The sequence below is a fragment of the Rana temporaria genome, chromosome 1 (assembly GCF_905171775.1).
Source record: "Rana temporaria chromosome 1, aRanTem1.1, whole genome shotgun sequence".
Taxonomy (NCBI): Eukaryota; Metazoa; Chordata; class Amphibia; order Anura; family Ranidae; genus Rana; species Rana temporaria.
The window spans coordinates 74,029,633-74,317,990 of NC_053489.1; the positions used below are offsets into that span (position 1 = coordinate 74,029,633).

General features: G+C 42.7%; 1 protein-coding gene across 1 annotated transcript; it reads left to right on the plus strand.

The window, feature by feature from the left end:
• The first annotated feature begins 20,491 nt into the window (after nt 1-20,491).
• On the plus strand, nt 20,492-215,687 carry NDUFS4 (NADH:ubiquinone oxidoreductase subunit S4). Its single transcript, XM_040339344.1, has 5 exons — nt 20,492-20,618; nt 68,544-68,622; nt 187,989-188,161; nt 211,999-212,072; nt 215,469-215,687. The coding sequence occupies exons 1-5, from the start codon at nt 20,539-20,541 to the stop codon at nt 215,570-215,572; spliced, it is 510 nt and encodes a 169-aa protein (XP_040195278.1). The 5' UTR covers nt 20,492-20,538; the 3' UTR covers nt 215,573-215,687.
• Nucleotides 215,688-288,358: the final 72,671 nt, after the last annotated feature.

Genomic DNA, 288,358 nt, shown 5'->3' on the forward strand with positions numbered 1-288,358 from the left:
CGTAGGGGGCGGGAATCATTTAAATTAGGCGCGTTCCCGCGCCGAGCGTAGGGCGCATGCTCCGTCGGGAAACTTTCCCGACGTGCATTGCGGCAAATAACGTCGCAAGGACAGCATTTGCTTCAAAGTGAACGTAAATGGCGTCCAGCGCCAGTCACGATTCACTTACGCAAACAAAGTAAAATTTAAACTTTGCGACGCGGGAACGACGGGTATACGTAGCATTGGCTGCTCCTGCTATTAGCAGGAGCAGCCTTACGCGAAACCCAACGGACGGAAACAACGTAAACTGCGTACACAGGGCTCGCGTAACGTTGTGAATCGGCTTTTTCAGCGCTGACACACTTTGAATAACAATTGCGCGGTCATACAACACTGTACCCATATACATTTTTTACCGTATTTATCGGTGTATAACACGCACAGGCGTATAACACGCACCCTAACTTTAAGAGGGAAGTTTCAGGAAAAAAACTTTCCACAGCCCCCTGCGTATAACACGCAGGCACAGTTTACCCTCTATTTTCAGGGTAAAAAAGTGAGTGTTACACGCCAATAAATACAATATATGTTTTTACACAAATAGAGCTTTCTTTAGGTGTTATTTAACCGCTTGCTTACTGGGCACATATACCCCCCTCCTGCCCAGCTGAAATTTCAGCTTCCAGGACTGCGTCGCTTTAACTGACAATTGCGCGGTCGTGCAACGTGGCTCCTAAACAAAATTGACGTCTTTTTTTCCCCACAAGTAGAGCTTTCTTTTGGTGGTATTTGATCACCTCTGCGGTTTTTATTTTTTGCGCTATAAACAAAAAAGAACAACAATTTTGAAAAAAAATACAATATTTTTTACTTGTTGCTATAATAAATAGCCCAATTTAAAAAAAAAAAAAAAATTTCAGTCTAGGCCGATACGTATTCTTCTACATATTTTTGATAAAAAAAAAAAAAATTGCAATAAGCGACTGGTTTGCGCAAAAGTTATAGCGCCTACAAAATAGGGGACAGAATAATTTTTTTTTAATATTTTTTTTTTTACTAGTAATGGCGGCGATCTGCGATTTTTATTGGGACTGCAACATTATGGCGGACACTTTTGACACATTTTTGGCACCATTCACTTTTATACTGCGATCTGTGCTATAAATATGCACTAATTACAGTATAAATGTGACTGGCAGGAAAGGGGTTAACACTAGGGGGTGAGGAAGGGGTTAAATGTATTCCCTATATAGTGTTCTAACTGTGGGGGAAGGGGGGTGACTGGGGGAGGTGACCGATCTGTGTCTCTATGTACAAGAGACACAGATCGGTCTCCTCTCTCCCTTACAGGACGCTGTCATTGTGAGAGCCGGCAATGATAAATTATCTCATATGTTTACATATCATCTCTCATTGGCCGCACAGATCGCCTACCAAACGGCCACTCCGATTGGCCGTTCACGGTGATCTGTGATTGGCTGTGTCCAAGGGACACGGCCAGCACAGAAGTTCCCCGCTGCGCGCTCGGGAGCGCGCGTGGGGAACGAGGAAAGGGGCGGCCGTAAAAAGACGGCGTCCCAGAGAAGTAGAGCCACCCTGTGGCCGTATATAGACGTACGACCGTCGGGAAGTGGTTAATCACCTCTGTTTTTTTTTTATATTTTGCTAAACAGATGAAAAAAGACAGAAGATTTGGAAAAGGAAAAAATAAAACATTTTCATTGTTTTCTATAAAATTTTGCAAACAGGTATTTTTTCTACCTCACTAATGGATGCCGATAGGCTGAACTGATGGGCACTGATGAGGTGGCACTGATGGGCACTGATAGGCTGCACTGATGGGCACTGATAGGTGGCATTGATGAGGCAGCACTGGTGAGCACTGATGAGGCTGCACTGATAGGTGGAACTAATGGGCACTGATAGGTAGTTCATGACGTCACCCCGCAGCCATTTTGTTTACTTCTGAGTGGTGGGATCCGAACATGGAAAGAGTATCATTGTTATTTTGAAATGCTGTAAATTTCACATTTAGCCCTGGTTCAAACCAGCGCGACGTGTCATGCGACTTGACAGTTAAAAGTCGCATGACAAGTCGCCCCCATTTGTGAAAGGGTCCAGCACTATTTCTGTGCGATTTCAGTGTGACTTGCATTGACATCTGTTGACCACTTGCCGACTAGCTCATGTACACATACTGCGGCAGGTTGGCAGCGCTGCACAAATCGCCGTCCCGGTGCGACGTCTTGCGCAGGCGCAGTTGTGTCTGGCGCGCTCTTGCTCCCGCTGCTTGCTGTGGGAGCATGCCCACGGGTCGGGCAGACGTGATGTCCGACGGCGACCCGCGATCGCCTTGTACAGAGGCAGAACGAGGATCTGCCAGTGTAAACAAGGTGGACGTGATAACTTTTGTGCAAACCAATGAATATACACCTATTGCGAATATATATCGGCCTGATGAATAAATGTTTTTTTTTATTAAAAAAAAATGGGATATGTATTTTAGCAAAAAGTGAAAAAAAAATGTATTTATTTTTTCAAAATTGTCGCTCTTTGTTTGTTTATAGCGCAAAAAATAAAAACCGCAAAGGTGATGAAATGCCACCAAAAGAAAGCTCTATTTGTGGGAAAAACAGGACGTCAATTTTGTTTGGGTACACCGTCGCACGACCACACAATTGTCAGTTGAAGCGACGCAGTGCCCTATCGCAAAAAATGGCCTGGTCATTAAGGGAGAAAATCCTTCCGGGGCTGAAATGGTTAAATAAAGTCACACATATGTCAGCAAGCGGCACATGAAATCGCACTGAAGTAGCGTGACTTCAAAGCTGCACTGGTTGAACCAGGGCTTAATACTTTTTATTTTGTACGTTTTTTCATCTTTTTAAACACTTGCCAACCAGCCGCCGCAGTTTTACTGCGGCAGGTTGGCTCGACTGGGCAAATCGACGTTACCTTACGTCGCTTTTTCTTTTGGTCACTAGAGGCATGTGCCTGGAGCCAATGCGAGTGCCCAGCGGGCGCGGTGACTGCCGGCACCCACGATCACTCGTGACAGAGCGAGAACCGGAATCTAAACACACAAATCAAGGTTCTTTCAGGGGAGTAGAGACAGATTGTGTGTTCATACTAAGTATGAACACCAATCTTTCTCTCCTCCTAGACAGTCCCACCCCCCCTACAGTTAGAACACACCTAGGTAATACAGTTGATCGCCCCCTAGTGTTAACCCCTTCCCTGCCAGTGACATTTATACAGTAATCAGTGCATTTTTATAGCACTGATCGCTCTATAAATGTCAGTGGTCCCAAAAAATTGTCAAAAGTGTCCAATTTGTCCTCCGCAATATCGCAGTCCCGATAAAAATCGCAGATCGCCACTATTAAAACGCATTGGACCTCATTTTATATCTAGAGGTCAAAGCTGGAGATGAGCATTCAATCCTACCATGCAGTGGAATGTACGCATATCACAGTTAATAATTCATATGTAGACGTTTGTCACAGTGGTGATTGAAAGAACTCTGTTTTCTGTGGACTTTGTATATTTGTTTTGGACATTTATTTCTATTTATTGTGTGGTTTATTATTATTGTGGGCATTTTTTTAAAAGTTGTGCTACACTACATTTATAGATTTTATTTATTTCAGGGGGTGTTGTGAAATCACTCTCAAGGATTTTGGAGGGCAACCTTTTTGTTTAGTTTTTGTTATTGTTGAGTTGTGACGAGATTGTTTTCACATTTTTTTTACGTTTTTTTGTTCACCTAAAGTGGAATTCCCTTCCCCTTCCCTCCGACACTCTGTAAGAAAAATTTATGGGCCAGATTCACCAAAGAGATACGACAGCGTTTCTCCTGATACGCCGTCATATCTCTGTATCTATGCGACTGATTCATAGAATCAGTTACGCATAGATATCCATAAGTTCCGACAGGTGTAATCGTTTTACACTGTCGGATCTTAGGATGCAATACCGTGGCCGCCGCTGGGTGGAGTTTGCGTCGTAAACCAGCGTCGGGTATGCAAATTAGCAGTTACGGCGGATCCCCGACGGATTTTCGCGTTCGCTACGTCGTCCGTAGTCAAGTTTCCCGTCGCAATTTTAGTCGTTATTTGACCTGCCCTAACTTTAGTCAGCAATCGTATTGCTGTCTAAAGTATGGCCGTCGTTCCCGCGTCAAAATTTTAAATTCGTTTGCGTAACACGTCCGGGAATACGGAAGTACGCTACGCGCGTAGCTGTTCGAAAAAATGACGTCACAGCACGCAAAGCACGATGGGAATTGCGAAACGGAGCATGCGCAGTAGGTCCGGCGCGGGAGCGCGCCTAATTTAAATGGCACACGCCCATTTGGATTGGCCCGCCTTGCGCCGGAGGCCACCGGCGTAGTTTTCATCGCAAGTGCTTGGTGAATCAGGCACTTGCGATGAAAACTTGCGGCAGTGTAACGTATCTACGATACGTTACGCCGCCGCAGTTCTATGTGAATCTGGCCCTATATACTTATTTTAAGACCACTCCAGTCTGGTCACATTGGCCCGGATTCACAAAGCACTTGCGCCGACGTATCTCAAGATACGCCGACGTAAGTACAAATGTGCGTCGTCGTATCTATGCGTTGACCCACATACTAAGATACGCCTAAAAATAGGCCTCCTACGACCGACGTAACTTGCCTACGCCGACGTATCGCATATTAACGCTGGGCGCATTTGCCGCTCCCATTGATTTTCTATGCACATATGCAAATGAGGGAGATACGCTGATTCATGAACGTACTTGCGCCCGGCGCATAATATACACGTTTTGCGTAAGTTGTACATCCGCCGTAAAGTTATTCCCCATATATGAGGTGCAACCCATGCAAAGGTATGGACCAGGGAACACAAGCCGTCGTATTTTACGTTGTTTACGTTGGACGTGAATATGGCTGGGCGTAGGTTACCTTCACGCCGTAGGCAGTGATCCGTCGTATCTTAGGCAGTTGTTCTGACGTGATTATGAGCATGCGCAGAAGGATGCGTCCACGTCCCGGCGCATGCGCAGTTGGCGATTCGTGTCTGTCGCTTGGCCCATTTGCATGGGGTCACGCCTCATTAGCATGGCTCACGCCAACTTCCACCTATGCCGACTTACGACTTGGAAACCCAGCGCAGATTTGGCAGCACTGGGTTTGTGAATTCCGGGGCTTGCCTCCCTGCGCTGCGTCGGCATAGCGTAAAGAAGATACGCTAAGGCGGCATAAATATGCGCCGCTGTTTGTGAATCCGGGCCATTATCTCCCCTGTGTCAGCCAGTGGCAGCTGCAAGGGAGAGGAGGGAATGCCGACAATGGATGGACCCTAGCAGCCCATGGGTGACATCACTGCTCCTGGAGTTCCAGCTGTTGTTGAACGCTCTCTCTGATCCCTTGCAGCCACCACTGACTGACACGGGGGGATCACATGACAGGACTGGAGCAGGCTGAATATAGGTAAGTACATACATCTTTTTGGGGCCACTGATAAGGGGGTGCTTCCGGCCCTCCTGTACAGGGCTCAGACCCGAACAGTTCAACAGGAGTGTCTGGGATCCTGACAAGTAAGAGGGCCAGCTTTGCTGCCCTTGTGTCTCCCCCTGCAGGGCAGACAACTTCTCCTCCTCCCCCTCCCATCCCCACCGGCTTTAGCCACAGGGGATCAGACTCTGAAGATAGATCCTCCCCCCTCCTCTGCTTGGACTTCCCCCCTGTCCTGGTCCCTTCCACACTACTGAACCACTGGCTCCCCTTCCCCACAGCACTGGTGGCTTGCTTCCCCTCCTCCCTCTCGCATAGGCTGTCAGCTGCTGCTGAGGCACACAGCGGGAGATGGAGTTCCCCAGCCCATTCCTTTTCTGAAAGAACACAGTAAGCAATCAGTACCGATCACTCCTGTGTTCATTCATCACTGAAGCATAGTAAACTATGTTTACTATACTTCAGTTTGTAAATGAACAGGAAGCACAGAGGCTTCCTAATCATTCACTTGCAGTACAACTGAGGCTGCAGAGAAAGGAACTGTAATGCCGCGTACACACGATCATTTTTCGGCATGTAAGAAACAACGATTTAAAAAAATGTCATTTAAAATGATCGTGTGTGGGCTTCACATCATTTTTCGGGTTCTGAAAAACCTGCGCATGCTCAGAAGCAAGTTATGAGACGGGAGCGCTCGTTCTGGTAAAACTACTGTTCGTAATGGAGATAGCACATTCATCACACTGTAACAGACAAAAAAGAGCGTGAATCGTCTTTTACTAACACGAAATCAGCTAAAGCAACCCAAAGGGTGGCGTCATCTGCATGGAACTTCCCCTATATAGTGCCGCCGTACGTGTTGTACGTCACCGCGTTTTGCTAGAGCATTTTTTTTTTTAACGATCGTGTGTGGGCAATGTCGTTTTAATGATGAAGTTGGAAAAAACTTTGTTTTTTCTAGAGCCTGAAAACCTTTTTTTTTACAACCCGAAAAATGATCGTGTGTACGCGGCATAAGCCTTTTGTATCCACTTGCTCAACAACATTTGCATTGAGGGACAGACAGCAAACACCAGAAGCCAATCAAGGTTTTTCAGCACTAAACATATGCTGCGCTTTCCAAAGTCATACACTATACCAGCGCAAAAAGAAACATATAAAAACCTCCAATAGTGAAAAAGACTTAAGGGCCGGACCTACTGCGCATGCCAAGTTTCGCAATTCCCGTTGTGCTTTGCGCGCCGTGACATAATTTTTTCGAACGGCGACGCGCGTAGCGTACTTCCGTTTTCCCGGACGTGTTACGCAAACGACGTTAAATTTTAAATTTCGACGCGGGAACGACGGCCATACTTTAAACAGCAATACGTTTGCTGAGTAAAGTTAGGGCAGGTCAAACGACGACTAACTTTGCGACGGGAAACTAGACTAGCAGCGACGTAGCGAACGCGAAAATCCGTCGGGAATCGCCGTAACTCCTAATTTGCATACCCGACGCGGGTTTACGACGCAAACTCCCCTAACTGCATCCTAAGATCCGACAGTGTAAAACAATTACACCTGTCGGATCTTAGGGATATCTATGCGTAACTGATTCTATGAATCAGTCGCATAGATACTCTGAGAGATACGACGGAGTATCAGGAGATACGCCGTCGTATCTCTTTGCTGAATCTGGCCCTTAATGCTCGCCTCGGATATGAACCACCTTTGGGCTCTTGTAGTTACACCGGAATCCTGGACTCGTCAGTATGGTACCTCGGTAAGTATATGAAATAAAGACTTGATAGTGTAATAGAGTTTTAACGGTTTAATAAACAGAAAGCAAAAAAAAAAAAAAACAACTGGGGTGCTCACATAGATTAGGTGCGCCAGTGCACCGCTCTATATCAGGTTAAACAATGGTAAATACCGGACTGGTATCGGGATGGTATGTTGTTCCTCTCTGACAGATCACCTGTGCAAACGTGCCGTCCTGTCCCTTTACCCTTAGGGGAAGGGGACAGAACTAAGGGGAAGGGGACAGGACTAAGGGGAAGGGGACAGGAGAGTGAGCATTAAATACCTAAGGGGAGCACCAGAGTGAGGAACACCACGGCAAAGCAAGGTCCATAAAGAAAGGGATAAACGAGTTTGGGGTGAAGGAACTTGACTGGCTTGCACAGAGTCCTGACCTCAACCCGATAGAACACCTTTGTGATGATTTTGATCAGAGTCTGCGGAAGATTGGTCAAACATTCCCATTCCCAAAAGAGTTGAAGCTGTTAGAGCTGCAAAGAGTGGGCCAACTCAATATTGAACCCTAATACTGAGATGCCATTAAAGTTCATGTGCGTGTAAAGGTAGGTGTCCAAAACTTTTGGTAATATAGGGTATGTAACTATGAATTCAACAAAGACCTGAGATACATATGGGCTCACACAGAGTATTTAACTGCTTGTCCACCGCCCGCGGGCAAATGACTGCGGGAGGCAGACCCCCTTGTTCTGGGTGGACATCATATGACTTAGCGCCTTCTTAAACCACTAGGGGGCGCACGCACGCCGCGTCACTGGGGACCCGATGCGTGTGTGGCAACTGGGCACCCACGATTGCCCAGTAACTGAGCAGGACCGTGGATCTGTGTGTGTGAACACACAGACCCATGTCCTGTCAGGGAGAGGAGACCGATGGTGTGTTCCTTGTACATAGGGACACAGATCGGTCACCTCCCCCAGTCAGTCCCCTTCCCCCCACAGTAAGAATCACTCCCTAGAGAACACATAGACCCATGTCCTGTCAGGGAGAGGAGACCTTCAGTGAACCATCACAATTTGTCACGGAAGTGACGAGGAACCATACACAGAGCGGGGGGGCGGCAGAGAAAGAGACATACAGATGTAATGAGAACCATACTGTATCTCTCCCCCCGCTCCGTGTATTGTTCTCATTATATCTGCATGTCTCTTTTTTTTCCGCCCCCCCCCCCGCTCTTTGTATGGTTCTCATTACATCTGTATGTCTTTCTCTCCGCCCCCCCCCCCGCTCTGTGTATGCTTCCTCGTCACTTCCGTCACAAATTGTGATGGTTTCACTGAACGGTAGTGTCGTGAATCCCCTGGAACGCATCGCATTTGGCGTTGGAACGCATTGCGCATGCGCAGTTCGACGCCACGTGACTTAGGCTGCATTCTGCGATAGGGAGCAAACGGTGACACTACACCGGCTCAGCGGGGATCAACGGAGCGATCCCCGCTGAGCAAGCGAAGGTTCACGGGACGGATCATTACTAACCCGCCCCGTGTGAAAGGGGCCTTACTCTGCTGCACAATGTTTCAGGGGTTGTTCTGACATAGGTACATATTTCCATACTTGGTGGTCATGTCCGAAAGCTCAGATATTTTGGATAGGGATATTCAAGATTGCATCAATACTAAGTGGAAAGAATATTCCTTTAGATCCTGCCACAGCACTTCTCAACTTGAAACCAGAAGGTATTTTGCATTCTCAATTTAAATTGCTATTGCAGCTTTTCATAGCAGCTAAACAGACTTTGGCAAAAGCATGGAGATCTTCAAAGTTAGTGGTAAATGAAGCGGTGACTAAAATGAACAACACTATGACCTCGGTCAAGTCCTGGGGAAAAAAAGTGTGGGAACTCCCACCCAAGATCCACTCCCCCACCAAAAAAATTATACTCTCATATGCATAATTACTAAACCGCTTGCTTAGAAAGAAGCAAGTTCTGTCTAAATCCTGTGATAACTCGCGGCAGACCTCCGCAATGTCTCCTGGGAACAATGACAAAAGCTCCCAGGAGACATTGCGGCATCAGGGAAATGACGGAATACCCGCACACTATCTGATGAATCCATATACAGGAAGCGGCCAGTAACATAAAGGATTACTAAGGTTCGCCTGCCCCTGACAGTGACTCGAGCTGGGCATCGCCGCTTAGTGAAGGATTGGCCCGGGCGGCTCGGCTGCTCTCGGCTGCTCTAGTCCTGCAAAGGGAACTGAGTTCCTGCTGTGAAAAAAGTGCAGGAACTCCATTCCCATGCGTTCCCGCAGGACTTGAGCCCTGACTATGACCCATGCCAAGATGCTAGCTATAGATACAGACATGATCCCTCAGTTTGAGAAAATGTGGAAACCCTGGATCGCATATGCTATACAATCATCTTTTGATAATACGGTACTCTTGACATGGTGAGTGAGTGAGTGAAAAACGTATATAGCGCTGCACATGCGAACTGAATCGCCTCTGGGCGCTTGTTTAACCAGTTCTCCTCTGACCTCAAAAGAGATGGGGTTTGATCTTTCGCCTAAAGGCCAAGTGGTTCTCCTCTAACCGAATGGTGACTAGAACAATAGGAACAAATACATCTCTCTCTAGTTGTGGTGGAGGCTCTCGGCCTGACCTCGCGGACCCCTTCCATTCCATTCTTCTCTCCTTCCATTTTCTTAACTTTTTCTTTATTTTTTACTTATTTTTTATTTTCTGGTAATAATTATAATTTTTCTTTATGAGAAGCTCCTGTTTTTTTAATTATATGATAATCTGAATTACTCAAGAACGCAAATAAGAAGGTTACTCTAATGCCGCGTACAGACGGTCATTTTTTGTGATGAAATAAAATGACATTTTTAAAAATGTCATTTAAAATGATCGTGTGTGGGCAAAATGTCATTTTATGTCTTCTGAAAAATGACAAAAAAAAAATTCGAACATGCTCGAATTTTTTATGTCATTTTTGAAAATGTCATTTTTTGTGTCATAAAAAATGATCGTGTGTGGGCAAAAATGACGTTTTAAACCCGCACATGCCCAGAAGCAAGTTTTGAGACGGGAGGTAAAACTACCATTCATAATGGAGTAAGCACATTCATCACGCTGTAACAGACAAAAAAGCACAAATCGTCTTTTACTAACAAGTAACCAGCTAAAAGCAGCCTCAAGGCGAATAGAACTTCCCCTTTAGAGTGCCGTCACTTTGTTCATCATTTTTCAAAACGATGGTGTGTATGCTACATCATTTTTGAAAATGAAGTTTCAAAAATGTCGTTTTTTTTCATCACTTCAAACTTAATTTTTTTTCCATCGCAAAAAATGACCGTCTGTATGCGGCATAAGGCCTCGTACACACGATAGGTTAAACAGAGGACAACGGTCTGATGGACCGTTTTTATCAGTCAAAACCGTGTGTGGGCCCCATAGGTTCTTTAACCATCGGTTAAAAAAAAGCCAACTTGCTTTAAATTTAAACCGATGGATTCCTATCCGATAGGTCAAAACCGATCGTTAGTAGGCACAACCATCGGTTAAAAATCCATGCATGCTCAGAATCAAGTCGACGCATGCTTGGAAGCATTGAACTTAGTTTTTTTTCAGCACGTTGTGTTTTACATCACTGCGTTCTGACGCGATCGGTTATTTAACCGATAGTGTGTGGGCGCGACGGCCCATCAGTCAGCTTCATCAGTTAACCGATGACAACGGTCCTTCAGACCGTTCTCATCGGATGGACTGATCGTGTGTACGCGGCTTTACAATACCTCTAGGCTTGACACCTTTTGAAGAACTGTAAATACCTTCTAAAGTTTTAATTGATCTTGTTTCAATATTATTTAATAGTTATTCTTACATTCTTAATTAATTAACACTGAGCTTCTCACCCCTGACTGTATGATATTGTATTTACTTTATGCAATTTGTACACTAATAGCTAGATTCAGAGAGACTTAGGCTGGAGTATCAGTAGATACGCCAGCCTAAGTCAGAATTTGCGTCGGCGCTAATTTAGGCGTATTCTGGTAACCAGATACGCTTAAATTAGGCTCAGACAAGAGCGGCGTAAGTGTCTTAGGCCTTGTACAGACGAGCGAACATGTCCGATGAAAACGGTCCACGGACCGTTTTCATCGGACATGTCTGCTCTGAGATTTTGGTCTGATGGTTGTACACACCATCAAACCAAAATCCCCGCGGACAGACAGCGTGGAAGTTCAATGCTTCCACGCATGCGCCAGCGGACATGTCCGATGAGTCGTACTGACCATCGGACATGTCCGACGGACAGGCTTCCAGCGGACAAGTTTCTTAGCATGCTAAGAAACTTTTGTCCGCTGGAAACCTGTCCGCTAGGCCGGAAAATTGTCCGGTCGGCCCTACACACGACCGAACATGTCCGCGGAAACTGGTCCGCGGACCAGTTTCAGCGGACATGTTCGGTCGTGTGTACGAGGCCTTACACCCTCGTATCCTAAAGTGTAATTTTTAGGCTGACCGCTAGGTGGCGCTTCCATTGCGGTCGGCGTAGAATATGTAAATCACAAGATACGCCTATTCACGAACATACGCCCGGCCGACGCAGTACAGATACGCCGTTTACGTAACGCATTAGCAGGCCTAAAGTTATTCCATCAAATAGCTGGAATAGTATTGTTAAGTATGGCCGCCGTTCCCGCGCCAAAATTTAAAAATTTTACGTCGTTTGCGTAAGTCGTCCATGAATAGGGTTTTACGTCATTTACGTCCACGTCTAAATCAATAGGACCGTGCGGCGTACTTAGTCGCAATGCACACTGGGATATGTAGGCGGACGGCGCATGCGCCGTTCGTAAAATACGTCAATCAGGTCAGGTCAAGCTCCATTAACATAAAACACGCCCCCTCAGCCGAATTTGAATTAGCCACCCTTAAGCCCGCGTGATTTACGCTACGCCGCCGTAACTTAGCAGGCAAGTACTTTGTGAATCATGTACTTGCCTCGCTAAATTATGGCGGCGTAGTGTAAATGCCATACGCTACGCCGCCGCAACTATGCGCTCGCCATCCTGAATCTAGCTATAATTCTGTACTATTTAATAAAATATTTTGACAAGGAGAATGTTTCCAAAACATTCCTACAAACATAATGGAGAAAAGGTGATTAGGATTAAAAAAGAACTTGGAAATGATTTTGTTTACTGAAGAATGAATACCAACATGCATTGTGAAATCCTAAATTTCATTTACTCATGAAAACATCTCTGGAGACAAATATTGTGGCAGCCTTGATGGCCTAAATAAACAATAACTTCCTCAACATTACGGGTGCTAGGATAGACCTCAGTGGGTCAGAGAACACCATTGGAAATAATGCTGTTTGCACAAGTACAGAGGGAGAGGGGCAATGTCAGTCTGCTTTTCTGTGGAAATGGCATGTTTGCTGGGCATTACAGCATTAAATTTCATCATGATAACACTCCAGGGTCAGTTGATGGAACGGTCATTAACCTGATTGACACAGCGCAATGCCTTGGGGTAATATATGACGCCTCACTCATCCTTACCAATCACATTTACACCCGGGCTAAAACATGTCATTTCCTCCCGCATGACAGTGTGAAAAAATATCCGTCCTTAGCCTGTCGACCTGCCACGACGGTCTGTACAATTTCCTCACAGCTTGGGATACCTTGTTTGATTTTTGCACAGTTAATGCCGCGTACACACGGTTGGAATTTCCGACATTAATGTTCGATGGGAGCTTGTTGTCGGAAACTCCGACAACAAAAATTTGAGAGCTGGTTCTCAAATTTTCCCGACAACAAAATCCGTTCTCGTAAATTCCTATCGATTGTGGACAATTCAGACACACAAAATTCCACGCATGCTCTGAATCAAGTACGAGACGGGAGCGCTCGGTCTGGTGAAACTCGCGTTCGTAATGGAGATAGCACATTCGTCACGCTGTAACGGACTGAAAAGCACAAGGCTGAAAAGCGCAAATTGGCTCTCACAAAACTTCTACTAACACGACTGGTATTGAATTTCACTTTAATAGTGGCGTCGTACGTGTTGTACGTCACCGCGTTCCTGGCGTTCGTGTGTATGCAAGACAAGTTTGAGCCAACATCCGTCGGAAAAAAAATCACGGTTTTGTTGTTGGAATTTCCAATCGTCTTTACGTGGCATTACTGTTTCTGTCCAAAATGTCCGCATGTAGGTTGAAAGCAGTTCAAATGGGCATGATATCAGATTGATTTACTGTTGTAAAAAATAAAATAAAAAATCTAAAAAAAAATTGTGCAGTATAAAAATAAAAATGCAACTTTCAGTTCTCACCTCCTCTCTCCATTACTGCCTCCAGCAGAAGGTCTGATCAGTCCTGCTGGTCTTTTGGGATGGATTACTACCAACGTTATTTAACTCCCTTCCTTTGAACCCAAGGTATTATGCAGTAGTGTATTAATAGGTAGATTCAGGTAGAATGGAATAAAGTTACGGCAGCGTAGCTTAGCGTGTTTAGGCTACGCCGCCGTAAGTTAGCTAGGCAAGTAATGATTCTCAATGTACTTACCTGCTAATATACGGCGGCATAGCCTAAAGCGGGCGGGCGTAAGGGCGCCAAATTCAAATCTGTGTTAGGGGGGCGTGTTTAATGGTAATAAGGCTTGACCTTACGTTTTTTTGTAACTGGGCATGCGCCGGGCGCCTACATTTCCCAGTGTGCATTGCGGCTAAGTACGCCGCACGGGCCTATTGATTTTGACGTGGACATAAACGTCATAAATCCCGATTCACGGACGACTTACGCAAACAACGTAAAAAAATCGAATTTCAATGCGGGAACGGCGGCCATACTTGACATTACTATTCCACTAGGGCCTAGCTCTAACTTTACGCGGCCTATCTCTTACGTAAACGGCGTAAAAGTACTGCGTCGGCTGGGCGTACGTTTGTGAATTGGCGTATCTCCTCATTTACATATTCTACGCCGACCGCAATGGAAGCGCCACCTAGCGGCCATCCAAAATATTGCAATCTAAGATAGGACGGCGCAAGCCGTCGTATCTTAGATATGTTTAAGCGTTTCTCTGTTTGAGCCTACGCTTAAACATAAGTGCACCCCCTAATTTAAATATGACCCACCCTTTATGTCAAGGCCACACCCCTTGCTGTTGAAATTTTCGAGTAGGGACACAGTTCTGAGGGTCTGGGGGGGGCAATGGATTCCCTTAATTTGCATAGATGTCCTCTCACTTCCTGTTTGGCTATGGGGCAGGAAGTGAAGGAAAATCTCTGCAATGGGACAGGGATGGTAAAAAATTAACTGACAGGGGCTATAACCCTCCTTTACTCTATCCAAAAAAAAAAAGCGTGCTCATAGTAGAACTATAGGCAACTAATTTTTGATAATTTTGTGGAGAGAACTAAGAAGATATATCCATGCCAATGGTGCAGCAGAAAACATTTGACACAGTGAGGAAGGCTTGTGGTCCAGGATAATAGGACAGTCAAAACCTGCGCCCCCCACAGTTGCAGAATGCCGGCCGCCCACATACCAGAAGCAGTTCGGCCGCTTTAAGGGAGCGCTAGACTAATTCGCTTATCAGCCCAGTCCGCCCCATAAGACAGGCGCTACACTAACAGTGTAGCGCAAGACGGCGGAGAATCTTTCCATGATGCCCCCTTTCAAAGTGCTGCCCTAGGACTGGGCCTTGTTGGCCTAGGCCAGAATACAGCATTGTTGTTATGGACACACCTCCTTAAATCAGACCATTACCGTCTTTGATAACTTTACATGATTTTCCTCTTCCCCCTCCTGGCATACGATTGGACATTTACTTATTTGTTTTTATATTGTTATACTTTTTTTGTGGGACCGAGCACTTCCTACCTTCTTGCCTAGTCATGAATGGCATCAATTGCCTGGAGCATTGCAGGAGGCTTTGAGGAAATCTCTACCACACTGCGTGGCCCCTGGACACACTAAAATGCAGAGACTGCATGCACAGGAGCTAGGGAGGTTCATCAATCGGCCTACCATTTCTGTGCATTTAACTTGCTTACTGGGCACATATACCCCCTTCCTGCCCAGGCGAAATTTCAGCTTTCAGCACTGCGTCGCTTTAAATTAAAATTGCGCGGTCGTGCGACGTGCCTCCCAAACAAAATTGACGTCCTTTTTTCCCCACAAATAGAGCTTTCTTTTGGTGGTATTTGATCAGCTTTGCGGTTTTTATTTTTTGCGCTATAAACAAAAAAAGAGCGACAATTTTGAAAAAAAAACACAATATTTTTTACTTTTTGCTATAATAAATATCCAATTTTTTAAAAAAAAAAAAACGATTTTTTTTTCTCAGTTTAGGCCGATATGTATTCTACATGTTTTTGGTAAAAAAATAAAAATAATAAAAAAATCGCAATAAGCCTATAGTGATTGGTTTGCGCAAAAGTTATAGGCCCGGATTCACAAAGACTTACGCCGACGTATCTACTGATACGCCGTCGTAAATCCAAATGAGCACGGTCGTATCTATGCGCTGATTCTTTAAATGAGATACGCCTGAGTGCGGCCCCCCCCCCTCTCCTGAACCATACCAGGCCACATGCCCTCAACATGGGGAGGATGTCCCCATGTTGATGGGGACAAGGGCCTCATCCCCCCAACCCTTGCCCGGTGGTTTTGGGGGCTGCGGGCAGGGGGCTTATCAGAATCTGGAAGACCCCTTTAACAAAGGGGACCCCCAGATCCTGGCCCCCCTATGTGAATTGGTAATGGGGTACATTGCACCCCTACCATTTCACAAAGGAAGTGTAAATAGTTGTATTCGCCGGGCTGTGTCCGGCTGAGACAGGTGGCCAGCGATGCTGCGCTTTGAAGATCTTCTCATCGCTGGACAGGAGAGGAGATCACCCATCGCTGGATACAGACAACGTTGGAGCAGGGAGCCGGACCGAGTGGATTACCATCGCTGGAATTTTTTAATTTTTTTTTATTAATAAAGGACTTTTTTCTACGGAGTGTGTGTGTGTTTTTTATAACTATTTACACTTCCTTCGTGAAATGGTAGGGGTACAATTTACCCCATTACCAATTTACATAGGGGGGGCAGGATCTGGGGGTCCCCTTTGTTAAAGGGGTCTTCCAGATTCTGATAAGCCCCCGCCAGCAGACCCCCACAACCACCGGGCAAGGGTTGTGGGGATGAGGCCCTTGTCCCCATCAACATGGGGACATCCTCCCCATGTTGAGGGCATGTGGCCTGGTAAGGTTCAGGAGAGGGGGGGCCGCACTCTGCCCCCCCCCCTTTCTGTGGCCGGCCAGGTTAACGTGCTCGGATAAGGGGTCTGGTGTGGATTTTTGGGGGAACTCCACGCCATTTTTTTTTAAATTGGGGTGGAGTTCCCCTTAAAATCCACACCAGACCTGAAGGGTCTGTAATGGATATTTGGGGGGAACCCCATGTAATTTTTTTTTTTAAATTGATGACGGGGTTCCCCTAAATATCCATATCAGACCTGAAGGGTCTGGTAATTGAATTTTTTTTATTGAATGAATCCTCTCTGAATTGCCGGGAGCCGACAATTCATTATAGCCGTAAGTCCGGTTTTAAATTATTTTTTTTCTTTCAGAAATTACACTTTGTGCAGGGACAGTTCTAAGTACGGGAAACATGCGCTATTTCACATGCTAACTTTACACCCCCCGAAATTTAAAGGAATATTTCACTTTTATTGTTTCACTTTTAGCATTATTAAATTCACTGCTCCAGAAAAAACGGCCGTTTTTAAAACTTTTTTTTTGCATTGATACATGTCCCCTGGGACAGGACCCGGGTCCCCAAACACTTTTTAGGACAATAACTTGCATATTAACCTTAAAAATTAGCACTTTAGATTTCAAATGTTCGAGTCCCATAGACTTTAACGGGGTTCTAAAGTTCACATGAACATTTGGTGTGTTCGCAAGTTCTGGTGCGAACCGAACAGGGGGGTGTTCGGCTCATCCCTACTGGTGGGTAGGCTGGATCCAAAAAGACATGAACTCTTTGCCCCCAGCCTGGCCAGCCACTAACTAAAACCAACACTTCTGTAGGCAACCTGCCTACACGTTACAGGGGAGTGGGAGGAAGGTACTATGAAAAGTTAGTTTGAAATAACAACACCAAACTCAGACATATGTAGCACCCTCCTAGTTAGAGTATAGGATGCTAGGTACATTTAGTCTGGCTCCTCTGTAACCAGTGGAGCAGTTGTTGATTGATTTAGCCTGCTCAGTGTTCTACAGCCTGCTGATTATTTTTCCCCTACATTCTAGAGGGTTCTGGAATCATAGTGGGAGGAGAAGAAGAAGGGCAGTCTGAATGTTTATGGGGACCCAGTCAATCCCTGAAGAGCTGTGCCCAATAGGTGGCTGGAGAACCAATAGTCTAAGGACTGGAGCAGAGGTCAGTTGGTCCTGAAGGAGGAGTACCTAGCCTGGAGTACCATGGAATGATGCTGTATGCTCAACAAAGTCCCCTCTGTAGTATAGCTGGGTGGCCTTGTTGAAGGGGTTCAATTGGGATCTTGGTCTAAAGCAGGGGCGGACTGATCATTGGGACTTTCGGGCACTGCCCGAGGGCCCCATGACACTAGGGGGCCCCATCAGGGTTGCCAGGCTCAATAAAACCAGGGACAGTATGTAAAAATTTGTTTTTTTTACATCTGTCCCTGCTATGTCTTAACCCGACATGCTTTTGATGTGAAAATCCTGAGATTTTAGCTGCCCTGCCTCTGCACTGCCTCCTGGCGTGGTGGCCATCTGTAAGACCAGGGGCCCCATAATCTTCTATTGCCCGGGGGCCCCATGGGTTGTCAGTCCACCCCTGGTCTAAAGATTGTCTGAAGAGTGCCCAGTGGAAGTTAAAAGGAGGTGTCCAGTTGTCCTTTGGCATTGTGAGATATTGGAAGGAGGCAGCCGGTGTCCTGTCTGTGTGATGTGGGAGAATGCGGGTACAACTTCCCCCGAACTCTTCCATTTGACATGAATAGAACTGCTTTCACAGGGATGCATGGATCACCCCTCGCACACGGAACATGGCCCGCGGGCATATGCTTAAAGAGGAGCTTTGGTCTTCACAGAAAAAAACTAAAGTTAGCAGCTACAAATACTGTTGACTTTTATTATAAGGACACTTACCTTTTCAGGAATCTGGCGTTGTCTTCAAATGAGCCGATTCTTCATTCAGCTTTGGGTGCAGACGCCGGCATCTTAAAGTGTTACTAAACCCAGGACCCTGAATTTACTATATCTGGTCTCCCACAGTACACAGAACGTGGAAATGCAATTACTTTAGTAAATATAAACGGCTAAATACCTGTTCTTATTAGCAGTATATAGCAGTCTTGTGACTTTTATCACAGTCTGCTTAAAGTGGATTTAAACCCCATTTTTTTTTTTTGCTGTCACAATGTAGAGTATAAGATTTCCTATCATCTGTGCCCAGTCTTGCCACACATAGTTAATCCAGCGCTGAGCAATCCTCTTTTATTGTTCAGTGAAATAAAACAGACTTACAGAGAAAAACCTTAGTCTGTTCCGCCCCCTTGCTGTGAGTAACAAGATATTTACATATCTCATGCACTAGACTGGAGACAGGCATTATTTTTTAATTCCCACCCCCACTCCTTTTCTGAAGTCATGTGGTTACTTTTCTGGATTTTGACTGGATGTTAGTGATCATAGCAGAATTTAGTGTAAGGAATACATAGGAAAAAATGCATGTTGATAAGGGGAGTGTAGAGGTGGGTGGGGAGTCTACTGACATCACGACTCCACCCACCAAGCTCCAGACAACAGATCCACCCACGGAATCTGCAGTTTTTCAGTTCTTATAACAGACAGAGGGGAGACATTTGACAGGTGAGGGTACATGCAGGAGGCATCTATATCCTTATAGATCAGCATTATGGCAGTAGTTTAGAAAGAATGAGACTGGCTTTACATCCACTTTAAGCTTGTAGGAGGTGTTTTAATTCTCCCCTGGTCCTCTGTCTGGACAGTGCTGATTGGTCCTGTGCTGATCACATGCACTCTCCTAAGAAAAAAAAAAGCTCTCTCTAGCAATACACACCAAACTGAGCATGTGCAGCCTGACTCCTAATGCTCTGTTCTATCGAGAGATAGAGTCAGTTAAAGAAGTGGAGGATCAGAGAAGACAGGATCACACAGTCTTAATACACAATGCAGAGGGTTAACCCCTTGGGTTCCACACTGAGTATATAACAAGCATGCTGTGAGTTTAGTAACACTTTAAAGTGGTTGTTAACCCTTTAAACCCACTTTTTGCTACAGGTAAGCCTATAATAAGGCTTAATTGTAGCTATCCTGGATATCTCCTAAACCTGCACGGTCCCCCTGTATCTGGACATCATCATCTGGACAGTGGGAAGAGTGATTAACACCAGGGTTCTAGCTTGTTGAAGAGCTGGGGAACCCTAGAATTGTGAAGTAATTGCTAGACTGCCCCTGTCTCCAACTAATCTTTTACCACTTCCATCGGCTCATTCACCACGGTCACAACCCTTTGTACCACCTGCCCCACCCTATTAGATTGTAAGCTCTTCTGAGCAGGGCCCTCTTAATCCTCTTGTATTATAACTGTATTGTATAGCTTTTATATTGTAAAGCTCTGCGTAAACTGTTGGCGCTATATAAATCCTTTATTATAATAATGATAATAATATAATTGGATGTTCTCCCTCATCCTGGGGAAGGTCATTGGATGTTCTCCCTCATCCTGAGGAATATCATTGGATGTTCTCTCTCATCCTGAGGAATATCATTGGATGTTCTCTCTCATCCTGAGGAATATCATTGGATATGTTCCCTCATCCTGAGGAATATCATTGGATGTTCTCCCTCATCCTGTGAATGTCATTGGATGTTCTCTGTGATCCTGGGAATGTCATTGGATGTTCTCCCTCATCCTGGGAATGTCATTGGATGTTCTTTGTGATCCTGGGAATGTCATTGGATGTTCTCTGTGATCCTGGGAATGCCATTGGATGTTCTCTGTGATCCTGGGAATGTCATTGGATGTTCTCCCTCATCCTGGGAATGTCATTGGGTGTTCTTTGTGATGCTGGGAATGTCATTGGATGTTCTCTCTCATAACCCTTCATACTAGTGAACACTCTGTGCCAGCCCACACACACAGCAGCAGACTTCCTCGCCAATCAGCTGGCGGGGGGCGTGCCTGTGGTGACGCCATCGCGCTCCTCCGTAGTTTGTCCCTCGGCGGGTGCCATAGTCTCAGGAAACATGGCGTCCTCAATGTCACCGGCGCTCCGGCAAATGTTGTCTGTGAGGAGAGCGGCGGCGGTACTGCTGAACCCAAACAGGTAGCGGGATTTTCGGGGGAGGGAGAAGGTCTCATAGTGAGTGCAGTGTGACCCGTCCGCCCCGGTCTATGGCGGTGTGTGTGAGGAAGGACCGGGCTTGTTGTCATTGCGGAGTGTCCGGGGACATGGGGAGGGGGCGGGGCTCTGGGACACCTGGCTGTCCTGTCAGTGTGGTGGAAGCATGCAGCAAGGGACGTCAGTCTGATTCTTCTGTTTGGGGTCACCCTGACAGCACCCACCTTCCCATAGGAAGAGATGATGGAAACTCCATGGTGTACACTGGAGAAGGGGTGGCTGTGGTGTCAGACCCCCCCCCCCCTGTGCTGGGACTACAAATCCCATCAACCCTCTGGTTGTCATGCTGGGGATGTCAGTCTTGCAGTGCACCATGGGACTTGTAGTTTCACAACAGGTGGCTGTATAAGATTTCCTTTACCTCCTCTGTTTGCCATAGTATGTCATGGACTCTGAGTCCTCTGCCCCTTCACCTGTTTTGCTGGGCCCAGATAATACATCCCCATGTATGCTTTGCTCCAGGTACACAACACCTGCCAGGGGGGGTGGCAACTATGACAGAGGACACGCCCCCTCTTATATAAAGATCACACCTGTCAGCAGTTTCCAAACATTGACAATATCTGCGTTAGACATAAAAAGCAAACACACAAAACCGTGAATAAAAAGGGCACTTCTAACCTACTGCTACTTCATCTATTTACCAATAAAGGTCACCCAAGGACAGACATGTCATATATTGCACATTACCAGTCTATAGATGTGCAAGTGTTTTGTCAGATCAGGCGACCCGTCAGAATGTGTAACGGAAGTGACGTTTTCGTTGCCGCCATCTTGCTACACCCCGCGCTCCTCCATAGTAAGGATACATTGAGAAGAGGGCAAGTGGACATCTTGTTCCACCCACCGGAGTTTAGTATTTTATACTTATTTTTAACAGTAAAGTGAGTTTATATAGTGACATACAGTACTTAGAACTCCGCCTGGCTGTTTAGATCAGGGGTGGCAAACTCAATTTCATCGGGGGCCGCATTAGCAGTATGGTTGCCCTCAAAGGGCCGGTTGTATCTGTAAGACTACGTGTCCACTATTATCATAAATAATTGTCACTGCATTTGTTTATTACTGGTTTTATAGAGCGCAGGATTCAGGAGTTTGCTGCGTACGAAATGCAGGATACAGGAGTATGCTATGGACCGTGTGCAATATCTGACCTCTGCACCCTCCACTCTCCTTCCATCCACCCTGGGATGGGATGGGGTGGGGTAGGATGAGATGGGGTGGGGTGGAATGGGATGGGGTGCCGTAAGATGGGATGGGGACAGGGTGGGGTGGTATAGGGTGGGGGTGGGGTAGGATAGGATGAGATGGGATGGGGTATGGTGGGGTGGGATAGGATGGGATGGGCTACCTGACATACATGGACCTACCTGACATACACAATTACTTCACCTACCTGACATACACTGACCTCACCTACCTGACATACATGGACCTACCTGACATACATGTAACATGGACCTACCTGACATCATGTGTCACAGCATCCAGCCAGCCAGAAAGGAGGAGAGGAGAGCCGCCCGCCCATGCACTAGTGTTGTCATATTCTGCTCCCTAGTGCATGGTGTCGAGGAGGCTTGTAATTGCCGCCTTCTGGAGTCTGCGGCGCCTATGATGGACGTCACACGTCCCGCGGTCCTGTGATTGGATCTCCGGGACGTCCATCATAGGAGCCGGGTGTACCAAGATGGCCGACCGCTCTGGAGCTAGGCCGCGGCCTTTCCTAAGGCCAATGGCAGCGGTGCGCTCCGCGGATCACGGATCGGTCACGATCCGTTGCATCACTAGTGACAACGGACGGCCCGTTGCGTGGGCCACATGGCAAGGTCTCGGCCCGCGGGCCGGATTGGGCCCGTGGGCCTTGTGTTTGCCACCCCTGGTTTAGATGTTCAATTTTAAAAGTAGCGGAAAGCCTGCTGATATCACAGGTTTGATAATAGGATAGAAGTTCGCTGCTTTTAAAACATCTAAACATTTACACAGAGTTCCAAGTACTGTGTTTCACTATATAACCTCAGTCTACTGTTAAAAATAAGTGTAAAATGCAAAACTCCGGTGGGTGTAACAAGATGTCCGCTTCCCCCTTCTCAGTCTATCCTTACTGTGGAGGAGTGTGGGGTGTAGCAAGATGGCGACAAAACGTCACTTCAGCTTTAAGACCACTAGGGGGCGCGGCGCCGGAGCGTTGTCGGCTGTCGCGATGTCCGCTGGCCACTAAGGATGAGCTCCGGCGTGTTCACATAGAACACATGCAGAGCCCGCCAGGAAGTGTGCACGGTGCTGTGCTAATCACAGCCAGGGAGACATTGTCCCGATGCTCGGCTGCAGGGATCGTGAAATGTCTCCCTGGCTGTGATTAGCGCAGCGCCGTGCACACTTCCTGGCGGGCTCTGCACGTGTTCTATGTAAACACGCCGGAGCTCATCCTTACTGGCCAACTGCAATCGTACCTGAGAGACACAGAACGGGGATCTGTCAATGTAAACAGACAGATCCCTGTTCTGTCAGGAGAGGATAGACAGATCTGCTGTTTCTAGTGATTAGGAACAGCGATCTCTCTCTCTCTCCTCCTCCAGTCAGTGCACTGCCCCCACAGGTAGGGGGGGGGGGGGGAGAGAGGGCCAGATGGCGAAAGAAAAACACATGAGATGAGAAGGAAAAACAGAGGAGAAGAAGAGGTGCAGAATAGGAAAAGGGTACCCCCAGATCGGGAGGGTAGAGGAGGTCAATTAGCGATGCCTAGGCTGGTCGGATGCAAAGTGGGAAGAGCATAGGACCACCACGAGCCCCAAACCTTGAGGAAGTCATGGAGAATACTAGACTAGAATATTCTCATTAATCATAAGTCGATAAGATGCCAACAAATGATACAGAGGGCTTCTTCCAGGCCCTTGCTATTGTACGATTCACAGTGATAAACAGCCAACTTCTGCTGATGGACGTCCTTCACTTTAAGCGGGGATATCTGAATGATGCCTTCAGCTACAGACATCATTCGTGTTTTAGAGCCGGTGATTCTGCACACCGTAAGAACGATCATAGCGGCTGTTCCACCGCTTAATTGTTCTTGGGCGCCTCCCGCTGCCCTCCAGTGCTCCTACCGGCTCACCCGTGTGATCGGTGAGTTGGTGACAGGATCCGCCGGCCCCGGATTCTGATTTCTGGTGGACCATATGGTCGCCGGAGTCTCTATGTATGATCGTCGGAGGCCGGGTGCGATATTATGACGTCACACCTGGCCTCTGCATTCAAAAAAAGGCGCCGTCTTGGCTGGGAAGCCAGGATCGTTTTTTTTTGTTTTTGGTATTTCAGGCTTCCCAGCCTAGAGGTGAGATATGGGGTCTTATTGACCCCATATCTCACTGTAAAGAGGACCTGTCATGCTTATTCCTATTACAAGGGATCTTTACATTCCTTGTAATAGGAAATAAAAGTGATCACATTTTTTTTTTATATAAAATATATATGTGTGTGTGTGTGTGTGTGTGTGTGTGTGTGTGTGTGTGTGTGTGTGTGTATGTATATATATATATGTGTGTCAAAGTAAAACTAACAATTAAAAAATAATATATATTTTTTTTAAAGTGCCCCTGTCCCCCGGTAGCTCGCACGCAGAAGCAAACACATACGTAAGTCCCACCCACAAATGAAAACTATGTTCAGACCACACGTCGGGTATTGCCGCGAACGTTAGAGCGAGAGCAACAATTCTAGCCCTAGACCGCCTTTGTAACTCAAAAGATGTAACCAGTAAAACGATTTAAAGTGTCGCCAGTGAGGATTTTTAAGTACAGAAGTTTGGCGCCATTCCACGAGCGTGTGCATATTTGAAGGGTGACATCTTAGGTATCTATTTACTCGGCGTAACTTCATCTTTCACATTATGCAAAAATATTAGGCTAACTTTAATGTTTGTTTTAATTCATGAAACCGTTTAAAAAAAAAAAAAGCGTTTGAAAAATGATTGCGCAAATACCGCGTAAGACAAAAAGTTGCAATGACCGCCATTTTATTCCATAGGGTGTCTGCTAAAAAAAACATATGTAGTGTTTGGGGGTTCCCGAGTAATTTTGAGCAAAAAAATTATGATTTTTGCATGGAGTGCCAGAATAGGCCCGGTAAGGAAGTGGTGAAAGGAAAAATGCAGCCTAAGCTTGTTTGGCTGTCCCTCTCCGGTGGATCACAGGAGTGAAGTTTGTCCTGCACTCCTGTGACCCGTTTTCAGCTGAACTCGCAGAGCCGGTACAGACTTGGGTAAAGATGGCAACCATATGGTCGGGATACACCCAAATGCCTGCACTGGCACCCGGCTTGGCCTATCAGCGAGCTGCTGAGAGCCTGAGACAACCTCTCCCACCCCCTCCACAGCACAGCGCCCCAGTGAGCGGGGGTGGGGCAGAGCAGAGAGCCAGTGACTGACTGGTGTTTGCTCGACTCTCTTTGTTAGAGCCGGTGGGGGATCCAGGTAGATAAGAATGATTCTGAAAAAAACCTCAATTCATACTCCTACTTCTGTTAATGCAGTGGGGGTTAGGAGGGCCCTACTCATGCTTCCAATCTAAATGGAGGGGCAAGTGATACAAAGAGTAGTAATCCCCCCCCCCTCCCCTCCTGCTGCTCTCATAACCCTAACCTGTATACACCATCAGCACTGCCTTCTATTGCAGTATTCCCCTCTGTGATTGATTTATAAATGCTCCACTTAAGAGACTGGATTGCGGTCACATGACCAGCCGGCTCTCTTCTCCCCCCCCTCCCAGACTGATATCAACAGAGGAAAATCAGCCCTACCCACTGCATCTATCAGAGGGGGAAAGGAGAAAGCTGGCCAGTCATGGCAGTGAAATGAGGTATTTGCAGCATTTATTTTTATAAATCGCACACAGAGGGGAATACTTCAATAGGAGGCAGTGCTGCTGCCAGGAGGAAGGCTCTGCAGCATATTTGGTAAGTACAGAATCATACTGTATATATAAAATAATATGCAAAGTGGTTGGAGGGAAGCTTCAGAATGGCAAAGATGTTTTTATTACAAATTTATGTGAGCAGACCCCAGTTCCTCTTTAAACTGGGGTACACGCGATCCGGCTGACATTTTGGTCAGTGTGTACAGCTGCCTGTCCAACGGAAGCTGGCTTTTGTCAAATAGGCATCTGACCATCCAATCAGCGCTTGCAGCCAATGGCTGTGAGTGCTGATCAGTGTGTGTGTGTGTGTGTGTGTGTGTGTGTGTGTGTGTGTGTGTGTGTGTTGGGTGTTCCGGTGCAAAAACCTAGACAAGAATTGAGGAAAGGGGAGTGGGTGCCAGTGAAAAAAAAAAAGGTACCTGCTCCCTGTGTAAAAATAAACGTCTCGGGTGGGAAGGGGGGTGAGCAGTACTTTTATTTTAGATTGAAGGCCTGTTTTTAGTCTGGCTAGTCTACACACAAGATTAAAATGCATTTACTTGCAGCGGGTAAAATAAGTATTAAACGCGTCACCATTTTTCTAGACAAATATAATTCTAAAGGTGCTATTGATATGCAATTTTCACCACATGTCAGTAACAACCCAAGCAATCTATATATACAAATAAAGCAAAACAAATAAGTTCAGAAATGAAGTTCTGTGTAATAAAATGTAATGACGGGGAACAAGTATTGAACACGCTAACTGAAATGAAATGTATTTAATACTTTGTACAAAATCCTATGTTGGTAATGACGGCTTCAAGACACCTGTTTGGGATCAATGTCCACCTTCGTTTCATCTTCATCATCCTGGTAGATGGCAGCAGATTCTTTTTTTATCAATAATGTCTTGGTACATTTTTCCATTCATCTTTCCTTCAATGACATGAAGTTTGGCAGTACCGTACGCTGAAAAACAGTCCCACACCATGATGTTCCCACCTCCAAACTTCATTGTTGGTATGGGAGTGATTTTGGGGTGATGTGCAGTGCCATTTGACCTCCAAACATGGTGTGTATTATGGGATCCAAAGAGTTAAATTTCGGTCTCATCTGACCAGACTATATTCTCCCAATATTTCACAGGCTTGTCTAAATGTTGTGCAGCAAACTTTTTAAACAAGCTTCAACATGCTTTTTCTTCAGCATTGGAGCCTTGCACGGTGAGCGTAAATACAGGACATGGCGCTTGAGTGCATTACTTATTGTTTTCTTTGAAACAATTGTACCTGCTAATTTCAGGTCTATCTGAAGCCAAGTGGTCCTTGGCTCTTGGACAACTCTTTTGATATCCTTTTTTACTCCTCTGTCAGAAATCTTGCGAGGAGCACTTGGTCATGGTTGGTTTATGGTGAAATTATGTTTTTTCCACTTCCAGATTATGGCCCCAACAGTGCTCACTGGAACATTCAGAAATCCTTCTGTAACCAATGCCATCAGTATGTTTTGCAACAATAAGGCTACAAAGATCTTGAGAGAGACCTTTCTAATTACTCATAGATTTAGGCTGGTGTCTTGGCTTTCTATGCCTTATTGCACCTCCCTTTCTTCATGTGTTCAATAGTTTGTCTGTACATTTGATTGCACACAACCTAATTTCTGAACGTGTTTTGGTTTCCTTGTATGGATGGAATGCATTGATGGTTACCGACCTGTGGTTACAATTTCATGTCCATAGCACCTTTAGAAATATATTTACCTCGAAATATGGTGACGCGTTTAATACGTATTTTACCCGCTGTGTGATATATTTATTACACACACACACACACACACGACTATTAGGGACAAATAATTTTCAGCAGTGACAAGGAGGGTGTGTACCTGAAAAGCACACTTGACATGAATCTGTAACATTTAAAGGGGTTTTCCACCCATTTTTTAAGTTTAATAAAAGTCAGCAGCTACAAAAAGTGTAGCTGCTGGCTTTTAATAAACAGACACTTACCTGCTCCAGCGACGCGCCCGCCGGGGGTCCGCTCCTCGCCCCCCCTCGCCGGCCGGCGTCTTCATTCTCAGTGTGGGCACCCGGCAGCTTTCGGCTTCACGGCCGGGCACCCACTGCGCATGCTAATCGCCTTTCCAGCCCCTTGGCGGAAGGAGGAAGTGGGACAGGAAGTCCCCTTCTCCTGAAGCCCCCACTCCCCCCCCCCCCCCCCCCCCCCCAAAAAAAAAATTACATGCCAAATGTGGCATGTAAGGGGGCGAGGAGTGGGGTTAAGCGGAAGTTCCATTTTTAGGTGGAACTCCACTTTAAGAAAGATTGTTCCAGCGTGACAAGAACTCAAATCAGTAAAAAATGTGGATTTTGCCAAATTGCTGATGACTTCCAAATGGACTGTGAATCTCTAATGGCTGCATTATGCCTCGTCTTAAATGATATTTTATAATTACGTGTAAGAAAAAATGTTTTGTTTTATAGTGTTGTTGTGTTGTGACCTTTCTGAAACCTGGAATGTTCAAAATACAACGGCAAAAAAATAAAAATGTATCCCCCCCCCCCCATTGTTGGTCCACACGGTATCATACTTCATTGTGTAAGAATGGATGAACTCGGAGAAGGGTTATGGAGGTTTGCCGATATGGCTGTGTAATCAAGCTGTCATTCATGCTACCTCCCACTTTGTTCACTTTCATTTTGTGTATGAGAGAAAACTTCATGATTCAAATCTGAATTTTTGTCAGTTGTTTAGTCCTCCATACTTTTTTAAGAAAAGGCCAGCACTTGTATTATTTCTTTGTTCCTTCTGCCAGGAACTGGTGCTTGTTATTTTACCTGGTTGTTCCTGTGTCCCTCCTGACCACGGTAATCATGGCCGCTGATCCATGATACCGTGGTCGGTTAACTTGCCTCTGTTGTCCCGCTCTCTCCCCTTCCCTCCCTGGCTGTCAGCATGAGAGACAATCTCCCTGCCGCTCTTCCACTGCAATATGCAGCAAAAATACTTGTGTCCCTTTTGGATTATGCAGTTATTGACTACAGTGTGTGTTTGTTTTTAAATGACAAGGCTAAATACCTTCTCCCACATTGCTACTGTGAGGTCACGTGACATCCCTCTGCTGGCCAGCTGATGTCGCAGGGGAATCTCAGCCTCTCCCGCTGCTCTACATAGGCAAATAAGAGGTAATTAGGCTGATTTATAAGGCCCTTTCACACAGGTGGTCTGTTTGTCCGGTTAGTTTTTTTGTTTATAGCTAAAAGCAAAACCTTCTCTTCTTTTTTTTTTTTTTTTGGAGAGTGGCGGTAGATTAGACCTGTTGTTTTTTTTTTTTTTATTGCTACCTCTTCCCACGGTAGGGAGATTCACACTCTCTCTATTTTCTGTATATACCACCAGGGATGCTTGAGATCATGGCATTGGGGGGACAAGAGGGCTAGGGTGTCAGGAGGATTCTTATTCGGAGGGGATAAGAAGGGCTGGGGTGTCAGGAGCATATGGTATGGGGGGGGGGATTAGGAGCGCTGGGGTGTCGGGAGGGTAAGGTTTTTTTGGGGGGGAATCAGGAGGGCTTGGGTGTCAGGGTAAAGGTATTGGGGGGTGGGGGGATCAGAAGGGCTGGGGTGTCAGGAGGGTATGGTATTTGGGGGGTGGGGTCAGGAGGGCTGGAGTGGCAGGAGGGTATGGTATTGGGGGTGTCAGTAGGGCTGGAGTTTAAAGAAGTTTTATATGCAGAGTGGCACAGGGAAGGTGCAGTGACCCTGAGGAGAGTCGGTGGCGAGGGGCGCAGAGTGCTCAGGTGTGTTCTAAGAGGAGCCTGAGCTATTTGGGAGGCTTTCCCCACCCGGCAGCTGCACATATGCAAGGGATAGGGACTGCCTCTGTAGCCTGGAATTGGGTGAGAGCATAAATGCGCCACCCTATAGCAAGGACCGAGTCGGTGGACTCTGCAACGCGGGGCGGCTTTGTGGTCTACCTATCGGCGGTCGAGCCTAATGGCTACAACTATAGAAGCCCTTTCTGGGGCTTGGGCCTATTTTTGACCTATTTGACCTTCTGTAATCAGAAGATATTGGGACTGAATCCTATACATCAGAACACATTTTCATTCTACACAAAGACAAATACTTCTGTGAGCTGATGGAACTTAAAACGTAACTAAAGGCAAAAATACTTCCTATAGTTCCGACGCCCGTGAGGCCCTCATTGGCGCAGACCTCTTCTCTCTGGGTTTTGGTGTTTGGTATGCACAGGGGTGCAGTCACCCCAACATACAGACAGTGTGCCAGAATACAAGCTGAGCATGTATATTCCACAGGGAATTGTAAACAGGCAGGTAAGTGTAATTTTTTGCAGAAGAGTCTTCAGCAGTAAAGCGCTTGCCTTTTCCCAATTTATACTTTTCCACCTTATTTCCATGTTATTGTCTTTTATTGTCAATAGGAAGATCCAGGTGGCATTAGAGTGAATTTGCTTTACACCAGATGCAAGCTACCCATGTGGTTAGATCATGAAATGTAATGGGTTCTGGAGGAAGCAAAGGCTGAGATTATAAGACACAACTGTCCATAGCATGGGGACCAAGGAGAACTTTGGGGTGAAAATCGAGAGCTTTGCATTTTACTTGCAGCATCAGCTGTTTGCTTCACTGGGATTTTTATCTTTCCACAAAAGAGAAAGTCATATTAAAGAACACAGAGTAATATCAGTAAGATGTATTAGTTTGTATCTCTAATTCCGAATATGGTAGGTGTCACACATGAATAATATGTTTGTTTTAGTGATTGACATATAATTGCTCTAGGGTTCTATTATTGTTGTTTACACTTTTGCCAACATATTTTTTTTTATGAAAGATGAAAAGCAGTTACATGGTGTTCTGAAATGTATCATCTAATCTGGACATTTCTTTATACAGTAATCCTTTCCAAAAAAAATACGTGAATATATGTTTGTTAAAATTAAACTGGCAGGCTGCTAATGTCCTGTTCTGTGTAAAATTTGAGGTCACTGAACACCTAACCACCAGAATGTTAAAATCATTATGTTAAACCTGAATTCAAACTATTACATACACAAATGATATACTGGGCCAGATTCAGAAAGAACTGCCGCGGCGTAACGTATCGTCTTTAAGTTACACCGCCGCAAGTTTTCCTTGTAAGTGCCTGATTCACAAAGCACTTGAGTATGAACTTGCGGTGGAGTAACGTAAAGACGTCCGGCGCAAGCCCGCCTTATTCAAATGGGGCTTGTACCATTTAAATTAGGCGCGCTCCCACGCCGGACGTACTGCGCATGCTCCGTTTTGAAATTCCCGCCGTGCTTTGCGCGAAGTGACGTAATTTTTTTTGAACGGCGACGTGCGTAACGTACTTTCGTATTCCCGGGCGTCTTACGCAAAAAAAAAAAAAAATTAGAAATTCGACGCGGGAACGATGGCCATACTTTAACATGGCTCGTCTAAAGTTAAGGCATGTAAAAGCATGCTTAACTTTGTGACGGGAAAAAATTACTAGCGACGACGTAACGAACGCGAAAACCTTTGGATCGCCGTAAAAGCTCCTTTGCATACCCGACGCTGGAAAACTACGCAAACTCCACTCAGCGGCGGCCGAAGTATTGCAGCCTAAGATCCAAAGGCGTACGTAGCCGTAAGCCTGTCGGATCTTGGCCAAAAGCCGTCGTATCTTGTTTGTGAATCACAAATTAAGATACGTCGCGGCAAATTTGAAAATACGCCGGAGTATCAGTAGATACTCCGGCGTATCTCTTCTGTGAATCTGGCCCACTGTATTTATTGGCGTATAACACTCACTTTTTTCCCCTGAAAATAGAGGGTAAACTGTGGCTGCGTGTTATACGCAGGGGGTTATGGAACCTTCTTTTTCTGAAATTTTCCTCTTAAAGTTAGGGTGTGTGTTATACGCCGATAAATACGGTACATATGTGAGGGCAGATTTACCTGGCAGAGAATTTGTATTTCTCTCCATTCAGTTTTGACAACTACATATTCTGCCTCACAGTGCAACCAGGGTAGTGACTGTGACGCCACTTACAGTTAGGGCCCTTTCACACTGAGGATTTCCTGCATTTTTACTTTGCAAGAAAAATGTTTCCTTTTAAATCCAATGGGACTCTTCACACCACTGCATTATTGGGGTGGTGTGTTTTTGAAACGTTGTGCACGCTGCATCTTTGGTGCTGTTTTAAAAACCTCTCCAAAAACACAGCTTCCCATTGAAATGAATGTAAATTGCAGGGGAAAATGCACCACGATTTGCGTTTTTTAACCACATGCCCATTTTTCACAGGTGCAGGCAACCCAAAAACACAAAGGAAACGCATCTGAAACTCGACACTAATCGTGGTAAAAATATATGGTGATTTTGCTACAGAACTGTGCGAAAGGGCCCTTAAGTACAGTGGAAGGATTGAATCCCTGCCTGTACAGATTCAGACTTTTAAGCTAATCGGGAGCTAGGCTGTTGGCATTCAAGTATTACATATTTAAAACCTACAGTAAATGAGCTTTGAAATAAGTCCTCACTGACCCCTGTAACTAGCACTGTGGAGCAATTCATCTTCAGAATTCACAAAAGAAGCTGGGAAGTCCTCCGAATCTACCTTAGACACTCTGGGCCAGATTCACAGAGCAGATACGACGGTGTATCTACTGATACGCCGTCGTATCTGTTGTTCTATCTATGCGACTGATTCATAGAATCAGTTACGCATAGATAGCCATAAGATCCGACATGTGTAATTGTTTTACACTGTCGGATCTTAAGATGCAATACCGCGGCCGCCGCTGGGGGGAGTTCGCGTCGTAAACCAGCGTTGGGTATGCAAATTAGGAGTTACGGCGATCCACGACGGTTTTTCGCATTCTCTACGTCGCCGCTAGTCTAGTTTGTCGTTTTTTTGGTGCCTTAACTTTACACAGCAATCGTATTGCTGTATAAAGTATGGCCGTCGTTCCCGCGTCGAAATTTAAAAAATAACGTTGTTTGCGTAAGCCGTCCGGGAATACGGAATTACGCTACGCGCGTCGCCGGTCAAAAAAAATTACGTCACTTTGCGCAAAGCACGGCGGGAGTTCGGAAACGGAGCATGCGCGGTAGGTCCGGCGCGGGAGCGCGCCTAATTTAAATGGCACACGCCCATTTGAATTGGCCCGCCTTGCGCAAGTGCTTGGTGAATCAGGCACTTGCGATGAAAAATTGCGGCGGTGTAACGTATCTAGGATACGTTACGCCGCCGCGATTCTACGTGAATCTGGCCCTCTGTTCCCATCTTTTAGATCAATTTGCTTACATTAAATATTGAAAGGCTGAAAGCTGGGGTTGCTGCTAAGGGAGGGGGCTCAGTTACTGTGAACTCTGCTGATGAATTAATGCAAAGTATCTGCAGCTACAGGGGCAGATTTTAAAGCATGTTTACTGCTTGTAAATGGTTAAATGCCCAAAGCCTTGCTACAGCTTCACTTTACATATTACATTTTTTGTGAATCAATATTTGGCATTAAATGGATTTTTTTTTTTTAAACTAAAATATTCCCTTGTCTACCAACGGTGGATATTCAGAAAGGGCCAGGGCCTGTCCTAGGTGATAAAATAATTCACATGGTCTGATCTGGCAGATTCATTCTAGCATAATATTTACTTATCTAAAAAGAGAGGAAAATGGGCCAAACATAGCAAAATTAACAAAATCTCGCTTTGTTAAATGCGCCTAATTTTTAAAGGAACACTAAAGGCAATTTTTTTTTTTTTTTTAAATGTACATTTTAGATGTAGGGTCTTCTTGACCCCCCCCACATCTCTCCATAAAGGAGACCTGTCACAAACAATTCCTATTACAAGAGATGTTTAAAATGTAAAAAAAAAAGTTAAAAATGTAAACCGCCCCTGTCCCCGGTTGTTCGCGCTAAGAAGCGAACACACACGCAAGTCCCACCCACATATGTAAACGCTGTGCAAATCACACATGTGAGGTATGACCATGTGCATTAGAGCGCGAGCAACAATTCTAGCACTAGACCCCTCTAACTTTAAACTGGTAACGTGTAAAAAAATTAAAATTAAAGCGTCGCCTATGGAGATTTTAAGTACCGAAGTTTGGTGCCATTCTATGAGTGTGCGCAATTTTAAAGCGTGACATGTTGGGTATCTATTTACCCCAAAAAGTGCGTTTGCAATATTGTTGCGCCATCCGCCATTTTATTTTCTAGTGTGTCTGCTAAATAAATTCTCTCTCTCTCTCTCTCTCTCTCTCTCTCTCTCTCTCTCTCTCTCTCTCTCTCTCTCTCTCTCTCTCTCTCTCTCTCTCTCTCTCTCTCTCTCTCTCTCTCTCTCTCTCTCTCTCTCTCTCTCTCTCTCTCTCTCTCTCTCTCTCTCTCTCTCTCTCTCTCTCTCTCTCCTCGACAAAATCCGGTCGCAATTGCGACAAGAAATAGCGACCTGGCACCCGGGAAAGCTTAGGCCTGTAAAAAGCCGTGGCCTCAATTACCGGCCAGCGCGGATCCTGTGTCTCCGTGCGCCCCTGCCACGCCCGCGCTGGCCGGTAATTGAGGCCACGGCTTTGCGGCCTTCTGCAGGCCTAAGCTTCCTTCTGTGATCTTGTGGTGCGCCATCTTGCGCGGTGGCCGTTGGCATTACAAGTAAAACAGCAATTCGAATGTGTGTTTCACTGCCATCTCCTTCCCTCTAACTAGAGCCCCCAAACATTATATATATTTTTTATTCTAACACCCTAGAGAATAAAATGGCGGTCGTTGCAATACTTTTTGTCTCACCGTATTTGCGCAGTGGCCTTACAAGCGCACTTTTTTTGGGGGAAAAAATACACTTTTTAATTAAAAAATAAGACACCTGTAAAGTCGGCCCATTTTTTTTTTTTTTTTCTTATATTGTGAAAGATAATGTTACGCCGAGTAAATTGATACCCAACATGTCACGCTTCAAAATAGCCCGGGGAAACGCCATCAAATATTGCGGGAATTGAAAGATCTGGCAGCAAATGAGTCTCTTGCAAGAAAACTATATTTTAAGTATTCATTCCCGGTGTGGTTTCACGTGTACTCCACCAATAAGAGATCAAAGGGAGTAGCGGTGGGATAGGAATGCACCATTTATCTTAAAAGGAATGGAATCAGATCCCGAGGGAAGGTTCCTATTTGTAAAGGGATATTTGTTTAATAAAGAATATACACTAGTAAATATTTACTGTCCTAATGTCCACCCTAGTCTGTTTTTAAAAAATGTATTGAATAAATTGGAACATTTTAGAGAAGGAAAAGTGATTATGGGAGGAGACTTGAATTTCGTCTTCGACCCGAGTTTAGATACCCAGCCTGTCTCTCTCCGGTCGGAGGGAAAACACTTGAGGTCTGTTAAACAAAAATGACATCAGCAACATCTTGTGGAGGCATGGAGAGTCCTGCACCCAAGGGGGAGGGACTTTACATATTACTTCCAGGTACATTCCTCATATTCAAGGATTGATTACGTGTTCCTAGACCAGAAGCTCTTGGAAGGTTTAACAAAGGCAGAAGTGAAATCGATCACCCTCTCGGATCATGCTCCGGTTGTGGTTAGCTTGGAACTTAAATATATACCGGATAGACAAAGATCCTGGAGGCTGGACGAATCACTTCTATATGACCAGACCATAGTGGAAGATTTGGAGAGAGAATTGGGTAGAACTGGAGGTAAAAATATGCAATTCGGAGTTAGGGCAGATCATTTGGATTCCAAAACAGTTTAGAGACCCCTTGGAAGAAGCGGCCCCAATTACGCTAGAAGCTTTGAGAACGTGGGACAAGCTAATTAAAAATATACAAGGACAATATAATAGCCCCCTAATGCCCTTAACAGGAAATAATTATTTCCCACCAGGGAAAGATAATAAATTATATTTAAAATGGACCACATCTCCCTACCTGAGATTAAGAGACGTTATGAAGGGGAATGCCCTATGTTCATTAAGCGAATTGCGGGAAAGATATGGGTCCACCCCTTGGGAAGCCTGGAGATACAAACGGATGCAACATTTTGTAGACACCCTCCCAAAACCCCTTTGGGGGGTTGGTAGGTTGAATGCATGGGAAAAACTAGTTGATCAAATGGGGATAGATATGCATGGAATTTCTACCATTTACAAGCAGCTGATGACACATCTAGAGCGAGGTGCTGTGTGCCCAACGGAGAGCTGGGAACTAGAACTAAACCAGCCACTGCCAAATAACATGAGAAGTAGAATCTTGGACTACGTCCACTCTACTTCTGTAGATACACTGTAGTGAAGATAGTATTTAGGTAACATTGTTCCGTTTGGCCGGAGGTAGGACGAGGGACTCTCCCCTCCGCCCCCTCCCCCGGGAGGAAGTCTTGTTTCTTTTTTTTATTCTATCTCTTTCCCTCTCTCCCTGGTTCAAGGAAGGGGGAGGAAAGGAGGGAAAATCTGTGAAGTCACACAATATAGTTTGGGCGAATAAGGGGGCTCGGTTTAAAAATTATAATTTTTTTTTTCTCCCTCTTTCGAGAGAGGCATATAGGTAATGGGGTACGAGAGCTCACTCTTGTCCCCTCATAACGATAGAATGTGGAGGGCACAGGCACTATAAGTTTAAAAATAGAAATCGGGCACCTAGCACTTAAAATCCCCCCCCCATCCCCTTTTTTTTTCTCTTGTTTGTCTGCCTGGGGTGGGGGAGACGGGGAGGAGAGGGTAAAGGTGGAGGAGAGAGTCAGGAGGAGACAGGATTGACCCATATTGTTGTGTTATGTGTAATTGTTTATTGTTGTGATTTATGTGTATGAAATGTTGAATCTATTTTAACTGTGGAATCCTTTCGTATGCCTATCGATAATGCGATGTAAATTATATTTATATTTTTAAAAAAAATTCAATAAAAACAAATAAAAACAAATTGAAAACCAACATGTCACGCTTCAAAACTGTGTCCGCTCGTGGAATGGCGACGAAATTTTACCCTTTAAAATCTACATGGGCGACGTTTAAAAAATTCTACAGGTTGCATGTTTTGAGTTAGAGGAGGTTTAGGGCTAGAATTATTGCTCTCTCTCTTTCGATTGCGGTGATACCTCACATGTGTGGTTTGAATACCGTCTACATATGCAGGCGCTACTCACTAATGCATTCGCTTCGGCGCGTGTGCCAAAATAGGCCCAGTATAGAAGTGGTTAAAAATATTTTATTGGTTTTATTTTTTGTAAAAGTGTAGAATGTGCACAATATAAAATTTAAAACCAATAAAATGTATATATATTTTTTTTTTTTTATAAAAATAAAGTTCATAATATAAATATATATATTTCACATTATTTTTAATTACTTATTATTTTTAATTTATTCACTCATCTTGGCAATTGCATATTTCCACTTGCTTGACCAGTTGGCGCCCCTTTGATCTGTTTAATTCAAATGCAACCCCAATTTCAAAAAAGTTAGAATGCTGTGTAAAATCTACATAAATGATCTGCAAAGCTCATAAAGCCATATTCACAATAGAAAACAATAAATGCTTAAAACTGAGAAAATTTACCATTTTTAGAAAAAATGGCCACAGCACATCTCAAGCAAACTTCTGGGAATGGAGGAGACCAGTTGCTGAAATTTGAGGAGATAAATGTTGTCCCATTCTTGTCTGATAAGGCATTCTAACTGCTCAGTACTGGGTCTACTTTGTGTGTGTTTTTTTTTTTTTATTAGTTCAAGATGTGCCAAATATTTTCAGTTGGTGAAAGGTCTGGACTGCAGGCAGCCCAGTTAATCACCCGCATCCTTCTCCTACGAAGCCATGTTGGTGTCATAGATGCAATATGCGGTTTAGCAATGTCCTGCTGAAATATGTAAGGCCTCCCATGTAAAAGACTGGATGGGCGCATATACCGCTCTAAAACCTGGTTATATCAACTTTAATGGCACCTTTCCAGATGTGCAAGCTGCCCATTCCATGTACACGAATGCACCACCATGCCATCTGAGATGCAGACTTTTGACCGGAGTACTGATAAAAAGCCTGAAGGTCCTTCTCCGGGTTTAGTCCAGAGGACGTGGCACCCATGGTTGCCAAAAAGAATATAATAGAGTTGTCCCGATTACCACTTTTTTTTAAGACCGAGTACAAGTACCGATACTTTTTTTTTCAAGTATTTGCCGATACCGATACTTTTTTTTTTTTTTTTTTTTAATGTCATGTGATAGTGACGCATTGAAACATGTTGTCTCAGTTTAGAAGTCCTTTGATAAAATATACCAGCCAACCTGCAGCCTTAATAGCAGGACAGAGAAAAAGGAAGTAATATTGTGGTCCAACACCTAGCATGACACATGTTTTACTGGTTGGAGTTCTTGGAATACAAAGAGGTTTGAAAACATTGTACTTGGCAGCACTCATCTAATGCCCCATGTGCACACTATAAAGTAAAATGTGACATCTGTGATGAATGAAGTGCACTTGTTAGCATACTTCATACAAGCAGTTGTGCTCTACTGTAATGTAATAATCAAAAAAACTTAGGGTGTGAGAGAATATGGACTGCTAAATACAACAATTATTCATTGAAATTACCAACATTTCTGGTTAGATCTAAGGTGGAATTCTCTGTCGCTTGACTCAAGTGTCAGGATGCTTACAGTACAGATTGTTAAACTAAACTAAATGAATAAGGCGATTGCCTGATCCAATACCTGGGAGGGAGAGGCAGCGTGTAATGCCTGTGTCCCTGTATAATGCTCAGACGGCAGCCATCCAGTGTACAAAACCCACGCCTCCTCCTCCTCGTCCGTGATAGGGGAACTCAGTTTCCCAGCAGTGAGTTAGTGTTCCGCCTATCACGGACATTCTCTTATTCTCGTTCCATGGGATGAGAATGAGAGGGTGTCCGTCATAGGCAGAACACTGACTCACTTGCTGGGAGTGTTCCCCTATCACAGACGAGGTGGAGGCGCGGCTTTTATACACTGGATGGCTGCCGTCTGAGCATTATACACGGACACAGGCATTACACGCTGCCTCTCTTTCTCTCAGGTATCGCATCAGGAGGATTTGCGCGAGTACAAGTACTCGCGCAAATGCTCTGTATCGGTCCCGATACTTGTATCGGTCCCGATACTTGTATCGGGACAACCCTAGAATATAACATTTGGAATTGTCTTACCATAGCACAGTTTTTAACTTTTGCAACATACCATTTCAAAGGAGTTTTGACCCAGAGAAGATGGCGGCATTTCTTGGTCGTGTTCAGAAATGGCTGCTTCTTTGCATGGTAGAACGTTACCTTGTATTTTTGGATTGCACATTGAACTGTGTTCAGACAATGAATTTTGGAAGTATTCCTTGGCACATGCAATGATATCCATCACAGAATCATGCCTGTTTTTATTGCAGTGCGGTCTGAGGGGCCCAAAGATCACGGGCATCCAATATTGCGTTTCAGCCTTGTCTCTTGCACACACAGATTTCTCAAGATCATCAAAATATTTTGAGAATCTGATGTACTGTAGATGATGATATAGTTAGTCTCTGCAATTTTACATTGAGGAACATTATTCTGAAATTGTTCGACAATTTTGAGATGCAACTTTACACAGATTGGTGAACCTCTGCCTGTCTTTACTTCTGATTCCCTAATACACCTAATCATGTTACTGACCTGTTGCCATTTAACCTAATTGGTTGCAAAATGTTTTTTCAGCTCTTCCTGTTTAGTGCCACTTTGCCAACGTTTTGTTGCCCTGTTTCAACTTTTTGGAGATGTGTTGCCATCAATTTCAGAATTACCTTATATTTTTTTTTAATTTTCTCAGTTTAAACATTTTGATTTATTTTCTATTTTTATGAGTTGCATTCTGTTTTTATGTAGATTTTGCACAGCGTTTCAAAGATTTTTGGAATTGGGGTTTGAAAAAGAAGTTGAACTTACTTGCTCTGCGCAGAGGTATTGCACAGAGTTGACCCTTGGCACCTCTTCTGGGATCCCACACTGGTGCTCTCCGCTCCTCCTCTTCTGCATGTGCCCCCATTGCAAGCCGATTTGCTAAGGGGCAAAGGCGTAGGTGTGCAACCGAGCTGGAATATGTGCATCCCTAGACACATACAGTGCAGCTCAGCCTCCCCCCCCCCCCCCCGGTGACTTCTCACTAGATTTAACTGACTGTGGTCCTGCTATACACAGCCTGTGACAACCGAAAGAAGACCTGCAGCTGGGCACAGTGCTGGATCGATAGAGGTCTTGGGTAAGTGTAAAGGCGACCATACATGGATTGAAATTCAGCCGGTTCAGTAGGGACCGGCTGAATTTTGATCCATGTATAGGTAATCTGATTATGGATCGGCTTCTGTACCACCAGGCTGTTGGGTTTTCCTGAATGATCAGTACTGCTGGCTATAGCAAGCAAAGCTGAAGGCTCCCCACCGTAAGAACTCAATAGCACAGCGGAAAGGGATTTGAGTGTGTGGATGGGGGTAGTATGGGATCATTCTGGAAACCTATGGATTAATGTATGGCTAGCTTTAGGGAGGAGGGGGTGGGGAACCTGCCATGGAATTTTTTTTTTTTTTTTTACAATATTGCAGATAATGCATTTAGGCTCTGTTTCCACTATTGCAACCCCAAAGTCGCGCGATTTGCATTGCGACTTTGCAATGCAATTTTTGATGCGATGTCATGCGACCAGTGAATACCATGTGAGAACAAGTCGCACCGAACTCAGAGCAAAGTTGCGCAAGAACCTTTTTTGACTTGAGTCGCACCAATCAGAACGGGGACCATTGAAATACATGGGTTTTGACTTGTCATGCGACTTCACATGTGTCAAGTCACACAACAACTCGCAGTAGTGGAAACAGAGCCTAAGGTAAAAAAAAAAAAAACTTCAGAGTTGAGAAACATTTTAGCCTTATTATTTTGGGGGAAAAAACAGCTTTGTGTTGGCTTTTGGAAACAAATGAAGCAAGCGGATATTGTGATTAATTCTGGAAGGGCTGCTTTCAGAGAAATCGCTGCCATGTTTTGCTTTCAGTCATTTCCCATCCAACACAACACCATTGTTTTAAAAGTTCTAAGTCAGTCATTTTTCCAGAAGGTCCTGTACAAGGGAAAGATTTTCCACACACCTGGCATTTTCTCCACACCGATTGGCTAACTGTTGCTTTGCACACTGAACAAAATAATCCGACCATCCAGCATATCTTGGAGTTTATATAACACTGCTGCTCATTACCATCATTTCCAGGCTTAATACATAGTCTGTTTTTTTTTTTTATTATTAAGCAGAAGACACAGTAGTATTAATAACAGTGGCCATTGCTAAAGGATGCCCAAATCTCTCTGGCAGATGTTCGTTTCTAGATTATAATCCTATCGCGGCACTCTTGCTCCCAGTACTTAACCACAGTTGTGACTGAAACCATCTGAAAGTGCCTTTAGTGTGCGAACGAGGCCTTGATGCAAGCTTTAAAAATGATGGATGTAGTAACTTTTACGCTCTTGGAATAGTTGAGACCACCTGTGGCTATTCTGCTTTTGTTTAGTACAAGGCCCTGTCTGCCAGGAGAACTGCAGCTTATAAAACCGCACTCATATGCTGCCAGCCTCTGCTTTTAAACCTTTGCTTACGTAAGAGCTTTTGTCATATTCTGATGATTCGCAGGAATAGATTAGCATGTGCGTACCATGCTATTTTTTGCACTGCTACTTGTATTAACATGTGCACAGGGATGTGTACTTTGCATAGCTTTTATCCTTTTTTTTTTTTTTTAGATGATAAAAAGATGTGTTCAAGAAGTGCGTGTTCTCCTCTATTATAAAATGTGTATGAGGCCCTTATAGGCTGCTGGGTCTCCAGTGAGTCTTTTTGGTACTTAAAGGGGAGTTCCACCCACAATTTCACTTTTTAAATATAAATACCCCTGTAATACACAAGCTTAATGTATTCTAGTAAAGTTAGGCCCCTTTCACATTGAGGAGTTTTTCAGGCGGTAAAGCGCTAAAAATAGCGCTGCTATCCCGCCTGAAAAACTCCTGCACTGCAGACTCAATGTGAAAGCCCGAGGGCTTTCACACTGAGGCGATGCGCTGGCGGGAGACAAAAAAATCTCCTGTCAGCAGCATCTTTGGAGCGGTGAGAGGAGCGGCATGTATACCGCTCCTTCACCGCTCCTTCCCATTGAAAACAATGGGAACTGCGGCAATACCGCCCGCAATGCGCCTCTATAGAGGCGCATTGCGGGCGATATTAACTCTTTATCGGCCGCTAGCGGGGGTTAATACCGCACCGCTAGCGGCTGATACCCGCGGCAATTCCGGCGGTATAGCGCCACTATTTTTAGCGGCGTTATACCGCCACCGCAGCTCCCGCCCCAGTCTGAAAGGGGCCTAAGTCTGTAAACTAAGGTCCGTTTTGTTAGGTTGTTACAGCATTTAGATAGTTTATAATCTAGAAATAGACCGTGGCCATCTTTAGTGTGGGCATCATGAAGCCAGACTGTAAGACTTCCTGGATTTCAGCTTTGCATATCTCGCACATGCTCAGTGCACAAGCAATGTAATAGGTTTCAGTCAGGTTTGCAAGGACTACTGGGAAACATGATGCCTATCCCAGAAACCCTTGCAAATAGCCTAGGCAAATAAGGAGGAGGAAGTAATGAAGGACTACAAAATAAAGGTATTTACAAGCAACAAATTAAATAAAAATTGTCCATTCTGAACACTATGAGATTAGAGCATGCAGCACAGACAAACATAAAAAAATGGGTGGAACTCCACTTTAAATTACTTGTCATCCTTTTAAAGGGAATGTGTAATCTCATCAATATGTGGTAATATGTAAAAAAAAAAAACTTACAGTACTTACCACTTACTGTAGTTTGTAAATTTACTATATGTGTACGCACAGGTGCATGGAGGCGGCCATATCGGTTTATTAGATGTGCAGGTTATGCTTTTTAAGAATTACTGTATATACTCGAGTATAAGCCGACTTTTTTCAGCACATTTTTTATGCTGAAAAAGCCCCCCTTGGCTTATCCTTGAGTCTCCCGCTGTGTCATGCTATCTTAACTGTAGTCGTCGTCCGTTGTTCTTTCTTGGTGTGTGATAGGGGATTATAGTGCGTTAAATGAAGGCAATGCATGCGCTGTGCGGCGGCTAGTGGAGTTGGCGTATTTGATGGGTTGATGATGTGCAGCAGAAAGACGTTCTCGTGGACGCGCTCGCGCATGTGCAGTACAACCGATTGGAGAATTTGATAAGTTGTAACTTTTGACAGAACGCCGCCGACTGCAGTTGCGTGACACAGCGGGAGATCAAAGGTACATGAGGCTGCAGATGGATACTGATGAGACATTTGGGCACAATAAAGCCAGTGAGACTGCAGATGGGCACAGTGAGGCTGCAGATGGACACCGATGAGACAGGTGGGCACAATGAAGCCAGTGAGGCTGCAGATGGACACCGATGAGACAGGTGGGCACAATGAAGCCAGTGAGGCTGCAGATGGGCACTGATGAGACAGGTGGGCACAGTGAAGCCAGTAAGGCTGCAGGTGGGCACTGACGAGACAGGTGGGCACAGTGAGGCTGCAGATGGGCACAATGAGGCTGCAGATGGGCATTGTTGACCTTCTTTTCCACTTGCAGTAGCTGATGCATTTTTCACCCTAGGCTTATACTCGAGTCAATAATTTTTCCTTTTTTTTTTTTTGGGGTAAAATTAGGTGCCTCGACTTTTATATTCGGGTCAGCTTATACTCGAGTATATACAGTACTTAACAATGGTTGTATTGCTGCTCCTTCTCACAAAGAAGGCCTATAATTCAGCCAATCTGTGGAAATAGTGTATTTTTTTCATACCTGTACAATACAGGACACAGGCTGTCATTCATAACAGATGGGTTATGCTGCACCTTCAAATGATTGGGAACCGTCAAAGTCACTCAAAGCTTTCTTTAAACTGAAAAAATGTGTATTTGTTTTTACTTCTTTCCCCCTTTAAAATATTTACAAACAAAATATATCTTTGAAGACAATACTGACTAAAGAAAATGGCATATGTCTTGCATCTGTATCATAACTAATAACAATAGAAAAAGCCCATTGAATATGGCTCTGGAACTCAACTGGTTGCGTAACATTTTAACCCCCTATTAATCCTTAGCTCTAGTTATTAACACGTTGTTTCTACCAATAAAAGCCTGACTGTTTTCACATGCTATTTAAGGCTAGCTCACATTTGTTTAACTTTGTTGCCACACCTGCCCCTGCATCCAATCTTGTTTTCCAAAAGTGGCATCCATAGGACCGTTGGCAGCAGTCATTTCTGTACTCTGCGGCAGCTAGGCCACTGTATGCTCTGTTGAGTACGCTCCAGTCATCTCAGCTTGGGGTGGGGGTGCACTTGGCATCCTTGCCTTGGGTGCCATAAAAGTGTGTTACCAGTGGTCTACCAACATAAGCCTAGGGCGTGCTCCAAAGGAGTATTCCTCCATCATAATGCTGCCACAATGCTTCAAGATGGGGATGGTGCATTTAGGATCACTTGCAGTGTTTTGCTTATGCTCAACATAACCGCTTGGTCTGATGGCCATATTTTGTTTTTCTCAGTCTTTAGAACCTTCCTACAGCTGACGTTAGTCTTCTATGCCTTCTGGCAAGTTGTAGGTGAAGTCTCTTTTTTTTTTACTGGGCAAATTGTATCTTGTCTCTGAAATCTTGGCTCCTGAGGCTTGTTGTATTGATGGATTTCTTGGTAGACTCCCTTATTAACTTGTGCGGTCACTCATGTTTGGTGGGGCACCTGTTTGAGTCGGTTTTATAACTGTGCTCTTTCCATAAGTCAATGGCTGATTTTAACAGAAAGGGGTTTCTATAAGACCTACGAAGACAAGTTGCATTTAAAGTGATGCTAAACACACACTGTTTAATTTACATTGTCCTTTCTATTTCTGTATATACAGCTGTCACATGACCCAGCTCTTTCCCAGCCTGTCTGCAGGGACATATAAGCGGGAGGAGCTTCTAGTCTTCTGCTGCTGGTCACATTTTCAAAATAAAAACACTGCCTTTGGATATAGAGTAAAAATACATAATATCAATAAACTGTTTTAAATTGTCATACAAATATATTTGAAATCAAATCTTTATTATTTTGTGGAAATAACATGTGGGCAGATTTCTGGCAGTCACAGGCTCTGTCACACCCCTCCAGCCTGTATCTTAGAAAAAGATGGAGGCGAATCCTTCATTAATCTACATTTAATATCCCACCCACATTGTGCTTTGCTGGTTGGAGAAGGAAGGGAGTGGGCTGTCATTTGCCATTTATTGAATCTGTTATATTGAGTTACAGGCATTTGTTAAACATTTTGACTAAACATAGGTCAGGAATAATATATGTCTATTGAGTGTACAAGTCTACATTCGGATCGGAAGGACACTAAAAGAACATGTATATCACATATGCATAGTCAGGTAAATAACCTTAATGAACATAGAAATAAGTGAAATAAACAAAGTAATGGTAAATCAAGTAAACTGGCGGAGAAAACGACCAAAAAAAAAAAAACAAGGCTCAACACATATGGCCTGAACGTGCGGTAAATCTACTGGTAAGATTACTACAAACTTATAAAGGTACCTACAGGAGGAGGAGAAGTAAAGAGAGAAATAAAAATGGGGGGGGGGGGTGGAGAGAGGCCGGGGAAAGGGAAAATAGGGAGAAGGGACATCACGCTACTCATGCGAGCGCACCGGGGAAGCAGTAGGAGCTGTATGCGCTATAAAAGATTTAAAATCGGCAGAGAACCGGAAGTGTAACCAAACGGTCCACGTAATAGTGTGGTCCTCACTCTTATTGTTATCCCACGCTAACATCCTTTCAATATGTTCGATCCTGTCCATTTCACATGCCCAATCAGCCAGAGAGGGGATCACAGGTTGACGCCACGCTCTGGCAATAACTGAACGTGCAGCTGTCAGCAAATGGCGGATTAAGCTCTTCTTGATTTGTTTGTATGACCCCGGAATCATAGATAGAACTGTTAAGCGGGGTTCATTGGGATATTTGTCACCTACAAGTTTGTCATATAGCTTGAGAACCTTGTCCCAAAAGGGGGTGACACGTGGGCACGTACCCCAAATGTGTGTCATGTTCCCTGGGGCCTGCAAACATCTCCAACATACGTCAGACATTAGGATCAAACTTATGTAGAATAGTGGGGCAGCGGTACCACCTGGAGAATATACGGTAATTCCGTTCTTGGGCATGAGATGAGATAGATAATTTAAAAGAGAGCGCCAATGTTTTGCCCCACTCCATATTCTCCAGAGACATATTCATCTCCCTTTCCCATTTTGAGAGGAATGACAGTGAGTTTGGATAGAAGACCTGAATCAGTAACTGATATATCAGGGATAGCGAATGCTCTGGTCTGTCCGACTGGGAAAGCAATGACTCAAAAGCTGTCTGTGGTCTAGTCATATCGTCGACGTTTGGTATTTTGTGCATAAAGTGTGTTAATTGAGGGTGTTCAAGCCAAGCCATAGAAGGGTTGTGGCAGGAGGAGAGCATGTCTGGTAGGGGATTCGGTTGTCCAGAGCGAAGTGTATGACTCAACAGAGGAGCCTCCTGATTTTTGCCACATAAGAAATTTAGATTTAGCACAAGTCGGAGGGAAAGAGTTAATATCAAATAATGGAGTCAAGGTGCTGGGTCTCGAGGATAATAAAATTTTGTGGAGGTAGTTGTCCCAAATTCGCAGCGTAATGAAAGTTACAAGGGGTAATAGGTCTGTAGAGGGTCTGTGTCGGGTGTGTCCATGGAAGGGATGTGAGGTCGGGAGATATTCAGTCATTTTCTAATGACGTCCATAATTTAGTGGAGGAACCGTGGTACCAATCGACTATTCTGATCAACGATGCAGCGTGAAAGTACAGCCGTAGGTCAGGGAGGGCAGCACCCCCTCTACTTTTAGGTAAAGTTAAAACGTTAAAGCCAATCCTGGACTTCCCATGTCGCCATATGAAGTCTTTGTTTCTCAAAAAAATACCACCAAAAGAAAGCTCTATTTGTATGAAAATTAAAGGTCTCTTATGGGGACGGTGTGTGACAGCACTGAAAGCTGAAAATTTTGCTTTGGCAGGAAGGAGGTGAAAGTGCCCGGTATTGGAGTGCTGACGTCCAAAGATGTCTCCATTGATCCAGAGTGGAGACACACTAAAGGTGTTACTGCCTGAATCATGAGGTGAAAATAAAAGGGAAGAAGGAAAACAAATGCAGCCACCACATTTAGGGATTGATAAACCACAGTATATTTTTTCCGGTTAAACACAGCACAGTGTTGTGTGGCTGGTAAATAAGCCAGTCTCCTGCGAGTAAACCCTGTTGCACATTGCTTGATCACAGATGTCTATTACAACCTAAGGTACTGAGGCTGGATGTGCATCATATGTTCATATTGTAACTTTTTTTTAAGCTCATTATTTAACGCTCACCTAAAAAGCTCAGATGTTGAATCAATTCGGTGGGGTTGGTATGTGATAAACATTCCCATCTGGGTAGGTAGTATGACCTCAAACAATCTGGCACGTTATTTGGAGATCCAAAATGGAGGGAACATCACTTGTTCGCATATAATTACCACCTCCTCTCCCCTTCAGGAACTTGTAATTGCTGCATATGCTGGATTGTGTATTAGTCGTTCAATGTAATTGCCCTCTGTTAAGTGAACTGCTATTGGTTAAATTACCTTCCATGTTGCATCTCCTGTAAAAGCTGATAGGGAATTATGAGGATGAAACTGTACAGGCCATGAGCTGGACAGTATCAGTTCAGGATCCAAAATAGAAGGCAGATTATGTTCTGTGCTGAATTTTAATGAGTGCATTTTTAGGCTCCCAGTGGGTTCCCACAAACCAAATCTGGTGGTTCCATTATTATTAGTTCCTAGGTAAACCTTGAATATATTTTTCACTAGGTTAGATGTCTTTACAGTGATTTTCTGCAAACCTGTTAGTTTCTTACCTGAAAATCCTGTCCGTAACTCCACTTCCTGTTGCAGGCCGACAATGCTTAACCAATGGATTGCCTATCAGGTCTATTAGGCAGCTAAACAGGCAACTTAAAAGTAGTTCTAAAGGCTCAAGGTTTTTTATATCTTCTGTGTACAGCAACTTCCCAGCTACCCCCCAACCCTACCTGAACCCCATCGCAGTCCAGCGATGTGCATGAGAGCCTCGGCTCTTCAGGGACATTCCCTCCTTATTGGATGAGACCGCAGTGGGAGCTGCTGTCAATCAGTGAGCCAATGAAGAGAGAGAGGGGGTGGGGTAGAGTTGTGTCTCGGTGTGTGAATTGACATGCAGAGCAGCAGCTCAGGAGCGAGCCTGCTTGGCTGCCCCCATGCTTGCTCTGGAGGCACTCAGCAGAAGGGAGGGGCCAGGAGTGTCGGAGAGAGCCTCAGAAGAGGAAGATTGGGGCTGCTCTGTGTAAAAGCACTGCACAGAGCAGGTAAGTACAACATGTTTGTTATTTTTTGTTTTATTGCCTTTTAATATCACTTTAAAGCCAAAACAAAACCCATAAGGCTTCATTTCCACTGGCGTTTTTACAGCCACTTTTCTGAGCGTTTTTTACAGCTTAAAAACGCCTGTCCATGTTATTCTATGGCATCATGCCCACATAGACGTTTTTGAGCTGCAAATGGCATAGGCGTTTTTGAGCTGTAAAAAAAACGCAGGACCAGGGCGTTCTGAAGCTCCAGAGTAGAGCTGTAAAAACGCCAGACGTTAAACGCGCGAAAACGCTCAAAAACGCGACCGCGGCATTTTTAAAGCTGCAGCTCACAAAATTTTTTTTTTTTTTTTTTTTTACAAAATAAACATGGACAGGCGTTTTTAAGCTGTAAAAAAGCCTAACAGTGGCTGTAAAAACGCCAGTGGAAATGAAGCCTAAATGTAAATGTTTCCCAAAAGAAATGTTCAATAAGGCTAGGTTCGCACTAGAACTCCATGCAGGAAACCCACATTCCATGCACGTTTCCCTCACCTCGTTCAAAATGCACTATAGTTGCGTTTTGCAGCGCGTGTCGATGTTAAGTAAACGACACCCCAAATAAAGTGCATTTGCACTGGATTGCATGGTAAAAATGTACCATGCGATCCAGTTGCAGTTTATTTCCAAAAGTGCATACAGTTCTTTTGGTGAGACGGTGTGATTTAAACCCATTCAATGAATGAATGGGCCAAAATCTCACTGCGCTGAATCGTACAGGAATTCGCAGCATTTTCCTGTGCAATTCATAGTGTGAACCATGGCTCTAAACAAATATACCGAAGTTGTTGTGCAGCTCCATGACAACTGGAAGTCTAAATACAAGCTAAAATGGCACTATCAGTGGACAGGAAGAGATAGGAGGGTTTAGTCCTGTTTTAGGAAGTTCTCATGGTAATCTGAAAGTGGGCTGCTAATTGTGAGGCACGGGCCTAATGTCAGCCTGCGACAGGAAGTGCTGTCACCAGAAGGATCTCCAGATGAGAAACTTTGCAACAGACTCACAAAGCATTATTTGTATGACAAAGGTTTATTTTTATTTTATTTGTTTAAATAACAATCATGCCATAATTGCCTCCACTGTGCAGTTAGATTTTCACAGAGTGGGCCCCGATCCTCGTCTTCTGGGGTCCCACGGTGGCTGTTTTGGCTCCTCGACGCAAGAGCTAACCCCCCTCTGGGAAGCGCTCTCACAAGGGGGTTAGCTTGTGGGCACGCTCCCATGTGATACAGTGGGCGGCTATAGCCACTGAGTGTCACTCTGCCTCGCCCCCCGGAGCCGCCTCAAGCTGGTGTAAAGCACCGTGCCCATGGAGATTCGGGGCTCAGGTAAGTAAAACGGGGGCTTGGGGGGCCGGAGTGTGCAAGGTGTTTTTTCACCTTAATGCATAGGATGCATTAAGATGAAAAAACACAAAGCTTTACAACCCCTTTAAGAGTCACAATAATATCTACAACTTGTTGCTACAGAGCATAGTACCAATACTTGCAATTACACTTCATAACCAATGTAGCATATCCTGAGGAAAAGCTATAACATAGGCCGGATTCACAAAGCACTTGCGCCGACGTATCTCCAGATACGCCGCGTAAGTGCAAATATGTGCCGTCGTATCTGTGCGCTGTGCCCACAAAACTAAGATGCGCCTAAAAACAGGCTTCATCCGACCGACGTAACTTGCCGGCGTAGAGTGGGCGCATATTTACGCTGGACGCATTTGGCGCTCCAATTGATTTTCTATTCAAATATGCAAATGAGGGAGATACGCCGATTCACGATCGTACATGCGTCCGACGCAGGCTACGACTGGTGCGCGTAAGTTCTACGTCCGGCGTAAAGTTAAGCCCCATAAAGCAGGTGTAACTCAGCAGCAGACATGGAAAGGTCTGCACCAGGGAACTCAAGCCCACGTATTTTAGGTAGTTTACGTTGGACGTAAATATGACTAGGCGTAGGTTACGTTTACGCTGTAGGCAGTGATCCGGCGTATCTTAGGCAGTTGTTCCGACGTGATTGTGAGCATGCGCACTGGGATGTGCCCACTGGACGGCTCATGCGCCGTTCGTTATACGTATCTGTCTTGCGCTCGGCCCTTCATTTGCATGGGGTCACGCATCATTTGCATGGCTCACGCCTACTTCCACTTACGCCGACTTACACCTTGGAAACCCAGCGCAGTTTTGGGAGGAAGTGCTTTGTGAATTCAATGCTTGCCTCTATGCGCTGCGTCGGCGTAGCTAACGTAGATAAATGCCAATGTCTGTTATTCCGGGCCATAGTCTTTATATTGCAACCCAATAGAACCATCAAACAGTCTTAATGTGAATTGGTTAATTTTTTCACAACTGGTCAGACATTTTAGAACACTCCATTTTTTCCAGTTTTTATTGAAATTTACATAGTTTATTGTCTCAATGTACTCAGAAAATATAGCATGGAACAAATAAACAATTGGACATAAAAAAGAAATCACGGAATCCTTTTTTTTTTTTAACAAGATGTAATCAAAGTTTCTTACTCCTCAAAAGCCACCGTTTCCAGATATAACAGCCGAACACGCTTGCGGCACTCTTTCTACAACGGAAATCACTTTGTGTGGAAAGTTCTTCCCAACACTGTTCCCACAAATGTGTTGCTCTTGTAGGTAGCTTTGCTTTCACCCTTCTGTCCAGGCCATCCCAAACCAGCTTGATGGGGTTTAAGTCTGAAGACTGTGCTGCACATTTCATGATTTAGAGCCTACTATCTTCTTTTCTTCTAGGGTAGGCCTGACAGCCTGGAGATATGTTTTAAGTCATTATTTTGCTGTCAGAAGAACTCTTCACCAACTAGGTGTATTCCAGAGGGTATTGCATGGTGCTAAAAAAAATGCTGTGGTAGTTGCTTTTGGTTCAGGGTGCCACTCACTCTGCAAGGTGACGACTCTGGATCCATCAAGAGTCCCTGACCAACGCGCTTCCTCCTCCCTGTTTGACAGTTGGTGTCGCACGCAGAGGAACCATCCTTTCACCTATTTGGTGTACAAAAACCCTGCATGATGGAATGATAATATGAGCATTTAATTCCTCAGCTCCTAAGACCACCTTCCAGTCTTCTTATTTTGCCATTTTAGCAATGGCTTTTTTACAGCAACTCGACCTGTCAAATCTACAACTGGAAGACTTCTCTTTACAGTTGAAACTGAGATTTGCTTACTTTGATCAGTATTAAGCTGTGCTTGACCTCTTTATTCAGCGTTATTGTCTGGATCCTTGCAGTGCCTGGACCAACTGTGTGATGTCAGCCAACAGTAGACTTTAGCCCGCTGTCGGCTGAATCTGGGTCGAAGTGCAGATCTAAGTGCACTCTTGTGAGCCACAGGGGAAGTAAGGCCAATAGAGCTTTGATCATACTTCTCCTTTTATACTTGACTAACCCAGAACTAGTGTTCAGTCAGCCAGGACACCTAATTTGTGAACTTATACTTTGCCAGGAGCTCGATTTTCTATTTAAAGCTGAAGTTTAGTGGTTTTTTTTTTTTTTTTAACTGCCCCAATGGCAGGTGGCTGCTGTTTGGTAAAAATCTAAAGCCCTCTGCCCCTGGATACCTATACCCTTGGTGTGATCTTCTTTGCTCATCAAATGTGGACTTTGTCCACCCTTTCTGCCCCTGTGCTGGTCCTCCTGCTTTAAAGCGAAGCTTAGTGGGGAAATAAAAGTCCACCCTAACACTGAAATCGCTACATCTACAGACATCCACGATCTAACACTAACCTTTCTAGCCCTGTAAAGAAGAAATCGGTATACGTACCTTTTTTGACGCTGCTCCAGCCTGGTCTCTAGCAGTGGAAACTTTGCGGAGGACACAACCGACAACAGCTGTGACATGAATTGGACGTAACATCACCCATAGACTTTTTCTATGGGGCTTCTATTGGCAGCTGCCTCCTCTGCACCCGCCTCCACAGCAAAGCCGCAGCTGACAACTTAGGTAGGTTAGTGTTGGCTTCTTATATGGGACGGGTGTTGCTGGCGCAAATAGAAAAATACAATTGTTCTATATTAGTTGGTTTGCTGCAATCAAAAAAAGTGCAAGCCACTCGATAGTGGCTCGCCCAAAATGAAATTAATATAGTATATGGATTGCGCTACCCTGGTGGTTGACCTACATCCACCTAATCCTGTGCAATAATTACATTTATTAACCCCTATAAATATCACCTATAAATGACAATCCACCAAACATGTGTATATAAATGTGTACCAAGTGTTCATATACAAATATTCTTCTCAGAAGGATGTGAAAACACACACACATATGCGTACCATACACGTATTAAATGGTGCACGTTATATCTAATAGGCGCATACATGCGTGTTTGTGATATATATATATATATATATAAAATTTTAAATGTTCAATAGAGTGAACATATTGTAAAAGTGACCCAATTGTGTATGCAATATTAAGACATGAAACCCATAGAGGGTTAATAAAGGAAGGGAGATTAGTAGGAGATATAAGCCGAAGCAGGGCAAAGTACGCCAGTAGTTAAAAGGGCCAATAGCACACTGGTGCAATCCAAATTAAGGCTGCAACTAACGATTATTTTCATAATCGATTAGTTGGCCGATTTATTGTTTTGATTAATTGATTATTCGGATAATAGCCTTAAAAAAAATTTTTTTTTTTTTTAATTTTTACATTTTTTTTTTTGGGCCAATTTGTTGTTCGGCAGATTACAAAACACAAATTGTAATCCGCATTACATGCTTTCCTGCAGCTTCTCCATTGAAGTATATTGAACAAAAAAAAAAAAAAATTGCACCGTATTGCGTTTAAAAAGTCCTTGCCCTTTTCAAATAAGCAGCAGCTGAAAAAAAAATCATGGATGTGAACGTGTCCCATGGAAAAAAATGAACTGTAGTGTGTTTCTGCAAAAAGCACCAAAAAACAGAGGTGTGACCCCAGGCCTGAGATTTTTAGTAACCCCATTGGGTTAAAAAAAAAAAGTACAAAATGAGCAAATAATCGCTACTGTAAGTAGTTACATTTTTTACTGTGGGACAGTGAAAGTAATAATTACAGTAGCGATTTGCTTTTTTGTACTATAAAGGGCTAATTTTAGTTGTTTTAACCCCATTATGTTACTGGCCGATTAATTGATTATGAAATTAATCGATTACAATTTTCATAATCAATTAGTTGTCGATTAATCGATTAGTTGTTTCGGCCCTAATCCAAATCCTGTCATGTGACTGGAGAAATGAAGGGAATGAGAGAAGTCAAAATGGCGGCCATGTAACATCCGGTCTGGCGGAATAACCACATCCGGCCAGACAGGATTGGTGGCTACAGGTCAACAAAAGGAAGGGAAGAGGATAAACCAAGATGGCGGAGATGCTGCTTTCGGTCTGGCGGAGTAATAACATCCAGCCAGACGGGACCAGCAGCTTCCGTCCAACGAAAGGAAGGGCACAGGACAAACAAAGATGGCGAAATAACAACATCCGGCCAGACGGGATCAGCGGTTTCTGACCGTGGAAAAGGACAGGGACACGGCGGACAAAAATGTAACCTGCATAGAGCAAGAGGGTTGGAAGGGGGATAAAGCACGGGCAGTACACACAAAAAAACTAAACAGTAAAAACAGGGGAACAAAGATGGGGGTATTAGAGCGGTGGTTCCAGGTAGGAAAATGGCGGCGGGATAACTTCCGGTCCGTGCATGATATAGGGTAATGCACGTTTTTTTTTAGATATAACGTGCACTATTTAATACGTGTATGGTACGCATATGTGTGTGTTTTCACATCCTTCTGAGAAGAATATTTGTATATGAACACTTGGTACACATTTATATATTTGGTGGACTAAGTGCATGACAAAATCAAAAAATGTGCAAAAAAAAAAAAACATCACTAAGGTGCATGATAGGTAATAAGTGCTAATCAGGTGCATCCATATATTGAAACTAAATTCAGCAAACGGCACTGGATGTGCAAAATGAGTCCAATATAAACAATAAAAATACATATCTTCATGTGATCTAACTGGGGTAGGAGACAGATTGCTGCGCCTACTTAGTAGGAACACACGATCTGTCTCTACTCCCCTGACAGAACCGGGATTTGTGTGTTTACAAATCCCGGTTCTGTTGGGAGCGATCGCGGGTGCCCCGTGAACATCGCAGCCACGCGCATCGCCTCCAGGGCTATGCTACGGGCATGCATGCTTGCCATATCGATTTAAAGAGCCAACGTACTGTGATGGTGATTCGCCAGGCATGCCAACCTGCTGCAGTACAACTGCGGTGGCTGGTCGGCAAGTAGTTAGAGAGGTATGGCCGAAGCTCTCCTTCTTCTTTTTTTTTTTTGCTGTGCTTCTCCTTTGGATCACAAGAGTGTAGTTCATTCTACGCTCCTGTGTCCTATTTTCAGCCCACCAGGGCTTCCTCAGGGGATGTTTGTAAAGACTGTTTCTAAAGAATGTCTTTAACCAAAGAAGGACCCCTTCACGCTGATATACGTCGGCAGAATGGCACGGCTGGGCACAAGCGCGTACCTGTACGTCCTCTTTAAGTGCCCAGCTGTGGGGTCACGAGCGCGCCGCCACCGCCGCCGGTGCACTTGTAACCCGGTCCGAAGCTCTGTGACCGCGCCCACGGCACCCGATCGCCGCTGGTGTCCCTCGATCGGTCATCAGAGCTGAAGAACGGGGAGAGGTGTGTGTAAACACACCTTCCCCGTTCTTCATTGTGGAAATGTCAGTGATCGTCTGTTCCCTGATATAGGGAAAGACGATCACTGATGTCACACGTCCAGCCCCAGCCCCTTACAGTTAGAAACACACCTGAGCTCACACTTAACCCCTACAGTGCCCCCTAGTGGTTAACTCCTAAACTGCAATTGTAATTTTCACAGTAATCAATGCATTTTTATAGCACTTTTGGCTGTGAAAATAACAATGGTCCCAAAAATGTGTCAAAATTGTCCGATGTGTCCGCCATAATGTCGCAGTCACGAAAAAAATCGCTGATCATCACCGCCATTAGTAGTAAAAAAATTTTTTGAATAAAAATGCAATAAAACTATCCCCTATTTTGTAAACGCTATACATTTTGCGCAAACCAATCGATAAACATTTATTGCGTTACGTATTCTTCTACCTATTTTTGGTAAAAAAAAAATATCGGCCTAAACTGAGGAAAAAAAATATTTTTATATGTTTTTGAGGGGATATTTATTATAGCAAAAAGTAAAAAATATTGATTTTTTTTCAAAATTGATGCTCTATTTTTGTTTATAGCGCAAAAAATAAAAACCGCAAAGGTGATCAAATACCACCAAAAGAAAGCTCTATTTGTGGGGGGAAAAAAGGACATCAATTTTGTTTGGGAGCCACGTCGCACGACCGTGCAATTGTCAGTTTAAAGCGACGCAGTGCCGAATCGCAAAAACTGGCCAGGTCCTTTACCTCCATAATGGTCCTGGTCTTAAGTGGTTAAAAACATCACCTGAGGAAGCCCTGAGTGGCGAAACATGTCAGGTCAATCACTCCAATGCTATTGAGTGAAACCTTTTCATCAGTTTTGAATTCTAGATGTTTTACTGTACTTGTGCACACAACCTATAGCTTAATACTTTTAACTATGTTTTGTCTGTAGCAATAAAATCTGTTATTTTTTTTTTTTTGGAGTATTGAAATTACTACTTTTTGCTGGCACCCGTAAAAATCTCCTCCCTTGTCTACATATGTTTACAGGGATGTTGGTGCCATTTCTTTGACATTGTCACCTATCCATATTACCACTATTACTGTACGTTTTTCTTCTTTCAGGCTTTGGAACATTTTGTATAAGCAAGTACAGAACATACTAGTTGACCTTGCCGGACATGCACTGGCCCTGTCCCTTCCTGTGAGCTGGAAAAAGGCAAAAAACAACGTTACCTCTCTTTTGTGTGAAATACTACTCATTACAATATGATGGAGACAAAGTCTGACATGTTTACAGTTCAGCCTGTGTTACAATAATGGCTGCCTCCGTGTATGGAGCAGAAAAGTGAGTGTAGCCACCCAGAGACGGGAAGTGCTGCTCTCCGCACAATAATTGTGTGTGTTTTTTTTTTTTTTATTGCATTTTATTTTTTTATAGAGTGGTGAAAGGTATTGAAAACTGTTGTTTTTTCCATGTTTTCCCATTAGCTTTTATTCATTGTCTCTAAAAAGTTCTACAAGGAGTTTTCCTTTTCTTATTCCGTCACATCAGTTTTATCTAGCTCATTTTCCTAGCTATTTTGTGGTTGAATGACAATGTACTGTAACGTTGTGCACTCCATATTGTATCACGGAGAACAGATTATTCTTTGTGCCCCTTAAAGGTATTTTAAGGTGACATCTGGTTTGGGAACAGTGTGTAATGGAAGCCATTGTGTTAAATAGCTTCTTCTGTCTAGCAATTCTCTGACCGTTGGGACGGAGAGAATAAGACGGCATTAGACCGCTTTGGGCGCACTTAGTATTTGTGTGGGCAGATTCTTCTTCCAGCTTATTTGTCACAGATTGCTGGCAATACGCTTGGTACAATTAGACTCTCTAAATGTACAAAAATTTAAACAGAGGATTTGATGTCTCCTTTTGTGGTGGGATGCTGCGATTGCGAAATTCTGCTGGGATGTATACATTTTCTGTTCTTTATCCAAAAATGTGGTGATTTCTGAGTAATTTCTGTAATGTGTTAGCAAATTGTTCACATGGCTAATGTGGGTTTTTTCTTTTCTCTATTGTAAATCATTACCAAATGACTTGTCATTGGAGGAGATGCACATTATGATTTGTCTTCGAGTAATAACTGCAACATCTGTGTGTGTGTGTGTGTGTGTATGTATGTATGTATGTATGTGTATATATATATATATATATATATATATATATATATATATATATATATATATATATATATATATATATATATATATATATATTATTGTGAAAAAGTAGTTGCCCCCCGGGGGTTCACCCTTAGAGGGCACTTTTTAGCCTTAGATTCCTGCTCGTTTTCTCTAGGGGAATCGGCTATTTGTATTAAAATATGAGCAGTACTTACCCGTTTACGAGATGCATCCTCTCCGTCGCTTCCGGGTATGGGCTGCGGGAATGGGCGTTCCTTCTTGATTGACAGTCTTCCGAGAGGCTTCCGACGGTCGCATCCATCGCGTCACGATTTTCCGAAAGAAGCCGAACGTCGGTGCGCAGGCGCAGTATAGAGCCGCACCGACGTTCGGCTTCTTTCGGCTACGAGTGACGCGATGGATGCGACCGTCGGAAGCCTCTCGGAAGACTGTCAATCAAGAAGGAACGCCCGCTCCCGAAGACCCATACCCGGAAGCGACGGAAGAAGATGCATCTCGAAAACGGGTAAGTACTGCTCATATTTTAATACAAATAGCCGATTCCCCTAGACCGAACGAGCATGAAGCTAAGGGGAGAAATTTTTTTTTTATAAATGGGTGAACTCCCGCTTTAACCACTTAAGCCCCGGACCAAAATGCAGCTAAAGGCCCAGGCCAGGTTTTGCGATTCGGCACTGCGACGCTTTAACAGACAATTGCGCGGTCGTGCGACGTGGCTCCCAAACAAAATTGGCGTCCTTTCTTTCCCACAAATAGAGCTTTCTTTTGGTGGTATTTGATCACCTCTGCGGTTTTTATTTTTTGCGCTATAAACAAAAATAGAGCGACAGTTTTGAATAAAATGCAATATTTTTTACTTTTTTCTATAATAAATATCCCCCAAAAATATATAAAAAAAATGTTTTCCCCTCAGTTTAGGCCGATACGTATTCTTCTACATATTGTTGGTAAAAAAAAATTGCAATAAGCGTTTATCGGTTGGTTTGCGCAAAATTTATAGAGTTTACAAAATAGGGGATAGTTTTATTGCATTTTTATAATTTTTTTTTTTTTTTTACTACTAATGGCGGCGATCAGCGATTTTTTTCATGACTGCGACATTATGGCGGACACTTCGGACATTTTTGAGACATTTTTGGGACCATAGTCATTTTCACAGCAAAAAATGCATTTAAATTGCATTCTTTATTATGAAAATGACAGTTGCAGTTTGGAGTTAACCACAGGGGGCGCTGAAGAAGTTATGTTTCACCCAGTGTGTGTGTTTACAACTGTAGGGGGGTGTGGCTGTAGGTCTGACGTCATCGATTGTGTCTCCCTATAAAAGGGATGACACATTCGATGCAGCCGCCACAGTGAAGCACTGGGGAGTGATCGCGAGGGGGTGGCTAGAAACGAATAGCCGCCCCCTCATCCCGGATCGCTCCCAGAAGATTTCCGACCGCAGCATGTACCAGGGGTGGTCCTGATCGGACCCCGACCCACGTCTAGGCAGGGACGTACGGGTACGTCCATCTGCCTGTACATGCCATTCTGTGGACGTATATGTACATGCGGCGGTCGTTAAGTGGTTAAATGACTCGGATCATCAAAACATTTCATTATTACACAAAGATCACCCGAGTAAATAGAAAATGCAGTTTTTAAATGATGGCTTAATTTATTAAGGCAAAAAAAGCTGTCCAAACCTGCCTGACTTTATGTGAAAAAGTAATTGCCCCCTAAACCTAATAACTGGGGTTGTGCCACCCTTGGCGGCAACAACTGCAATCAAGTGTTTTTGCGGTAACTGGAAATGACTGTGGAGCAATTTAGGCCCTCTTTTCTTTGCAGAATTGTTTTAATTGGAGGATTTTCCAGTGTTTAAGGTCATGATGCAGCATCTCAATTGAATTTAAGTCATGGCTTTGCTAAGGGCCACTCCAAAACCAAAATGTTATTTGGTTTGAACCATTCGGAGGTGGACTTGCTGTTGTGTTTCGGATCCTTGTACTGCTGCATAACCCAAGTGCACTTGAGCTCGAGGTCACAAACTGGCCGGACATTCTCCTTTAGGATTTTCTGGTAGAGCTCAGAATTTATGGTTCCATCAATTATGATAAGTCATCCAGGTCCTGATGTCCCAGACCATCACTCTACCACCACTATGTCTGACTATTGTTATGATGTTCTTCTTATGAAATGCTGTATTATTTTTATGCCGGATGTAAAGGGACACAAAAAAGTAAAATTTTTGTCTCATCAGTCCACGGAATATTTACCTAAAAGTCTTGGGGATAATCAAGATGTTTTTTGGTAAATGTGAGATGAGCCTTTTCTGGCCAGCAGTGGCATTGGCATTGGAACTCTCCCTTGGATGGCATTTTTGCCCAGTCTCTTTCTTATTGTTGAATCATAAACACTGATCTTACCTGAGGCAAGTGAGGCCTTCAGTTCTTTAGATGATGTTCTGGGTTCTTTTATGACCTCCTGGATGAGTCGTCGTCCTGCTCTTGGAGTAATTTTTATAGGCTGGCCACTCCTGGGAAGGTTCACCACTGTTCCAAGTTATCTCCATTTGTGGATAATGGCTCTTCCCGTGGTTCACTGGGGTTCCAAAGCCTTTGAAATGCCTTTAAAACCCTTCCTAGACATATATACATGTGCATTACAATCTGTTCTTGATTTATTTATTTTTTGATTGATTGTGGCTTGATGTGTGGCTTTTTGTGATCTGTAGGTGTGCTTCACTTTGTCAGACAGCTTCTATTTGTGTGATTTCTTGATTCAACAGGTCTGGCAGTAATCAGGCCTGGGTGTGGCAAGTGAAATTTAACTCCGCCTTCCACAAAATTGATCAGTTCATTCATGATTCACCATGGTAGGGGGGGTAATTATTTTTTAACATAGGGTCAGGTAGGTTTGAGCAGCTTTTTTTCCCCTTAATAAATAAAATAAAAACTGCATCTTGGATTTACTTGGGTTATCTTCGTGTAATAATATTAGTTTTGATGATCTGAATTATTTAAGTGTAAGAAATATGCAAAAAAAAAAAAATCGTCATGGGGCAAATACATTTTCACAGCACTGTGTTTGTGTGTGTGTGTATGTGTGTGTATATATATAGAGATGGATACCTATCCTTGTATGCACAACATTATGGCACTTGCTAACCAAAGTGACCATCAACAATGTGACAGCCATGATCTAGTTTGATGCTCCTTTACTGTTGCTGACATCTTTGTCCAATCTCTGTGTTAGCTGGCCCAGGATAATGGAACCCTTATGCATGCGATCAAGTGTGCGCGGGGAGCCATCCCTGCTGGGAGATCAGTGACTACTGCTAGCTGTGGCCGTTGGCAAAATTGCATGCTAAAAATCTGACATGCTTGTCAGTCGATTGATGTATGTACACCAATCGGCCATAACATTATGACCACCCACTTAATATTGAGTATAGTTAACTTTTGCTAAAACAGCCCTGACCCATTGAGGCATGGGCATCAAAGTAACATTCACTTGAATGGAAGGTTTCCCAGCAGAATATTGCCCAAAGCATCACACTGCCTTTGCAGACTTGCCTTCTTAAACCGCATCCTGGTGCCATCTGTTCCCCAGGTAAGTGATGCACACGCAACCGACCATCCACATAACCTGATTCCTTAGACCAGGCCACATTCTTCCATTGCTTCGTAGTCCAGTTCTGATGTTCATTGTTCATGTGACCATTGTAGAAGCTTTTGTCTGTGGACATGGATCACCATGGGCTTCACAGCCCCATTCACAACAATCTGCAATGCCCATTTTTTTTCTTCTTTTAACACATCAACTTCATAGACAACATGTTCACTTGCTGCCTAATGTATCCCATACATTTTTAGATGCCCTTGTAACGAGATATTCCCTTTACCTGTCATAATGTTATGGCTGATCGGTGTGTGTGCTGTATTTCAGCCTTCTTGTACTGTTGTGAATGAGAGCACAGAGTCATGACCCATGCTGCTTTTTGAGCCGTGTTTGGTTACTAGATTCCCTGACGATCGTTTGTCCCAGACAGCAAAAGGAACCAAATTTTTTGTAATGTTCTAAAATGGGGTTCTCAATTGTGTACCCTTATTTGCAGACATGTGGCCATCACACCTGGTTGAGGGTTCGGATATCCCATTCCAAAACTTTTAGAATTCATATGAAGTTGGCCCCCTTTTGCGACTCTAAGGCCCCTTTCACACTGGGGCGGGGGTGGGGGCGGCGTCGGCGGTATAGCCACGGTGCCCCATTGATTTCAATGGGCAGGAGCGGTATATACACCACTCCAAAGATGCGGCTAGCAGGACTTTTTTACCGTCCTGCTAGCGCACCGCTCCAATGTGAAAACCCTTGGGGCTTTCACACTGGAGAGACAGCAGCAGCTGTTTCAGGTCGCTTTGCAGGCGCTATTTTTGCGTTTATAGAGCCTGAAAACCTCCCCAGTGTGAAAGGGGCCTAACAGCCTCCACTCTTCTACGAAGGAAGAAAATCTGTGTTTGTTGGAATTTAAGAGCATTTGTGAGGTCAGGTACTGATGCTAAATGAGAAGAACTGACCATCAGTCGGAGTTTCAATTCATCTCAAAGGTGTTGAATGTGTCTGAGGTCTGGATTCTGTATATGGCCACCAAACTGGTCAAGCCGTGTCTTGGTGGATCTGGCTTTGTGCACAGGGGTATGTATGGTCATGCTGAAACAGAAAATTACCTTCCCCACACTGTTGCCACACGCTTGGAAGCACATAATGGTCTTAAACTTCTGTTTTCTGTAGTATATACTGTATAGTACCTTCAACTCAGTTTGGAGGAGTGTCCACAATCTTTGACTGACTGTAAAGTAGGTTTGATGGTCATATACTGTATCCATAAACTTTTTTGCCCACACACATGGAAGCTTCACCATTGATTGCCTGTCTACCAACATTGGGGGGGATACACACATTTTCAAAAACGCATTGTACTGTAGTATGTTTGCTTTTGGTTTTCTTCATTGCCTCCATTTCCAGCAGAGCATATCTTTCCTTTGCTCCATTACTACCATATTCAGCTGCCAGGAGCAGGGAAACTACTGTGCTTCTGGCTCTGGTGGAGCATGCCACCTGACGGCTCTATCGCTTGATGATTGGCTCAGTGGCTTTAAATTGAACCTCAGCATTGTGTAAGCTCAGACTAAAGCAACTAAGAGCTTATACAGACACACAGGAGAGATATGAATTTTTGAGCGCCCTCTGATCCAGCAATGTTTATGATGGCCTCGACTCCCCCCCCCCCCCCCCCCCCTTCATTGGCTGAGACAGCAGCTAGAGCTCACTGGTTCCCACTGCTGTCAATCACAGCCAATGACAAGAGAGCGAGGGGGGGGGCGAGCTCAAGAGGAGCAAGAAAATGTGATGGGTCCATTTTACAAGAAACTGGAGACTTGAATGTAATACTGGGTATTAACCTGCCTATACATTCTTTTCCTCAATGTGTGTAGTTTTATTAGCCTGGTTTATGACAGGTTGACTTTTAATGGAGTTGCTGAAGGTTTCTAATTGAGTTAAGGCCGGTTTCACACGGGCTTCAGCTTGTATAGGAGTGATGTCAACAGCCAGCTTTGACAAAGCATTTGCAGAGCTTTCAGCAAGCTTTGTTGAAGCTTATAAACTACCGTTCAGCTCCAGTTTATAAATGTTGAATGTAGATTCTAATCCGAGTGCTGATTGCCACTTTAAACAAGCTGCTAGCAGGCTTCAGCAAGCGGTCAAAAAAGCTTCAAGAAGTGCTGAAGCCTGCTAGCAGCTTGTTTAAAGTGGCAATCAGCATTGGATTAAAATCTACATTCAACAATTCAAGCAGAATTTATTTTTTATTTTTAACTCCCACAAAAGCTTATGGCTCAAAAACATTATCAGTTAGGGTTTTTATAGCTGAAATACTCCCCTTTAAAACCTACTAATTCAGAGGGTTTTTTCCACCCAGAAGACGCCCTTGCCAAAAAATGCTGATAACAGCCTATGTGTGCATGGACACCTAGGATAAGACGGGGACTTTACTGGCTGCAGGAAAAAAAGCGCCTAAAGCCAAAAACAGCAGCTGTAAAAACGTCCAGTGTGCACGAGGCTTTACAAACTGGAGCTGAAGGATAGTTTAAAATCTTCAACAAAACTTGAGATCTCCTATGCAAGCTGAAGCCTATGTGAAAGAGGTCCAAAGGTGAAGATGTTCTTTAATGTTGACATCTAAGTTTGCCATTTGCCATGTTCGTGGGATAAGCCAGAATTCACAGCCTAGTACAGGAGGGTGTAGAGTTCTCCAGTCTTCAAAGCTCTGTCAGGATGGGGTCAGGAGAAACCCTGTGAACTTACTGAAAATATCACACTCATCCCTTCAAAGCTTTTGAGCTATTCAGACTGCTTGCTTCTGTATAAGTGGCGGATTTTTTGCTTCACTGAAGACGCTGGTAGATTTGCTTTCGCTAAGCAGACACATTAGGATGTTACAGTGGCACATAAGCAGATACTTATTTTTTTAAACCTAACCTGACTGAAAGCTCTTTTGGTTAGAGGGAGGCCGGACTTCATTCCTCCACTGCTCTCCATGGTGAGAAGCTCCCATGCCCCTCGTCTTATAGCAAAGCTGTAACAGCCAGGTCTCTGATTTTGTGTAAGCCTTCCAATGCCCCTTTCTGAAGTGCAATCGCCCCATATGCCTGTAGACAATCCCAACAGGGATGTCACAAAGGTTATTGGAATCCTAAAAGAATGAACAGAATGGATTTTACCTATTGTATTTTTCACTCCATAAGGCGCACCTAAGTTTTAGAGGCGGAAAATGAGAAAAACAATATTCTGAACCAAATTGACCTTTGTCCACTAAACCAAACTGATAAGAGGCATGGAGGAGCTCAGCTATGAGGAAAGATTAGAAGAACTGAATATATTCTCTCTTGAGAAGAGCAGATTAAGGGGGATATGATCCACATGTACAAATATAAGCGGTCCATATAATGAACTTGGTGTTGAGTTATTCACTTTACGGTCAACACTGAGGACAAGAGGGCACTCTTTATGTCTAGAGGAAAAGAGATTTCACCTCAAATTACAGAAAGGTTTCTTCATAGTAAGAGCTGTGAAATGTGGAACAGACTCCCTCCAGAGGTGGTTCTGGCCAGCTCAGTAGATTGCTTTAAGAAAGGCCTGGATACTTTCCTAAATGTACAGAATATAACGGAGTACTGACATTTATAGGTAAAGTTGATCCGGGGAATATCCGATTGCGTCTCAGGGGATCGGGAAGGAATTTGTTTTCCCCTGCTGTAGCTGGATCATGATTTGCTAGGGTTTTTCCCCTTCCTCTGGATCAATTGTGGGTATAAAATTGGATATAAGGGATTGTATGTTTTTGTTTTAATTTTTTTATGGTTGAACTGGATGGACTTCTGTCTTTTTTCAACCTGACTAACCATGTACTAAAATATTTACTAGTGTCCCTTAATTGCAGCCTGACCCGTTTCCCCCCCCCTAAATTGCATCCTGACCCGTTTCCCCCTAAATTGCAGCCTGACCTGTGCCCCGCGACTGGTGAGGATTTCATGACACCTGCCTGTCCGCCTGTCACTCAGAAGACAAAGTAGCCTGAGTGGCCATGCTCCAACCAGTTGCTGGGGCTGCTCTGTCTTCTGTGAGTGACGCTCGGTCCCGAGATCCTGTTCGCAGCTCAGCCTGGCCGCTGATTGGCTAGAGCGGATGAATTGAGAGCAGCGCAGCCATTTACTGGCGCTGCTGTCAATCACATCCAGTGACGCGGAGCGCCGAGGGACGGGGCCGAGTGATACAGTGAGCGGCTATGGCCGCTCGCTGTTTAATGGGAGCGTGCCCGCAAGGACTCATCACAATGCGAACCCTCTTGCATGAATGTAGTAAGTTCTTGCGGGGAGGACCAGAGATAGCCGCCGAGGGACCCCAGAAGACGTGGATCGGGGCCACTCTGTGCAAAACGAACTGCACAGTGGAGGTAAGTATAAGGCCTCGTACAGACGAGTGGACAGTCCGCTGAAAACGGTCCGCCGGACCGTTTTCAGCGGACATGTCCCCTCGGAGATTTCTGTCTGATGGTTGTACACACCATCAGACAGAAATCCGCGCAAACAGACAGCGCGGTGACGTGTCCGCGCCGTTGCCGCGACGATGACACGGCGACGTGTGCGTTGCTGGAAGGTCAATGCTTCCACGCATGCGTCTAAGTAAACTACGCATGCGAGGGATGGCGGCCGCTCAGACATGTACGGTGAGTCTGTACAGACGACCGAACATATCCGACGGACAGGATTCCAGCATGCTAAGAAACATGTGTCTGCTCAAACGGTCGGGTGGACAAATGTCCGCTGGAAACCTGTCCGGTCGGCCGTACACACGACCGACCATGTCTGCTGAAACTGGTCAGCGGACCAGTTTCAGCAGACATGTTCGGTCGTCTGTACGAGGCCTAACATGTTTGTTATTTTAAAGACATTTATTTTTTTCCGTTAGTAACCCTTTAATTTTGGCAGATCTAGGCAGTCACAAGATTTTATTTGCCAGTGTCCAATGCTCCTGTAGCAGACAGTATAACCTGACAAAATGCTAACTTCTTGTGTTCCTCAATGGACTCCAGGAGAAAAAAAATGACAATGCGCACAAAATACTATTTTCAGTGATCTAATGCAATAAATGTTTGTAAATCCACATGTTGTAATCCGGATGTCGGACCTCAGATGACGTCTTTTGATGCTTTGATTTGGGTTAGGGAGCTCTTCCCGTACAAAGTTTATTATTCGCCTCAGGAAATTAATATGTGCATGTCCAATGATTCATCCATTTGTACCGCTCGCTCTCTAAACATGAAAGTCTTTATTTTAATAAGAAACAAAATTGGGAACTACATATTTACCCATTCTCCTTCTTTTAATTGAAGTCTAACTTTTTATGGTGTCTGAAACTTTGTTTATTTTGATACTTGTAGTTTGTTTCACTGGGTTGTGACAGGCAGAGTACACAATGTCTTGGTGTATCTGTGGTCAAAATTTAACGATCCTCTTTAAGTTTGAAAAGTCGTATTTTGAAGCATTCTCGAATTATACTTCTTTGAATTTGGTGACACATATTCACTATGTCCTGTAAATATACATTGCTGTGTCACACATTTCACAGAGCCTGTCTTCTGAACTACAATAGGAGGGGTTTCAGAAGGCAGCTGAGCACTGTGATTGGTCAGGTGATCGCCTACAGAGAGGGGCCGCTGTAGGCGATATGACGTATCGCCTAAGTGGTCCCTGGACGGAAGGAGGAAGTGGGACAGGAAGTCCCACTCCTTCTGAAGCCCCCACTCCCCCCCCAAAAAAAATTACATGCCACAAAAAAAACCAAGTCAATTACTTGACCACTTTCCTCCTCTTCCTTGCCAAGCCTATTGTCCGCTTTCAGCATTGTCGTGCCTTGAATGACAATTGCGCAGTCATGCATTGCTGTACCCAAACATTTTTATAATTTTTTTTTTAATTAAATTTTTTTAGACAGATAGAACTTTTCTTTTGGTGGTATTTAATCGGCGCTGGGTTTTTTATTTTTTGGTAAAAAAAAAGTTTGTTTCTGTTTATAAAATGTTGTAAATAAGTAATTTTTCTCCTTCACTGATGTGCAGACACTGGCTGGCATCACTGAGGGACACTGGCTGGCATCACTGATGGGACTGCACTGATAATCAGGGCACTGGTAATCGGGGCAGATCTCCCCTGTGAGGAAATGCCACTGATCATCTCCCCTCTCTTCACACACTGTGTGAGGAAAGGAATGCCAATAACCAGCATTTCCTTGTTTACATGTGATCAACTGTTATTAGACACAGCTGATCACACGGGTAAAGGGCCTCCTCATCGGCTCTTTACTGAGATCGGTGATGCACCGTGTCCCAAGGACGAAGCGCACCGATTGCTGCGCGCAGCGAGAGTGGGATGATGTCATATGACTTTGTCCCAGAACAATAGAGCCCCCGCCCACCTGCCATTTGTCAATACGGAGGGTGGGAGGTGGTTAATGTGCTAGTATGCATTGCATACTAGCACATTATAAAATGCCTTAGAGCAAAGCCCTCCAGCGGTGCACTTTCACCCCTAACAAGGCCTCCATCTTGCCCTGGTCTTTCTTCCACATTCACGGGCTCCAGCTGTACGAGCGGCTAAAGCTGCGATGACTCCTGCGCATGCCGGACCTTCAGAGCGCATTGCACCAGTGATGTCGCCAGCTGCATGCAGGGTGAATATCTCTCCTAAACGGTGCACATTTAGGAGATATTAGTTTTATCTACAGGTAAGCTTTATGGCTTTCCTGTTGGTAAAAATGGCAAAGGGGACTTTACTACGGCTTTACATGGGAGTAGATTTGTATTTCTAGTAGTTTGGGGATTTGATCTAACCTGCCCAGTTGCGTACATATTTGGCAGCCATATAAATAAAGTTCTTCCATCCATTCTTGTCTGTTCAAATTTCAAGAACCATTCTAAAGGCATTGGAGGTTTTGTTGTTGGCCAAACTTGGGAATCCACATATGGGCGGCATTAAATAATCGTCGCTGTGAGCATCTTAGCGGATTGAGTTGGCACATGGATGATGTAGAAGGAATTGCAAAGATGTAGTAGTAAGGGAAGCTGTAAGTCGATGGACTTCTGAAATACAGGAAGGTCAGCACTGTGGCTGCCCCCAGGGCCTTTGGAATTTTGTGCAGAGAGGACTACAACTACCTATTGAGGCGCCCCATTTGGTATGCTGGGATTTGTGCTGGGAGAGGCGGAATACGGACATTTCAAAGATGAGCATTTGTCAGGCGCAATGCGTCTTGTATGCCCTTCAGCAGCAGATCAGGAAGTCATTAATTATTAGGCAGAATCTACAGGCAACTGGTTTTAATATAAAGCTGGTTAAAAAAATGTTTTTTTGATTATGACTCTCCCTTCTCAATGACAGATTTGCTGTTTATATATAAAAAATAAAATAAGAGGTCCTAGATGGGTTTGGTTTTGCAGTGTCTGTCTCAAGCCATGCAGCTAACGCAACTGAACAAGGGCTTTCTTTTCTTTGCCTTTATTTAGTTCTTCTTCACCTCTGATGCCATCATGTTGGGTCCATGTTTGTTGCAGCTTTGTGTTGGTCTGTTCGTGACAAGTCTGCTGCTGTACATTCATATAGAGCAGTACAGTTCTTGCCAGTGGCAGTCTATCTGTGTTACGGGGAGCCTGTAGCAGACATAAAGTGCAGCCTGTTGTAAACTGCTTAGTGGGAGCCTGCCAAGAACTCAGCAGACAGAACTAATTGGGGAGAAAAATAATTTTGGTGCCCTTCTCCTTTCTTTTCTTTTTTTTTTTCTTTTTTTCTACTAGGATAAGTTAACTTTTTTTTATATATGATTTATCTGCCTTTTTATTTTATTTTTTTTGTTGCATGAATCATTTTTTTACTTTTGTGTTGTGCACTGCAGGTCACTGAACACTTCCACATGGAGGCTGGCACATACCCAAAGTCAAGACACGCAACTCATCACTGTGGATGAAAAATTGGTGAGTTTTCTTTTCCTCGAGTTGCATCTTTCCTTGAGGGGCTCCGACTGTGAAGTGGGTAACCCGTACTCTCTTCTATAGGAAATCTGGGATGCACAAGGCAAACGGTTAACTTCTAGAGCAGACCATGTCATAGTTATCTGTCAGTGAACCCTGTGAACACTAAACATTACCATAACACTGTGCTGGCACACTAATTGTGTGTACACTATGACCATCCGACTGTAGCAGCTTATGCAGTGAAACTGACAAATGGGAATTTAAGCTTTTGTTTTCCGTATATCCTCAGTAAACCATTTTAACCCCTTATGTAACCATCAGCATTTTGGCAAATTATTGCAAATGTGGTCAGCCTAGGGACTTTGGTTTTTCTTTTTAGAAGACTAAGCGTCCTTTTGAAGGAAATAAAGGGAATGTTTTAAAAAAGCAACGCACTTGTTTCAGAAGAGTCCGATGGAAGCTGACTCACAAGCAGCATCATAGTTAAAGTGATTTTAAACATTTTAATTTGAAATAAATCATGTCATGCATATCTACTCTGTATAATGGTTTTGCACAGAGAAGCCCTGAGCATCCATTTCTGGGGTCCCCTGCCAGTGTTTCTGGCTCCTCCTGCCTTCTGAATAACCCCCTAGTGAGCTGCTTGCTAGGGGGGTATGTGTGTGTTTTTGCGAGCCCCCCTCCTTCGTTAAAAGATTTAATTGACGGCAGTGGGAGCGAATGACCAGTGGGGAGGCAGAGAGCCTAATGCCGCGTACAGACGGTCGTTTTTTGTGAAGAAAAAAAACGTAGTTTTTAAAAACGCCATTTAATATGACCGTGTGGGGAAAACGTTGTTTTATGTCTTCTGAAAAACAACAAAAAAAAAATTCGAACATGCTTGAATTTTTTGTGTCGTTTTTCAAAAAATGACCGTGTGTGACAACGTTTTTAAACCCCCGCATGCTCAGAAGCTAGTTATGAAGCGAGCTTCAATGGAAAAGAGTAGCGAACGTAACCGCGCTTTGCTAGAGCATTTTGGAAAAACGATGGTGTGTAGGCAACGTCGTTTTTGAAAATGAAGTTTCAAAAACGTTGTTTTATTTCATGATTTTAAACGTCGTTTTTTTTCATCACAAAAAACAACCGTCTGTACGCGGCATGAGAGTCGCTGCTCTCGTGCATAGCGTTAAATAAAAATGGGGGGCGGGGGTTTATCCTGTACACAAGGTTTTTACCTTAATGCAACAAATGCATTGAGATAAAAACAAAAAATTGAGAGATGTTCAAAGGACCCGGGGGCACTAATAGATTATAGGCTCAGTAATGGCATGCAATGCCCAGCTGCTACAAGCAAAGCAAACGGATTATAAAGGGGATTAACTCCAGAGATAAAACGATAATTCTCCCACTCTACAAGACTCTGGTCCGGCCGCACCTGGAGTATGTTGTCTAGTTCTGGGCCCCAGTCCTCAGTAGAGATGTACTGGAAATGGAGCGAGTACAGAGAAGGGCAACAAAGTTAATGAAGGGCCTGGAGGATATTAGTTATGAAAAAAGGTTGCGAGCACTGAACTTATTCTCTCTGGAGAAGAGACGCTTGAGAGGGGATATGATTTCACTTTACAAATACCATACTGGTGACCGCACAATAGGGATAAAACTTTTTCACGGAAGGGAGTTTAACAAGACACGTGGCCACTCATTAAGGTTAGAAGAAAAGAGGTTTAACCTTAAACTACGTAGAGGGTTATTTTACTGTAAGAACAGCAAGGATGTGGAATTCCCTTCCACAGGCGCTGGTCTCATCGGGGAGCATCAATAGTTTCAAAAAACTATTGGATAAGCACCCGAACGACCACAACATACAGGGATATACAATTTAATACTGACATATATTCACACACAGGTTGGACTTGATGTCTTTTTTTCAACCTCACCAACTATGACTTGTTAGCTATACAGGCATACCCCGCTTTAAGTACACTCACTTTACATACACTCGCGAGTAAGGACATACCCGCGAGTGTATGTAAAGTGCCTTACAAGTACTGTACAGACATTTTCCGGCTGTGGTAGAAGGAGCTGAAGCTCAAAGAGCATAGCCCGCCCTGTTCCAGTGTGCCTCTGACACCTCCACTACAGCCCCTGAGACCTCAACTACAGCTCATGACACCCCCACTACAGTTCCTGACCCCCCTACTACATCCTAGAAGTGAAAAAAGTTATTGTTTCACTTTAAGTACATTTTCGTTTTACATACATGCTCTGGTCCCATTATGTACTTAAAAGTGGGGTATGCCTGTATATAAGTAAATGATGTCCTAGCTGGAAATTGGGTTTTCATATCAAAACTAGAAAAGTGCTTTCACACTGCTCTGTAGAAAAAACACATTTAACCACATGCCGACTGCGCCATAGCCGAAAGACGGCTATAGTGCGGTCGAGTTATTCTGGGAGGACATCTATAGACGTTCTCGCGCGCCCCCTGATGCGCTCTCGCGAAATTGTCCGTGCTCGCCGGGTTCACGGATCATGGTAAAGGGTCAATGATAACCCTTTACCTTAACCACGTGATCGCTCCGTCAAATGATGAAGCGATCACTTGTAAACAAACCGGCGTCATGTTATGACGCCGGTTTCCTCTCTCCCCTCTGTGTACCGATCGGTACATTGCGAGAGGAGAGGGGAGAGAGCAGATGGCAGCAGCGCTGCTCTGTGACAATTGAAGTCACAGAGACAGCCATCCCTGCAATACAATACCCTGCCCATACCCTGCAATAAAATACCCTGCCCATACTCTGCCATGCCCCGCCATACCCAGCCATGCTCGGCCATAACTTTGTGTTAAAAAAAAAAAAACGTTTTAACCACTCCCCCGCGCTGGCTGTCATATGACGTCCTTGACTTTGTGCGGGGATATCTGAATAATTACCTGCAGCTACAGGCATCATTCAGATATTGGCTTTTTCAGCCAGCGATTCCCTACACCAGGGATCCTCAAACTATGGCCCTCCAGCTGTTGCGGAACTACACATCCCATGAGGCATTGTAACACACTGACATTCACAGACATTACTAGGCATGATGGGAATTGTAGTTCCTGAACAACTGCAGGGCCGTAGTTTGAAGACCCCTGCCCTACACCATTAGAATGATCATAGCGGCTGTTCCGCATGATTGTTCTTACGGGAGGCGAGAGGGGGCACCACCACCCCCCCCCCCTTCCGCTGCCCTCCGGTGCTTGTACCAACTCACCGCTACGATCGAAGCCAGGATTGTTTTTTTATTATTATTATTTCAGGCTTCCTAGCCTAGAGGTGAGATGTGGGGTCTTATTGACCCCCTCATATCTCACTGTAAAGAGGACCTGTCATGCCATATTCCTATTACAAGGGATGTTTACATTCCTCGTAATAGGAATAAAAGTGATCAAAAAAAATATTTTTGGGGAAAAAAGTGTCAAACTAAAATAAGTAAAATGAACAGTACATTTTAAAAAAATTTTTTTTTAAAGTGCCCCTGTCCCCGTATGCTCGCATGCAGAAGCAATCGCATACGTAAGTCTCGCCCACATATGAAAACGGTGTTCAAACCACAAATGTGAATTATCGCTGCGAACGTTAGAGCGAGAGCAATAATTTTGGCCCTAGACCTCCTCTGTAACTCAAAACATGTAACCAGTAAAAAAAATGAAAGCGTCACCTATGGGGATTTTTAAGTAGCGAAGTTTAGCGCCATTCCACGAGCGTGTGCAATTTTAAAGGGTGACATGTTGGGTATCTATTTACTCGGCGTAACTTCATCTTTCACATTATGCAAAAACATTGGGCTAACTTTACCGTTTTTTTTTTTTTTAAAGCACAAAACTGTTTTCCCCCCAAAAAACGCGTTTGAAAAATTGTTGCGCAAATACCGTGTGAGATAAAAAGTTGCAACAACCGCCATTGTATTCTCTAGGGTCTTTGCTAAAAAAAAATGTTTTGGGGTTCTATGCAATTTTCTAGCAAATAAATGAATATTTTTACATGTAGGAAAGAAATATCCGAATTGGCCTGGGTGCTCCAGAACGCCTGAAGGTGCTCCCTGCATGTTGGACTTCTGTATGTGGCCACGCTGTGTAAAAGTCTCGCACATGTGGTATCACCATACTCGGGAGGAATAGCAGAATGTGTTTTTGGGTGTAATTTGTGGTATGCATATGCTGTCTGTGAAGAAAAATTACAAATTTGCTAAATTTTATATCAGAAGCGAAGACAAATTCATTATTTTTTTTTTTTATTTTTTTTTTACAGAATTTTCAGTCTTTTTTTTCTTTTATATCCTAAAAATAAAAAAAAACAACGTGATTAAATACCACCAAAAGAAAGCTCTATTTGTGTGAAAAAAAGGACACAAATTTCATATGGGTACAGTGTTGTATGACTGAGTAATTGTCATTCAAAATGTGAGAGCACCGAAAGCTGAAAATTGGTCTGGTTAGGAAGAGGGGGTTTAAGTGCCCAGTGGTTAAAAATGCATATTCCTTTTCAATTTTTTTTTCTGGTTGGGCATGCACCTGTAAAACATGGACTCAAACGCACACAACTTTGGTTGCAGGCACACTGAGGTCATCTCATGTGAGTTGTCTGTAGTGGCCTGGCCTGCCTGCAAGCACATCCTCCATTTTGAAGTGACAGGCAGGTAAACCAATGGTTCTATCCCCTGCAGGTGTGTCTGTCTGGCCCCCTGAACATCCACCTTCACCTTAGAGATAATCTGGCTCAGGCTTACTGAGAAAATGAATACAATATGTCCAACTAATGGCATTGAAAATTGGCATTTGCCCCTTGAAAATTATGAGTTTTGTGTCGCCTTGTGAGCAGAATCCCCCACCAAGTTTATCTGTTGGTAAATGTTCAACATTTTTATGTTCCCAACTACCTTTTTTTGGCAACTAAGAACTTGATTCTTTCAGTTTAGGTGAAAGATCTGAACTGGATCATCTGGAATCTGATGGAGAGAACTCTCACTGAATATATCCAAATCTGAAATATTACTTTAGATTTAGGCAGGCTTTACAGGTGAAACTTAAAAGGTGAAACCAATATGAGATAGACTCATTACATGCAAAGCAAGATCGTTCAAGCTGTGATTTGTCATAATTGTGATGATTATGGCTTGCAGCTCATGAAAACCCCAAATCCACAATCTCAGAAAATTAGAATATTGTGAAAAGGTGCAATATTCTAGGCTCAAAGTGTCCCACTCTAAACGGCTAATTCAGCCATAACCTTTAAAGCCTTTAAATGGTCTCTCAGTCTGGTTCAGTAGGAATCACAGTCATGGGAAAGACTGCTGACCTGACAGTTGTGCAGAAAATCATCATTGACACCCTCCATAAGGAGGGAAAGCATCAAAAGGTAATTGAAAAAGAAGTTGGATGTATAAAAGAACATTAATAGAAAGTTATGTGGAAGAAAAAAGGTGCACAAGTAGCAGGGATGACCACAGCCTGGCGAGGATTGTCAGGAAAAGGCCAATAAAAAGTGTTGGGGACTTTCACAAGGAGTGGACTGAGGCTGGAGTCAGTGCATCAAGAGCCACCACACACAGACGGATCCTGGACATGGGCTTCAAATGTCGTATTCCTCTTGTCAAGCCACTCCCGACAACAAACAACTTCCGAAGCGTCTTACCTGGGCTAAAGAAAAACACACCTGGTCTGTTGCTCAGTGGTCCAAAGTCCTCTTTTCTGCAAATTTTGCATCTCATTTGGAAACCAAGAACCCAGAGTATGGAGGAAGAATGGAGAGGCACACACTGCAAGATGTTTGAAGTCCAGTGTGAAGTTTCCACAGTCTGTGTTGATTTAGGGAGCCATGTCATCTGCTGGTGTTGGTCCACTGTGCTTCATTAAGTCCGGGGTCAATGCAGCCGTCTACCAGGAGATTTTGGAGCACTTCATGCTTCCTTCCACAGACGAGCTCTATGGGGATGCTGACTTCCATTTTTCAGCAGGACTTGGCACCTCTCCCACACTGCCAAAAGCACCAAAACCTGGTTCAATGATGGTGGGATTACTGTGCTTGATTGGCCAGCAAACTCGCCTGACCTAAACCCCATAGAGAATCTATGGGACATTGCCAAGAGAAAGATGAGAGACATGAGACCCAACAATGCAGACGAGCTGAAGGCCACTATTGAAGCATTCTGGTCTTCCATAACGCCTCAGCAGTGCCACAGGCTGATAGCTTCCATGCCACGCCGCATTGAGGCAGTAATTGCTGCAAAAGGGGCCCAAACCAAGTACTGAGTACATATGCATGCTTCTACTTTTTAGAGGTCCGATATTGTTCTATGTACAATCCTTGTTTTATTGATTGCATGTAATTTTCTAATTTTCTGAGATTGTGGATTTGGGGTTTTCATGAGCTGTAAGCCATAATCATCACAATTATGACAAATCACGGCTTGAACTATCTTGCTTTGCATGTAATGAGTCTATCTCATATATTGGTTTCACCTTTTTAAGTGGCATTAGTGAAATAAATAAACTTTTGCACGATATTAAAAAATTTTGAGTTTCACCTGTACATTATGCAGTTTTCTTTCCTTTAAAGCGGGGGTTCACCCTAAATTTTTTTTTTTTTTTTTTTTTCTAGCATGCCATTAAGCATACTAGCGCGAGCTACAGTATGCCTTTATTTTATTTTTTGGCGCCGTACTCAGTTTAATCCCGTAGTGAAGTTTCAGACTTCCCGTGGGGAATGGGTGTTCCTATGCAGAGGGAAGATGATTGACAGCCGGCTAGGGCGTGTCACGCTTCACGAAAATAGACGAAATAGGACTTGGCTCTTCACGGCGCCTGCGCAGTCAGCTCCTAGTCTGTGCGCAGGCGCCGTATAGCGCCGTGAAGAGCCGAGACCTACTCCGGCTATTTTCGGTAAGCGCGACGCGCCATAGCCGGCCGTCAATCATCTTCCCTCTGCTAAGGAACGCCCATTCCCCGCGGGAGTCTGAAACTTCACTACGGGATTAAACTGTGAGTACGGCGCCAAAAAAATAAATAAAGGCATACTGTAGCTCACGCTAGTATGCTGGATTTAATGGTATAAACTTGTTATTTAGGGTGAACCACCGCTTTAACCACGTTTGAAAGAAGGAGAATCGCTTGATTCCTGTATCTTCACAGTCAGTGTTGATGGGGAATTCTCCCCACAGCGCTTTTTTGTTCTGCCGGTTGGGAACACAGAGCCTTCCCCACCGGCAAAATACAGTGATTACTGCTGGCAGATATAACTGCCGGCAAGTGATCAGGTGGAAAAAAAACCTGACAGGCTTGTTGTACTGAAGACGATCAATGGATCAACTTTTGTACAACCAGCCTGCCCATAAACGTACCGACATTCGGCCGGTTCCTGCTGAACCAGATGAATTTCGATCTTTCTATGGCCGGCTTTAGCATCTAGAATCAAATTGAAAACTGTATTTAGGGTGTTTGCTTTTTTCACTTTTTTTTTTTTTTTGGACAATTTCCTTTTGTATACAGATCTGAAATATTTTTCATCCTGCTAACCAAATAAATCAGACACTGTTTGGAAGACTGTCTTACTGTGGTACACAGTGATACACCTGGAAGCACATCTTGTATTTGATTGTCCTTGGCCCACAAATATTTACTTCGTAAAGAGCAGAAAATAAATGGAAAGGCACATAGAATGGATTTATAGCAACCATTTTTATTATTATAGTTAATGTGATGACATAAGTGATAAAACCTTCTATGCTTTGTCCCGAGGCAACTTGGGTGAGTTTACGGTCATAAATGTTGCAAAATCCATTAAGTTCTACATGATACAGGTTGTACTTTTTACTGATTCATGCTAATTATGAGATATATTTAAATATGTGTTTGAACTTGGTAAAGGATAACTCTACTTTCATGGTTAAAAAAAATCTAGCAAATGAAAAAAATAAAACAATATAGCGTATACAATTGCGACACAAGTCATATTGTAGTTGAATGTTGTTAGAAATTACCTATCCTTTTCACTCTGCAGCTCTGACATTTTCTGTAAAATGCAATATGGCTACCTGGAAGCGCCCTGTATGCAAATGGTGTACAGAACGCCCCCCAGATATGCCATTTCCTGCTTGTGTGATTGGCTTACTGATTTTCCCAGAAGTCTACACGAAGATACAGATCAGATTTTGAGCATCCCCTGCAACAGAAGTGGCATTTTTGGTGAGATACTCTCAAAGGGAAATCGTGTGTAAAGGCCCTGCAACTTTGCTCATTAAAATCCTGCAGGTCAATGTAACAATACAGTAGCTCCATGAGTGACTATGTACGAGGGGTCATGATTAGCTGCAGGAACTGTTGGCCCCTCATTGCTTTCAGGTGGGGCTGCCACCCATAGCTATTCGCGGGGAACCTCTGTTGGGTCCCCTGCATACAATTGCTAGTGGCCCCATTCGAAAGGGCAAATGAGGACCTAATGTTTCCTGTTGATCGTGGTGGTCTTTGTATTGTTTTTGGATTGCAGCAGAACTTGTATACTAGCCATTAATTTGAACCCACTTAAAGGATCCATATCCATTTATTGTCTATTAAACTGTCTGTTTTTCATGTTATAATGGAAATTTGCTGTAAGATTGGACCTAGAATGCCCAGGTAAAGAGCTAGTTGGCAGAGATTTATACTGCGCTTAGTGACACTTCCCACACCATGCTCATTTTGTATTCCAACACAGTAAAATTCCTATCATTCTTTTTCATTATTATTATAACCTAAGAGCTTCACACAACTTCTGGGTTGCACATTTTTGTTTCCATGCCAGGCTCGTTTGGCACTACAGTTTTATTGTTCTTTTATTTGGGGATATTCAAAAAATGTATAAACTTGTAGCTTCTCCCAGGACTAGTTATGGGCCATAGATATTTAGTCATGGATTTCAGAATTTATAGTGATGATTTTACATGCTGATTTCAAGGTGGTCATACATGCACTGGCCATCGGCGCATAGTGAAGGCTTTTTTTTTTTTTTTTTTTTGATTAGCTGTCATGTACTTGGCTTGTGTGATTATAGCATTATAGACTTATAGCGTCTACAAACTATGGGATATATACTGATTTTTTTTTTATTATTTTTTTATTTATACATTTCAGTGGCTTATAGCGGGACCTTCGATATTGCGATGAACAATCGGACACTGACTTTGCGAGAACCAGTGACTAATAAAGTGATCAGTGCTAAAAATATGCACTGTCACTGTACTAATGACACCAGCTGGGAAGAGGTTAAACATCTATGGTGATCAAAGGGTTAAATGTATGCCTGGCCAGTGTTTTCTGTGGTGCTTTTACTAAGGGATGTGATGGATTTTACTCCCTGCAGGGAGAGAATCATTTAGATCCCTGCTGTCAGAATGGAGGTCTGCCTAGTTTACATCTCCTCAAGGATCAGTGCCCATCCATTCACTGGCACCCGCTGATCTGTGTGTGTGTGTGTGTATATATATATATATAGATAGATAGATAGATAGATAGATAGATAGATAGATAGATAGATAGAAAAAGTGACATTCAGCGCCGAACAATAAATACAAAACTTAAAATTACAAAAAGCTGCTCCTCATATACAATACTGATTGCAATAGTTGAAAAGATAGGTAGAGGCCGCTAAACCACAAGTGATAAACTAATAAATTGCCTATAACCGTGATCATATATATATAATAACAATAAAGTGAACTAATACAAAATTATTATATTAAATAGTGTCTCTGTGTCATAGGTAGCCTCTATGACATAAAGTCCCAATATAAAGTGGATAATAAGTAGGTAATTGAATCTTCTTCTTTGCTGTGATCTTAAGTGAAATTAAAGTGCCACCACCACACTTGAATCTTCTTTACACCCAAAATGTGCTGAAGAAAATGGATGCGCTTACCAGAACGAGTTGACTACTTTAATGAAAAAGATAGTCAAATGAGCTTGAGCAGGATTGTGCCTGCACACATGTTGACAGTAAAATAGATGTATAACCTCGTCCCCAGGCGTTCCAAATAAGAATATGTGGAAAAACCAGGGAAAAGCCAATAGCGTAATATTGCTATTATTAAAAACACTTACAAAACATAGGAAAAGCCAAATGGCCTCTTACTGTATAAGTGCCTACCCGGCACTGGGGCTGCAGATGTTAAACCGCCAATGTGCGGTATGAATTTTGGGTCGTCAGGGATCGCCGCCACCGCCGTAGCACAACCACAAGTTCCCGGCTGCTAGCTCCACAGGTCGGAGAGCATGTCACGTGACCAGGTACCGCCTCCGACATACGTTTCGTTAATTGAACATCTTCAGGGGGGCGTGATATATATAAAATAGTGCACTGAATGGAAAATGCAGGATACACATGTCTGAAAACCGAAAATTAAAGTTTTTAAAACATATTTATATTTTTTATACAGAATTGTGTTTGACTTTTTGAAAATGTCATCAATTTAAATGAATATGAATTTATCGTCTGCCATTATTGGCAACTTTTCCTCTTATCATATGCATCTTTAATATGTATGCCCTGTAGCAGTAAATCTGCTATGGTGTGGTTCACCTAAAGTCTAAAAGGGAACATTTTTCCAACTGATATAAAATCTCTAGAATTGTTTATTGTGCCCAAGCATTAACCAGATATAAGTTTACCTTTTTGTCTTCAATTCTTACCAATTTCTTCCAATACCAATTTTTAGAAGCAAGAGTTAGGATTGAAGAGGAAGTAATGAGCATAGCGTACTAGCTCATTATGTTGCTACTTACCTGAAATCGAAGCCCTCAAAGTGCTCCTCGTGCCCCTCCGCCGCCATCATGTCCCCTCGCAGATTCTTCCTGTTTTCGGCGTTCTGGCACTGTGATTGGCCCGAAACGGTGATGACGTCACTCCCGCGGGACCGGCAGATCCCTGTGCATGCGCAGGAATACGGCATTAACCCAAGTTATGCCATTCACAAAACTGGCACGCTCAGTGCACCTGCGCCGTTGTCTACGGCGCCTGTCATTATTGTAAATATCTCCTAACCGTGTAGGTTTAGGAGATATTTCTTGCACCTACAGGTAAGCTTTAATCTAGGGTTACCTGTATGTGCAAGTTGTGTGGTTGGGTTTACAACCACTTTAATGTATCCCTAGACTGGCTGTGTGCTAAATAAAAACAATTGCTTAAAGACGTTTTAACCCTTTTGCTGCCAGAACCCTTTTTTGGGGCCTGAAGATTACCGTATATACTCGAGTATAAGCTGAGTTTTTCAGCACATTTTTTGTGTGCACCCCTTGGTTTCCTCACTGTGTCCATCTGCACCCTTACGATCTCCCGGCTGTCCTGTCAAGGTTTCTGCCTTGTGTTAATGATCTGGGGGAGGAAGGAAGGAATTATGGTAATTCTCTGCGATCGGCGGCGGGCGGAAGGACTGTGCCGCCTGTGACAGTGTCCAGACTCAATCAAATGTAGGAAGATAAGGAGACATCCCCTGCGCTGTGCGCCTCTGATTCAGTGCCAGTGATCTGTCTGCGTTTCCACCCCAGCTTGGTCACCGTCATGTTGCCTGTCACCATCGGTCTCCTGCTACAGCCAGCTCTGCCTACTGCCGCATGCCCCCCCCCCGTCGGTATCCCTCCTGGCCTTGCCTGTTCTCCTGAACAATGGCAGGCATCAGTGGAGTTACTGGCAGCACTCTGGGTGACAGGTGGAGCCTGCCTTGACTCGAGGCGGGCAGCATTTACAATAGTTTGTTCTCCGCACTGACAGCGGCAGGGTCACGTCGTCCAATGCAGAGACTCTCGTATACAGCTGCAGAGGTGAGCCCCAGTCACCCAGTAAGTAAACATTTTTTACTGTTACTGAAATTGCATAATGTTTGTAAAATGTATATACAGATATAGTGTATAATCTGCCAATCACTGATTTGTGTGTACCGAGGGGTCCCCCCACCCCCTTCCTTGGTGAGGTTGCATTTGATCGCTGCTGGTGAGGAGTTGCATTTGATCGCTGCTGGTGAGGGGTTGCATTTTCTGGGCACTGTTACTAGGAGTCAGTGAGGCTGAGGCATGCAGATGGACACGGTGAAGCTGCAGATGGGCATTGTTGACCCTCTTTTCCACTTACAGTAGCTGCAGCATTTCTCACCCTAGGCTTATACTCGAGTCAATACGTTTTCCCATATTTTTTGTGGTAAAATTAGGTGCCTCGGCTTGTACATATGGTACATAAAACCCCCAAACATATATAACAATAAAATAGTGGAAATAGTGGTAGTTCCAATTATTTATGTTACACAATAGTACCGCAAACACTAATGATTTTTAGGGTATACTAATGCAATAAATTACCCAATTTCCTATAAAAGACGAGGTTGCACCGAGTAAATGGATACCCAACATGTCAAACCTTAAATTTGCGTGAGCCCGTGAAATGGCAACAAACTTGACACTTTAAAAGTCCCCTATAGGTCATCAGTGTAGCGTCACGGAGGGGGTCTGGTGATATATTGCTCTCACTCCAGCGTCCACGGCGATATGAAACTTGTGTATTGCAATCAACGCTTTAGTGTGTAAGCGTCCAACACCTGTGTTTACGTTTGTGCATGTGTATATGTGGGGGGGGGGGCTCAATTTTATTTTGGGGGAGGGGAGATTTTATGTGCTTGGGTTTAATTACAATTTTTAAAATATTAGATTTTTTTTTTTAATCAGGGGACAAAGTCCCTTATGTGATGAGTTTTGGTGACAGGGTCTCTTTAATTGAGACCTCCATGTTTTAAAAGACCCAGCATGTCTCCCCTGTGCTCCACTGAATGTAGTGCAATGCATTACATCGTTTCCCGGCCGTCCTGAGGGACGCACCCGTCAGTGATGTCATAGACATCGATTTCCGGGTCAGTGATGTCATACACGTCGCTTTCCGGGTAAGCAACAAGGAGGGGAGGAGAGCGAACATAAGTAATAATTATAGGCATCAACAACGGCAGCAGCAAATGTCTTTTGTAACAGGGGATAAATAAGCTGTATTTTTACAATTATTGTGTATCTGTCATAAAGTGAATCAACTGTGAGTACATTTTAATATAACTCTGCTTGGTATTTTACAGTGACACTTGTCATATTGTGTAAAATTGTACCCTGGAAAAGAATAACCATTACGATTTGGAGACCCTCTGAACACATTCGTCTTTTTCTGTTTCAGGGCAACATTTAAACATTTACAGCTTTCCTTTTCTTCGGACCTGCTGACTTGAGAACAGGTCTGATTTACTTTGAGATGACTTGTAATTTATCATCACAAGGAAGGATCAAAGCAGAAGAAAATCATACACTTCTTTCTTATACTGCAGTTTTGGTTTAACCTTTCCGATTATGATAGTTGGAATACAATTAGAAAAAATAGATGACATTCCAGTTCTAATTAGTAGCAGATTAGACTTTTGGCAGGTCTGTCTTAAAGTGCTCAGCTATGTGTGGTCTGTTATTTCATGTGCAACCTGATATTTGTGCTTGTTTTATTCCAAGCACAAATTTTGGTAAGCTTTCCAACTTTTTCTAATGGGTCACGGAGAATGCATATTTGTCACTGAGTTTTCAAACCATAGTCTTTATGCTCTTTAATTGTATTTTGTTCTGTCCACGTTTATCTGTCTAAAGAGCCTAAAGGGAATAACAGTTTCACGTAAAACTGAAATCTGATGTTTATACTACCGCTCGTAAAAGCAATCTATAGTCTTTCTGTTAGTATGATACGTAAAAAAATGTATTACAAATTTTGTAAATCCTTTCATACATAAAAATGTGACAGTATCAACCTTCTGAAGCATGCAATTTCTGGATTGTAAAACACCTTGAACAGTGGGGAGAAATCCTGACCCGGCTTTGGTTTCAGTGGGAGGAATTGTGACCATTGTTGGTGTCAGTGGGAGAAATCGTGACCCGGCTTTGGTTTCAGTAGAAGGAATTGTGACCCATTGTTGGTGTCAGTGGGAGGAATCGTGACCCAAGGGCTGGGTAAAGGCAAACAAAGGGCCACATCCGGCCCCTGTGCCACAGTCTGGCGACCCCTTCCCTAGACTTAAACCAGCATGTAGCCCTTGCAATGTGTGCACAGCCCCACTGCAAGAGAGAATTTTTTCTTTACTTAATCTGTCAGCCATTTTAAACATTTTGGGTTACATTTTCAGTAGTTTGTGGTGCATTGGCAGCAATGGGCTCCTAATGTGCACCATAATATGCATTGAATACACTGCAACAAATCGGCTAGGTGTGAATGGGTCCTAAGAATCAAAGCCTTGTACTAAGGCGGAGTAATCAAAATTTAAACACTATGCTTTTCTTGTTGCCTAAGCAGCCATTCAGTCCCGGCCACATGAAAAATACTGATGTACATTAAGTAGAGGTCGAAACGGGCCTTTGCCCATTTTCTCCCTAGAACCGGTTCAAATAAGTGCTGACACCCCATTACAAGTGTTAACATATTTGAGTTATGTTTCTTCACAAAATGCATCAACTGTATTTGAATAGGATGAGCAGCCAAATATAACTAATCTTTATTTTGAAGCAGTTCTATTCTTTTTATATACGTTTTCACTAAATATTAGAAGATTTTAGAGTAAAAAGGTAATTCTATATTTATTTTGCCTCGCATGAGCAATAAAAGTCAGCGTCGTACCATGAGCTTTGTTTTGTTCAGTTGTAAAATCAAAGATGTTTTTTTTCTCACTAAACTTGGGAACCAGCATATTTCTGGCAAATGTGACCGACTTTGTTTATCCTTTCTATACAGCTGATCAGTAAATGGATTCCTGTAGGTTGCAGAATTGTTTGCATTATTACACAGCCACAGAAGCCATTGGAAATTCTAAGAAAGTTTCCGTGTCAAGTATTTTCTCAACTCAGTCAGAATTGGTCAGTGATGCTTTAGTATGAATCTTTGACCAGGGCTCCTTCAGAGTTCGCTAGGGGTTCCTTGAGCAGTGGTAGCCTGATTTAACCTAACAGTACCTGCGGAGTCTCATTGCCTACATCACTTCTAGACCAGGGGGTCTTTAAACTGTGGCCTAGGGGACAAATGCTGCTCTTTGCTTTTGTCCAGCGCTTGGTCTTGGGTCATTATTCCCCCCCCCCCCCCACTGCAATAGTGGGGCATAGTTCCTGACACTGACAATGGGGCATTATTCCTCCCACTGACACCTATGATGGGGGCGCTATTCCTCCCACTGACACCAATGATGGGGCGCTATTCCTCCCACTGACACCAATGATGGGGCGCTATTCCTCCCAATGACCCCAATGATGGGGCGCTATTCCTCCCACTCACACCAAAGAGGGGACACTCTACTTCGGGGGTTGGCAAGCCATCAATCGCTTGGTCGATCGGGACTACGGCTCGGCTTTCCCCCAGCCTCCACCGCTCTCCTGTTAACTGCAGAGCGTAGAGTGGGAGGCTGGAGCTGGATGGGGGTGGTATCTGCTCAGTGATTGGTTGCTAAGTGGTCCAAACAACCAATCACCGGCATGCTATTATGAACTCCGACAGTTCCTGCTCCAACCTTCCACCCAGCACTATGCCATCTCCTGATCTTCGCTGTGATGGACACACGCTGGCCAGTAAGTGCTATCTACACAGTGTTTGTGTGTGTGTGAGTGTGTGTGTATAGGGGGGGGGGAGGCGGGGGTACACTGTTGGAGTTTGGACAGAGGATACTATAGGGGGGCTTAATGCGAAGGGGAGCTGATACTGTTTTGGGGGTTACTGGACACTACTGGGGGGAGGAGGGGGCAGAGGACAATACAGTGGGAGGGTGATGTGAAGGGGAACAGACTAAACTACAGTGGGAGGGTGATGTAAAGGGGGTAGAGTACACTACAGAGGGATGGGGATGTAAAGGAGGCAGAGGTGACTACAGTGGGAGAGTGATTGTGGAGGGGGCAATGGACACTACTGTGATGCTGTCTTTTTATTGGGATCTTTTTTTGTGGGATGGAGATGTCTTCTCCCCCTGCACTGTCTTCTCCCCCTTTTGCTGGGGCTTCTCCCACTTGTCTTCCGATGTTGACTCAACGTGATCTCCCAGTGTAATGCTGGCTCTGCCGTGTGCAATGACTTATATTGGCATGGGGGGGGGGGGGCACCTGATGGTGTAATTTGGATCCCACGCCCCTTGTGACGTCATCACACCATCATGCCCCGGGTGATGACGTGTAACAATTCTATCATTACTTTTTGCCTGCAGGTAACTTTGCACACAGATTATTCTGTATGCCTTTTGCTGCCTGTTTTCCTCTATCAGCGAAGCCAAGCTGATGGGAAGAGCCTGTACAGAGATAGCAGTGGACAGGGCTTCAGAGGTCGATCGGGAGTGGGCGGAGCCTTGTCCGGGTTTTGTAGTAATGAGATGCCAGAGCTTTTCATGGAATGTAGGAGAACCTGCATTGTGATGTCAGGATGGCACGCTGTAGTCTCTTTGCAACATGCAAAAGGGAACAACAGAGACATTTACAGATGGGAAACAGCGTTGTCGCCTCCTTAAAGGAGTTGTAAGGAAAAAAATGTTTTGCTCAAATGACTGTTTACAGGGTATAGAGACATAATAGTTAACCGATTCCTTTTAAAAACGATTAAAAATCAATCCTATAATGAACCTGTAGTTTCAGTTTCGTTTTTTGCATGTTATCCTGCCTCTGTGCTGTATAGAGCCATAGAGCAGTGATGGTTTGGAAAATGAAACTAGAATCTCCCAGTACTGTGGTCATCAGGAAACGGACAACCAGGAAGTGTCCAGAACAGAGCAGAATTACAGCAACATCGGAGCAAAAACAATGAGGACATGAAACCAGGACTGCAGTAAGGTAAAGGAAGCTATTTAGCTAAAAAAATAAATTCCTTTAGTGACCCTTTAAAGGAGGAGCTGCATGGGGAATAAGTAGATATCTCACTATCCTTACTGCTACTAAGAAGATGTTTAACCACTCCCCCCCCCCCCCCCCCCCCCCCCCCCCATGTGCAGAATTGGCGGCCGAGAAGTGGTTCTGTTCTCCTGACTGGGCATCATATGACATCCAACAGGATAACATACCGGCACGCGCCCATGGGGGCGTGCAGAGCAACCATCAGGAGTGCGGCGTGTCAGTCTGACAAACTTCATCTCCGATCGTGTTAAGAAGCCTCTGACAGAGGCTTCTTACTACGTGATCAGCTGTAAACAAAGAAGTGCCGGGAAACAGCATTCCTCGGTTCGCGCTGACAGGGACAGCCGATCGGCGGCTCTCCCTGTCAGAGGGGGGGTCTGTGCTGATAATCAGCACATTGATTATCAGCACAGCCCCCATCAATTGTAAAAATAAGCTGCCATTCGGTTCCCAGTCAGTGCCCACTACAGTGCCAATCAGTGCCCAACAGTTACACCTGTCAGTAACCAATCAGTGCCACCTGTCAGTGCTGCATATCAGTGACGCCTATCGGTGCCCATCAATTCTAAATATCAGTGCATACTCTTCAGTGTTGCCTCATCAGTGCCCGTCAGTGAAGGGGAAAACAAAATTTTATGACAGAAACAAAGAAAAACGTTTTATCAAAAATGTGGGTCTTTTTTAGTTTAGCAAAAAAATAAAAACCCCAGAGGTGATCAAATATCCCCAAAAGAAAGCTCTATTTGTGGGAAGAAGATGATAAAAATGTAGTTAGCATGACCGCGCAATTGTCATTCAAAGTGGCTGGTAATGAAGTGGTTAATATTTGATTTTATTTTGACCATAGTTCTACTTTAAGTATATGAAAGCATTGCCCTATCACTCCTTTCCGGTTACCTAGTTACAATAGTTCCTCTTGAATTGTCAGTTACAATAAACCTCATTAGGTGTATATATTTATAGACTTTCATCGTTACCGGCTAGGATTATGTCTCTTCTATTTTTGAATATCATTACTGATGAGCATCGTCCAGCATGCCTCCAAAATTCTTGTGCTTTACTAAATATAAGCCCCAGTTTGTTTGATCATGTGTCCTTTAATTCCAGTAGTGATTATACTGAGGTCAAACTGTTTTGGAACACCGCTTGTAACTCAGATTGCAGAGTCGGAATGGATTTTTGGGTCTATTTATAAAGATCAATAATAACATCCTTTTTTTTTTTTTGGCCACAGGAGAGACTATTTTTGCCAAATTTGTATCAATAGGTAAACCAGGGCTCGACAAAATCCGGGCGCCTGGTCGTAATTGTGATGAGAAATTGTGACCTGGCGCCCGTGCCCGCAGGTAATTGAGGCCGTGGCTTTGTGGCCTCAATTACCTGCCGTTGCGGGTCCGTCACGAACGCGCGGCGGGGGGAGGTGGGGGCGCACGGAGGCACAGGATCTTGTGTCTCCGTGCGCCCCCACCTCCCGGCCCACGACGGCCAGTAATTGAGGCCGCGGCTTTGCAGCCTTGTGAAGGCGCCCATACTTCCTTCTGTGACCTGGCGCCATCTGGTGGTGGCCGTTGGCATTACAAGTAAAACAGCAGTTCTTAAAGTGTTTTTTCACTGTTTTCACTGCCATCTCCTTCCCTCTAATTAGAACCCCCGTGGAGTGGAATGCCGACAAATTTTTACCCTTTAAAATCTCCATTGGCGACGTTTAAAAATGTCTACAGGTTGCATGTTTTGAGTTACAGAGGAGGTCTAGGGCTAGAATTATTGCTCTTGCTCTAACGATCGTGGCGATACCTCACGTGTGGTTTGAATACCGTTTACATATGCAGGCGCTACTCAGGTGTTCGCTTCTCTGCGCGCGAGCTTGGCGGGACGGGGCGCGTTTTCTGGCTCTTGACTTTTTTAGCTGGCTCCTAGATTCCAAGCAAATTTGTCAAACCCTGAGGCAAACTTATCTACCTTATCTGTGCCCTGGTGCCTCTAACACTGAGAACCGCTCGGTGAACCACTCGGTTTCTAACGGCTCCCTGAGCAGAGCACTGTCAGTCAGCAGCTCTCTGCTCAAACCCCCTCTCCTCCCCGCTCACGGGCCCGAGTCAGGTGATGGTCCGGGCATGTGGGAGAATCCCGACTTCATTGGCGCGATTTTGCCCAAGCCTGGACTGGCTCTAAAGTCTGTCGGCTGAAAACGGGTCACAGGAATGCAGAAGGAACTGCACTCCTGTGATCCACAGAAGTACAGCCAAAAAGCTTTAGCCGTACTTCTTCTTTTTAATGGCATTTAGCCCTGGTTCACACTGGTGCGATTTGCTGGCAATGGCACTGTCCTAATCGGTGCGACGCCGTATCTGCGGTGCTGCACCGATTTCAAAAAGTTTCTGTACTACTTTTTGCAATTTCGGGCCGCGATTTACATTGTCTCTAATCGTGGCCGAAATCGGGACTGACAAGCAGGAGTGAAATTGGGCAAGTTCAGCTGAACTCTCACGACTTTATTTCCACAGCCCAGTGTGAACCTGGACCAACAAGGTGAAGAAGTGAACTGTTTTCTACCGTTGGCTTATGTTTTTTTATTTTTTTCCCTTATTTTTAAATTGCACCAGTAATCTACACCAAACCAGATATATAATGTTTGAAAGCTGGAGATGGTAATTTGATTAAGTGACTTTTTTGAATTGGGTGTTCCTGTTTTCTAAAGTTGCCTAGTCCCCCCCCCCCCAATTCAGCCAGTTGGTGAAGCCTTTAGGCTTCTTTCACATTGATTGGTTTTTCTTTAGTTTCTGCATTAACTGACACGGGTCAGTTGCAGACCGTTGTGTTTTTTTAAACTCCTGCAAGCTATATTTTTGGCGCTGTAAAAAAAAAAACGCACCAAAAGTGCACTTCTCCATTATTTTTGCAATGGAGCTGTGTGAAAGTAGCTTTAGCCCTCGTTCACATTGAACACAGCTTTGAAATCACACGACTTTATCTGAACTCTGTTTCAAAGCCGCATTTCAGTCCGACTTTGGAGGTGACTTGAAAGATATCTGTGTGGGTTGATGCACAGATGTCTATTGAAGTTGCCCCCGAAGTAGTGCAGGAACCACTTTTCTAAATCGGTGTGGCGTCACACCGATTTGGACACTCCGATTGCCGGCAATAGGCTACGATTTGACATGCAAAGTGAACTTAATGTCTGAATAATTTTGAGTGGATGGAGCCTGCTTGATTCAGTGCACCTGTGTAGTCTTGCAGGACCTAGTACATGCAACTCTAACAAAAAATATTTATGCATAAAGTATTGGGACACCTGCCTTTCCACGCACATGAACTTTAGCGTTGAAGCTGATGGCTGCAAAGGGTGGGCCAACTCAAAATTTAACCCTTTGGACTATAAAATTAACTCATTCATATGGTGTTAAGGCAGGTGTCCCAATACTTTTGACACTATATAAAAATATATTTTTTATATAGTCTTTTTTTTTTTTAATGTAATTTTTGGCACGTGTTATCTGCTGCCTTCTGAGACATGAGTACCTGTTTGATGTTTTTTGTTGCCTACACCTGACCTTGGCCCATTGCACTAAATGCTGAAACAGAATTCTCGAAAAAATATCTTTATGTATAATAACCACTGACTGAGGGAGGAATATTTCTCAATTTAGGGAGAGGAAATCTACAAATTAGAAACATGCTGACAGATAAGGAAATAGATTGGCGGAAGTCTGACCTTGATAAAGTTGACGTGGCTCATGTTTCACACAAGGCATGTCCTGTATCGCTGGGAGGAAAAAGAATAGGTATTGATGAAGACGGTATTGCATATATTTTTACATGTATGCTTTGATCAGAAGACGGCAAAATGCCTGACACTTTGTCATTTAAAGCTGAAGCCCTAAAAGAATTTGGATCCACGTCAACATGATGTGATAGGTGTTAGCACCAGGCTCGAAGGCTTTCTTTTTGGATTAGCACTAGGAAACATTCTTTGCGGTATGCACATTCATTTGCACTCTGCATATTGAAAACTATACCCTGGTTTAAAGTTGTAGGACTTAAAACTTGTTCCTGTTATCTTTCCGTGTATAGCATGCCCTTACTAATTACAGAGCCTGGAAGTAAATGTTGCCAGACGGGCCTGCAAATATTATAAGAGCATTTGCCAAAAATATGGATGTTGTAGATTTGTAATGTTCTTTCTTGGTCTGAGGTTTATGTCTTGGGAATGCCAGTGAAAATTTCCCTACCAAAATTTCTGGTTTTGTCCAACTGCCTTGGCCATTACAAGGCCAATAGAGGACATCAGGATAGAATTGTATTCTAGTCTTGTGTGGGAAGGTAGAGATGCAGTCTAATGAAGAGGAATCTGGCTAATGTGTATAATTCAGCCAAACTATGTTCACCATAAACGTAATTGATTACTGTCCTTGTAGCATCGGGGCAACTTGTTCTTTCCTTTGGCGAGTCAGTCTGGTATAAGTTCCAACGCGACTGAATAGAGATATTTCTGCATATTTGCAGTGGAAGAAGCTGCCCAGCCAGGAGACTTCGCAGAGGCAGCTGGTTCCTGAGGTAGATTTGGCAGGAGTCAGAAACAGGTTAGAATTTTTATTTTGGGAGGGGGGGGGGGGGGTTGGTTGGGGTTGGGTGTAGTGTAGTGGTGCAGAGGGGTCGGGTAATCGCATAAAGCAATTTTACTGAATGTTCAGATTCTTGTATAAACTTTTGGGCCCAAAAACGAAAATGACAGTAAAAAAAATTATATATAATATAACCTTTTTTTTTTTTCAGTAGCACCTTGGTTTGAGAGCGTTTTGCAAGACGAGCTACATTTTTTTAATACATTTTGACTTGATATAAAAGTAGCGTCACAACTGAGTATAAAAGGGAAGAGGCACCTCTAAAGCCCCGTGAGACGGACTTTTCCCGTCGGAAATTCCGACCGTGTTTATGCCCCATCTGACTTTTCTCAGAGGAATTCCATCAGAGTTTAGATGGAGAACATGTTCTCTTTTACTCCGTTGGAATTCCAATGTTAGTTTGGCTGGGCAAAGGCCCAATAGTGTGTACGGGGCATTAGTGTAGCAATATGGTTACATTTACCGACTCACAAGACTGATGATTAAAACAGGCACATCTAAGTATGCAGGCATCCGGGGTAAAGATGTCCACATAGACTGTATTCCTCCACGCCACCAACGTCTGCCCTTCCACTCTGTGCTTCACAAGCAGTTCAAGAATCGCTTTCAAATCGCTCTACTGCAGGGTAGTCTTCCCGGTCATGATTGCAGATGGATAGTGGTGAGAGTCGGTGGTGCGAGGGATGCTCTATGTGGATAGCTGTACCCCAAAAGCTTTGATATACAAGTGCTTTGTATATGCTCGCAATCCAAGGTTTTACTGTGTGTTTGTGTGTGGAGAGAGAGAGAGACTGCAACTTTAGTGCAAGAAAAGCTCCAGAAAAATGAATCCCTTTTAAGTTCTATGTATGTCTTTACACTGGTCCATTGTGCTTCTGTTGTAGTGTTACCGTTTTTTATGCAGTTTTTGAGTCGCATAATAAAATCACGGCAAAATTGTGTGCGTTATCGGCGCAATTATCGGCACCTTTTTCGCCATCGGCAAAATGCCTTAAACACCATTTTCGGTGCATCTTTTTTTCTTAAACTAAGTTTGATTAGGATTTAGTTTGATTTAAGCCTCATACACAAGGTCGGATTTTCTGCGGACAAAGTGTAGGACTTTTTTGTCTGAAGGACGTTGGCCAGGAATTTGTCTTGCATACAAATGGAAAAGAATTATCGGCCAACAAACGTGAAACTACGTGTTTTTCCAGCTCTTTAGCGCCACCCTTTGGGCAACTTCTGCTAATATTGTAATATGGTGAGCATTGCTTCTGAGAATGCGTGTTTGTACTTTGGAGATTTTTTCGACGAACTTGTGTACGCACGATAGAATAATCCGACAACACACATTTGTTGGCGGACAATTTTAAAGCATGCTATCCCACATTTGTCCGTGGAAAATCCGACGGAGCGTACAAACGGTCGGATTTTCCGACAACAGCCTGTCATCACACAATTTCTTTCGGATAATCCAATCGCATGATTTGTAATGCGATTTTGGACATCAAAGTCGCAGGACAAGTCGCATTCCATTCTTTTTATTGGTCCCTGGTATCGGTGTGACTTGGAAAAGATGCCTGTACTACTTTGCTGCGACTTGGATCCATTGAGTCTAAAGTCGGATCAAAACCACACCGAAAGACGCTCTAATGTGATAAGAGCCTTATGTCATTGACCTTCCTCTAATGTTTTTAAACCCCGGGTTTTATAGCTCTCGGTGAAAAGGAAATGTTTGCACTATCCTTATATGTTTAGAAATCTCCAAGGCACTTCACATAACCTTTGTCACTTGTATATTTCAAGAGAGTTGATGTTCATGTTTGTCTCTTGTATATCTCCAAAGAACTGATGTTCATGAGCTGTGGTGATATAAGTGCCGTCTAATAATGCTTAGCATGGCCGCTGAGGCTATAAAAAGACTTTTATTAGGCTCCTTTTCCCCTAATGGCAAATCATGAGGCTCCTTACAAGGAACATGTGATGTGTATCTGCGTAATCATCGGTTAATGGATCAGATGGTATCGCAGTGCTAAATGCATTATATGGAGGTATCAGACAAGGATTGCCATTAGGGGAATTCGTTTGAAGCATTTTACATGGCATATAGGATCAGCTTTGGATGCTTCTTGGGAGCTGCAGTTGTAAGACATCCCTGCAATGTTTTGTCTCTGATCTTCCCTCAAGGCCATAACAATAATGTCCTTCCCTTCTATCTGGACTCCACATTTGTTTTTTTCCTCTGATTCCTTGTTTCTGGGCTACAAAACCCCCTTGTTATATTTGTAATGGCAACAGCAGGAGTGGGCTATTGTGGAATACCAGTGTACAGAGATATCTTGCCAGAGAAGGCTGATTCAGCTTGCTAGCAACCATACGCAGACATGCGTTTTGGGTGAGCCGACCTTTAAAGCACATCTGTGATTTAGTAAGAAACCTGCTGTAAAAATGAACACACAGAGGAAGACCTTTGCTGGAAGAATGGCCTCTGGTAGAACTTTGCATTAAAGAATATGTATAGGTAGACGGAGAGGGTAGTGGACTTCCCCCACCTACCTCCTTTTAAAAAACCACCAGACCAGGGTTAAGGGGAAGAGGACTTTGTTTAGAAATGTTTTGGACAATAAAAAAAAAACCTTTAAGGGCTGCTGAAAAAAAAAAAGCACAAACTCCCAAAAACTTCAGTTTATTAGTTCAGTGTACACAAGGCCAAAACATAGGCACACAGTTAACCTTTTGATTGCCCTAGATGTTAACCTCTGTCCAGCCAATGTCATTATCACAGTGACAGTGTACAGTATATTATACGCACTGTATTAATGTCACTGGTGATGTCAGTTTGGATCCCCCCAGCATTGGTTGGTGTCAGATTGCTCACTGCACTATCCCAGTCTCACTACAAGTTTGTGATCAGCCATTACTTATTATATATATACATACATACAGAGCTTTTTTCTCAGAAAATAGGTGCAGGAACTCAACCACGACCCCGTTCAGATTTCAAAAACGGTAGAAGGGTCTTAAAGGGGCATTAAATACCAGGATTGTATTACATACAGAGTGTAGAGTTCAGTGGGTTTCACACAGAGTGCAGAGCTGTCACTTGTAAACACAGAAACCAGACTTCTGTGTTTACAAGTGATTGTGGTGAGCAGGCACCAAAGGGTCTGAGCCAGAGGTGGTGGAACTGAGTTCCCCCTGAAAAAAAGCCCTGTACATATTGTGTGTGTGTGTGTGTGTGTGTGTGTGTGTGTGTATATATATGTATATATATATATGTATGTATGTATGTGTGTGTATGTATATATATATATATATATATATATATATATATATATATATATATATATATATATATATATATATATATATATATATATATTCCAGTATGTATGCCATAGTTGGTGGATGCTAGAACTTTCACACAATCCATTCAATATACACTTTTTTTTTTACCTGAGACTTGTAGCAAAAGGAATTTTTTTTTTTATTTTAATTTTTTGGTTTATATATCGCAAAAAAAATAATTAACAATGGTGATCAAATGCCACCAAAACAAAGCTCCATTTGTGTGAATTTTTTTTATAAATTTCATTTGGATGGAGCGTTGTATGACTGCACTCATCAGTTAAAGTAGCGCATTACTAAATGGCAAAACATGGCCTGGTCATGAAGGGGGTAAAATGTTCTGGGGCTGAATTTGTTAAACTTGCTAATTTTGAAATTGTGAGTACATCACTAGAGAAATATATATATATAATATATAATTTTTTTTTCCCTCCTGGGTTTCAGTTCTGGTTTGTCATGACTTCCATGTTTCTGTAAAGCGAACGCAGCTTTGGCAGTCCTACGTCCCTATGTAGCAGAGCTGCCACGAGAGGGACATCAAAGTCTAACATCAGCCACACCGTATTTATGACATGTCAGCCTTGCAAACCATTGTACACGATGCCCCATTTCATGTATCCAGTGCATGGAAAAATGACACATTCATTGCTTGTAATTGCTGACTGGCACATAATGCAGAGGGATTAGAGTGTCATGTCTTTTCAGTGAGTGCTTGCCTGGGTCAGACTATGTATCCTATTCACCTCTCCTCCTGATGTGTGCATGGTGCAGCGTGGGAGCTTACATAACCCCCAGGATCATGATTTAAAGAGCGAGCTCAATAAGTGTTTACTCAGAGCTGCTTTTCAAGATGGTATTCGTGTATCACTGCTAATCCCCGTCTCTGAGCAATCCTAGGGCACTGCTGTGTGTGAGCCTCTCACTTGGGTTATTCTCCTTCTGACATGTCTGTAATTGCCAAACTGCGTCTAACCTTTTTATATGGTAAGATTATTATTTAGGAGGGACACAAGTAAAACAAAAAAAAGTATTGAATTGGATTCTATACTCTCTTCCTTTATTTTGTAAAGCGCAGTGCAATCTGCTGGTGCTATATAAATCCTGCACAATAAGAAAATATTCTTCACATATACAACAGACTAACCCAAATTTACTTGAACTACAGTCCTTAAAGTGGATGTACCCTTCATACACCCAGTGAAGTGAACAGCCTCAGATGATACACAGGGATGAACCAAATCTCCCTTCATAAGTTTTACTTGTTTATCTGCTGTCTTCACATTTATATATTGTTTAGAATGTTCAGATATGTTAGATTTTATCTTCCTGTTTAACACAGAGTGTGATGTCTGGGCATTAGAGGTCGACCGATATGGGTTTTTCTCTGGCCGATGCCGATATTTGGAAATCGGGGCGGACGATATATGATGCCGATTTTTGCGGCCGATATTTTGGGCCGATTTTTATTCTTTTTTTTTTTCTTCATCTCATAAAATCGAACAGTTAAAAAATTATAGCGTGATGCCAGACATCGCATGTGTTTTGCACCACATTGGAGTGCACATCAAATGTGATGTCTGTGCGATGCAATTTCAGCCATACAAACTGTATGGCTGAAATTGCATTGCATTCGCACCAAAATGGTGCAGGACCCTGCACCATCCAATCCGATTCCTGCACCATTTCACTCGGCTCCACCCTCTGGTTTTACTCCTCCCGGGCTCCCCCTCATCTCACTCGCCCGATTGTCTGTGCAGGACTGAAGGTGGGAGAGGATTGGTCATAGGGGAGGGGTTCAGAAACGAGTGGCCATCATCCATCCTGCAGCTTACTGGGAGAGAGGAGGAGAAGGAGGGGCCGAGGGAGCAGAAAGAAGTTTGTGCGAGGCAGCAGCTGAAATTCACAGTGCCCTGGGCTGTGCTGCTTCTCACCGTGCGCGCCGTGTCAGCTGTGCTGAGTGAGGTACATATGGGAGCCGCGCCGCTATGCTAATCGGCCTAATTGCCATAATCGGCCAATGCCGATTTCCTAAAAAAGCCCAAATATCGTCCGATATATCGGTCGACCTCTACTGGGCACACAGCCAAGATGGCTAACATTGCTGATTGGAGGAAAGGCACACACCCCCTCTCATCATAGGCAGAGACTCTGAGGTGTTTTGTAACAGGGCCAGCTCCCTGCTAATCTATTTATAGCAAGCTTTCCTGACAAATGTCAGTGATCGCGTTGGGCCGCGCCAGCCGGTAATTGAGGCCGCGGCTATGCGGTTTTCACTGCCTGCCCATCTCCTTCCCTTAGAACACCCAAACATTATATATATTTTTTATTCTAACACCATAGAGAATAAAATGGCAGTCGTTGCAATACTTTCTCACACCGGATTTGCCCAGCGGTCTTACAAGCGCACTTTTTTTTTTTTAAATTGATACCCAACATGTCACGCTTCAAAACTGCATCCGCTCGTGGAATGGCGACAAACTTTTACCCTTTAAAATCCCCATAGGCGAAGTTTAAAAAAATTCTACAGGTTGCATGTTTTGAGTTGCAGAGAAGGTCTAGGGCTAGAATTATTGCTCTCGTTCTACCAATCGCGGCGATACCTCACATGTGTGGTATGAACACCGCTTTTTATATGCGGGCACTACTCGCATATACGTTCGCTTCTGCACGCGAGCTCGGCGGGACGGGGCGCGTTTCTGGCTCCTAACTTTTTTAGCTGGCTCCTAGATTCCAAGCAAATTTGTCAAGCCTTGCGCGTGTGTGTGTGTGTGTGTATGTATATGTATATAATATATATGTGTGTGTGTGTGTGTGTGTGTGTATATATATATATATATATAATTAGTATAATTAATTTATTTTTATCAGAGAAAAAATCACTTTAATTGTAATGCAAAAACACAATATATAACCTAATTTTAGGGTAACATTTACAAAATGATGTTACACCGAGTAAGTGGATACCCAATATGTCACGCTTTAATGTTGTAGTAAAGGCAAAAGTTTTTTTTTATCTTAATGCATTCTGTGTTCGATTTTATTGTTCAAAATTCAGTCATTACATGATGGCAATATTGTTTGCTTTTGCACCCGTTGGTTTCTTTTTTGGCACATGATTTTTGACTGGCGTATGGCTAGCATAAGTCTGAGACTGTGCAATTGTAGATCAGTTTTTCTCTATCTCCTAAAAGAGGGTGGTTATACAGTATAAGATCGCGTAACAAGCACAGTTAAGAAAAGCAAATAGAATTTTCTGAATTTTCACAATTTCACTCCCGCATGTCCGTCCTGATTTCGGCCGTGATTTCAGAGACATCTGTGCTGGTTCCTCTGCACAGATGTCAATGTAAATCGAAGTTGTAACAACCTCTTAATATTTGCACAGTGCCTTAAACATAAATATAGGTACCGTATTTATCGGTGTATAACACGCACCCTAACTTTAAGAGGGAAGTTTCAGGAAAAAAACTTTCCACGGCCCCCCAGTACTTTAATAAAGGTACTTAAATGAAATTCCTCTGTGACTAAAATAATTAAAACTATTTGTGTAAAAATATTCACCACCACCTATAGTGTTAAATGCCTGCTTACCTTCCAAGCAAGGCAAAAGGATAAATATATATACAAAATAAATAAAAGATTTACTGAACAAACGTATTCTGAAAAATCACACCCTGAAGTCCATGTAATCGCTGCATGTATGTGGAAAAGTGACTTTGATCTAGGGCTGCAACTAACGATTATTTTCATAATCGATTAGTTGGCCGATTAATGTTTCGATTAATCGGATAATAGCCTTTAAAAAAAAAAAAAAATGTTGGGCCAATTTGTTGTTGGGCAGATTAGATTACAAAACACAAATTGCCGCAAAAACACATTACATGCTTTTCTGCAGCTTCTTCATTAAAGTATATTGAACAAAAAAAACAAAATAGCACCGTTTTGCGTTAAGTCCTTGCCATTTCCAAATACGCAGCAGCTGAAAAAAAATCATGGATGTAAACGCGTCCCATAGGAAAACATGTAAATGAACTGTAGTGTGTTTCTGCAAAAAGCACCAAAAAACAGAGGTGTGACCCAGGCCTGAGATGTTTTTTTTGAAAACTTTTTTTATTAGTTTTTTACAAGTACAGGTACATTGAAGGCCTGAGATGTTTAGTAACATAATGGGGTTAAAAAAAAAAATAAGTACAAAAAGAGCAAATAATCGCTACTGTAAGGGGTTAATTTTTTACTGTGGGACAGTGAAAGTAATATTTACAGTAGCGATTTGCTTTTTTTGTACTATAAAGGGCCAATTTTAGTTGTTTTAACCCCATTATGTTACTGGCCGATTAATCGATTATGAAAATTGTAATCGATTAATTTCAGAATCGATTAGTTGTCGATTAATTGATTAGTTGTTTCGACCCTACTTTTATTTATTTATTTTGTATATATATTTATCCTTTTGCCTTGCTTGGAAGGTGAGCGGGCATTTAACACTATAGGTGGTGGTGAATATTTTTACATAAATATTTTTAATTATTTTAGTCACAAAGGAATTTCATTTAAGTACCTATATTTATGTTGAAGGGCACTGTGCAAATATTAAGAGGTTGTTGTTGGTGCACTATTATTGTTATAATTATTATTTTTGGTGTCCGATCACTATTTGAATGGTTGCAGTTGATTTCATTTAGTATTTTTTTAATATAGTCAGTTTTTTAAATCTTATTAGCGCTTAAGTTTAATCGCACTATAATGTAAATTGAAGCCCGTAATCGTAAAAAGTAATACAGAAACAAGTTTTTGAAAGCGGTACAGCACCGCAGTTGCGGTGTCGCACCGATTTAGGACTGTGCCATTGACGCCGATTCGACATGCGGTTTGCCATGTCAAATCGCATGTTAAAACGCTCCAGTGTGAACCAGGGCTAAACAAGACCTTTTATACGAATATTGCATTGCAACCGTTTAATCTGCATTGCCCACCCAGCTTTGTAAACTGGAATGTGCGTAAGCATTTCCTGTGTTATGTTTGGTTGCAATGAGCATAGCTCTTCCCACTCCTTGTTGTGCTGCTGAGTCAGCTCAGCATTCAGAAAATTGTAGACGATTACTTATTAATAAAATGGCATCTTATGAATGTAGTGTATTATGCAAGGATGCAGGGTCTTTTTTTTTTTTTTTTAAGGATATTAGTCAGACCCCTTTCACACTGAGGCGCTTTGCAGGCGCTATAGTGCTAAAAATGGCACCTGCAAAGCGCCTCTCCTTTCACTCCAATGTGAAAGCCTGCGAGACTGGAGCGGTGCGCTGGCAGGACACTCAAAGTCCTGCAGGCAGCATCTTTGAGGCGCTGTAGGAGCGGTGTATACACCACTCCTAAAGCACCCCAGCCCATTGAAATCAATGGGGAAGCGCCGCTGCAGTGGGCGATTTTAACCCTTTTTTGGCCATTAGCGGGGGTTAAAAGCGCCAAACTAGTGGCCATAAAGCGCCGCTAAAAATGCTGGCGCTTTACCACCAACGCCCAGGCGCTGCCAGTGTGAAAGTGCCCTAAATTGTCATTTTTGTACAGAATTCAGGGAATAGAGAATACAATAATGGTTGAATTTATCCGAATGGCTTTTCTAGCTACACTAATTTTTTATTTTATTTTGAGGTCATGGTCAAGTTCTATGCCTCGGGTTGCAGGACTGACACACATGCATAGAAAATACCCCCGAGGCTGTGTGATTTTTGCACCTGTGTGCGATCTACATTTGTCTTGGTCAGTCAATGCTTTTGAAGTTTTAAGTAACTTGAATATATTGTTGGACAGGTCCTAAAGAGCTTACATGAAGCCTGGCATTATGGTGTATAAATCACTCAACTCGCTCTGAAAATTACACTCTGGTGTGATGATTTGAAGTCAGCTGGCAGCTGCATCCTTTACAAGTTCTTTGTCCGGGTCATCCAGTGTTCTCCAACCTTCGTGTACTGCATTGTACTGTCTGCCTGATAGCATGGCCTGAACATGTGAAGTGTTTCAGCAGTTTTCCTGCTCTGCTAATGCTAGACTTATATACAGTCTTCCTCCTTTTCTGCATTGCTGGGAACAGACAGATTCCTTGATTACCTAATAACTTTGTATGGAAAAAGTGAAAAAAAGTGCGCTTATCTATAACAATCAAAAAACAGCTGCAAACTCAAGATGTTTATACAAACAAAAAATACTATGAAAAAAAGGAGTGGAGTTGCGCTAAAAATGTGTGACTAATCAAAAAAAAGTGAACACTATAAAGTCCCAAGGAAAAGAAGAAAAATCTTCTTTAAACAAATGTAAACTGTGTGAAAGTTCTGTGCATAATCAAATTTCATATGGAATCACAACGTGAGGAGATATCTGGATCACTGCTCCCTGAAATTGCTGACCCTTACCAGAGGGTAGTGTGAGCAAGTCTAGACGAAACGTCGGGAGGAGACGTACTGACGTCACCGAGATTTGAGGACTACACGTTCTACTACCGGCCGGATCCTTTTTGCTGTTTTTAAAGTTACCTATGTAAGTGTGCTACGTTTTTGCTCAATAAATGCCTTAAGCGTTATCACACTATTGTGAGTTTTCTTCTCCATGACTGCTGATTGCCTGGTGTATCTTGGTGAATCCGAGGACTGTTTTGGGAGAAGATTTTTTCCATTGGCTGCCCATATCCCCCTTGTGGTTTTGATCTATCCATACCTAGGGCTCTGGTAAGGGTCAGTGTGTATTTTGGTGGTGGTTTGCATGTCACACTGTCCGTCTGCCAGTCACAGGGGGAGAATTTGTGTGTGATTACCAGACAATATCACACTATCTAGTTTTATTTTTTTGTTTGCTTTCTGGATGTTCCACTGACGGACTGCTGGGAAGACTTTATCAAGATTCTGATCTCCTGTGCAGCCCAGGTGTTTGGCTACTTGCTTGGCTTGATCCTTTTGGATCTGAAAATCTGATAAGGGTCAGCAATTTCAGGGAGCAGTGATCCAGATATCTCCTCACGTTGTGATTCCATATGAAATTTGATTATGCACAGAACTTTCACACAGTTTACATTTGTTTAAAGAAGATTTTTCTTCTTTTCCTTGGGACTTTATAGTGTTCACTATTTTTTGATTAGTCACACATTTTTAGTCACACATTTTTAGCGCAACTCCACTCCTTTTTTACCTAATAACTTTGTCTAAGAAAAAAAATACTTTGCTATGCAGCAGTTCGCTAGGTACCACTGTATGTTACTGCATGCTTGTCAGTGTCTACATTCAATCAACTGTGAGGGGCCTTTCTCGGAGCATTGCTGTGTTTTTTTTTTTTTTTTTTGGGTGTTTTGCCCAATTTTGTATGTTGTGCATTCTCAAAGCGGCCCCATTCATTCCCTCTGCTCCAAAATGCTATGTCTTCTGTTCGTGTGTGGTGTTGGTTTTTTTTTCGTGTGTGGTGGCAACCAGGTGAGGAGTACAAAGACAAGTGTGTCTTGCCTACAGTCAAGCATGGTGGTGGGAGTGTCATGGTCTAGGGCTGCATGAGTGCTGCCAGCACTGGGGAGATGCAGTTCATTGAGGGAACCATGAATGCCAACATGTACTGTGACATACTGAAGCAGAGCAAGATCACCTCCCTTCGGAGACTGGGACGCAGGGCAGTATTCCAACATGATAATGGCCCAAAACACACCTCCAAGATGACCAGTGCTCTGCTATAGAAGCTGAGAGTTAAGGTGGCCAAGCATGTCTCCAGACCTAAACCCTATTGGGCATCTGGGGCATCCTCAAAACGGAAGGTGGAGGAGTGCAAGATCTCCAACATACACCAGCTCTGTGATGTCATCATGGAGTGGAAGAGGACTCCAGTGACAACCTGTGAAGCTCTGGTGAACTCCATGCCCAAGAGGGTTAAGGCAGTGCTAGAAAATGATGGTGGCCACACAAAATATTGACACTCTGTGCCCAATTTGAACATTTTCACTTAGGGGTGTACTCACTTTTGTTGCCAGTGGTTTAGACATTAATGGCTGTGTGTTATTTTGAAGGGACAGCAAATTTACACTGTTATACAATCTGTATACTCACTAAATTACATTGTAGCAAAGTGTCATTTCTTCCGTGTTGTCACATGAAAAGATATAATAAAATATTTACAAAAATATGATGGGTGTACTCACTTTTGTGAGATAGCGTGTGTGTTTTCTGTGCAGAAGTGTCTGAGTCCTTGGTGTGCTTGGCATTATTGTGCCAATGATTGTGCCTCTCCATGCAGGCGTTTGTTCCACTCGAGGTGCAGTCGTGGATCGTGGTGCCACAACTTGCTTTTGTAACTAATTACTGTTTGATGAAGCATGCTGTGGGGTGATCAGCCCCAGCTGGCAGCACAGTGATAGAGATCAGTGCTGAATGTCTGCAGGCTCTTGCTAATCCCAAAGCCTCAGAGGTGGCAGCTCTTTGTAACCATGTTGACAGAGCCCGAGCGTAGAAACTGCTGGATCTATTATCACTTGTAAACCTTTTATAGACCTTGTAAAGATCATACTTTTCTGCAAGCATGCAGGGCTGCCCGTCCTATAATTTATAGCTGTGCCCTGGCATTAATGACCAGGGTCCTTTCTAAAGATTAGCACTGGTGTGATTTTGTTCCAATGGTGTTGTTTTGTAGTCTGTTTTTTCTAACAGCGATTCTGTCGCTTGCTACTGTGCGACTGAAATAAAAACACACCTCTCTTTTGTAAACAAATAGTTTTATTGCTTTAATTATGGGGGGCAGAATGCCTTCTCCCGACATGTGCAGTGTTTTATGGCATGTTTGTGCTATCAGTGTTAAGTTTTTGGAAAGAGGGGTGAGAGGTTTGAGGATTTGCCACTCCCCCTACATCTCAAGTGTCTGTTTTGTCTGGACTCCCCTCACGCAGCATTCTTCTACAAAGAGGAGAAAAAAAAGTCTCAAGGCTGCTGTCTAGAGCGCTGGGTCATAGAATACGGCTCTCTGAAAGGCAGACAGGAGGGGCTTTATTCACTGAGCACCATTTTACTTCACATCAAAGAATAGGCATCTCTGAGAGCGGCCGGCAGTGCCAGTGTCGTACAGTCTCATAATAAGCCATGGAATTATGGCATTTCCTTTTTTTTTTTTTTTTTTAAGGAGCAAAGAAGAGGGAGATTCTGTTCCCGCTGAACACTTGTCTGGCTGGGAAGTTTAATATGCCAAGTGCAGACAGACTTAACAACTTGCTGAAATTAAAACAAAGGAGGAAATTGTTTAATTGCATTGCATTCTTCAAGAGGTTTACATGGCTGAGGACCCGATCTCCTATTCTACAAACCATTTCCGAGAGCTAATCGCAATAGACGGCTCATTATACAAGTGCGAAGAGCAGTGGGGTGCAGTATCCCATAGCAATGAGACGTCCCTGATATTCAATGTAGAGCAGTGGTCATCAACCCTGTCCTCAGGGCCCACTAACAGGCCAGATTTTATGTATTACCTTGGGGAGATGCAGACTAGAATACTGCAATCGCTGAGCAGCAAATTATATATTTCAGTTATCTTGCAAACCTGGCCTGTTAGTGGGCCCTGAGGACAGGGTTGAGGACCACTGTTGTAGATTTTCCCCCCAGCCCGGCACCTACCTTCCTCGGGTCAGCGCCGTCGTCCTCCGCTCCCTCAATGTCTTCTCCCGCCCTCAGGTGACCGGTAACCAGACCCGGTGCACCTGATTGGCTGAGAGGCGGGTCAGTGTTAGGGAAGCGATTCCCTAACACATCACTGTTTAACCATGGAACGCAGTGTGCTCTCTGGTTAACCATTTGGAAGTGTGGGCTATAATTAGGAAGCCTATCTGAGCATCTCGCTCTAATTAGGCATTTTTAAAACATGCCCCCCGCTGTTATTTAGATGGCCGAACACCTGAATAGTGGGCGGCAGCGGCGACATTGCATAGATTCATGAATCTATGCAATGTTGATTGATGGGTGTAGGAGAGGGGGGCAGCACTCCTGCGCCCACTATGGATGCACCTCCACTGACAGTTACTAAACCTGGAGAGTGAAAAATCTGGTGCAGCTGTGCTTGGTAGCCAATCGGCTTCTAACTTCAGCTTGTTCAATTAAGTTGTGACAAAGAGCTGATTGGTTTCTCTGCAGAGCGGCACCTGATTTTGCACTCCAGTTTTAGTAAATCAACCCGACAGACTTAAAGCAAAGTTTTACTTTTAGCTAAAATGACCACCGTTATTGTCACCGCTCATTCTTTCACAATTTGCTATCTTCCCCTTTTCAGTAGTTGTTCAGTATTGATTACTTACTGTGTTCTTCTGCACAGTGCGGCTATGCTGACTGTGGGCATGTGAAAGCCCGCTGGGTCTCTTTTCCGGGATTAGGTGCATGCACCTCTTGATCTTGGGCATGTGCAGTGTGAAGGAAGTTTGCTCCATTGCATGTACATGTACTACATTCCCTATTTAAAAATGGTGCCGATCTCTTCCTGGCATTGCGTCATTTCCAGGTTTGAAGTAACGCAATGCTAGCAGCTGGTGATGCCAAATGACTCCTGCGATTGATGATGCAGCAATCCCAGGAGCCGATGCGAAAATGACGTACCTCACCACAGCGAGGTTAGAATGGAAGTACACCTTCAAAACACTGGAAAAATACAAAACAAATAGAGAAAAAAAAAACTAAATCCAAAAAAGGGGGTGGGGTGATCTATTGTTCAAGACCTAGTTGTATTTTTGCCTGGAACTCCGCTTTAAAGCGGTTGTATAGTCAAAAATGTCACTTTACATTTATTTGTGCATAGAATTATTTTAAACTGATTGCTAGTAGCCTTTTTTTTTTTACCTGTTTACTTTAGAAGTTACAGCTGTATTCACGAGTGTTGACATGTACCGCGCATGCGCCGGATCCCCGTTCTTTCCGGCAAGCAGAGCCTCGGCCGGACAAATTATTTGTTTATGTCGGGGCTGCGTCATTTCCTCATGTTCGTCAGCCCCGACATCCCGCGATGCTTCGTCCACATTCCTACCAAAGAGCTTGATGGTTATCACGTGACCGGAACATCAGAGGATACATTTAATAGCTTTCCATAGAAAAAAATATATATTCGGGAATTACTGTGAGTAGCTGGAGTCCTCGCTTACAGATCGTGCTCCATGAGAAATGATTACAGCTTCCTGTTGTACGCTGTGAATATCTTTTCTTCGTTTCCATGGTAACCGGAAACGAAGAAGAGGCTTGAATATCGTGAACATGGTGCGCACGCGCGGGATTACGGAGACAAGAAAGAATTGTGGGCGGAAATTCTAATAGAATAAGATGGGAAGACCACAGCTAAGATGGCGCAGGCTAACTAGAGGAATAACGCTTTACAAGGTACACAGTATATACAGTAGGACAAATAATTTGGAAACGCATATTGCGATGAATCGATTTATAACTACATGGTCTTTTTGAATATGTTAATTGTTATGATAGTATTGGAGGGTTTACTACCGCTTTAAGGTCTTAGCCGAGTTCATGTCTTAGTTAATTTTTTGTAAAGCAATTTAACATTAACCAATATTTCCTCTCAAGAAGAAATGTAAGAAAGTTTAGGCTACGTTCATATGGGTGATGGCACACCCAGCGATTTTCCTGCGTCTGGAATGACAGATGTATGGGAATGGCTAGGTGAACAGTCACAAATAGTTGCGGCCGCTGTCAGCCTGTCCTTGTTTTGTATGGGCTGAGCAGCTACAGCTATTCACACACACCTGTCCTTCCAGACACCGGATTCCGCAGATTCTTGCTGCTGCAAATCGCAGGGCGTGCCAGTCATGCAGGTGAATGTAGTCTTTAGCCCAGGTTCACACTGAATGTGGGTTTAAAATCGTGTGAGTTCAGCTGGATGATTTCAAACCAGTATTTTTGTCCGTCTTCGGGGCACGATTTGAGAGACATTGTGCGGCTTCATGCACAGATGTCTATTGAAATCGGCCATCAAAGTCACCAAAAGTAGTGCAGGAACTACTTTTGGGATTCGGTGCAGTGCCACAAAGGCGGCGTCGCAATGATTCGGACATTGCCAGCAATAGGCTCCGATTTGACATGTCAAAGGGTTTGTTTGTTACTAAACCTAGTCAGCTGCAATGTCTTTTGACTTTTTTCAAACTTTCTGAACGCCCTCTAGTGGTTAATGCTGAATGACAAGTGAGAGGATAACTCACTGGGGCACAAACAGCAATACAGGCTTCCCAGAGGATCCAACCCTCCCCTTTACAGTTTTTCTCATTGGCAATCTGTAAGGCTGTTTTCAGTATTTTCTAAGTCGGTGATCTTTAGGTATGCTGTTCCTCTTTCTAAAATATTGAAGATGCGTAGGCACCAAGCATTTTTGGAAGGAGGTCAACAATGGCGGTCTGTGTTTATCACCCTGTACAGATTTCCTTGGAGTCAATGTAAAAGTTCAGTTTAAGTTCCCCTAAATAAATTCCAGATGCAGCAAAACAAAAAAAATATGCACACTCTTGCAGTTCTCGTTTGAAAGCGGCCACTGAATAGAAAAGCCTGTGCCCTGCCAGCATGCTGCACAGTGGGTCCCTTTTCTCTGTATCGAAGCAATGGTCTCTGCAAGGGTTCTTCTCAGCAGCTGCTGGCAGGGGACAGGATTTTACAGGCTGTGGCTGCTTTAGAAAGAAAACAAACTGATAAGACTTTGCACATTGTTTTGATGCAACTGGAATATATTTAATGATTTAAACTGAAGGTTCATTGGATCTTTAAGGCCGAAATGTACATTTATGTGTTTGTGCTATAAAAATGCATCTTGACTTTGATCTTGCCACAAAGCAGTACACTGTAATAAACACTACCTTGTGTGCCCTCCTTCTGGATGGTATCCCAACACACAAGCACAGTAGGTGCTGACAGACTTTTGTTTCGGGTCAATTTTTTTGCTCTATTGAGGCACTTTCGCAATCGGTGCAAAAGGAATGAGCCGCCTTAATGCAACACATGCTAATACGCAACAAAATCTGCGCTATGCATGTGCAGTAATGCAGCACTAAGCCCAGGTTCACACTGGGCTGCGGGGGGGGAAGCCGTGCCAGTTCAGCTGAACTCTTATGGCTCCACTCCCACATGTCAGTCCCGATTTCGGCCGCAATTACAGAGACATCAGGTTTCTGCACAGATCTCAATGTAAATCGCGGGCTGAAATCGCAAAAAGTAGTACAGAAATTTTTACGATTCTATGCAATAACAAACAAAAAAAGTTATATACTGTAATGCCCATCAAACCCCCCCCCCCCCCCCCCAAAAAAAAAAAAAACTAAAATTGCACAGAGACGCAGAGCTGAGTTTGGTTTCAGATCACAGGTCTCTAATATTTACTCAGAGCTGTCATCTACAGGCTTTTTAAGATGTAAAATAAATCAATAGCGCAAACAGATGTAATACCCATTAATGTTTTATATTGTTAAAGTTGTAATTACATTCTCTGTGGGTGAAGGAAAGATGATAGAATTGTATAATAAAAACATGGCGAAGAGGGCGGCCGAGGTAGTATTGTACAAATAAATGCAGCCATGCAGCTGAACACCAGTGGATGTGTAAGAGGCAGAAGTTTAATCCATCTCGGCTAAAAGATGAAACAGATGAAGTATAAAAGTTTGTTGTTTTTACCTAATAAGTGTTTATCTGTCCAGTCCTGGGATTTACACAGCCCTGTCTGGCAGAGCAGAAGTCCAGATTTAGTAGCACGTCCTATCCATCACCCAACCTGGGACATTGAGGGAGAAGCAGCAGACTGAGCTCACCCCTCCATCATTCTGCTCTCTCCATCTATCAGCATGCTCCTTACACTGCAGTAACAGATTGGCTCCCTTTATCCAGTTGGAGCACTGCTGTAGAAAACGTTGCAAGAGGCTGACACTGGGTAAAATTCAGGTACTTGCCCTCTTTGCATTAAAAGAGAAGTGTGGCCTTAGAATCGTACTTACCTAGGTGACGCAGCATCAGTCCGATTCTGCCTCTGCAACCCCCCCCCCCATGCGATTCTAACACTGAGAACTGTGCAATCCAACTCCGGCGATCGCTCGGTTCTCAGGGCTCCCTGGCAGAGAGCTGGTGACTCAGAATGAACTGCACTCCTGTAAGCCTAACATTTTTTTTTTTTAATGTTCACATTGTAAGAAAAATAAAAAGGTGAACTAACAAAGTACACCTTCCCCAACCCCCGCTTTCCATTGTACTCACCTCCGGGGATGCTGCGCTATCGGTGCCCACGCAGCCCGTCCAGGGGTCAGGAGATTTGAAATCCCCACTCTTCTCCTTCTCTGTGCAGAGCTTTGGGGACAGACCTGAGTGATTCACTGTGCAGACGCTGACCAATCAGAATCGCTCTGGTCCATCCCAGAAGTGCTGCACAGAGCAGGAGAGTGGGGATTTCAAATCTCCCGCCCACTGGACTAGCTGCACGGTCACTGACAGCTCAATATCTCCAGAGGTAAGTACTGACGGTGGGTAGTGTTGGTTTACCTTTTTTAAATTTTTCTTGTAAAAGTGAAAGAACACTTTAATAATGTTTATTCATTAATGTGTATCTTGTCTGTCCGTCTGGTGTTCAGCTTTTAGACAATTGAGTGCGCAGGAACTCTGTGTATAGACAGTTTGTTGTATTCTCCTTTATATTACGAGGACATTGTGCTGATTTTTTTAAAATGGCATTGAATGCGTGTGCACTTTATACTAGGGCCGAAACTACTAATCGATTATGAAATTAATCAATTACTATTTTCGTAATCAATTAATCGGGCAGTAATCTAATAGGTTAAAAAAAAAATGAAGATTAGCCCTTTATAGTACAAAAACACCAAATAATCACTACTGTTATATTAATACGAAAAATCTTTGTACATTCGTTGAAGGAAAGAATGTTTGAAATTTTCACTTTTAACATTCAGTTTTAAAATGAGTGTCATTTCTGAACGAAAACCACATACACGTTCTGAAAATTCCTTTCCCCAAGAAGTTTTCTATTATTTCTAAACTTCCCCGTCACTGTGGTTGAAAACAAACGTCGATTTGACCCCCACTTGACGATTAGAAAATTGAACGAACGTTCTTAAATTTAATATTTTTTTTTTGAAGGAGGATGTATGGCCACACTTTTTTCTAAGGTTATTAATCGATGAATCGATTAATCGAAACAATAATCGGCCAACTAATCGATTATGAAAATAATCGTTGGTTGCAGCCCTACTTTATACAATGTACCGTATATAAAACATGCATGTTATTGATGACTTCATACATTACATTATTTATTTCCCACAGTTCTTAATCCCTGTGTATTTTGAAACGCATGGGTACCTCTGAAGGTTTTGCCTTGGTTGTCAATAAGAGTTACCACTAGAGGGCGTTCAGTAAGTTCCACATCTGCCAAAAGACTTTGAGGTTTGGTAATGAACAAGTGCTTATTTATTTTATTTTATTTAATTGGTTAGATCATTTTAGCCTTTTTTTTATGAACTAAATAATTTTGTGCTTCCTTAATTAGGCTTAACATTTTATAATTTAATATTTGATACATATATTGTACCACCCAGGTTTCTAAAAAAAAAAAAAAGCATGTGTAGTTGGGCTTTAAAAATCGAACTAATATAACATTAGAGAAATTGTCTTAACTGGCCAATGTAGATAAACGGCCAGGCGGAGGGTGCTCTGTTATTGTGGGAGGATGTACGGGTAGGTCTTCCCATTCGCACACCTCGATTGCAAAAAACGGCAGCAGTCGCTGTGTCCCTGATCGCCGGCGCAGCAGTCGCTGTGTCCCTGATCGCCGGCGCAGCAGTCGCTGTGTCCCTGATCGCCGGCGCAGCAGTCGCTGTGGTCCCTGATCGCCGGCGCAGCAGTCGCTGTGGTCCCTGATCGCCGGCGCAGCAGTCGCTGTGGTCCCTGATCACCGGCGCAGCAGTCGCTGTGGTCCCTGATCACCGGCGCAGCAGTCGCTGTGTCCCTGATCACCGGCACAGGAGTCGCTGTGTCCCTGATCACCGGCGCAGCAGTCGCTGTGTCCCTGATCACCGTTACTCCAGGTAGTGTCCCCATAAGCACTTCTTTACATGTGCAATGCTCTCTGAAGAGCAGTCCATGTTCTGATTGCACTTCAGAGAGCACTTGACAGACAGCAAGGAGGCATTGATATTTACTGATTTTACTACCTGCTTTAACCCCCTGGACCCCGCACAAAAAAAAAGCATTGCAGACACAGTAGGTTTACACCCCCCACCCCCCTCATCTGCAGCCAAGGGTGGTAGTGGTCAAGTGGTGGTAAAACTGGCTCAACCACAAGGTTTTACTGCACCCCCATGCCCCCCCAACCTCATGTGTGAATGAACCCTAATAGTCCAGCCAGTCACAGTTTTCTGATCACCAGCCTCAGTTTTCCTGATTTGCCTGTTTATTGACCATGTTTCTGTTTTTCGCTGGGCGTCCCTGCCTATGTTCCTGCAAGACACCAGTCCAAGCCATCCCCTGCTGACAACTGCACTCCTGGAACCACAGGAACTCTCTTAAGTCTAGTACACATGTTACGTTTTTTTTTTTTTTGTGTGTGTGTAACCCAGCGAGAGGTCGCTGTGCTATTGTGTTGTGCCAGGGGTACACGGTACACACTTTCTGAATGTCGGCCAGTTGAGAAGCATTAGCACCAAGCATTAGCCTTTTACTTCTTTGCCAGTGCACATGGCATTCCTGGGGACAGCCATGTACCAGTAGGCAAGGTTTGCTTGGTTTATATAAATTGGCACTGCTATGGGTGACACTACACTAAGTTATATTCCCTGACCACTCATGTAGAGGCGACCATTACAGTACAATGCTTTTGATACATTTGGCTGATTGTGTGATACAAAAGATACAACATCTGGTAGCTAATCAGTCCAGGCAGTGATAAAGTCTCACACATGTGGTATTGCCATACTCGGGAGTAGCAGAATGTGTTTTGGGCTGTAATTTTAAGTATGCCCATAGTGTATATGAGAATTATCTTATTAAATTGACAACTTTGTGTAAAATAAAATTTCCATTTTCATTCTGCATTTTCCAAAAACTTGGGACAAAAAAAAGTCTTCAAAAGACTCACTATGCCTCTTGGGCACCTTGCAGTGTTTGCTTTCCAAAATGTGGTCATTTTGTGGGTGTTTCTTCTACCTTGGTGTGTCAGGGCCTCCAAAAATGTGAGTTGGCAGGAAATTGGATCTGTAATTTATGCTCCTAGAAAGCCTGAAGGTGCTCCTTGGATTTTGGTGACCCCCTGTGTGGCTAGGCTGTGAAAAGGTATCCTCATACTTGACAGGAGTAGCAGAATGCATTTTTGGGTGTAATGTTAAGTAGGTCTATGATGTGTTTATTAATTGGTAACTTTGTGTAAAACAAAATATATACATTTTCATTTTTTACCCGCGTTCTCCAAACACTTTTGGCAAAAAGTTTAATTATCCCTTGGAGTGTTTGCTTTCCAAAATGTGGTTATTTGGTGGGTGTTTCCACTGTACTGGTGACCCAGGGCCTCCAAAAAGCGATAGGAAGACAGGAAATTTAATGCGTAATTTACATGCAATTTATGCTCCTTATAAGCCCAAAGCTGCACCTTGTATTGTAAGCCCATCTATGCAACAGAAAAATGTGCGTTTCAAAATGTTTGGTATTTTTCATTTTATGTAGCAAAAAATAAAATTTAGCGATGATTAAGTTCTACCAAATGAATCTTCTGTATAATTGAAATGGTATCTCGGTACAGTGTTGCATGATTAATTGCCATTCAATGTGTAAGAGCGCTAAAAACGTAAAAATAGTCTGGGCAGGAAGAGGGTGAAAGTGTCCAGTATTGACGTGGTTAATTTGTTGCCATTACTATGTTTGGGAGAACAAGGCCCCATTCACAATTGTGCAACTTTTCAACCCACTTTAAACCCCATGATTTCTAGAAAGCCTGAAGGTGCTCCTTGGGTTTTTGGACCCCCTGTGTGACTAGGCTGTGAATAGGTCTTGCATGTTGTATCAACCTCATGTTTCCCAGTGAGTACCGTTCATATCTGTACGACTTAGTCGTTCCTGCACTACTATGGTCCCACTTTAATGCAACTTGAGGGCCATAGACTTCAATGTAAACCCTTAAAAGTCGCACCTGCATTACATGCATGCGACTTGTGAAAAGAATGGCAGCATTGAAACCCCCCCCCCCCCAATCCATACTAGGCCCTCCGGGTTTGGTATGGATTTTAAGGGAAACTCCACGCCAATTTATTTATCCATGCCAGACTCTTATTGGAGCATGCAGCCCGGCAGGTCAGGAAAGGGGTGGATGATGATCGCCCCCCCCCCCCACCGAACCATACAAGTTCACATGCCCTCAACATGGGGTGCTTTGGGGCAGGGGGTCTCTGCGCCCCAAAGCACCTTGTCTCCAGGTTGATCGGGACAAGGTGCTTTAACCACCTCAATACAGGGCACTTTCACCCCCTTCCTGCCCAAGCCATTCTTTAGCTTTCAGCGCTGTCACACTTTCAATGACAATTGCGCAGTAATGCAACACTGTACCCAAAATACATTTTTATAATTTTTTTCCACAAATAGAACTTTCTTTTGGTGGTATTTGATCACCTCTGCGGTTTTTATTTCTTGCTCTAAACAAAAGAGGGACAATTTTGTAAAAAGACACAATATTTTTTACTTTTTGCTATAATAAATATCAGTTTTCCTCAGTTTAGGCCGATATGTATTCTTTACATATTTTTGTTAGAAAAAATTGCAATAAGCGTTTATTGATTGGTTTGCGCAAAAGTTATAGCGTCTACAAAATAGGGGATAGATTTATAGCCTTTTTATTATTATTTTTTTACTAGTAATGGCGGCGATCTGCAATTTTTATTGTGACTGCGATATTGCGGCGGACATATCGGACATGTTTGACACATTTTTGGACCATTCACATTTTATACAGCAATCCGTAATATAAAAATGCACTGATTACTGTATAAATGTGACTGGCAGGAAGGGGTTAACACTAGAGGGGCGATAAAGGGGTTAAATATGTTCTCTAGGGAGTGATTCTGTACAAGGAACACACCATTGGTCTTCTCTCACCCGACAGGACGTGGATCTGTGTGTTTACACACACAGATCTACGGTCCTGCTCTGTTACTGGGCAATCGCGAGTGCACAGCGGACATCGCGGCCGCCGGGTACACGCATTGGGTCCCCAGTGATGCGGCGGGCGCACGCGTGCCCCCTGGTGGGCCGGGAAGGTGAGGACGTCATATAACACCCACCCAGAACAAGAGCCGCACTGTCCAGCCGTCATTTAATGGGCAGCAAGTGGTTAAAGGGGGGGGCAGAGATTTCACCCCCCCCCCTTTCCTGACCTGCTAGGCCGCATGCTTGGATAATGGTCTGGTATTTGGGGGGGGCCAAAAGTATTTTATAATTTTTTTTATTTTTTTTATTTTACTATTATTTTTTTTAATATTGGTATGGGGCTTCCCCTTATTAAAATTATTTATCAGACTTAAAGGACCTGGTATGGCAGCCCACTGTCAGAGCGGATCGAATTCTAAAAAAAAACTTGGTAGGGAGGGTGTTATCACTGTTGGCTTGCACTTGGGTAAGCTTTAAAGCATGTTTTTAAATACTGTATGCTAGCCCACACATGTAATACTGTGTAAGTGGACTTTCCTTTTAAGACCATGACCACAAATCTGGGACTATAAACATTTAGCCAAGTGTTGAATGAAACCGAAGTGTGGTTTACTCAAGACGTTACAGTAATTACTGACCTATACATGCTGGGGTCCTTTGTTTTGTCTTGTCACCTTTTAGTGTTTGTGCATGTTAATATGTTCTTTGTCAGGCTGTACAGTGTGAACTGTGACGGATCTCTTCTAATTGGATAAACGCAGCGAAAGTGGAGTAGCAAAGTGAATGGCACTATATCCCGTTATGCGGGCGTTATCCAATCACCTCTTACACACATCAAAACAAGTATTGACACTTTCCCAACATTGCCGCCTGTGAGCTAAGGTTTGTTTTGTCCAATTGGGCTCTAATGTAACACATTATTCAACTTTATTCTTCCGGTCACCTCTGGGTCAAGCTGAACACTTTGAGAAATGAAGACTGCAAATTGTGTTTTTGCCGATTTGGTACAATTAATAAAAAAAGCTGGGGCAGGGTGTGGTTTTTACCTTTTGACCAGTATTAAATTCACAGTTTTGCTGTGTATAGGATACGTATTAATAAAATAATTTACAAATTGGGAATTTTTTTGAATTCATAAAAAAAAAAAAAAATCCCCAAAAATTGTGTTTGAAAAATTGCTGCGCAAATACCATGTGACATAAAAAATTGCAATGAGCCGCCATTTTCTTCCCCAAGGTCTCTGCTAAATATATAGATAGATAGATAGATAGATAGATAGATAGATAGATAGATAGATAGATAGTGTGTGTTTGAGGGTTCTGAGTAATTTTCTTCGTTTAAAGATTTTATTGGAATTTTTAAAATAGGTTGTACAATAAAGCAATATACATCTATTGATACATCAAGATAAATAACAGAACGAATGAATGAAGTGAATTAAAAATATCCACGGAACGACAAAAGTCAAGAGAATACATATCTCTTTGTTTTTCATAACTGATGATAACAAGTGGAAAATTCTATCAGGAATAGATAATAATTGTTTAATAATTATTTTCCAAATAAGAGTCATCAAGCAAAACATAAAAAAGGAAAGAAAGAAAAAAAAAAAAAAAAAAAAAAAAAAAAGGGGGGGGGGGATAGGGAGTCTCGATAATTTGTCATATAAAAGGTCAGGGTAGTCTCAGTCAGGGGCAGGGCGATGGGTTAAGTTACGAAACTCTGTAGAGTCAGTAAAGCGTATCCAACATTTCCATTTATCTTGAAACTTAGAGGGAGAGTCCAATGATTGAAGAATCAGATCTTCCATTTCCGCTATTCGTTTAATTCTTTGAAGCCATTCTGAAATGCTTGGAGGAGAGGTGTCCTTCCAATGTGTTGGGATACAGAGCTTTGCTGCATTAATCAAATGTAATACTATGGAATTCTTATAAACGTGGTAGGGTAGTGAGGTATGATGTAATAAAAATTGGGCAGCGGTGAAGTTCGGAGAGTAAGTAGTGATTAGGGGAATAATACGGTAAACCTCTTTCCAAAATGGTTGTATGATTGGGCATTCCCACCAAATATGTATGAGAGTACCCAGAGCAGACTTACAACGCCAACAGGTAGGTGAAGTGGAAGGGCTAAATTTGTGAATAACATGAGGTGTTCTATACCATTTGGAATATATTTTATAACCGTTTTCTTGAGTGAGAACATTCAGAGAGCCCTTATGGATGAATGTGAAAATGTGACGCCATTCATTGGTAGATATGTGTATATCAAGAACCCTTTCCCAATATTGAACTTTTTCATCCATTTCAAGATCAACATCAGAAAATAATAGTGAGTACGTTTTCGATATGAGATGTCTTTGCGGGCTATTACTAACACATAACATTTCAAAGGGGGTTTTAGGCCTGTTCCAAGTGAAAAGAGAACCAGAGTTTGAAATAGAATTTATCATAATCTCATAGTCCATTTTAGAAATAGTGAGGTTTGGGAAAGTAAGACAAAATGCGTCGTAAGTTAAAAATTTACCATCTTTGAAAAAGAGTTCCGCTCTTAATGAAGGAAATAAAGTAGGATCTATGGAGATGGATACAGCGGATTCAGAAAAAAGATTAGGGATTATAGGGAAAGGTGTCATTGGGCCCGGGGAGGATGATATGTCAAATTTAGCACATATTAACCTAAAGACTTGTAACGTGGGACCAGTAAGGGGGTGCGAGCTGTTGCCACGGGGTATATTACGGGGGTTCGTCCAAGGAAGGTGATATAAAGGAATTTTAGAAGAAAGTCCCTCAAGATCAATCCAGTCTTTGGTCTTCCTATGAATGTGCCAATCAATAACACGGGATAAATGGCAAGACCAATAATATTTTTGTATATTTGGTAGTCCTACCCCACCCAACAGTTTAGGGTTGAGTAGAGTATCCCACTTAATCCTGGGTTGGTTGGAATCCCAAATAAATTTTGAACACAATTTTTTATATAATTTAAAGAAGGAAGCTGGCAATCTAATCGGGATGGTTTGCAAAAGATAGAGTAATCTGGGGAGGATATTCATCCTGATTATGGCTATTCTTCCAAACCATGAAAAAAGGTTTTTGTCCCATTTTAGGAGGTCATCCTGAATAGATTTAAGCATAGGTAGAAAGTTAGAGGAATATAAGTCCTTTAGTAGAATGGGTATGCGTATGCCTAAATAGGTTAGCGAATGCGTTTCCCATATGAATGGAAATATACGTTTGCACAGGGAAACCATATCATTCTGCAGAGTGATATTTAAAGCTCTGGATTTATTAAAATTGATTTGAAAGTTGGAAATTGAAGAGAAAATTGAAAAGTCCTTTAGTAGATTAGGTATAGTATTAACAGGATCCGTTAAAAAGAGCAGGATGTCATCTGCATAGGCAGCTAATTTGTATAGTTTGTCATTGATATCAACACCTTTAATGCTGGGATTAGATCGAATTCTCCTAAGGATAGGTTCCAGAGTTAAAACAAATATGATTGGAGATAGAGGACATCCCTGGCGGGTTCCGTTCGACACGGAGAAAGCCTCCGACAGGCATCCATTAATTTTTATTCTAGCAGTGGGAGAGGAGTAAAGAATAAGAATGTATCGTAACATGCGGTCACCAATCCCAAGGGCTTTCAGCCATATAGTCCCAAGCAACCCTGTCGAACGCCTTCTCCGCGTCGAGGGAGAGGAAGAATCCAGGTGTAGAGTGTCTCGTCAGCCAATGATGGATATTAATGGCCTTTTGGGTATTGTCTCTAGATTCACGTCCAGGGACAAAACCAACCTGGTCCAAAGAAACTAAATTAGGGATTAATGGCAATAATCTATTTGATAAAATTTTTGCATAAAGTTTCAAATCGACATTAAGGAGGGAAATGGGCCTATAGTTAGAGACTAAAAGTGTGTCTTTACCAGGTTTAGGAATCATCGTGATGTGTGCCTCAAGAAGATCCCTGTTGTTGTTGAGAGGTTGATCTGGGAATGAGTTGAAAGTTTTCAAAAAATAAGGGAGTACAATATCTGTGAAGGTGTTATAGTAGCCTACACTCAAACCATCCGGACCAGGACATTTACCAGTTTTTAGCTGTTTAAGGGCAAATTTAGATTCATCCCATTCCAGTGGGCGGTCCAAATATTCGGCCTCCTCTTTAGTGATGGGATTAGGGCTGTGAGTTACTAAAAATTCTGTGATTAATTGTTTTCTACGTGTGGAATGGTCGAAACTCTGGTCAGCAGAAATATTATAAAGGTTTGAGTAAAAAGTCTTAAATTGTGCAGCAATATCAATGGAAGAGTGAAATTTTTTCCCTGAAGGGTCAGATATGGAGTGAATAGTCGTGTTAGATTTATTATTTTTCAGGGCTCTAGCTAGCAATTTCCCGGATTTGTTGCCAAATTCATAGAAAAGCTTATGGGACAGCATAAATTTACGTTTGGTTGTTTTATTCAGTTCCTCAAGTAGAAGCTCTCTGTCATGAAGAAGTTCACTATATGCTTCAATCGCTAACGATTGTTTGTGTTTGTTTACGAATACGGTCAGTCAGAGCAGCTATGTGAGCTCGGTGTGCCTTTCTACGCTTTGAAGCCAGGGAAATGAGTAAGCCTCTAATGACACATTTGTGAGTCATCCATAAGTTCAGAGGTTGTATTTCAGAGGAATCATTTTCTCTAAAAAAATGGGTTAGGTGAGAAGTGATCAATTCTACATTTTCAGGGTTGTTAAGGAGGGAATTATCAAGCCTCCATATAAAAGAATTAATTGGTTTAGTGGAGAGAGTAATGGAAAGTGTTATTGGATGATGATCAGAAAGGATCATAGGTTCAATGGACGCTGAGATTAATGAGTCAAGTTCTGTCTGGTTCAAGAAGAAATAATCAATCCTGGAGTATTTATTATGAGGTGGAGAAAAGAAAGTGTAATCTTTGACCTTAGGATGTAAAGTGCGCCATGTGTCATGAAGTGTAAAGTCTTTAAGTAAGTTTTTAATTGAACGAAGAGCGGAATATGGTAAAGTGGAGGTACCAGAAGAAGAGTCAATCAAAGGATCCAGAGTCACATTAAAATCTCCACCTAATATTAACATACCAGATTGGAAATGGAAGAGAGCGTCAAAAGTGTCCCTGATGAAAGGGACTTGTTTTTTGTTCGGAACGTAAATGTTGGCTAAGGTAATGTCTTTGTTGTAAAGAGTACCTTTCAAAAAAATATAACGACCTCTAGGATCAATTAAGGAATCCTGGACTCGCAATGGGCAGTGTTTAGAAACAAAAATTGAAACCCCTTTTGATTTGGAATCCGGATTAGTGGCGTGATAATCGACAGGGTACAGATTATTGTGAAAATTTGGAATATTGTCGGACTTAAAATGGGTTTCCTGTAAAAAAACAATATCTGCTTTAGCTTTACGTAGCAATAAAAATAGTTTCGACCTCTTCTCAGGGATATTGAGGCCCTTAACATTTAAAGAGTATAAGTTGATAGTTTGTGAAGAATTCGAATTGTTGTTGTTGTTTGGTTGTGACATTTGACCTTAAGAGTAATGAATTGTACACAATAGGAGGAGAAAGAAAAAAAAAAAAAAAAGGGGGAAAAAAGGAACTGAAAACAACAAACAAAAAAAAAAAAAACCCACGGAGAAAACCGATATGTTTTCTTAACCGTAAATATTACAAAGGCTCGGTCCAGAACAAAGTAGTGGGAATGCGATCAAGGACGGCAATGCCCACCACCCTATTACTGAGAGGGGTTGGAGAGCCCGGATCGAGAAGAGACTAAAATAAAGGACCTATATCCCGCCGCCACGGTATATAAAAAAAAATATAGGTATAATAATAAAGGAGAGGTTGTCGTAGGATCAAAAAAAAAAAAAAACTTGAAAACAGCAAGGATATGAAGAGGAAAGTAAATAATGTGATGCAACAAATAAATGAATAAGATATAAATTACTATGCGGCAATAAAAGATAGCAAAAGTAGAGCCATCAGACATCGGTGGAATTATATACAATGAAAACTTACCCAGATATTGTAACATATAAATATTTAATCTAGCGTGAGTGAAGAAATCAGCCTCTATGTGTAAGCAAAATCAGATTAAATGAGACATATAAAAAAGGAAAAATATCTCAGCAGCAGTGTGGAATTATTTTGTTATGCTAAACTATAGAGGAGATTGAGTAAAGAGTATCCAGATAACAATAGGTTAAAATACAGGAGGTTAAATTAAAAGTCCTGGGTTTTAACCACTCATAGAAATAGTGCGTGCAAATAATTTCCGCAAACAACTAGTATGTTAATGGATACAGAAGGATGTAACAATATTATTAAATCTTTCAAAAAAAAAAGGGGAAGAGAGGACATTGTGTCAATTAGTTAGAAGAGATAAATAAAATTTTTCCCTGTGTGTAAACAAGAAATCCTAAAAGGAAAAACAACTATGTTCTATGTGTTAAACGCAGAGGGTAAAATGTAGCATTACTGTGGGGATGATGATAACACTCAGCATCAATTAGATAAAAAGGGGAAGAAAGGTTAGGCATAGATCTGCACATTTGAACAAAATAAAAGTATCATGCTGACATATGAGTCAGACAATAGGTAAACAGTCCTATGGGACACAGGCAGAACGAGCAGCGCTGTTCTTCATTACTTGCAGCGTGATTTCCGTGAGCAGGGAGAGCTGGTTGGTTCAGCCTGTGGTCCGCGTGATGAGAGAGAGCTCCTGTCAGTAGAGGGAGAGCGCCTCCTACGCAGTCTCGCAGCTTGTGTTTCCATAGCGTCGGATGATCCAGGGTCCTTCTTCTTGTGTGCGTGACGGAACTCCGCATACCAGTCAGGGACATCAATCAACGGTAAAGAAAGTGCGTCACAGAAGGGTTTGAGGTCCTCAGGTACTTTTAATAGAGCAGTGCGACCCTGGTGCGTAGCAGAAAGTGCAAAGGGGAACTTCCACCTGTAAACAATGCCTTTGCTACGTAGAATCTCAAGTAGTGGCTTAAGGTCTCTTCTGTTCTTTAGGGTAATGCTGGACAGGTCCTGAAAAATCTGTATACGCGCTCCGTTATAAGAGAGATTGGATTTTAGTCTGGCGTTTCTAAGAATTTCTTCCTTAACCCCATAGTCAATCAAACAACAAATCACATCTCTTGGGGGGTCGGTGTCTTTCCCCCTCGGTCTAAGGGCTCTATGGAAACGTTCCATCCCTATTAAGGACTGGGGGGGTTTACCTAGAATTCCATTAAATAGTTCGGTAACACATCCAAGTAGGTGGTCGAAATCAATTTCCTCAGGGAGTCCCCTAACACGAATGTTATGTCTTCGTCCTCTGTTCTCCAAGTCCTCAGTGTGACGTTGGAGGTCTCTCAGTTGAAGTGTATGGGTATCCATTTTAAAAGCCATACGGCGAAGCACCGTGTCATGTTGAGCGGTAGTTACTTCAACGTCCTGCACTCTAACAGCAATGTCGCGTAAGTCAATACGCAGTTCAGCTATAGCTGCGGACAATGACTCTTTAAATGTCTCTTTAATGTCAATCGCGACTGATCTAAGGTCCATCAAACTGGGCTGTAGAGATCCAATGTCTGGTAGTTCTTTTATATTATCAGCCGCCATTCTGGAATCAATTTTCAATTTCAGTCAAAAACAGGGGATAAAAGCTCTGACTGATATCTAAGAGAGGGCCTCTAGATATTGTCAATGAGGCTGCAATAAATCGCTGATTGTGATTCCGAAATCGATAATCGCTTTTTTAAAAATCGATCATTAAAATCAGTAATGTCTTGAGAATCTAATAGGGTAGTAGTTGTGTAGATATCGCGATTAATTACCCTCCGGTGAGCAAAAGATGAGCCGTAGCGGCGGGAGCCAAGGAGTTAAGCAGCCATCCTCAAGCCAGGTCAAGCCACGCCCCCTCTGAGTAATTTTCTAGCAAAGAAAATAAATGATGATTTTTACATATAGGAGAGGATGTGGAAGTGGTAAAACCTTTGTTTTTTTTTGTTTTTTTTTTAAGATTACATGCTGTCAGAGTAAGTAGGGAGCACTGGTATGCATCAATTAACTTGACCATAAAGCTGGGCATACATTAGTAGAATTGAATTTTGAAATTTTTTATTGAGTGTTGTAAGAGTATTCGTTTAATCATTAGTGGGGTCAAATCGATATTCGAGCCAGATGGAATTTTTTTTCTCAAATGTATGAACTGCTAAAAATTTGTGGTTTTCATTCAATAAAGTTCATATACTCCTAAATCAAACCTTAAAAGCAAATGAAATCTTGAATGACGTTCATGCAACATTGGCATGTTCTGGGAATTTTCCTAAAAAATGTTGTACACATTTTTTGCATATGCTGGGACATGTAGTTATATCAGTCTGCAATGTCCCTCAGGCCTGCTCTGTTCTCCTGCTTCGCTTATCTGGGACTTTGCTTCACCACGAACACCCAGGCAAAAGTGAGCACCAGGCCCAGTCACTCCCGCCTCAACCAATCATTGCCTGGCTAGTACTACAGACTGGCGGGCCGTTCATCCAATTGCGAGGCATGGTGTGTGCGAGTTGGCAGCAGCCTCAGCACCAGGCTTGGAGTGTGTGAGGTGGTGTCAGCTCGAGCTGTGTGATCCTAGTGAATAGGCCGGGGATAAGCAATTAGCGGACCTCCAGCTGTTGCCAAACTACAAGTCCCATCATGCCTCTGCCTCTGGGTGTCATGCTTGATGCTGTCAGAGTCTAGCTATGCCTCATGGGATTTGTAGTTTGGCAACATCTGGAGGTCCGCTAATTGCTTATGCCTGGAATAGGCTTACAAAAGTCCAGCAATTTCTAGTCGCCATGGTGACCTGACGCCTGGGATTTGTCATGCCCTGTACTAGTGTATACCCAGCTTAACTAGAAACGCACATCTGCAGATTTCAAGTTCACTTCTGCATATAACGTTTTCACAACAAAGGGCAAACATTTGGATTTTAAAGTCATATTGTGGTCAAGAAAGGGTTTTAGTACTTTCCCTTTTTGAGGGCTAGGTGATTCCCAAAAACAGCAAGCCCCTACAACCAGTCTGTGGCTTAAATGTAGCTGGGGTCTTGGTGATCTGCAAAAATGCCATTTTTTTTTATCCTCTCTTGGTCTTCAGTAAAGCCTGGAACTTGGTTGTATGGGTTTGTAGGAGTACCCATAAGCAGAATGAGATGTTCAGGGTTTATGGCAGCCCTTTTTACAGAAACTTGCAACAAGCGACAACACAAGATGACATTATATTATCTTAATCATACAGTAAAGGACACAGGCATGTGTTGTAGGCATGTACCTTCAGGTGATTGGAAAATGGGTAAACTTTGGTGGACACTCCCCCTGGTTGCCTCTATAAAACGACGAACTCTGTGAATCCACCGTTTTGTGCTAGTGAAGGTGATGGACCTTTCCTCCTTCATAAAGAAAACCACCCCGAAGCTGACTAGTTTATAGAGCAAGAGACAAGGATAGTGATTTACATTTCTCCAAACTGGCCCAGAGGAGCCTGCTACACAGACCAACCCGGACTTCTGCCTTGCTAAAAGCATGAAAAGCCTCTTCCAAGAAGATATAATATTGCGCCAATATTTGCTTGGTGTGAACACGGACACTTCAGAGATTTCTCTGCATCTTGCATTCTGGCTTTTCTACAATCAGGTCTTGACCTTTAAGTACTCTTTAAAGTCAGGTCTCAGCCTTATCCATTCTTTTTCAAATGCCTCTGTCTTTGCTCTCTTTTGTGTAAAATAAAAAAAGCCCTGTGCTTCCTGCAGATCTCAACTTGGTTTTCTCTCTCCTGCAGAAACAACCCTTTGACCCTATCAGACGATGTCTCATTCAAAGTAGCCTTTTTGGTAGTGTCTCCCAGACCTGTTTCTGAGCTGGTGACCCTTTCCTGTAAAGAGCATTTCCTTTGACTTCACATTGACAACGTTTTCTTACGCTCAAGGCCATCATTTCTCCTGAAAATAGTCTTGGCATTCCACCTCAATGAGGACATTGTCCTCCCATTCCTATGCCCTGCTCCTAAGCATCCAATGCAAATCCTGTCTGCATTTCTTGGAAGTAGTCAGTCATTAGAGTATACCTCAAGGGTACTGCTCCAATCAGACAGATGGATTCCCTCCTTTGTCTGGTTCTCTGGACCTCACAACTGGAAGCCCTGCTTCAAGGTCCACCATTTAATGAGGGATACAAAAACTTTTTACTTGCTGATTCCACCAGATGGGTGGGAGTTTCATGGGCATTTTGGCACCAAGCCTCAATAGCCAAATTGTGTAAGGCTGCCAACTGGTCTTCTATTGTTTCCAGGTGGACATCCAATGTTCTGTTCGCAGTGGCTCTCTGAGGTTGGGTGTTTTTTGACCCTTGTTGTTGGGCCTGTTTGCTCAGGTCTGTTTGCCTCATTATTGACCACTCTTCATATTAATAGGCTTAGGGATGTCCCATGATTTTTGAATGTTCTGCGTGTGTACTGTCCAATTAAGATGAGAGGAATTTGGACTTGCCATATCTTGGAGTGTGGTACAAGACACAGGCGACACTACATTTTTAGTTTACTCTCAATTGCTTGCTATAAAACTGAGGACTGTCAGAGGTTGGTAGGGCTATAGAGGAGGAAGGTGCCCAGTCGGACTTGTCCTCCAAAGCTTTTCTAGTGTCCCATCACCTGAAGGTACTCCAAGATGTAGAATTTAAAAGTAAGTAAACATTCAATTTTTTCGAACGATCATTGGATGGCATTTAGTAACACTATGGACTGGTTTTAGCCTATTCACTGACACCAGTGACCGACATCCATTGCAATGAATGTCACATTTCATTGCCTCTCTCCTGATTAGATGCCTAATGTGAGCAAGCAATGCAAATGGATTAAGCCATGTGGACATTTTCATATTACGAGTTTAGATATTTTGCATCAGGGTGATCTGTGTCAAAACAGTTAAGGGCAATCTGTGTGAAACCACCTCAGTCCCTGCCCTCAAGGAGCTCACAATATAAGGCCCCTATCTTACATGCACACACACTTACTAGGCCAGGACTCAATAAACCTGCAAGCATGTTTTTGAAATACGGGAGAAACCGTATGGAGTACCCAGTGGACAGCTGCGCAAACATACAAGCTCCATACATATAGAGTCCTGTCTGTGACTCTTAGCATTCAAGCCACGGACCCCAGTGCTGCAAGGCAGTAGTGCTAACCACTAAGCCACGATGCTGCCCGATTGCCAATACAAATACCTTTTTAACCCTTATTTATACACGACCATGCAGCAGACCTAGAAGAGTTGTAGGATAATTGGGAAACAGGAATTTGGAACCCAAATTATAGTAAGCTTAAATCATATGCCCCTAAATACTTGGACCTGCAGAACTTACAATTTTAACCTTTTCCTATTTTCCCTTTGTGTCATCTCTGAAAGTGTTTTCATGGTAGGTGAATGTTTTACATGTAGAACATTTTTTTTTTTTCTTTAGCTATTTTCATTGACAACACTTTCTTATCTCTAATACAGGGTACCTCTTAAAACTGGTTCTCTTTATTGTGTGTTTTGTCACACGTCTCTTTCACTGCTGCTTTATTGCTTTCTGAATCTTACAAGTTCTATCCTTCATATAAAAGATTATTAATTCATCCTTGGATGACCCCAGAATACGCTATGAAGTTGTGAAGAAGGAAATAAGAATTGGACTTGTAGTAGGAAGATTCCTTATTGGCTCTTTTCATCGTAGTACTTGCAATCTTCCTGTGAATGAGCCTTATGCCGCGTACACACGATCATTTTTTGGCATGAAAAAAAACTTTTTCCAACTTCATCATTAAAAATGACGTTGCACACACACCATCGTTTTTAAAAAATGCTCTAGCAAAGCGTGGTGACATACAACACGTACGACAGAACAATAAAGGTGAAGTTCCATGCGGATGAAGCCACCCTTTGGGCTGCTTTAGCTGATTCCGTTTTAGTAAAAGACGATTCGTGCTTTTCTGTCTGTTACAGCGTGATGAATGTGTTTACTCAATAACGAGCGCTCCCGTCTCATAACTTGCTTTTGAGCATGCATGGGTTTTTAACGTCGTTTTAACCCACGCACGATCATTTTTTTACAACCAGAAAAACAACATGGTTTAAAATGTTAAAAAATGCAGCATGCTCGAAAAAAATGTTTGTCGTTTTTCAGAAGCCGAAAAATGATGTGAAGCCCACACACGATCATTTTAAATGACGTTTTTTTAAAACAACGTTTTTTTCATGCCGAAAAATGATCGTGTGTGTACGCGGCATTAGAGGAAATTCTCGAAGTGGTTTCAGAAAAGAAAGTGACATAGCAAAATATTGTTTTTGCTTGTCTTTTTGGTCCAGTGGAGTGGAAAGGTTGCCACGTTTCACCCCTCTTCTGATATGTTATCGCCATCCAGCCAGAGGGTAGGGAGTCACAGATTTGATTACTTGATGGTTTGTGGGAGTAGCTGATGGAGAAAGTCGTTGTCTCCTCAGACAGAAGCACAGTGACAAATTATTAATGCACCATGTCCTTTGAGCTGTTCAGAACTTTGTAGACCTTTGTATTTGGCAAGCATGCAGCTCGGATAATGACCAGAGAGGGTGGTCCTCGCAGGTCAGGACAAAGGTCGTAGCAAGGGCGGCGGGAAATCGCATGCTGGGCTGTTTTTTTATGCTTGGGTTGAGCTTTGTGGTTAACTAATAACCTTTAGGGACACAAGTCTTTAAATTGGTAAGCTGTGCTCTCAGTAATAACACAGGAAGAAAAACAGTTGCGAACATTTTTTTTCTTTAAATTTGTAGTGATACTTTAATGCTTAATGAACACTTAGGGGAGGGATGGGACAATTCTAGTGATTCAAAATGGGTCAGTCTAATCTAGGAACCAGAAGGTACGTTCATGAAACCAGAGAGTGAGCTTCCATTGTCAGTAGTTTATATATGCGGATATATATGTATAGATATACAGTGTGTGTGTAATAAATAAATAAGTATATATGTGTGTATGTATGTATGTATGTATGTGTGTGTGTGTGTGTGTATGTATATGTATGTATATATGTATGTATATATGTATGTATATATATATATATATATATATATATATATATATATATATATATATATATATATATATATATATATATATATATATATATATATATATATATATATATATATATATATATATATATATATATATATATATATATATATATATATATATATATATATATAATGGATAGAATCCCTCTCTTCATCAAATACTCTACCAACTCATAGGAATTGCCTGGTCCTAAATTCAACCACTTGCCCCCTAGGCACTTAAATCCCCTTCCTAACCAGGCCAATTTTTCAGCTTTCACTGCTCTCACACTCTGACAATTATTCAGTCATACAACACTGTACCCATATGAAATGTTTGTCCTTTTTTTCACACAAATAGAGCTTTCTTTTGGTGGTATTTAATCACCACCGTATTTTTTCTTTTTTGCGCTATTAATACATTTTGTAAAAAAAAAAAATGCATTTCTGCTATAAAATTATGTAAATTAGAAATTGTAATTCATAATTTTGTCCAAAATGTATACTGCTACATGATTTTTGGTAAAAAAACAACCCAAATCGGTGTATATTATTTGGTCTGTGTGAACGTTAGAGTCCACAATCTATGGTGCCAATCTTTGAAAATTGATCACACTTAATTTCTTGACACTAACATGCCAGGAATGTACAAATAACCCCCCAAATTACCAATATTTTTGAAAGAAGACATTCCAAGGTATTTAGTAAAAGGCATGGTAAGTTTTTTTTTTTTTTTAACGTTGTCATTTTTATCCAACATTTTTTGTAAAATTTAAGATTCCAATAAGCCCCCCAGCCCATAGACCAATAACAACCCTCGGGCAAGGATTGTGTGGAAGAGGCCCCTGTCCCCATCAACAAGGTGTTTTGGGGGACCCCAAAGCACCCTTCCCCATGTTAAGGGCATGTGGCCTGGTACGGTTCAGGAGGGGGGCACTCTCTCTCATTCCCCCCACCCTTCGGCCTGCCATGTTGTGTCCTCGGATAAAGGTCTTGTATTGATTTTGAGGGGGGATCCTCACACCATTTTTTTTAATTTTGGCATGGGGTTCACCTTAATATCCATATTACACCCAAAGGGCCTGGTAATGTACTGTATTCCGACAATACATTACAGCCGCAAGCAGTTTAAATGATTTTTTTTTCCTTTACAAATGGCCAAAGCATGCAGGTTAGGTACTTGCTTTGGCCAATCGGCAGCCGTCAATGCACTGCGATCTCGTTACTAACCCCTGTAGTTCATTATGTTCATCAAATTTCCCGCGAACGCCCCATAATGTTCTGAATTCGGTGAACATCGGGCTCATCCCTAATTGTAAAGTCTTGTTTTTGTTTGTTAAAAATAGCAAACATGTTATACTTACCTGCTCTGTGCAGTAGTTTTGCACAGGGCAGCCTGGTTCCTGCTTTTCTCGGGTCCCTCTTCAGCTCTCCTGGCCCCTCCCTCCTGACGAGTGCCCCCACAGTAAGCAGCTTCCAATGGGGGCACCCAAACCGAGCTGCAGTTCTGTGTATCCATTCAGACACAGAGCTGCAGCCTGGCCCCGTCCCCTTTCTCTCCTCATTGGCCAATGAGGAGCCCATGGGCATCTGAGACAATTCTACAACATGGCTGGATAGAGAGGGGGCTCAGGTAAATATTAGGAGGGGCTGAGGGGGGGGTCTGCTGTAATGCATAGACTGCATTAAGATAAAAAACCTTCTGCCTTTTACAATCACTTTAAACCGCTTCTCTTCCAGTCTCATCGTGTGGCCCCATGTCTTCTTATACTCCCTGGGAATGAAAAGTTTCATGCTTAAGATGAGATCATTGTTGAGATATTTGTATATTGCTATCATATCTCCTCTCCAACGTCTCTTCTCCAGGGAGAAAAAAAATTCGCACTTGTAGTTGTTCCTCATAATTGAGGTCCTCCAGTCCTTCTTTTGAGGACTGGTGACCAGAACTGGACGGAATACGCCATATGTGGCCAAACCAGAATTTTATAAAGTGGTAGGATTATCGTTTTATCTCTGAAGTAAATGGCCTTTTTAATGCATGCTAATATTCTGCCAGCTTTGCTTGCTACAGCTTGATGCTGCATGCTATTGCTCAGTCTGTCTCCTTCTAGGGCCCCTAGATCCTTCTCCATCCTAGAATCCCCTAGGGGTTTTCCCCCTAGTGAATAACTTTCATTTATATTTTTACCCCCAACATGTTTAGGGCCGACTTCCTGTTCTAACCCCTATGCCAGCAGTCTTTATGATGGGGAATTTTCTTGGTACAACCATCATACTGAACACATGAAGCGGCATTACAACATGTATGTGGTGTAGACACTGTTCATTTCACTACGCTGTTTTGAGGCAGGGTTTAGGAATGCATATCGGGTGCCTTCTTTTGCTGTGTCTGTCTGTACAAGCTCGATCTGACCCCCATTATGGGGGCTAAAGTAGTATTACCCTCACTTTGAATGTGTGTTCGATGTAGAAGCTACCAGTACTTATGTAGGGCAGAGGCCAAGTTCATATAACCTCATAACCCTTCAGAAGGAAGAAATGTGCATTGAAAAGGAAAGTATCAGGTTTAGAGTCATCCATTTACTTTCTCTAGTGGATAACTTATTGTCAACTGATTTAAATGACTTTAGGGTACCATAATATCTGTAGATTAAGAACAACACAAGTCGCTTACGTCTTTTTTATTTGAATTAAAACCATATTTTTTGTGAATATACATTTTTGTCTCTTTTGGCCATTTTACTTGCCAGTTGTTTTTGAGGTCAGCAGTTTTACATTTATGGCAGATTCTTTAATTACTGGCTATCTGTGGTAAATTATACAGTTGGCATCCCTGTTAAACAAGAAAGAAGAAATCAGGAATGTAGTCCTAAGCTGAACTAAAGGCACACACATCTGTGTTCATTCCAATAGTCTGATGCCTGTAAGGTATTGCACTGGCATCTTCTCCCTGGGTTCTTCTGGGTGTCAGTTTTTGGCCATTGTGATTGGCTGTGTGGAATGACATCACTCCCATGCATGCAATGGGAAAGCAGTCTTTCTTGCACCCTGACAGTGTGCTTGAATGTAAGCTGAGCTGTGCATGTGGACATTCTGCATAAGATTGCCAACCGGCAGGTAAGTATACTTTATTGCAGAAGAGACATCTTCAGATACCTCCAGTATTATCAGTTGCAAACAGAAAATTTTAGATTGCTGGATCAATTCAATTTCTGCAGTTTGGCTGATAATTCATCCTGCCGGCATCTGCTGAGATCTGAATAATCAGTTTTAGGTGGACTGATCCATTAAGGTGAACATACACTTCAAGATTAATTTGTCAATAGTAACTAGGGTTGTCCGTTTTGCCGTGATCACGGATAGGCCATCACCGCCTTACTAGCCAATAGCCCCGCCGCCGTACACAACCATTCACAGGAACATTAGGGGGACGGATCCGGTAGTGACACACACTGCATGGCGTCCCCCTAAATTTATGCACCCGATGCCACGGCTCCGTCCACACTACCCCACTGGCTCCGCCCCCTCTCGGTCCGCCAACTTCCGGGTATCGGATCAGGCATCGGGAGCATTTGTGCGAGTACAAGTACTCTCACAAATGCTCGGTATCGGTCCCGATACTAGTATTGGTATCGGGACAACCCTAATAGTAACAGTCTAATGGAAGGAGCTGCAGGAGGTTCCCTATAGTGCTAGTTTCATATGTAAAAAGCTTAAGTATTTGGTCATGTAATCTCTGTAAAGGGAAGGATCAATGAATCTGAGCTTTTAAAAGGGACGACATGACCATATGACCAACCTTTGGCTATGGTGCCAGCACTGAAGATAATATGGAGTTGTCTTTTCCCCAGAAAAGGTGATGTTCTATCCCAATGTATGTATTTTTCTGTGTTGTATTGATATGCACCAGGTGGTTGTTCTGTAGTGTGCTGACATCTAGTGGTGGTTTAGAGTCACTATTATTTACATATGCAATTTTGGTATTGTCCTCTGTCCTCCCCTCATGTTTTGTGCTACTTAGTAAAGCCCTAGCTACAATTTCCCAGTTTTTCCCACGTCCCCCCAGTCAGTGATTGTACTACGCAGAGACAGGGCAGGAAATGTATTGTCCTCTTACGCCTCAAAAGACTAGAAACACATCCTCTGTACTGCAATTATCTGAAGTAAAATTATGATGGGTTCATCTTCTGTGTCCTTTTGAAGATTTAAGCTACTTGTGGCTGGTGCCACATCAGCAGGTGACCATATTGTCCACCCAGACCCAGGCATGTCCGTGTTAGGCCCCTTCCACGTGGGGACGGATCCGTTGCAGCGGTCCGCCAGCTTAGTGGGAGATCTCTCCGCTGAGCTGGCGAATGACAGGTCCCTCTCTGCTCACTGAGCGGGGAGGGGCTTGTCGAGCGCCGCTGCATGTCTATATGGAGGGATCGGACGAAAACGGACAGCTTGTCCGTTTTCATCAGATCTCACACGATCCGCCAGGACGGATTACGACTTATCGCCATCTGTCTGATTTTAGCGGATCAGATGTCAGCAGACAAGGTCACCACTGACATCCGACGCTCCATAGACGAGCATGGAGCGCCCGTTCAGGTCCGCCGAATAAACTTGCAGGCGGACCTAAACGGTCCGCTCGTGTGAAAGGGGCCTAAAGCAGCATTTGAAACAGAACAGGTAAAAATTACAGAAGCCTTTTACTTTGCAGTTATACAGTATATTGTCTCCTCATCATCAGTACTTGAAATACGAGGTATAGGCTAGAAAGTGGCTAAATCTATTTTCTCCCTTTTTGGAGAAATTGGAGGAGTGCCAGACAATTGGGCTTTTTTGTCTTCATCTCTGTTGAGATTTCCCTTTACCTTCAGAATGTGTGGTGGTCACCAGGAGACAAAATTGGGAAAATTCTACGATGGGGTCTCAAATAGCATCAATATTTGGGCAAAGAAACTGCTTGAACTACTTTTTTTTTTTTGTTTTTTTTGTTTTTTTAGTTTCGTACAAGAATTTCAAGCATGTGTTATGGACACAATAAACATGAACATGCTTTGTTATTACTAGACCTTTGTTTCATTGGCATCAAAACGCATGCTTTGAAGGAAATTTGTTTTAAGAGGAATTGTGAGATTGCAATTCCTAACCTGCTTCTGAAAATGCTACTTACCTGGCTTTAGTACTTTGTTTTATCTGAGGAGGGGAGGAGCCAAGAGAGCCGCAGAGGGACCCCAGAAAACGCTGTTCGAGGCCACTCTGTGCAAAACTAGCTGCACAGTGTAGGCAAGTATGACATGTTTGTTATTTAAAAAAAAGTTAAATGTGAACCTTTACTATACCTTTAAAGGGATGCAAAGAAAAACCCACAAATAACTATGAAATACAGGACTCTCTGAAAACGTGGTGTGGCTGTATCAAAATGCACAATAAGGAGGCACTTGAAGAAAGATGGGCTGCATGGTCGAGTCGCCAGAAGAAAGCCATTACTACGCAAATGCCCCACAAGTATCCCGCTTGCAATGCACCAAACAGCAAAGAGACCAGCCTCAAACCTTCTGACACAGTCATTTGGAGCGATGAGACCAAAAAAGCTTTCTGACCACAACCATAATGCTACATTTGGAGAGGAGTCAATAAGGCCTATGATGAAAGGTACAGCATTCCTACTGTGAAACACGGAGGTGGATCAATGATGATTTGAGGATGTGTGAGCTACAAAGGTACAGGAAATTTGGTCAAAATTGATGGCAGAATAAAGGCAGTATGTTATCAAAAAATATTGGAGGAAAATTTGCATTCATCAGCCAGGAAGCTGCGCATGAGACGTACTTGGACATTCCAGCGTGACAATGATCCAAAACACAAGGCCAAGTCGACCTGTCATTGGCTACAGCAGAATAAAGTGAAGGTTCTGGAGTGGCCATCTCAGTCTCCTGACCTCAATAGCCACACAGACGAATGGGTAGCTTTACATCTGAGAAGATAAAGAGCCTCATCCACAAATACCACAAAAGACTTCAAGCTGTAATTGATGTTAATGGGGGGGGGGGGGCACACGGTATTAAGAACTGGGGTATGTAAACGTTTGATCAGGGTAATTTTGGGTAGTTTCTGTTGCGATTGTGATTTAAAAAGAGTAAACACAGTTGATTGATAAATGGCTTCAGGATAAATGAAAGTATTCCCGCGCCTGCCAAGTCTGAGTCGTGGTACTGCAGCAAGCGTGGAAGGTGATATCAGAACCCAAGCGTAATAAAACGTAAAAGTAGTGCTGTGCTGCCCTACTAGTGCAGCACTACCTTTACGTTTTAGTTAATGGATTCAGCCAAACATTAACCATGAGTGAAAGACGTTTGTGTTATCATTTATATTCTCTGAAACATGGGCAAGAAATCATAAATTCTGCCAGGGTATGTAAACTTATGAGCACAACTGTATGTCTGTAGTGCATGTTCAAACTTTAATACCATAAATATTATGTAAAATTTCTTTTTACTCCAGGAATATATGAATTTGGAAAATCTAGACAAATTCTGAAATAATGCATTGCAATTTAACTAAACTCCTTTGATTTTAGTCGATTAAAATACAACTAAAACGACATTTCAATCAAGACTATAACTTAAAACTAAATGGAAATTTTACATCAAAATGAACACTGCTTAAATCAATCATAATAGTATATAGGTGTCAGAACCATTGGTGTTGGCTCATGTCTACAAGCTTCATAATACGCCTTTGCTGCAGTGGGCTCATATCTGTTGTACTATTGTCTTCGTCTAAATTAATCCAAATGTTCACACCACTGCTCATTTATGCTGGACCTTAATTTGCACAGGCTAAATGAAATGTGTACCATGAATAGACTGCGATGACCCATTCAGCGTCTGGAATTAATCGGCTGCAGTCAGATGAGGACTATCAGTTCTGCATAACATCAGCAGAACAGGCCAGAGGCATTGACCCAATTGCTCAGTGGATGGTGCAGCATGTGTCATTAGGAAGCCCCTTATCTGGGAACAGCCCTACTACTACCACAAGTTCAGACCATAACACTGTGTACTCTCATTAACTCCTTGTTTATTCAGTAAACAGCAGTATAATTGAACTGTCTAGTCAAGGCGTCATTTAATAGTAAACCAGTCTCTACTTCACCAAATGTTTTTTTTTTTTTTTTTTTTTTAGCAAAACATCGACTTAAAGCGGGAGTTCACCCAATTAGTTTTTTTTTCTCTTTTCCCCTTAGATGGATGCTCGTTTTGTCTAGGGGAATCGGCTAGTTGTTTTAAAATATGAGCCGTACTTACCGTTTTCGAGATGCATCTTCTCCGTCGCTTCCGGGTATGGGTCTTCGGGAGCGGGCGTTCCTTCTTGATTGACAGTCTTCCGAGAGGCTTCCGACGGTCGCATCCATCGCGTCACTCGTAGCCGAAAGAAGCCGAACGTCGGTGCGGCTCTATACTGCGCACCGACGTTCGGCTTCTTTCGGAAAATCGTGACGCGCGATGGATGCGACCGTCGGAAGCCTCTCGGAAGACTGTCAATCAAGAAGGAACGCCCAGTCCCGCAGCCCATACCCGGAAGCGGCGGAGAAGATGCATCTCGTAAACGGTAAGTACAGCTCATATTTTAAAACAACTAGCCGATTCCCCTAGACAAAACAAGCATCCATCTAAGGGGAAAATGTGTTCTCTATGGGAAAACCTCCGCTTTAACCAAACATTTTCAGAGCAGCTCCTTGTGTGTCAATTAAAATAGGATCACTTTAGTCATTTGCAACTGCAAAGGCTTGTTTTATTTGTTTTTTAATAGGGAGGTTAAAGCCCTTTTTACACTCCTGCGACTTGGAACTGCGAAATCGCAAGACAAGTCATACCCCATGATTTCCAATAAGTACCATTCATGTCTGTGCGACTTCAAAGTAGTCCGTGCACTACTTTGGCCCGACTTTGATGCCACTTAAAGGGGTTGTAAAGGAAAAAAGTTTCCATAATAAGCATCCTTTACCTGCAGACATTCCTCTTTTCACTTCCTCATTGTTCGTTTTTGCTCAGAAGTTGCTCTATTTCTTCTCTGTTCTGTTCACTTCCTGCTTGTCTGATTTTACTGACCACCGTGACGGGAGGGTTTACTGCGGTGGTCAGTGACGTGCTCGCCCCCTCCTGGGAACTACATCTGTGCGGCAGGACGCTCTCTACGTGTTAGAGACTTCAAGGAGGTGTGAATTACAGGACGTGCCGCAATTCATACTGGGAAATGTAGTTCTTACATGAACGAGCGATGCAAACCAGGAAGTGAATGAGAGAACAGAAACTAGAATGCCGGAGGTGATATAGATGAAGGAATTTAATAGGTATTTACTCGTTTTTTAACAGAATCATTACACTATTCTGTCTGTCTACCTTGCAGACATTAATTTTAGGCAAATTTTTTTTTTCCTTTAGTGACCCTTTAAGGTCTATAGACCTCAAGATTACACAGGCCAATGCCTATTTTCTTGCTAGAAACAATTCTCTTTGGAACAATCTTTCATGCAAATGATAATCGGATAATCCAACTTCAAAAACTTGTGTACGTTTCTATGAGCAAAGCATTGTTCTTTTGTGTCTGGATTCTCCCATAATTTTTTCTCATTATCATTTGGCTTTGTAAGACTACTTTCACATTGGGGTGGGGGCATTAGCGACACTTTACTGTTATAGCGGTGCTTTTTGGCCTCTAGCGTGTCGCTTTTAACCACTGCTAGCAGGCGCTTCAGCAGCGGTGCCCATTTATTTCAATGGCAGGAGCGGTGTATACACTGCTCCTCCACCACCCCAAAGATGCTGCTGCAGGACTTTGTTTTCCCGTTCTGAAAGTGCACCTCCCCAGTATGAAAGCGCTCAGGCTTTCACACTGAGGCTGCAGGAGAGACAGTTTACATGTGCTTTTCAGGCGCTATTTTTAGAGCAAAAACGTCTGTAAAACGCCTCAGTGTAAAAGACTGGAATTTGAGTGAGAATTACCAAGACATAAGGCTTGGTCGACTGGCTTTTGTTTGCATCATAACTGCTACTTTCTTCCCAATATCTATGCGAAAAATTAAAAAGTCACAACCCCAATCGCGTTCTCCGATCCACCGACCAAAATCTACTCCAGATACCCAAAGCCAGATACAAGTCCAAAGGAGAACGAAGGACCTAGACTATGGAACGCTCTACCAACCACCATCCGACTGGAGGAGAATCACCTGGCCTTTAGAAAAAAACTCAAAACCCATCTTTTCTGAAGGCAAAAGGACAGTCGGGAATCGAATACTAAGCGCCCAGAGGCGATTCAGTTTGCATGTGTTGCGCTATATAAGTTTCTCACTCACAGGTCAGTTGGGGTGCAATAGCAGCAAGTTAATGCAGGTTAGGAGATGAACTTTAGGTCAGGAGGAGGTCAGTTGCAGCCTTGCTGGTGAATTGCTGCAACTGTCGGTGGATGATCTCAGAAGGAATCTTTCGCTAAACTCAAATGCTAGTTGCATTGAATGGGCCCAAAAAAAGAATTTTAACATTCCACCAACCATGATCAACTGAATTAACTGTTCGCCCTGAAAGAGCGGTCTTCTGTCAATATTTCATTTTTTTTCTTCTGTTCCACCAAAACGAGATTGATGAGAGACAGTAACAGAATATGCTATAATTGTAAAGCACATTTCGCATCAAAGAGAAGGAGCATCAGAAAAAAGTGAGTGGAACTCCGCTTTAAGATGTAAAGAAGAGCTCCTGTCATCTGAAAGGCTAATGGGAAAGAAAGGAACAAAAGAGGAGACCAGGAGGAGGTCGGAGAGAGGCAGAAAAGGGGGGGGGGCACAAGAGGGTTAATGGGGATTATGGGAGGGGGTGGTGTTAGAAGGGTGGCAAATGGAAGTGAGAATTAAATTGATAGGTGCCTCCAGCCCCCCGAACTCATAATCTGTCCCTTGGGTCAAGGCAAATGTCGCAGAGAGGTGGGGGGTATAGAAAGTTGGGAAGGCCCACCCATGAGCTACGCATATTCTGTGGTGGTTTGGAAGTGGATCCAGCAGGATCACCAAAATATTAAAATTTTTATAATCCTTTCAAGTTTTAGTCCTCCAACGTTCTAGGAAAATAAACTCTCTCTATACAATGCTTGTAGAACTAGAATTCTGAGGCCATTATGTAGAATGTAACTTTCATAGTTAATCACAGTTTGTATTGTGACAATAAAATTAGGTTGACATGTTAAAGCAAAATGTATATTAAACTTGCATAGTTTTTCCTGAACCTATAATTTGTCACACTGAAACATCTTTGTGAAAGCTGTAATAAGAAAATAATCATTTCATGGTATAAGTTGGCCCATTTGCGTGTTTCATTTTGAAACATTATGTAATGTTTTCCAGGTTGTGCTATAATAAGACTTTCATGGAACCCAAGGTCAAATATTGTCTTAGAGAAAAAATAAAAAACAACGTGTGTGTGTGTGTCTATATAGATATACATCTCTCTTTCTGTTCACTTGCCATAGGATGTGGAATTACTTGGTGCTTCCTTGTTGGTGGCGCATGTTATTTTTTCTTCTGACAGTAGACTTGCATGATGTGTAAGCAACCAATGGCCTGGCTAGAGCATGGTTATGTGGGTGGCAGGGAAGTTAATTGTCTCAGTGTAAGCTCCATCATAGAGTATAAACAGAAACTGAAAACCCGTAGTGGAAGGGTTTTTCTATTTAAACACATGTTGCAAATGAATGCTGCTCTATACTTTCCTGTCCTGCTGCGTGTTTCTCAGATCTTTTATTTCGCAGAGCAAAGCCACTGGCAGAATTTTCAGTGTCTTGATACACTGCCCAGGGACAGTAGAGACATAGCAGCCAATCTGTGGAACAATGACATGGTGAACCCTACTGATTTAGGACCCAGTCTATGCAGTCTAGATATTGCTTAGATTAATGCTTCTAGATGTTACCTGCAGCATGGCAAAACTATACCTTTTGAGATCAAGTCCACTTTAACCACTTAAGGACCCCTTCACAGCGATATACGTCGGCAGAAGGGCACGGCTTGGGCACAAGCATGTCCTCTTTAAGAGCCCATCGGAAGCTCCATGACCGATGGACCCGATCGCCGCCAGTGTCCCGCGATCAGTCACAGGAGCTGAAAAAATGGGGAGAGGTGTGTGTGTGTGTGTGTGTGTGTGTGTGTGTAAACACACCTTCCCTGTTCTTCATTGTGTCAGTGATCGTCTGTTCCCTGATATAGGGAAAAACGATCACTGACGTCACACCTCCAGCCCCGCCCCCTACAGTTAGAAACACATATGAGGTTACACTTAGCCCCTACAGCGCCCCCTAGTGGTTAACTCCTTCACTGCATTGTCATTTTCACAGTAATCGGTGCATTTTTATACCACTCACTGTGAAAATTACAATGGTCCCAAAAATGTGTCAAAATTGTCCGATGTGTCCGCCTAAATGTAGCAGTCACGAAAAAAATTGCTGATCGCTACCATTGGTAGTAAAAAAAAAAAAATATTAATAAAAATGCCATAAAACTTTCCCCTATTTTCTAAACACTATAAATTTTCCGCAAACCAATCGATAAACGCTTTTTTTATATCTTTTTTGGGGATATTTATTATAGCAAAAAGTCAAAAATATAGATTTTTTTTCAAAATTGTCGCTCTATTTTTGTTTATAGCGCAAAAAATAAAAACCGCAGAGGTGATCAAATACCACCAAAAGCAAGCTCTATTTGTGGGGAAAAAAGGACGCCAATTTTGTTTGGGAGCCACGTACACGACAGTGCAATTGTCAGTTAAAGCGACGCAGTGGCGAATCGCAAAAAGGGGCCAGGTCCTTAACCTGCATAATTGTCCGGGTCTTAGGTGGTTAAAAGTTAAACTACAAGCAAAAACGAAATGGTCATATTATGTATATGTGTATTGTGAATGGCAATTGTCTGTCTGCTCTTTCTACCTTTTTATTGAGACAAGTGCTGTCCACTGGCATTGTGCTGTGCTCAGGAAGCACTGTGTACACCAGCCTAAAGCTGGCTATACAAATACCAAAAGTCCACCAGTTCAGCAGGAACCAACCAACCTTTATTGCATGTGTACTGCTGTCTGTTCAACTGAAGTCGTCCTTAGAACATTGGTTGGAAGAAATTTTTTTTTTTTTAATGCATATATACGCTGAAGGTCTTCAGCTGCCACGGAACTATTTCGATCTTCTGATGCGTCATTGCACCTTTTGAGAAAAAGGGGGGCCACCTTCATGGTCTACCAGCTCTCAGTTTATTCAGTACTATATACTGTATGTTTTAGGTTGGGAGCTCTGTTAGATTAGAGACCACACTTTGCAGTGGTGCCTTGGCATGGCAGTGTAGCTTCACTTATATGTGTATTGCTTTCTGTGAACTGCCTGCACAAGAACACCTTAGGCCAGCCATACACGGTTCAAATGTCAGCCGGTTCAGCAGGAACCGGTCAAGAATCAGAATGTAAATAGGCAGGGTGACTGTACCAAGTTGATCAATCAACTTGGGTACAAGCAGCCTGCCGGATTTTCTTGTTATCGCTGGCTATAATCACTGTCTTCTCCCAGTGGCAACGGCTTTTCTCCCTCTCCCCCATGGATGCAGGAAAGAAATTTGCCTAATGTGTGGCCAGCCTTACAGTGAGGGAAAAAAGTATTTGATCCCCTGCTGATTTTGTATGTTTGCCTACTGACAAAGAAATGATCAGTCTAATTTTAATGGTAGATTTATTTTAACCACTTAAGCCCCGGACCATTTCACTGGCCAAAGACCAGAGCACTTTTTGAGATTCTGCACTGCGTCGCTTTAACTGACAATTGCGCGGTCTTGCGATGTGGCTCCAAAACAAAATTGACGTCCTTTTTTTTTTTTTCCACAAGTAGAGCTTTCTTTTGGTGGTATTTGATCACTTGTACGGTTTTAATTTTTTTTTGCGCTATAAACAAAAATAGAGCGATAATTTTGAAAAAAGCTATATTTTTTACTTTTTGCTATAAAAAATATCCCCAAAAAATATATAATTTTTTTTCCCTCAGTTTAGGCCGATACGTATTCTTCTAGATATTTTTGGTAAAAAAAAATCGCAATAAGCGTAGATTGATTGGTTTGCGCAAAAGTTATAGCGTCTAAAAAAATAGGGGCTAGAATTATGGCATTTTTATCATTTTTTTTTTTTTTACTAATAATGGTGGCGATCTGCAATTTTTATCGTGACTGCAACATTATGGTGGACACATCGGACACTTTTGACACATTTCTGGGACCATTGTCCTTTTTACAGCAATCCGTGCTATAAAAATGCACCGATTACTGTGAAAATGGTACTGGCGCTGAAGGGGTTAAATGTGCATAGGGATGTTTCCTAACTGTAGGGGGATAGGCTGTGTGTGACATGAAACTGATCACTGCTTCCGTTTACAGGAAGCTGTGGTCACTGTCCTGTCACTAGGAAGACTGGGGAAATGCTTGCTTACATAAACATTTCCCCCTTTTTCCTCACCGTGACATGATCGCGGGTATGCCCACAGACAGCGGTCAGAGTCACAGAGCTTGCGGCGGGTGCGTGCGTCCACAATGCCGCTCTTAAAGGGCAACGTATATATACACACGTTGATCTGCCCAGCCGTGCCATTCTGCCGACGTATATCGGCGTCAGCCGGACGGCAAGTGGTTAACAGTGAGAGACAGAATAACAACAATTAAAATCCAGAAAAACACATTTCAAAAAAGTTATAAATGGATTTGCCTTTTAATAAGTGAAATAAGTATTTGACCCCTTCGCAAAACATGACTTGGTACTTGGTGGCAAAACCCTTATTTGCAATCACAGAGGTAAGATGTTTCTTGTAGTTGGCCACCAGGTTTGCACACATCTCAGGAGGGATTTTGTCCCACTCCTCTTTGCAGATCCTCTCCAAGTCGTTAAGGTTTCGAGGCTGACGTTTGGTAACTCGAACCTTCAACTCCCTCCACATATTTTCTATAGGATTTAGGTCTGGAGACTGGCTTGGCCACTCTAGGACCTTAATGTGTTTTTTCTTGAGCCACTCCTTTGTTGCCTTGGCCGTGTGTTTTGGGTTGTCGTCATACTGGAAGACCCATCTTCAGTGTTCTGGCTGAGGGAAGAAGGTTCTCATCCAAGTTTTTACAATACATTGCCCTGTTCATTGGCTCCTCAATGCCGCAAATTTGGGCTGTACCCTTTAGCTGAAAAAAAAAAATCATAATATTTCCACCTCCATGTTTGACGGTGGGGATGGTTTTCTTGGGGTCATAGGCAGCATTCCTCTTCCCCCAGACACGTTGAGTTGAAGCCAAAGAGCTTGATTTTGGCCTCATCTGCAGTGTTAATTTTGTTGACTAAAACATTTTAGTCAACTTAATACCATTTTTGACTAAAAGATGACCAAAACTAAAACAATTGAGATGACAAAAATACTATTTAAACTAAAATGGCGTTTAAGTCAAAAGACAAAAATGGGACTAAAACTAAAATGCCATTTTGGTCAAGAGACTAAAACTAAATTGAAATTTGATGCCTCAGTACCATAAATATTCAATTTTTTACTCCAGCAGTATGAGTTTGGAAATTGTAGAGAAATGCTTAAATAATGCATTACTATTTAAATACACCCATTCGATTTTTAGATGATTTAAAATTTAGTTTTAGTCAATTAAAATGTCCTGGAGATTTAGTCAACTAAATACTACAAAAACTAAAACAATTGCAGAATACTAAAATGCCATTATAGTCCTAAGACTAAAACTAAATCAAAATTTGCTGCCAAAATTAACACTGCTTATCTGACCAAAACCCTTTCACCCAGTTCTCCTCTGAATCCTTCAGATGTTTATTAGCAAATTTCAGATGTGCCTGTATATGTGCTATCTTGAGGAGGGGGACCTTACAGGCGCTGCAGGATTTCAGTCCTTCATGTAGTGTGTTACCAATTGTTTTCTTGGTGACTATGGGCCAAGCTGCCTGGAGATCACTGACAAGATTCTCCCGTGTAGTTCTGGGCTGATTATGACCACTCTCGTGATCATTGAAACTCCATGAGGTGAGGTGAGTCCCAGACCGAGGGAGAATGACAGTTTTATTCTTTCTTCCATTTGTGAATAATCGCACCAACGGTTGTCACCCTCTCACCAAGCTGCTTGGCGATGGTCTTGTAGCCCATTCCAGCCTTGTGTAGGTCTACAATCTTGTCCCTGACATCCTTGGACAGCTCTTTGGTCTTGGCCATGGTGGAGAGATTGGAATCTGATTGCTTCTGTGGACACGTGTCTTTTATACAGGTAAACAACTGAGATTAGAAGCAATCCCTTTCAGGGCCAGTTCACACCAGATGCAGTTCCGTGCGCTTTTTTTGCACTAAAAATGCACGCACAGAGTTTTCCATGTATTCCAATGGCTCTAGTTTACACCATGCAGTCAGTTTCTGGTGCAGATACTGACTGCATGATGTGAGAGACATTGCTGGAAGTGGCAGCAGAGGAGACTGTCAACTGTTCCTTCGAAACGCGTCAGATGGCTATGGCCCCTGTTTACTCCTCTGGTACCATCTGGAGTCGTTCATCTTCAGAACCATTGCTGTCATTTGGAGATCACTTGTATCGCAAATGTTTCCAGTTTCTGAGTATTTTTTTTATTTAATTTTTTAATAAAACTCACCTAAGGATACTGCACAAGGTTAATGCGCCCTCTTTCTTGCTTTTCTCTTGCTTAAAGTGGAGGTTCCACCAAAAAAAAAAAAAATATTTCACCAAAAACCTAAAAAAAAAATATGAAAAAAATATTTGTTTTACTCACCCTAAATAGCTGTTGCTATGCGGTGGATTCTCTTCCTCCTCCTACACTGGGTGTCTTCTTGTGAAAAACGAACAATGAGGACATGAAACCAGGACTGCAGTAAGGTAAAGGAAGCTATTTAGCTAAAAAAAAAAAAATTCTTTAGTGATCAGAGAAGCAGCCAAGAGGAGGAGCTGCAGAGATCCACAGCTCAGGTGGGAGAATCTGTCCAACTATTAGCCCTGCACTACACAAATCTGGCCTTTAGGGAAGAGCAGCAAGAAGAAAGCTATTGGAGAAGCTATGTGGGGGACACGGCAAACATGGAAAAAGGTGCTCTGATGAGATGAGACCAAAATTTAACTTTTTGGCCTAAAAGCAAAACGCTATGTGTGGCGGAAAACTAACCCCGAACACACCATCCCCACGTGAAACATGGTGGTGGCAGCAACATGTTGTGGGGGATGCTTTTCTTCAGCAGGGACAGGGAAGCTGGTCAGAGTTGGTGGGAAGATGGATGGAGACAAATACAGGGCAATCTTAGAAGAAAACCTGTTGGAGTCTGCTAAAGACTTGAGACTGGGGTGGAGGTTCAATTTCCAGCAGGACAACAACCCTAAATGTACAGCTAGAGCTACAATGGAATGGTTTAGATCAGGCATGTCCAAAGTCAGGCCCGGGGGCCAAACGCGGCCCCCCTGTTGATTTAATATGGCCCCCATGGGGATTTGGATATATATATTGTTGGTGGCCCCCAGGGCCACAAAAGATATATACTGTATTTATTGGCGCTGCCTTGGAGGGGGCAGGACGAGCGCCGTCAGATTACATGAAGAGAATCTCCTCTTTACTCAGCAGCGTCTCTATTAGAAGTCCTGTCTCCTGGGATGCCATTGGTTCTGTTTATCATAGGAGGCGGGACTTTGTATTAAAGAGGCCACAGGGTAAACAAGACATTCTCCTGTTTGTAATCTGTCGGCACTCCTCCTGCCCCCCTCCCTCTGCCCTCCGAGGCTGCAGATGGGCATTGTTTAAGCTGCACTGATAGCAATGGTAAGACTGCATTTATGGCACATGTGAGGCTGCATTGGTTGCAATGGTGAGGTTGCAATGGTAAAGCTGCATTGGTTGCAATGGTGAGGTTGCAATGGTAAGGCTGCATTCATGGCAATGGTAAGGCTGCATTCATGGAAATAGTAGGGCTCCATTCATGGCAATGGTAAGGCTGCATTCATGGCAATGGTAAGGTTACATTCATGGCAATGGTAAGGTTACATTCATGGCAATGGTAAGGCTACATTCATGGCAATGGTAAGGCTACATTCATGGCAATGGTAAGCCTGTGCGTGTTATACGCCTAAAAATACGGTAAATCCAAATAACAAGCCCAAGCTCATCCTTAGTCCTGAGAAGCGCTCTGGTATTCGTTGGGGGCCACAAATGAAATATATACAGTGTATCCAAATAACACGCCCAAGCTCATCTCTTCACCACACACAGCCACAAAGGCAAGAGAATTATTGTTGGGCCGTGTATTAGTGCTCAGACGAACACACTTAGACAGAATTTTAATGGTTCAAAGAATGTCAGGCAAAATAGTCGGCCCTCACGCATGTTCACTTAATCAAATCTGGCCCTCTTTGAAAAAAGTTTGGACACCCCTGGTTTAGATCAAAGCATATTCATGTGTTAGAATGGCCCAGTCAAAGTCCAGACCTAAATCCAATTGAGAATCTGTGGCATAATTTGAAAATTGCTGTTCACAGACGCTCTCCATCCAATCTGACAGAGCTTGAGCTATTTTCCAAAGAAGAATGGGCAAAGCTGGCAGAGACATCCCCAAAAAGACTTGTAGCTGTAATTGCAGTGAAAGGAGGTTCTACAAAGTATTGACTCAGGGGGGCTGAATACAAATACACGCCGCACTTTTCACACATTTATTTGTAAAAAATTCTGAAAACCATTTATAATTTTCCTTCCACTTTGTGTTGGTCAATCATATAAAATCCCAATAATTACATTTACGTGTTTGATTATAACATGACAAAATGGGGAACAATTACACTGTATATACATATACACACGGGGGGGGGGGGGGGGGTTCAGTTTTATGTTATATTTTTTATTTTTATTTTCATTGTATTTTTAATATAAAAATTGAGAATAATAAAAGTTACATAAGAAAGGTAATTAGCAGAAGACCCAGAAGTTGGATAGAAGCCTTGACAAGCCGGGATTGTACAGAGAATAGCTTGTGATTGAATTACAGAAGAGATACTGGGTGGGCTAAATACAAACAAGCAGGAACTTTCTAAAAGTGATTGATGGTGAGATTGCTAATCCCACTACAAAGTATTGCCCTTGTGACCCTGTGATGTATGGATCCCAGGTAGCTGTTTGGAACCCAGCTTTAAATCCTTGTTTCCTATTTAATCCTATTTATACAGGTACAGCAGATTTTAGCTATACAATCCCCTGCCATGTTTTACCCTTTCCCCCCAGTGATGGCAACACTAACATGTCTCTGTATTGCACGAGGTGCTGTTTCCATCCGACATGTTTTGGCAATGGTGATAACATTCTATACTTTATTATAGTAAGCTTGTTTTATTCTTATTTTTTTGTTATAAGCTTGTTATATTTTATAGTGCAAATGCTCCTTTCTGGGGAGATAAAAATAATCTTCCTGCTCCACCTTCCATACCTTATCCAAGTTCATATTTAAAAAACTACTAAATGCCCCAATTATTGGTCTAAAACTCTGGTCACATGATATGTCCGATGCCTTATCCTGATCTGTGATGTGTGGGGGGTTCTCATCTGCAGTGACCATAACTTACTGGTGACGTGGGCAATACCCATTGGCTGCTACAAGTTGCTATTAGTCCTGAACCATCCTAGTGTGACATCATGATGAAGAGCAGACACAAGACCGATCAGCTGAGCTGCAGAAGGCAAAGAGTGGAACTTACTGGGGTTGATTTTACTAAAGGAAAATAGTCTGTGCACTGCTAGTGCAATTGCTCTAGATCTGATGGAAACATGCAAGGGGGAAAAAAAATCATTTTTGCTTGCACCTGATTGGATGATGGCAACGACCAGAGCTTTCCCTCATTTCAGAGCTTCCCCTCAGATCTAGCGCAACAGCCTTTGCAGTACACAGTATATTTTCCTTTAGTAAACAAACTCACGGTCTCTGAGACTTCAAAGGTATCACATGGCAGCAGATTCACATAAGGTGTTGTGTGTGTTTTTTTTAAGGGGGGAAAAAAAGGATTGTGTGGCCAGTGTGATATTTTACTTTAATTTAATCTCCTAATATTTAAACAGTTCCTTTTTTTATTTGATATTTGCAATTTGATAGGAAAAAAGTTTGCCAGAAAACTGAGCAGCATCTTTAAGACGAACTACACAAAAAAAAGTAAAGCATGTGTTGAATTCCAGCTAAAATTGAGAATGAAACCTTGAAATGAAATCAACACATCTTGACATTGCTCTACTGCTCCAGTCAACCCCACTCCATTTATTCTGTAAATATGGTGATCCGGTAACATGCTTCTTTTGATACTGAAACACTTCTTGCTGCTTGCCAATTGCAGCTTTAAAAAAAAGGAAAAAATTAATATCGACGCGAAGAAGTTTCTTACAGAAGCCAATCAGTTTCAAACTTGCCTAGGAAGCTTCAATGTGTTTGGTTGTACAGTACAGGCTCTGAAATGGCATTCCTATTGACCCTCTAGAGCAGCCATTCTCAACCAGGGTTCCTCCAGAGGTGGCTAGGGGTTCCTTGAGCTGTGGCTGATTTACCTCCTGTTTGATGGTGCCTACATAGTTCTGAGCCAATTCCACTTGGAGGAGCCAGTGGTATGACACCAATGATCTTCATAGTTCTCTGTAAGGGGGGCATTCTTACCACTACTTTAAAAAAGGGCATTCTTCTTACTGACCACCAAAGTAAGGGGCATTGTTCCCACCGACCCCCAATGAATGGGTTTTATCAGGGGTTCCCCGAGACCTGAAAATTATTTTTAGGGTTCCCCAGCGGTAAAAAGGTTGAGAGGCTGCTCTAGAGTTTAGAGAGATATTGTTCCTATTCTATAGATAATTATACAGAACACTATAGGTAATAATTATGCAGATTAAAGCCGACCATAGATGGTTTAAAACTTTGCCAGTTTAGCAGGAACTGGCCAAGATTCAAACCATGTATGGACAGGCTGAATATACCAAAGTTGATCTATCAACTTGATTACAACCAGCCTGCTGGATTTTACATGTGATTATTGCTAGCTTTCTGTGGAGAGGATGGCTTTCCCCTACCGCTCTCCTCACCCCCTCTACTCACCCCTCTACTAGCTCATGTTTGAACTTTTTTTTTTGTCTCTCCTGAGTGCTGCTTGGCAGGAGGCACATTGACACAACTGAACTTTGAGGGAAATGGGACATAATAAAACATTTTGACAAAATTACAGTATATTCACGTAACTTTTCATAGTGATTCTGCCTCAAGTTATAAAACTTACCATTCTATAGAGTTGTGATAGCCTATCATTAAGGCTCGGTTCACACTGCTGCGATGCGGGAACCCTGCAAATCCACTGCGGGTTCCCGCATTGCATGTCTCCCGGTGGCAGTTTACACTGTCCTATGCGAACTACTGGTAGTGTCAATTAAAAGTTAATAACACCCCCAAATCAGTTTGCATATTGCAGTGCGACCTGCAAATTTGGACAGGAACCGGACCGCATGTGTGTGAACACCCACTTGATCCGATTCTGCTGCGGACCAAAAAAAGGGTCCTGTGCGAGTTTGGCCTGAATGTGATTCGAGTTCAGCCATACTAAATTTTCATCGCACGGACATCACTTGTGATTTGCACTGCAGTGTGAACCGGACAATCCTGCACCACGCAGCAGCGTGGACCAGCCCTTTAAAGCTACACCAACTGAATAATCTTCAGTGTCCAACACTGTATCAAATGCCTGCATTTTCCCATTTCGTGCTCTGGTTTTATGTACCGTATTTATCGGGCTATAACGCGCCCCGGCATATAGCGCGCTACCCCGAATTTGAAGGAAGATTCCTGAAAAAAAAAATACTTAGTTTGGATGCCCCTCGTCTGTGTCTTGCCCGTCGTCCATCGCGTCCTGCCCCTCGTCCAGTGCGTCCATCGGTGGCCTTGTCCGGTCCGGCGTCCTTCTGCGGCCATCCCCGCTCGATCCCCGCTTCCCGCACTCTGTTCGAACCACTGCGCCGACATATACAGAGCAGAGTACACTCGTGTATAGTCGGGCGGGCTCGGCTTCTCTCGCGTAAATGGCGTACAGGACGCACACAACGTGACCGCGAGAGGAGCCGAGCCTGCCCGACTATACCGAGTGTACTGCGCTCGGTATATGTCGGCGCAGTGCTTCGAACAAAGCGGGAAGCTGGCATTGGCGTATATCGCGCACCCACGATTTTGCCCTGTTTTTCAGGGCAAAAAAGTATGCGGTATACGCCGATAAATACGGTCATTTCTACACTACAGACTGACTTTAGTGACAAAGAGGCTGGTGGGTGGAAACATAGCGTGAGACAGGAAACCCAGGTATATTGGCCCCGGAAATGTGTTGAATGATGAACATTTCTCAGCTGGTATAGCTTTTCTGGATATCTAAGATTAGAGGCACCCATGTTCCGTCAGATTAGTCGACCTGTCAGAATGTGTAACGGAAGTGACATTTAGTCACCGCCATCTTGCTACACCCCGCACTCCTCCACAGTAAGGATACAAAAGGGGGCAAGCAGGTATCTTGTTACACCCATGGAAGTTTTTCTTTTTACACTTTTTTTTTTTAACAGTAAACTGAGGTTATATAGTGAAACACAGTACTTGGAACTCTGTGTATATGTTTACATGTTGAATTTTAAAAGCAGCAAACTTATGTCCAATTTGCAAACCTCTGAGATGAGCAGGCTTGCCGATGCTTTTAAAATTCAACATCTAAACAGTCAAACGGAGTTCTAAGTACTGTATGTCACTATATAAACTCACTTTACTGTTAAAAGAAAGTGTAAAATGCAAAACACCAGTGGTTGTAACAAGATGTCCACTTGCTCTCTACTCAGTGTATCTTTACTGTGGATAAGTGTGGGGTGTAGCAAGATAGCGGCGACGAAATGTCACTTCCGTCAGATTAGACGACCCATCAGAATGTGTAACGGAACACCCGCCATTGAGCTGGCAAGTGTTATAACTCGTAAAACAAATATGCCTACATGCCACTACTAAATGTGTGAACCTAAAAAAGCTGCTGACACTAATCGCAATCCCACATGTGTAACTGAAATGATCATAAGCAAATGTGCAGCGCTAGAATAGCCAAAACACACATTATTACTAATATAATGTGCATAAGTGCTGTGAAAATAGATACTCCAATAAAATCATACAAATCAATATTGAATATATGTTGCCAAACACACACACGATATGAACTGACACAGCCACAGTGACAGGCCTCCATCCCAACAAATACGTAAGAATACAAAGAACTGTGGTCATGGGACTTTGTGTGAGAGCAGTCACTGAATCAGGTAAAGGTACAAACAGTATATAAAATATTCTCAAAGTACATGATGCGATCGAAAAAACTAACATCACATCATGTACTTTGAGAATATTTTATATACTGTTTGTACCTTTACCTGATTCAGTGACTGGCCTCACTCAAAGTCCCATGACCACAGTTCTTTGTATACTTACTATATATATATATATATATATATATATATATATATAGTAAGTCCTTAAAATATAAAAGTGAAAGAACCAGTGTCCATGCAAAAGTAAAAACGACTTGATCCAAAAGGATAGAGTATTCCACAATTGTGTATTCCTCAGTGGTGCTTATATTCCATCCACTCCTCTAGTGCTCAAAAGTAGTGCAGATGTATATTATTGCACGTGCCCCCCCCCCCTCCAGGAGTAATTTCACCTGAAACAGTGCGACCACCAAAACAAAGTGGTGTCAGATGCATCTTTTTATCCTCTCCAGGGCTACACCAGATCTCCTCTCCACTCCTTGCTCCCAGGTGGCTTTTGGTAGCCAATATAGTTAAATAGAAAAAAACTGATAGTGCTTATATTTTTTTGAAAAATATATTTATTATAAAAAAAGGAAAATGTAGGATTCTCGCATTCTGCTGGTGCTTTCAGCGCACCAGTCTACAAACGGCTTTAAAAATCTGTAATAGGAAACACCTCTAACGTTCCACACAAGACTCACAAACCCTCCCAAAGGCAACCAGCTCCACACTTGTTCCTGGTGTTGTAATAGTGCTTATATCGTTTTGAATAATATATTTATTACAACACCAGGAACAAGTGTGGAGCTGGTTGCCTTTGGGAGGGTTTGTGAGTCTTGTGTGGAACGTTAAGGGTGTTTTCTATTACATTTTTTAAAGCCGTTTGTAGACTGGTGCGCTGAAAGCACCAGCAGAATGTGAGAAACCTACATTTTCCTTTTTTTATAATAAATATATTTTTCAAAATGATAAAAAGCACTACCCGTTTTTTCCATTTAACTATATTGGCTACCACATGCTACCTGGGCGCAAAGCATGGAGAAGAGATCTGGAGTTGATATGGTGTAGACCTGGAAGCGCAAAAAACCTGCATCTGACCCTACTTCGCTGTGGTGGTCGCACTGCTTCAGGTGAGATTACACCTGGAGGGGGGGAGGGGAGCACTTGTGGTGATATACATCTGCACTCAGTGGCGATGCGTCCATAGTGGGCGCAGGAGCGCTGCACCCTCTCTCCTGCACCGTCACTTAACAATACAGAGATTCATGTATTGCATATATCTATGTATTGTCACCGCTGCCGCCCACTTTTCAGGTGGCCGGCCCCCTGTTGAGCACCAGCCATCTGAATAACTGCGGTGGGTGTGTTTTTGTAAGTGTCTATTGGAGCCAGCGGCTCTGATACAGGGTGTGCTGTGCGTTCCCTGGTTAACACTGACACGCATCTCAGCCAATCAAGTTAACCAGCTCTGGTTACCGGTCACCTGATTGGCTAAAGCGACATCGAGGGCAGGAGAAGACATCGAGGGATTGTGGAGGAGGATGGCTGACCCGAGAAAGGTAAGTGCCGGGCGGGGGGGGCAATCTGGCGGTATTTTGGGGCAATCTGGCAGCAATTGATGGCACAGTGGCTGCGCGTTTGATGGCACAGTGGCTGCGCGTTTGATGGCACAGTGGCTGCGCGTTTGATGGCACAGTGGCTGCGCGTTTGATGGCACAGTGGCTGCGTTTGATGGCACAGTGGCTGCGTTTGATGGCACAGTGGCTGCGCGTTTGATGGCACAGTGGCTGCGCGTTTGATGGCACAGTGGCTGCGCGTTTGATGGCACAGTGGCTGCGCGTTTGATGGCACAGTGGCTGCGTTTGATGGCACAGTGGCTGCGTTTGATGGCACAGTGGCTGCGTTTGATGGCACAGTGGCTGCGTTTGATGGCACAGTGGCTGCGTTTGATGGCACAGTGGCTGCGTTTGTTGGCACTGTGGCTGCGTTTGTTGGCACAGGGGCGACAATTAATGGCACAGTGGCTGCGTTTGATGGCACAGTAGCGGCAATTGATGGCTCAGTGGCTGCGTGTGATGGCACAGTGGCGACAATTGATGGGCACAGTGAGGCTGTTTTTTGTTTTTTTGCGCCCCCCCCCCCAAAAAATTTTTTTTAGAGCACCAGCGGCCACTGTCTGCACTATTTGTGCGCATGATAGGAGTGGATAGAATATAAGCACCACAGTGGAATACACAATTGTGGGTTACTCTATCCTTTTGAATCCAAATTGTTTTTACTTTTGCATGGACATGTTTTCACTTTTATATTTGAAATAATGTATATAAAATAAATATAATCATATATTAGTTTTTGGCAACATATATTCAATATTGATTTGTATGATTTTGCTGAATGATTTATTTTCACAGCACTTATGCACATTATATTTGTAATGTGTGTTTTGGATATTATAGTGGTGAACATTTGCTTATGATCAAGTATTATAACTTAATTTGCATGGTGGATTTTTTTTTTTTTTTTTTTTTTTTAGATAATCTCTTTAACCCACAGTTGCAGTGTTTCAAGGATTGCACTAACAGTTAAGTGATTGATTTTCCTTGCTAACTGGAATAGCTTTTAAAGTTGCATAGTGATTTCTCCTTGACCTCCTCAGTCATGAGTTCAGGCTGGTGCCACACAGTTCCTTTCAAGAAATCATATTGTGTTGATAGAATTGTACTGCCCAGGCTTTCATTCATTGTAATGTCACTGAAGGATAGGGATTCTTGTCATTTGTAAAAGACTCTGTAGATGGAACAGTCACAAGTGTGCTGTAAGCCATGGTAAATGTGAGAAATCACTAGGTCTAGACTCTTGAGTTCACTGGAAAGAAATAAGAATATCAACGCTTCTGTGCCCTTTAGATGTCAAGTGTGTGTGTGAACTACTTTGACGCAGTCTGGTAAGTGTTTTTATCACCCAGACAGTGGACATGGATGATTCAGAGCTGGCCATGCAACATAATATTTATATAATATTTGGGGACTGGACAGCAGAATTTAGTCGTTTTTACTATAGGTTAAAGTTTATCTCTAAATATATAGTGGGGAAGGGTTAGTCCATCTATTGGATTTTGATCGCTCTCTATGTCTCTACTGAAGCAATTCACCCCTCTATTTGTAATGGTGACCACGGTACTAGTGTACTGGTATCACGGAGAAAGAAAGTGAGGGGAGATAAAAAAAAAATGTAAGTTGTCCGTAGAACAAGAGGTAAGGTAACATCTTCTAATGGGGCACATAAGTTCTGTGGACAACTATCTAAAAGGGAACCCCTTCTAAGTATGTTATCTTCTTAACTTTCTGTTGCATCTTTGGGACAAGGGAAATTTCCACAATGGTGCACAGACAGCAATAAATAAACTGGCAAGGGTTTTTAATAATTTCTGCTCTCTCCCCAAAAAAATGGTTATACATACACTATAACTTACAGAACTGTCTTATTGTCCCTATGTCATGCTTAGCAGGAGAGGGTGGACACAGGACTTTAGCACATTTCAGTCATGTTGGGGATTCTAGGTATGCTTTGGGAGCCAGTGGTTGCATGTTGGAGCCAACATAAATGATGTGTGCCAACATAAATGATGTGCTATGCAGTCAAGACTGGTGCTCTTTAAGTGTAGGAAGACAGGCCAAATACAAAGGCTAAATACTGGCAGTGCTGGGTGCCCACAGAAAACTGAAAGTAGAGATGATGTGCTGGAAAAATGGGAAGGCTAGAAAGTCTCCCTAATGGAGGCCTTTCAGATCTAAAATAAGCCCACTTTTGGTTTTGGAACAGTGAAAAGGTTGGAATAAATCTTGAATCCTTTTTGCAGTTTGAACAATAGCAATTATTAATACTTGGTTCAAAAGAGGGGCATAAAGGTCTACTAGCCTGTGCAGAGACGCAGGCAGTTTGGACAATACAGAATGGGTTGGAATGAAATTCTATTTTGTAGATCCTGGATACCCATGCATCTGAGTTGCTTGCAAACCAGGTATCCGCAAAGTCTAATGTACATCCCCCACAACATGCTAAAGAGGACTTGTCTGGAGGGTTTGGTGCTTAAGGTTTTCTATTGATTTTGGTCCTGACTTGGGTCTGACTTAGGAGTTGGAGGCCTTGTGAAAAAAAGGGGAGCCCCTTTTAGCTTTAGAGGCAGGAGAATTGATATTACAGCTTTAGAAGGTTGTAGAGCTAGACCTGCTAGTGAAAATAACAATTTGAAAAGGGTTGAAAAGGCTTTTAAGACATTTGTTTACAGGGTTCTTGCACTCTGTGGCATCCTCAACAGTCAATGTTTTGTTTGGGCGTGGGGATAGCTCATTTGTATATTGGTCAGAAAAATGTTTGGAGGAGTCTCCATATAGAACTGGCTTGAGTAATGCCGCATACACAAGATTGTGTATGCTCCATCTGACTTTTTCTGCTGTAATTTCCGCCAGCAAAAGTTTGAGAGCAGGTTCTCAATTTTCCTGATGGAAAAAAATCCTAGCGGAAAAAATGTTTGTATGGAATTCCGACGCACAAAAAAACACACATGCTCAGAATCAAGCAGAAGAGCCAAAATGCCTATTGAACTTCATTGATCTCGGCTCGTCGTATGTGTTGTACGTCACCACGTTCTTGACGGGCGGAATTTGGTGTGACCGTGTGTATGCAAGACAAGCTTGAGCGGGATTCCGTCATCAATAAAAACCCAATAATATGGCATCTTTGAAGCAATATGAGTTGCTTGTGGCTCCTCGGGAACAAATCATCCAGAACAGATGTTTGAGATTCCCCATCCAACAGCCCATCTATAGAAAAATGGCTCAGAGGCCACTTCAGTTGCAGAAATGCCCGAAAAAGACTCTGGGGTTGTAGGAATTGAGTCAACCATTATGGATGTAATTTTTGCCCATAAAATCTAAAATGGGTGTAGTGAACTCCACATTGGGTAACGTTGGGGAAGAGGCCACAATGGATGGAGCCAGGACATCTGAGAAGCGTGTGGACAGGCTATCTGTGTCGGGTTCCTGAGGGACGGTTAGTAGATTGTGAGCTGAAGAATGCCAACACAATAGAACTGTTCTTCTTGCATTTGAAATGCTGGACTGAGGAAACTTAAAACACCAAGAGAACCTTGGGTATCCAGACCAGTTCATTAGAGATCAATGGACGAAGGTGACTGGGTCACTGTAGGTGGCAGCAAGAACTAAATGAAGTGAAAACCATACATTGAAATGAGATGTAGCAGGAATATCCTGAAAAAGTAATGGTTCTTAATGTTCAGACACAGGGTCAGGGAGTCTTTACAGACTTACAACAGCCCAGGACCTAGAGAGTGCTCTGTGACTAACTAATGCATTATGTAAGGGATGGGAAGCTCCACAGGCAAAGCTCAGTAACTGTAACAGTCTAGGTCTAGCTTTTACCCTGTCTTTGGACTTCCTAGTTTCAGAGACTGGGTTACACCAGATGCTCTGCCATGGGTCTGGACCTATAAAGAGCTCTGCAGCTAACTAACTTAATAGACAAAAGTCTGGTTGCAGTGCCAGAAGATGACATTTCAGGGAACCTTTGTCCTGGGTAGGGTCCAGGTCCGGCCTTGAGGCATATTTGAGGATAGGCTGTTTTGAATTGCTTCAAAGGGAGCTCATCTCAGCAGCATTACCTAAAAGTCTTGATTGAATGAAAAAATATCTTCATTGAATTCAATGTACAGTTATAGGTTTTTAGCGTAGTTACAATGGTCCAGCTTGGTCCAGTGTAAATGTGCATATTGCATACTTTGCTGATCCCTGTGAAGAAACACTGTAGTAGCTGCTGCATAGTATGCATAGGGGTTCGCCCTAGTAAAACTTATTTTTTTCTTCGTAGAGAAAAGACATTCATCCTAGGATGCTAGCAAAGAATGTAAGCATAATGGGAGTGGGAGGGGTCATACTTGGCTGGCCAACAGCCAGGGGCACTGGCAAAACACTGAAACATGATGGGTATGGGAGGGGTTGTACCTGGCTGGCCAAAGGTTTTTTTTTTTTTTGTTAGTGTCCAATTCCTCCTGAAGGTGTCAGTATACCCTTTCTGGCTACTAATCCCAGGGACACAATTGAAGACCTTTTATACTTCAGAATTCTTATTTCAGACTCAGAACTTTTTATGTTTTAGGCTGTTTGCCCATCAGCCTTCAAATTGTGATTTGTTTATCACAGGCAAACAGTATATGGGCCTATACAGTAGCTCATATGAAAGAGTGTAATTTACTGTACATGTTTCTCATTAATAAAGGTCATACTATATGTAACTGACACGAAAAAGCATTTGAATATCATTTTTCTACGTGTTCAGTTAAAGCGAGATAATAAAGCTCTAGCATTGCTGCATTCTTTAATGGCACTGTATGACATGTTTATATCCATCTCTGAAAAGTCAACTTGACTTGTTATCAAGAGGAAAACCACATTTTTTATCAAACATGTTTCATTATCTCAGAAGTATGAAACCTCTCCATAGTCATAACATCCAGTTACTGTGTCGTCTCACATCTAGGAAATGTCTTATCGGACATGAACTGTCTTGTTCAGAAGAGACAATATATGCTTTATATATCAAGTTATTTATATCCCCACTCACACAAAACTTTTAACAGGTGTTTCTCAGCATTGGTAAAGAAAATAATTGGCAGTACCTTTCATTATTACTACTTTAAAACTCATCTTCAGCACAAATAATTTTTAAAAACGTGGCATAAAAGTGCAAACCTTGTATAATGGCGACATTCTTTTGTATCTATGTGTCTTCTCTCTTCACAGTCTCCAAGCAAAGTCTGTTGGCACAGAGTTGGGATTTAGGGAACATTTCTGGTGAGATGTGTCACCCCTGCTGCTTTATGTGCACTGAGTGACTAGACTTAATGCCCACACTTAGTTTGCGTTCAGGCAGCTCTCATGTCATAATACGTCCACCACTCAGCCGCCCTCCCAGCAACGTTCGCAAGCAAGGACTTTTGTGAGTCATAGTTCTACAAAGTGTCCTACATGCACAGGTTGTGATGTATATGCAGAGTATGCTCCAGAACACTCCTGATTATCCCAGGCATTCATGAATTGACAAGAGTCCAGGCTATCAGCTGCTGTAAATAAATAGCTTTAAGTAATACTAAATGTTGTCCTTTAAAAAACAAACAAAAAAAAACACAACAAACATGTTGTATATACATGCTCTGTGCACAGAGCAGCCCCAATCCTCTTCTTTTTGGGTCCCTAGCTGGCACTCCTGCCTCAGCCCCCCCGCTGATTGCACCCAACAGCAAGCCTCTTGCTGTAAGTAGCACTCAGGCAGGCTCGCTCCTGTGAATGGATATTGTCAGCTTTGCTCCCACTCTCTCCTCTTTAGCTCACTGGCTGTGTTTGACAGCAGCAGGAGCCAATGGCAATAAAGGAGAGAGAGCTGGGAGAAACGCTGCTCACATATGCATTGCTGGATCAGGAAGGGGCTGGGGGGAGCTTCTCCCAGATGTTTTTTTTTTTTTTTAATCGAACAGTGTTAGTAAACTCTCCTTTTTTTGTTTATATATTATATATATATATATATATATATATATATATATATATATACCTACAGCTTATAATAAAGCTTACCTGTAGGTACTATATCTCCCAAATATGCACCGTTTAGTAGATATTCTAGCTATCAGCAGCTGGTGATGTCACTGGCATATGCGCTCTGAAGGAACGGCATACCCATGCCATTCCTTCAGAGTTGTGTGCCACGGTCAATGTGTGCGAGAGTGATGTCATTGTGGCTCCGCCAATCAGATGGATGGAATCCCCAAAGCCAGCAGGAAGACCAGGTGAAGATAAAAGCCCCTGCAGCAGTAACAGCGTGCTGCTGGAGAGCTTAGTTTTAAGGCAAGTCTTTCATAATATTGTAGTATGCCCTGCATACCAGCAAATTATGATATTGCCTTGCAGTTGTATTTTTTTATTTTTCTTCCTTTTTTATTTTTCTTCCTTTTCTTAGTTTACTACGGCTTTAATGCATACAATGCATTAGAGAAAAGAAAACTTCTGCCTTTAGAACCACTTTAATCCTATTTCTGATAGCTTTATCGTATAGCCTGAGATAATTCACCATTTCGCCAAACATCATTTGATTGAAGAATTGAAAGAGCTGGATGGGAAATTGTTGAACAGCACCTGCACCTAGTTGTAAGGATATTTTCATGGCCAGCAGTGCCGGCTGTTAGAATAAAATAGCCACACCAGGCGATTTGTTCATCCCCACTGTTTAGCATGAAAATTTTTGTTTTTCCATTCAGCCTGTATATATAGCCAGCATCATAGAGCTGGCCTGCTGCAAGCCATTTTGTCCTGCCATAGCTTACACCTATTGCGGTAAAAGGGTTCGAGACTACCACTTTGCCCTGAATTACACAATTACAGTAGGGGTCTCTGAAGATTGGTACATGTTTTTTTTTGGTTTCGCCCTTACCTTTTAACAGTGCTCCCAACTGCTCAGACATACTTGCTGTTCAAGTATGTCTGAGCAGTTGGGAGCACTCCATCATGCTCACATTGCCAGCATGATGGATTTGACATCTTCCATTCGGGTTTATGAGGTGAAGAAGAAAAACAAAGTGAGACATGGCTCACTGGCATTAACGATGATCTGGTGACAACATCAAGACCTTGTTGCTTTGCTATAAAATGTTCAGATTGAAGCTGGAGACTTGTAAAATCAAGAAAACATTTGATTAAATTGTCTGTCTTCCAATACAATTCCTGTCATTGCTGCTGAGACTAGAAACAATCTGCTTGGAGCTCCAAATGCTGAACTGGGATTTGCTGCTGGAAGAGAAGAAGCGAGAAAATAGTCTGTGATCTGAGTTAGAATAGACAACGCATGCCAGTCTTGCCTCTATACATGACATTGCAAAGGTAGTGAAACCTGTATAAAATGTTTCTGCATCTTTGACAGATTGTCTGTCTTTATTTATGCTCTTCACAACATTCTCTGCTGTTAGTCATACCAACATACGCCAGCGCCACTTTTAGGTGGAACATCCCTTGTGCGCTGCAAACTCCAGGCAGCTAATAAAAATCTGTCACAGAATTTCTTGTGCTCTCCAGATATCCAGGATCTTTGCTGTGCTAAAGGCACAGACTGATCGTTTTTTTTTTTCCCCCTCTCCAATATAACACCTTGCAACCAGATTTTTCAGGCTTATTTTAGTGGATGGGGCTGCAGATACTTGTTACCCACATGACTTTTTGTACATCCTTTGTCTCACAAAGGAGCAGAACTAGAATCAGAAATCGCAGGCTGCATTTACATAGGGCAAGATTGAAGCTCTCATAGGATAAGAATATTGACAATCATAAGGATTTACCAAGAGGAGCCATTTTGGGTGCATGAGACAAATGATGTAATGAAAATTCTCTAAGTCAGTTTAAATGTAAAACTGCCATGTCTAACTAAGGTCTACCTTTTGGCTTTATTAGAAAACTGTGTCTGTGACTTTCTTTACAGATGTATTAAAGCTGAACTCCAAGAAAACTGCTAAATACGCAATGAATAAATATACAAGAGTAGTAGAGGATTTGCATGTCTTTCCATCAAGTCTCAAAATTTAAGCTGGGTACACATTATAAGAAAATTCCATGCGAGGAATGATCGTTCCGACTTCCTTATAGTGTGTACACAACTTTCGACATCTGTTTCACACTTTCCAAATTAAAATTTCCGAAAAGGACAAACTCCCAAAGTTTTCGTGTACATGAACCTTCTAATTTTAGTGATGTGTGTGGTTTCCGTACAGTTTTGGTACAAGCAAAATTGGATACAAAATACTGCATGATCAGAAACCATAAGCAACAAAAAAATCTTTTTGTACGAGAAGTTTTGTACAATTAGTAGAATCCTCGGTTTAGCCTTGCTTGATTTACAAAATGAGCAAAGTCCTTTCAAGTATCAAGAGAGGTATGGACTCCAGAGAGAGAGATATAATTTTGCCCCTGTACAAATCATTAGTAAGACCTCATCTGAAATATGCAGTTCAGTTTTGGGCACCAGTTCTCCAAATGTATATTGGGGAACTGGAGAAAGTGTGGAGAAGGGCAACCAAACTGATACGAGGGATGGAGGAGCTCAGCTATGAGGAAAGATTAGAAGAACTGAATCTATTCCCTCTTGAGAAGAGGAGATTAAAGGGGGATTTGATCAACATGTACAAATACATAAGTGGTCAATATCGTGAACTTGTTGAGTTATTCACTTTAAGGTCATCACAGAGGACTTTACGTCTAGAGGAAAAAAGATTTAATCTCCAAATATGGAAAGGTTTCTTCACAGTAAGAGCTGTGAAAATGTGGAATAGACTCACTCCAGTGGTGGGTCTCACAAGCTCAGTAGATTGCTTTAAAAAAGGCCTGGATATGTTCCTAAATGTGAAGAATATAACTGGGTACTAACATTTTATAGGTAAAGTTGATCCAGGGGAAAGATTGCCTCTTGTGGGATCGGGAAGGAATTTTTTTCCCCTGCTGTACCAAATTGGATCATGCTTTGCTGGGATTTTTCGCCTTCCTCTTGATCAACTATGGGTGTAGGTTTGTGTATATAGGATTGTATTTTATTATTTTTTTTTTTGGTTGAACTTGATGGACTTGTCTTTTCAACCTAACTATGTAAAAAAACGAACAATGGTTCACCCGATTTTCTTATAGCGTGTACCCAGTTTATCAAAAGCTCTGTTGTATAGGCCAGACAATTTTTATTTTTTTCTGATGTACTTGACTAACACAGATCTTCTCGCTCCCCCATGGACATTGACAGCAGACTGATGATTGGGAAATTGCTGCATGAAACAGTCACATACCGTATGGCCTCAAGTGCCCCCTGCATACTTGCCACTCTTATCCAGTGCCAGACCTCTTCTGGGTTGAATGACGCCCAATGTCATCTAACCCATTTCCTGTGAGCAGACTGCCATAGGGGTATTACCTGGAGGTGCATCATCTCTCCAGACTTGGCTCACAGTGCTCTCTACAATCATATGAGCTTTTACTCTAACCAGGAGAGAGGAATGAGGATGATGTGGAAAGTGACAGAGCAACCAGAAAGCAGCCGAAAATGTATGAAAAAATTACCCATGGTGCACCACTTCTATTGCAACTCATAAGCACTCTCAGGCCCTAAGCCATACATTCTTTGGTATGGAATTCCTAAGTTACATATAAGATTACCATGAGAATTCTGGAAATGTGTGCCTGCAAAGGAGGGCCAAAGGGCATGCCAAATGTAAGAAGAGTTTTTTTTTTCTATTTACGGGAAAACTAAACTACATAATACATCATCTCTGTGGACTTTGTATTATGTGGGATATAAAAAAAAAACTCAAGTTCTACTTAAAAATGTTTTAACTAAATCCACTAATGAGGTCTCCCCCCGGCGGGTTGTAACAGTGCTTTTTCCCAGGGTAAAATTTGCATGTAACTAGGGTGTATATTGCTTTGTGACTCATAAACCATTTACAGGTTTGGTTATTGCTTCAGGGCAGGGAAAACTATTACCAAATAACTATCTGTCCACACTTCAGTACCCATAGGACCTAATTTAGAATCTATTTTGTCATTTTATATGAGCACTGTGCAAACTTATTAATGTTATGAGTTATTGTATAAGTAGGCATTTGCTGTGACATTTTTCTTGTGTATGGAAGGGTAACATTGCATTCTTGAGTATGGGTTGAGTTCTGTAGACTGTTTTATGTTACATTTTCAGAACTTTGACATCCTTAACTAACTTACATCAGTGGCATAGACTTGAAGTTCCCTAAATGTAGTTGTGTACCATTCACACTGTTTATTTGTAGTTGCAGCGTAGTGAAACTGTGTCCATACATATGCGGGTCAGAACAAGTTTACTTTAATTCACACTGCTCCCAGAAACATCATTCCTTCACCCCACCATTCTGTTCAACCATTGGGGAGCAAGGAAAGGGATTCTCGGTTGCTTTGGTGTGTACTTGTACATGACTTAGGTTCTGCCTGCATTGACAAAGCACAAATTTGCATTAAAGTATATCTATAACCAAAACTTTTTATTGGTTTGGTTAGAGAAGGGAACCCCTGGGAGGCCTTTTCTGCTGTCTGCGTCCCCTCTGTACTGGAACAGGAGTTGAGAGAAATCCTTCATTGGGGACACTTGTTCTGATGAAAAGAAGGGATTTCCTCTCCCTTAGGCTGCATTCACACCTGAGCGTTTTGTAGCCTGAAGATATAAAACGCTAGAGGGGAAAAAATACATTATTCTCAATGGAGATGGTTCACAAGGTATTGCTTGGCTTTGGACCTTTTCAGGGACAGTAACTCAAAACCATGTTGCCCCATAGCAACATTTATATATTTGGATTAGGGTTGTCCTGATACCGATACTAGTATCGGTATCGGGACCGATTCCGAGTATTTGCGGGAGTACTCGTACTCCCGCAAATACCCCCGATACCGAAATAGAATACTAACCCTCCCCCCCCGCCGCCGACGCATTCCACCGCTACGACGCATCCCGCCGCAACCCCGCTTGGATAATACGGACGGGGAACATTACAGCATTCATTTGAATAGCTGTAGTCTTTCCTGCCCCACCGCGTATAGACACTCCCCCTTGCTCGGGTGAACTGTCCAATCCCGAGCAAGGGGGAGTGTCTATGCGGGGCGGGAAAGACTACAGCTATTCAAAGCTGTGATGTTCCCCGCCCGTATTAACCAGTCAGCGGCAGCTGGGATGGGGTGCGATGCAGGTAAGGGGGACATTGCTGGATATGGGGGACATTGCTGGATATGGGGGACATTGCTGCACATGGGGGACATTGCTGCACATGGGGGACATTGCTGCACATGGGGGACATTGCTGCACATGGGGGACATTGCTGCACATGGGGGACATTGCTGCACATGGGGGGGGACATGGCTGCATCTGTGGGGGGACATGGCTGCATCTGTGGGGGGGGACATGGCTGCATTTGGGGACACATTTAAAAAAAGTATCGGTATTCGGTATCGGCGAGTACTTGAAAAAAAGTATCGGTACTTGTTCTCAGTCCTAAAAAAGTGGTATCGGGACAACCCTAATTTGGATTATCCCCTAGAGATCTTGGTTTGCAAATAAAGATTGCAAGACTGTCCATGAGACTCAGATTGTGCCTAATTGAAAGGACCTATCCGGCATCCAGTTGTTTTCTCAGCTGGAGCTGTCGGCAGAGATTTGATCATACACCCTTTCATAGACTGGATCCATGTACGGTAGTTATACCTTTCTGGGAGAAAAAGATAGAGTAGTTCTGTTTGGTGCACAGTGAAGAATTTTTGTTTATAGTATTTTTTTCTTTGCTTGTTGTATGACCATATAAACTAGATGCAACAGTCATTAGGGCAGTAAGCAGGTAAAGCTAAAAGCTTTAAGCCCCTTTCACACTTGTGCATCTTGTCCCACGATTTGGGACTGCAAAGTAGCACGACAAGTAGTTCCCCATGATTTACATATTAGTACGACTTTAAGTCGTTCCGACTTCAAAGTAGTCCCTGCACTACTTTGGTCCGATTTTGATGGCAATTACACAGGCATTCCCTGAAATGGCTTCAAAATCGCGACCGCAAAATTGCAGTAAAATTGCGAGACTTTGAAGTCGCACAAGTGTTAAGGGGCCTTGGGGAGCACAGCAATGCCACTTCCCGAGTCATAGTGTTCATTTGGACAGCAGTACACTGATGAGGTCAAATTTGTGCTCTCCTCGTCTGTAAGTATGCTCAATGTTGGACAACGCTGATCAATGAGGTACAGCCCAGCTTTCAGTCTTTACAATGAGCTATACAGCTTTTTTTTAGGTTCTTATACTCTGTTTAACACAGGGTTCGACAAAATCCGGGCGCCCGGTCCAATTGTGACTAGAATTAGCGACGTTTAAAAAATTCTACAGGTTGCATGTTTTGAGTTGCAGAAAAGGTCTAGGGATAGAATTATTGCTCTCGCTCTACCAATCGCGGCGATACCTCACATGTGTGGTTTGAATACCGTTTACATATGTGGGCACTACTCACGTATGTGTTTAGCTTCTGCACGCAAGCTCGGCGGCACAGTGCGCGTTTTCTGGCTCCTAACTTTTTTAGCTGGCTCCTAGATTCCAAGCAAATTTGTCAAACCCTGGTTTAACATGTTAAATCATATTTTTCCAGGTGTGTATATTTGCCTGGACTTTATTCATAAAGATGTCTGGGATAAGTCCCTCCTTGATACCTTTGCAGAGCTATCTTGTTGCTCCTGCTTCTGCTGTAGGTGGGGCAAAATATCTGCAGCTTCCAGTATGGAGGATGGAAGTATGTGACCACCTCCTGTGATGCAGTGCTCAGGCCTAACGGCCAGCCGCTAGACCCATATGCCGTCACGTGATGGATGGGGATGATGTTCTAAGCTCTGACACACAGCAATTTTTCAAGCAGTTTAATCCGTATTCTTATTGCAATAAGGACTGAAAAAATAAATGTAATAACAAGCGCCTCCATTAGCCGGACACACTAGTCATCATCGCACAGAAATATTCTAGCATGCTGTGAAATGTCCTTTGGTTTTTCCCTTCCTCTACGATTGGAGTGTTCTTTTTCCCTAATGGGCACATGTAGCTTTGAGAATTAACTTTTTTATGGGTCTGAGGAGTCAAAGGTGCCGATCACTCATTCTTGCACCATGCCCTGATATCTCCCTGCATTATGTACACAGGGCTTTAGGCTGCCTGTTTGTATCCTGATTTGGAGACACAGGCCTAGATTCACAGAGAGCAAGGCGCACATTACGCCGCCGTAGAGCACACACTGTACGCTACGCCAACGCAGCGCAGAGAAGCAAGCATTGCATTCAGCAAGCCAGTGCTCCCAACGCTGCGCCAGCGTGTGTTTCGAAGGCGCACGTCGGCGTAGGTGGAAGTGGGCGTGAACCCATGAAAATGAGGCGTGACCCCATGCAAATGATGGGCCGAGTGCCAGACAGGTACGTATTACAAACTGGGCATGCGCCGTGACGTGGGCGCACCCCTATGCGCCTGCTCACAACCACGCCGGCAAAACTGCCTAAGCTACGCCAGATCACTGCGTACGCCGTGAACATAACGTACGCCCAGCCAGAAACACGTGCAACGCACAATACGCCGGCTTGTGTTCCCTGGTGCAGACCTGAGCATGTCTGTTGCTGGGTTGCACCTCCTTTATGGGGAATAACTTTGCGCCGGACGTACAACTTATGCGCATCTCGCGTAGCATGCGCACGTTCGTGAATCACCGTATTTCCCTCATTTGCATGTTTGAATGCCTTATCAATGGGAGCGGCACCATGCTCCCAGCCTCAATGTGCGCCCACTCTACGCCGGCGTAAGCAAGATACGTCGGCGGGGTGTAGCCTGTTTTTAGGCGCATATTAGTTTGTGGGTCTGGCGCACAGATACGACGGCGCACATTTGCACTTACGTTGTCGTAACTTGTTATACGTCGGCGTAAGTGCTTTGTGAATCTGGGCCACAGAGACAAGATACCCTGCAGGACATTTTACTGTATAATCTAGGGAATGGTCCTTACTAAATATTTTAATGTTAAACTTCCTGGATTCACTTGAAATAGTAAAGCTGGATTTCTCTGCTTATTACATTAAGCTTTTTTTAGTCCTGTGTTGTATTAAAGGTCGGAGGTTAAGTGCCTGCAGTCACAAAACTTTCTTGCATTTATTCTGGCATCTTCTTTTCTCATGGAAAAGAAATTGGAAGCAACTGCGCTAATAAAATTCTAATGTGATGAAGTAGTGCTCCTAAAGAGTACTGGTCTAAAAAAAGCTGCACCTTACTGTGTACGGTGAAACAGTAAAAACATAAGAAAAAATAACAAGATGCGCTAAATATAAACAAAGTGTAACAACATGTCACAAATAAATGTCCATAGGTGAAAGTGGAAAAAAAGAAGTAATATTTGATGAAGAAGAAGTCCTTTAAGAAACGGCAAAGTTTCTATCCACCCATAAGTGAAAATCAAAAGGAATGAGCCAATTAATCCACAGAAGAGTCCAAGGATAAGAGGTAACTATCCCAGAGTAGTGATCCACCACCAAGAACAAACGTAGCCTCTTACCGGATAACCGGCGGTCTCTTAACTAAAAGAAGACCCCAGAAAGCATGATAGTAGATGAACCTTTGGAGATCAAATCGCAGGTGGGCTGAGCTGGAAGACAGTCTTTATCCCGTTCCAATGTTTACGAACTCGATCAACAGGTCACATGAAAAGATATATAGGGACCGCAATAGTGTGATACCATAAACGTATTTATTTTAAAAGAAGTCAAAAACACACTTACATTAAAATAATGATAAAAGGGCATGTCAATTGGAGCTCCGGCCGGAAGCTGACCAAAAAACCCGTTCAATAATGAAGAAGTCGTGCAAGTATGCGGGGGGTAATCCGATGCAGCACTCGTTCGAGTGCTGCATCGGATTACCCCCCGCATACTTGCACGACTTCTTCATTATTGAACGGGTTTTTTGGTCAGCTTCCGGCCGGAGCTCCAATTGACATGCCCTTTTATCATTATTTTAATGTAAGTGTGTTTTTGACTTCTTTTAAAATAAATACGTTTATGGTATCACACTATTGCGGTCCCTATATATCTTTTCATGTGACCTGTTGATCGAGTTCGTAAACATTGGAACGGGATAAAGACTGTCTTCCAGCTCAGCCCACCTGCGATTTGATCTCCAAAGGTTCATCTACTATCATGCTTTCTGGGGTCTTCTTTTAGTTAAGAGACCGCCGGTTATCCGGTAAGAGGCTACGTTTGTTCTTGGTGGTGGATCACTACTCTGGGATAGTTACCTCTTATCCTTGGACTCTTCTGTGGATTAATTGGCTCATTCCTTTTGATTTTCACTTATGGGTGGATAGAAACTTTGCCGTTTCTTAAAGGACTTCTTCTTCATCAAATATTACTTCTTTTTTTCCACTTTCACCTATGGACATTTATTTGTGACATGTTGTTACACTTTGTTTATATTTAGCGCATCTTGTTATTTTTTCTTATCTTCTTTTCTCAACCTGAACAGAACAATCTCCATCTGTAGAATGGATTTATGCTAGCATAGATGTCCAAACCATTCAGCAGAACTCTAATAGCACTGATCGTTTTTATGACTAAAATGCCGAGCAGAAAAATTTGTGGTATTTATACTACATTTCTTTTCTTTTTTTTTTTTCTTTTTTTCTTTTCTTCAGACAGATTATACTTCAAAATTTGCTACAGAGAAATCTCGCATACATTTATTCAGCGTTGATTTGTCATCTTTGTTCAGAACGGTTATTTCTGTAGAGTGTTGTTCACCTGTTTTAAAAGCTCAGCGCAGGTGCGGACTGTCATGTTTTTTGTCCGGTTTCTTAAATATTGGGGCTTGGGGGGTAACGACTGGGGTGGCCCTGGTCAGACCAGACCAAGAACATGGATTTCATAACTGATGCTCTATGGCCAAAATGTTGTGGATGCCTCTTCCAATGATTGCTGTTAGGGTTTTCCATTGAGGGATACTGTTAATGCTCCAGCGTACAGTACAAAACATGATACTGTTAATGCGTTTTGTCCTAAATGGTTTGGGACAGCCCCTTTTCTTTTCCAACAAGACTGCATCCTTTGTGCACAAAGCCAGGACCATAAAGACTAGATTGGATGTGGGGGACTTGTGTGACCTGCACAGAACCCTTAAAGTGGTTCTAAAGGCAGAAGTTTTTTTTTTAACCTTAAAGGGTCACTAAAGGAGTGTTTTGTTTTTAAAATGAATCTGATTGGTTCTGAGGAGTTTTAGACACACAGTAATGACAGCTTAGACCACCGTGAAAATCTCCCAGTACTGTGGTTATAAGGAAACAGGCAACCAGGAAGTGTGGAGATCACAGCAGAATTACAGCTACTTCAAAGCAAAAACGGACAATGAGGACATGAAACCAGTACTGCAGTAAGGTAAAGGAAGCTATTTAGCTAAAAAAAAAAATCCTTTAGTGACTCTTTAATGCATTCTCTGCATTAAACTCTGTGCATGAAGGTAAAAAAAAATCTTCTCTGCAGCAGCCCCCCTAATACTTACCTGAGCCCGATCGTCCTCCAGCAATGTGCACAAGAGCCTCAGTTCTCCAGGGACTCTCCCTGGACATTGGCTTGAGTGGGGGGGCTCAGGTTGTGCCAAGAGCGTCGGCGGGGGTCCTCAGAAGAGGGGGGATTGGGGCTGCTCGGTGCAATACCATTATACAGAGCAGACAAGTATAACATGTTTATTTTTAAAACATTATCCTATACATTATCCTATACAGACGGTCCCTGGGTCACAAACAAGATAGTGTCTGTTGGTTTGTTCTTAAAGTGGTTGTAAACCCCACTTTTTGACTTTTACCTACAGGTAAGCCTATAATAAGGCTTACCTGTAGGTTTAAAGAATATCTCCTAAACCTGTACGGTTTAGGAGATATTCCCCTCGCAATGTGCCGCTGATTGCAGCGGCGCAGGGGGGATCCTCGGCTGAAGGGCCGGCCGCCGCCAGTCCTTGCCGGAATGAAATCTCCCGCGCGCATGCGCGGGAGTGATGTCATCGCCGCTCCAGCCAATCACAGCGCTGGAGCGGCGATACCCGGAAGACACGCTGAGTCAAGATGACATCTCGCTCTTCGTGGACCAGGTAAGTTCTCTTCTCCTCGTTCCGAGGTAAGTATTTCATAATGAGCTACTATGCGGTGTATACTAGCTCATTATGGCTTTTGCCTTGCAGGTGTAAACAAAAACAAAAAAATTGTTAATATGCGGGTTTACAACCGCTTTAAGCTGAATTTGTTTGGAAGTCAGAACAGGTACAAGTGTAGCTTCAGCCCAAAAAAATAACTTTTACTTTTTTGCATAGCATAGGGAAGGGTTAACACCCCTGTAATGTTTGTTTTGCTGTCTGTGCTCCTGTTCAGAAGATTTCACCTCACTTTCTGTCTGTGACAGTTGGATTTTGAAAATTTTGTGTTGTTGTGGATTGGTGATAAAGCTTCAGTGGGAGACGCCTTTGTCCCATGATAACTCATATGCCGCGTACACACGATCATTTTTCAGCATTAAAAAAACAAAGTTTTTCGGCATGTAGAAAAAAAACAAAGTTTTTCCAACTTCATCATTAAAACGACGTTGCCCACACACCATCGTTTTTTAAAAATGCTCAAGCAAAGCGCGGTAACGTACGACGGCACCGCTGAAGGCACTTTCATCTTCACCCGGTCTTCTTTCTGGGTTTGCGGGCTTTGGCTATCTGGCTGAACTAGCAATGACTTGACTCCCGTGCATGGGAGTCGCTGTTTACGGCACAGCTCTGAGGGAACGCATGTGCTGGTGACGTCACTGGCTGAATCTAAGGTAACGTTTAGTATTTACAGTACCTATAGGTACAGTAAGCCCTATTATAGGCTTACATATAGGTAAAAATTGTACATGGGAGTTTTTCTCCCTTGTTCACATGGGCATATTTAAGTATATGCCTGTGCAAGGGCCCTTTTTTCTCCGCACAGGTATTTTGTGCATGGAGTTCAATTCATGTCAGTTGGACTCCCTGCACAGCTGACATCAATTGGGACTCAGTGGCTGCACAGACACAACCTCTGCTTCCAATTTGACAGCCTGCAGGTGTGGGTGTGTGGCCCTGAACGCAGACAGTGTATGTTTGGGGCTGTGTACCCACACTGCTGTCAAATTGGGACACGTCTGTTTCCATGCAACCACTGTGTCTCAATTGATTTAATAAAAACATCTTTGCCGTTTCTGATGCTTCCCTCCAACCACTTTACATATTATTTTATATATACTGTGATTCTGTACTTGCCAAATATGCTGCAGAAACCCCCCTCCAATGAGTCTGGCTACATCCATTTTAACTGTGGGCAGCTGAAGCTGCTTCCTGTTCACTTCCTGGATGTACACAGACATACAGAGGAACACCTCCAGCTCTGCAGATCTCATTGACCATCTTATTAATCTCCCCCCTCCCTTCCTGGCAAACTTTCTTGCGAGTGAGAGAGAGAGCTGTGCGGATTGTCCTTTATCCATTTATCACTGTGGCAGCTGAGCAACTGCACATCTTGCACCTGACCGCTCAGGAGGAGTTTCACTAGTCTGGGGTAGTAGCACCTTTCGTCGACGTTCGTGGCATGATATCATAAGCCTAGGTTTTTTACCAAACAGTAAGTGGGCCGCATAAGTTTCTTACTGGCAGAAAAAAAAATGTACTGCCCAAAGTTAAAACAACAAAGGCAGAAGATTTAATAGATGGAAAGATGAAAAAATGACTGCTTTAAGTACACCCGTGTGAACGAGGTAATGCAGGAGAGACGGACAGAAAATGTAGACTGGATGTATGTGGATAGAACAAGAACTAATCTGCATAGGAGCAGTTGATACATTTTCAACAAGATTATGGCTACCGTGTTTCCCCGAAAATAAGACCTAGCGTTATTTTCCAGGAGAGCCCTAACCCGAAACTAAGCCCTAGTTTTAAAATGCTTGTAAAACCCTATAATGCACTCTATTACAGTAGAATATAATGTACAATCTGTGTTTCTGTAATTGCGGGGAAGAGAGCTCCGGAAGGTTACAAAAGTGCAGAGCGACACTATAACGAAGGTATTTGGCACAATTATATTACAGAAATGCACACATTGTACATTCAATACTACAGTAATAGAGTGGATTATAGGATTTTACAAGCATTTTAACTCAGTTCACACTGGGGATTCCTGTCAGGCAGGGAGGGAGAGGGGGAGAGAAGACAGCACATTACATGGGAAGACCTATCCCGAAAATAAGCCCTACTGTGTCTTTTGTTGCCAAAATTAATATAAGACATGGGCTTATTATCGGGGAAACACGGTATTAGAAACTATAACCTAATTTTGCTGCATTTGGATCATTTGATGTCTAGTATTTAGATATTTTTAAAAGCAGCTTTCTTACATTCTATTTATTTATATATATATATATATATATATATATATATATATATATATATATATATATATATATATATATAATTTTTTAATAACAGCGTGGCCTTCTAATTTATTAGAAACTATAGAAATGTTTGTTTATACTGGATTTCTCTGAATGTGTATTGTCATATAATGGCTTGGTAGAAACAAAGGGGCTCATTTATGTAACTGGAGGAGAGAAAATTTGGACGTAACATTTTTTCAGTGAAGGTCAGAAAATCCTGTAGGTGGCTTCTATTATCTACACACATTTTACCATCCTCACCTCTATACTGCTACAGTTAAATATATATTCGAACCGCTGAGCGGGTATAATGGCAGCACTCTCTGCCTACATATAAAACCAGTATAGAGGCAGGGAATTTCCAGTCTAACCATTTTATATGTACGGGTGTCAGTGGTGCCATTGTCCAAGTGCACACCTGTGCTGGCTGGCAGGATTGTGCCTGTGGAGGCAGGCGGCACAGCTCTACACAGCTTGATCCATTTCTGGAGGATATATATAGACTATAAAGCATTTATTTCTTCAAGTGGTAAATGTTCTTGTATCCGACTTTAATTATGCAGTTTAATGTACACAGACACACATTAGACAGCCATAAACACGGCTGGGTATAAAACCATTGCAGCATTCATTGCTGCCCAGGGTGCACCTGTTCTTGAAACTCGTGCTTATTTATTGCTATCCACTTTAGCCAACAAGCTGTTCTTGGTTAACAAGTGACTTTTTTTTTTTTTTTGCTTTGTCAGCCTTCAGGGTGTTTTGTGGACAATTTTTCCATACAAAAGCACAAATGTCATCTGAATACGCCAGTCTAGACATTATTGCAAGAGGCTCTGGCAGAATGTGGGTCATAGCAGGCCGTGGAATCCCTCTACATTATGCATACCACACTGGATTTGCTTTAATTGTATGCAGTGAATTTGTGTCATCTTAGTGGACTGTACTTATGTAAAGAGGTTTAAGCACTAGATTGGAAAATATTGCTTATTTTCCCTTTTTGTTTCTGTGATTGTTTTCTGTGTATTAATTGCCTCTATTATTTTTAAAGCGGAACTAAAGTCCCACTGTAACGCACTGTGAGCAAGCAGGCTTTTTTTTTTTTTTTGTATTACAGAAGAGACATTTGGCCCCGGTTCACACTGGTGAACCAGTGCGAGTTCAGCGGATTTTGGCTGTGATTACAGAGACATCTGTGCAGGTTTCTGCAGAGATATCAATGTAAATCACGTGCCGAAATCACAAAAAGTAGTACAGAAACTACTTTCTGAAATCAGTGCAGCGCCACAGATGAGGCGTCACACTGATTAGGACGGTGTCATTGCCCGCAATTGCCACCGATTTCATGTGTCAAATCACATGTCACGACGCAGCAGTGTGAACCAGGGCTTAAAGCGGAGGTTCACCCAAAAATCCACTTTTTGACATTAGCTCCAGCATACTGCTAACATCTGCAGTATGCTGTTTTTTTGGGGGGGGGTTTTGTACTTATCGTTATATGAGCCCTTGTTATCCGACTCCGAGCGGGGGATCCTGCGGGGAATGGGCGTTTCTAAGCGAAGAGGAGTTGATTGACGGCTGCTAAGGCACATCACGCCTTCCGAAAATACACAAAGTCACACTCGGGCGTTTACGGCGCCTGCCGTGTAGAGCTGACTGCGCAGGCGCTCTAAACACCAGAGTGTGACTTCGGGTATTTTCGGAAGGCGTGACGCGCTTTTGCAGCCCGTCAATCAACTCCTCTTTGCTTAGGAACGCCTTTACCCGGAAGTAATCCCCCGCTCGGAGCCGGATAACAAGGGCTCATATAACGATAAGTAAAAAAAAAACAGCATAATGCAGATGTTGGCAGTATGCTGGAGGGATGTAGCTAATGTAAAAAAGTTTATTTTTGGTGAACCCCCGCTTTAATGTCTCTTCTGCAATAAACTACACCTACCTGCCTGCTCACAGCGATCCCAGAATGTAAGCTGTGCATGCTATTAAACAAATAGTGTTGTGCTAACCATACAGAGTATATTGTGTCTTTCACGTTCATATATTAAAAACCAAAGACATTTTAATCCTACAAAACACAGTCCAAAAAAAGTTCCTGAATCATGATTTTGCTTAAATTTGGATCACTCCGTGCTCCACCACCAAAAAGAATGGTTGCTCATCTGAGATATTTGACCTATATACTAGAGCTGCATTATTAATCGCGGAGAGAATCGCGATCTCGATTCTCCCCGCGGTATGACCCGCAAATCTTCGTTTCACGTCCGGTTCCATGTAACCAGCGTGGAACGCAAATGGCGCCAATATCTGAACCGACGTCAGCAGCCTGCGCCGCTGGATGGGTGCCTGGGCTTCTCTTGCAGATCTGTACAACTGTAGTGTGTATCCATGCGCCACCCAGTGGTTGCCGGCGGTACTGCTACTGATGTATTAATCTTTGTCACAGTTCTGTACAACTGTGTGTATCCATGCGCCACCCAATGGTTGCTGGCGGTACTGCTTCTGATGTTTAAAAAAGAGACCAGTGATATGTCTATAATGTTAAAGACCATACAACTCCTATGAAAAAAGCAAAATCTAAGTTTGATTCTGCTTTTTTCATAGGAGTTATATGGTCTTTAACATTATAGACATATCACTGGTCTTTTTTTTATATATTCATATTTTCAGATAAATCACAGGTTTATTTATTTATTTGGGGGGGGGGTTCAGTTTTTGAGAATCGTGAGAGAATCGTGATCTTTAGTCTAAGTAAAAAAATCGTGATTCTCATTTTGACCAGAATCGTGCAGCTCTACTATATACTGTTTTTACCCTGAAAATAGAGGGTAAACTGTGCATGCGTGTTATACGCAGGGGGCGTAGAAGTTTTTTTTACCTGAAACTTCCCTCTTAAAGTTAGGGTGCGTGTTATACGCCTGTGCGTGTTATACGCAGAAATAATTACGGTAATTATACAGGTCATAATGCACATAATCTCGAAACATTCGGTGGTGTCACCACTTCAGTATATGGAATGGGGTGGGTTCCCCTTTAAAACCGGCAGGTCCCCTTTAAAGCATCAGCATGCCTCGGTTCACCAAATTTTAAATGCTCTAGTTGAGGGGTATAAAGGCTCTGCATGTAAAAGAAGGGTGTACGGCACTGTGGGGGAGATAATTTTTTCAAAATGGCAATATCTGTGCCCTCAGAGGACCCAGAGCAAATGCAGTACGTCTCTTCCGTCTCTTTTTAATAGGCACAAAATACATATTTTTTTTTTTTGATCTTTTGCTTTTAAAAGACCTAATACACACTGGACTTTATAAAAAAAAGTCAATAGCGTTGGCTGTAGAATTTGTTTTTCAGCGTTTTTTGCAGTAGCGTTTTTCAGCGCTTTTTTAAGCTTTTTTTAACAGTTATACTGCCACAAAAGCTTATGGCTCAAGAACGCTGCTAAATGCTGAATAGCTGTATTTATTTATTTTTTACGTTTTTAAGCTTTTTTCAGAGTTGGAATGTTTTTACGGCCAAAAACTGCTGATAATAGCCTATGTGTGCAAAAAATGTCTGAAGCAGTGGCGGCCCGTCCATTAGGGGCGCCCGGACGCTGCCCCCTCTATCCACAGCCGCCACCCCCTAGTCATGTATCTGGCACCTTTGAGGATGCTGGGTGCATGAATTACAGCAGCTGTTTTTTGTTTTAAGCACCTGATCAGAGCCATAGGCTCTAATAGGCTTCAAAGTGGGATGGGCGCAGAGCATTGTTCTACGAGCCCACCCAGGTGTAACAGCAAATTAATATTCAATATTGAAACCCTGATCCTCAATCCGGCCAATCAGAAGCAGGTCTGAGATCCGTTTTCAGATTGCCTGAAAAGAGAAGAGTCCAGATTGGTCGCAGAGGAGGAGGGAGGAAAATGGAAGTCGCAGCCATTATGCCTGTGGAGAGCAAGGGAACAGGAAGCCATCTGTGAAGCCTGGGAGAAGCGCTGCCCACCATATTAAAGCATGACATGTTGGGTATCTATTTACTCAGCCTAATGTCATCTTTCATATTATACAACTGGGTTATATATTGTGCTTTGTTTTTTGTTTAATTCATTAAAGTGTATTTTTTTGAAAAATAAATATATATATATATATATAATATATATATATATATATAATATATATATATATATATATATATATATATATATATATATATATATATATATATATATATATATATATATATATATATATATATATATATATATGTGTGTGTGTGTATGTATGTATGTATATAGTGTGTGTGTGTGTGTGTGTTTAAGGGGTCTAAGTAATTTTCTAGAAAAATTACAGATTTGTACTTGTAAACAAATGTCAGAAAAAGTCTGGGTCCTTAAATAGTTAAACATTTCTAAGCTAAGAATGCTAGAGTTCAGTAATTACTTCCTTCGCTCATTGTAGTTTGCAGTCGTACCAGTAGCCGTGTCATTCCCCAAACTAATCCTTGTGTCTTTTTTTTTTTTTTTTTCACCACCCCTTGCGTCTTTTTTTCGTCCCAGATTCTACATGAAGCCTCAACTTCTGCTGATGTGAAGATGAAGTGTAGCCCCCTCCTGGCACTAAGCTTTGCCTCGTATTTCAGTTGTCAAAACCCAAACCTCTACTGCCTATTAAATTTATGGCATTTGATGTTTGATTGGAAGGGGATAAGGCTTAGCACTATAAGAGAAGACGAATCTAATCTTAATTTGGACAGAGGCCAAGTCCTAAAATCAACCATTTACAGCAGAATTAATCTGAAGACTAACATAGGTCCTTTACTTCAGTACTGCTCTTAGACATTTTAGACCAGGTCAGGTTTGCTTGACCACTGGGCACTTAAACCCCCTTCCTAACCAGATACATTTTCAGCTTTTGATACTCTCACAATTTGAATGACAATTACTCAGTCATACAACACTGTGTGAAAAAAAGGACACATTTCATGGGTACAAATAGAGCTCTTCTTTTGCTGGTATTTAATCACGTTGGGTTTTTTATTTTTTTGCGCTATAAAAGAAAAAAGACCGAAAATTCTGTAAAAAAAATGAGCTTGTTTCGTTTCTGTTATAAAATTTAGAAAATTAGTAATTTTTCTTCATAAATTTTGGCCAATATTTATACTGCTACATATCTTTGATAAAAATAAGTACACATTGGTGCATATTATTTGGTCTTTGTGAAAGTTATGGAGTCCACAAGCTATGGTGCCAATATCTGAAATTTTTTCACACCTGAAGTACTGACTGGCTATCTCATTTCTTGAGACGCTAACATGCCAGAAAAGTACAAATACCCCCCAAATGACCCCTTTTTGCAAAGAAGACATTCCAAGGTATTTAGAAAGAGGCATGGTGAGTTTTTTGAAGTTGTCATTTTTTCCCACAATTCTTTGCAAAATCAAGATTTTTTTTTTTTTCACAAAATTTTCATATTAGCAGGTTATTTCTCACACACAGCATATGCATCCCACAAATTACACCCCAAAACACATTCTGCTATTCTTCCTGAGTATGGCGATACCACATGTGTGAGACTTTTACACAGCGTGGCCACATAGAGGAGCACCCAGCCAATTCTGACATTTCTCTCCTACATGTAAAAATCATCATTTATTTGCTAGAAAATTACATAGAACCCCAAAACATTATATATATTTTTTTTAGCAAAGACCCTAGGGAATACAATGGCCGCCATTAAAATTTTTCGAACGTGTTTAACCACTTAAGCCCCCGGACCATTTTGCAGCTAAATGCCCAGGCCAGGTTTTGCGATTCGGCACTGCGTCGCTTTAACAGACAATTGCGCGGTCGTGCGACGTGGCTCCCAAACAAAATTGGCGTCCTTTTTTCCCCACAAATAGCTTTCTTTTGGTGGTATTTGATCACCTCTGCGGTTTTTATTTTTTGCGCTATAAACAAAAATAGAGCAACAATTTTGAAAAAAATTCAATATTTTTTACTTTTTGCTATAATAAATATCCCCCAAAAACATATATAAAAAAAAAAAATTTCCTCAGTTTAGGCCGATACGTATTCTTCTACCTATTTTTGGTAAAAAAAAATCGCAATAAGCGTTTGTCGATTGGTTTGCACAAAATTTATAGCGTTTACAAAATAAGGGATAGTTTTATTGCATTTTTATAAATTTTTTTTTTTTACTACTATTGGTGGCGATCAGCGATTTTTTTCGTGACTGCGACATTATGGTGGACACTTCGGACAATTTTGACACATTTTTGGGACCATTGTCATTTTCACAGCAAAAAATGCATTTAAATTGCATTGTTTATTGTGAAAATGACAGTTGCAGTTTGGGAGTTAACCAGAGGGGGCGCTGTAGGAGTTACTGTTCACTTTGTGTGTGTGTTTACAACTGTAGGGGGGTGTGGCTGTAGGACTGACGTCATCGATCAAGTCTCCCTTATAAAAAGGATCACTCGATCGATGCGCCGCCATAGTGAAGCACGGGGAAGCCGTGTTTACATACGGCTCTCCCCGTTCTTCAGCTCCGGAGAGCGATCGTGACGGAGCGGCTATAAACGAATAGCCGCACCGTCGTCCCGGATCGCTCCCCAAGGGAATCCGCCCGCCGCACGCAGCGAGGGGGTCCCGATCGGACCCCCCACCCGCTAGAAGGCAGGGACGTATATATACGCCCATCTGCCTGTCCGTGCCATTTTGCGGACGTATATAGTCGTGCGGCGGGTGTTAAGGGGTTTTGTGCTTAAAAAAAAACAAAGCAGTAAAGTTAGCCCAATGTTTTTGCATAATATGAAAGATGAAGTTACGCCGAGTAAATAGATAGATACCTAACATGTCACCCTTCAAAATTGCACACGCTCGTGGAATGGCGCCAAACTTCGCTACTTAAAAATCCCCATACGTGACACTTTCATTTTTTTATTGGTTACATGTTTTGAGTTACAGAGGAGGTCCAGGGCCAAAATTATTGCTCTCGCTTTAACGTTCGCAGCGATACCTCACATGTGTAGCTTGAACACCATTTTCATATGTCGGCGCGAATTATGTATGCGTTCGCTTCTGCATGCGAGCACACGGTGACAGGGGCGCTTTAAAAAAATAAAAAATGTATTGTTCATTTTACTTTTTTAGCTTGACACTTTTTTTCCCCAAAAATACATTTTTTGATCACTTTTATTCCTATTATAAGGAATGTAAACATCCCTTGTAATAGGAATATAGCACGATAGGTCCTCTTTACAGTGAGATGTGGGGTCAATAAGACTCTGGACAAGGGGTATTCCGCTGTGGATTTTAACCGACAAGTACAAGAAGTCGAAAAAATCGTCAGGAGTGTGCTACTTAGGGATAAACAGAATACAGAGAACGATCAGAATAAATTTGTGTGGCCCTTTGTCACCGGCTACTCTAGTCAACATTTCCTGATTAATAAGATGCCAATTCTTGCGCATCAACTTTTTAAAGAAGATTTAATATTGGGTCCCATCCTTCCCGAACAGCCCCAAGTCGTATTCAGAGGAGTCCCCTCATTAAGAGATTCTTTGGCCCCCGGAGTATGTGACCCTCCTAACAATAAACCAATGTTTTTTTAGAAATTAGTGGGGTACCACAAATGTAAAAGATGTGCTGTATGCATGTCATTTGACGGAGCGATCTCGTGGTAAACGGCCGCTATCAGCGGTAATTTAACGCGATTCATGAGAAGACCCGGCGGTCACGGATGGTTAAACAATGCCTGTTGATAAAAGGATGGGCTAATCGGAAAACCGTAAACCCTTATTCAGTTCAGTGTTTTTTTTGTTTTGTTTTTTCCAATAAATTGGTAGCTTCAGTGTAAGATGATCAGTAAAATATGAAAATAGGTCAATGGGTCTTAATGTTTCTGCAAAGCACATGGCCACATACCGCAGTCCTCAATGATTTTTGCTTTTAATACAAAAGTTTGAGGATATTTTTATGAATTAATTTTAATAAAATGTACCCAATTTTTCATAACCAGTCTGATAAACGTATGAAGAAATGTTTGGACCCTCTTTTGGTTTTTCAGTTTTCTGAACAGACATTTAAAAAATATTGTGGAGCACCTGGAGCAGATGTCTTTGTTTTATACCAGAGCAGCTTGATCAACTGGTGCTATTGTAAAACAGGTTACAATGATTACAGTAATGCCTGACTGGAATGAATGATTTCATTCCTATTAAAATAACTTAAAATGCCCTGCTGAGTCCTTAATTAACAACGTATTGCCAATAAATCTCCGTGTGAATATTTAATGAAAATAGGAAATACCCTAAAAACACAAGTGATTTGAACAAATTGCTTGTGTAAATTTAAAGACCAGAAAAAGGTGCTGTGGGCAATATGCTGGATTATAATATTAAATTATTTTAAATTTTCTGATTTAGTATAGCTGCTGTCTGTTTCTTGATTTTTGTGTTCTTGCAGAGTTGGTTGTGCTGTAATAAACAGTATTTAAGAAGGCCTGGCAATTTTTATGGCTTTAAGTAATAAAAATATTTGTTCATAAAAGTTTGATATTTATAAAATAAATTACCAAAAATCTTGTTAGTTGGCCTGTTCATCTTCAGGATTTTTGGTCTAAAACCACAAAAAATGGTGTTAGCGATGCTTTGGAGAGCAATGAATTTGCTGGCCTCTCTTATTTAATAGGAATAGTATTAAATTATAATAATCAAGAGACCAGGCTTTTTTAAAATAAAATAAGGTGTGCATTCAATTCTGTGGTGGATGCTTAGGGGTTACATAAGGTTCCTCTTAACCAACTTCTCTTTGTATGTCTGCCGTTCTTTTATTTTATGCAACATTTTACTGCTGGGTTGCATGACACAAGCAACTTCTGCATCTAGAAGTTATATCAAACAGTCTGAAGCCTTGTCAGACAGTTTTGTCAGAAAGTTGAAGGTAGCAGTATGCATTACATTTTAGTATCACTTGTACACCTTTTAAAACCTAGCCAAATATTTTCATTTTTTAAATAGTAAAACTTTTGTTATCTTTCGTTCATGAATGAACACGGCTCTCCTGATTCTTGGTTTATAGTTCTAGCTGGTATAAACCCCCCTCTCTGCTCTTAGGCAAGCCAGTTATTTCTTCAGGAAATAGAAAACCGGTGCAGTGCTCAAAATGAGGGAACCACTATATACATGTAAAGAGAATTCCACAGGCGGGTGCTCTGGCTTGGATATCCCCAAATCCTCAACTATACGAACTTGAAGAGCCAGTTATTTCTGTCTAGTGTTTTAGTGCTGGAGACGTCACACTTTTTTCAGTGGGCAGAACAGCACGTTCTGGCTCTCTCCACTGTGCAGATTACCTCAGTCACCGGGCAATGGATCAGAAGAAGTGGTCCTTACACCCAGGCGTGTTCCATCAGATCAGTCTATGCTGGGGGACCCTGGACATGGTTTTCCACCTCAACAGAAAAGTACCAAGGTTTTTGTCAAGAGTGTGGGACCCCCTGGCATATGCAACAAATGGTGCCGGTTGGAACAGTATTGTCTTACTTAGGCCTTTTTTCCCTCTCACCTGCTGTGTAGAATAGAGGCCATAGGGATTTCGGCCCTTCTGGTAGCTCCAAACTGGCCTTATCTGTGATATGCCAACATGGTGCGGCTGGTCGTGGACACTCCCTGGCAGTTGCCTCTTTGGGAGGACTTCCTGTCCCAGGGTTCAGTCTACCGCCCCCTTTACCATCTCTGGCTTAGATGGCATGGCTATTGGAGCCAGGTTTTGAGAAACAAGGTTGTCTGGTTCCGTGATCCCTACAATGTTAAAGGCACGCAAGTCTACCTCCTTGGAAGATATAAAAGGCACCTAAAAGGCTTATATTGCCTGGTGCAAGGCTCTGGGTGTCCATCCGTGTTTCTTTTTGGTGGCTTTATGTGCACTTTTATTCAAGGGGTTTGTAATGTGACACCTATGTGTTCCCTGTTGCCACCGTGGGACCTGAGCTTGGTTCTTTTGGTCCTCCAGAAGCCTTCCTTTGGGAGTAGTCGGGATATTCCCATGCTTACTTTTTTGAAAGGTTACCATCTTGGTCGCCATCACTTTTGCGTTGTGGGTGTCAGAGCTGCCAGCCTTATCCTGCGAGTCACCCTCTCGTTGGTCTTGCACAAAGATGTGGTGGTTTGCCATCCATGCCCTTCCCATCCTCCAAAGGTGGTGTTGGATTTTCATCTAAATGAGGACATTGTTGTGCTTTCCTTGTGTCTATGGTCATTGCATTGTAAGGAGTTTGAGTCACACTCGGATGTGGTCTGAACGGTTCATGTGTGTCTGTCTGCTACAAACTTCTTCTGGAGGTTGGATTCTTTTTGTGCTCACAGAAGGTCCAAGAAAATGCCTGGTGGCTTCCTCTATGTCCTGTTTAAAGGGGTTGTAAAGGTTTGTTTTTTTATTTTCTAAATGGGTTCCTTTAAGCTAGCGCATTGTTGGTTCACTTACCTTTTCCTTCGATTTCCCTTCTAAATGTTTTTTTTCTTTGTCTGAATTTCTCACTTCCTGTTTCTCCTCAGTAAGCTTGCCCCCATCATCCGAGCCATTCTGGCTGGGGGTTAGTCAACCAGACCAGCTTACTGAGGAGGAACAGGAAGTGAGAAATTCAGACAAAGAAAAAAAAAACATTTAGAAGGGAAATCGAAGTAAAAGGTAAGTGAACCAACAATGCACTAGCTTAAAGGAACCTATTTAGAAAATATAAAAAACAAACCTTTACAACCACTTTTATTTCGGCAGACAATTGTTCTGGTGTATGACATTAAGGGTCGGGCACCTCTCTTCCCTGTTGCAGCACTTTCTACCAGCGAAATTGGTGCATCTTCGACATTTAGACCCCAGGCATCTGTCTCAGGTTTACAAGGCAGCTTCCTGTGTCCATCAATGAACGTAAGGGAAAATTATATTTTTGTTACTGTAAAATCCCTTACATATCCTTTAACTGTTTTTCTGCCGTAATTTACCATAAAATGTGATCTGATCCTCATCTAGGTCACAACAAACACAATGTGGTTGGGCTGATAACACCAAAACAATTCTAATTTCTTTATTCAACACACCCATTAAACTAAAGTGCTGGGGAAACCATTGGAGTTATTAGCTGGTCGAATCTTTTGGCAGCAATGACTCCAAGCAAGCTCTTTCGATAGCTCTGGATCACACCAGCACAAATTTTAAGGGGAATTTTTGACCATCCCTCTTTACAAAACTGCTTCAGCTCAGATACATTTGTAGGATGCCTGGTTTTATTGGCTCTCTTGAGGTCATTCTACAACATCTCTATGGGGTTAAAGTGTTACTAAACCCCCAACAGTAAAATCAGTCTGTATATGCAGTAAAACACTTGTTATTCTCGCTGTGGAACCTAAAGGGTTAATCCTCCGCATTGTGTAAAAAGGATGATCCTGTCTTATCTGCTCCTCTTTCTTACACAGTCCCCAATCCATCAGCTGATAGCACAGAGCCTTAGGAGGCACTCTGCACATGATTAGTTTGGTGTGTATTGTTTTTTTTTTTTCTTTATATTCTTGGGAGGGTGTATGTAATCAGCACAGGGCCAGTGTCAGAGGTCATAAAGCCTCATAGAATGAAAACCCCTCCTACAAGCTTAAACCAGTGCTTGGCCCGGACACTCATAGAAGTCACAAGACTGCTATATACTGCTGATGAGAAAAGGTATTTACTAAAATAATTACATTTCTATGTTCTGTGTACTGTGGGAAACCAGATATAGTGGATGCAGGGTCCTGGGTTTAGTAACACTTTAAGGTTTGGGCTATGACCGGGTACGTTTGTGGATAATATTAACTATATTATTAGAGTCTGTCTTGGCAAATGCAGAGTGCGGACAGCAAGGGCTACAGAGCTGTTAGGTCAACTCAAGAACCAAAAATGTATATTCACTAATATATATACACTTAAAGGGGTTGTAAAGGTTTGTTTTTTATTTTCTAAATATGTTCCTTTGAAGCTAGTGCATTGTTGGTTCCCTTACCTTTTCCTTCGATTTCCCTTCTTAATGTTTTTTTTCTTTGTCTGAATTTCTCACTTCCTGTTCCTCCTCAGTAAGCTGTTCTGGCTGACTAACCCCCAGCCAGATGATGGGGGAAAGCTTACGGAGGAGAAACAAAGTGAGAAATTCGGACAAAGAGAAAAACATTTAGAAGGGAAATCGAAGGAACCAACAATGCACTAGCTTTAAAGGAACCCATTTAGAAAATAAAAAACAAACCTTTACAACCCCTTTAAATACACTAAGCTGCTACTTTTCCTTAGCCGGGTTACATATGCTTTTAGGCTTCATTTCCATGGACGTTTTTACAGCCACTTTTCTGAGCTTTTTTTGCAGCTTAAAAACGGCTCTCCATGTTGGTCTATGGCCTCATGCCCACCATAACGTTTTTGAGCTGTGGATGGCTGAGCCGTTTTTAGGCTGCAAAAAAAAAAAAACAGGACCAGTGCGTTCTGAAGCTTCAGCCTTAGAGCTGTAAAAACGCCAAACGTTAAAAAACGCGCATAAACGCTACCGCTGCGTTTTTGAGCTCCAGCTCAAAAAAAGAACAAAACATGGACAGGCGTTTTTAAGCTGTAAAAAAGTCCACAAATCAAGGCATTTATCATATTTTTATTTTCTTTTTATATAAAATGTGTTTGCAACCTGTTAACGGATTACTTCAGCGCCACCATAATTGTTGGTGTAACATTTGGTAGTTAAAAAAAAATTTGAATACTTCTATAAACTGTGTAAGTGTCATATATAAAACCTTTGGTTGTTAAGAAAAAATTACATCAGGCTTTAATTGATCTTAAACATTTTATCTGTTTTGCAAAATATGAATGAATAGGGTTTACTAGGAGCATGCTACAATTCTAGTGGTGGTTACTAGGGAATATATTTTTCCACAATCATTCATTGGTAGATTTATAATTTCTTCAAGAACCTTACATATTTAACAAATCCTCTGTAATCTGATTGACAGCAGAATAGCATGCTTCATGATTTGCTTGTGCCATTGTGATCTGCATTTGTATAAGGTGTCTGCTATGGAAATGTCTTTCCCATAAGAAAAGGTTGGATACAATACAACAGCTTGGTTAATTAATTTTTTTTGTTAATTAAAACTCAACCTAGACAAAAGTGTTTAGAGATGTTAATTACTTTCACTTTTTATGAATAACCCCATGTGCTTTTGAAGTTAGCCATTGCCGTGGAAATATGTCAACTTTAAAGATAGAACTTCAGGACACTAGGGTTAATATTAACTCTTTAAGTGTTGTCTTTCTGACATGAAAGGGTTCAAAGTCTTATGTTGGCATTTGTGGAGTAAATCTATTTTAAAGTAATGAGTTGTCTGGTGTGAGCATTATCTATTGTCTGCCATATAAACATTTTAAATCTACCCAACGTACTGTCCTCATGTTTTTTTTATTTTTTTCTTCTTGGTCTAATAATGTCCTTACTTTATCTGCCCTCATCTGTCTGAAAAACTATTATCTTGGTTTATATTTTGTCTTCAATATAAGAAATGAACCAAAGATAGTATTTCTTTATCTGTAAACTTTGTGACCCTATATGTCCTCTGTTCTTTACATTAAATGGCATTTACGTTGTACACCAGGCACATTTGGAATATAAATGTACTGTATACACACACACACAGTGGAACCTTGGATTACAAGCATCATCTGTTCCAGTAGAATGCTTGTAATCCAAAACACTTGCATATCAAAGCGAGTTTCCCCATTGAAGTCAATGGAAACTAAAATAATTTGTTTTGCATTGACTTCTATGGCATGCAATGGCTTGAATCCTGCCCATTTTGCGAGACAACACTCGCAAACCGAGTCAGGATTTTCAAAAAAGAAATGCTTGTTTTGCGAAACGCTCATTGACCGCGTTACTCGCAATCCAAGGTTTCACTGTGTGTGTATATATATGTGTGTGTGTGTGTGTGTGTGTGTATATTCTCATTCTCTCTCTCTCTCTCTCTCTCTCTCTCTCTCTCTCTCTCTCTCTCTCTCTCTCTCTCTCTCTCATACAAAATACACCAATCGGCCATAACATGACTACCAACCATAACCCTTCGAGACCTCTGAAGTGTATGTTGTATCTGGCACCAAGCCATCAGTACCAGATCCTTTAGCTCCTGTAAGTTGCAAGGTGGGGCCTCCATGGGTTGCACTTGTCTTTCCAGCACATCCCACATATCTGAAGGATTTGAAAGCCAAGTCAACACCTCAAACTCCTTGTTGTGTTCCTCAAACAGTTATTGAATTCATGAGACCAGGCCACCTTCTTCCCTTGCTCTGTGGTCCAGTTCTCATGTGAGGGAAACGCTCACAGAACGTGGGTTTCCTGCACTACGAACACCCTACCCGGTTTAATTTCAGAGTGCAGGATGTAAACAGAGCCACCTGAGTACCTTTTTGTGCTTTAATTGGGACTAATTTATGATGAGGCGGGGGGGGTCAGCAACCTGTAGATCGGACAGGTGACTGGTAGATCTCCGACTGGGCTTGCTGATCTGGTATTCCAGAGCATCAGAGTGTAATGCAGAGTGCCTATTTGAACAGTTGGAGCTGTAGTAACAGTTGGAGCTGGAGAAAGAGCCACATAAGTCGATGCCTCATCTGTAGTGCTGGCTCCTGTCCCATGTGGAGTAATACCAACTGCACTCCACCTCTTATCCCGGCTAGCAGTTTTCAGCGTGGTGCAATCGGCAGGAAAAAAGGATTGTCGGGTTAGTGTGAAGAAAAACTGGGCATAATGGTATAGGGCTGCTTTCACACTGATGTGCTGCGGTTAACCTACACGGTGGGTGCAGTATGGTGTACCTGCATCTTTCCTTCAGGTTTGCTGTGCTTAGCGATAGATGTCTGTTATAGCCTGCTTACCACCCCACAACGTTGCTTGTGAACGAGCCCTAAAGGTTGCTGCTGCCGAATGCAAGGCTCATTCACAAGTGCAGCAGGCAGTGCCGCTCCTCTGAAAAGCAAACCGTGTGTGTGTTGACAGGTGGTGAGGAGGCAGTATGTTGCCTCCTCACCACCTGATTTAAGCCCATGATTGCCGTGCAAGGCACGCAATTGCGACGCGGTAGTACGGCAATTGGAGGTGGCACTGGATGACACTATGCTTGGTGATCTTTGACTTCTCCCATGTTGTTCAGGTAGATCTTGACCTCTTTAAGGTTGCCTATCTCTGGGCTAGGGCAAGTTACACTTCAAAGGTAAACCTGAATAATGCAACATATATGCTTATTAAAAATAATGGAGGACCTATATTAAGCAAATTAACGACAGTATTGACTGCAAATTAGGCTTTCTCTCACTATACAAGTCTATTTGAGAGTATTCAATTTATTTTTCTGTGTATATGCGATCCATTTTGCCTGTAATCCTGAGCAGCTAACTGCTACAGATTTGAATACCATAGATATTAAAGATTTTCACTCTAAACAGACACTTGGGGAGTGGTCAGGGCCAGGTTTCATTTAGTCGCAGTACTACTTTAAAGCAGCTGAGGGAAATTATATGACTGAAGATGTAATTTTGTAGTAAATCTGTTGTATAATCTGTCTCGCTGCTTATTTATTATTGCTTTACTGTGTGACAGAATTGATAAATGTCGCCCAGTATGTTCTTTCTTTAAAGCCTAACTCCAGGCAAAAATTATAGTTTTCCCATGCTGCTGTGCTGTTCCTGCACTGTATGGGTTACTGCCTGTTTTGTGCAGGGGCGACCAGCAAGCTTATACTCGCCTGATACTCCACTCCAGTGGCAAACGGTGCCCCCATCGATCCAGTGGTTGGACTGTTCCTAACATCTTTACGTCCAGAGCAAGGCTATGGGCTTGATGACATCAGGAAAAGTCCACCGCACAAGAACGGTGTGGGGTTGGGGGTTGTTGCAGGAGCCTCAGTGACCGGTCTTGTGCGGGGAGGATTATGCAAGTTTTTCTTATTTATCCAATCCCCTAAACCAAAACCCGCACTGCAACAGAAAACATTTTCTTTTGTCCCTGAAGTGGGCTTTAACCACTTCCCGCCCGGCCTATGGCCGATTTACGTCCGGGAAGTGGTTATGAAATCCTGACAGGACGTTCTAGAACGTCCTGCAGGATTTCATGCCGCGCGCGCCCGTGGGGGCGCGCATCGCGGCGATCGGTGATGCGGGGTGTCAGTCTGACACCCTGCATCTCCGATCTCGGTAAAGAGCCTCCGGCGGAGACTCTTTACCACGTGATCAGCCGTGTCCAACCAGGGCTGATCACGATGTAAACAGGAAGAGCCGTCGATGGCTCTTCCTCACTCGCGTCTGACAGACGCGAGTAGAGGAGAGCCGATCGGCGGCTCTCCTGACAGGGGGGGTTCGCGCTGATTGTTTATCAGCGCAGCCCCCCCTCGGATCGCCACACTGGACCACCAGGGATGCCCACCCTGGAGCACCAGGGTGGGCAGCAAAAAAAAAAGTCTAAAAAATAAATTCAAAAAAAGCATAAAAAAAAAGAAAAAAGATGCCAGTCAGTGCCCACAAATGGGCACTGACTGGCAACCTGGCAAAAATCAGTGCTGCCACCCCAGTGTCCATCAGCGCCACCCCAGTGTCCATCAGTGCCACCCCACAGTGCCCATCCATGCCCAGTGCCCACCTATCAGTGCCCATCTGTGCCACCCATAAGTATCCATCAGTGCCGCCCATGAGTGCCCATCTGTGCCGCCTATGAGTGCCCATCTGTGCCGCATATGTGTGCCCATCAGTGCCGCCTATGTGTGCCCATCAGTGCCGCCTATGTGTGCCCATCAGTGCCGCCTATGTGTGCCCATCAGTGCCGCCTATGTGTGCCCATCAGTGCCGCCTATGTGTGCCCATCAGTGCCGCCTATGAGTGCCCATCAGTGTCGCATACCAGCGCCGCCAATCAGTGCCACCTCATCTGTGCCCGTCAGTACTACCTCATCGATGTCCATCAGTGCCATCTCATCGGTGCCCATTAGTGCCGCCATATCAGTGCCCGTAATTGAAAGAGAAAACGTATTTACAAAAAAATTAACAGAAAAAAATAAAAATTTAATTTTTTTTTCCAAATTTTCAGCCTTTTTTTAGTTGTTGCGCAAAAAAAAAAAACGCAGAGGTGATCAAATACCACCAAAAGAAAGCTCTATTTGTGGGGAAAAAAGGACGCCAATTTTGTTTGGGTACAGTGTAGCATGACCGCGCAATTGCCATTCAAAGTGCGACAGTGCTGAAAGCTGAAAATTGGCTTGGGCGGGAAGCTGCGTAAGTACCTGGTATGGAAGTGGTTAAAGACTTTCTGGCCAGTAGAGCTGCACGATTAATCGCAAAGAATCAAAATCACAATCTTTTTCCCTTCCTGATCTTCAAAACAGCATGTCACAATTCTCTCGAACAAGTGCAGAGTTCTCACAGCTGGAAAAACAAAATCCAGGCAGCCTGCCAAGCAAATTGGTGGAAACAAAGTATCTTTTCGTTCTTTTATCAAAGGAAAGAACTATGGCGTGTAGATGAAGGAAGTTTAACCATTTAAAGTCCAAACCTTTTCTGACATTTGTTGCTTATAAGTAAAAAATCATTATTTTCTGCTAGAAAATTACTTGGAACACCCAAACATGATATTTTATTTTTAGCAGAGACCCTAGAGAATAAAATGGTGGTTGTTGCAATATTCTATGTCACACCGTATTTGCGCAATGGTTTTTCAAACGCAATCGTTTTTGAAAAATTCACTTTAATTAAAAAAAAAAAACTAGACAGCAAAGTTAACCCAATTTTTTTGTATAATGTGAAAGAAGATGTTACACCACGAGAATCGGAAGAGAATCATGATCTTTATTCTAAGCAAAAAAAATTTGATTCTCATTTTAGCCAGAATCGTGCAGCTCTACCGGCCAGACAAATAACAGGATAGATAAAAAGTAGGATCATAGGGCCAGATTCACAAAAGGAATACGACGGCGTATCTGCTGATACTCCGTCGTATCCCTGTTTCTATCTATGCGACTGATTCATAGAATCGGTTACTCATAGATATCCCTAGGATCCGACAGGTGTAATAGTTTTACACTGTCGGATCTTAGGATGCAGTTCCGCGGCCGCCGCTGGGGGGAGTTCTCGTCGTAAACCAGCGTCGGGTATGCAAATTAGCACTTACGGCGATCCACGAAACTTTTTCCCTTCGTTAAGTCCCCGCAAGTGTTAGTTTGCCGTCGCAAAGATAGGGTACCTTTTACAAAGTGTAAAGTTAGTACACCATGTAAAAGTATACCCGTCTTTCCCGCGTCGCTTTCAATTTTTTTTTACATTTTTTATTTTTCCCGCCGCAAGTCTTTTTTACCCGTCGCGATTCACAAAACCTTGGCGCAAAGCACGTCAGGAAATTTGCGTCGGGAGCATGCGCAGTACGTCCGGCGCGGGAGCGCGCCTAATTTAAATGGGACTTGCCCCATTTGAATTGGCCCGCCTTGCGCTGGACGGATTTAGGATACACCGCCGCAAATTTCCAGGTAAGTGCTTTGTGGATCGGGCACTAACTTGGGAAATTTGCGGCGGTGTAACTTAAATCGTTTGTTACGTTGCGCCCGGGCTATGTGAATCTGGCCCATAGAGTTCTTTGTCAGAATCTTAACCAGTTTTGGAGCTCGTATATTTTGAGCTATTTAGGTTTCAGGTGAATGTTTTCTTTAAATATCAGGTAAAATCTTAGCCTATAAAATGTTTTCTGTTTCTTTAGGATATCACAACATTGACTGGCGTTCCAGAGGAACAAATCAAAACGAGGAAAGTCCGGATTTTTGTTCCAGCTCGCAATACTATGCAGTCTGGTGTACAGAACACAAAGAAGTGGAAAATCGACTTTGATACCCGGGAGCGCTGGGAAAATCCCTTAATGGGTTGGGCATCAACGTAAGTAATAAACTACTTATAACACAAAAGGGACGTTCACTTAAGGTGTACATATTTCCCAAAGTTTTCTTTTCAGGTTTGGATAGAGTATGGAATGGCTAAGACTTCTGTCAGTTTACTTTTGTTGTTTGGGGGTGATGTAAACATTATCCATGTGCAATCAGCGGGCTGCACATTATTGGTATTTATATCGCAGCCCTATGCAGCGGTGAGGCCTCAGTTCTAAGCAGCAGTGAGGCCAGCAGGGTTCATGAATCCTGTAGGCATGTTAACGTTGCATTCATACAGCATATGGACAGCTTTTTACACATCTTGTGTAAAAATAATATGCCCATGTGCATCAGTCCAATGAATTTTGTACTATGTTGGCTATTGATTAATGCAAAAAGTTTGGAGTTCAAATGAAATGTATTAAGGATGTAAGCTATTGTAATTAAAAAGTACATCTGTTTGAACCTTTTATTTAATTTTTTTTTTAATTACTAAAGCTCTACTTTAGGTTAAAAATTAAGGCTCCATTCACACTTGTGCGAAGTCACAGCCCATGTATTTCAATGGAAGCTGTTCCAATCTATGTGACTTAAAGTCGCAGCAACTTTAAAATGGTTCCTGCACGATTTTCATGCAAAGAGAGTGCCATGGATTCAATGTAGACTCTCAAAAGTCACTTTGTCTTAGGGCCCTTTCACACATACGGACAAACGGTCCGTTTATTACAAGTCTGTTTACGGACTTGTAATGTATCCCTATGGGATTGCAGACGTTAGCGGATGATGCAGACGTTAGCGGATGATGCATCCGCTAACGTCCGCAACCATCCGCGTCCGCAAAGTTCCGCTTTTTCGGACGGAAGAAAACCCTATTTTTCTTCTGTCCGGCGGAACGGATCGGATGAATACGGACACACGGTCCGTATTCATCAGATTCCCCATAGGGGAGAGCGGAGGAATCCCCGCTGAGCCAAACGGGCTAATGAAGCGGATCAATACGGATCCGCTCCGTGTGAAAGAGCCCTTAATGTTATCAATGCAAAAGTTGTGCAGCAGCCAAAGTGACATCCAATTCGCAATGGAAATCGCATGGCTTATGATTCGGATAAGTGTAAATGAGGCCCTAAGGGTTTAATGTGATATGACACCCCACTACTGCTTCAGAATGTGTTCTGTGAGTATACATGGGCTGCAAAAGCCTGTGACACACTTTCCTGTGCTCTGATACAGAACTATAGGATACCGGTTAGCAAGCGTTGGAGTCAGTTGCCTTGTGGCTCTGCAGAAGACACAGCCGACAACGGCTATAAAATGAATGTGGAGTGATGTCACCAATAGACTTTGGAGCTCCCATTCTCGGCTGTGTCGTCTGCACTGCGAAGCCGCAGTTGAAAACTCAAAGTGTGGGATCGGGTGGGATCTGCTTTAACCACTAAAGCCCCGGACCAATATGCTAAATGCCCAAAGGCGTTTTTACAATTCGGCACTGCGTCGCTTTAACAGACAATTGCGCGGTCGTGCGACGTGGCTCCCAAACAAAATTGGCGTCCTTTTTTCCCCACAAATAGAGCTTTATTTTGGTGGTATTTGATCACCTCTGCGGTTTTTATTTTTTGCGCTATAAACAAAAATAGAGCGACAATTTTGAAAAAAATGCAATATTTTTTGCTATAATAAATATCCCCCAAAAACATATATACAATTTTTTCTTTTTCCTCAGTTTAGGCCGATACGTATTCTTCTACCTATTTTTGTTAAAAAAAATCGCAATAAGCGTTTATCGATTGGTTTGCGCAAAATTTATAGCGTTAACAAAATAGGGGATAGTTTTATTATTATTATTTTTTTTACTACTAATGGCGGCGATCAGCGATTTTTTTCGTGACTGCGACATTATGGTGGACACTTCGGACAATTTTGACACATTTTTGGGACCATTGTCATTTTCACAGCAAAAAATGCATTTAAATTGCATTGTTTATTGTGAAAATGACAGTTGCAGTTTGGGAGTTAACCACAGGGGGCGCTGTAGGAGTTAGGGTTCACCTAGTGTGTGTTTACAACTGTAGGGGGGTGTGGCTGTAGGACTGACGTCATCGATCGAGTCTCCCTATAAAAGGGATCACTCGATCGATGCAGCGCCATAGTGAAGCACGGGGAAGCCGTGTTTACATACGGCTCTCCCCGTTCTTCAGCTCCGGGGAGCTATCGCGACGGAGTGGCTATAAACCAATAGCCGCGCCGTCGTCCCGGATCGCTTCCCGCGGGAATCCGACCGCCGCATGTAGCGGGGGGGGGGGTCCCGATCGGACCCCTGACCCACAGAAAGGCAAGGACGTACCTGTACGCCCATTTGCCTGTACGTGCCATTCTGTGGACGTACATATACATGCGGCGGTCGGGAAGTGGTTAAACAAGATATGTATACTGATTTCTTCTTTACAGGGCTTGATAATTTTGTGTAATGCCTCATACACACGATCGGATTATCCAATGGGAATTGTGTGATGACAGACTATTGTCGGAAAATCCGACCATTTGTACGCTCCATCGGACGATTGTCAGATTTTCCGCCAACAAATGTGGGATAGCATGCTTTAAAATTGTCTGCCAACAAATGTGTGTTGTCGGATTATCCGTCAGACAAAACTCTGAAGTACAAACACGCATGCTCAGAAGCAATGCTCGCCATAACGCAACATTAGCAGCAGTTGCCCAAAGGGTGGCACTAAAGAGCTATAAAACCACGTAGTTTCGTGTTTGTTGGCCGACAATTCTTTGCCGTGTGTATGCAATACAAGTTTCTGGCCAACGCCCTTTGGACAAAAGTCCTACGCTTTGTCCGCAGAAAATCAAGTGTATGACCCTTTAGGTCCTTAATGTCTGTAGATGCAGGGATTTTAGTGTTGGGGTGGACTTCCAATTTAGGCCCTTTTCACACTACAAAATAAATCCGTTTTAATAATCCGTTTTAAAATCCGTCAGATAATGTTAAAAAACGGAAGTTATACGTCCTTTATAAAATATCATTAAAGTCTATGGGATTTTTTTATGTTCCGTAAAGATCCGTAATAGTCCGTTATAACATACGGACGTTAGTTATAACGGAATATGTGACGGGTCTTGCACTATTTTTTGTAAATTATTTGTCCGTTGCAAGTAACGGATATATTAACGTCCGTTATATTTTAACATTGAAGTCTATGGCACATGGACGTTAGTAAATGTCTCCGTAAATGTCCGTTATGTTAACGGACGTTAATTTTACTGAGCATGGATATTCAGGGGAACCCCGCTGTCAATTTAAAACAAAAATGACGTGCGGTTCCCGGTAAATATCCATAACCAGACCCTTCAGGTCTGGTATGGATATTCAGGGGAACCCCGCCGTCAATTTAAAACAAAAGTGACGTGCGGTTCCCGGTAAATATCCATAACCAGACCCTTCAGGTCTGGTATGGATATTCAGGGGAACCCCGCCGTCAATTTAAAACAAAAATGACGTGCGGTTCCCCCTAAATATCCATAACCAGACCCATTATCCGAGCACGTTGACCTGGCCGGCCGCAGAAAAGAGGGGGGGACAGAGTGCGGCCCCCCCTCTCTCCTGAACCGCACCAGGCCACATGCCCTCAACAAGGGGAGGATGTCCCCATGTTGATGGGGACAAGGGTCTCATCCCCACAACCCTTGCCCGGTGGTTGTGGGGGTATGCGGGCGGGAGGTTTATCAGAATCTGGAAGACCCCTTTAACAAAGGGGACCCCCAGATCCTGACCCCCCCCCTGTGTGAAATGGTAATGGGGTACACTGTACCTCTACCATTTCACGAAGGAAGTAAAAAGTATTGTAAAAAAAACACACTGACACAAAAAAATAAAGTCCTTTATTAAAAAAAAAAAAAAAAAAAAACTCCAGCGCTGAAAAATCCACTCGTTCCCGGCTTCCTGCGTTGTCCTGATCCTGCGACGGGTGCGGGTGATCTCCCGCGATGAGAAGATCCAGCGTCGGGTGATCTCCGCTCCAGCGATGTGAAGATCCATCCATCCGGCGCAGCAGCATCCCGGACCTCCTCTCACCGCTGGGCACAGCCCAGCGAATGAGCGGCTGAAGCTGTGACATTTCTTATATAGAGGAGGCAGAGCCACCCGTCACGTGACCCTGCCCCCTCTGACGTACCTCTGCTACATCAGCCGCTCATTCAGCCGCTCATTCGCTGGGCCGTGCCCAGCGGTGAGAGGAGGTCAGGGATGCTGCTGCGCCGGATGGATGGATCTTCACATCGCTGGAGCGGAGATCACCCGACGCTGGATCTTCTCATCGCGGGAGATCACCCGCACCCGTCGCAGGATCAGGACAACGCAGGAAGCCGGGAACGAGTGGATTTTTCAGCGCTGGAGTTTTTTTTTTTTTTTTTTTTTTAATAAAGGACTTTATTCTTTTGTGTCAGTGTGTTTTTTTTACAATACTTTTTACTTCCTTCGTGAAATGGTAGAGGTACAGTGTACCCCATTACCATTTCACACAGGGGGGGGGTCAGGATCTGGGGGTCCCCTTTGTTAAAGGGGTCTTCCAGATTCTGATAAACCTCCCGCCCGCATACCCCCACAACCACCGGGCAAGGGTTGTGGGGATGAGACCCTTGTCCCCATCAACATGGGGACATCCTCCCCTTGTTGAGGGCATGTGGCCTGGTGCGGTTCAGGAGAGAGGGGGGGCCGCACTCTGTCCCCCCCTCTTTTCTGCGGCCGGCCAGGTCAACGTGCTCGGATAATGGGTCTGGTTATGGATATTTAGGGGGAACCGCACGTCATTTTTGTTTTAAATTGACGGCGGGGTTCCCCTGAATATCCATACCAGACCTGAAGGGTCCGGTTATGGATATTTACCGGGAACCGCACGTCATTTTTGTTTTAAATTGACGGCGGGGTTCCCCTGAATATCCATACGACTTCTGGAGCTGGACTTCAAGAAAGGGTGAAATGTTTTTTATTAACGGACGTTATAAAAGGAATGATATAACGGATGTATACGGATATATACGGATAAACATTATCCGTTTTCAATAAAGGAAGAATGGTAAAATATTTATCCGTATGTATCCGTTATTAAATCCGTTAATAAACGTCCGTTAATAGGTGTAATACGGATATTCTAAAACGGACATACAATCCATAGTGTGAAAGAAGCCTTAACTGTGGGACCTCATCTAGACAGAAGTGTACCTTTCCAAATCATGTCCAATCACCTGAATTTACCACAGGTGGAATCCAATTAAGTTGTAGAAACATTTTAAGGATGATTAGTGGAAACAGGAGACATCTGAGCTCAATTTTTGAGTGTCACAGCAAATGCTGTGAATACTTATGTACATGTGATTTGTTTTTTGTTTTTATAAATTTGCAAAGATTTTAAACAAACTTCTTTCACGTTGTCATTATGGGGTATTATTTGTAGAATAAAAACAAATGAATTGAATCTATTTTGGAATAAGGCTGCAACATAACAAAATGTGGAAAATGTGAAGCGCTGTAAATACTTTCTGGATGCTGTATTTGTGTGTATAAATATGTATTTATATGTGTGTGTGTGTGTGTGTGTGTGTGTGTGTATATGTATGTATGTATGTGTATGTGTGTGTGTATATATATATATATATATATATATATATATATATATATATATATATATATATATATATATATATATATATATATATATATATATATAAATGTAGCACTACCCCTGAAGGAGCTGCTGGTTTGTTTTGGGTGGCATGTTACCTCGTGGCTCTTCTGCCGTCCTAGGGGTGTATGGTGCATATAGCACTAACAGAATGTCCACGACGGGTGTCTTTTGCTGTGTTCTTTATTTCCCAGCCGGGTAAAAACATTAAACTTGTGATGGAGAGTAGAGGTGAAGTAGAAGAAGAAATAGCAGACTCAGGCACAACAATAGGGAAACGGTCCTGCTTCCAACAATACTTTGTATTCTCTGCCACTCCAGCCAGAGTGGGTATAGCGTACCTGGACAGGCCTCTCTCACTGACCTGGCAGCCAGGGTATCGCTCGAACTTGAAGGAAAAGTCTCTGCCACAGACCCTCCTGAAATGGACTCAGGGAAAAGCCTCTGCCACAGGCCCTCTCTGTGATTATGATGAGATGATCCTCCTTGATAGAATTGCGCCTGGATCTCCTTCAGATAATTCTCAGGTACTGTCTGAGAGGTGACCAGTCTCTGTGTCCGGCTACCTTGATCCCCGGTGGTTTGTCGAGACCCTATTGGATCGCCAGCCTCTCATTGGCTCTCCTCAGATGGACTCCCCACAGAACAACTATCCCGCTTGGGAACTTCAGGATTGGGAACCCAGTCGACCACTGGGCTCCCTGCCACAGCTCAAATGTTCGGGACCAACATGGTCCCGGAAACCCGGAACTCCGCATGGCACGCACACCCCGGCCTGGAAGGCCATTACCCCGGGGCGCTGTGATGCGCAGTCACCCTAAAGGTGGGTGCCGCACTCCGAAGAAGAACCCAGACTAATGCTGTCTGCCCCATAAATACCCTCCCCCAGCATGCACAGCTAAGCTCAACTCTCCTGATTGGCTGCTGGGGAAGAGCACCCAAACCTCGACTCCACTGCTGCTGCCTACTGTCCTGGGGTAGGAACTACTCCCCAGTAGCAATAGACCGCCCACAGTATAGCCAAGCTGAAACAGAGACCAGTTTAGAACATAATAATTGGATCAGAGTCAGTTAACACTTCTCACTTCTTCAGTTCTCTAAATTTGACTAGCACCGGTACCTTTTTAAGAAATCAGGCGCTACACATATATTGTGTGTGTGTGTGTGTGTGTGTATGTATGTGTATATATGTGTGTGTGTGTGTGTGTGTGTGTGTGTGTGTGTGTGTGTGTATATATATATATATATATATATATATATATATATATATATATATATACACACACATATATATATATATATATATATATATATATATATATATATATATATATATATATATATATATATATATATATATATATATATATATATATATATATATATATATATATATATATATATATATATATATATATATATATATATATATATATATATATATATATATACACACACACACACACACACACACACACACACACACACACACACACACACACACACACACACACACACACACACACACACACACACACACACACACACACACACACACACACACACACACACACACAATAACCCATAATTTAGGCTCCATTCACACCTAGGCGTTTTAACGCCTGAAGCGCGACGCTACAATACGCCGGAGGGTCGAAATTACATTAGTCTCTATGGAGACTATTCACATCTCAACGCCGAAACGACTTTCGCCTGAAGCTCAAACAAGTCCCGGACCCTTTTTGTCGCGCGTATCAGGCGGTTTGGGCGTATTTGAGCGTTTCCATTTCCCATAGAAAGTAATGGAAACGCTCGATTCAAGCGACTTGCGCGACAACCAGGGCTGTGGAGTCGGTAGATAAATGTTCCGACTCCTCAGTTTTATATACTTCCGACTCCCCGACTCCGACTCCTCTGTGTTAATATGCAAATGTATTTTATACATTCCTTGAGGGAAAGAAACGCAACCTACCACAGGACTACTGGCTGGGAAGCCAACAGTCTACTGTATTGCACATTTTAAGCAAAAGACAAACACAATGAAAACAACGTTTTATTATTTATTTTTTTATTAATCAATCAAGTGGCTGGATAGTAGCAGCAGGCATAAACATCAGGAACAGGATCTTTACCAGTTCAAAAATACAAACCACATTATTTGGTTGTTTTAGAACAAAAACAAAGCTTATCTATAATGATCCAAAAACAAAATCTGTAAAACCTAGAAATGGTTTATATTAATCTTGAAATGTAGTTATAGGCTTAGCAAATGCAAATCAATTCAATGTAGAGTTCTAAGGAAGAGAATTGCCTCTGCCAGATCTTCTTTCATAGAGGCTCTTAAGTCAGACTTTATTATTTTTAGGGCTGAAAATAATCTTTCGACACTGACTTGGGTGGGTGGCATTGCAGTAACTATTCTGGCCACATCACTAACCATCTCTGGATAAACAAGGATGGCTTCTTCAACAGTAAGTTTTGATGAGCGATCATACTTTTCAACTTCTTTTAGTGCTTTATAATCCCTTATCAGTGAGAGGCTAGGTTACACATGGACGCTGCGTTCCCTGTAAAAGCAGAACACAACACTATGTAAAGTATAAGTATTGCAGCTCCTAATTGTGCGTTGCGTGCCATATAGTGAAGCACATGAAAAGCATGCTTCTTCACGGTCACTTAACGTGTTCGTTTTGCGGTTACGTGAGGCACTGCATGCATTGGTCTTTATTCTTACAGTAGAGAAGTCATTAATTATAACTTTTTGTGAATTGGGACATTTAAACTTGCTTTTTTTTTTTATTCCAATCTAAATTTAGTCGGAGTCGGTGCATTGTTTTGCGACTTCGACTCCAGGTACCCAAAATTTCCCCCGACTCCGACTCCACAGCCCTGGCGACAACGGGCGTTTGCTACGGGCGTTTTGTCGCTTTAATCAATAGAACTTGTCGCCCATGCAGAAGATTAAAAAAATCTACCAACATAGCAACAAGTGATGAAAAGATGATAATTTTTCCTATTGGCTAAAATAAAAAACGTCCAAGTACAAAAACGTCGAACAACGCTGTATGCAAACGCGCAAATAAGCATGAATACAAGCGACAAAACACCGGAAAAAAAACGACCGAACGACCGATGCTCAGGTGTGAATGCAGCCTAAGACTTCAGATTCACAGGACAACAAAACAATCATACCCTACTGTTTTTGTATGTGGCATTATGACAGTGGGGGGAAGTAAGAACCAATCTGTACAGGAAACCATTGTCAGGTGATACAATTCTCACAGCTGACTTTGGACACCCCAGATGTGCAATCAGGGGGTATTCTAGTAGGTCAGATGCTGAGGATTCACTGTATTTGCTCTGAGGAAGTGAATTACCAGTATAAATTTGAACAAATGTGTCAGTGCTTCACTCAATGCGGTTATTCTGCTGCTGATTTGAGTAGAGTGCTGGATATTGCTGGGACTACACCCATGGAGAACCTCTTGAGGGATAACAGGAAAGGGGCTGGTAATTGTAGAATGTATATGTCCATAAGGATGAACACAGTGGGGGTCATTTACAAAAGGCAAATCCACTTTGCACTGCAAGTGCATAGTGCACTTAAAATTGCACTGAAAGTACACTTGGAAGTGCAGTCCCTGTAAATCTGAGGGGAAGCTCTGCTTATTTTATTATCCAATCATGTGCAAGCTAAAATTCTGTTTTTTATTTTGCTTCAATAAAGATACCAAGCAAAGCAGCAATATTCCAGACTTGTATTCCCGAGCCAAGCATGCAACCACAGAGGCCAATGGGACTACATGTGAAGGGTATCGAGGAAGATAAAATTGTGTACAGAAATGTCTAATATGAGACTCTTATACTATTTTATCTTCCTTGATACCTTTCAGCTGTGGTACTATTGGCTTCCGTGGTTGAATGCTTGGTTTGGAGCAGGCCTACTCCTATTCTGGTGATGGTGGAGATTGATGGGATGACTCCATACTAGGGTTACACCGATTACGTGTTTTTTTTTTTTTTTTTTTTTTATCCGGGAGTACGAGCAGCGATACTTTCGGTCAAGTAATCGCCGATATGGAGTACCAATACTTTGCAGTGCGATTTGCGTCAATATGAAAAAATGTACGCAAATCTCTCTACAAACAACGCGTGCGATTTGAACAGGAATGCGGTGGAATAGAACTCGCAGGAAATATCTGGTAGCAAATCAGGGCCGTTGGAGGTGATCACAGGGCTAGGAGAGAAGTTCCAGGACTCCTGTGGGTATAGGGAAGAAGTGATGTCAGCTTGGGGGGGGGGGGGACGCCTTTACATCTCCTTCAGTCCTGTGAATACCTCCAGTGTCCCTGATTTGCTACCAGATATGTACTGTAGGTTCTAAAAAAAAAAAAAAAATTAACTGCCCACTAGATGGCTATTTAATTTCTTTACACACACACAACGTGGGGGCAAATCGCATGCTTTTTGGGCAGGAATCGCACAGTCAGTGGCGTCACTATAGGGGGCGGGGGGTGCGATCCTCTCCCGGGTGACACCCACTAGAGGGGTGACACCAGGGCTCTTTCTACTGAAACTTAGCGGAAGAGAGTTCCGCCAACTCTGTCACTGCCCTGTGCTTTCCGCTTACTACTGTCGCTTCTAAATACAGAAGCCATGCTTCTGTATTTAGAAGTGACACAGCGCTCCTGTCCGGCCAGATTCTCGGCACCCGTCCACACTGCTGCAGCATCACTCCCCGCTGCCTGTCACACTACAGCCACGGAGGGGAAGTTTTTTCTAGGTGGCTGCTCCCCCGCCCTTTTGTGTCATACAGGTCATGAGAGGAGCTTAGGAGGAGGGGCATCCCTCTCACTGGATTGAGCCGCGCTGTATCTGAGGTCTGTGTTCAGATGGGAGAGCTAATTGTACAGGAAGGGGGATGTGTGTCTGTGCTGGGAGGGGGAAGACAGTGCTGTCCAGGATGGCGATTTGGTGGTGTTACTCTGCACCCTGTACTTAACTGCACCCTCCTGCACCTAACTGCACCCTCCTGTACTCTGCACCCACCTGCATTCTGCACCCACCTGAAGTCTCACTCTGTATGTAGAACCCTCATGGTACTTAATGACCCCTCCACACCCAGTTGCTGTAGCACGCTCAACCCCCTGCCCCCCTACCTGGGGAAAGGTGTGGAGTGTGGTTGAGCTCCTGCACCTTTTCTCTGAGAAGAATGCCCTGGGTGACACTATCAATTACAACTGCGGCAGTCTGGGGGGGTGGTTGGGGGTGGCGTGAGAAGTGTGTGATGCGCTAGCCTGTCCTGCCGAGGGGGGGGTGACACCATGTTTTTCCGCACCAGGTGACACCAACCCTAGTGACGCCACTGCGCACAGTATCCCTGTTTAAATCGTATATGATGCTTTGCAGTGCGATTTTCGCCCATTCATTTTGTATTGACGCAAACCGCACCGCAAAGTATCGGTTACGGTATCGGGATCATTTGGGCGAGTACCGATACTTGCTCAATGCTTGGTACCAGTACGATGCATCCCAGGATGTTGCGGCTTTAGAAAGAAAATAAACTTGTAAGACAAAATATTGTTTTGATGCACATAGAATATGTTTAGCGAATTTAAACTGAAGGTTCAGTTGGCATTTAAAGATTGAGATGTTGGTAAAGAATTTACATATATGTAACTTTGTGATCTTTTTGTGGTCCCACAAATCTTGTTTTATTGGTGGATGCTGTCGGAGACTGTCCACCTGTTTTATTGATTGGTTCCAGTAGAATTATCGGAAATGTGGTGAAAGTGTTTAAAGATCATAAACCTCGCAATAGGTAACAGGTATACTTTTAGAAATGTGGAAATGCAGAAACATTTGGCGGGCATGTGTTTTTCCTTTAGGGTTCACATTCAGAGACCAGCACATATGAGCCGCGTATGTCGGCTCGGAGGAAAAACCTTGTGATGTGGTTCAAAAAAGGCCTGACTTCACTTGGTCAGTTTCACAACCAACTTTATGTGAAGTAAACACGTCTATAATTATCTTTAAAATTCACTTCAAAGTCAGTTAAATTCTCTTTAATGCCAATGTGAAAATATTTAATTTGCTTGTGAATGAATGACTTGTATAGCGCTACACATGCGAACTGAATCGCCTCTAGGCGCTTATTTTGCAGCCAGTGTCTTTGGTCATTGTTATAGACTTGTGTTATCAACTGAAGGAATTGAATCAAAGTGGACCTCCAAACAACAAAATTCTTGACAGATTCTTTTGCTACCCAATAAATATTATGTTAAAGTGGATGTAAACCCAAATATTGATGTATTTATTTTAATTTTTTTTTTTTTTATGTCACAATGTAGAGTATAAGATTTCCTATCATCTGTGCCCAGTCTTGCCACACAGAGTTAATCCAGCTCTGAGCAATCCTTTTTTATTGTCCAGTGAACTAAAACGGACTTACTGAGAAAAACCTTAGTCTGTTCCGCCCCCTTGCTGTGAGTGACAGGTTATTTACATATCTCATGCACTAGCCTGGAGACGGGCATTATTTTTTAATTCCCACCCCCACTCCTTTTCTGAAGTCATGTGGTTACTTTTCTGGATTTTGACTGGATGTTGGTGATCATAGCAGAATTTAGTGTAAGAAATACACAGGAAAAAATGCATGTTGACAAGGGGAGTGTAGAGGATGGCGGGGAGTCTACTGACATCACGACTCCACCCACTGAGCTCCAGACAACAGATCCACCCACAGAATCTGCAGTTTTTCAGTTCTTATAACAGACAGAGGGGAGACATTTGACAGGTAAGGATACATGCAGGAGGCGTCTATATCCTTATAGATCAGCACCATGGCAGTAGATTAGAAAGGATGAGAGTGGCTTTACATCCACTTTAATTGTTGTCTTTGTCCCATTGGAGAGATTTTCTGATACTTCTTGTTCTGGTAATCATTGTCACTATGACAGGAAGATGGTGTCATTAAACGGACTATGAAAAACTCTCACTACATGGTGTTCGTATCCACAAAGCAACTAAAGCATTTGTTGTGTCCAGTGAAATATACCTGGTTGATCCTGCCTTCAGCTATCCCTCACATCTTCCCTGTGTCCCCACTGCAAGTTGAGATTATGTAGACCAGCTGGTGTCCTCTATGGAGCATGCTCAATTTCAGTTCCCTTCTAAACTTTTAATTTCCTTTTTCTTTTCTGTGCAGCCCACATGTGGGTGTAGACATAGTGTCCCTCCCCCTTCATGTCCTCCTATTGCTAAACAATATGGGGATGGGATATAGTATATTTATTGATTACTTCACTAAGATTAGCAGGTTACCGTGTTTAGTCGCATTTGGCATCTGAAACGTGGAAATCTTCGGCGTCTGAACCCATTTTTTTGCTTTCAAAGAAACGCTGTTAAATGCAACTGCCTAAAAACGTCAATAAACAAGACGGTGTACAATCTGTACATGGTCACATAGGATAACATTGAATGAGTTCAGTGGCAGTTGAAAAAAGCTACCAACTGCCTCTGAACGTCCGTTTAGCAGCGTCCCGTGTACATGGGGCCTAATGCATTTCATATTGCATCGTTACTAAGGGTGGGGAAACGGGACAGATGGTTACCTTTGAACCCCCCAGCTCCTACAGCCCTGGTGCATAGCACAATTTTGCATTGAAAGAGATTACCTTCCCTTTACCTGAGCTGTGTATGTCATCAATGCCTGGAATACTGGAGTACCTTGTTCAGTGTTCTAGAAAGTTTTTTCTAAAAATGTTCACCTGGCAAACATTTAAATGTGACAGAGAAGCATAGAAACACATGGGAGCCATCTATTATAAATGAAAATAATGTTCTAATGGGCATTGTGTATCAAGTTGTCTGGACGGAAGAATTATGGTGTGTTGTCGGACAGCCATTTTGGTTGTCTGTGTCTGGCACATGGCAGAGTTGAAGGGAACTTGTCAGGCTAGGTTCACACTTATGCAAATCGGAATGCGACGAATCCTGCATTCCAATTCGCATAACAGGAGACTGTGACCGACTCTCAATGGCGTCTGTTCACACAGCTCCAAGGTGGCCATGGAGGGGCCGTCCCTGCTGGGAGAACAGTGATAGCCTCTAGCCATAATCACATGTAAGATCCAACATGCTGCTGGTTATACCAAAGTTGACCGATCAATCAACTTGGGTACATTCAACCTGTCCATACATGGTTCCAATCTCGGTCCCTGATGTACCGGCCAAGAATCGAACTGTCTATGGCCAGCATAAGTTAGGAAGGTTCTGATGGAACAAGACCAGACTTATGCCTTGTACTAGCCATGGGGCAGTGAAGCTAAATTTGTTGATGGAGAATGTGCCTCAAAGTGTATAAAAGTACACCTGTCTTTTGGTACAAGTAGCCTAAATGGCCTTGCAGAAAATTGCAGGTCGCTACACATACCTGTGATCGGCATCTTTAGTCCCCCCGGGAATTCTACACTTACTGAGTAATGTGATATGTACAGTAGATTTAGACTCTTCCTCTGCCAAAACTGCTGCCAGCTACCTCCCATGGTCCATTTCAGTGGCGGTTCGTCCATAGAGGGCGCTAGACCCCCGCCCCCTCTGGCTCTCGCCCGCCACTGAGTCGGCAGCTGGTTGGCTGTGCGGAAGTGCCTATCAGAGCCAGCGGCTCTGATAGGCTTTCCGAGTACAGCCCTCGGCTCCCGGATGTCTTATCCTCGGAACGCATGGGGGTGCGTCCCTTGGATAAGACTGACAGCCGTCTCAGCCAATTAGGTTCCCCGATTCTGGTTATCGGTAACCTGATTGGATGAAGCGTCACCAAGGCGGGAGAAGACATCGAGGGACGTGGAAGGAGTAAGGTAAGTGCATTTTACAGGGCACAGTGGCGACAATGGGCACAGTGGCGACAATGGGCACAGTGGCGACAATGGGCACAGTGGCAACAATTAAAGGGCACAGTGACATGCACAGTGGCAAAAATGGGCACAGTGGTGACAATTAAAGTGGACAGTGGTGACAATTAAAGTGGACAGTGGTGACAATTGGCACAGTGGCTGCGTTTGGCATGGCACAGTGGTGTGAATTGATGGCACAGTGGCTGCGTTTGATGGCATGGCACAGTGGCTGCGTTTGATGGCATGGCACAGTGACTGCGTTTGATGGCATGGCATAGTGACTGCGTTTGATGGCATGGCACAGTGACTGCGTTTGATGGCATGGCACTGTGGTGCGAATTGATGGCATAGTGACTGCGTTTGATGGCATGGCACAGTGGTGATAATTTTATGGCACAGTGGCTGCGTTTGATGGCATGGCACAGTGGTGACAATTGATGGCACAGTGGCTGCGTTGCATGGCACAGTGGTGACAATTGATGGCACAGTGGCTGCATTTGATGGCATGGCACAGTGGCTGCGTTTGATGGCATGGCACAGTGGTGACAATTGATGGGCACAGTGAGGCTGCAATTTTTTTTTTTTTTTCGTTTGCGCCGCGCCCCCCCCCCCCCAAAAAAAAAAGCACCATTTGAGCACCAGCCGCCACTGGTCCATTTTATGACACAATGGGGGTTATTTATGAAAGGCAAATCCAATTTGCACTACAAGTGCAAACTACACTTGAAATTGCACTGAAAGTGCAGTCACTGTAGATCTGAGGGGGACATGCAAGGAAATGAACAGCATTTTAGCTTGCACATGATTGGATGATAAAATCAGCAGAGCTTCCCCTCATTTTAGATCTACCCCTCAGATTTTCAGCAACTGCATTTTCAAGTGCACTTTGCACTTGTAGATTTGTCTTTCATAAATAACCCCCACAGCCAGCAAAGGTCGAAGCTGACCCAACGAATAGTAAAGATTAAGGATGAGCTCCGGCGTGTTCGCCTTGAACACGTGAGGAGCCCGCCAGGAAGTCGGCACCCGCGCTGCGCTAATCACAGCCAGGCAGACATTTCCCGATCTCTGCAGCCGAGCATCGGGAAATGTCTGCCTGGCTGTGATTAGCGCAGCGCGGGTGCCGACTTCCTGGCGGGCTCCTCACGTGTTCAAGGCGAACACGCCGGAGCTCATCCTTAGTAAAGATCAACCCTTTACTGAAAAAAGTCCATATTTGCATATGGGAGCACCCTGGAGTTTGGGTCTCATAGGGAGCTGAAGGCAGTCTCCAGAGATATGTGCAGTTTAGATATTTAAACTTAAAAAACTGAAGTACTAAAATGTGAAACTCCTGTGTTTTTTTTTTTTTTGGGGGGGGGGGGGTTAATTAAAGGCATTGCATGGTTTTAGCAAACCTTATTTTCATTTTCTTTTGTAGGAGATGTCTCGCGCACACTGAGCATTTAACGCCTGTACATGAGATTGTCATTTTCATGTGGCCAGAAAGGCACAGGCGCAACTATCCAGCCCTGCTGCCGGCAGCATGTAAACCTTTGAGAGACTAAAAGCTGGTGCAGCTGGATGGTGCGCTGAGTGGTTCTAAGCATGATTACTGAATTGGAACAGGACACCTGATAAACTCACAGGGACCAGGAGGAAGACTTTTCTCTATGATGGGGCCACCCAGTCATGTAATGGGCACACTGGACCATACTTGCTTTGCAGTTCCATATTAAGGCCAGCAGATGGTGTCTGCCTACAAAGTGGTGAAGGAGTAATTATAGTCATCAATAACAATGATTTACAAATCATTTCTCAACTCATCTACCAACAAAAAAGTGAAATATGATTTGCCAAAATTGTTTTATTAATAGATTCTAATTATTGTCCTGTTTATTTTGTTACATTGTCTTGATTGGCTGACTTGTGTCACATTTAAACAGGGCTTGACAAATTGGCTTTGAATCTGGGAGTCGGCTTAAAAAGTTAGGAGCCAGTTTTTTTTTTTTTTTTTTAAACTAACACAGTTTACAGGTGGACCATGTAACAGGTTCCCGAAGATGAACTTATCCTTTAACCCTGTCACAGCGAGAGCAGTTTTTGAGTTTTTCGCATATGTTTAACCTCTTCAGCCCCTGAAGAATTTACCCCCATCCTTACCGGAGCACTGCGTTTGCTTTAACTGACAATTGCGCGGTCGTGCGACATTGCTCCCAAACAAAATTTACATATTTTTTTTTCCCACAAATAGAGCTTTCTTTTGGTGGTATTTGATCACCTTTGCATTTTTTATTTTTTGCGCTATAAACAAAAATACAATGACAATTAAAAAAAAAAATGCAATCTTTTTTACTTTACTTTTTTTACTTTTTGCTATAATAAATATCCCCCAAAATCTATAAAAAAAATGATTTTTTTCCTCAGTTTAGGCCGATATGTTTTCTTTTACATATTTTAGTTAAAAAAAAACGCAATAAGCGTATATTGGTTTGCGCAAAAGTTATAGCGTCAACGAAATAGGGGATAGTTTTATTGCATTATTATTATTTTTTTTACTAGTAATGGGGCGATCTGTATTGTGACCGTGACATTGCGACGGACATATCGGATACTTTTGACATATTTTTGGGACCATTTACATTTATACAGCGAAAGTGCTATAAAACTACACTGGTTACTGTATAAATGTGACTAGCAGGGAAGGGTTTAACACTAGGGGGTGCTGAAGGGGTTAATATGTTCCCTAGTGAGTGATTCTAACTGTAGGGGGAGGGGACTCGCAAGGGGAGGAGACTGATGTGTGTTCCTCTGTACTGAGAACACACATCGGTCTCACCTGACAGGACCGTGAATCTGTGTGTGTACACACACAGATGCACAGTCCTGCCGTGATTGCGGGCAATCGCGTGTGCCAGGTGGACATCGTGGCGCGCACGCCCCCACCCCCTAGATGAGGGGAGATCCCATCTATGGACGTCATATGACTATGGGCGGTAGGGAAGTGTGTTAAGAAATCATTTTAGGCCTGAAGATCACCTAAAACCCCCAAACATTATATTTTTTTCTGAAAGCAGACACCTTAGAGAATAAAATAGTGGTAGCTTTTTATGTCATATGATGATACCGCAAAGGTCCAGGAAACCCCAAATTTAATTAAAACGTTTTAAACGATTCTATGCATTGGTTTCTACGCAGAAGTGAGCCTGATTTTGCACTCTCCAACGACAATAAATAAACCCCATTGTGTACTTAAGGCTGCTTTCACACTGAGGGGCTTTGCAGGCGCTATAGCGCTAAAAATAGCGATTGCAAATCGCCTGGAAAGACTGAGGGCTTTCACACTGGAACAGTGCGCTTGCAGGACGGTAAAACAGAATGAAAACAGCCGCAAAAACTACAGTAAAGCTCCACTAAAAATAGCGGCGCTTTACCACCGATGCCCGGCACTGCTCAGTGTGAAAGCAGCCTAATGGGGTATGCCTGTAGTTTTCTTTTTTTTCAACATTTTTGGTCTGTAAATGAGGCAAGTTTAACTACTTAAAGACTAAGCCTTTTTCTGACACTTGTTGCTTACAAGTTAAAGGGTCACTAAAGGAAATGTTTTTTTTTAGCTAAATAGCTTCCTTTACCTTACTGCAGTCCTGGTTTCATGTCCGCGTTGTTCGTTTTTGCTCTGATGTTGCTGTAATTGTTCTCTGTTCTGGACACTTCCTGGTTGTCTGTTTCCTGATGAAAAAAGTCATGGGAGCTTCTCTCTGTGGTCACTAACGTGCTCGCCCCCGTCCTATGGACTACAGCAGTGCGTCAGGCTAGCTCTCTACGTGATCCAGAGACTTTAAGGAGGTGTGAGCAGTGTGTGTCTAAAACCCCACAGCACTTCCTCCCTTTGCTGCTGGCTTCTATGGCTCTGTATGGCTGTGTGGGTGGGTTTCAAAGCATGAATATTAATCGTTGGGCGGTTTATTCCAAAACTGAACGAGCTCTTGTGCCCGTTTTTTTAAACTGCGCATGCAAAGGATACTGGGAAATGTAGCTCTACGGTGACGTCAGTCACACGAACGAGCGCCGAGATACAGGAAATGAAAATAAGAAACTAAACTCGAAACCACAGGTAGATTAGATTAGAATTAAACCACTTTTTAAGCGGTTTTAAAAGGAATGATTAAACTATTCTGTCTGTATTCATTGCACACAGACATTTTAGCCCAAAAAATTTTTTCCTTTAAAATCCAGTATTTTTTGCTAGAAAATAACTGAGCCCCCAAACATTATATATATTTAGCAGAGATCCTACAGAATAAAATGGCGGTTGTTGCAATATTTTATGTCGCACTGTTTTTGCGCAGCGTTCTTTTAAACGCAATTTTTTGGGGGGAAAAATTAACTATAATAAATAACAAATTAAAAATTAAACAGTAAGTTAGCCCAATTTTTTTGTATAATGTGAAAGTAGATGTTACGTGATCTTTATTCTAAGCAAAATAAATTGTGATTCTCTTTTTTTGGCCAGAATCGTTCAGCTCTAGTAAGTAGAGAACATTTCTTTTGAACTTAGTGCCGGTTCACACTGGGGCAGCGTGACTTGCAGGGCTACTCTGCACAAGACTTCAGAGGTGACTTGCAAAATGACTTCTGTATTGAAGTCAATGCAAGTCACCCTGAAGTCGTCCCAAAGTCGTACAGTAACCTTTTCCTAAGTCGGAGCGACTTGAGTCACTCCTATTAGAATGGTTCCATAGTACAGAATGGAGCGCGACTTGTCAGGCGGCTAAGTCTCCTCACAAGTCGCCCCTGTGTGAACCAGCACTTACGAGAAATGCTCTCTTCTTGCCATGTAATGGAGATTCACAAGAGCAAACATGTTTGACTCTTGGTTCACATTGGTACGATTTGAGATGCGATTTGACATGTCAAATGGCATCTCAAATCGGCGGCATTTGCCAGCAATTGTCGGCAATGGCACCGTCCTAATGGGTACGATGCCGCATCTACGGCGCTGCACCGATTTCAAAAAGTAGTTCCTGTACTACTTTTTGCGATTTCGGGCCGCGACTTACATTGACATCTGTGCAGAAACTTGCACAGATGTCTCTGAAATTGCAGCCGAAATCGGGACTGCCAGCGGGAGTGAAATCGTGCGAGTTCAGCTGAACATGGACGGCTTCACTCCCGCAGCCCTGTGTGAACCAGGGCTGAAGTCCAGTCTGGGTGGCAGCCATGGGTCCCTCTATAGATACAGTGGAGGAGTGAATGTAGCATTGAAGTGTATTATTTGCTGGATTAGCAGGGGAAAAAAAGGACAAAAAGTCTAAACATAGAAAATTAATGCAGCCAGCACATCAAAGAACTTGTAAGCTGCAATATGTTCCGTTTTTGTTTTGGGGTTTAGCCTTGGTTCACACTGCTGCGAATTCAAAATAGCGGTAAAATGCGCGATATTACCGCGATTTTGCAGGCTGCGATTTTGCCGCGATTTCGGCCGCAATTTAATGTAAATCGCGGCAGATGCGGCGTCGCACTGATTAGGACAGTGCCATTGCCGTCAATTGCCGCCGATTTGAGATGCGATTTGACATGTCAAATCGCATCTCAAATCGTTCCAAATCGTACCCAGTGTGAACAAGGGCTGAGATCCACTTTAGCTCTGTGGTGTATTGATTTACTAAAACTGGAGAGTACAGAATCTGGTGCAGCTCTGCAGAGGAACCAATCAACTTCCAGTTTTTTTTTGTCACAGCTTAATTGAACAAGGGGAAGTTAGAGTCTGATTGGCTCCCATGCACAGCTGCACCAGATCTTGGACCCTCCAGTTTTAGTCAATCAACCCCCATGTGTCAGTGAGACACTCGGAGAAAGCCCTGGTTCACACTGGTGCTATTTGACATGTCAGATCGGTGGCCTTTGCTGGCAATGGCACCGTCCTAATCGGTGAGATGCCGCATCTGCGGCGCTGCACCTATTTTAAAAAGTAGTTTCTGTACTTCTTTTTGCTATTTTTAGCCCGCGATTTAAATTGATATCTGTGCAGAAACTGCACCGATGTCTCTGTAATCGCGTCCGAAATTGGGACTGACAGCGGGAGTGAAATCGTTCAGCTGAACTCGCACAGCTTCATTCCTGCAGCCCAGTGTGAACCTGGAGAAAATGAAAAGCAAACAATGCTTGAATCTGTACTTTGACAAAAAGTAGGACATTGGTAAACAATAACCTCACACATGGCCTTGTGTTGTTTTACCGGCCATGTATATGTTTATTACATTATTGCCTGTTTGCCATTACTTGTGTTGTCTTCACCTGATTTGAGGCAGGTTGACTTTCATTTTCTTTGTAGTATAAGATTACATTTCTCATAACATAGACATATCTTATTTAGTCACAATTCATTTTCTAATTATTATTGTGTACATTGAACCCAAACATAGTACATATGGAAGTGGCTTTAGTGTGGGTAATTTTGTTACAGAAGATTAACTGTGTTATGATGTTATAATAAACATTGGAGGGCATAATCAAGGTCGGCCTTCTCCACCTCACCTTTATTGAGCCCCTTCTCTGTTCCTACCAACAGTTTATATTAACTGCTACTTGCCTAAATTTATTGTTTAACCAGACTTCTGGTTTTCGTGACCTACATGCCACCCAGAGCTGCTTAAACTGACAATTGACACTGCATTTTTACAGACTACAATTATTCCTGTGTCTCAGACTTGGCTTCCGAAACATTCCTGATCTTCTAGTATAGCAGACATCACAAAAGGTGATGAGGCCTACAGCCTGGCAGAGCAGTATGGCCTCGTACACACAACCAAGGAACTCGACGGGCGAAACACATCGTTTTGCTTGTCGAGTTCCTTGTTAGGCTGTCGAGGAACTCGATAAGCCAATTTTCTCCATTCCCATCGAGGAAAGAGAGAACATGCTCTCTTTTTTGCTCGTCGAGTTTCTCGACAGTTTCCTCGACGAAAATGTACACACGACCGGTTTCCTCTGCAAAAAAAAAAAAAAAACAGCTTCTTGCTGGTTTTTGCCGAGAAACTTGGTCGTGTATACGAGGCCTAAGAGTATTGATCAGTCAGGTCTACATTTACTGTCTTGGTACAAAGTGGGATGACTGCACTCTGATCTTGCTGCTAGTCCTATCCAGTGTTATTGAAGCATTGGTTGTACAAAAGAAACTGAACATTTGTTTGGTTGCTTCCACTCTTAAAGTGTTACTAAACCTAAAAACGTTTTTCTACCTTAATGCATTGATTACATTAAGGCAAAACATGTTTTCAGTTTTCCTGTGCCCCCCCTCCCTGTGTGAAGAATAAGAGAGGGGAGAAGAGATCAGGGCTGCATCTTTTCTCCTCTTAATTCCTCTCTACGTAGCATTCAAGCAGGAGCCATTGGCTCTTGCTGCTGTCAGTCAGAGGAAGTAGGGGGCGGGCCTAAGTCCTGCTGTGTAAGTCTATGGAGTGTTGCTCCATAGACACACAGCTCAGGAACGTGGGGACTACCTCTCCCCATAGCCAGCAGCTGAATATGGTAGTCCTGCAGAAGAACAGGAGCCAAGATTGCCTCTGGGGACCCCAGAAGAGGAGGATCGAGGCAGCACTGAGTAATACCACTGCACAGAGCAGGTAAGTATAACATGTTTGTTATTTTAGTAAAAAAATTGAGATTATGAACAAGTTGGTAAAGTGTTACTAGAGTTTCCCAATGGAGAGTGTTCAGTAACAATTCACGTGCCATAGTGCTGGATGCTGTGATATGGGGCATAACCATAGGCAGTGGGATCATCCTCACAATTCCTAAAGTTAGCCAGTTCCAACCCTTTGCATTCTGTAGTGATTAAACAATGTATAGGCAGAGAATACTTTCAGTGTAAACACCACATCAAGCAGTCGGACAATCCAGAGATCGAAATGCATTTCTGATATAATTTGGAGGAGCCTTTTTCTGCAGAAATTATAAATGAGCCTTACCTACCTATAGGCACAGACAGATGTGGTTGCTTGATGCAATCAAACAGAGCACATAGTTAAAGCTGCTCTCTTGATTATATGCCCTGTTGGCATAAAAACATTAAAAAATACCTACTAGAATACCCTCTTTTTACTTGCATCACTGCCTGCATGTTGTGGATGCTTCCAATTGGCTGTCCAGCGGCAGGATCTAGATGACGAGCCTAAGTGATGACATCAGCACAAGGGACTGGCCAACACGGGTGCATCTGCAGTGCTGGATTATATGTCCCCCCAGAAAGGGACTTAAATGAGACCTCACAAGGTATTGGAAAGACACATACTGAGTGAACTAAAGGGGGGAGAGAGGAAAAAAATGGGGGTTAGGTTGTGCCCAGCAATGGCCATTAAAAAAATGTATAAGCAAAGAATGTGAATGGTGAAAGCTAAAATTAAAATTAGTTCACCGGGGCCGCCCGGGAAAATTTGGTGTGATCCCATTGGCTGAAAACCTTTCTGATTAAAAAAAATTATTACAATTAGTTGATGCAGTACAAAAAAAAAAAAAATTAAAGCTCTAGAAAGACAACTGGAGTGTATCATGATGAATCTTGATTCCTCCAAGTCTCACTACTGGTCATTGGAGCCAACCTGTGGTTTGTCCACTCAGGGCACAGCAATAGTGTTACTTTCATCCACTATAAACCCTAGCATATTGTGCTTATCTTCCACCCCTCTGATGGCTCATACTTGGTACCTTCAGATATTGACTATGTTACATCAATGTGCCAATCTACAGTGTCAGATTGAGACTTCATAGGCTGTGTATGCCATGGCCCTGGTTGCTTAAATATTACATAGGGCTTTCATTTCAGCAAAGGTAAGCAGAGTATATGTACCTGTGGGGGTCTGCCTCAAAGTGAACCTTGCTTAGACAAAGCACAGATTCACTTTAACAATTATGTATGACTTTCTTGACCACCAATAGGAGGCTTGTGAGCTGCAAAGTTGCCTCTTAGATGTCTGGATCTACTGACCATTCTGTCTGTCCATGCTACATGCGAGGATAAAGACCTGCTCATATTGAAGCCACACCACGGATCACAATACCTCACTGGACAGATGTACAATGATGACAATTTTTCACCCTGCATGGTCATTTAAAAGCTTGTTCTAATAATGTATTTGCATTGAAATCTGTGTTTTTTTCTCATGGACTGCATGTAAATTAGAACCAAATACTTTACAGCTCTTCTTTTTAGCACTGGCTAAACTGAGTTTTAGGGCTTCAAGGTAAAATAGTTAACTTATGTTGGATCATATTTTCTTTTTCTTTTGTAGTGCTGATCCCTTATCTAACATGGTCCTCTCATTCACCTCCAAAGAAGATGCCATTGCTTTTGTTGAAAAGAATGGTAAGTAACACCTGACTTCTCGCTTTTGATTCTGTCAGTTGAGGAATGTGCAGTAGATTGTGGTTGTGTTCCTTTTACAAAGTGGCACTATTGCTGCATCAGATCCAAAAAGAATTACCTCTAGTTTGCAGATAAAGAAACTGGGGATAATTAAGACTGAAGCCCTGTACACACGATCAGTCCATCTGAAGGACCGTTCTCATCGGTTAACCGATGAAGCTGACTGATGGTCTGATGTGCCTACACACCATCAGTTAAAAAAACGATCGAGTCCAACGCGGTGACGTAAAACACAACGGCGTGCAGAGAAAAAATTAAGTTCAATGCTTCCAAGCATGCGTCGACTTGATTCTGAGCGTGCGCGGGTTTTTAACCATCGGTTTTGACCTATCGGTTAGGCGTCCATCAGTTGAATTTTAAAGCAAGTTCTACATTTTTGGACCGAAGGATAACTGACCGATGGGGCCCACACACGGTCAGTTTGGACCGATGAAAAGGTCCTTCAGTCCGTTTTCTTCGCTTTTGACCGACCGTGTGTACGCGGCCTAAGACTCCTTTCACACTGGGGCAGGTGTTAGCGGTAAAGCAGCGCAAGTTTTAGCGGCACTTTTCCCCTGTTATAGAGGCCACAGAAAGGGTTATTTATGCCTGTGTTGAGGGGCTGTTGAAGCGCCTGCCTATTCATTTCAATGGGCAGGGGCAATAGAGGAGCACTGTATACACCGCTCCCACACCACCCCAAAGATGCTGCTTGCAGGACTTTTTTTTTCTTGTCCTGCAAGCACACTGCCCCAGTGTAAAAGCACTTGGGTGGCTTGAGATACGGTTTTCAGGTGCTATTTTTAGCGCTAAAGCGCCCTAGTGGGAAAGGGGTCTCAATGTAAGTTGTAGACACACTATGAATGCCCCTTTTTTTCAGATAACATTTAGGGCCAGTTCAAACCACATTCTGTCCAGTGTGTTTTTTTTTTTTTTTTGCATCGAAAACACATGGAAAGTAGGTTATAAGGGTTCCAATAATCTAGTTCACACCAGTGCTTGCAGTTCCATTGCATTATAGTTCCAGAAAAAAAAGTAGAACATGCTGCATTAGACAAAAAATACTGCTTTCGAAGCGTTTATATGATAATCTTAGTACACTTTATCTATTATACGATCAGATAATACCGGATTGTATGTTTTTTGTTTAACCACTTGCCGACCAGCTGCCGTAATACAGCGGCAAGTCGGCAATATCCCGCGAACCGCTGCAGCTGTACGTCTGTCTCTTTAAGTGGAATAGCATTGTGGGGGAGCCGATGCTGCATCACGGGGGTGCCGATGCTCGTGCCCATTGGCTGCAAGCGATCACAGGGACGTGTGTGTGTGTGTGTACAAATCCCTGTTCTGTTCTGTGAGGAGAGACAGATCGTGAGTTCCTAATAGCTAGGAATCACGACCTGTCATTTCCTCTTGGTCAGTCCCATCCCCCCACAGTTAGAAACGCACTAGGGAGCACAATTAACCCTTTGATCGCCCCTAGTGGGTTTTTTTTATCACATTTTTTTTCTTCCTTTTATTGTAACAAATTTCATCATACAACATATAAAATACAAATATGTTCATTAACATAGAACACAAAACCCCCCTCCCCAGGAGAGTACACTAGGACCTGATCATGTCTGTCTCCAAAGAAGAGTTAGAAGAGAGAGAGTAAAAAAAAAAAACCCTTACGATCCCTTTTCCCTTTCTCTCTTTCCACCTTTCATGTAACTTATTATCCAAAATATGTCTAAGAAAGGAAATTATTAGTGCCTTATTATGTGTTCCCAAAGACCCCCCAAAAATGGGGGAAAAAAACTTTGATTTCCCCTCCCCTCTTAACACCTCTGTGCAATACAGTACCAAAATATAATTAGGAAAGGAGCTTAATAGCGCATTATAACGTTATACTTAAAACCCCCACAAAAAAATTGTGTTAACTTCTATAAAACCCTAACCTATCCTTACCCTTTAACCCTCCCCTTCCCCCCTCTTCCTCCCCCCACATCGCCCCTAGTGTTAACCCCTTCCCTGCCAGTGAAAATTGATCCGGTCATTGAGCAGCCAATTCTTCCGGGGCTGAGGTGGTTAATCAGTATAATTGTCATTCAAAAATACAATACGTTACATCACTTCTGATTTTTGTTATTCTGTCTTACGAGAATTTTCATAACTTTAGTCAACTCTTCATTTTCGATATGCGACTAGCATGCAAAGAAAAACGGACGATCAGTCGTCTGATTTTCGGATCGTGTGTAGGTAACGAAGGTTGCACAATGTGGATGTTGAATGAGCATATTGGCCACCAGTTAGGAGAAGGCTCACACGGGTAGCCACTAGGAGAGGGTGCATTTATTCATGCAGACATGCATTTTTGTTTGCTTTAAATCAGTGGTTCTCAACCTTCTAGTGACGTGACCCCTTGATAAAATCTCCCAAGTTGTGGGGACCCCTGACAGTAAAATTATTTTCATAGTGTAGGTTGTCAGCACCCAAAACAAGTAATTTGTGCCCCTAACCCATGGATATTTATCGCTCCCTCAGTGCCTTCCACTCGTACAGTATTAAAACCCCTTATAGTACATTTTAGGATGTACCACTCTTTCTCTTGGTTCTCCTTTCTTTCCCTTTCATCTCTCTCTATCCTAATTCCTTGTTTTTTTTTCCCCATCCCTCTCTCTAACTGTCTTTCTTGCTCTCTCTTTTTTTCCCTTTCTCTCCCTTTTTCTTTGTTCCTCCCCCTTTTATTATCTCCCTTCCTGGGAGAACAGTGCAGGCCTCAGGAACAGCCCATGATTTGGTGACCCCTGGCAAATCATAATTTGACCCCCAAGGGGGTCCCGACCCCCAGGTTGAGAACCACTGCTTTAAATTCTTAAGTGTGAATATTGTGAAAAAGGTTTTGCATCTCTGGCACAGGAAGTGAGGGTAATTCTTCCCAACAGGACACAGTTATAAAATACATTGTAAAAATAAACAGGTTTTAACCTACAATTTCCTATAATGACATAAATATATAGATATGTCAAAACTGAATTGGAAAATCGCACAGAAACCGAGCTGGGAAGCCATTATAAAGAACATTTAGGATGCATTTAAAAAAAATATATATAATTGTTAATTACATTTGTTAAGTTCTCCTCTGTGTAGGAAATAAAGGAGGTTTTCTAAGTATTTTATGTAGCATTTATATTTCATCACAGTATGCGGCTTGTATGTTTATGTTGTTCATGTATATAAATGTTCCCTTTGATGGTAGATAGACCCGCATACAGACCGTTTTCAAAAATGTCACTTACTGCTAGTTTGCTATGTTTAGCTTATGCTCTGCTTTTGTTTACATATAATCATACTACAGTATATATATTTTTATAGGATGGAGTTATGAGGTTGACGAGAGGAGGATTCCAAAACCAAAATCCAAGTCTTATGGTGCAAACTTTTCTTGGAACAAGCGGACCCGGGTATCCACGAAATGAATTGTTATTGGCCGTCCGTAAGTCTGACTGTGAGCAAAGTCAGCTGTGCTGTATTTATAGAACAAGTATAATACAACTCTTAATCTCCTAATAAATATGACCTTTAAACTACAAACACATCTTGTGGTGTCTATTTAAAATGTTTTTGAAGTTTCCAATTGAGCCTTTGATAAATTTATCTATATATAGAGGAGGTTTATAGAGTTCATACCTCTAGGAAACGCCTGAGCGCCAAGTCCGGTAATAGCCGAATCCAAATCAGCTGCAGCATTCAGTAAAGTCACAGTATTTACAGGGACGATCAGTAATCCATCAAGGGAAATTCCTGCTATGTTCTAGCCCTGGTACATTGGTCTGTTTCTTTTCCTATTCTGCTCTCATTATGAATGTACTCTTAAAGTTGTCCTTTTGGTTGATTCAAACTTCTCCCTGACAATTGTTAATTACTATTAATTTAAAGTTTTGTTTCTGTCTCTGCTTCCCTTCTTCCTTTCCAGTGCTGCACCCACTCTTACATTCCCTTTCTTGGTTCCTACAGATATTTCTCCAGCTAGAGCCTTTGTTTCAGAATTCTAAAGCAATAAACCTGATACAAACCCAGATGATCACAAATAAACATGCAGCTCTGCAGGGACACTACTACTGACATAACAGCTGGTGGATAGAAAGCAGTTTGAAGCAGGGCAGACACAGGCCAACAGGTCAAATGCACCTGCAATGATTTCTGAATAACCTCAAGCTGATGTCAGAAGTATACTGCATTTGCACCCCAAAATTCATACACCGGCTCCTTTAACTTGTATATTAAAGGCACACTGTTGGTAACATACATGCATGGAGTCTACTAAATCATGATTCTAATACAGAACTGGAAATGGCTGCAGTGATCCAGGGAAAACTGTGAATCGCCACCGCTCTCAAGTAGTTGGGTGATCTATAATTTTATGAAAAGTTTATTTATATATATATATATATATATATATATATATATATATATATATATATATATATATATATATATATATATATAGCAAGTGATCACACAGGATTCCTTTCCTTAAAGAGGTTGTAAACAAAACAAAAAAGCACAATGAGCTAGTATGCGTTGCATACTAGCTCATTATGAAATACTTGGCTTAGAACGAAGCCTTCCAGCAGTGCTGTGCAGGGTGAGACGGTTGACATCTTTCCTGGAGTTACTTCCGGGTTCGCGGGCTCCGGTGCTGTGAGTGGCCGGAGCTGTGATGATGTCACTCCCACACGTTCATAGCACAGGGCACTTAAGGAATGGCACCAGTGATGTCATTGGCTGCATGTAATGTAAATGTTTCCTAAATGGTACACTTTTAGGAGCTATTTACACTACTTATAGGTAAGCCTTATTATAGCCTTGCCTATAGGTACATGTCTGCAGAGAAAGTTTACTTCCTCTTTGAGGGTAATGAGGAGGCTGCTGTTGCTGACCTCTTTGTGAAAATGCTGGTTGCCTAGCTTCATATGGCTTCAAATTGTTGACCTGGAACAAGCATGCAACTTGATCTGCTTTCTTCAAGTTTTCTCACTTACTTGAACCTTGGTGAACCTAGTTGGGAATGTGTACATTTTCTTTATTTTGCTCAACACTAAAACATACATTTTTTAATCTTAATTTTACTAGGTAAATATGAAATATTGTATACAGTTGCAATAACAAGTATGTGAACCCTTTTGGAATGATATGGATTTCTGCACAAATTGTTCATAAAATGTGATCCAAGTCACAACAATAGACAATCACAGTCTGCTTAAACTAATAACACACAAAAAATTTAATGTTACCATGTTTTTATTGAACACACCATGTAAACATTCACAGTGCAGATGGAAAAAGTATGTGTACCCTTGCCTTTAATAACTGGTTGATCCTCCTTTGGCAGCAATAACTTCAACCAAATGTTTCCTGTAGTTGCAGATGAGACGTACACAATGGTCAGGAGTAATTCTTGACCATTCCTCTTTACAGAACTGTTTTAGTTCAGCAATATTCTTGGGATGTCTGGTGTGAATCGCTTTCTTGAGGTCATGCAACAGCATCTCAATCGGGTTGAGGTCAGGACTCTGACTGGGCCACTCCAGAAGGCGTATTTTCTTCTGTTGTTGATTTACTTCTATGCTTTGGGTCGTTGTCCTGTTGCAACACCCATCTTCTGTTGCGCTTCAGCTGGTGGACAGATGGCCTTAAGTTCTCCTGCAAAATGTCTTGATAAACTTGGTAATTCATTTTTTCCTTCGATGATAGCAATCCATCCAGGCCCTGACGCAGCAAAGCAGCCACAAACTATGATGCCCCCACCACCACAGTTGGGATGATGTTTTGATGTTGGTGTGCTGTGCCTCTTTTTCTCCACACATAGTGTTGTGTGTTTCTTCCAAACAACTCAACTTTGGTTTCATCTGTCCACAGAATATTTTGCCAGTACTGCTGTGGAACATCCAGGTGCTCTTGTGCAAACTGTAAATGTGCAGCAATGTTTTTTTTGGACAGCAGTGGCTTCCTCTGTGGTATCCTCCCATGAAAGTAAGAGTTACAGTAAGCAGCTTAAAGTGATTGCAAAGGCTAAGATTCGTTTTTTTTTAATAACAAACATGTACTTACTGCTCAGTGTAATGGTATTGCACAGAACGGTGCTCTTGGCTCCTCCTCTTCTCCGTGTTCTACCACTTCCTATGGTATTAAGGTAAAAAAAAATGTCCTGGCTTTAGGACCACTTTAAACTTAAATTTTCCACACTGATTAATGAGGCGATTTAACCCCCCTTTTAGTCCCAGCTTGCTCTTCTCATATGTGCTGTGTGGTGTTTTGAAAGAAAAGGTTCAGTTATATAATTTAATCCATTTGCTGTTTTGTTTTTGCTTGTTTTTTTGGTAGGGGGGTTTATTTTTCCATATACAAATATTTTACTACATCAGTTAGCTCAAAGGCCATCACACGTAAAATAACAAATATAAATAAAGAATGCTTCAACACAGGGAGAGGTACAATATGAAATGCTGTTAACATGTCAAAACAAATAACCCAACACATTAGGTCAATCGACTTGTATACAAAAATGTCTTTTAGCAACCTAGTGGCTAGAATAGAGGTATAAGAAGATAGAGAACCAACAATTGGATGGCCACACCAGCCATGGCCTGGGGGAGAACCTAGGACCAAGCAAAGTTGGTGGATTATACAGCAATGTTCTGTTAAAAGAAAAAATTAGAGGCGGAATGGGAGAAGATAGGGGGGGATAAAGGCAAGATGGTTTCTGAATTGAACCGGCCACAATCAACTAATGAGAATAACAGGTCACCTAAGGCTCCATAAGGGAGGTGTCAAAATCAGGGGACAAAAATCTATTGGCCCAAGGTTTCCAGATTTTGGTGTATCACATTGTCCTAGATTGCCACTATCTTGGCGTGGGTGACTCTATTTTTCGTAGCAACCACACTAAGTACCGGCTTCTTCAAGGCTTTGGCTTTTGTCTGCTTTGCAGCAGTCATGATGAAAAAGAGTCAACATTGGTTCCTGATCAGCTCTAAGGGCATAGAGTTTTTAACAGGACTATTCGTAGATCAGACGAGATGGAGTTGTCGAATAACGAAAACAGAATGGAAAAAAAATGTCTTCCCACTAGGACTGCAGAATGGGACAAGACTACCATGTGTGTAAATATGTGCCCGGCTGCCTGTATCCCTGAAAACAGGCAAGGGGGTAGCCTGGAACATATTTGGCTATCCTATATGGCACTGGACACCAGCAAGATAGGACTTTTTTAGGATGTCTCCAGAGCAGCGACATTTGGAGAAACCTTATGGGTTGTTTGCCCAATCTCCGACCAATCCTCTGGAGAAAAGACTTGGGCTAGATCTGTTGTCCATTTAGCAACATAGGCTGGTGGAGGTGGCTGTGAGGTGGATAGTAATGTTGTGTACATATTAGAAATTACACCTTTAACGTGTTGGTCGCATACACAAAAGTGCTTGTTTTGTTGGGTTTTTTTTTTACTGACCTGACCCATCTGTGAGAAATAGATTGACTAATCTCTAATAATGCCCCCCAATATCTATGCGAAAAACTAAAAGCTCACAACCCCAATCGCGTTCTACGATCCACCAACCAAAATCTACTCCAGATACCCAAAGCCAAATACAAGTCCAAAAAAGAACGAAGATTTGCAGTCCAAGGACCTAGACTGTGGAACGCTCTACCAACCACAATCGGATTGGAGGTGAACCACTTGGCCTTCAGAAGAAAGATCAAAACACATCTCTTCTGAGATCAAAAAGTTTTACTCAGAGAATGGTTACTAAGCGCCCAGAGGCGATTCAGTTCGCATGTGTTTCGCTATATAAATGTTTCACTCACTCACTCACTCATTGTAATAACACATATATTGGGAGATTGCAGGTTAAAGTGGTTTTAACCCTCAGACATGAAATATATAAAAAAAGCATATCCTTCTATACTGTGTACTTGCCTCTCTCCAAAGCTCCGAGTGTCATTTCTCTCTGTTGCCTGGTTCCTCTGTTATCAGCATGAGTCACTTCTGGCAGCTTTTCCCACCCCCTGCTCATAGAACTAAGGAAAAATTATTTCCTGTTTGTTTTCAGAACGATCTACAGAAAGAAATAGCTGCAGATGCACAGCTACAACTTAAGTAGTATTTCTGTGGATCACCTGAGGCCGGCTCACTTCACTGGGTATATGTGAGGGTTTACAAATGCTACACTAACTTTGTTCAGCTTTTATGTTCCTCCTGGCACCACACCATGCTGCCTGGGTCAGCAGAAATCAGGAGTTCACCCAAACTGCACTGAATAATGAATGCACATGGCAAGTGACTGACTACTTAAGGTTCTGAACAATCAGACCAGAGACCCTATTGTTAAAGCATTCATTTTAACAGAAATCTTCCCATAAGATTTTGTGTGTATAATGTATTTTATATACCTTTCAGAAATGCATCCCTTGTGCAGACATCCAAAATCCCTGAGACATGTGCTGTGCAAAGAGGGCAGAGGTGCTGGTTCAGTGCAGACAGTAATTAGAGCCTTCCAGGAGAGAAGAGGGCTGAGATGTGCAGGAGGAGAGGTGGCTGTGTTAGGGAATTGATGCTCCTAAAGTAGTCCAATGTTCTAGCAAGTTCAAGGGGACATTGCAAGTCAATACATAATTTGTGTATGTATAATGTGTAAAGGAAAATGCTGCAAGTAAGCATGGCAGGGCAGCCCTTAAGCTCAAATCACTTGCCTGTACGTGATTATTTATTTGGCTCTAGGGCACGCACCACTGGAGTCCTGCTCCCGCTGTGATTGGACACAGTGGGAGCCAATCAGCGGGTCCGGCAGATGCGATGTCCACCGGGATCTGCCGATCTTTCATGCAGAGAGGCAGAACGGCGGTCAGCCTATGTAAACAAGGCAGATCGCTGTTCTGCCAGAGGAAAAAATTAGAGATCTTGTATTTCTGCTAAGCAGAAACACGGATCTCTGTTTTCCCCCAGTCAAAGCCCATCCCCTACAGTTAGAATGCACCCCCTAGGCACACATTTAACCATTTGATCGCCCCTGATGTTAACCCCTTCTCTTCCAGAATCATTAGTACAGTAACAGTGAATTTTTTTTATCGCTGATTACTGTGATAATGTCACTGGTCCCCAAAAAGTGTTAGATGTCCGATTTGTCCACCACAATGTCTCCGTCCCACTAAAAAATGCTGATCACCTCCATTACTAGTAAAAAATAAATACTGTATTTATTGGCGTATAACACTCACTTTTTTTACCCTGAAAATAGAGGGTAAACTGTGCCTGCATGTTATACGCAGGGGGCTGTGGAATGGTTTTTTCCTGAAACTTCCCTTTAAAGTTAGGGTGCGTGTTATACGCCGATAAATACAGTAATTAAAAATTCCATGAAAATATCCCATAGATTGTAGACGCTATTACTTTTGTGCAAACAAATCAATATATGCTTATTGTGATCTTCTTTACCAAAACTATGTAGTAGAATGCATATTAACCTAAATTTGAAGAAATTTTATTTTTTTACATTTTTTTTTTTATTGGATAGGTTGTATAACAGAAAGTAAAAAAAATATATATATATAATTTTTATTTTTTTTCAAACATTTTTTTTTTTTATAACGCAAAAACTAAACAAATGTAGCGGTGATCAAATACCACCAAAAGAAAGCTCTATTTGCGGGAAAAATACTTAAATTTTATTTGTGTACAGTGTCACACGTCTGCGTAATTTCCAATTTCCATTAACAATTAAGTACCGCCGCACGACCATATATGTCGGCAGAGCCGCGCGGCTGGGCATAAGCACGTACAGGTACGTTGCCTTTAAGAGCCCAGCCATGGGTCGCAATCGGGTCACAGAGCTGAAGAACAGGGAGAGGTAAGTGTAAACAAACCTTTCCCTGTTCTTCCTAGTGGCAGTGTCGGTGATCGTCTGTTCCCTGTCATAGGGAACGACGATCAGTGATGTCACGCCAAGCCACGCCCCCCTACAGTAAGAATCACACACTAGGGCACACTTAACCCCTACAGCGCCACCTAGTGGTTAACCTCTTCACTGCCAGTGTCATTTTCACAGTAATCAGTGCATTTTTATGTCCGATGTGTCCACCACAATGTCGCAGAATTTTGTTTAATACATTTTTTTAATAAAAATGCCATAAAACTATCCCCTATTTTGTAGACGCTATAACTTTTGCGCAAACCGATCAATAAACGCTTATTGAGATTTTTTTTTTTTTTTAGCAAAAATGTCAAACAATACCTATCGCCCTAAACTGAGGGAAAAAAAATGTTTATATATTTTTTAGGGATACTTATTATAGCAAAAAGTAAAAAATATTGAATTTTTACAAAATTTTTGCTATATTTTTGTTTATAGCGAAAAAAAAACGCAGAGGTGATCAAATACCGCCAAAAGAAAGCTCTATTTGTGGGAAAAAAGACGACAATTTTGTTTGGAAGCCACGTCGCATGACCGCGCAATTGTCGGTTAAAGCGTCGCAGTGCAGAATCGCGAAAAGAGGCCTGGTCCTTTAGCTACAAAATGTTCCGGGGCTTAAGTGGTTAAATCAACGCAGTGCTGTATCCCAAAAAATGACATGGTCAGGAAGGGGGTAAAACCTTCCAGAGCTCAAGTGGTTAAAATGCTTTTTTTCTGTGCTTTTACGTGAAAACTTACGTGTCACTTTGTTAGTCATACCCTTTAGAAAGGGATTTGCAATGAAAGCCCCCATGTATCTCAAGTATGATTTACTTTAATGTTGCCCCTGGTCTGTGTAAGCGGACACTAATGAACATGGAATTATTTCTTCTAAGAATATCCAGCTTCTAATAGTAAAACATTGCAGCTGATTTCACAAGAGAACGTTCATGTCATTTGCTGAAAGCTAATCAAGGTGCAGAAAGATTTTCCTCATCAAATCCACTGACAGGTGCGCTCACATTATAAAAAAGATATAAATATATATGTGGCCTATAGCATGTTACTGTTCTGCTTAGTCTAATGGCAGCAGGTGTTTTCCAGTTACCATGTGTGGCCTCTGGCAAGTAGAGACACTGTGCTCATTGACACTTGTGCTGTATTGTTCTAAATATAAAAAGCCCTGGTCAAAAAAATATTTTTCTATTGCATCTCATGGGTAAGGTTGCTGTAACTTCAAATAATAGAACTCCTCAACACACATCTGAAGTATAATAGTCATATGCAAATTGGTTGATTTCTTAACAGGACTGAATACTGTTATGTTAGAGATGTATAGGCTACCATTGCTAATCTTTGTTTTTGAAAATTGCATTAGCTTGGTGGCATACTGATCCACTGGCTTCAGTGTTTACGGCAGTGGTTCTCAACCTGTCTAGTGCCGTGACCCCTTGATAAAATTTCCCGAGTTGTGGGGACCCCTAACTGTAAAATAATTTTCCTATCGTGGGTTGTCGGCACCCAAGGTAAGACAAGTAATTTGCAACCCTAACCCATGGACATTTAGCGCTCCCTGAGTCCCTTCCACTCGTACAGTATTAAAACCCCTTATAGTACATTTTAGGATGTACCTCTCTTTGTTCTCCTTTCTTTCCCTTTTATCTCTCTCTATCCTAATTTCTTGTTTGTTATCCCCATCCCTCTCTAGACGTCTTTCTTGTTCTTTCTCTTATTCTTTCTCTCCCATTTTCTTTGTTCCTCCCCCTCTTTTCCTCTCCCTTCCATGTATTCTCTATCTTTATTGCTTCTCTTACTCCCTGGTGGGGAGTATGGAATCAGTGGCAGTGCTGGCAGGGAGTTGGGATTCAGTGGCAGTGCTGGCGGGGAGTTGGGATCAGTGGCAGTGCTGGCGGGGAGTTGGGATCAGTGGCAGTGCTGGCGGGGAGTTGGGATCAGTGGCAGTGCTGGTGGGGAGTTGGGATTCAGTGGCAGTGCTGGCGGGGAGTTGGGATCAGTGGCAGTGCTGGCGGGGAGTATGGAATCAGTGGCAGTGCTGGCAGGGAGTTGGGATTCAGTGGCAGTGCTGGTGGGGAGTTGGGATCAGTGGCAGTGCTGGCGGGGAGTATGGAATCGGTGGCAGTGCTGGCAGGGAGTTGGGATTCAGTGGCAGTGCTGGTGGGGAGTTGGGATCAGTGGCAGTGCTGGCCGGGAGTTGGGATCAGTGGCAGTGCTGGTGGGGAGTTGGGATTCAGTGGCAGTGCTGGTGGGGAGTTGGGATCAGTGGCACTGCTGGCGGGGAGTTGGGATCAGTGGCAGTGCTGGTGGGGAGTTGGGATCAGCCAACTTAGGTGCTCTTGATCAAGGTCATCTGCTGATCTGAGAATTGTAGTGGGGACTTTTTAAGGCAACTCTAATCACAGGTAGAGTTACTCACTGTCTCCAACTTTGTGGTTTCTCGTAGCAGTGACACCTATGCTGAAATCAGCAGATAGGGTCTCCTCCAGCCCCTCCCACTTCACATTCCTCACCAGTCAGCTGACCTCTAGTCCCTGCCTCCCAACTATGCCGTGAACTGAATGGGCAGCTGTGAAGAGGCTGACTTGGTGGCCGCAGGCTTCAGGAACAGCCCAGGTTTTGGGGACCCCTGGCAAATCCTCATTTGACCCCCAAGGGGGTCCCGACCCCCAGGTTGAGAACCACTGGTTTACGGAAACTTGGACCAAGTACACAGAACACGACATTTGACTTACCATAACTTTCTACACGCCTGTTTCAGGTAAGTTACTCAGAGAGGGCCAAGTAACTACAATTGAGTCAGTGAGTGGTACTGCCATATGGTTTCTTTTCAGTATCATTGGAATTTGAATATGCCCATCTCCCACTATTGCGTCAACATGGATGATGTGCAACACTGAAAAAAATATTTACACCTCAAGCTAGATGTGGCACACTGAGGATAGTAGTAAATGCACATATTTCTGAAGAACAAAAATGTGCATTTATTTATTTTTCCTGCCGGAGCCTGGAAAGCATTGCACCCCTGATCAATGGGTCTGGGGTGCAATGTTAGGCTTCTGCAGACCAGCCCTGCAGCCTTCTGCCTGTACCTGCATGAGGGCTGTCTGTTTGAAAACTAAGAGAGCGCTCCTCAGCACCCTTGCAGTTCATGCAGAACCACAAGCTGTCAGCCGCGGTAGTACTTGTAGTTCATTCATAGCTCCAACCTAACAGCCGTGCTTTTTGAAAAATTGACAGCAGGTGCAGGGAGAAGATTCCCCGCCTGATGTCAAAATGAGGGGGAATCAGGAGACCTGTTGGCAATAGCTGTAATATGTTACATGTTCTACCCCAAATATGGGTGGAGCATGTAACATGTTCCAAAATGTGAACTTGGTCTTTAATCACGCAGTATAGGACACAGGATTGGTATTTGTTGACCATGGGTTATATTCTGCTACCTTCAGACAATTGGACACTCGCAAAAAGTTTTGCTACAGGTGTGTATTCATATAACTCCACACACTTTATGGGGCCATTTTTTTTTTTTTTGCTAGCCTTCAGACCTGTTCTCCCCTGGAGAGCTATATATATTTTTTTATAACCTTAAAGATTTTTTTGTTTCAGTCTGTCAACATCTGACTGCCTAGTTCCTTGCGCTACCTAGCTATTTACAGATCTGTTACTCTCCGTGTATGCCTCGGGTGACTGTACCTGGACCCCACTGCAATATGTGCCAGCCTGTGGTATTTACTTAGGGCACTGGTTTCTGGGTTAGATGCTCACATTGGCGTGCAATGCTTTAAGTTAGCTGCATGATGCTTGAAGGTCCAGCACCATGGTCCATTTCTATGAGAATCTTAACTTGAGGGTTCCTTCTAGGGTATGCCCAGGGTAAAACAGGGTTTCCCTGTATATGGAATCCAGTTCCTGGCTATAAACAACACTATCATCACTATCTGTTCACAAGCCCTTGTCCACTAGGCTTTCCCAAAGGCACTTCTCACAATAAAGGGGTGTTCTCAGTGTGGGGGAAAGTCTGTTGACATTTGTTCAAGTTTGGATCTGAGACTAGGGGTCCAATCTGTCATTTCCAAAGGGGTACAAAATGGTTTCTATCCATGCCCCCTCCTCCCTTTTTACCTTCCATTCTGCCAGCTTCAGACTAATGCAAGGCAGATTTGATAACTATCTTACACCAACTTCAGGCACAAGGAGTGGTTCCAATTCCTTCAGAAGAACTGGAACACAAAAAACATACATATATATGCTATACACTTATAAAATAGTGCTCTTATAAGTGTATAGCATATATATGTATGTTTTTTTGTGTTATTTTTTTTTTTCTGAGAAGAATATCTGTATATAAGCACTTGGCACATATTTATAAACATTTACCGTATATTTATTCGGTGTATTGTCAAATGGAGGTGATATGTATTGGGGTTAATAACTAAAACTATTGCCCAGAAGTAGGTGGCGATAGATGAACCACCAGGGGAGCGCAATTCACATACCACATTCATTTTTTAAGGACTAGGCACCATTGAGTGTCTTGCCCCTTTTCTTCTGATTGCAGCATACCCACTATTATAGAATAATTTCACTTGCGTCAGCAACACTCGTATCGTAAAATCTGCTATTGCTTCCCTCAGAAAAGGGGATTTCCTGCATCAGTAGACATGCAAAATACCATTTTCTCATCACACCAACAATTGCTGCATTTTTGCTGTGGCAAATCAACACCTCCAAATTGTATCTCTGCCTTTTGGGCTCACCTTTGCATTCTGAGTGTTCACAAAAGTACACCCTGCTTCTGGCTCTTCTATGAACCCAGGGCATTGATGTCACGTGTTACCAGGGCAACAACCTGAGATTAGGAACATACCTTAAGTGATATGCATATCTATTAATGTTCTCCACGTGCTTATTTTGCAAAAAATATCTGTCCTTATTATAAAAAAAGTGTTCAATATTAAATTAAAAAAATTACAAACAACAAACTCCTCAAAAAAAATCAAAGTTCATAAGTTCACATAGGTGATCACATTCAAAAAGTGACTTGAAAGTGACTAAAAGTTGGGTGAATTTCCACGCGTGCTCTCCCTTCAGGTCCGCACTCACCAGAAAGATATACCCCTGCAGGGGTAAAAAGCATTACACTGGAATTAGCTTTATGTCCAATCTTTTCTCCTCCTCATCCGTGGTGAAACCAGTCGTTGGGCCGTGTCTCAGTTTGTCTGAGACCTCACACTTGGTGCACAGCTTGTAAGTCTCTCTCTCTCTTCCACTCCCTTGACACAGGTGCTGTTTTCCCTTTGCTGCCTTTTAAGCCTCCCTCCCCTGGGACTTAACCCCTGCAGGACCAAAGTCCAGGTAGTCAGGGTTTGAAGGCTCTTCCCTCCAAAGTCTCTTTAAACCTTTGAAATCCCGGGTCACTTATATCATTTTAGCAATCCAGAGAGTCCTGGAAGTCAGTCTTCTTGACGGGACACCTCACCCTTCATGGGTGAGAACTCCTGAGTACCACAAAAGCGCTGCAACTGTCAACCTTAAAGGGACCACAACTCAAGTATTGAGAGAATGTTCCTGCCATCCAGGACACACTCCAGGTCCTGTACAACTTGTAAATTGTATCCATATGTATAAAGATCGAAACATACAAGTTTTATTCCTGGACTTGTTCATTATGTGATACCAACTAAAAAATTATCTCTTACAATTAGAAGTGAAATCCAGTTGTATGAGAGGTGATCAGACAACCCCCGGGTCTGAGGACTTTCTCTGGATAAACTGGTGCAAATCACAAAGTTCAGAACTTTAGACAGTATTGCTTGTGGAAGGTACAAATCAATAAAATAATAAATGATTAATGAAACAATAACTATAAATAGGATTCATAATATATATATATATATATATATATATATATGTTAATAAAATAAGTACAGTAAGTAATAAACATGTACTAAAGGGGTCCCAATAAAAATACTGTCACCTGTGTTGTGGTATGTTGTATACTTTTCACCCTTGTTTTCTGCTGTACTTGTGTTTCAATAATCATTATCTAGTTTTTTAATTATTATTTGGCTGCATGCACCAAAACTAAAGAATGATATCACTGCAATCCGTATCTTATAATGTATAAAGATTTATTACAAGTATAAATGTAGTGCTTTTACATAATAAAGTATTTTACAGTCTAGATGTAGAAGTTCAGAGTTGACAGAGACACCTTCAAAAATGCCCTTTAACACAAAGGGTGTATAAAAAAAAATCCTCTACTGATATCACAACACTCCAAGCCTCCTACCTTCTGTTGTGGACCACCCAAATAAAATGGTCAACAGCATTCAATTAAACAGCAAATCCAATCAGAATATCCAGAACAGTCTCCTGGTATCCTTAAATCCTTTGGACTGGAACACTCCACTAAAAGCGGCATCAAACCATGGAGCATCGGGAAGTAAAACAGCCTCATCTTGCTGTATTAAGAACAAATCTTAATTTTTCTATAATACACCAGAATACTTACAAGCATCGAGGATAAAAACAGCATGTCAATTCGAAATAGTAACAACCAACAAAATAGCTGACTCCCATGCGTGGCGGCGTCACGTGTCCAAGCTCCACCCAACGCATTTCATCATGAAACTACATCATCAGGAGTGTGGTCACTAGTCAACACTTGACATATATATATATATATATATATGAGGGAGGCCGGATGTACCCGCCCTTATTGCACTCCAAGGCCGGGAAAACATAGATGTCCGGATCTGGAAAGGATGATGGGTCTGCAACAATAAACAACACATGTATGGACAAGACCGGAAGTGCCAAAGGGGCAATCCTGATCTGGATGTTATATAAAAACATCTGAATCCTGATGTTATATAAAAACATCACAATTTGGAGCAATGGAAAGTCGACCTTATGAGTCATGAAAAAACAAAATATCATTGTCATGGATCTGCCACTTAAGGGTTAATGGTGCAGACTGATTTCAGTGATTAACAGCAGGCTGCCCTATTTAAACACTTCAGCAGCACAGGGTCTTTGCTGCCTGATCTGCAGTTCTGACCTGGATCCTATCTGAGACCTGTTTGCTATCTGAAACCTGATTTGAACACTGAACTTGGCTTGTTTTGACTACTCTACCTGAAACCTGATTTGAACACTGAACCTGGCTTGTCTGACTCCTCTCATCTCTCCTATTCTGACCTGGCTCCGTTTGACCATCTGCCTGCTTGACTTCACTGCTGCCAGATCCACCTGCTTGTTTACCGACCATTCTTCAGTCATCTTTCTGCACGATCACCTGTTATGACCCGGCTTGTTTGACCCTGCTTTCCCGGTATACCTGAACTATTACTAACTTGTGCCGCTGTAGTCGCAGCTTCTGTGCGGGTCGCTGACCCATCCTACCTGAACTGTTACCAACTTGTGCCGCTGTAGTCGCAGCTTCTGTGCGGGTCGCTGACCCATCCTCCGCTGTACGTTCAGCATCTACTTGCCAGAGGTATTCGTCCACCTGCTTCTACACATCACCACCCGGCACTCCTACCCCTCTGTGCTCCGAGCCCGCTGTCCCATATCCAGTGGCTCGCGAACCAGAGTCGTAAGAGAGGCTACCCTGCATCAGACTCTGGAAACCAGGTACGTAACAGTATCAGGCAGCCATGACAGAGTCTGCAGGTGTAGTTCCGGCCATGGAAGAGGTGTGTAAACATCTAGCTTCCCTTACCCAAGCCGTGAAAAATCTGCAAGATGGCTACTTAAGGTTGGAGGGACAAGTTCAGAACTTAACAGCATCTGGGGACACAACTTCAGCATCTGCTGCTAGACCATCTACATCTTCATCCGCTTCTGGTCCGTCAGTAGTGATGTTACCGCCCGAACCCAGGGTTCCCATGCCCGAACGATTTTCTGGAGATCGAACCAAATTCCGGGACTTTCGCAACTCCTGTCAGTTGTATTTCGCCTTGCAACCTCGCACATTTTCTTTGGAAGCTACCAAAGTAGGATTTGTTGTTTTCTTTGCTTCAAGGGGAACCTTTGAATTGGGCACATCGATTACTGGAGGAGAACAGTGTCCAAACCGAGACTTTGCCGTTCTTTTTCCAGGCCATGGCGCAACTTTATGACGACCCTCAGAGAACTGCCACAGCTGAAGCGGCTCTACTCGCTCTCCAACAGGGGCGAAGGGCCGTAGAGGACTATGTTACAGATTTCCGCCGATGGAGTGCGGACACTCAGTGGAATAGCGCAGCCTTGCGCCATCAATTTCGTTTAGGTTTGTCCGAAGCTTTAAAAGACGAATTGGCCCGTATTGGGGTACCTGACACCCTGGATGACCTGATCGATAAAGCTGTGCAGATCGACCGACGATTAAGGGAGCGCCGAGCAGAACGATCTTCTCAGCCAAGTCGCCCAGTCTGGGTCACTACCCGAGCGCCTTTGCCTCCTTCTCGTTATCAGCCACCAACTTCTTCTAACTCTACTGGCTCTTCCTTGGACACTCCTGAACCCATGCAGTTAGGCGTGATGCGACCTACCTTACCGCCAGAAGAACGCATTCGCCGCCGCCAGCTGAACTTATGCCTGTATTGTGGTAAGGCCGGCCACTACGTTCACAATTGCCCTGTTAAACTACGTAAGTCCCGATCATCAGTTCCTGGTAACATTTCTGCTATCTCTACCAATACCAACCTTCTCGATATCTCCCTTTTGTTACAGCTTCCAGGAAAGACCGTGTCGGTCAAAGCCATCGTTGATTCAGGTGCGTGCAGCTGCTTTATTGACTCCTCATTTGCCGATATGCACAACATCCCTGTCCGCTTAAAGAACTTTACACTTTCAGTTTTTTTGGCTGATGGCTCACATATCAAATCCCGGCAAGTCACCCAGGAAACCTTTCCTTTACCTGCCATCACTGCCTCCAATCATAAGGAACTTTTGATTTTGGACGTTATCTCGTCTCCTTTGTTCCTGGTGATCCTGGGAATACCTTGGCTTAAAGCACATAATCCTCAGATCGACTGGATATCCAAAGAAATCTTGTTTTCATCCCCCTACTGTCAAGTACACTGTCTACCTGGACGCCCTGATCCATCTTCTGCCCTACTTTGTTTGAATACCGATCCAAGTCTGCTACAATCCGTCCCTAAACCCTACCACCAATTCCTGGATGTCTTCAGCAAGAAGGGAGCTGACTCCCTTCCACCTCATCGGCCATATGATTGTCCAATCGACCTCCTTCCTGGGGCTGAGATTCCCTTCGGACGAATTTTTCCACTCTCCGAAAAAGAACAGGACGCATTAAAGATCTACCTGGATGAAAATCTGGAAAAGGGATTTATCCGCCCGTCCACTTCACCAGCAGGTGCCGGAATATTTTTTGTTACAAAGAAAGATCAATCTCTCCGTCCCTGCATTGACTACCGGGAACTCAACAATGTTACAGTGAAAAACCGTTACCCCTTACCCCTAATACCGGAACTCTTCCAAAAGCTAAGGTTTGCCGTCATTTTCACGAAATTAGACCTGAGGGGAGCGTATAACCTAATACGTATCAAAGACGGACATGAATGGAAGACAGCATTTCGTACCCGTTATGGCCACTACGAGTACTTGGTCATGCCCTTCAGGTTATGCAATGCGCCTGCTACATTCCAACATTTTGTTAATGACGTGTTCAGAGATTTCTTGGACATTTTCGTTATTGTTTATTTAGATGACATATTAATTTTCTCTCGTTCCTTAGAAGAACACCGAGGACATGTCTGTAAAGTTTTGGATCGTCTTCGCCAGCACAGTTTGTATGCGAAAGCAGAAAAATGCGAGTTCGAGCAGCAAACCATTCAATTTTTAGGCTTGGTAATTTCTCCAACAGGAATTGAGATGGATCAAAAGAAGGTATCTGCAATCTTAGACTGGCCAACACCTCTAGATAAGAAAGGGGTACAACGCTTCATAGGATTCGCGAATTTTTATAGAAAATGTATTAAAGGTTTTTCTGCTATTGTCGCCCCCATCACACAACTCACAAAACAGAACCTTCGCTTCCGTTGGAACCCTGAAGCCCAGAAGGCCTTCGACACTCTAAAAATACTTTTTACTTCAGCTCCAATTCTCAGACACCCCAATCCAGCGTTACCCTTCCTCCTCGAAGTAGATGCCTCTGAAGTTGCCGTTGGGGCCGTCCTCTCCCAACGTTTAGGAGATAAAGATCTAATACATCCAATAGGATTCTTTTCTCGAAAGCTTTCCCCCACAGAAAAGAACTACGACGTGGGAGATCGGGAATTACTAGCCATTAAGACCGCCTTAGAGGAATGGAGATATTTGCTAGAAGGCGCCGCTCATCCTGTTCTGATCTATACGGATCACAAAAATTTGGAATACTTAAAAACTGCCAGACGCCTTAAACCTCGACAAGCTCGTTGGGCTCTTTTCTTTTCTCGTTTTTGTTTTCACATTACTTACCGGCCAGGATCTAAAAACGTGAAACCGGATGCATTATCTCGAATGCACGACAATCCGAAGGATGCATCCACACCTGATACCATTTTACCGGACAACAACTTCCTACTGTTACATACCGACCTACTCTCTATGATCAGAAGGGCCTCTTCCGATTCCTCTAAACCCTCTAATATCTCACTAACCTCTAGAGACGGACTATTTTGGAGAGGAAGTCAGGTTTTTGTACCAGAAGATATCAGAGTCGAGGTCTTGAAACTTTGCCATGATCATCCATTAGCAGGCCACTTTGGAGTTAATAAAACTCTTGAATTAATACGACGCACATTCTGGTGGCCCAATCTGGAGGACTTCTGTAGGTCATACATCAATTCTTGTCCTATATGCAACCGAAATAAAACACCCCGAAAACAAGCTTGGGGTTTACTAAAACCGTTACCAGTACCCAACCGACCATGGGAAATGATCGCAATGGATTTCATTGTTGAACTTCCTCGTTCCGAGGGATGTACGGCGATCTTTGTTGTTGTGGATCGTTTCACCAAAATGGCCCATTTTTTGCCCCTGAAAAACACGCCTTCTGCAGCGGAGACGGCCCGCGTGTTTATCAAGGAGATTATCAGATTGCATGGAGTACCTTCTAATATCGTCTCTGACAGAGGGGTTCAGTTTACTTCCCGATTCTGGAGAGCTCTCTGCGAAACACTACAAATTCAACTGTCCTTGTCCTCTGCCTATCATCCTCAGTCCAATGGACAAACGGAAAGGACGAATCAAACATTAGAGCAATATATTAGATGTTTCACAACCTTCTCCCAAGACGATTGGGTCTCCCTGCTACCTTTGGCAGAATTTGCATACAACAATGCCAATCATTCAGCTACTGGGCAATCTCCTTTCTTTGCTAATTATGGGTTTAATTTAACATTTTTGCCAGATTTCTTTTCAGAGTCATCAGTTCCAGCCGTACAAAGTACTATGGACTTTCTCAGACGCAACAATCAACTTTTGCACGACGCAATTACCAAGGCTCAGGCGGACAGCAAAAAATTTTTCGATAAGAAGAGAAGGGGTGACTTGGATCTAAAACCGGACGATCAGGTATGGCTATCTTCAAATAACCTCAGATTACCTTGTCCATCTAAAAAGCTAGCACCTAAGTTTTTGGGTCCTTTTCCAGTCAAAAGAAAAATTAATGTAGCCTCTTATGAACTGTTTTTGCCTGACACCCTAAAGATACATCCTGTGTTTCACGTCTCTTTGCTCAAGCCTGCAGTTGCCGATCCTTTTCCCAACAGAGGGTCTAAACCTCCAGAACCCATTCATGTGGACAGATGGGAAGAATACGTGGTAGAAGCCATATTGGACTGTCGGAAGCGACAAGGCCAGAATCAGTTCCTAGTCAAATGGAAGGGGTACGGCCCAGAGGATAATTCTTGGGAGCCAGAAGGTAATATACATGCCAAGAGGTTGTTGCGTGCTTTTTTCCTTGCTCATCCTGACAAAGAAGCCCGACTGGGCATCCGGAGGCTGCCCCTTGGGGGGGGGCAATGTCATGGATCTGCCACTTAAGGGTTAATGGTGCAGACTGATTTCAGTGATTAACAGCAGGCTGCCCTATTTAAACACTTCAGCAGCACAGGGTCTTTGCTGCCTGATCTGCAGTTCTGACCTGGATCCTATCTGAGACCTGTTTGCTATCTGAAACCTGATTTGAACACTGAACTTGGCTTGTTTTGACTACTCTACCTGAAACCTGATTTGAACACTGAACCTGGCTTGTCTGACTCCTCTCATCTCTCCTATTCTGACCCGGCTCCGTTTGACCATCCGCCTGCTTGACTTCACTGCTGCCAGATCCACCTGCTTGTTTACCGACCATTCTTCAGTCATCTTTCTGCACGATCACCTGTTATGACCCGGCTTGTTTGACCCTGCTTTCCCGGTATACCTGAACTATTACTAACTTGTGCCGCTGTAGTCGCAGCTTCTGTGCGGGTCGCTGACCCATCCTACCTGAACTGTTACCAACTTGTGCCGCTGTAGTCGCAGCTTCTGTGCGGGTCGCTGACCCATCCTCCGCTGTACGTTCAGCATCTACTTGCCAGAGGTATTCGTCCACCTGCTTCTACACATCACCACCCGGCACTCCTACCCCTCTGTGCTCCGAGCCCGCTGTCCCATATCCAGTGGCTCGCGAACCAGAGTCGTAAGAGAGGCTACCCTGCATCAGACTCTGGAAACCAGGTACGTAACAATCATATATATTACATAAAACAAAACCTTGTATAATAAATTAAATAACACCTCATTCACCAACACTGGTAGTCTCAAAATATCACCATCTTGTGATTAGAATGATTTAATGTTTTCTTGTATTCTGATATGTCTGCAATGCACTGGAGCAATGTGTATATAAAAAAAATCTTCTTTATACCTATTAAAATGGAAAAATACTGGCATCAATCACATGACACACATTACAATAAGCATTAACATGCATTTTGATGCAGTTCCATTAATTTCAAAAGAAATTCAGGCAAAATTGCACCAGAATGCAAGGGCATTAATGTGCCCTGTAATGCCTAAAGGCCGATAAAAGGTTCAAGAAGGTATAATTCACAGTTATGAGGATTTTGTTCCAAATCACCATGGCTAAGTTACCATTATGGACCCTCAGCATATTTTAAATGTCATTGTGGCAACAATCCTTCCAATTTACACGGCACTGCTAGCAGCAATTCCATAATTTCTGTAACAGCAACTTTCCACCCACAGCAGGAGAAACCCTGAATAAACTCATTTCCAGGACTGTGTTGCCAGTCTGATATCCCTCTCGGTGGGTGTTGCTTTCATACGACTCATACAGTTATTGCACAGTGATAAGTCACAAAATTATAATTTGTTAAAGAATGCCACAAATGTCCTTAGCATCAACAAAGCATTTTAGGGTATAGCTAAACTCAATCGCCGAAATCTCAGATAGACTTCAACATGTTAATATTATTTGCCATGAAGGTTTATGCCCATACACTTCCTACAGGGCGACTATGCTGTGTTTCGTGTTGTTACACCTGTTTCTGATGGGATAAAAACACATTAGGCAGGCATGTTTAAAGAATAAGTTCATCTTTAGGGTGGAACATGTTCCAGCATCTGCAGCCTGTTCCCCCTCCCTATGACAGTGAGCCGGGGATCCAATCATTCATTCACTGTTTCCTGTGAATGAATGCCTACAAGTACCGTCAGCCATTGCGGCTGAGGGCTTGTGGTTCTCAATGCTGGTAAGCACTCTCGTAATCTATTGCTCTTCCCACTCTCGGGTAACTGCCTGCCCATATAAGCAGACCGCTATGCTCAGTGTCTGTGCAGCTCACAGGTTCAGGATTTTTTGTGCGCAGCTATCTTTAATGTCTCTTTGTATTTTTATATTGATTTGGTGTTAACATTTTTTTGTGGATTAATCTTTTGTGTACACAAAACACATATACCAGTTTATCAGTGTGCTGAAAGCCAGGAACCCAAATAATCTGGGGAGGTGCAACCATGTACAAAAAATAAAACTGATAGGACACCTACCTGTGGCTAATACAAAATACAGTGGGCCAGATTCTCAGAGAATTGCTCAGGCGCAGCATATCAGAGATACGCTACACCGCCGTATCTTACCTGGCGGAATTTCGAATCCAGGAAGATTTCGCGCCGTAAGTTACGGCGGCGTAGTGTATTTCTCGGCGCGTATTTCAAATTGGGCGGGTAGGAGGCGTGATTCATTTAAATGAAGCGCGTCCCCGCACCGATTGAACTGCGCATGCTCCGTTTTAAAATTTCCTGCTGTGCTTTGCGCGAAATGACGTTGCACCGACGTCATATTTTGAACTTCGTCGTGAGTTACGTCCTTTCCTATTCACGGACGACTTACACAAAAAAATAAAAATTTAAATTCGACGCGGGAATGACGGCCATACTTTAACATGGCAAGTCTATCTATACGCCACTAAATAGTAGCTTTATCTATACGCCGGGAAAAGCCGACTAGCGACGGCCACGCGTACCTTCGTGGATCGACGGAAAAAGCTAATTAGCATACCCGACGTGGAAAACGACGCAAACTCCACCCAGCGGGCACCAAAGTATTGCACCTACGATCCGAAGGCGTACGAAGCCGTGCGCCTGTCGGATCGAAGCCAGAAGCCGTCGTATCTTGGTTTGAGGATTCAAACTAAAGATACGACGCGGCAAATTTGAAAGTACGCCGGTGTATCGGTAGATACGCCGACGTACTTGCTCTGAGAATCTGGCCCAGTATGTATTAGTGTAGTATGAAAATAGTATATTTTATTTTTTTATTCAGTGTTAAACCTGGGTAATTGTCCCCGCCCCCCTTTTTTTCCTCCTTTCCATACTCTGCTCTGGCCCCAACCCTCATAGACAGTAGTTGTTGTGTGTATATACCCTCCCTATCTGATACCCCCCCCCAAATCCTGTAAGTGGTGCCTTTCTTCCCCGAAATTCCCCACTGATGATGAAATACTGCACCTGTATACCCTGCAAAAATATGGTAACAATGGGAAATGCACAGTTTGTAGTATGGCAATCCAAAAAGCAGCAGCGTAGCACCTTCTGCATCCAGCCTAACAACTATCTGGATGTAAGTTACAGTCACACAGGGCTCACCCACACATACAGCAGGCTCCGCCTCAGTCTATGCATATGTAAATGAGAGCCTCTGGAGTAAAATGCGTGTTTCCCCAATCCATCTATATATACCTTTTTGTTTCTTTCTGAATCTGATTGTTCAATTATTATTTTTAGATATGCTCCTGATGAAGCTACATATGCTGCGAAACTAGTCGAGATTGTTGTGACCTTCAACCCACTGTGTCATCCCCCCATTGGGGATTTTATACTGGTGTTATGTATGGTTATCACCATTTTAATTTTGTATTTTTATTGCTGTTGTATTCAATAAACTTCATTTTGTTTTTATTTCACAATTTTGATGTTGTTATCCCTGTAACAGTACCGCAATAGTCCTATTGGCCCTCTCTTCCCCCTTTTGGCTCTTCGGTTCTGGGACTTTAGACCCATTTATTTCTATTCAGTATATGCATAGTAAACTGATTTTACAGTGCTGCTTTTTGGATTGCCATACTGCATACTGTGCATTTCCCATTTGTTACCATTTATTTTGCAGGGTATCCGGGACCAGTATTCCATCATCCGTGGAGATATCGGGAGGAAAGGGATAGCTAGCAGGGTTACTGGGGGGGCAGATATAGAGGGTATAGCAACAGTCACCACTGTGTAAGAGGGTGGGGGCCAGAGGGGAGTACAGGAAGAAAAAAAAAGGAGGGGGGGGACACAGGGAAGTACAGGAAGGAACAAAAAAAAGAGATAGGGGGGGCAGCGGGGACAGTTACCCAGGTTTAACCCTGTATATGTTTGTTTATAAATTCTTGTACTATTTTTATACTATAATAATAAATAGTTTGTATTAGCCACAAGTAGGTGTCCTATCCGTTTTCTTTTCTGTTTGATACATTAATCCCTTTGTGTTCAGCTGCTTAGTATATATAATTTCAACACTTTTTGGCTGTGCAGTGACACATTATAATTTTAATCATATGCTGAGAGTCTGCAGAGCCTGAGACTGCACCCCGGATCTACTGATCGCGACGGCAATGCTCTTTAGGCTCCTTAGAAAAGTGTGCATTTATTTATTTTTTAAAAGGTGAACTTGTCATTTAACTTGTTAAACCTACCATAAAGAATGCAATGCATCCATTGCTGGAGCGCATGTAAATAGGAAGTGGCTGCAAGAGATTATCACGTGTCACAGCATTAAAAAAAGGTGAAAATGTGGTCATTATTTATGATACCTGGTAATGTAATTCATGTTTTTAGAGATGTCATTCAGTTAGGGTTTACATCTACTTACAACCATCTTTTAACTGTTATGCTGCGTACACACGGTCGGAATTTCCGACAAGAAAAGTTCGATGTGAGCTTTTGGTCGGAAATTCCGACCGTGTGTAGGCTCCATCTGACTTTTTCTGTCGGAATTTTCGACAATCAAATTTGAGAGCTGGTTCTCAATTTTTCTGACAAGAAAAGTTCTGGTCGAAAATTTGGATCGTCTGTGTGTAATTCCGACGCACAAAAAAACACGCATGCTTGGAATCAAGTCGATGCATGCTCGGAATCATTGAACTTTATTTTTCTCGGCTTGTGGTAGTGTTGTACCTCACTGCGTTCTTGACGGTCGGAATTTTGTGTGACTGTGTGTATGCAACACAAGTTTGAGCCAACATTCCGTCAGAAAAAAATCCAAGTTTTTCTTGTCGGAATTCACCTAAATTTTCCATGTTGAATGTCCTTTAGATAGTATAGGATGGACCAAAGAACAAGACCACGTTGCTATGGTCAGACATATTTTCATATTTTGCAATGTGTAGAAGAACTTATCCTTAATATAAAGTCAAAAGAAAGTCTTTCTTTGCTTTAGAACAAGTTACCATTTGTGGGAACCTATATCCATTTTTGCTAAATTTTGTTTCTCCTCATTCATGACCAGGCCATTATTTGCAATACGGCACTGCGTTACTTTACCTGACAATTTTGCAGTCGTGCGACGCTGTACCCAAATAAAATTTATGTCCCTTTTTCCCACAAATAGAGCTTTCTTTTGGTGGTATTTGATCACCTCTGTGTTTTAAAAAAATTTGCACGAAGAACAAAAAAAGGCCAACAGTTTGGAAAAAAATATATATATTTTTTACTTTCTGCTATAAAACATATCCAATAAAATTAAAAAAGAAAATCAAAATGTCTTCCTTAATTTAGGCCAATATGTATTCTGCTATATGTTTTTGTTCAAAAAATAAATAAAAAATTCCCAATAAGCGTATGTTGATTGGTTTGCACAAACGTTATAGAGTCTCCAAACTACAGGATCATTTTATTAATTTTTAATTCATAATTTTTTACTAGTTATCGCGACAATCAGCGGGACTGCGATATTGTGGCGGACATTTGGACACTAATTGACACTTTTGACACTTTTTTTTGATCAGTGCTAAAAAATATGCATTGTCACTGTACTAATGACACTGGCTGGGAAGGGGTTAACATCAGGGGCAAACTGTGAGCCTAGCCTGTTTTTAATACAGTATGGGAGGTGCTTTTACTAGGGTAAGACATGGATATTAGTCCCTGCTTTGCGGAGACACAGGATCCATGTCTTCCCTCCTGTGTAACGTATTTTCCCGCGTATAAGACGACTTTCTAACCCCTTAAAATCTTCTTGAAAGTCGGGGGTCGTCTTATACGCCGGTAACCTAACCTTACCTTATCCTAAAGACATGCAGAATCGCGGCCATATGTTTTTTCAAAAGCCGCGCCTCCTACGTCTTCTGTTCCGTGATAGGCGGAACACTCAGCTTCCCAGGAGGCACTGTGTTCAGTGTCCGCCTATCACGGAGGCCCTCTCGTCCTGTGTTTAGTGTCTGCCTCTCACGGAGGCCCTCTCGTCCTCGGACGAGAGGGCCTCCGTGATAGGCGAACACTGAACACAGTGCCTCCTGGGAAGCTGACTGTTCCGCCTATCACGGAACAGAATACGTAGGAGGCGCGGCTTTTGAAAAAAGGTACAGTATGGCCGCGATTCTGCATGTGGATAATGTAAGGGCATAGCGAGGGGGGACACGGAGCGGAGCGCGGATGGGGAGAACAGCACAATGGAGGGGTAATTTAATGTAATGGGGCACAGTCTGGCATGTAATGGGACACAGTCTGGCATGTAATGGGACACAGTCTGGCATGTAATGGGGCACAGTCTGGCATGTAATGGGGCACAGTCTGGCATGTAGTGGCACAGTCTGGCATGTAATGGTGGCACTGTGAGGCGAGGCATGACTAGTAGGAAGGGGGTAGTCTTATACGATGAGTATATCCCAAAACCAACATTTTGGCTGGAAAATTAGGGGGTCGTCTTATACGCCCAGTCGTCTTATACGCCGGCAAATACGGTACATACAGTAGGCAGACTGCTGTTCTGCCTCTGTAGGATGAGCGGCAGGTGCTGGAAGACAGAGGCCGCGGTACCCGCTTATCGGCTTCCACTGTGTATAATTACAGCGGGAGCGAGGCGGTGGCGTGCATTCACGCCTGCTATACCCGGAGGAGCGCAATCACACATTGTGTGTATATATATATATATATATATATATATATATATATATATACATACATACATACACGTGATCCGATGCACAGCTGCCAACCTGTAGCAGTAACACTGCTATAGGGCGGTCAGCAATTGGTTAATATCTGTAAATACTAACGTTTGCCTTATTTATTTTACATTTACTGGCCCTTTAAGCTTGTCTGATTATGCTGTGTACATCATTCACAAATTCTAGACATGTTCTAGCAATTATAGGAAATATTTTGCTGGTAACTGAGTTAGACACTAAGAAAAATATGTTTTTCAATGAAAATTACTCCGTCGTTTATTTCTACAACCACAAGAATTAATTTCAGGCGCAAGACTCTAATCATGAAAATTATACGTATATGGCCTTTAATTGCTAAAATGATAGATAACATAATAAAATTCAGTTCCTTTACATCTAAATCTCGCATGAATGTTATGTAAACATTTGCAAAAATAACTGCCCTTGGCAATTAAGCAGATTTATTTTTTTATCCTTTTTGTTCTAAGAATAGAAATTGCTAGACACACAACTGAATTTCACAATCAGCATCATTTTTGTTCTTGTTCAAAGTACTGCGATTGCCAGGTAAGATTGAAGGTTATTTCTTTTAGCAAAACTTGATAGTAATTCATCTTTTTTTTATTTACATATTGATCTTGAATTTTTTCTGTTTTAGGGTGTTTAACCACTTGACTACTGGGCACTTAAACCCACTTAATAACCAGACCAATTTTCAGCTTTCGGTGCTCTCACATTTTGAATGACAATTACTCAGTCATACAACACTGAATGAAATTGTTGTCCTTTTTTTCACACAAATAGAGCTTTCTTTTGGTGGTGTTTAATCACTGTTGGGTTTTTTATTTTTTGCGCTATAAGAAAAAAATTCTGTAAAAAAAAAAAAGAATTTTTCTTTTGTTTCTGTCATAATATTTAGCAAATTGGTCATTTTTCTTTATACATTTTGGCCAAAATGTATACTGCTACCTATCTTTGGTAAAAAGAAGTACACATTGGTGTATATTATTTGGTCTTTGTGAAAGTTATAGAGTCCACAAGCTATGGTGCCAATATCTAATTTCTTGAGACCCTAACATGCCAGAAAAGTACAAATACCCCCCAATGATCCCTTTTTGGAAATAAGGGCTCTTTCACGCGGGGCGGATCAATAATGATCTGCCCCGTGAACCTCTGCTTGCTCAGCGGCGATCGCTCCGTTGATCCATGCTGAGCCAGCAGATGACAGGGCGGTCCCCGCACACTGTGCAGGGACCGCCCTTTCTTTTCTCCACCTGTCCGTGTTCACCCAATCCAATCCGCAGACGGATGGAAAAGTAGGTTTTTCCTCCATCACAATTTGGCAGATCGGAGCCGGTCAGATGTCAGCAGGCATGTCACAGCTGACATTCGTGGCTCCATAGAGGAGCACGGAGCGCCCGTTTAGGTCCGCCTAAAAAACTGGCAGGCGGACCTCAATGGTCAGCCCGTGTGAAAGAGCCCTAAGACATTCCAAGGTATTTAGAAAGAGGCATGCTGAGTTTTTTGAAGTTGTCATTTTTTCCCACAATTCTTTGCAAAATCAAGATTTTTTTTTTTCTTTATTTTTTTTTTCACAAAATTGTCATATTAGCAGGTTATTTCTCACACACAGCATATGCATACCACAAATTACACCCCAAAACACATTCTGCTATTCCTCCCGAGTATAGTGATACCACATGTGTGAGACTTTTACACAGCGTGGCCACATAGAGAGGCCCAACATGCAGGGAGCACCATCAGGCGTTCTGGAGCACCTAGGCCAATTCTGACATTTCTCTCCTACATCATTTATTTGCTAGAAAATTACATAGAACCCTAAAACATTTATATGCTTTTTTAGCAAAGACCTTAGAGAATACAATGGTGGTCGTTGTTTTTATCTCGCACGGTATTTGCGCAGCAATTTTTCTAACGTTTTTTTTTACGGAAAAAAAACAGTGAAATGTGAAAGATGAAGTTATGCCGAGTAAATAGATACCTAACATGTCACCCTTCAAATTTGCAAACGCTCGTGGAATGGCGCCAAACTTCGCTACTTAAAAATCCCCATAGGCGACGCTTTAAATATTTTTACTGGTTACATGTTTTTAGTTAGAGGAGGTCTAGGGCCAAAATTATTGCTCTCGCTCTAACGTTCGCAGAGATACCTCACATGTGTGGTTTGAACACCGTTTTCATATGTGGGCAGGACTTACGTATGCGTTCGCTTCTGTATGCGAGCACATGGGAACAGGGGCGCTTTAAAAAAAATATTTATATTTCATTGTTCATTTTACTTTATTTTAGTTTGACACTTTTTTCCACAAAAATTAATGTTTTGATCACTTTTTTTCCTATTACAAGGAATGTAAACATCCCTTGTAATAGGAATATGGCATGACATGTCCTCTTTACAGTGAGATGTGGGGGTCAATAAGACCCCACATCTCACCTCTAGGCTGGGAAGCCTGAAATAAAAAAACAATCCTGGCTTTGATCGTAGTGTTGAGTCGGTAGAAGCATCGGAGGGTGGCGGGAGGGGGGCGTCCCTTCTCGCCTCTTGTAAGAACGATCAAGCGGCGGAACAGCCACTAAGATCATTCTTATGGTGTAGGGAATTGCCGGCTGAAAAAGCTGATATCTGAATGATGCCTGTAGCTGCAGGCATCATTCAGATATCCCCACACAAATCAAGGACGTCATATGATGGCGGGCGGGAAGTGGGTATTGCAGAGTATTTCTGGGTATTGCGGGGTATTGCACAGGGTATTGCAGAGTATTGCACACGGTATTGCACTGGGTATGGCAGAGTATTGCACTGGGTATGGCAGAGTATTGCACAGGGTATTGCACAGTATGGGCAGGGATGGCTGGATCTGTGACTGCAACTGTCACAGATCCCCAGCCTACAGTGCTGCTGCCTCCGCTCTCCCCCCTCTCCTCTCACTTTGCACTGATCGGTACAGAGAGGGGAGGGAGGAACCGGCGTCATCACATGACGCCGGTTTGTTTACAAGTGATTGCTCCCAGAGTTAAGGAACCACCCTGCCACCGTTATTCGGCTGTGGGCTTTAACTCTCTTATGCCGCGTACACACAAACGGAATTTTCAATGAAAAAAGTCAGATGGACTTTTTTCATCGGAAATTCTGATCGTGTGTGGGCCCCATCGGACTTTTTTTCCATTGGTGTTTAGAAATAGAATTTTTTTTATTTTTTTACGATGGAAAAAAAAAACGATCGGAAATTCCTATTGTTTGTGTGCAACTCCGACGGAGAAAAAACCTACGCATGCTCAGAAGCATTGAACTTCATTTTTCTTGGCTCGTCGTAGTGTTTTACATCATCACGTTTTGGACAGTTGGAATTTAGTCTGAGGCCCCGTACACACGGCCGAGGAACTCGACGTGCCAAACACATCGAGTTCCTCGGCCAGTTCAGCCCTGAACTGGCCTCAGCATAGAACAACGAGGAAATAGAGAACATGTTCTCTATTTCCTCGTCGAGCTCCTCGTCGGCTTCCTCGGCCGAAAGTGTACACACGACCAGTTTCCTCGGCAGAATTCAGCCAGAAACTCGGTCGGAAGCTGAATTCTGCCGAGGAAACTGGTCGTGTGTACGGGGCCTGACAGTGTGTATGCAAGACTGATGGAAGTCAGCTTCATCAGATTTCCGACGGAAAATTCCATCAGATTTGATTTCATTTCTGATCGCCCACTAACACACAGCTCCTTTCTCTATCTGCAATGTAGAGGGCGTCCTGACTCTCCCGTAGTCCAAGGGAGGGGGCGAGCACGACACTCCACACCAGGAAGAAAGCTTTGCATTACTGTGTGGCGTTACAGACAGAAGACCAGGAAGAAATAAGGACATTTAAAAGCAAAATGGAAGGATGAGGTAAGTGAAGGAGGACTGCACTAAGGTAAAGGAAGCTATTTAGGAAAAAAAAATTGTACCTTTACAACCCTTTAATTAGAAAAAATGTAAGCAGTGCCGCATACAGTAGTAAAATTTGAGGCAAGCGTCTAATCAGTAATTACACCGCAGACTTGATAATTTTACCCTAACTGTTTTCGCTGTATATAGTTAATGTAAGTGATGTTATTTTAAGGGTTATTATTGTTTTAGCAGCTTCCTGCCTGCGTTAAGACGACTACAGCACGTGCTTAGTTTGCCGGGAGGACGTCCATGGACGTCCTCCCATGATTGCGCTGATCACAGATCGGGGTAAAGGGCCAATCACAGTGGCCCTTTACCATGTGATCAGCTGTCAGCCAGGGTGTAAACACAAGCCGGTTATCAACTTTTCTTTCCTCATGCTGACAGCACGAGGAGAGAAGAAGAAAGCTGATAACCGGTTTCTGTTAAAGGGACACCGGTCCCAACAGTGACCACTAGTGCTGCTAATCAGTGCCCACCAGTACTGCCAATCAGTGCCTCATCATCAGTGTCACCTGTCAGTGCTGCTGATCAGTAGTGCCTCCTTTCAGTGGCCATTAGTACTGCCTCATCAGTATAGCCTAATCAGCGCACATCAGTGAAGGAGAAAAATTACTTATTTTCAAAATGTTATAACAAACTATGAACACTGGGGTAGATTCAGGTAGGGGCGCGCACTGATACGTAAGTATGTAATTTGCATACTCTACAGCTTAAAAGGAAATTGTCATGGTTGATGTTGAACGAGAGACTGACGGCACTGGTTCAGGACAAAACTAAGATGTTTCATGAGGTTTGGGACCCATGGCTTGCATATCTAACTAACGATCTAAGGTCGCTGGCGATGTAGGTATGGTCCTATCCGATTGTTCTTGGGGTGCTGGTCGGTTGCTCTCTTATCTCTCTCCCTTTTTTCTTCTTTATTTCTCTTTTTTTCACCTCTACTTTTCTTTCAGGAGCTCTCAAACACGGGTCCTCCCGTCTAGGTTATAGCATTGGCAGTAAGATGGGTTTAGGATTTTATGCTCCGGGACCCTTGGCCTGTGGGTCTTGGGGTTCCTAGGGTAAGCACTGATTATTTATGTTGTTTATATTTGGTTACACTTTGTGCTGTACCCTAGAGTCTTCTTTAATTTTGTTATTCCAACATTTCTGTTAAACACTGCGTTGCACTATATATTTGATATGTGGACCTTGATTGCGTTTGCTAACACTCGCTAATCTGTTGGGATGCTTTTGTATTGTCATATATATTTTTTCAATAAACATAATTAAAACAAAAATAAAAAACGAAAAAAATCTAATGTACATAAGTATTCACAGCCTTTGCTCAATACTTTGTTGAAGCACCAATTACAGCCTCACGTCTTTTTGAGTATGATGCTACAAGCTTGGCACATCTATTTTTGGGCAGTTTCTCACATTATTCTTTGCAAGACCTCTCAAGCTCCATCAGGTTGGATGGGGAGAACGTCAGTGCACAGCCATTTTCAGATCTTTCCAGAGATGTTCAATCGGGTTCAAGTCTGGGCTCTGGCTGGGCCACTCAAGGACATTCACAGAGTTGTCCCATAACCACTCCTTCGTTATCTTGGCTGTGTGCTTAGGGTCGTTGCCCTGTTGGAAGATAAATCTTCGCCCCAGTCTGAGGTCCACAGCGCTCTGGAGCAGGTTTTTCATTAAGGATGTTTCTGTACATTGCTGCATTCATTCCCTCGATCCTGATTAGTCTCCAGGTTCCTGCCACAGGAAAAACATCCCCAGAGCATGATGCTGCCACCACCATGCGTCACTGTAGTATTGGTATTGGCCAGGTGATGAACAGTGCCCGGTTTTCTTCCAGGCATGATGCTTGTCATTCAGGCCAAAGAGTTCAATCTTTGTTTTGTCAGACCAGAGAATTTTGTTTCTCAATGTCTCACAGGGTTAGACTGACAGCAGCAGGAGTCAATGGCCCCCCACTGCTGCTGAGTCTTCTCTGAGAAGAGCGAGAAAGGAGAAGAGTATTGGCAGATGGGTACAGCACTGGATCAAAGTCAGGCTTAGGTAAGCATTTAAGGTGGGTCTGAGGGGAGCAACTTTTGAAATATGTTTTTACCTTAATGCAGAGAATACATTAGGGTTAAAAACTTTTTTGCCTTTATAACCACTTTAACTACTTCAGCCCCGGACCATTTTGCTGGTCAATGACCAGGCCACTTTTTGTGATTCGGCACTGCGTCGCTTTAACTGACAATTGCGCGATCGTGCGACGTGGCTCCCAAACAAAATTGGCGTCCTTTTTTTTCCACAAATAGAGCTTTCTTTTGGTGGTATTTGATCACCTCTGCGGTTTTTATTTTTTGCGCAATTAAACAAAAATAGAGTGACAATTTTGAAAAAAAATGAATATTTTTTGCTGTAATAAATACCCCCCAAAAATATATAAAAAAAAATGTTTTCCTTAAACATTTTATTAATATTTTTTTTTTACTAGTAATGGCGGTGATCTTCAATTTTTATTGGTACTGCGACCTTATGGCGGACACTTCGGACACTTTTGACACATTTTTGTGACCATTGGCATTTTTATAGCGATCAGTGCTATAAAAATGCATTGATTACAGTAAAAATGTCACTGGCAGGGAAGGGGTTAACACTAGGGGGCCAGCAAAGGGTTAATTATGTTCCCTAGGTGTGTTCTAACTGAAGGAGGTTAGGACTGACTAGGGGAAATGACAGATTGCTGTTCATACATTGTATGAACATGTGATCAGTCATTTCTCCCCCTAACAGGAGCGGGAGTTCCCGGTTCATGCTCTGTAACGAGCGATCGCGGGTGCCCGCGCTCCCCTATTGGCTAAAATGCGAAATTACTTAATAATACGTGATTTCGCGCAGCCAAGCCGACCTGCCGCCGTAAAACTGCGGCAGCTGGTCGGCTAGTGGTAAAGGATAAGTTTTAGGGGTTAAAGGGGAGCTCCAAATACTGCAAATTAAAGGTCAGCAGCTGCTAAAACTGTAGCTGCTGACTTTTAATAATCAGACACATACCTTTACCTGTACCAGCATCCAGCACTGTGCTAACCCAAGGGGGCTTCCGCTCAGATTGCCTAGGCAATACAAATGGAGGTGGCAGCTGCCCCCCCCCCCAAAAAACACTGTAAAATATCATAGAGGAGTGGGGGAGGAGGCCTTGAAGTGGAACCTTCACTTTTTGGGTGGAGTTCTGCTTTAAGTTTAAGGGTTAAGTTCTAAGCGGTAAAGTCTAAGTTACGGATTAATTTGCATGCATGCTATGAGAACAGGCCAGTATGTTGCATTTACCTGCAAACGAAGCCCGCAGGGTCCCCAATGTCCCTGCTGGTGGCCGCATCCATCTTCACCCCTGCCCTATGAGAAACCCTTATGTGACCACCTGCCTTCCATTTCTCTTTATCAAACCCATAAACATATTCAGACCCCATATACACACCTCTTTTGCACTGCCCTGGTCTGGCTAATCTGTTGGTTTCTGCCGGATTGCTTATGTACTAACACTGACCATAGAGAATAATGGTCATAGGTGCCTACCTCTGTCAATCGTTGCTGTTTACCACCCAGCTAACTTTTATTTATTTTTTTGCCTTTCTCTGAAATCTCAGGATTGGTTATGTTTTCTGAAACTTTCATATATAAGCTCAGCAGATTTTTGATGTTTTGTAAGAGGAGACAATACAGGTCATCTGTTCTTCTGAGACTATTGCTTAGTGTATCTCCCTGTGCAACATCAAAATGCACTAAACCTGACACCAGACTTTCAACAGATTATTCCCTAAGCACTCAGAAAACAGGCCAGTTTGTTCTTGGCATGTTCCTAAAAAACTTTTTTTTTTAAATAATGGCCCAGTGCAAAAAAAAAAACTTATGTTAATATGTTTATCTGAATCAGATTTTAATGCACCTAAAATCCTATTTGTATCTGACATAAACGGCATCGGCGATGCTGCAACATAAAAGAAAAAATTATAATTGTATATATATATATATATATATATATATATATATGTGTATGTGTGTGTATATATATATACGCACACAATATCTCACAAAAGTGAGTACACCCCCTCACATTTTTGTAAATATTTTATTATATCTTTTCATGTGACAACACTAAAGAAATTACGCTTTGCTACAATGTAAAGTAGTGAGTGTACAGCTTGTATAACAGTGTAAATTTGCTGTCCCCTCAAAATAACTCGGTACACAGCCATTAATGTCTAAACCGCTGGCAACAAAAGTGAGTACACCCCTAAGTGAAAATGTCCAAATTGGGCCCAATTAGCCATTTTCCCTCCACAGTGTCATGTGACTTGTTAGTGTTACAAGGTCTCAGGTGTTAATGGAAAGCAGATGTGGTACATTTGATGTTATCACTCTCACTGTCTCATACTGGTCACTGTAAGTTCAACATGGCACCTCATGGCAAAGAACTCTGAGGATCTGAAAAGAAAATTGTTTCTCTACATAAAGATGGCCTAGGCCAGGGATCCTCAAACTACGGCCCTCCAGCTGTTGTAGAACTACACATCCCATGAGGCATTGTAACACACTGACATTCACAGACATGACTAGGCATGATGGGAATTGTAGTTCCTGAACAACTGGAGGGCCGTAGTTTGAAGACCCATGGCCTAGGCTATATAAAGATTGCCAAGACCCTGAAATGATCAATATTTTGTGTGGCCACCATTATTTCCCATCACTGCCTTAACCCACTTAGGCATGACGTTCACCAGAGCTTCACAGGTTGCCACTGGAGTCCTCTTCCACTCCTCCATGATGACATCAGGGAGCTGGTGGATCTTGGAGACCTTGTCTCCTCCACCTTCCGTTTGAGGATGCCCCACAGATGCTCAAAAGGGTTTAGATCTGAAGACATGCTTGACCAGTCCATCACCTTTATCCTCAGCTTCTTTAGGAAGGCAGTGGTCATCTTGTAGGTGTGTTTGGGGTTGTTATCATTTTGGAATACTGCCCTGCGGCCCAGTCTCTGAAAGGAGGGGATCATGCTCTGCTTCAGTATGTCACAGTACATGTTGGCATTCATGGTTCCCTCAATGAACTGTAGCTTCCTAGTTCTGGCAGCACCCATGCAGTCCCAGACCATGACACTCCCACCACCATAGTTGACTGTAGGCAAAACACACTTGTCTTTGTTCTCCTCACCTGGTTGCTGCCACACACGCTTGACACCATCTGAACCAAATACGTTTTTCTTGGTCTCATCAGACTACAGGACATGGTTCCAGTAATCCATGTACTTAGTCTGCTTGTCTTCAGCAAAGTGTTTGCAGACTTTCTTGTGCATCATCTTTAGAAGAGGCTTCCTTCTGGGACAACAGCCATGCAGACCAATTTGATGCAGTGTGTGGCGTATGGTCTGAGCACTGACAAGCTGACCCCCCACCTAAGAGTGGGGAATTTCTGTTGTCTTTCTTTGAGTCACAGACATCCTAAACCTGTGGGATCAATCAGTAATTTCAAAGGGGTGCAAAACTCTAATTGTTTTGTTCTTTCAAACTAACCAAAATCTTCTCAAGAACACTGGCTTGAAGATTAACCTCACCGGATCATATTTCCAGGGTTGCTGCACTGTCTCTTGTTTAAGCATATTTTCCTTCTCAAGGACAGACCTCCCTGAGCCTACTCCCTGAGCCTACTCCCTGAGCCTATTTTTCTGAACCAAAACCAAAAATCCCAAAACCGATATCTTCACGTTCCATGTTTTGCATGGAATCACAATGCTGGTTATTTTGCCTCATCAGTGCTTCCTGCACTTTGCAGTAGGAGACATAGGGCCAGATTCACATAGAATTGCTCTGGCGCAGCGTATCAGAGATACGCTACGCCGCCGTATCTTACCTGGCGCATTTTCGAATCCAGGAAAATTTGGCGCCGTAAGTTACGGTGGCGTAGTGTATTTCTCGGCGCGTATTTCAAATTGGGCGGGTAGGGGGCGTGATTCATTTAAATGAAGCGCGTCCCCGCGCCGATTGAAATGCGCTCCGTTTTCGAAATTTCCCGCCGTGCTTTGCGCAAAATGACGTCGCACCGACGTCATTTTTTTTAACTTGGACGTGAGTTACGTCCTTTCCTATTCACGGACGACTTCCGGAAAAAAAAAATCAAAATTCGATGTGGAAACGACGGCCATACTTTAACATGGCAAGTCTATCTATACGCCACGAAATGGCAGCTTTAACTATACGCCGGGATAAGCCGACTAGCGACGACGTAAGAGAATGCGACGGCCACGCGTACCTTCGTACCCGACGAGGAAAACAACGCGAACTCCACCCAGCGGACGCCGAAGTATTGCACCTACGATCCGAAGGCGTACGAAGCCGTATGCCTGTCGGATCGAAGCCAGAAGCCGTCGTATCTTGGTTTGAGGATTCAAACTAAAGATACGACGCAGCATATTTGAAAGTACGCCGGTGTATCAGTACGCTGGCTTACTTCTTCTGTGAATCTGGCCCAAAGAGTTTCAATGTTTTACACTACCATTTGGCCTATCCTCTGCACCCAGAGTATTCACAAAGGTACTTGCACCCCTGCTTTCCGTTTTAGGAATGGAACCACTCTGAACCACTCGTTTCCCCTTCAACTATGTGCAAAAGTCCAATAGACTATTTAGGTACTTCAAACCTTTGGTTGGGTAATTAACTTTAAGAAGTCTGTTCTCCATCCCTCCTCTTGCCTTGAATACTTAGGCCTTATTCTGGCTACAGCCCAAGCAAAAGTCTTCCAGAAAACAAAATCCTCTCTCTAAGGGCCAGATTCACAAAAAAGAAACAACGGCGTTTCTCCTGATACGCCGTCGTATCCCTGTTTCTATCTATGCGACTGATTCATAGAATCAGTTACGCGTAGATAGCCATAAGATCCGACAGGTGTAATTGATTTACACTGTCGGATCTTAAGATGCAATACCGCGGCCGCCGCTGGGGGGAGTTCATGTCGTAAACCAGCGTCGGGTATGCAAATTAGGAGTTACGGCGATTCCCGGCGGTTTTTCGCGTTCGCTACGTCGCCGCTAGTCTAGTTTCCCGTCGCAAAGTTAGTCTTTTTTTTGGTGCCTTAACTTTACACAGCAATCGTATTGCTGTATAAAGTATGGCCGTCGTTCCCGCGTCGAAATTTAAAAAATAACGTCGTTTGCGTAAGCCGTCCGGGAATACGGGATTACGCTACGCGCGTCGCCGTTTGAAAAAATGACATCACGGCGCGCAAAGCACGGCGGGAGTTCGGAAACAGAGCATGTGCGGTAGGTCCGGCGCGGGAGCGCACCTAATTTAAATGGCACACGCCCATTTGAATTGGCCCACCTTGCGCCGGAGGCCGCCGGCGTAGGTTTTCATCGCAAGTGCTTGGTGAATCAGGCACTTGCCATGAAAAATTGCGGCGGTGTAACGTATCTAAGATACGCTGCGCCGCCGCTCTTCTATGTGAATCTGGCCCATAGATCTCATTCTTGGTTCTTAAGTTTAAAGAACAATCCCTCAATGTCATTATCAGAGTTCTAGGGCTCATGGTAGTCTCATTGGAGGTTGTCCCCTTTGCTCAATTTCATTCAAGACCTGTCTAACATAACATCCTGTTGCCCTGGAACAAGCACACTACTCTCAACCAGCGTATTGGACTCTCCAGCCAATGCAAAGAACTATCTAGCTTGGTGGTTTTCAATCCAGCCATAACAATGGGTAAGTTGTTTCTACCACCCCCATGGAGGGTGATAACAGATGCCAGCATCACAGGCTGGGAAGGAATAGTCCAATTCCTCAAAGTTCAGGGAACAAGGTTACCCAAGAAGCCATGCTCCTTGCCAACATCCTTGAGGTCAGAGCGCTAAAACTACCTCTGAATCACTGGACTCTTCTTCAAGGGTTAGGGTACAATCAGACAACAAGTTAGGAGTCAGACAGTCCTAATAGACGTACATCTGATCATTTCATACGCAAGGGAACACTGTCTGGCACTCTCAACTGTTCATATCCCAAGAGTCGACAATTTGAAGGTAGATTACCTCAGCCTACGCAACCTGAACCAAGGGGGATTTGCCCTTTACCCCAAAATCTTCTGTGTTAATGATTTTTTTTTGAGAATTTCAAATGTTGAAATCATAGCAACTGTTAGACCCACACAGGGGCAATGATATCAATTGACAACTAGACATAACCAAGGAAATAAGAACAGTGAATCAGTGGGAGCAGTCAAGAGGCACAAAGTACAAATATATACTAAGATTATGGAAAGACTGTATAATGGGTTGCCTTATGAGGATTGAGTAGTCAGGTATAGTTAGGAGTAGGGATGGGCTGAACACCCCCTGGTTCGGTTTGCACCAGAACACCTCAATCAAGCAAAAAGTTCTAGAGAACATGCGAACCCTATTAAAGTCTATGGGACACGAACATGAAAAATAAAAAATTCCTACTTTTAAAGGCTTATATGTGTGTTATTGCCATAAAAAGTGTATGGGACCCGGGTACTGCCCTAGGGGACATGTAGCAATGTGATCTCACAGTGCATTATGGGGCACTTCGTGGCGGGTGAACTTGTCGCAAACGGCTCCATTAGTTAATTTGTTCTACAAACAAACAACTGATGTTCGAGTCAAACTTATGTTCTATTCAAACATCGAGACCATTCCTAGTTAGGAGGGGGTGTGGTATCTAGGTGAGTAGGTAGGAAGGGGGTAGAAGGGTAGAGATGGGGGTCCCAGTCCAAGTAGAAAACTAGAAGTAAGATAGACATGCTGGGTTTAAACAAACAGGGCATAATAGGTTCCCAGATCCATAGAAATTTAGGGTGGGAATCATTAGGGATGCTAGAAAGTTTTTTTGTTAATTAGCATCTGAGTCCTGACTTCCTGTAAAGAAACCAAAGGCTTCTTGGCTTCTTCCAATACTTAACTATCAGTGTGTTCTTCTATTACCTAGTTTGAGAGTGTTTACCTACTTCCAACTGTAATTTTACATCAGAAACATTGGATTCTAAAGTGTAAGTTATTAATTGTATTATAGTTATGATCCCCTAGGAGGTGTGTGTATATTGCCAATCATATTTAAATTGCAGATAAAGCACTGTTGAGACTACGGCTACTTCATGACAGTGCTGCCTGAATCATCACAATGCATTTTACTATATTTATTTCCTGATATTTGTTTGGCAATGAGTGAAGAGTGGTATATGGCATTTATGCTGTATCTCAAAGACTAGAGGTGATAGGGAAAAATTGGCCATTTTTGGAATCAGCTGGTCAAAATACCCAGGAGTAGGTCTAACATCTAAGGCACCAAATTGTGGGTTGTACTGTGCAAGACAACTCATTTCAAGAGTTTACACAAAAATAAAATACCTTTAGTACTTTTACGGTCTCAGTCCACCAGATATGTGTTTTTTTTCCTGCGTATTTCAACATCAAGTCTCCATTACTCAGCTTTGCAAGGCCGCCTCCTGGTCTTCAGTTCAAACTCTTTCCAAATATTTTCATGCTTTTGTACCTTGCAATTTAGAGAATCAGTTTGATATGTTGATTTGTGTTAATCTCAATATATGTTAGTGACATTCAACAGTAATAGGTTTTGGGCTCCTTCAAAACATAGGCAGAGAAGAATAGTTCCCTTTCCCTCATTTTATTTCTAATTTATCTAATAAGATTAGGAACAATATTTTAAAGCTGATCTCCAGACAATCAACACTGCAGCACAAATGATTGGCTCTTTGCGTTGCTTCTCCTTTACACAACTTGCATAATAAATATATATTATTTCTCCCACAGACACTCTCCGTTCCCCCCTACATGCCCTTTTTAACCCCTTAACACCAGTGCCTCCTGGCCCTTTAGGGGTTTCTGAATCTGAAAGGCAGGGTTTATGATCATGTGACCTCAGTGCTTGGCTATCACATCGGTCACATGGTCGAAAAGCTCCCAATTGCAAGTAGAGCTTTCCATCAGGCGCTGGTTTATGTGTCCCAGGAGCACGGAGGGATCGAACTCTCGGCGCATGTTTGTTTACAATTTGGTATACAAATATGCAGCCGCTCGGCGTCAAGGCCCACCCGCCGAGAGGCTGCATTTATGCATACTTTCATCGCACCAAAAGGTTACTTAGCCAAATCCAAGATCATGTTATTTTTCAGTCCATCTTCCTCTGTGTAGGAGATAGTCATTGCCTATATGACATAGACAATTTTTATTGGTTGTCCAGCAGCAATGTCCTCTCAGGATCATAAGAGAATGTCATGAGCAAAATGGGGCTGGCGGACTTACCTGCATTGCTTGAATACCTGTCCCCCACATCCAAAAATGGTTCCAGAAAGACCTGAATGGTGGACTTTAGTGAGCATATACCTGCTGCACAAAGTATTTAATTTTTTTTTTTTTTTTTATAAGAATGGGCAAGATAGGTGGATGGGGTTTTATGCTTTTTTATTCTTTTCTGGACAAGGGCTTTGTGGGGTTTTTTTTGCTTGTTTAGCTTTAAAGGGTCTAGACTAGAGAAACACTTATGTCTTCTAGCAGGTAGTAAATGATAAACACCAGCTCCTGTTCTCTGTTTTAAAAATGTCAGTATTGAACATGTCAGTAAATAGAATGTGAAAAGGGACTAGGTGTTGTCTTCTCTCCACATCCTTAAAAATGTCACACACTTTTCAGGTGAGAACGCTCTTTTGACAGCACATGGAATAGATTCCCGTACAACAGTAGCTTGCCTAGCAGTCCAGGAACTCTGTTCTGAGCACATTCCATCTACTTAGGAGGAAGCTTGATTTAGTCTAAGTGAATATTCAAAGGAAGTCTCCACATTTCAAAACGTTATTACCAGTAAAATCTGAACTTAATGAAGCAGGCAATAATTACAGAAACACATTAGGGAAATAGACACCCAAATGAACAGCCTCTGTTTAAAATAAAAAGGAATGTAAAAACTAGCTAACTCCCCAATTTTTTTTTTTAGAACAACATTCCTTATTCTAATTACAAACTAGAAAGCCAAGTTATATGTTTATTATCTAATGCTAGAGCGGGTTGTTAGCCCCAGCTGTTGCCATTTGAGGTTCCCTGTATTGCCTGTTCCCCAAAAGTAAGGACAATTATTTTAGTATTAAAGTGCCTGCTCTTTGTGATTTTTTTTTTTTAATTTGCAGACATTTATGATCGACTGGTTTTATTTTAAAAGGCAAGTTCACCTTTACAGAAAATTTGTAAGGTGAACGTACACAGGACCCCCTCCCCCGGGTCCCACTGTCAGGCATCGGGGTGCTGCTTCATAGGTCTGGGGATTTATTCCTCCTGGATTTCTCCTCCAGTGCGGACAGGATGGGCTACATGGAATCTGATCTGCGTAGTCCACATGACGGTGCTGACCAATTAGAATGCCTCCTATCTGTACACGCTGAGAGGTACGGATAGGAGATTAAGCCGCAGGGACTGGTGAAGCAGCGTCCCAGTGTCTGACAGCGTGAGGATCGTGGGACTCTGGTATAGTGGGACCCAGGGGGATGGGGGTCCACTGTAAGTTCACCATACATATTTTCTGTAAAGATAAACTTGCACTTTAAGTGCCTGAGTACATGAAAAAGCTTGCTAGACTGCTCAGGTTTTCTGCTAAGGCATGGCGCAGAAGAGAACCAACTCTCAAAAGCTTGAAGTTCTAAATAAAACCTGTACTAAAAAAATCTTTCCTGCCTACCCATCTTACCTACCTACTTAGCTGTTCTGAAACAAGTAAGCACAAAAGATATTGAGTTTGATGGTGGGACATACCTGTTCCTTCCTCCTTCATTGAAAAAAGTTCTTTCACTAATTACACTGTTTGTAACATGATCTGTAAATGTTACAAGTGTAGCGCTATCCCCACTGGGAGCCACTGAATTGTTTTGTGATTTCCAGGGGTCAAGTCCTGGGGAAAAAAGTGTGGAAACTCCCACCCAAGATCCACTCCCCCACCAAAAAAAAAAAATGATACGCTCATATGCATAATTACTAAACCGCATGTTTTTTTTCCGATCCACTGTACCTTAGTAATCCTTTATGTTACTGGCCGCTTCCTGTATATGGATTTATCAGGTAGTGTGCGGGTATTCCATCACTTTCTCAAAACCGCAATGTCTCCTGGGAGCTTTTGTCATTGTTCCCAGGAGACATTGAGGAGGTCTGCCGCGAGTTATCGCAGGATTTAGAAAGAAGCAAGTTCCAATTTCCTCCGCAATGTCTCCTGGGAACAATGACAAAAGCTCCCAGGAGACATTGCGGCATTGACGAAGTGACGGAATACCCGCACACTACCCGATGAATCCATATACAGGAAGCTGCCAGTAACATAAAGGATTACTAAGGTTCGCCTGCCCCTGACAGTGACTCGAGCTGGGCATCGCCGCTTAGTGAAGGATTGGCTCGGGCGGCTCGGCTGCTCTCGGCTGCTCTAGTTCTGCAAAGGGAACTGCGTTCCTGCTGTGAAAAGAGTGCAGGAACTCCGTTCCCACGCGTTCCCGCAGGACTTGAGCCCTGGTGATTTCTCCACACACCTGAAGATGATACACCTCGCTCACCCAGCACTTACTGACACAACTTGACATAGTTCAAAGAATTTATTAGGTCAAGTATAGCCTAAAAAAAAGAAAGGATTAGCAAGTGTACTTATAATACAATCAATAAGGCAATAACATTATTCTGAGAGATATGGTAAACATCTGCAGTATTTGGATTAACCAAACTGCATTTGTCTAGCAACAGTATATAAGTTAAGTCCTAACTTGCTATGACATTGCCTGTTTTGTCATACTGGCCAGTGAATAATGAAAAATAATGTTGGGCCCTTGAAAAAGTCACAACAGTTCCCAGCAGACAACAGATTAACTTATATATTAGTCCCTTACCAGACCCAGGGCACCCTCTTCTGGGTCTCTGGGCACATGCTCTGATTTAGTAAAAGTTAAGCTCATATCAGACAGGGACAGAAGTTGCTGTGATCTCTCTCTAAAATTCCTGCTGAGACGGGAGTGCTCTCCAGTACAGACTTTGTAATCCAAAGGGGGCACTGGATTATTCCCAAATAAAGGGGAGTTAAGACAACCCCACTGGGACAGAACTATTTAATGGAACCAGGAAACAAGAAAAGTGAATGGACAAAAGGCCTCTCGCCACAGTGGGCACTCTGAACTCCAAACATTTCCATGTAGGTTTGCTAAGAGTCGTTCCTCGTAAAGCTAGCACTCAGCAGTAGCAGCCAGTGGTCCTTTCCTGATGGTCAGTGGTCTGGTGATGGTCACAGTCACTCATTGTGTTCAGCAAGTGAAAAACTGATCCCCAGTGTAAGCTCTTAGGATCCATGTCTCCTCACACATAGCTTTGCACGGAGTATATTGACAACAGCAGTTTTTGATTAGCACTATTCTCCTGGGCAACACATCTCCAGAAAACTCTGGCCACACACCATTGTTCCCCCTTCACTGCAACCTTGTGCTGCCCTCTCCCAGCTGCTTAGCACATGAAATGGTTTTAACAGAACATGGTTCCACTGTGGTATCCTCCCTGCATTCTGCAGACTGGTGGCACAACATAGTTTGCTTTGTCCAGCAGTGCAGTTCACTGTCTCATAGGCAACTTGCACCTGGTTATTCTTCCACAGCAGGCATAGTCCCCACACAGCAGCAGCACTTATCCTTATCATCCCTTACTCCACGATGTCTCCACATCTCTCTCCAATTGAGCACACCACTCCCCTTGACTCTCTGGGAGAAGTAGTCCTGCTCTTCCTCCCAGGGCTGGGTTGCTCTAGGAAATGCATTCCCCAGCAGCCTGAAGACCACTTCTTCTTGCTCTGTTGCAACAGCCAATCCAAACCTAGCTAAGATAGCTTCCCCTTGCACTGGAGACACTCCATAGATGAGCATTGCAAAGCAGTCTCCTTAAAAATAGCTGCTGCACTTTTGCATTCATGATTAGTCCCGTGCACACTGCAGATGAATAATACAGCAGCAACAAATAAGGAACTTCCACAGCAGTTTTCAGCTACAGTCCAGGCAGTGTAATCAGTGAAAGAACTTTGCTCAATGGAGGAGGAAGGGAGGGGACTAGTCCCCATTAAACCATCTGTAAATCTGTTCTATATTAAAACAAAAGCTGTTAACCATTGCAGCATTTGAGGTTCAGAGACAGGAAGAGGACAGGCATCCCTGCAGTGAAGATTTGTTTAGGGTCCAGGTACCTGCACAATATGGGGCATACTTCATTACAGGTAAGTGATGTGGCTAAAGCTGTAGGCATTTATTTTTTTCTAAACTTCAGCTTTAAAGAGTTTCTAATTAGACAAAGTGACAGAGAATGGGTAGCTTCAGCTTCACTATGCTCCTGATGCTTTTGCATATGAGGGAGGATGACCTGTTCCCAAGATGCAGTGCTTGGGCCTGAACAGTCAATTGTCAGGCTTAGACATTCTTTCATGTGAGAAAATCATACACATTGGGGGTTATTTACTAAAGGCAACTCCACTTTGCACTACAAGTGCAAAGTGCACTTGAAATTGCACTGAAAGTGCTGTCGCTGTAAATCTGAGGGGTATATCTAAAATGAGGAGAAGCTCTGCTGATTTTATTATCCAATCATGTGAAAGCTAAAATGCTGTTTTTTTATTTTCCTTGTATGTCCCCCTCGGATCTGCAGCGACTGCACTTCCAAGTGCACGTTTAGTGCAATTTCAAGTGCACTTTGCACTTGTAGTTTGCACTTGCAGTGCAAAGTGGATTTGCCTTTAGTAAATAACCCCCATTGTGTAAGCTCTCACACCATTTCCTGTGAATCTTAAGCTTGGCACACACGGTAAGTTATTTTTTCAAATTGAGGTACTGTGCCAACAATGTGATCTTAGTGCAGCAATCTCTACACTGAGCTAATGGGGTTTATTTACAAAAGGAAAATTCACGTTGCACTACAAGTGCAGTGCAAGTGCATTTGAAAGTGCAGTCACTTTAGATTTGAGGGGGACATGCAAGGAAAATAAAAAACAGCATTTTTGCTTGTACATGATTGGATGATAAAATCCGCAGAGCTTCCCCCCAGATCTACAGCGATCTACAGCGACTGAACTTACAAGTGCAGAGTGGATTTCCCTTTAGTAAATCAACCCTACTGTGTTCTGACGGAGACTAGGATTTTTTTTATTTTTATAGCTCCCATCCCTCTGTGCTCGTGCGCAGAAGTGAGCGCATATGTAAGTCTCACCCGCATATGTAAACAGTGTTCAACCCACACATGTGTGGTATGGCCATGACCGTTAGACCAAGGTCAATAATTCAAGACCTCTTCTCTAACTCTAAACAGTTAACCTGTAAAAAATGTCAAGCGTTGCATACAGGGCTGGACTGGGACAGAAATTTGGCCCTGGACTTCATCCAGACTGGCCCACTTTGACAGGTCTCTCCCATGATGGCCGGGCAACTCCTGCCCCCCCCCCCCCCGGCCACCCAAGCCCCCTTTCCCCCTTCACTAGCCACTAGCCGTTCTACTTTATTATAGTAGAACGGCTGGTACTGGTACTCTTATAGGCAGTACCAGTGGGGAAGCTAGACATTATTTCACCCGGGGCAAAGAATCAGTTCGGTGCCCCCCCCCCCATGGGACAAGATTAGGCAGAAGTGAGAAACTCCCAGGCCATATCTGTTGAGTCAGCTGTCTGTCCCCTCCCCCATGCTCCTCTGTCGTCCCCCTGTGGGGAGGGAGGGACAGAGGAGTGGAGGGGGGAGGCATTCCGCTGTCACTGAAGCCGGCTCACTGAGCCATCGGGCCCACCTGGAAACTCCCTGTAGTCCCAATGGCCAGTCCATCCCTGGTTGCATATGGAGATTTTTAAGAGTCGTAGTTTGCCGCCATTCTACGAGCAATTTTAAAGCTGACACATTAGGTATCTATTTGCTCGGCATAACATCATCTTTCAGATTATACAAAAAAACTATTGTGTGTTTTATTTTCATTTTGTATTCATTAAAGTGTATTTTCCCCCCAAAAATTGCATTTGAAAAGCCACCGCGCAAATACAGTGTGACATAAAATATTTCAGCGATCGCCATTTTATTCTCTAGGGTCTCTGCTAAAAAGATATATATAATGTTTGGGGGTTCTAAGTAATTTTCTAGCAAAAAATACTACTTTAAACTTGTTAACAAAAAGTTCCAGAAAAGTTCTGATCAGCAAGTGGTTAAGGCGGTACAATACTCTGCTAATAGTAAATATCAAGAATACCAGACATGGTCCCTAGAGAATCATACAGTTATATAACTTTCCTGTTTCCTTCCTTTTGTTTTTTTGTTTTTTATTATTTATTTTTTATCTTGATGTCTCTAAGAGATAACATCTGCACAGTAATTGTAATTGTTGCTGTATAAAAAGAGGCTTTTAGCAATAATGTTGACAATGTTCAGAATAATAAGCGTTTTTTTAAATGATAAAGTTATTCAGAAAACTACAAGTGACCCCTCTTTAGAACACGATCAATGTATACACCTTGCAAGGCAAGACTCAAAGGATATTGTCGGTCTTGCACAATACGCTGTGTGCAGACAGTTCATAGCACTTCCTAAGCTAACAAATCGTTAGGCTGTGTCTGGCAAACACAAAACAAATATTGATTCATTTCACTACAAATTTGGCTTAAAAAAAAATTGTTGACTTAAAACTTTCGTTCAGTCTGAAGGAAACTACCAACTCTTACAAAATGTTTTACAAAAGATTAAACTGTCACAGTTAATGCACGATAACTGATTGAAGTGTAAACAGTTTTTTTTTCGCTTTAAACCTTTTTTAAGGACACAGATAACAACACTTAGATGTTTTGTGCCAGTAAAGAAAGGTTATCCTTTGCATAAAGCAATAGTTTTCATACAGAGCATCAGGGTCAGTCCATCGAAAACTTATTTGGTTTTTGGAAGATACTGCTTCCAAAGTTAAGGCTGAACTCTGGGCACCATCATTTATATGGCTTTAGGTGTTTTTTTTTTAGCTGTTTACAGCTGCTGTGAGCTTTTAATTGTGCGCAATAGTACTTCTGCTGTATTTCTGCCCATCACCAACATTGCTGCAGGTATTAAAGGCACCATTGCTGGTGTCATGTCTCTTCCCTTGTCTGTCTGACAATTCACAAAACACAACCTGTGTTGACACAGTTTGTCATTGGTCAAACATAGAATGGGGTAGAGACATGATACTTGTGCAGGTGTCTATCTTACCTGCAGAGGTGATGTTGGCCAGGGGATGAAAGTAAACCTGGATAGAGCCGCACCCACGTTTGGCTTCTTTCGGCTACTCGTGACGTGATGGATGCGACCGTCGGAAGCCTGTCGGAAGACTGTCAATCAAGAAGGAACGCCCAGTCCCGAAGACCCATACCCAGAAGCGGCGGAGAAGATCTATCTCTACAACGGTAAGTACTGCTCGGATTTTAAAACAACTAGCCGATTCCCCTAGACAAAATGAACATCAATCTACAGGTAAAAAAATTTTTATGGGTGAACTCCCGCTTTAAGCTATATAAAGGAAGCAAATATTTAATTACTATATGGCAGATATACAGCATTGCATATACACCTTTGCATTCAATAAGACATCATTAAATGTAACCTTTTTCAGTGTAACTATTGTAAGTTTCTAAATTTGGCTTGATGTTAGCTTCTTGCAGCATTTAGAGTGGCATAAATGTGGGGCACACCATGGTGTCTGCGTGTTATTACATATTTTTGGGGTCTTGGAATATTGATTTGCAATTACCTGCCAGTCACTCTGTAAGAGAGGCTCCAGAGTCAGAGATGGGTGTCTTGCCTGCCAGTCAGCTAGCCAACTCCTGTTGAGTTATCAGTGGGCTGAACCAGGCTTTAACAATACCCATAGCCCTGTTCTAGAAGCCTTAGGAAACCCTCCTTTATGGGAGAAGTCCTTAGTTAACCCTCAATTCATGGTAGAGCTCTGCCCCTGTAGCGGAAAGGTTGCTTGTGGTGAGAAGGCTGTGTGGCTGTTTGAGGTCTCAGGGATAGATCTCATGCCTAGAGAGTTTCACTCTTCTGAGAAATGGATGTGTGCTTGGAGGCCTTATTTAATCTATGCTAGAGTTATCACTGGAGTGTGGCTCCACCCCATAGGGGCCACTGGAAGATGACTGTCCCCAAAGGTTGCCCTGACCTTGAAAGCCTCCCAATACCTCTGATACCCTGGGTTCAGACATCATTCACAAAATAACACAACTGCAAAGACACCAGACTGTAGCAAAGCAAATTACAGTACTAAGTATTCTTAAGTCAACAGACAGAAAGAAATGTTACTGCAGATATCTTTCAATATAAAACTTTTAGTCTCAGCAAGTAGGGATGGTCCCAATGACCCCCTGTTCAGTTCACACCAGAACTTTATAACATTGCAAAAGTTCGGAAACAAATAACAAACCTCATTAAAGTCTATGGGACCCAAACTGGAAAAAAAAAACAAATTGCCCATTTTGAAGGTTTACATGCAAGAAATTGGGCAATACAATGGTCAATGAAAAAACAGATTGTAAAAAAAAAAGAATTTTTAAATGAGCAGTGATTTATTGATGCCTAAAGTGAAAGCATAAAGTTCCTTTCAATCTAGTGTCTGGGGGGTCCCCTTAGTCTACCTGTAAAGTGGCACATTTGTACTATGTATAGAAGCTGCTTCAGCAATAATTGCATTTATACATTCCCTGAAAGCTTTCTTTCTTTTGTAGGCAATGGCTTGCGGAACCAGTCTGTATGATGAGGCCACAATGTAGTGCAGTGGGAACAAGATTAGATATTTTTCGGATAAAGTCTGGTGTCTCTTCCACATACTCTTTGGATAGAAGTAACAGGTGTGGAAAAATTGGTCTTTGGGTGTCGGTGGCGCCTTCATACCCTAACACTATAGAGGTCCTCTTGATGAAAGCAAGAATTGCCCTTGCTGTCAAAAATTGCAATGATATGCACCTGTCAAACAGCTATGGAAAAATTGGTGTTTTGGTGTCGGTGGCGCCTTCATACCCTAACACTATAGAGGTACTCTTGATGAACGCAAGAATTGGCCTTGCTGGCAAGAATTTAAATGATATGCACCTGTCAAACAGGTGCGGAAAAATTGGGTGTTAATTGTGCCCATATACAAGTGAATGTGAGAGATGACATCACTAAGGGAGCAAGGGAGGAGGTGGAATCCTTATGGGTAGAGCTACAAAGGGTGGAAACAAAGGAGAAAGTAATAGTGGGAGTATGCTATAGGCCCCCTAACCAGAGGGAGGAGGCGAACCTCCTATCACAATTTGGATTAGCGGCAAGAATGGGAAGTGTCATTATAATGGGGGATTTTAATTATCCAGACATAGACTGGGTGGAAGGAACTGTGCATTCACCTAAGGCTCACCAGTTCCTATATGTCTTATAGGACAATTTCATGGGTCAGATGGTAGATACACCAACTAGAATCAAAGCGTTACCAGACCTACTGATTACCAACAATACAGACCTGATCACAGATGTGGAAAAACAAGGCAATTTAGGAAACAGTGATCACAGGAAAGATAAAGGAAATACAAAGACACTGAATTTCAAAAGAGCCAACTTCCCTAAACTGCGATCCTTGCTAGAAGATAATGATTGGGATAAAATCTTAGGAATAAAGAACACAGAGCTAATAAAAGTCCTGGGTGGCTTAACTCCAATGTAAAAATGCATATAAAAGCAAAAGAGAAGGCCTTCAAAAAATACAAGGCTGACAGATCAGCATTCCAACTTTACAAAATACAACAAGAAATGTAAGGGTAAAATCAGGGTGGCTAAGATAGAACATGAAATGCACATAAAAAATCCCACAGAATTCTTTAAAGCGGGGGTTCACCCTTAGAGGGCACTTTTTCCCCTTAGATTCCTGCTTGTTTTCTCTAGGGGAATCGGCTATTTGTTTTAAAATATGTGCAGTACTTACCCGTTTACGAGATGCATCCTCTCCGTCGCTTCCGGGTATGGGCTGCGGGAATGGGCGTTCCTTCTTGATTGACAGTCTTCCGAGAGGCTTCCGACGGTCGCATCCATCGCGTCACGATATTCCGAAAGAAGCCGAACGTCGGTGCGCAGGCGCAGTATAGAGCCGCACCGACGTTCGGCTTCTTTCGGCTACGAGTGACGCGATGGATGCGACCGTCGGAAGCCTCTCGGAAGCCTGTCAATCAAGAAGGAACGCCCGCTCCCGAAGACCCATACCCGGAAGCGACGGAAGAAGATGCAGCTCGAAAACGGGTAAGTACTGCTCATATTTTAATACAAATAGCCGATTCCCCTAGACCGAACGAGCAGGAATCTAGGGGAAGAAAAAAAAAAAATAATAAATGGGTGAACTCCCGCTTTAAGTACATAAATAGTAAGAAAGTCAGATCATATTGGTCTCATAAAGAATGAGGAAAGCAATCTGGTTACTAAGGATGGAGAGATGGCAAAGGTATTGAATTTATTCTTCTCCTCACTCTTCATGAGGGAAACAGGGGGCTTCAGTAACCAAAACTGCAATGTTTATCCTCCTGACACGTCACAGGAAACACCCTCATGGCTAACAGAGGACAGAAATAGAAATCGACTTAAAAAACGTAACATTAATAAGTCACCGGGACCAGATGGCTTGCACCCGAGGGTCCTTAAGAAACTCAGTCAAGTAATTGCCAGATCATTGTTCCTTATTTTTACAAACAGTCCACTAACTGGAATGGTACCAGCTGATTGGAGAAAAGCCAATGTAGCACCAATATTTACCACTTGCCGACCAATTGCCGTCATTATACTGCGGCAGGCTGGCTCGTTCCCACAGACTGTCGTATCTGTACGTCGGTCCCTTTAAGCGGGATAGCGCGCGCTGCTCAGCGGGGGTGCCAATGCTCGTGAGTGGTGGTCACGATCAATTGCGGGCACGAGAGGAGGAACAGGGGGCACGATCGATCGCAGGCACGAGAGGAGGAACAGGGGCGTGTGTGTGTAAACACACACACATCCCTGTTCTGAGAGGAGATGCAGATCAGGAGTTCCTACAAGCTGGGAACCACGATCTGTCATTTCCTATAGTGAGTCCCAGCATTCTTCAGTTATAACACACATTAGGGAACACAGTAAACCCCTTGATCGCCCCCTAGTGTTAACCCCTTCCTGCCAGTGACATTTACAGTAATCAGTGCATTTTTATAGCACTAATCGTATAAATTCCAATGGTCCCAAAAATATGTCAAAAGTGTCCGATGTATCCGCTATAATGTCGCAGTCCCGATAAAAATCTGCCATTGCTAGTAAAAAAAAATAATAATAATAAAAATAATAATAGTAGAAGGTTATAAAACTATTCCATATTTTGTAGATGCTATAACTTTTGCGCAAACCAATCAATATACGCTTTTTGTGATTTTTATTACCAAAAATATGTAGAAGAATACATATCAGCCTAAACTAAGGGAAACATTTGTTTTTTTTTTAAAAAAATTGGGGCCAATTATTACAGCAAAAAGTACAAAATATTGATTTTTTTTTTTCAATATTGTTGCTCTTTTTTGGTTTAAAGGGCAAAAAATTAAAACCGCAGACTTGATCAAATACCACCAAAAGAAAGCTCTATTTGTGGGGAAAAAAGGACGTCAATTTTGTTTGGGTACAACGTCGCACAACCGCGCAATTGTCAGTTAAAGTGGCGCATTGCCGAATTCGCAAAAAATGCTCTGGTCGTGTAGCAGCCAATTCTTCCGGGGCTGACGTTGTTAAAAAAGGGTCAAGATACATCCCTGGGAATTACAGACCAGTTAGCCTCACATCAATTGTATGCAAGCTCTTGGGGGAGATGATAAGGGACTATATACAAGATTTTAGTAATGACAACGATATCATAAGCAGTAATCAGCATGGATTTATGAAGAATCGTTTTTACCAAACCAATCTATTAACCTTCTATGAGGAGGTGAGCTGCCATCTAGATAAAGGAAGGCCCTAGATAAAGTGGTGTATCTGGATTTTGCAAAAGCATTTGATACAGTGATAAACGGGGAGTACTTGGCATGGTCCAGGGTGGAAAATGGGGTTTCCCAGGGTTCTGTCCTGTGACCAATCCTATTTAATTAATCATAAACGACCTGGAGGATGGGATAAACAGCTCAATCTCTGTATTTGCGAACAATACTAAGCTAAGCAGGATAATAACTTCTCTGCAGGATGTGGAAACCTTGCAAGGAGATTTGAACAACTTAATGGGGTGGGCAACTACATGACAAATGAGGTTTAATGTAGAAAAATTTAAAATAATGCATTTGGGTGGCAAAAATATGAATGCAATCTACTCTGGGGGAATCTAGAATGCAAAAGAACCTGGGGGTCCTAGTAGATGATTAGTAATCAGTAATGGCATGCAATGCCAAGCTGCTGCAAGCAAAGCAAACATAATATTGGCATGCATTAAAAAGGGGATCAACTCCAGAGATAAAACGATAATTCTCCCACTCTACAAGACTCCAGCCGCACCTGGAGTATGCTGTGCTGTGAACGATATATCGTCCCTGATCGTGCTTGCTGGACCACGTGTCAGCAGTAATGTGGACTTTGTGGCTGACTGCCTTGTCCAACGATGCCACAACATTGCCTTCCACATGATGGTACAAAGCTGGAATGGCCTTTTCTGAAAAGAAATAGAGACTGGGAACATGCCATTATGGTACAGCACATTCTGCAAATTGTGTGGAAGGAAGTAGAATCCACCAGACGGTAAGGGCAAAAGTTGTAGAGCCATCAGCTTTGACAAGCTTGCATTTAGATGCTGGGCGTGTGGGTGGCAATGACTGTATTTTTTTTTCTGCTGCAGCAGATGGGGCAAAGAAATTTGCTGGCTATAGTCTACAACTGGTGGTGTGTTACTGGCAGATGTGCTGCAAGGACCTGGGACACCCTGCGTTATACCATTATCCCTGTCATTGAAGGCTGCTGAGAGGTTTTGAGGTATAGTGAGGGAAGACTGAGGTGAGAAAGGAGGAACAGAATTTCACCCCTTTTGTGTGGCTTTCATGTGCTCTTGCCAACAGGCTGAGTGGTAGGAGGTTAAATTCCTTGTCAAGTATGTGGTACCCATATGGCTGGTGTTTTTGCCAGGCTTGATGTGCTTGAGACAAAGTTTGCAAATTGCAACAGTGCAATCGGCTGCACATGTGCTAAGTAAAGCCCAGACAGCTGAGCTGTGGGAAATGGGCCGCTGCACAATGTGATGGAATAGGGTGGCTACTCTCTACTCCTCCATGATTGCTGCCTTGTTGAGGTTTTGTCTCATCCTCACCCTCACTTTCCTCATCTGCTCTATCCAGCACCCTTAAGTGACCTTATCATCATCATCTCCTCCATCCTCATTACCACTGGAGACAACACGCTGCAGCTGGGGGAACATGACTGCAAATTTGTGTACCAGTGTTCTCCCCGCTCGGTAGGATCATGTTCCTGCCTTCCTCTACCTCAAAACCAACATCTGAATTTAGTAATTGCTGTGCATTTTCAAGGAGAAAGTGGCTAACACTGTGTTCAAATAACTCAGCTGAATCCTCCATGCCTGATCATAGGGCTATAGCAGGAGATAGCTGTGGACAGGGAGGCAGTGTACTGCACACTAGTCTCTGCTAGGATGATGGAGGATAAGGATGGTTAAGTAAGCTAGTCCACCACCTCCTCTGCATGTTGTGGCTGGATTGCATGGGCAACATCCCTAAACAGAGGAAAGTATGCCCTGCCTGAGAACTGACCATGTCCATCTTTGCCTGAGGACACATATTCTGCTGGCCCCCTCACAGTACCATGGGAACATCTGCCTCTCCATGTCCTTTCAGACATTATGGTGGGGGTGCTTATTAACAAAATGTAATAAAGATGTGCAAATGTGTATATGGATGCACTTTAATCAATGGAAATTGGTGTTTGGTGGACTTTAAATTATGTACTCACTACACAGACACACTCCACTGATACACTTTAATTGACTGCAGTAAAACTGCACTGACACACTGAAATATATAGGTTAAACTTGCAATAATGCATTGAACTCTACTGCGTTAAACTTGCACTAACACATTGAAATATACTTTGTTAAATGGCATGTAACGCACTGAAATATACAGCGTTAAACTTGCAGTAACGTACTGAAATATACTGTGTTAAATGTGCACTAACACACAGAAATATATTGTGTTAAATGCCACGTAACGCACAGAACTATACTGCATTAAATGGCATGTAACGCACTGAAATATATGGCGTTAAACTTGCAGAAACGCGCTAAACTATACTGCGTTAAACGGGCTCATATTGCACTGAAATATATGGCAATAAACTTGCAGTAATGCATTGAAATTTACTGCGTTAAACGGCACATAATGCACTGAAATATACTGTACAGCGTTAAACTTGCAATAAAACACTGAAGTATACTGTGTTAATCATGCGTTAACGCACAGAAATATACTGTGGCATTAAGCCACTTAACACACTGAAATATACAGCGTTAAACTTGTGGTAACACACCAAAATATATGGCGTTAAACTTGCAATAACGCACTTAAATATACTGCGTTAAATGTGCACTAACACAGACAAATATACTTCGTTAAATGGCACGTAACGCACTGAAATATACAGCGTTAAACTTGCAGTAAAGCACAGAAATATACTGCTTTTTATGGCATGTAACACAATGAAATATACAACGTTAAACTTGACTATACTGCATTAAACGGAAGGTAACACACTGAAATATACAGCATTAAACTTTTAAACTTGCAGTAGCACACTGAAATATACAGCATTAAACTTGCAGAAACGTGCTAAACTATACTGCGTTAAACGGGCTCATATTGCACTGAAATATACAGCAATAAACTTGCAGTAATGCATTGAAATTTACTGCGTTAAACGGCACATAATGCACTGAAATATACTGTACAGCGTTAAACTTGCAATAACACACTGAAGTATACTGTGTTAAACATACACTAACGCACAGAAATATACTGTGTTTAATGCCACTTAACACACTGAAATATACAGCGTTAAACTTGCGGTAACACACCAAAATATATGGCGTTAAACTTGCAATAACGCACTGAAATATACTGTGTTAAATGTGCACTAACACACAGAAATATACTTTGTTAAATGGCAAGTAACGCACTGAAATATACAGCGTTAAACTTTCAGTAAAGCACAGAAATATACTGCTTTATATGGCATGTAACGCAATGAAATATACAGCGTTAAACTTGACTATACTGCATTAAATGGAAGGTAACACACTGAAATATACAGCATTAAACTTGCAGTAGCACACTGAAATATACTGCATAAAGGGGCACATAATGCACTTAAATACATGGTGTTAAACTTGCAGTAACGCACTGAACTTTTCTGGCTTAAACAGCACTTAACACTCTGAAATATACTGCGTTAAAGGACACATAACGCACTGAAATATACAGCGTTAAACTTGCAGTAACGCACTGAACTATACTATGTTAAACGGAAGGTAACGCACTGAAATATACAACGTTAAATTTGCAGTAATGCACTGAAATATGCACTTGCAGTAGCCCACTGAAATATACTGCATTAAAGGGCACGTAATGCACTTAAATTGATGGTGTTAAACTTGCAGTAATGCACTGAAATATACTATGTTAAACGGCACAAAAAAATATGGCGTTAAACTTGCAATAATGCATAGAAATATACTGCGTTAAACCGCACTGAAATATACAGCGTTAAACTTGCAGAAGCGCACTAAACTATACTGCGTTAAATGGTATGTAATGCACTGAAATATACAGTGTTAAACTTGCAGTAATGCATTGAAATATACTGCTTTAAACGGCACATAATGCACTGAAATATACAGTGTTAAACTTACAATAATGCACTGAAGTATACTGAGTTAAACGTGCACTAATGCACAGAAATATACTGTGTTTAATGCCACTTAACGCACTGAAATATACAGCGTTAAACTTGTAGTAACGCACCAAAATATACAGCGTTAAACTTGCTGTAATGCACTGAACTATACTGCGTTAAACTGAAGGTAGCGCACTGAAATTTACAGCGTTAAACTTGCAGTAGCACACTGAAACATACTGCATAAAGGGCACGTAATGCACTTAATTACAGTATATCACAAAAGTGAGTACACAGCTCACATTTTTGTAAATATTTTATTCTATCTTTTCATGTGACAACACTGAAGAAATTACACTTTGCTACAATGTAAAGTAGTGAGTGTACAGCTTGTATAACAGTGTACATTTTCTGTCCCCTCAAAATAACTCAACACACAGCCATTAATGTCTAAATCACTGGCAACAAAAGTGAGTACACCCCTAAGTGAAAATTTCCAAATTGGGCCCAAAGTGTCAATATTTTGTGTGCCCACCATTATTTTCCAGCACTGCCTTAACCCTTCTGCATATAAAGTTCCCCAGAACTTCACAGGTTGCCACTGGAGTCCTCTTCCACTTCTCCATGACGACACAACAGAGCTGGTGGATGTTAGTGACTTTGCGCTTATACACCTTCCATTTGAGGATGCCACAAAGATGCACAATAGAGTTTAGGTCTGGAGACATGCCTGGCCAGTCCATCAACTTTACACTCAGCTTCTTTAGTAAAGCAGTGGTCTTGGAGGTGTGTTTGGGGTCGTTATCATGTAGGAATACTGCCCTGCGACCCAGTCTCCAAAGGGAGGGGAGCATGTTCTGCTTCAGTATGTCACAGTACATAAGTTCCCCTTAGTGCACACAGATGTACTGTAATGCACTAAGTCCTTTTAGTTGGGGCGGAGGAGGAGAGGCGTAGGTGTTCAGAATCTTCAGCTAGCTCAACAAGGGCCCAAAGAGATTGCTGTACAGTAGTGACCAGCAATAGTGAATAGCATATGTAAATTGTTTCCTTTTAGAAACTGTCTGGGGTAAAGCTGTCTGCATTGAGTGTCTTTTGTAGGATGCACACCGGGTGGACTTCTACCCGCTCACCAATCCTTATGATACCATGGCTCAAGGTGGGGATGAGCTTCGAGTTCGAGTCGAACTCATGTTCGACTCGAACATTGCCTGTTCGGCGAACAACGAACAATTAGGGGTGTTCGTGGCAAATTCGAAAAGCCGCGGAACACCCTGTTAAAGTCTATGGGAGAAATCTAAAGTGTTCATTTTAAAGGCTAATATGCAAGTTATTGTCCTAAAAAGTGTTTGGGGACCTGGGTCCTGTCCAAGGAAACATGTATCAATGCAAAAAAAGTTTTAAAAACGGCTGTTTTTTCAGGAGCAGTGAATTTAATAATGCTAAAAGTGAAACAATAAAAGTGTAATATTACTTTAAATTTCGTACCTGGGGGGGTGTAAAGTCAGCATGTGAAAAAGCGCATGTTTCCCGTACATAGAACTGTCCCTGCACAAAGTGTCATTTCTGAAAAAAAAGGCATTTAAAACCGGCTTTGCGGCTCTAATGAATTGTCGGCTCTGGCAATTCAGAGATGATTCATTCATAAAAAAAAAAAAAAAGCATGGGGGTCCCCCCAAATTCCATTAACAGGCCCTTCAGGTCTGATATGGATTATAAAGGAAATCCCGCCGTCAATTTAAAAAAAAAAATGACCCTTCAGGTCTGGTGTGGATTTTAAGGGGGAAAAAAATGGCGTGGAGTTCCCCCAAAAATCCACACCAGACCCTTATCCGAGCACGTTAACCTGGCCGGCCACAGAAAAGAGGGGGGACAGAGTGCGCCCCCCCCTCTCCTGAACCGCACCAGGCCACATGCCCTCAACATGGGGAGGATGTCCCCATGTTGATGGGGACAACGGCCTCATCCCCACAACCCTTGCCCGGTGGTTGTGGGGGTCTGCAGGCGGGGGGCTTATCAGAATCTGGAAGACCCCTTTAACAAAGGGGACCCCCAGATCCTGCCCCCCCCTATGTGAATTGGTAATGGGGTACACTGTACCTCTACCATTTCACGAAGGAAGTGTAAATAGTTAAAAAAAACACACACAGACACCGTAGAAAAAATTCCTTTATTAATAAAAAAATAAAAATAAAAATCCAGCGGTGGTAATTCACTCTCGATGCGGCTCCCTGCTCCAACGTTGTCTTCTATCCAGCGACGGATGATCTCTCCAGCGACGGGTGATCAGCGGTTCGGTCCAGCGATGAGAAGATCCACCCGTCCAGAGCGCAGCAGGCGAGCTCCACTCTCCGCGGGAAAGTGGAGCTCTGGATGCTCCAACACATGCATTTCTGATGTACAATACTCTGCAATAAACTCTGTATGAAGAAACACTCTTGCCTCTTTTGCTACATAATATTTGGCCACTAGCATCGGTAGAATATCTTTTCTTCTCTTTTCTCCATAAAATGAGCCTTGAGGTCCATTTTGGAGTCTCCCATACGGGAATAATCTTGTGCTGACAAGATAGTGAGACCTGTTCCTTCCAAAAATCCCAGAATGTGTCCTTTTGTTGATCTAAAGAAGACAGCAAACAATTACTTCTTTAGAGCAACAAAAGGACACACTCTGGGAGCACTGTTGGAGCATCCTGACCCATCCCAGGCTCTTGTTGAAAGGCCAGTGTCTTCCGTCTAGAAGCTGTGATCAGAAGCCAGAATGTAAGGTTTCTGTCTTTCTATTCTGAGTTACCCTTGGAACATTGGCGGTTATATCCTGATTGGTTTGTGGGGAGACCGATATCCCTACAGTAGATGTTGCAGAGAATGTATTTCTAGCACGACAGCATCGCGCAGATTCTCGGCGACATGGTGCCGACATCTCGCACTCGCTGGAATAGACAAAGCACATTCCAGCGAGTGCGTCATAGAAGCGACGGGGATCCAACTTTGATTCCCGCCAATTCTAGCGTCGGCATTTGGTATGCATTCCTGAGGGAGAACTCCACGCCAATTTTTAAATAAAAAACCAACATGAGTTCCCCCCCCAGGAGCATACCAGGCCCTTAGGTCTGGTATGGGTTGTAAGGAGACCCCCCCTACGCCGAATAACCGACGTAGGGGGTCCCCCTACAATCCATACCAGACCCGTATCCAAAGCACGCTACCCGGCCAGCCAGGAAGGGAGTGGGGACGAGCGAGCGCCCCCCCTCCTGAGCCGTACCAGGCCGCATGCCCTCAACATGGGGAGGGTTGGGTGCTCTGGGGCAGGGGGATGCACTGCGGGGGCCCCCACCCCAGAGCACCCTGTCCCCATGTTGACAAGGACAGGGCCTCTTCCGGACAACCCTGGCCGTTGGTTGTCGGGGTCTGTGGGCAGGGGGCTTATCGGAATCTGGGAGCCCCCTCAAATAAGGGGGCCCCCAGATACCGGCCCCCCACCCTAAGTGAATGGATATGGGGTACATCGTACCCCTACCCATTCACCTGGAGGCAAAGTGTTAAAGTTAATAAACACATGACACAGGGTTTTTAAAATAATTTATTAGTCTGCTCCGGGGGCCCCCCTTGTCTTCTTTAGCTCTTTTAGCAGGGGGGGCTTCTTCTTCCGCTCTCTGGGGGGGTCTTCTGCTCTCCGGGGGGTCTTCTCCGCTCTCGGGGGTCTTTTCCGCTCTCCGGGGGGGTCTTCTCCGCTCTGGGGGGTCTTCTCCTATCTTCTCCGCTCTCCGGTGTTGACTCGGCGCACCCCGGTTCTTCTCACGCTGTCCGGTGCCTTCTCCTTCAGCGCTGGCCGCCCGCAATCTTCGGGTGTTAGCTCAATTACTAGCGGGCAGCCAGCCCGCTGTTCTGTGACATCTTCTTCTTCTCTTCTTCTCCCTTCTTCCGATGTTGACCCGACGCCGCTTCTCGCTGCAATGACAGGTGCGCGGCTTGCATCCGACTTATATAGGCCTCACAGTCCCATCATGCTCCGGTACCTACCAACGTGGGTACCCACGTGGGTAGGTACCGGAGCATGATGGGACGGTGAGGCCTATATAAGTCGGGTTTGCAAGCCGCGCACCTGTCATTGCAGCGAGAAGCGGCGTCGGGTCAACATCGGAAGAAGGGAGAAGAAGAGAAGAAGAAGACGTCACAGAACAGCCGGCAGGCCGCCCGCTAGTAATTTGGTATTGGTATTGTAGCGCTGCACTCTTTTCAATTATATATTGCATTTAAGTTTTTTAGTGCTGAACCTTTAGTGCTAGCTGCTTCATTTATTTAATACATTTTTTACTCAACACATGATACACAATCAATTATATATATATATATATATATTTTCTTTTCTTTAGTGCTGCGTCAGCCTTAGGGCTTTCTCCTCTCCTCGCATGAGATGGTGGATCTGCCTGCAGGTGAATGGCTCACTTGCTGAAGACTCTCCATGCTGTCTGGGCCAAGGTGCCTCCTCGCATTTCCCAGAGCGGCTGGGTCCCTGCTTTCAGTTGAAGACTGAAGTCCCAAGAGGAAACACTCCTCCCCGGGCCAGGCTATTTTCTGTCCTCTCCCAGCATTATTATTTCTCCAGCTGGCTGGAACTTGTGGTTCCATGTTAAAACTGGCTCTTCGGACCACATGTCCCACGACCTCTGCTTTCAGTAGTGGTTTCTCTTTCTTTGCTTTTAAGATATGATGTTGCAATGGCCAGGCTGAACACTAGAGGGAAACAAATTCAAGGCAACCTTTGTTAAAGAATGGCCCAGGATGACACAGGCAGACTTGCCAGCACATGGCTGCAAGAGAAACACTAGAACCTCCACCTTTGTGGCTACTATGTTTCAGAAGTTGTGTGATGCCTTTGGATGCTAAGACCCACCCAGTGACTTCCATCCTCAGGAAAACACCAAGGAGCCCATGCTGCATGCAAATGTGCTGGCAAGGAATATAATGATAGGATTGGCAACTCCATAAGTGTAAAGTCTGCACACCTGCTGTGGCCATTATAAGGGGCTCCCTTATAATGTAGGCTCCCACTCTCCCTGTTTAAATTTGTATCTTATATTATGAAGAAGAATGTAAAGCCTCGTATACACGATCAGTCCATCCGATGAGAACGGTCTGAAGGACAGTTGTCATAGGTTAACCGATGAAGCTGATTGATGGTCCGTCACGCCTACACACCATAGGTTAAATAACCGATCGTGTCAGAACGCGGTGATGTAAAACACAACGACGTGCTGAAAAAAACGAAGTTCAATGCTTCCAAGCATGCGTCAACTTGATTCTGAGCATGCGTGGATTTTTAACCGATGGTCGTGCCTACTAATGATCGGCTTTGACCTATCGGTTAGGAATCCATAGGTTAATTTTAACGCAAGTTGGCTTTTTTTTAACCTATGGGGCCCACACACGATCGGTTTTGACCGATGAAAACTCTGGTTAACCTATTGTGTGTACGAGACCTAACAGGAGTAGCTGTAATATGCAAAGGTGGGAAGAAACATCATAAACTATTATAGAAATAGATATAGGTGGGAAGGTTTCTGTAAGGGCTTACCTTGAGTGGAGTCCATATTGCAGGTTTGTATGCTCACCCTTACATATACACACAGCCCACAGTAATAAGGTAAGACACTACCTGGGCTGTGAGTCTGTGCACGAGGGCTTGATAGGGATTTGCCAAGGATAGTCGAAGTGTAGCCGTGGTCCAGGATTCCAGAGAGAGTCAGGTAACTACTGACGGAAAGTTCAGGGTTTGCAGACAGGAACCAAAGACAAGTCCGGGGCACAATCCGTAGGTCAAGGGCTGGAGAAGGCAGGGAAAATCCGAAAGTACAGGCCGGGGTCAAAGGGCAGGAGACAGCAGCATTCCAGGGTACATAAGCCAAAAGGGTCAGAATCCGGGGTCAGTCTTGTAGGCTGAAGACAACCACAGGAACACAGGAACCATTGGCACAGACAGGACCATCAGAGAACAATGAACTGACACCTCCCTCATAGTGAGGCAGGGGTTTATACCCTGGTTGATTAGGAAACCTGCCTCAGCTGGACCAGGATAAACAAGTTCAGATTGTAGGGAGATCCAGAGACAGGCAATCAGCACATAGTTCAGAACCAGCCTCCGATGGACAGCAAGCAGAATATCAACTTGAGAAGTGGCTCAGAGGCAAAGACCTGGAGCAGCAATGGAGAAGTCCTGGGTTCAATCCCACCCAGAGCCACTTAGGGGGTGACCATGCCTCGCTGTCTGTTTGGCACGGTAGCGATCGTGACAGTTTCCTTGTCCGTGCTAAATTTGGTAATACCTGCTGCACTTATCATTCTTTCTAATTTTCAATATCTATATGTCCCTTATGTTTTTCTATTATCTACTCCTCCTTTCTGTGACCCCTGAATATGTGCCCCTGGAACAAACCTACAGTACCATGTGGACACATTCTATTTTTTGGAACTTGTCGCTCTTCTTCAGTGAGTCATGATGATCTTTAATATTAATTGATTGGTTGTATAAATGTAGCTCCTCTCCAAAACATGTTGAAGAATCTTAGATCTCTCTAACAGCTCTTACATCATCATCTGGAATTAAAGTCACATTGGATGTAATATGATGTGTGATTGAACAAGGGGGGACTTCGGTATTTGAAGAAGATATTAATGCAATATTTTAGATACATTTTTTTCACTGTGTAGAGTACTTGGGTGCCAATAAAGTTCTCCTGCTTTAATATAATATTCTTTCCCTTTTGGGAACAGAGGCAGGAATTTTGGTAGCAATATCTTGCTTCTGGATGGACTTTAAAATTAAACATCCTACTGTTATTCTATCTATTATATATTTCATCTCCACTCAAAATTGTTCTACCAGACTCAACAAAATGTGTATGCTTACCTTAAAATATCTGTGGTCGCTGTATCACAATGGCATATAGTAATACATCAGATTTCATCCTGGAGTTAGGTAGGGAAATCTGATGGACTGGAGATGTGCTTTGGTACAGAGAGAGAGAAAACAAAAATACACTTTGTGCTGGCCATACACTAGAAAATAGTTTACATTTCGGTCATTTTGAACTGTATTTTTTTCCGGACAGTTAATGGGTTTCAATCGAAAAATGTTTAAGACACTGGATTCCCAAAAAAACGAACAAAAAGTTTGTAAAGTTTTTGCCATATGAACAGTAAATCTACAAATGAATGTGATTCTCAGCCAGCAAAAATCATTGTATGTGTATTGCGTATGACATAAAGAAGTACCCTGAAGTTTGGTTTCTTTGCACAAACGTTCATTCCTAAAATCAACAACTATCCATAAACATAAATACTCATGAGCAAACACAGCATGTGAAAGAGAACCAAAAACAAAAAAGACCACCAAATACTGCACTAATAAAACTTTACTGCAAAGTTGAGTCTAGCAACATGCTATATATTAGAAACTTTGAAATGAAAAATAGGATTTGATTTGATATGGTATACAGTATTTTTAGAAAAGTATTATTTCAAAATTCCAAGATACATATCTTTGTTGCTAAAGTTATCTCAGATTTTTGTGTCCAAAAATTATTTACTGTAATGTTTGTTCAAAAAATGAATAGAATGAATCGCCTCGATCAATTGAGTCTAAGGGTGGGGGCGAGTACCAACACCCTTTCTGATAGATTATTGGAAAGAAATATCTGGACCTGCTCCAAGCATGCCCCTTTCATAGGAAAGGATTAGGACTATCAGAGGACCCATGGATAAGGCAAATATTATAATAAAATTAACAATTTATTAAGAAAGGGAGATGATTAAAAACAATTGTACAGAAATTGGTAGAAAAAAATGCATTTCTTTCATTGTCATCAAAAATTAGCACCAGTGGTTCATGTGCTGCATATAAATTGAAATATAACCACTGAGATCTGAGCCCTAGAGTCACATATCTACATGTGCAAAGAGTAGACAATGTCAGAAAAGGCCGAATGGCAAGTGCAAAGCTTCAATAAAGTGTATCACTTAAAAAAAAATAAGGAGGGCCATTTATCATAAAAATTCAAAGAATCACAGAAACATATAAAACTCTTATAACTTAACAACCCCACAAAAGGATTGGTAACATTTCTAAACTTTAGCAAGGATATCATTAACACATGGTCCTTAATTTTTTCAAAGTCAGCTGTGCAGTGACCCTATTCATAGTGTTGTCTTCAAAGGGTGGATTGGCTGTAACAAAAAAAGACTGTAAATTAATCTGCAAAAAAAAAACAATTGTGTGTAATATAGTAATATGTTTTTGCAAACATACCTGTTCTGCTAGTAATCTCCCCTGGCAATTTTATAGGATCTTGTAACTCAACTTCACATTCAGCTATTGGTAAAGCTAAGGTATATTTGCTGTCATCTTGCAGTGGAATGACATCACCACACTCTTCAGTCTCAGGAACAGCAGTCAAAGGAGATTTCCCTATTTCCTTTGTGTCTCTGTGATTGAACAACATAAAAATAAATTAATCCATAGCAATATCCAATCTAAAATCACAATAATACAAAGGAAAACATGCAAACAAGTTCTGTTATGCAAAAGAAGGTAGGACATGTACATATTATATGTAGGGAAATATGTCCAAACATTACAAGTATGATAAGAACAAATTAGAACATATGAATGTAGGAAACAAGCAACACCAAAGCACAAAAATACCTGCAATAAAAGATATATACAGTACATACAGTCGGACACACTAATCATTGCACCATATTTAAAGAATACATTTAATTTTTTTTATGATTTTGTGGATTCTATGAAGTTGTTCTTGCTCTCGCAGCTTAAGGTCTGACCATCTTTTCCTTAGGTGGTCCTTGGATAGTTGTACACCATATTTGCTGTACAGGGACTCTACCACCTTCTGAAGAATTTTGTCTTTTTCGGTATTTGGCTTTGGGTAATTCGCTAATCTGCAATCATAATCTCTTCTCTACATTATCTTCACCATGGTGACCATCTCCCCGAAAAACACATAGCTGTGACCTTTTCTCTTTTTTGGACGCCGATGCCTCATTGCAGCCATATAGGCCTCTTCAACCTAGGGAATGTTGTTGCTGATAAGAATGAAGGAGTTATGTCTAAAACCAGGCAAGATCACGTTGACGAACAAAAACATGGCAGATTTTTTGGTTGGCGGACTTGTGTTCAGGTACATAGCCCTGTATATTTTGTATTTGATTCCAAACTCAGTTTCCGCTAAAGTTGAAGTAGTTTATGCATAGTTGTGACAGACTTTAATAACTTGATATGCCTTTTTGTATTTAAAGAGTTTTTGATTTGTTTTTTTTTGTTTTGTTTTTTAGGCAGAATGGTAGACAAGTTTACCTCTCCTGAATTTTTACCCCAGTTAGGTCAAATTAATATAGTGGCTGAATGAAGTGTGATGAGGTCTATGCTAAATTGCAAGAGCTATGCACTACTGCATAGCTGCATATGCTAAAGCAGATGTCAAATATGTGAAAGGCAAAATAGCAAATGCACTTACCATATTCAAAAAGGAATTAAATAAAATGTATGATTTAAAAAGGTCTGGAGCAGGTGCAGATAAAGTATATGTTCCAAGCTTGTGCTACTTTGAAAGTTTGTTTCCTCACTGATCAAGATGATGCAAGACCCTCAGTGTCCAAATCCACGTCACCTGAGCGTGGGGATGTGAGCACAGAGGAAATCACAGAATGTTAGGTAAGTTAACTGCTATTTTTTAATTGTTTTGTAATCATTCTATGTTTTCCTCATGTGTTAGGAATATGCAGAACTCTAAATTCAAATGAAACAATGGATGTCAAGTAGAAATGATATTTGTACAATAATTGGTAACGTCACATAAAAAGCTAGCTTTACGAACGTGCAAACATTATTTATTATGCAGCATCAACATAGTAACTTCATATATCCTCAGCAGTTTTGAAACAACAGCATTACACATTTACATAAACAGATTACATATTGTTCTGGCATTCAAATGCTCCACGTCCCAAAAAGTATTCCATGTAATCTAGACGATTTTGGCATGCAAGTCAAGTAGGAAGCTGTGGTGGTGCACAACCTAAATTCATCAGTCCCTTTCTCATTTCTTTACTTCCCAAGTGTGACATTTCCTGCAATAGTATCTTCCTTGTCAAGATGAGACTGTGGCATTTAGATGGCACTGGTACAGTGCAAATAGCTATGTAATACACAACAAGAATGTGCAATAGTATCAATTATGGGAATGCTAAGGTTGATTGCTGTGTGAAAAATTCTAAATCTGTTAGACATGATTCCAAAAGCATTATGAACCACACGCCTTGCCCTAAATAGTCTGTAATTGAAGATTCTTTGCTCCCTTAAGAAGTTCTTCAGGGGAATAGGTTTAAAAATATGCTTCCCCGGAGAAAAGGCATCATCTACCACAAATACGAAGTTCAAACCTTTAACTGTCTCCTCTTTTGTGGGTAGATGTAATGTTCCATTTTTTCAATTACTCCTCCATCTGAATGTCTTCCATTTTTGACGATGTCAACAAATAGGAATTCATATTTGGCATTGACTATAGCAATCAGATTTATGCGGAAGAAGCCCTTATAGTTGTAATAATAATATCCCATGTTTGAAGGAGGCAGGATCCTTACATGTTTGCATTCTATGGCTCCTCCTCAATTTGAAAAATTCCAGTGATCCTGGAATTGCTTGCTTATTATTTTCCATTCACTGAATGATGATGGGAAATGTGAAAAAAACAACTATATTTTGGTCAATACAGAAAGTTTTTTTTAATATTCTATGTTGCTTTATTACACATGATATGGCAAATAACAAGTCACAAAGCTTTATTACTGCATCAGAAACAACACCAAGCAATAGGAAAATGAGGTCATTCCAAGACTCAACAAACAACTTATTTTTTGCAAGCATCTGCTGCTCTTAATCAGAAGAGAGATGAATGGGGTGATTTGGTTGGCCTAACCACTAAGAAAATCAGCAGGATGTGAGATGGCCACAAACAACTTCTTGAGCCATTATTAATTCAGCTACTTAACAAAGGACTGAGAGGCGAATAAACCAGGAATACATATTTGGCAGAGTACAACACCTCATATGACAATCCACCACTACAACCTCAGCACCAAAATCAGTGGCATGTTCCATTAACACAACATGAATGTCCGCAAAGCAGCTGGACTCAAGAATATCATTACACGTCCTTGTAATATGTATGTTTGGGTATTGAGGTTTATGTTTACATAAAAGAAAATATGCTACGTAATTTTTTTGCACACATTTTCACTGTCAGGTTTAAGAGAATCTAGTTAATGGGCCAGATCCACAAAAAAGTTACGCTGGCGTATCTATTGATACGCCGCGTAACTTCTAGGTTGCTCCGGCGTATCTTTGTTTTGTATCCACAAAACAAGATACGCCTGAAGCTGGGCTAGATCCAACTGACGAACCTCTTAGTACGCCCTCGGATCTAAGGTGCATATTTACGCTGGCCGCTAGGTGGCACTTCCGTTGATTTCCGCGTCGAGTATGCAAATTAGCTAGATACGGCAATCCACAAACGTACGTCCGCCCGGGACTTTTTTTTACGTCGTTTACGTAAGGCTTTTTTTGGCGTAACGTTACCCCTGCTCTATGAGGCGTACGCAATGTTAAGTATGGACGTCGGGCCAGCGTCGAATTTTCCGTCGTGTACGTCGTTTGCGTAAAACGTTCGCAAATAGGGCTTTGCGTAAATTACGTTCACGTCGTCTAGGCATTGAGCGGGCATAATTTAATTTGAAAATCCAACGTGATACTGAGCATGCGCGCGCATGCGCCGTACGAAAAAAACGTAATTTACGTGGGGTCAAGCTTGTTTTACATAAAACACGCCCCCTGTTCATCATTTGAATTCCGCGCCCTTACGACGGGAGATTTACACTACGCCGCCGTAACTTTAGAGGCAAGTGCTTTGTGAATACAGCACTTGCCTCTTAAAGTAGCGGCGGCGTAGCGTAACTACGATACGCTACGCCTGCCTAAAAATATGCCGCCCTACGTGGATCTGGCCGAATGAGTTTAGTCAGTCCATGGTGACAACTGACAAACTGTTATAGTTTCAATTGACAACATACACATTTTTTAAGGTTTAAGTTGTGGCCAGTTGATCTATTGCATAAGGTTTCAGGAACCATGCGTGCAGAGATTCCTGTGTTGAACTTTGGGTCCTCCAAACTTTTATCGGTGGCTATGAAACCTAAAGTTGCAATGAGTCTTTGGTCTGTAGTTATGGATCATCTCAAAACTGTGTCTTGTTTGGTAATTAAGGGTGACACCAATATGTATAGCTGTTGAAAGCAATAATCTGGCATAAGTAGATAGTTCCTAAAGTCATCAGGATTATTTTCCTTCAGTTCCTTCAGTAATTTCATGTGTGAACAATTCTCTCTGTTCTTCAGCCAATCCTTGTTCCATATTCTTCTCCTTTTATTTTTCTCTTTCTCCACTTCTTGTATGGCCAGCACTCCAAGCATTGCAACATACGTTTTTTTCGTGTTTCGTCTACACATTCCATAGCGAATAAACATAAACAAAGATTCACCGTAAAAACAAACACAATAAAATATTTCCTGCTACTGCAAACTATCGACCAACTCCACAGGAAATGTACAGGAGTGAAAGGTCAAATATTGCATCACTTGCCAAAACCAATTTCTCGAACATTAAATCGTCACATATGGCATTTGAACGATCTATTGGTCGAAATTTTGAACCTGCATGATGGTAGAGTTGTTTGCTCTAAACAACTGATTTGTTGTTTAAACTGAACTTGACCGGACAATTTTTAGTCTAGTGTATGGCCAGCATTAGAGAGCTACTGTTACCTTGCCTATTTAGGGAAAAGTGACCATGTATATGTAACATCCACCCTCCAACAGGTTTTTGGAAACAAGATGACAACACTCTTTAAAGGAAATCTTTCTAATAGATACATAGAGGCTGTCATTACCATATTTCATTCTGCAAATGCTAGTCTGGTAGTCATGCTGACCCTCTTCTTTCAATGCTTCAGGTTGCTAGCTCAGACCAAGTATGTGGATAAAGAGTAAGTGTAACAGCCAGGAATATTACATCCTCAAAAGCAGGTCAGCAATATCAGTCTATTTTACTCCAAAAATGTTTGCTTGTATAATTCTATTTACTACATGTTATCTGTTTTAAAATTAAATGTTATATATTTTTTTTTCATTCTTTCATTTCATCCTTTTTCTGACATAACATACTGGATATACATATCCTGTACATGTGAGAGACTTTGGTAATAATTACCTTTGTGTGGCTCATCACTCTTTCTGTAGATTTTAATTAAATGTATACTCGGAACACAAATAAATCACATGGTTTCTGGCACACAGCAGACAGCTGTTCTCCCTTTACTGCTGCAGGTTTTAGGTGCCTGAATTATCTTTTCAGCAAGCCCAGGAATATATTTCTATCACCTCTCTGTAATGTGCCCCAAATTCTGTGTATACATTTCTCAAATACTATGGGGCCTTTTAATAAAGCAATAATGATCAATTTGGCAGGAATCCTTTTTATTTTCTCCTGTAGCTCTATTTCTCATTCATTTGTCATGGGGAAGTCCAGGTCACACCAACTTTCACCATAATTCTATACTAAACCTCATTTTACATTACCATCTTCTAGCAATCTCCATCATCCAGACCTCCTTCCACATTACTTTATTCTAGGAATCTCCCTCTTCCATACTCCTTTCTACCAAACCTCCATCTACATATTCCCCCTCTAGGAATTTCCCTGTTCTATACTGCTTTCTACCAAATATCTTTCTGCATTGCACTCTTTTAGGAAACCTCCCTTGTCTATAATCTTTCCTAGCAAACATTTCTTTTGCATATTTACTGCTAGCATACCTCCCTCATTGGCACCCACTTATAGCAAAACTAATTTTTTAAACGCCCCCCCATGCACAGATGTCTATTGAAGTTGCACCCAAAATTGGCATAAGTAGTCCAGAAACTACTTTTGCAAATCAGTGCGGCTGTCTCTTGTTATGTACATACACCAAAAGGTTTTATAACAAATATTAAACATGTTGTGACTCAAGCAATCACTAAAGCTAGATGTAAATACATTTCTGGTGCAGTGAAGTGAAACAAAGGCATAAACTGTTGAAGAGAGAATATTTTTGAATTCCAAGTTTCTGTAGACAGATTTCTCTTCATAGTGAATTGCAGTTGAGCAGAACAAATATTGCTTTTAAAAAAGCTTGATTGAAATGCTGTTTGTAGTTTTCACAGAGGTGGATGAAATGGACAGTTTTACAGCTGGCTATGCCCACGAAAGTTATTATTTTTCTTTTATTTCTTTATTTAGAGCGTCACATTACAGTTACAGACAGTAACCAAGAAAGATGTGAATCCTACAAGTGGCTCTTAAAAGGTACAAAACAGCCCTGTATAATGCAACAACAGTTTTGCAGAGTCACACACAAATATAGTGTGTGAAAAACATTAGCCGATTAATCAAATAGAGAAGTAGGAGACATAAATAAACCAGCAAAATGCAGCACCATGCAGCTCTCCCAGACCAGGAATAGAACCAGCCAGGCACCGTCAATAAGGTATAAGGATGATTATAACAGTAACTAAAATGATATAAGTAAGTTGTCTGGGGTGAGTTAAATGAACAATGTAAAGCACATGTCCTGTAGGGGATTGGTAACCATCAATATTCCCATTGCACATGTTCCAGGAAAAGGCTCTAAAATGTTGGGTGCTGCAGCAAACACCAACTGGAAACAAGGCTGTCACAGAGGTTTGAGATTGCTGCCTGTTGTTGCCTCAGGAATTTCGCTCAAGCAGATATTGTTGTGGCAATCGCAATTCTCGCTATCATCTATTCGCAATTGCACAATGATGAGGTGGCGAGTGGACACTGTATGTACAGATTCTAAAGCAGTTACCCTGGACACTAGATCAGCAATAGTGGACTCCACTGTTGTAACCCTCCTTTCCTCATACTCTACATGCTGCATTAGGTTCTGAATATCCCTAGAAAGGTTACTCACAATCGATGTAACAATCTCATGACTGTCCTGCTTGGTTATCAGAAGAGAAAGCAGTGTCCTCCGTTTGTCCTGCAGTAAGGCATTTGACTCTGGGCAGCCAGATCTCTGGTAAGTGTCTCCATGCAGAAGTGTCTGCTGTCTGCTGTCTACCCTGCTCATGACCAAGCCACGCCCTGAAAGTTATTTCTTCATGGTGTATATTCAATACATTTTAAAGACTAACTCCAGGTTTACTTTGACTTTAAATAGTTTGTCTGGGCCAAGCGAGCTCAAACTAACAATTTTCATTACTAATAGATGCGCCTGCTCTTAGCGCTGTATAAACTGCATGTAGCTTTCAGCACTGTGTGGTACAGGGACTTCCTCTCTGCTGCCAGAACAAAATCAAGTAATCGGATGAATCCATGTATTCACTGATAAAATACAAGAATTCCTGTGGATGGGTAAGCAGCTCTCAGCCTGACTCAATTTTGTTCTAGCAGCACACAATGTTGATGTTGGAACACAGTGCTGTATACTGTATGTAGCTGACAGTTTATTGAGCACTGGCAGCAGCCTCATCTATTAGTAGACTGTCAGGGGTGGGAGACGCTGTGCCAAAAAAAAATTACATTCTCTTTTTCCCACAAATAGAGATTTCTTTTGGTGGCATTTAATCAGCTCTGTGGTTTTAATTTTTTGTGCTAGAAACATAAAAGTGCGTCAAAAAATGTATTTTATTTTTTATTTTACTTTTTGCTATAATAAATATCCCCCCTCCCCCAAAAAAACTAATTTCTTTATCAGTTTAGGCCAATATGTATTCTTCTACATATCTTTGGTAAAAAAAATCGCAATAAGAATATATTTATTGTTTTGCGCAAAAGTTATAGTGTCTACAAAATAGGGGATAGATTTATAGCATTTTTTTTGCTAGTAATGCCGGTGATCAGTGATTTTTAACAGGACTGCAACATTGCGGCAGACAAATCGGACACTTTTGACACTTTTTTTGACCAGTGACATTTATACAGCCATCAGTGCTATAAAAATGCACTGATTACTGTCTAAATGATTCTGGCAGGGAAGGGGTTAACACTAGGGTCGATCATGGGGTTATGTGTGTCCTAGGGAGGTGTTTCTAGTTGTTGGGGGAGTGGACTGACTAGTTGTACAGAGAGATCGCTGTTCCTAATCACTAGGAACAGATGATCACACTGTACTCCCCTGACAGAATAGGGATCTGCTTTTTTTACTCTGGCAGATTCCCATTCTGCCTCTCTGTTAAGCGATCGCGGGTCACCGGTGGACATCACGGCTGCCGGCCAAGCGCATCGGCTCTGCGCCCACTGTATCTATTACATGAAGCGCCATACCGGTATACCTGTAGAGGCTGGTCGGCAAGTGGTTAAAAGATATCACAAAAGTCACACCATCAAGTACACCAAAACTATATCCTTTATGGTCATTCAGAATATTGATTTGGTGTAATTGGTGGTGTGAATTTTGTCAATTAGGCAATACTCATATTGTGTTTTCTTTTAACCACTTGACAACCGAGGACATGATATGACATCCTCGACTTTGTGCGGCTACAGGCATCATTCAGATATCACCGTCTTCTGCCAGCGATTCTGTGCACGATAAGAATGATCAAAGCTGCAGTTCCGCTGCTTGACCGTTCTTATAGGCAGCGGGAGGGGACTCCCCCCCTCCCGCTGCCATCCGGTGCTTCTCCGGGCTCTTCCGTGCCATTGGGGACCCGGAGAGCGAATCGGCCAGCGCCGGTTCATGACGATAGAGATGATTGGTGAACAAATGGTCACCAGTCATCTCTATGACCGTCGGAGGCCCGGGCATGATGTTGTGAGTACCTGGAAGTAAACAAAGCCACAATCTCGGCTGTCGTCATGAATCGTGATTTTTTATCACAATCTCATGTTTGTAAGCCTGGAGGAGAGATGTGGGGGTCTTATTGACCCCACATCTCTCCATAAAGAGGACCTGTCACAGTGATTCCTATTACAAGGGATGTTTACATTCCTTGTAATAGAAATACAAGTGATCAAAAAATTTTTAAGTGTAAAAATAAAAAAAATTAAGTAAAATAAAAATTAAAGTGTCGCCTATGGAGATTTTTAGGTACTGAAGTTTGGCGCCATTCCATGAGTGTGCACAATTTTAAAGCGTGACATGTTAGGTATCTATTTACTCGGCGTAACATCATCTTTCACATTATACAAAGAAATTGGGCAATGACCGCCATTTTATTCCCTTGGGTGTCTGCTAAAAAAAAAAAATAGGGCCAGATTCACGTACAGCGGCGTATCTTTGAGCGGGCGTAGCGCATCTCATATGCGCTACACCGACGTAACATAGAGAGGCAAGACCAGTATTCACAAAGCACTTGCTTCCTAAGTTACGGCGGCGTAGCGTAAATGGGCCGGCGTAAGCCCGCCTAATTCAAATTAGGAAGGTAGTGGGCGTGTTGTATTAAAATTAACCGTGACCCCATGTAAATGAATGGCCGAACGAACGGCGCATGCGCGCGCATGCTCAGAATCACATTGCACATACTCCCTAAGAAACGACAGCTCAATGCGTACAACGTGAACATAACCTACGCCCAGCCCCATTC

Bases quoted from the DNA above. Each gene is read 5' to 3' on its own strand.
- NDUFS4 (XM_040339344.1), top strand. From the start codon at position 20,539: ATGGCGTCCTCAATGTCACCGGCGCTCCGGCAAATGTTGTCTGTGAGG. The intron at 188,162-211,998 runs GTAAGTAATAAA...TTTCTTTTGTAG, and splicing joins TTAATGGGTTGGGCATCAAC to TGCTGATCCCTTATCTAACA. The intron at 212,073-215,468 runs GTAAGTAACACC...ATATTTTTATAG, and splicing joins TGCTTTTGTTGAAAAGAATG to GATGGAGTTATGAGGTTGAC.